The 243,793-nt window shown below is 44.4% G+C and overlaps 3 protein-coding genes across 8 annotated transcripts; 2 read left to right on the top strand and 1 right to left on the bottom strand.

Annotated features, from left to right (window-relative positions):
- The first annotated feature begins 5,624 nt into the window (after positions 1–5,624).
- AMN (amnion associated transmembrane protein) lies at positions 5,625–30,674 on the top strand. Of its 3 annotated transcripts, XM_026111427.2 has the most exons (13): positions 5,625–5,664; positions 5,901–6,092; positions 9,526–9,644; positions 9,763–9,807; positions 20,971–21,058; positions 22,241–22,476; positions 23,012–23,149; positions 23,311–23,419; positions 24,987–25,069; positions 26,029–26,215; positions 27,547–27,721; positions 29,877–29,994; positions 30,327–30,674. In XM_026111427.2, the coding sequence occupies exons 2-13, from the start codon at positions 6,050–6,052 to the stop codon at positions 30,435–30,437; spliced, it is 1,452 nt and encodes a 483-aa protein (XP_025967212.2). In that variant the 5' UTR covers positions 5,625–5,664; positions 5,901–6,049; the 3' UTR covers positions 30,438–30,674. The 3 variants fall into 3 exon arrangements, with proteins under 3 accessions (XP_025967212.2, XP_025967213.2, XP_025967210.2); XM_026111428.2 differs by having other exon boundaries at positions 5,636–6,092; positions 23,096–23,149; XM_026111425.2 differs by having other exon boundaries at positions 5,637–6,092.
- Positions 30,675–36,008: 5,334 nt separating this feature from the next.
- CDC42BPB (CDC42 binding protein kinase beta) lies at positions 36,009–128,845 on the bottom strand. 4 transcript variants are annotated; one of them, XM_064512041.1, is made up of 38 exons: positions 128,374–128,845; positions 102,692–102,783; positions 90,738–90,821; positions 87,263–87,358; positions 81,832–81,980; positions 76,566–76,659; positions 75,018–75,218; positions 73,062–73,310; positions 71,696–71,775; positions 70,678–70,844; positions 70,445–70,564; positions 68,276–68,409; positions 66,178–66,420; positions 64,898–65,008; positions 63,810–64,054; positions 63,532–63,637; positions 62,849–62,973; positions 61,662–61,767; positions 60,009–60,157; positions 59,330–59,424; positions 59,164–59,243; positions 57,781–57,831; positions 56,485–56,574; positions 55,952–56,026; positions 55,422–55,527; positions 53,800–53,936; positions 53,103–53,242; positions 51,482–51,563; positions 48,342–48,558; positions 47,871–47,933; positions 44,557–45,153; positions 41,930–42,027; positions 41,731–41,815; positions 41,464–41,581; positions 41,242–41,359; positions 40,001–40,112; positions 39,837–39,907; positions 36,009–37,762 (listed from the first exon to the last, which is right to left on the bottom strand). In XM_064512041.1, exons 1-38 carry the CDS (start codon positions 128,549–128,551, stop codon positions 37,631–37,633), a joined length of 5,196 nt encoding a protein of 1,731 aa, XP_064368111.1. In that variant the 5' UTR covers positions 128,552–128,845; the 3' UTR covers positions 36,009–37,630. The 4 variants fall into 4 exon arrangements, with proteins under 4 accessions (XP_064368111.1, XP_064368113.1, XP_064368112.1 ...); XM_064512043.1 differs by lacking the exon at positions 55,952–56,026; XM_064512042.1 differs by lacking the exon at positions 57,781–57,831.
- A 48,361-nt stretch (positions 128,846–177,206) lies between these two features.
- Positions 177,207–201,418, top strand: LBHD2 (LBH domain containing 2). The gene is made up of 5 exons (XM_064512040.1): positions 177,207–177,457; positions 187,582–187,684; positions 192,787–192,877; positions 196,729–196,924; positions 198,089–201,418. The coding sequence occupies exons 3-5, from the start codon at positions 192,788–192,790 to the stop codon at positions 198,163–198,165; spliced, it is 363 nt and encodes a 120-aa protein (XP_064368110.1). The 5' UTR covers positions 177,207–177,457; positions 187,582–187,684; position 192,787; the 3' UTR covers positions 198,166–201,418.
- Positions 201,419–243,793: the final 42,375 nt, after the last annotated feature.

The following is a 243,793-nucleotide window of genomic DNA, read 5'->3' as shown; positions in this document are numbered from 1 at the left end:
GAGGGTGCTCTGTGGACATGTACCTGGCTTGAAACCTGACTGGGGTGTTAGGACCTTCTCTTGCAAGAATTGCAGGAGGGATTTAAAACAAAATAGAACAAAAGTCTTCCAGTGTTTCAAGCCTTGGGTTTGCCTATTCTCTGCCCAAAAGGTGTCAGAAAAGTGTTTTCAAGAACTTCTGACTCTTTGGTCATATGGATAGTTTTGAAAACTCATACTCAAAGTAATAGCCTGCTTCTGCATGATGAAGTCTTGGAATTGTCTGAGGAAGGAGGAAATATCTGGTGGTCAAAATAAGCAGTGAAAGAGGTGATTTTCCCCTTCCTTCCCCAAAGTCAGTTTTCCATGAGTCAGATGTGTGTTTCCTTCCTGCATGGCTGAGTTGGGTCCTGAAGAGTGTCACCGTAAGGTAATGTGTCTAGTTTGTTCTTGTTCTACATGAAACTCTACTGTTTGGCTAAACAAACAGTAACCTATGTCTCTCCCTACTCCCCGGACCCCTTTGCCTGTTCTTTTGGAAAGTTTGCTTGAACTACAAAAACTGGAGACTTTTGGTGATTCAAAGCAGCAAGCCAGCAAATTGGTTGTGTTATGGCTATTACTTTTCTAGAAGTCGGGCCTGGAAAAACCCTGGAAGAGATGAGTGTATAGAAATACCCTTGATAAGGCAAGCTGTAATGTCACACTGGCATCTAGAAAGGCCAGTATTGCCCAGACAAAATGGGGCATACCAAAGACTACAAGAGCCCCAGTGTCATTGCCTTGTCTGTGTAACTTGTCCCGTTGCTCAACGGCTCTGGCACATGCCAGTGCCTACCAGCGCAGGGGGAGAGGAGGCCACAACGCTTGCTCTGAGTTGAAAACCATAGAGACTGAGTGAATTGATCCAGCTTTTTGGTCCTTCAAGGCTGCCACCTGAGTTGCGTCTGTCAGTAGTTAGTCTTGGATACCAATGGCCTGCTCTAGTGTGGTCATATAAGAACAGAAAATGGCCCAAATGTGGAGACAGCAGGAGCACTGAAGTCCCATGGGCCATCTCTGCAAATGCGGGAGAGAAGCTGAGGGAATGACTTTCACCGTATGGATTGTAAATTGGATTAAGAGGTGTTTGGTGACAACTTGTACTACCTGCTGCAGCTGGTGGAAACTTGTGTTTTGACAGCATAGCTGTGCTGATTAGAGACAGGAGCTGTTTGCAGACATTGCTATGGACACTGAATTGCCACTTTGTGCCAAAACAGAAGCTCCCACAGAGGAGATTATTTAGAACAGCCCTGGCTGGTAAAAAATGACATCTCTCTAGGAGAGCTTGCTGAAACACTTCTTTCAGTGTAACTGATGCCATCAACCAGCTGGAATACAGACAAGGCTTAAAACTGTTCCCCTACTAGATATTTCCCCTTTAGCAGGTGTTTAAGGGGTAGAAAATGGAGGCTAGTAAGGGGCTGTTAGTCTTCAGAGCAGAAAAGAAATTTTATCTAAGCATGGGGACTGGATGAAGTGGGTTGACTATAGTGTCTGGCAGGGTCTTAACTTAGCACTTGAAAAAGCAGGCCTTGCTATTCACATGCCTGAATCTGCATGCAGGAGTCTAGGTGCAGTCTTCTGGTGCTGTAGCAGCTTCTTGTCTGAGTTCAGAAAGCTGCTTGTCTTGCTTGGGACTACAGGACAAGAAGCAGGTATGAGTACACCTTCCAGACAGGTCTGAAATCCTGGCCACTGGCATCTGATCTTCCTTCTGAAGCCAAAACTGCTCCTTCAGCATTGCCCAGACTCAAACGTTTCTCTCCTACAGAGACAGTTTGGAAGAACTTACACCTCTTAAACTTCCATGTCGGAGGAAAGTGCTCCAGGACCTCCCCAGGGAAGTCTGTGGGTCTTGTCTCAGCCGAGGGCTCCAGCCTCTCCCCTCGCTCGCCAGCACAGGCTGGCTTCTCTGTATTTCACACAACTCCGAACACCAAAACGCCTCAGGTCCTTGCTAGCGTTGTAAAGCCATATAAGCTATTGCATAGCAGTTCTCCAGTGGGCATGGCAAAGGGAAGGTAGACGTAGTATCTCTAGTTTTTAGGCAATTGTAGCCCCAGTCACTGATTTTTTGGCCAATAAAAGCCTTCCTTCGTGGTGTGTCTCACAGCAGCACTGCAGGGTGACCCCTGCCCACGTGTGCAGAGGGGCAGGAGGGCTGCATGGTCCGGGTGTGCTTTGGTGTGGACGTCCTGCTCTCTGAAAGCGTTCTTGGCTTCTAGCTTGGTGATGGCTGGAAGGGGAAATGGCTCCAGCTCAGATGGGCATTGCCCCTTCCTCCCTCTCCATTGGTTTGGTGTTCAGGCTTGTGCAGCCTCTCTGGGAAGGAGACTTTCTGGCATCTTTGGTTAAGCATGGAAAAGCAGGCAGCTGTGAAGCCTTCTGGCACCTTCTCTCACCTTGCTACTACCCCAGGGAGAAGGTAGCCGCTGGAGGCACAGGCCTGCTGGTGCGGGTGGTCAGTGAGGGCCAAGCGCGGGTGGGGCAGCCCCACGGTCAGCGGCTACCACGTGCCAGCACTTGGACTGCCAAGGAAATGTGCTGCAGGAGAAGGAGGTCCTAGTGAAGCATTTCTCAGCGAGCCTAGTCTCATTTTTGTAATATCTGTGGGCTACGTGAGAGCAGGGCAAGTTTGTCTTCCCGCGTTGGTGAGGAGTCCTGAAGCAGGAGGCTGTTGTGGGCTGACTGAACACGCAGCCTTAGCTCTCTGACTGGCCCCGCGACTCAGAGCCGTGGATCTCCTGGACAGGCGTGTGGTCTTCCACCACCAGAGACCACCAGGGATCAGCCGTGACAGCATAAAATGTGCTGTTGCGCCTGAGACTTTAACATTTTCTTAAACAGAAAAATTTCCACATGGGATGTTATTCTTCTCCGTCTGATCACTGATAGTAACTGGCTGCTTTGAGGGTGGGTGTGAGATAGCAGGAGGTAATAGTTACATGGACTGCCTAACCTTAGAGGACATCTCCTGATAGTTGAGGATTAGCTTAACATCCAAAGCTTAAGCAGTGGTACGCTGTGCCGAGGAGATTCACAAATAAATCACGGGGTACAAAGAGACTGTGAACAGTCTTGACAAGCTGCTTTTAGGAGGAGCTGCCACTGAGAGCAGTGGTAGCATTTTGCTGAGATCTGTACCAGTCCAAAACAGCTTTCATGCCTGCCATGATTATGGAGCCCTTGGTTTAGCGTTTGCTCTCTTCTCTTTCATTTGAACGTCCCAAGTGCACTGCAGTTGCAGAACGGGCACCACGATGTGGTGAGGTGTCCGTGTCCCGTGCTGCTCGCTGGCACCCCACGAGGTGGGAGCTTCTGTGCTTGGGTGGATCGGAGCCAGCTGGCACTTGGTGCATCTCTGCTGTGTTTGCTCGGATTTGTCTCCGTTTGAGGCCACAAGGCCTAATATTTTTATCACAGAAGATTTTTTCCATGTGCTTGATGACTTTCCAGGGACGGTGTTGTTAGCGAGGCTTGGCAGCAGAAAGGGCTGCAGCGAGTGCTGTGGCGCGTGAGCGAGCCTGGCGCGCGTTACCCGCCGCGGGCCCGGTGCTCACAGCTGTCAGCGCGTCGCGTCGACGGGCGCAGTGCTGGGCTTCGTTTCCCCCAGACGACGTGCCCGGGCTGAGGGCTTGTGTGGGAGGAGAAGTCCCTTGTGCTGCTTATTTTTGTTACAGGCTGTGGCTGTTCTGGGTGGAGGGAAGACATTCAGAGATGTCCCTGACATCTGGATGTCCCCGATGGACTTCAGGAGGCAGCTTTGTTTAATGGCTAAATGCTGTGGTATTTCTGACATTGATACGGGTTTATGCCTTGGCTTTGGGAAGGTCAAGTCAAACACATGCTGGGTGTTTCTCCCCTCCTACTGTGGCGACATGCTCGCCCGTGCCGGGGTGCTGCGGGCAGCCAGTGTCCGTGGATCGTGCTGGCGAGCAGAGGGGCTGGCTGGCCGCGGGGAGCAGCACGTGCTAACCTCTGCGTTGGAGCAGCAGCTTTCATTTCTGGGGGTTGATTGCTGCTTCCTTTCATCTTCGCTTCTCTCTCCGCATCTGCCTGACCCAAATCTCGCTCTTGTTCAGCTTCCTGTTGTGCTGCCCGTCCCTCAGGCGCCGTGCAGCTCGGTGCTCTAGTACCAACAAAAGCTGGATCCCAGATGCCTGCGTGCTCCGTCCCGGGGAGAAATGCGCAGCAAGTGCTGGGGTATCCTGGCCCCCAGTCCCAGGAACAAGGCAGCGGCGAGCAGCCGCCCCCAGGAGCAGCGTTTTTTCCTGGCATTTCTGTCCAGCAAGAGCAGAGTCACCTCCTGTCCCTGGGCAGTCCGGAGCAGCTGGGATGAACAGCATCTCAAAGGCAGGGGCTGCAGTGGGCAGGTGGCAAAAAATAAAGGTCTGGGGCATCTCTTGAAATGCCAAGCTTGTGAGGTTAAGAGCACGTGCTGGGAGGGTGAACCCCGGTTTGCCCCAAGGGCCGGGCAGGCTGGTGCAGGGGCAGCATGCCGAGCGGGCTCTGCTTTCCCTGCCGCCTGCCCTGTGTGGAGCTGCAGCCGTGCTAAGGGCTGCGGAGGGCGCGGACAAGCACGGACCCTGGCCTTTGCACACTGCAGTCTTCTCTTCAGGCTTTTATTGCTGAGCCTCCTCTCATCCTTCCCACTCTCTTTGCCTATTAAAATATGGGCGATTTCACTGCAGCCAGCATTCATCCAGAGAGTCCCCAGGGCGAGATTTGCAAGTGGTAATGAGAGAGGGAGCCTTTCACCTCCAGGACATCTCTTGGCAGCCAGCTCCCTGCATGGAAAACGCTGACTTGATTTTGGCTCGTGTCCAGGCAGGGAGTCGTTGCCGATGAGATTTTCCTCTCGGCCAGCACGTGGCTGCATGCCCTGGCGCGGGAGAGGACGGGGCAGGAGACTGCATTGCTCCTTGCTCTGCAGGGTGAGGTGCCCAGGGCCGAGCATCGGGTCCAGCCCCCCAGTCCTGCAGGAGAGGCTGGGAAGCAGTGGGAGCCGGCCCAGACGGGATGTCCTGTCTGCCTGCTCCCACGCTCCCCCAGGTGCTCCCTGCTGTCAGCTCAGCCTGTTGCCTCCCCACGTCCCTTCCAAGCACTTCTCCAGCCTCCTCCCGGGCTCTGAGAACCTCTTGCAGTTTGCACAGTGGCATGGCGATGGCTTCTGCTTTGGTCTCTGTCCCTTTCCTCACCTTTCCTAACAGCCCTGGCCCTGTCCGTGCTTTGCCATTCTTCTCCTTCAACAGCCGGACGCGGCGCATGGTGGGACCCCGCTCTGGGTGAGACGGGGCATGCCGGGCCATGGGGAGGGCGGCCGATGAGGACCCGCATGCTGCCTCCCTGTGCCTCCCCGGCCGGCCGGTGGACGCAGAGAGTCACGGGTGGCTCTGAAGGGATGCCTTCCTCCTCCTCCTCCTCCTCCCCACCCCGCGTTTGCTGATGCTGCTGCCAGCGGACACCTTCGGCCCCCGACAGCCTCCGCCTGGCTGGCTGGCTTGGGGCTCGGGCGGCCCTGCCGCGGCGCGTGCCACATAACGAGCAGATCAGCTGGTGTCCAAAGTGCAACTACAAGTTGTGGCTGGGAGCTGCGCTGCTCCGAGCAAGCTAACTGAAAACGCACTGAGACCATTATCGGTAATTATAAGGTAGTGGGCGTGCCGGAGGGGGCAGCGGCACGCAGGAGTAACGTCTGACTTGAACGTGGTGTGTTGGCCCTCACCATTCTCTAGCAGACCCCCAAAACAGTCAAGGGGGTGGCCAGGGAGGAGCTGTGGTGAGAATGATGAAGTAACTAATCTAGGGAATAGGGGCTGTGGGAAGGTCCCGCAAGTCTTGTTTTCCCTGTCTCGTTCCCCAACGGCTTTCCCAAGCTCCATGCTGATGTCGAGAAACTGGGGAGCTTGGGAAAGGAGCTAGTGGCAAACCGGCTTCTGGGCTGAGCTCGTCACGTGCCTCCGGGCGGTCCAAGGTCCGGCCGGGGCCGAGGCTGGGAAGGCGAGTGCTGGCAGCGGGCTGCGAAATGAAGAGCCTGTTTTTCCTCCTCGGTTGTCTGCAGCTCCTCGGTGAGTACACCCAGGGCCCGGCGGCGATGGGGAACATGGGTGGCTGCTCAACGACTTTGCCGTTTCAGGTGCACTTTAGGCAATCTGTTTTGAAGCAGAGCTGCAGGCCGTGTCACTTAAGGTGCATTTGTAATGCAAATGGAAAAACGCATTTCCAGCTGGACAAAGAGAAGGAAAGAGAATGAGCTTGGGCGCTTGGGCTGTGATTTATGTATCACACTTGCTATACCTCTGCCGCTCGGGTTTTTCTGCTCTTGCTTGAAGCCAGCAGCTCTGCACCGCAGGATCCATTTTCTGTTGAATATGAATGTAGCTTTGATGTTCAAGGACTGCGATTCCCCGGAGACAAGGCTGATTAAATAGCACGCTGATATTTCCAGGGATGTAGAAGGTGCAGGAATGCATCAGTACAGCTGCATGGGAAAAAAGCTTTGCACAGCTTTGGCAGCCACAGATTAACCTCCTCGGCCCCAGAGCCCCCGGTCGCCATGCGCGTCCGAGCTGTGCCGATGCTGGCCGAGCTGAGCTGGCCCGCAGAGCCCGCGCTGCTGTGCGTGCCCGCACACTTGGCAATGCGCCGTGCAGCCGCTGTGAGTAACCAGTGGGGACGTGACGCGTGTGCACAATGGGGCCGGTGAGGCTTTCTGCTGGAGCTCTAACCTCTCCCTTCCCCGGCTTCAGCGACTGGAAGGACACAAGTCAACCGTAGCACGGGCAGAACAACTTGCAATTAATATTCAAGGGCTTTGGCCTTAAGATTTTTTTCGACTCCAAGGCAGCGAGTTTTTTGTGGCCACAGCCTTCCTTAACTCTGACAGCAGCTCCTTGGGTCTGATCCTCGTAGCTGTCAGGGTCCTTTTTGCTCTCAAGGAGCTTTAAAGTGGATGTGATGGGGGGTTTTGCTCTATTTAAGGGCTGAGCCAGAAGGAAACTGGAAATTGCACTCAGGTGTGTTGAGTTCAGGGCGATCATGTACATAGCGTCAGGCTGAAGTGAACCCTCTGGACCCCACTGGATCAGGCCTTTCCTTGGGAATAGTCTGAGTTTGGCTTTTCGGCCTCAGGGTGGATGAACCCTAGTGCCGGACGGGGTTGCAGAGGCAGGGCAGTGCAGAGCTGGGTCCCCAGGTGGGTCATGCATCGCTTTACATGGTAAAAACCATATGTCAAAGAACAGAAAGGTCTTTTTTTTTAGTGACTGGCAAATGAAGAAAGCCTTGAATCTGCTCTAAGCTTTAACTGCTATTAGCAAAAGGTTTTTCAGCTGTTTTGTGGGGACACCTCCCACGCTCCACAAGGCCGGGCCTTCAGCAGTCTTGACAGGTGAGTTTCCAGCCAGGCGTGGGGCTGGGGAAGTCCCTCTGCTCCCCACCAACCTCTCATCTCTTCTCAAACCTACTGCCGCACACCCTGGCTCCAGTGCCTGTTCTTACATTAGGGCTCAGGTTAAAAATATATCATTTTCTCTTAGTCTGGACATGTCTATATACAACAAATTGTCTCAGCAGTGCCCCTGGCAGAGTCAGACAGTGCAAATGTGCAATTATGCTCCAAAGGAGATGATTACATGCTGATAGAGCCCCCACAGAGCCTACTTAGCTCACATGAGCCAAATCTCCTCCCTGTCATTTACACTAGCAGGTGTGACTTTCTCCTTTGCACCTTCTTCCATCACCCATAGCCATTCGGACCCCCTCGTGTCTGCCCTTTCTCCTCTCCTGCTGCTTTCTTTCCTCACTAGTAGTGTTACACGTGGCAGCCTGACTGGAGAGGACCTCCCTAGAGGCGGGGACAGGGATGATGAAGGGTGATGGGGTAGCCAGGAGATGGTGAGGTGGGATGTCCCTGCGGCCCCTCCTGCCCTCTCTCACTGGAGCATGACCTATCTCCAGTGCTGAAGCTACACTCCTCCCCCTCCGCTACCCCATCCCCTCCAGAACCAGCTTTGTATTTTGCTGTTTTCTTTTTTTTTTTTTCCATAAGGAAAAGATGAACCATATTAACAGCAAAGATTTTTTTTTCCCTCTTCTCTCTCATAACTCACTTGCCTGAAGCCATTTAATTCAGGCTGCTTGAGATTCATCTTCAGGTGGAAGCCAAGCCTGGGAAATGTCAGGCTTGGAGATGTACGTTTCAGAAGCTCTTGTGCAAATACAGATGGTTAGAGTGGGAACTAACCTCAGCGATGGCAGATCTATGAGTAAGTGGGGCTGATGCTGCTGGGAATTACAAGCAGGTGCCACCAACGCACTGTCGTGGCCCCAGAGAGCCCAACTGCCACGGCTGGTGAGGACATCTCTGTCTCCCCAGCCAATCTCCCTCTGCGAAGATGTTTCCAGCATGCTGCTGGTGGGTTCGTAGGGGAGAGGAAAGGATGCACGAATGGAGACAACCAAACTAATGCTGCCTCAGGCAGTGGGAGACCACTGCATTCCCACCCTCAAACACAAAAACCAGCCAACTTCTTGTGCTACATGTGCAGTACCCACCTCAGGTGCTTTGGGCAATCCCTTTTCTCCTCCTATCCTGTCCTCATGGACTTGCTGGCTCTGTTTTCTCACTTCATACTGATTAGAAAAGTCAAGGGCGAGGGGCCCTGTGCATCGTTCATTAGTGTCTAGCGTATTGAGGTCCCGATGTCAGAAGAAACTGCTGAGCTTAAAGCTTAGATAGCTGATTGTATATTATTCTTGTCCACTGCCTGCAGGCCTTCACTGCCTTGTCTCTACCTGTGAAGTGTTTGTCCCTTACTCATCTTTCCACCTGGGTGGGTTAAAAATATCACCTAACCACCAAAATCCCTTGGACTGGGAGGCCTCGGGAGGAGGGGGGGACTGGGACTCTGCTGAACTGGAAACACACAGAGGCTGTTCCTAGGCAGAAAATCTCCAGATCTGGCCTATAAAGGCCAGGTGATCCTGCGGCGTGTCCCAGCAAGGGGCCCTCCCTGCGTCTCCCCGCGGCGCGCGGGAAGGAGCGGAAGTGAGGCACTGGGGGACCTCAGCTCCCGTTGTAACTAGGGCCACCACCTTTCTCCTCTCTGCTCACGCAGGCCATGGTGGCATCAGGCGCTGGAGATGCCTAAGGACTGGCCGCTCCTCGGCCAGTGCCCACGTGAGCCACCTGTGCTGCCGCGGACACAGCGTTTCGTGTAGCCCAGCGAGGCGCAGGCGTCCCGTTGCATCGCTTTGCGGGCTGTGTAAAATAGCCCATCCAAACAGCCACGAGAGCAGGCGGCAAAGACACCCTGCGCCGTGGCTGCCTCGGGGTCAGCCCCAAAGGCCAGGGCGGGCTCCCCTGGTCACGCAAGTGCGGTGGCCCCGGGAGACCCACGGGCCGTGGCGCTCCCCGTGGGTCTGGCCCACACGGTGCCGTAAGCGGCGCACGGCGCTCAAGGAGCGTTGCGCTGCAGCGGGTGTCCTTGCCTCTCCTAGCTGCCGCGGTTGCCGTGTACAAGCAGTGGCTCCCAAACACCAACTTCGAAACTGCTTCCAACTGGGACAAAGGCAGAGCCCCGTGTGCCAGCGATGTGATCCATTTTGAGAGGGACAAGGTACCTGTGGCTTTTTTTGTTTGTTTGTTTTTTTCCCCCCAAAATAACATTTGGAAAAATTCCTCCCCTGCTCGTGGAAAACGCACGGAGTCTTTTTATTTCTTTGCTTTTCTTGCAGGTTGTCTCGGTGTTTGTCAAGTCTCCCCACCCTGTGAAAGACATGGTAAGGCTGAGCCCGGGGCGGCGGGGCGGGCCGGGGGGGGCGCAGGTACCGCGGGACCGCAGCCAGGCAGGCAGCGTGGGCGCCCTCCCTCCCACGCCGACTTTGACATTTTGCTCCTTAGTCCGAGCCGACCTGCAGAGAAAGCCTCAGCTGGGCTGTGGAAGAAGATTTATAGCAGCCCATGTCAGGCTGTGTTTTTGTGGAAATTAGACTTGGAGCCAAAAAGCCCATTTCTGTCATTATTTTTTCTTCATAGTTTTGGGTTTTTTTTTTTTTTTTAAAAAAAAACAATTTCTGTTGGAAGATATTCATTTTTCCTCCCAAGAGGAAAGGAAAAAAGCTCCGCTCTATGGGACCGAAACCTTTGCAGCAGTTTGTTTAGGAAGCACCAAATCGTGGCATTGATGGTGCACAGCAGGGACTCGCCCCAGGCAGAGGCTGAGTGAAGCTGACACAAAAGTATTTTTAAATGAAAACAAACCATTTTGGGAAATTCTGAAGCATTGCTCAAGAAATTTTCTTTCAAATGCCATTGCCTTTTGTATTTTTCTTCTGCGTCGCTGGGCCAGATGTGGTGTGACATGCCCAGCGCTACAGAAATACGGCAGAAATGCAGCTCAGCAAAATCAGAAATTGGACAATAGTAGCAAACTGATGAGGCTTTGCTTATTTTTATTTACATGCTGGGCAGGTGCCTGGTTGCTCCTGGCCCCGGCGTTTCCTATTGCACCGGCCGCCTCCGTCAGCAGCGGGGAGCTGCTCGCCCGCGGGGCCATGCTCATGGCAGGCTTTGCCCGGGCGGCTGCGGGGCGGCAGGGAAGCCACAGCCCGGTGCCTTCACCCTTTTATCAGCCAGTAAATCCCGACAAGCCCTTGAAATTTATGCGGTGTGATTTGTTCAGGCTGTCTCCACCACTAATAGTTTTGATGCTTTAATAACACCCCGTGCCACATTTAGCTCCTCTGCAAATATTTGGAGGGGTTACTTTATTTACATGGCATTTGAAATATGAATTTTTGGAGGAAAGAAAATACTCGGGAAATACGTACAAATACAGTGTAATAAATGATGTGGAATTTACCCAGAGAAGAAAAGAGCAAAATATCACTCCGGTAGATTTTATTTTACCTACAGATGAATGTATAGTATTTCTAAAGTACTTTCATCAGGAGCCTGCAAAGTGCCTAATTGCGAGGCAGCGTTGTTCGTTACAGCACCAGCCCTCCAAAACCAAGCTGGAGTGCGCGATCCCAAGGCCCGGGGCTGCCGCGCGCTCTGAGCTTTACAGGGGTAATTGCAGGCGGCTGCACGCGGGGTGCAAAATGTACAGCGACCTGCTGCTGGCAACTCTCCTGGGGAGATTTTTCTTTTCTTTTTTAATTTCCTCCCAGCCATCTCTCTCCCATGCACTGCTGTGCTCCGCTGTCATCAGGTGGCAAGGGTGCTGCCAAGATTAGGGATTTAAAGAAAAAAAAAACCCAAAATCAAGCACCTGAGCTGTTCTGCCGCTTGTGGGGATGATGTGAAATTTGGCAGCTGGGTCATGAGTAAAAGAATTGGTTTTGAGGCTTTACAGCGAGGCAGGGCTGCACCTGTGCCAGTGCCGGCCTCGCCGCTCCGGAGGGTTAATCACTTAAATCAGCAGGAATACATTAAGCTTTGGAGTCACCATAGAGATGCTATACGGCCTTTGGCCAAAAAAAAAAGGGGGAGACCGTGGCTCGCTGTAGTATCGCAGGACGAAGCCCACTGCCCACGGGAACGGGCTCGGCTCCCTCCGGCTTGTGGGAGGGAGGGAGGTGCCAGTGGTGCAAAGCCCATCCTTCGGCCTCGCGCTCCTCTTTGTTTCGGTTGATATTTTCTATCAGGGCAACTTTGGAAGGAGAAAGTGGGAGTTTGGTCGTGGTGGGGTGAAAGGAGCTGGCGTGAGAAATGCTCCGCTCGGCATGCCTGGGAGTTTCTAAGGACGATGCTGGAGTGGGACATTGCTTTGGTGATGCTGAGTGGGAAGGGAAACAGCTCTCGCGCACTGCTGCTGCCCCTCTTCCGGAGACGGCAGCGGGTGAGCGCTGCGTGCGCGGCGCGGGCATTAAAAGCACGGCCCAGCACTGCCTGCGCGTGCCTGCACGGACTGGGCTAGGAGCATGCGGCCAGACTGTGGCTGTAGCCGTCTGTTTTTGCTGCCCTGTGCTTGACTTAGAGCAGATCCCGCGGAAGAGTGTCCGGCCTGTTCGGCAGCAGCTTGTAGCAGGAAGGGACGAAAAACATGCTCCCCTTCATCAGACAGGATCTGAAAGATAGGAAGTGAATTTTATCCCCTTGGCATTAAAAGAATGCATTATCGAAATCGTCGCCCGGTGCTGCTGGGCAGTCTGCAGTTCAGCGTCTCCCTGGGGCAGGCTGCTGCCTACCCGGCAGTGGAAGGAGAGCCGAGCGGCAGCAGCCGGCGGCCGCGGGCATTGGGTTTGAAGCCCGGCGGCTCCTGTCCTGTCTGCACCTGGGAGCCAATTTCTCAGGATTAGGCTGGGGCTGCTTAGAGCATAATCCCCCCCTTTCCCATTTTCAAAGGAAACTCATTTATTACCCAACGCAGCGGTTATTTGGTTTGAAGTTTAAAGTGGGTCTCTAATTCAGCTATGTGCTAAATCCAAATCCAGCTTAAGCGTAAGTGACTTTGAAGCGTAACCATCACTATCGCGCTAGGTTTTCCATGGTGTTTAGCTGCCTAAGGAAGCAGAGAGGTGTTTAGCAGGCTTTCAGCGGTGCCTCAGGGTCAATCCGCAGAAAGCCTGGGACGCGCAGCGCAGGGTGGGATGCTGCCCTTCGGGGCGCCGCTCGGGAGCGGGCGGCCGGGACGGAGCGGGGCTGGCGGGCGCTGCTGAAACGGCGCTGCGGATGCAGATGGGCAGCGTCACTGCAGCACCAGCCCATTTCTGCAGGTCGCCTTCCCCGGCTCCGTGCTGCCGGAGGAGCGGAGCGGCCATAGCAACCCCGACGCCAGGCCGGCACCGCTGAGCCCCTGCGCTCCTGCAAAGCCCACCTGGCCGCCCTGCATCCCACCAGCCTCGGCCCCACCATTGCCAGCCCGGCTGGCCCTGGCCTCATCCTGGCTCTGTCTGGCACGCGCGGGGCGCTGGGGTCTGCCGAGGGCCTCGCCTTCCCCGGTGCTATATTTTTAGCTGCCTAATGGTGAGAGCAGAATGTGCTCGGCTTTGCTGCAGGATGCTGCTTCCCGGCTCCTGGCAGAGATTGATCTCGAAATGCCAATTGCTCTCCGGGGGCACCGGTGCTAATGAATCGCAATGGTTTACGCTCCCCTCCCCCGCCTGCGAAAGAGCAGGGAAGTCAGGTTAACAAGACACCAAGGAGAGGGATTATTTTTCCTTTTTTCTGAGACAGAGGTAAAAATTTCATGGGAGCGCGCGTATGCGGGTTTGTTTGTGTGACAGCACGTAATTATAAGCCCAAATCCTGCAGGCTTTTCTCTGGCAGCATTCCCGCTGAAGGTCTGCCTGAGCGAGGAGTGCAATAAAACTGCCTTTTGCAGTTATCGAGGATAACACCTCCCCGAGTGCATTTGTTCCTCGCAGTCTAGCTTCCAGCAGGAGAATTTTTTAGGGCCCGTAATGACCAGACCCGCTTGCCAGCATCCCGGGGGCTTGCAGGCTGCGCTGCGGCAGTGGAGCGGGTGCTGGCGGCACGTCTTTCCCTGCGGCAGCTCTGCGCGAGGGCCGCTATCCCGCCGCGCCGAGGACTGTTCCAGCCACGCTCGGCCCCAGAGCTCTTGGTGTGACCTTGTTTGTAGGGGGAAATTCAGAAAAATGAATTGGACCGATCTTGTGTCAATTTGGCGCATATCTTTAAACCTCCGTTTGGATTCTGCCTCCGTAACTCTGGTGCCTCGGTTGGATTTACCTCACTGCACTCCCGGAGGGGCCGCGGTGCAGCACGCTGGCTCCTCAGCGCAGGAGGTGTGTCACTGCGCTCCCTTACTGATGCCCTCCAGAGATGGGTTTGGTGACCGAGACGCAGGCCCTCACGCTGACGTGTGGTGTCCCCATGTGCCCTCCGCCTCCTGCCAGGCTAAGCCTGGCTGTTGTCCCGTGCCCGGCCGTGCTCCCAGGAGCAAGTGCGCGCCGAGCCCCTTCCAGCGCTCACTGGCGGCTGCCAGACCTCCACTCGGGTCTCGGTCCTTGCTCCAGGACACCCAGTTTCTGCTCGGAGAGCAGGATGCTGTGCCGCCGGGTTTGCACCTGAGGTGGCTTTTACCCCATCCGTGTGGCCCCCACTGGCGTGCTGTGATTTAACCACCACGCGTCTGTCCCCCAGTGACTGGGGCAGTGACCGCAGCGAGAGGAATGAGCCCAGGACACACCTTCGCCACGCTGGCCCGCAGCACGGAGAGCTGTGCATGCAGCTTCCAGACCGAGCTGCCTTTGCGTCCTGCTGTTGGCCTCAGGGGTGCAGGACCGCCGGGGCCCAGGACAGGCATGCGGTCCCCTGCGGGGGACAGCTGGCAGTCTGCTAATGCGGCATGGTCTTGGCAAGGTCTTTGCTCTGTTTTTCCCCGGGGCCAGGAAATACTGTTGTTTTTGAGCTTATCGTGGCTCTGCACAGCAGCTGGAGCGGGCAGTCAAGCCTGGGTAACTTGCATTTGCTAGAACCAGACGAAAACGTGCTTGGATTTTGCTTCCCGTCACAAAACCGGCAGACCGTTTTGATGCAAGTGGAGACGTGGGTCAGGAGAGCAATGCCGGAGCGGAGCTGGGCACGGGCAGTAGGACAGGGGCACGTTCCCGCTGCTCCTGCCCAGCTGCAGAGGGGCTGGCGGGCCCCGCTCTGAGCGCACAGCCTCGGCCGCTCCGGCACTGCCATGCTACGTTTCAGAGATCCGATATGACGGGCTACCCCCGTGCTAGGGGGCTGCAGTGCCAAGACAAACTTGGACGTGCTTCTGCCGGGAGCAGGTGCAGGGGCCCGCGCTTCGAAACACAAGGTAAAAGTGATGAGCAGACACAGCGGGGGAACCTGATCCTGCATTAACGAGAGCGCAGCTGCACTGCTGCCAAGTTATCGTGCCTTGCGGGAGGTGGAGGCAGGGACTTACGCAGGGCAGAGGCAGCCAGGCGCCTCATTAGCTTGCAGGGGATGATGCCGAAGCCACGTCCCCCCGGCACACTGCTCCTTTGCCCGGTCCCCTGCCGTGCATGTGTCCCCGGCCTGGGACGAAGAGCCAGGGCAGAGCTCTCTGGGCAGGAAGGTCCCAGCCTGGCAGCAGGTCGCCCTCCTCGGCTCACCCTTCCCGGCTCGACGCGCGTGCTGGCCGGGGACGTGCCCGGCCGCCTTCACGCTGGGCTGGAGAGGCTATGCCCGTTCCTCCCGCTCAGCAGAAGTCATTAAGCCTTATTTAAAGGATTTCCAGCCATTTGTTATTGCCTTTGGCGCGCTCAGCCGAATCGGTTCGTTTCGGGCAGCCTGCCCGCGGCGACCGCAGTAATGCGATTCTGCGGGAACGTCTCCAGCCTCCGGGGGCCGGCGGGGAGCATTGGCTGCCCTCCGTGAGCCCGCAGCCGTGGCCGGGCGTCCGCCACGCTGCAGGGCTGGGCGATGGGCCCGCTGCCGCCCCCGCCGCCCCCAGTGGTGCCAGCACCCTCTTCTCCATTGCGGACCCGTGCCTTTCCGCAGCACCTCTGCCTCGCCTTTCCCAGGGCTCCTGCCTCATTTTCCCTCTCGGCGCCAGTCTGCGCCAAGCGGAGGAGGTTTCTTGGCACGTAGGCAGGGAGCGCCGGGGCTGGGAGGGACGCAGGGGCTGGAGGGAGCCTAGCAGGGACGTGGGGACTCTCCTACCCCTGGTCCTGGGGAAACCGCCAGCCATTCCCCACTGGGGCCCAGTCTGCAGAAGTGCCGGATAGCATCCCGGCGTTTCCCAGCCCGCTGCCTGGAAATGTCGAGTTTTGGTATAGCTGTGGCGATAGCGGAGGGCGACCCGGACCCGGCACCGCGGCCAGCTGAGGACGTGCGGTCGTGCCTGCGGCTGAGGGGAAGGAAACCAGCCTGAGGATGCAGGTGTGAGCTTTGCCCGGGCAGGAAAACAAACAAGCGAAACCCCCTAATGAACCCAAGAAACCCGGCGGCGAGCAAGCCCCTGGCACGGCTCCGGGGCCGGCGAAGGGAGTTACCTGAGGATAAATTTGGCCCAGTGCCTTTCGGATGCCTTCGGCAAGGAGCTGGATCCAACCCAGGGGTTTGCACAGCCGGCTGCTCTCTGGAGCCCCGGGCAGCCCCCGAAGGATGCTGGGAAAATCCCTATGCTCCCCATCTCCGGGCTGCAGCGCCGGCGGCTCCGGCTGCCTGCTGCCCTCTGCGGGCTGGAGCTGCCCGAGCGGAGCAGGGATTTGATGGGCGATACGGAAGCCAGCAATCGCGAGCCATGCTCTCCCGGGGCCGCCGCAGCAGTGCCGCAGGTTTTCCGGCATGGATGAGCGTGGCACGCCGCAGCTGTCCCTCAGCTCTGGCCGGCGCTTGTTAACCGGGCCGAGCAGGGCTGTGCCAGAGGCTGGGTGAAAGCCGCACGTTTCCAAATCCGCATTCCCAGGCCTCTGTCGTTAGGTCGGAATAGCTGCAGGTCACTAAACAAGGAAGGTCTGTAAACTGGGAAGGTGGGTCTTACCCTGCCAGTCACTTCTGCCCCTCTTTTTTCTTTTTATTTCAGAAAGGCAGTTTTGTTTTCGCTTGTGAACATCTCGGGACTTCTTGGGCATCCCACTCTTGCATAGCGCTGCGCTGCCGGGTTGCAAACTTGATGAGTATGGGCTGAGATCCACACATGGTCTCTTTTTTTTTTTTTTTTTTTGCTAGTTTTGGTGAGAAAAATTGTGACTGTGTTTCAGTTGTCATTACATTTGCTAATGAAGACCAAAGAGATAAGTCATTTACCAGTATCAGGGATGGGAAATGACTAATGGGTCTCTAAGTAGCACACTGTATTAATGACCCTGGAGCACAGGTTGGCAGGAGCAAGAGAAAGCAGATGAAACTGCCAGCTTTTTGGCTCTGGTCCTTTGGTACATGTCATTGCTCAGTTCAAAATGTTCTTGGAAAGTGTCCCAGCCTATATGTGATTTCTATACTAAACTACCAATTGCGGAAAGCCACTTCCCAACCAGAGTCTTCATTTGTCCTCTGCAGTGAGCCGCGACGCTTAACTCTCTGCTAAATACCAGTGCAAATTATTTACAAACTAATACCCTCTGGGCAGCTGAGCCACTTCTGAAATGCCGGCCAGTGGCATGCATCTTGGGGAGAACTTGTTCACCTCCACTTCAAACCAGCAAGTGATACCACTGCCTGCCTGTGGGGCCTGGTGGTGAGCGTAACACACGTCTGTCTCTGTGGGCTGGGAGATCATCTGCGGATGCTGGCACGGGGCAGGCCTTCCTCAGAAACTCCTGCAGAGCTTTTCTTGCATTTCAGCCTCTGCAGATTCGGCAACTTCTTATGCCAGCTTGCACATTGCAGTTTTAGTTCCAGGGCTGGTGTGTATGTGGATTCAGGGCAGTCTCTGTCCTGTGTGTCTGGTCTGGAGCTCGGTGTGAACTGGTCAGTGACTGGGATGGTGTGTGGGCTGGGGGACTCTCTTTTCCCTGCCACACTTGCATTAGGCGGGATGTGGACATCTTTCTTTGGGTTTGAAAACTCCAGCCAGCCTAGGTTGTAGGCCTCTGTGGTGGAAGGGGATCTCTAGCATGAGCTGGAGAAGCTACATCTTCTCCAGACAGTGGATCCAGACCCCAGCAAGCTGGCAGCATCAGTGTTGAAGATGTGGGGCAAATTCAGGGAGAGGCTAAGAGACCTTTTCTTCTGCCTCTCCCCACTGCCTATGTGTGCTGCTAACCCTGTGTCTGCTGTGATCCCACCCAGGTCCCTCTCTACAGCAATCTCACCACTAGTCCCTCATGGGTACAGGAGGATGTGGTTGGTCATTGGACTGGCTTTTGCATATTTTGTGTGTGTGTGTGTTTCTCTTTAATCAGCAAAGCCTGCCTCACTCCCACTCTCCCCACACTGAGCTCAGCTAGATCGCTGTAGCTTTCTTTCTAAGCCATGTGAGCAAGAGCTAATTCTTACCTGTTTTTCCTTGCTTATAATGCATGCACAAAGTGCTCTTGCCTTGCTCCCTGGAGAAGGGTGACTGATGCAGCTTACAAACACAGGTACCTATTTGTCAAAGTGTTGTCTTTGTGGCTTTTTTTCTTCTTTTTAAGCTCTGAACAAACAACCCTCTGGACAGGAAAGTTCACTGCGTCCCTCATGACCACCTCAGGGTGTTTGGAAAGCTCAGATCTGCAACCACGGTCAAGGTGTTTGGTAAATCTACTGAGGAAAGAGATCTCATCCAGGAAGAGATGAGGACAGGGGCTACTAACCCAGTGGTCTTGATCCATCCACAGTACTCATCAATGCCAATTTCCAAAGGCTGGGAAAACAAAGCAGGGCCAGCTAGTCATGGACCTGGTGTGTCACACATCCCTGTCACCAGCAGCTGCTGTCTGCTTGTTCTTCCTCTCTCCCAAAGCCCTCTTCAGTTACAGGCCTGAGTGCCCACAGTTGACTTCAGTGAAGATCTGGTATCGTGTGTTGGCAAAAAATATCAAATACATCCAGTCAAAAACCCTATCTTGGAGAGCTGAGCTGGTACCCACCAGCCTGCAGCCAACTGGCTACCCTTCCTGCTTAGGGCAGGGATGCACCGCAAACTTGGCCAGGGTGGCAGCTCAGCAAACTGATCCCCAGTGGCTGGTGAGAGAGACAGCCGTGAGGGCCTGGAGCTGCTCCTGCCTGAGCAGGCCAAGCAAGCACTGGGAGAGAGAGTCTGCCTAGCCACACACTCAGCTGGCTGGCAGCGCTGACCGTATCTGTCCTGGGTATTTGGTGTTAGTTGACTGCCACAAAGTGTTCAGCTGCCTGTTCCCAGGTGGGCTTGGAGGAACACAAGCTGGGGCACCTCTGAAGTGAAGGACCTTATAAATGAAACTGGTAACATAGATCTTGCCTAGCTCAAAGCAGGCCAAGTCCTGAGCCTCATAATGTTACTACATATGACTTTTATACCTGTAGATAAAGAACACTTTGACATTCTTATCCTAACAGACCTTTCAGCCTCTTTCAATGCTTCAGTCTTGGAAGAATTTTCCTTACTTGACAGAAATAACAGAAATTTTGGCAAACATGATGGTGTGGTTTCCAGTTAGGCACTGCACATTAAGGTCTCATGTCACAGCAACCATAGGTGAAGGCTTCTTTCATCTCTGGCTGGTGGAGAGACTCCATTCCCTTGGGGTAGATGGTGCCCAGGCCTCACTTATTCTCCTTTTCATCACCTTTTGTCTAGACCAGAGCAATGTGCAATGCTGCTGGATCTGAAACAGGCGGTACGTAGGAGCACTGTGAGGTCGTCTCGGTAGCAGCTGTCCTCTGCTCTCTGCTCTGGCTTCTCATGGTTTCTAAAGCAAGATGATGATCTGGCCTATGGACTTCAAAGCACTGCAACACCAAGGCGCAAAGCATGTGGAACGGCTGCTTGTAGCTTGCAGATGAGGTGCTTTTTGCCTCGATGAACATCCCCACAAAGGTGGTCCCTGTACGGACTGGAGCATCTTCAGGCAAGACTACCCCAAGGACAGAGAGCTATCACAACCCCTGTGTGACAGTCATTCCTTAAGTCTTGCTTATCTACATGCATATTTAAAGACTAGTCAGATAGATGAAACTTTTAAACTCATCCTAACACTCCTCTCCCTGCCCACAGGATCCCGTGTGTGGGAATAACACAGTCCTGGAGGGCTTCCAGCTACCATCTGAAGAGTGATGCTAAAAAACCCTAGATAGACTGAGTTAGAGGAGAACAGAGCCTTGAACATTACTCACTCCTTGACACATGAAAATACTGGGGGAAAACCCAACTTTTTCTTGAGTAATTCATAAATGGAAAATAAGATGAGGTGGGCTGAATAAGTTGTGTGTTATGAATGAGTTGCCCGACTCGGCTGCTTGCTAAAATGTGTCCTGCAGTCGGCAATACTGGCTGGCGACCCGGCTGGCTACAGCTCTTCGGTGGGACGTTCATCAGATGCAGAGCAAGCTGGAGCACTGTGCATCTGGAGCTAGGCAGGTTTGCCTGCGTGGCCACAAGCAGATGCCTTGCTTGGCTCAAGCCAGGTAGATGTGGCAACTCTGCCTATCTGGTGGTGATGTCTTACTGAGCGGCTCTACCTATGGCAGCGCAGCTGGTTAAATACTACTGTGTGTTTTCCTTAGTTTGCTCCAAGTGCAAATTCACTAGTTGACACCTCGTCAACATTTGTTTGACCCTGTGCATTTTTTTTTAAATGTCTCACATGCAGGGCGTAGGCACAGTCCACATGGTGTGGCAGACAGATGTCAATGGGATGACACATGCTGACCTGCGTGATGGTGTCCTCAGAAAAAGCTATTTCCAAGTGTCGATGGGTCAAGCTAGGGCAGATTTATAAGGGCCCATCATTTAATAAACACACTCATGTTGGTTTATGCTAGCAAAGTGCAAGTTGGAGCAGCCTCAACCCCAGCCTTGCCCAGGGGGTGGAGGTGGCCTGGCTCTCCCCCGGCCAGCATCCAGGGCCAGGAGGGTCCCAGGAGGCCGGGAAACCATCCTTCTGGTATCAGGAGGCTTGGCTGGCACAGCCCTGCAGTGAGGACTGGGCACCTCCCCCCCGAGGCCCTGCACCTCCCTCCGCTCAGTGCGCTTGCAGAATAAGAATTAGATTTTGCACAATGTACAAACGTGTAAAACAATTTCAGAGGCGGTTGGGAGCCTATGTACCTAAGAAGCTCTTGAAAGGGTTTATTTTTGTTTTCTTTTGCTTTTTTTCCCCTAAATGCTTCATGGCTTTGTGTTACTGTAAGATAAAGTGAAACTGCCTTTCCCCATCCCGGCGTCCCCCTCTGTAAAAAAGGAGATGATGCTTTCCCACTGCACAGGGCACAGCGGGGGCGACTCCTCGTGACTGCAGAGTGCCTGGGAGACAGCGAGGATACTGGACATTCAAATAAGTGCCGTGGTTATTTGCTTGCGAGCCTGGGCAGCGGGACTGCACAGTGACGTTTTGAATCCCTTTGTTTAGTACCTTCCGCTGGACGGAGAATTCATCCTGGCGTCTGGGGCAGGATTTGCAGCTTTTGACGGCAGCTGGGATCCAGGATGTGACTCAGGTATTTTGTGCCCTGACTAGTCACCCAATCAGCCCTTAATCAAGCAAATTCAGCACAAACACTTCTACAAACGTCTTTTTGCTATCCCACCTCAGAGTAAAGTGAATCACTCCTCTTTTAGTATCTGCCTTTTCTTTGATGACCTCCTTCACATCAGATCTTCTTTTTCTGCTAGATCACCTGTCTTCTAAAAAAATAATTATACTAGGGAAGTCTTTGAAGCTGTAGCAGAGAGGTAAATATCGTTTGTATTTTACCCTGTCTATTAAGCATGTAGCCACATCAAAGTCCTCATTTTCTTTGCCATCATATTTCTAAAGCAAACTGGTTATGAATTACACACCCAGGCCTCAGAGAGCTGAACCACAGCCATTTCAGAGAGTTGGCCTTTGGCCCAGCTCGTGTTTGCATAAAGGCATTTCAGCGCTAACGCATCATTCAACCTCCTGTTAGGCTCAAACTGAGATTCGTGATGACTGAGGTAGCAGTTTTGTTATATCAGTGCCTGTTATTAGCCTGAAAACTGTTTGCTAGGGAGCGGTATTTTTGGTATTTGAGAGATAAATAACACTTTCAATGGCAAGCGGCTTTTTAGTTCAGCTGCAGAAAAACAACCAGAATCACAAGTGGAGCATGAGGAAGCACAGCGTGCACATCGGGGCCCTGAGGGGCAGCTTTGAACCGCCTCGAGGATAAATGCGGGTTGTCTCTGCCCCCTGGCAAAAACGCCCGGGCAATCGGAGGGGGCAGTGCGCAGGAGGTGAAGGCACCAGTGGGTCTATCTGGAGGAGGGACTGCAGCCTCTGGCTCTGCAGGGTCGCTACCAAGCTCATCATGGAGAGCTGATGGAAGCCCATCACTGTCATCGTTCCCCACCGGCGCTGTCTGACCTGTTTTGGCCATGCTTGGGAAGCCGTCTCCCCTTTGCACGAGGCTTTAGCTTCTGACTCTCAGGTGCTCCTGTGAAATCAATGGGCAACTTTCACAGCTGGATTAAAAAAAAATTTAATATGAATATAAACAATGCAGCTGATAAAAGGCCATATGATATCGGTAAAAATAGGTAAATCAGTAAAACTGGTATTAATCAATAAAAATCCAGCTCTTGGGGATGGATGGGGTGCGAGGTGGGTGTTGTGCCAAGCCCGGGTTGCTCTCGACCTCCCTTGCCGCTCTTGGCAGGCTCGGCCATCAGTTTCGGGGACGCCGACGGGCTGGCGTGGTTCGACCCGGCGCTGTGGCAGACGGCCGCCTCGCCAGGGGAGCTGCAGCCGGGCGGACGCATCTTTGCCGTGGATGAGGAGCGCGTCCCGTGCCAGTACGACGATGTTATCTTTCAGCCCGAAACCTCCTTCCGGGTAAACGTCGACTCATCGCAGGGCATGATTCATCTCCGGAGCATCTCTCTCATGGGTCAGGTAACGCGGGGCGGCTGAGAAACCCGGCGGCGTGCTCGGCTCACACCTCCTCGCCGCGGCCCCCGAAGTAGGTCACGAGGAGAGGGAGCGCGGGAACGCAGCAGGCTCACCCCCACGAACCCCGTGGACGGGCGCCAGGCGCCAGCCTCCTCTCCAGAGTGGGAAAAAGCTATTTTTGGCCTTGAATGGAGGTTTTCCCGAGGCACCAAGCCGTGGGAGCACTGTGCCGGCACCACGGTGGGATGAACACAGGTGGCCGTGGGCTGCTCCGGGTGGCTCGAGTCTCTCCATCCCTTTGCCTTCGCCGCCAGTCCTGCTCTGATGGGATCTGGAGCAGCAGCCTGGGGGTGCGTGGCCGGGGTGCACGGGCAGGATTTTCCCAGTGCCCTCAGCCCGTCGCGCCACTGCCCCGAAGCCGGCGGTCAGACGGGGCCCATGGCACCAAGGCGGCAGCGCGTCAGGGCTCGCCGGCTGGGGAACCCGCTCCGGCCTTGCTGGAAACGCGCTCCCTCCTTGTCGCTCTTCTCCCGGCCAGACGTTCAGCAGCCCCACGGCCTGGGCCGAGTACCTGCGGGGCCCCTCCGCACCCCGGCAGTTTCACGGCAACGGCACTTTCCAGGTGTCGGGCGCCGGGTGTCCGGACAAGTCCGGCTGCATCTGCGGGAATACCCAGGTGAGTCCCACCACGGCAGTGTCGGGGGCTTCAGGACAAGCCCTGGAGCCCAAAGAGGCGGTGGAAGATGCTGGGAACAGGGCCACCTCTGCTGGTGGAGCCTGGTCCGGGGGTGGTGGCTCGCGGGGGCGAGGGGCTGACGCTGCCCTGCTCTGCTCTAGGACGGCCCCCGGGTCTGCGCGGCCCTGCTGGGGTCAGCGGGGAGGCCGTGCCCTGCGCCGACGTGCCGGAGCCCGCTGCAGCCCCTGGGCCACTGCTGCGGGGTCTGCGGTGAGTGCGGCGCCCCGGCCCCCTCGCCCTCGCCCTGCCCCGCAGCCCTTTCCCCGGGCTCGCGGGGCTTTGCCGGCCCCTCGCTGGGGACCCGCCTGCTCTCGCAGGCCGGAGGTCCTGCAAAGAGGCGCTGCTTTCCTGCCTATTGCTTTGCTTCATGTTTTTTCCCGGCTGCTCCCCCAAAAAGTGACGTTAAAGCAGAACCGGCAGGCACCGCGGAGGAGACCCCAGCCCGGGAGCCAGCCCGAGCCCCTCGGAGGCAGAGGGCTCGCTGCGGCGTGCAAGCGTAGGGACCAGCATAGGCACGTGTGTGCCCGTCCCCAAGGGCTTCATAAACTAAAAGCAAACCGCAGGCATGAGCAAGTCCTGCAGTGAACTTGCTGAAGCCACTGGCTGCTTGTGGCTGCCATCTCACAGCTGGGAAAACTGAGGTCCAGCGACCGTGGGTGCAGGGGACTTCAGTGGGGGCAGCAGCACCTCTGCTCCCTCGATCCGTTGAGGAGCTGAAGGATTTGTGCTTAGAAAGGTGGCCAAGGACACCTGTGACCCAACCGGTCACAAGCTGCACCGCTGCACTGCTCCCATGGGTCCTGTCCGCTCCCGGCACGTGCTTCGCCCGGCACCAGGCAGCGTACGTCTCTCTGAAGCGTTATCACGGCTCTTTGGGGCCTGCGCTGAATTGCAGCCCTCCGTCCCTGCCTCTGGTTTATCCTGTCAGGATGTCAAAACTCATCAAGCTAATAGGACTCTGCTGAGTTTATGCGATGGAAAACACTCAAAGGAAAGGCACTTTTTTCACAGTAATGTCATCTTTCCAATGGCAAGTTTATTTCATTTAAAATAGCATACATATTTAAAGTAAACCATAAACAAGAGATTGACAGTATTCCCTCTGCACATGTGTGCTTCTGCATTAATCTACCTAGGAGTTTAAGTGGAGTTTTTCTTACGCAATTTTAACTGTTATCGTACCAAATTCATTAAAATGGCGCTATCTGTTTCTCAGCTGTGCCCATAAAAGCAGAGCCTTTAAAAGCCATTAGGAGAACTTCCCATTTCACTAAACGTTTCCTTGCATTTTTTCAAGGAAAATACTTGAATCAATGAATGCAGTGCAGCGATACAGGGAATGTGAGTGTCCCCTCCTCTGTGCTTTACATCCAGAGAACCAGTAGCATTGCTGAATCACAGCCTTGCAGCCTTGAAACCCAGATAAGCGTAGAGCTTCCCGCAGGAATATGCAGGAAAAAGCCTCTGACAGAAGGCTTCTCTCTGGAATATGACGGAAAAGAAAAGCTTTTAACCAAAACCAGCCAAAAAAAGAGCAGTGAGAGAGAGCAGTTCCTCCGGGGGCTTTGTTCAGACCCCACTGCAAGCCCCCTGCTCCTTGGCACCATGATGAGATCTGGCTGCACAGAGGTGCTGGAGACCCCTGTGTGGCTCCGGCGGCAATCGGCATCGTGCTTTGTGCCGAAAAGCACAGCGATTTGGGTCCGCGGCAGCTCTCCAGGCAGTCCAAGCTTAGTGCTGATGTGCCCTGCCTCATCCCTCTGTTTTCGGGCTGCAGGAGCCACTGTTTGCCTGGAGTTCACTCCTGACTTCGACCTGCAGAAATACCAGGACAGGCTCGTCCAAGCCTTCCTGAGCCTGGTACGTCAGCCGGCTGGCGGGACGGCAGTAAGGTACTGGGAAACCAGTAGCCACCTCAGCCAGCGACTCGTGGGGAAGGTGGTGGTGGGGGGGTGATGCGTGGCCTCGTGCATCGCCCTGGGGATGCGGGCGGCTGAGCCCTGTGGTCCAGTATCCCGGCTGGGGAGTGGCAGCCTGCGCGATCAGCTCCCGACCTCCACCCATGGCTCATGTCCCAGATTCGGCCCCTTGAATTTGGTGCCACCCAGGCCAGTGCCACCCCCCTTGCTCCCAGCTGCAGCCAGCCCGCCTCCTCTCAATCTGGGGCAGAAACAGAGACAGCCACCAGGTTCCTGGACCCTTCTGGCCCTAAAGAAAGGATAGTAACTAGCGCATGGGCCACGGGCAGCATCTGCATCATTTCATGCCATGGGATCCTGCGGGCTCTGGGAGACGGCTCATGCCAGGATGACCGTGGCCAGGAGCTGCCGGTGGGTGAGGGCACGCTCGGGCCTCACACCAGCAGGATCAATACCAGAATATTGCTCTATTGATCCTGAGCTGGAAGCCTGCTTCCTGCCCTCTTTACGACCCCACACATATTACTACGTGGTTTAAAGGGTGCGCTACATTAAATTGCTCCCTCGGCTGCAGGTCAGGCGGGGGGATTGACTGGCTGGTCTCTGTAGCAGCTGTGGGACCAGCTGGCTCCAGCGGGCGTCATCCAGAGAGCGTTCCTGGTGCTCTTGCCTCTGCTGAGGGGGATGCTGCGCACCCACTGCAGCTTCCCAGGGACAGGAGATATGAACCTATCATTTGGGAAAGCCAATGGCAATGCAATAACAGGAATGGCAGCTCTGTGATGGGTTTCACCTGAAGATTTATAGATGGGCCTTATTGGTACATCCATCAAGGCTGTCTATAGACGTGACTCTAATTTCTGCCTACTGCTCTCTTTATGTCTTTTGTGTTTTGAAAAGCCTGAATATGCTGGAGTTCAGATGGCAATATCCAAGGTACTCAAAGCACAGACCTTCCTGGGAGTCGCACTGCGAAGCTCCACTCCTGTCATCCAGATAGTGCTCATCGATGACCGGACTGGGTTGCAGACAGGCACCGCTGCTGAGCAGATGGCTGCAGACATCATGAGTGACATTGCACAGCACGGTAATGCTGCCTTTCTCCTTGGCTGGGCTCCAATGGGTGCATCTAACCCACCGCTGGTGGCAGCTCCTTGCCACCTCACCAGCAGCTCTTCCTCACCCACTCCTGTCAGCCGTGGCACATTTGCCAGCTCTGTGTCCCTGCTCTTTCAGCAGCAATGTCCTGTAATGGGAATCACACGCGATCAAGAGGCTGTTTGGTCGCTGCTTCCTGCATTGAAAACACTTGATTGCCTGGAAATGGCATCTGCTGTGCAAAGTTTTAAAGCACTGCCTTTGTCCTCATCCTCTTCAGCGTAGGCTGGCACAGCTCTGAATCTTCCTGATACACACATGCCCTGCTTTTCTAAAGATTTTGTTGGTGAAATTTTGCTTACCCCAAAGTTGTACCACTTTCATCATAGTAAGACAGCAGTGGGAGAAGAACAGAACTGCAGAATTAGAGAATTATTGGGGATGGCAGGGGACCCCTGGAGATCATCTGGTCCAACTCCCTGCTCAGGGCAGGGTCAGCTAGAGCAGGGTGCCCAGGACCATGTCCAGTTGGGTTTTGTACATCTCCAAGGCTGGAGACTCAGTATTTTCTTGTGTTTGGGTGAAATTTCCTGTGTTTCAGTTTGTGCCCATTGCCTCTTGTCCTGTCACTGGGCACTGCTGAGAAGAGTCTGGCTTTGTCTTCTTTACATCCTCCCATCAGATATATACATACACATTAGTAAGATTCCCCCCAGCCTTTTTTTCTCCAGGCTGAACAGTCTCAACCCCCTCAGCCTCTCCCTGTCATCTTTGAGGCCCTTTGCTGGACTCACTCCAGTACATCCATATCCTTCTGGTACTGGGCAGCCCAGTCCTGGACACAGTACTCCACATGTGGCCTCATCAGTGTTGAGTAGAGGAGAAGGATCACCTCCCTCGACCTGCTGGCAATGTTCTTCCTAATGCATCCCAGGATACCTTTGGCCTTTGCCACGAGGGTGCATTGCTGTCCCACATTCATCTCCCTGTCCCCTAGGACCCCCAGGCCTTCTCTGCAAAGCTGCCCTCTAGCTGCAATGTTGGATGTGGATGCAGCCATAAAAGTTCAGAGATGCTGATGGAAGTGTGGATCATAACTGGGGAACAAGGCACAAAGCTGTATTAGTAGAAGACTTTATTATCCTGGTTGAGGCCACCCAGCTGTTTAGTCCTTCCTTGCCTTGGGGAAAGGAGCTTAACCAGGCGAGCAGCAGTGGCTCCTTCTGCCCTGTGCATGAGTCAGGGTGGTGTGTGGATGGTGGTGGTGGGGGGTGTTGCACCGTCCAACCCTTACCCATATTTCTTCTCACCCTTTCCCAGGTGAAGCACTCGGCATATCCAGCAGCAAAATGGAGGTTGCCACTGGCAGCATTTTCAGTGCGCAAACAGGAATCAGCACATCGAGGAAGATCTTAACAGGGACGGTTTTGAGCCTGCTCTTCAGTCTCCTGTTGCTTGGAGGGATGCTCTTTCTCTACAAAAGAGGAACGCTGAGGTAGGGAAGGGCCTTCTGCGGGCAGCATATGGGTAACATTGGCAGCAGCTGCAGAGATGCAGCTGAGCAGCCCAGGCTAGTGGCGACGGCTTCAGCCCATCATCATCTTCCAAGTCCAGGGCTGCTCCAGGTCTGCTACTGCCGCAGGGCAACTTGTTACCGAATGCGGGCCTTCCAGCCAGCCTTGCACCGGGGACAAAAGGCAGGGCTGGCCGAGAGCTCCTGCACCTCCTTCTCCATGCTTCATCCTTCCTGCCACCTCTGTGGGCACAGCTAGGCACTCTGTTATTCTGGAAGTTACTGGTGCTTCGTGTTTTATCGGAGGCAGGTATAAACTGGAGCAGGTTTCATGCTATGCTAAGTTAGATCAAGGGTCCAGCCCTTGGAAAGCTCTGAGGTGACTGGAAAGGCACTTTTCTGCACTTAATCTGGTACTTCAGCTTCCTCCCCAGCCACGAGGGAATTGCTGCTTGGCGGTGTGCTGTGCTCTGGGCAGGAGCAGCGCTGCTGCTGCACAGCTGGAGCGCTGACCAGTCTGACCTTGCTGCTCCAAGGAAATCTCCTGTTCCTGGTAACCTTTAGTTTGCAGCCCTGCGTGGGGATGGAGAACTGAAACTGCCTGCTTTTAAATAGAAAAGCATCAAAATAATTCAAAACATTCGTCCTCCAGCTTTGTAGTCATGAAAGGCAATGACAGCATCAAGGAAAAAACGCAGTGCTGCTTTCCACTAGTGCCTTAGCTATTAATACTGCACAGAGAGCGGCGCAGATCCAAAGGGAAGGATGAAAGGGAGCTCAACACCTAACAGTACTGCAGCCGAAGAGCTGGTCAGAAAGGCCTCATCTCCAGCACCTTTTCTCCTTGCAAGGCAGAGACGAGGTGGGAAGGGCTCAGATGGTGGAAAAACCGCCCTGCCAGCACTGAGCTCAGCACAATGCAGGCAGCCGTGGCGGGCGCTCCTCTGACCGACCTCCCGATTGTCCCCACCGCCTCCGCTCCCCTCCAAAGCGCTCCCCGTCGTGCATGGCCTTGCCTGCCCCAAGAGGTGGGATGGCCTCGACATAATTCCCGCTGCAGGGCAGGTTGCGTGTGTACACGGCGGAGGCTTTGGATGAAAGCACCAGCACCACCTCCAGAGGTGCTGACGTGCCGGCCGATGTGCCAGGGGCACGGGCCGGGGGACAGCTGCTGGTGAGGTGTCACTTTGGGGTAGGTTAGAGGCAAAAAGCAGGTGGTAGGAAGGAAACCGGCAGGGGATGGAAGGGCTCACACCAGACCGCGATGCCTCGGCCAGGTGGACACGTGCCCAGCCTGGCTCCCCCTCGCGTCTCAGCTGCCGGCGAGGTCCTGCCGGGTCCTGTCCCTGCTCGCAGCTGGCCACCAGCATGAGCTGTGCAGGGTTTACTGGGGACAGCACCGTGTCCCTTCACGAGGCAGTACACTGAGCCGCTCTGACTTATTTCACCCACCTGACCTTGGGTGAGACAGGGCGACCCCGAGCATTTTATAACCATCTTCTGGGGATGGCCGTCGCTTGAATGTGGGGGTGCAGGAGGCATTCGTGTCTGCCGGGGAGCACAGGGCCCCCAGCACCCGGGCTGCTGCTCTGCCGCGGCTGGCGGTGGCCGTGGCTCGCAGGTCAGGCCGTTGCTCCTCGCCCAGCTCGTTAGCGCGGGCTTCTCGTTGCCCGGCAGAGCGCTTGGGCATGGATGGTGTCCCTGCCGCCCAGCACGTGCTGACATAACGTTTCCTAGCAATAAACTAGCGCCTTCATTTAATTTCTAAATAAAACTCCAAGCCCCATAATTGCTGCTTGATGATTTATCTTCCACTGACATGTGTTTGGATGCCGGACAGGCCTTTGAAACAAGTGCTGTCAGCATGAAGAGGGAAGTTTATGTAACAGCAGAGGAGGGAGCTGAACCCAAGCCCAGGCCCTTCCCTGCGCCGAGGAGCCCGGCTCGTTCGTGCTGGGCTATAACGAGACGGGACATTTACGGGTTAACTAGCTTCGGTTGTGGCTTAAGGAACTTTAATGAACAGCTTGCCCCATCCATCCCTTGGAGATGAAGCACTTCAGCTGCGGGAGCTGCTCTGACAGGTACCCCGGGTGGAGGGGGAGGCAGGCGGTGATCCCCAAACGTCTCTCCCCAGGCTGCGGGCTGTGCGCCTTCCCCGGCTGTGGGGCGGAGCGCAGGGCCTGGCGTCCCCGGAGCCGGCGAGCAGCAAAGGGTTTGACAACCCCATGTTCGACGTGCCCACAGACACCGGGGTGAGTCACCGTCCACACGGTTTCGGCCACTGCGGGGACCCTCCTGCCCGGATGGGGTTTCTGTCCCAGCTCGAGGGAGGGTGCACAGCACTGCACAGCATTGCAAACACAATGCGATGCCCGGGGGGGGTTTCTCCCGTCCTGGGGCCAGGAAGGGGCTCGTGCAATGGCCCCATCTCCGGTGGCCACGCGTGGAGCCAGCCGCTCGTGAGCGCTTCGGCTCCCGGAGCTCAGGGCTGCTGCGGGGCCTCGGCGCCTGTAGTGAGGAGGGGGATGCTCGAGGCCTGCATCATGTCTCCGGTGGGTGTTTTTCCCCTCTCTTGCTGCTGCAGGAGCCTCCGGGCGCTGCCTTCTTTGAGGACACACGGCCAGAGACGGCTCTCAAAGACAACCAGGTTTTCTACCTGAACCCTCTGTACGACGAGAGCGAGGTCGACACCTGATAGCGCGCGTCGGATGCCGGAGCCCTGGGGCGCCAGCACCACGGGGCTCGGTCCTGAGCAAACACCTCCCTCCCCTCGCCTCCCCCGAAACGGCTGTGCTGCCTCCTCCCCTCTGCAGCGTTTGATGTTTATGCCGAAAACGTCGTGGACCTGCCTTGCAATTTATCGCCTGATTCCCCGCGGTGAGAGAGTCAATATTTCCACAGCAAAACCAAAAAAAAAAAAAAAAGAAGAAAAAAAAAAGATAAGGGGTACGATAGTGTTTTTTAACAGTTTGGCTTTCTGGGTGCTGATTCGGGAGGCAGTTCAGGGGGCTGGGGAGGGGTGCGGGGGCACTCCGCCGCCGCTGTGGGTACCAGCCGGCCCTCCCACGCCAGCACCAGGAAGGGGTAAACCACCCCGCGGGGGCCGGCACCCAGCACCCCGGCTGCCCGCAGCGGCGGGTTGTCGCCGGAGCGGCTCTAATGGGTGATGCTGCAATTATGGAGATGCATGCAAATATATGCAAATTCACACTCTACCGGGTTTTCAGTAGGGCTCATTGGCATATTCCATAAGGAAGCAGCTATTTTAAGTTTATGATATTTTGTTCTCGTCTCTGGAAGACTTAATCCCTTCCCAAAGGCCTTGGGAGTCAGCATCAGAGGCATCGCAGGCCCTGACGAAACGCGGCAGGTCGCGTCCGGTGCCGCAAGGCATTGCAGCACCCCGCAGCTCCCCGGGGCCGGGGTGGAGGCGAGGAGGAAAACCTCAGATACGGGGGGATACCAGCAGGGAAATACAAAAGGTGAGCAAGTGAGGACTCGAGGCCGCCCCCGCTCAGGCAGCAGGGCTGGGGGCTGCAGACTGCGCCTCAGCACCGCAAGACACCAGGGCAGAAATGCAGACCAAGCTGTCAGCGGCGGCAGGCGTCCCTGGGCGCGACCGGCCCTGTCCTGGCACCTCGCTGCCCTCCTGCAGCAGCCGATTTCGCTGTGGGCAGGAGCGGTCCGGGACCGGGGCTCCAAAATTTGCCACCGACACACAGTCACCCCTGTTACATGAGCCTGAAGGGATGGAGACCCCCGTCCTGCAGCCAGCTGGTGCCCCATGGATGCTGTGGCCTTTCCCTTCCAAAACAGCTCATTGCAAGCAGCCAAATTTCTTTTAGCTTAGATGCCTTTTTAAAAAAAAAACCGAACAACTGCATCCATGCAATTTTCCCCAGCCGAGGCCGATGTGGTGCAGCACGCTGGAGGATGCTGCCACCGGGCAGCCAGTCGCCTCACAGCATCTCGGTGCCCTGGCTCTGCCCCTCGCGCGTGTGGGGCTCCAGGTAGGGGAAGGACACCCTGGGAACAGCACGGCTCAGCGCGCAGGGTGGCGCAGAATGGTCTTTCCCCCCACTGTGAGCAGCTGAAAACCTCAGCTCTGCACCCTGCCAGCGCGTGGCGGTGCTCTCGCTGTGAGCCTGGACAGAGGTTTTTATCGGAGGTGACACGGCTGCAGGAAAGGCAGCAGAAGGCAAAGTGTGCACGAGGGGAGGCAGGCGCTCCTCTCTGTACCGATCAGCGCCGGCTAACCCCGCCGTATTGGGGTGTATGGATTTGCTGCTTGCGAGGCTTCATTTTTAAAATGCATTAGCAACTCGAGGTCACTTACAATAGAGGCTTTAATTAAAGTAGAGATCAATTTTTGTCAGTGTGCTCACAGAGCACATGCTGTACTTTTCCTCCAGGAGACACGTTTGCTCACTCACACAGTGAATGTTGCAGGGAGGGAGAAGTTCTGACAAAAAAAAAAAAAGAAGCAACAGAACTATTTTGCAATGCTAAGGCCAACAGCTGCTGGAAAACCAGATGTTACCCTGCTGCTTTAGCTTCCTTGCTGGTGCAAACACAGCCCATGGTGCAGGCAAGGTAATGCAAAGGGTTTCAGTACATAATAATCTCTCCTGGGAATCTGCACAAACAAGGAAATTAATTCGCCAACATCTTTTGTAGTCAGTGCATTAGATCCTTGGTTTACGTTTCTGGGGTTGTGTGCGGACCATGTGAGTACCTGATGGTTTTGTTTTGCTCTTGGTCGTGAGAGTCAAGGATTCCTACTGTGACAGACTAATATGAAATGCATTAGTGTTCATGGCAAGAACGCAGGAGCCATTGGTTCCTAGGGTTTTGGAAGAAAAAACAACTTGCACAATATTAATGGACATCAAGTTGCATCATTGTGTCAACCCTCAGCATCTCCCTCAGCTCACAGAAGCTGGGCAAATCTGAAATCAAATAATGCACATTGCTCAGTGAACTGCACAAAGCAGGTCTCAAAACATCACCGAACCTACCAAAGAACCTGGCTTCATCCATTTGTTCAGTGTTTTAGCAGATCTGTTTAAAATGTTAAACAGCCCTGATCTGGCATGGCCTGGCACCACTGGGATCAAAGACCTGGCTAAGCTGCTAAGGGGTGGTCAGCAGAGCAGTGGATAACTCATCTCACCAGCATTTGCTGCTCAGCGCTTGGCCATTGCGTTGCTGCTCCTCACAAGAATACAGAGCAGGGACTGCACAAGAGACTGAAGAGCAGGCTAGGCTGAGAAAATCCGAGGGTTTTATCTATGATAAAACAACCAATAAAGCTGCATAACCTGCCTAGTCAGGTGACAAAAGAGTGCTGCATCTTATTGGGGAGCAGGGAAAATGTTTACTGCAAGGACATGGAACTGGCTGATTTTCTGAGTTCATGTTCCTCCTCTGGTTGAACTGCAGCATTGCAGCTCCCATTTGTTAGTCACGTCCTACTGTACGCTGCTCCTGTCCTCAGCTCACCCCCATCGCCGATGGTATTCTGAACACCACTCACCACCGGGACACGCTATCCCAACACTCAGCTTTCTCTGACACCCCCACAACTGTCATGCAGCTAATGTCTAGTCTCATCATCACCCTGTATCCCTTGGAAACATGTTTAGGGGAGGCTTCGGAAGGGAGCACCTAGATTATGCTGCCTCTTTCAGATTACCATGCCTTTCCCCCTGCCTCCCCGTGGTGCATGTCTGCTCATGGCGCACCATGTCCCAAACCGGAGCCCTGCGCCCCATGCTGCCATCTGCCCGGCCATCTCCCAGACGCTTTGGAGCTCAAGGCTCTGGGGCAGAAAGTCTCACCGGGCAGCAGGGATCTGCTCCCGCTGGACCACCCGTGCTGGCCGAGGGTGGCAGCACCTGCAGCTCCTCACCCCTTAAAGCAGCAGGGCAAGGACCTTCCCAGAGGCCGTTACTACTTTGCAGCTGATAGCCAAGGACTTGGTGCAGGGCACTCCCAGCTGCATCCGCTCCCCACCACCCCTAGCGCCTACAAGAAAATGCCCGGTGCAGAGCCCGTTTTTAGCCGAGGATGCAGGAAGAGGTTAGGAGCACAAAGCTGCTGAGGTGAGATGTAAGTTAGTTGGGGAAACAGAGAAAGGGACCAAGTTTGTTGGGGTGTGAACAGCTGGGGGAAACTCCTGCCCAAAGAAGTGGTCCAGGAGACCTGGAGCGGTCTGGGCAGGTGAACGCTACTTTCTGCCACATCCTCCTTATGATGCCTGCTGAAGCCACTTTGTACGAAGCAGGGAGAATACAAACCAGAAGATGCTCCAGTAGCCAGGCATACAAGAATGTCAGCTTTCTCTTTTTTCTTTTCTTTTCTTTTCAAATAGGCTAGATTCAGCATCAAGACAACACTCACGGTCGTGATGTGACAGCTTCCTTTAACTGTTACACGCTTAGCTCTCCTAAGGGTGCAATCCAGTTCTCATAGTCATCCCTCTTCCCTCAAATGCTCCCCTATTTCTCAGTGCTTCAGACTACTATACCATTCAATGCGCCACTATTAAGGTGTTTATGCATCTGGTTCCTCCCAAGGATGCCTAATTTGGCATTGTGGAGAACAATGAGGGTGTCTAGAAGTTCAGCTTTTCCATGCTGAAGTTCCCCCCCGTGACTTGTTTGCTTTAAGCACTCGCCATGCAAGCATAAAGCAAGTATTTACACACACACAATAGCGGATGGCATTCATTTAGGAAGCAGTTTGTTCTCAGAACAGCTGTGCTGTAGACAGAGGTGTTGGCAGATGTTTAGGTCTTGGGTAGCAAGTGACACCAGGAAGTATTCCAAAATACTAAACCTTTCACTTTGAAAAATCTGTGCTAGAAGCAACCAAAGTTTTTTGATGAGACCAGCTCTTGGACAAGTTTGCTGGATCACTCCAGCCATCATTGGCATGACCCTACATAATGCCTCTGTGAAAATGGCCTTGGCACAGGAATTGGCAGAGAGCAAATTACCCTTATTCCTTGCATAAATGAGTTTCTTACTTGTGATACTAGATTAGTAACCTCCAGGGAAAAGAAAGCACACTGTCAGAGGAATTTTTCAAATGAGTCTTGAATTTCTACATCTCTAAAGTTCTCCTGAGGGTTTAGGGGGACTCTTTAGGTAACGAATTAGAAGCCATAAAGGAAGATTTGAAATGGGCTGGAGCGGAGGACTTGGGGAGCAATTCTGCTCAGCCAGATTGAAAAAAAAAAAAAAATTAATATATTCAAACTAAGCAATTCATTTGTTTTTCTAGAAATGTTCTCATGCTTAAATTATAAGCAAGCTCTGGCACTGCTGAGTGCTGTGATTTAATACCTCCATAATTAAAGAGTTTGTTGTCATCCAAAGCCCTTACCGTGGAGAAAAATCAGCTCAAGAACAGCAGAAATGTTTTTAAAAGTCAAAGACTGATTAGCGTGAATACTTGTCGGAATGTTTCTGGCACACTGCCTCCAGTCTCCTGTCAGCTGCCACCCACCCCATTGCTCTTTCCCAAGCCAGCCAGCCAACCTCCTGGCCTTGCCCAGTAGGTTTGGTCAAGCATGGAACCAGCAGGGCCACAAACACTCATCCAGGCCTTCTTGACTAACATAGCCTGAGATAAGATGGGAGAGTAACAGAGAAGCAATCTGGGAACATTTAGGCACTCTGTAAGGGACAAGGCAACCCAGGACACGTGAGGAAAGGTTTTGGCTCTGCTCTAGCCACAACGAGTTCCACAGTGCTCAAATGCTCAATTTTGAAAATCCTCCATGTATTGGGGGAGGTGTGGGCAGGCGAGAACAACACAGGACACCCTATTCAAACACCATTCCTTAGTATGTTCGTAAGTGTTTCTCTGGGATTACTCTTTTGACAACATGTGTCTTTAGTATTTTATGACACTTAAGATGTTTGAATAGATCCTGCAGCCTCCTTACTATGCGTCAGCCGTAAGGAAATAATCATCTAAATCACTTAAAATGAATTTACAGGGCTGTAAAGTGACTCAATGAAAGGACAACTGTAATGCTGAGTGCAATTTCAACACCATATTCCACCTAAAGGACTCCCATTTGTCTTGAACAGGCATTTACACATGGAGACACACACCTTTCTTGTGGCGTTCTGGATGAAGTTCAAAGTATCTTTTAGTTTATGTGAAATTTTCAAGTGGACAAAGTGAATTTATTAAGAAACTAAAGCAAGCAACAATGGTAGACTATTTTCACATGTCAAGACAGACAACTATGAACTTTAAAACCTCCCTCTTCTGCTTTATTGACAGGTAAATTGTTCAAAAATGTTCTCACAATTCAATAATTACAAAGACTTAGACTTACATTAAAAAAGTAAAAACCAGAAAACCCCCAAAGCAGTAGTGTCCAGCTCTAACTGAGCCCCTTTATCAATAATCTGAGAAAAAGAGCAAGTACTGTCGAACACTTAACGTAACAGGATTAAATGTTGACTAGAACACTCAGTTTAAACTAAAGATAAGTGCACGTCCTATACAGTGTTTCAGAAAAGAACATTAGCCATTGGTATATCATTAGCCCATTTAAACCAAATTTTAAATAAGTGACATCCAACTGTCATAAAATTGGCACAGAAGGCACACTAGTGTGACAATGACAAACTGGATATGCCAGCCACTGAATTAATTACAAGCTTTTAATGAAACATGGTCACAAATCTTTGATTGCTAAATGTATAATACATGGAAGCATGAGATTAAATATACACGCAAAACATCACCACTGCACGTGGGCCATAGCAAAATATACAGGAGTGTGTTGTGCATTTTTCTACATGATCAATACTTGATTAATAATCATGGGGTCTTCATGCAGGTGAGGATACAATTAATGAAAAAAGCAGCACCCTCAGTTACACATCCTTCACATTCCACTTTGGTAACCAATAAAATAAGACTGATGTTTTAGTGATACAGTCCCTTAGATCAAGCAGACTTCAAGGGCAATGTGTCCACAAGAAGGTTTGCTAGCTAAACAATGTAGTGTGTCTTTACACCAAAAAACCCAGGAGAAAGTTTCTCAGAAGGGGATAGCAGGAACTATGAGTAAAATTGTTTTCACAGCAGTAATTATCAGTATTTTAAAAGCCCTGACTAATGATTGTGACTGATGAGGACTAAAAAGCAGGGTATGGGTAAAAGATAACTGGTAGTAGTCCTATGTACAAGACTAAAGTTGGTAGAAAGATAGAAAGACAGTTATGCAGCTGAGTATGTAATGGCTAAATGAATTAAAAGGCCACAAAACTATAACCAAGTTTCATTTCACTTCCTGGTGATTCTGTTGATATTGGGAATAACCTACGCTTCCTAGCATTCTCCTTAAGGGTTAGGAAATAAACAGTTATGGGAAAAAGGGAAAAGTATATTTATCTGAGGATGTAACTAGACCTGCTTGCAGTTCCTATTCAGAGGTCTAAATTGTGTCTAAAAGGATTTCCTGCTAATGAGACATTACATCATTCTATAGAAAAATAATATTCCTGATATTGTAGCAACATTATCAGTATCTCTATTTCTTTTTCAGCATAAGAATAAGACTATTTACTGGTGGCCTTAAATGCTCCTATGCAATAAAACTGTGTCACAGCTGTGCAGAGAGGAATCAACCATAACTGAGCAGTGAACAATTCTGCATAAAAAGCTTGATCACTATTTAGTAAAGAATTTTCTTCATTTCAATAGTTTGTATCTACAATCTGGATATATAATTATTCTTGTACAACACTAGCAATTCAGTGTCAGTCTTGGCACTAGCATCTGAGACAGCTTTGCCCTGCTCTTGAATACTCCATGGAGTAGTGGATGATCGAAGCCAGAATGGTGAGAGCTGTAGTGTTACGCGTCACAGGTTGACTGGTCCAGTCCATCTAGTGTAAGCTGATTCCTATGAGGAGAGTTGGGACTTGGGGGACCACTTGGATTTGAGCTGTTGGATGGAGTAGAGTGTTTGGTGGAGTCTGAATCAGGCTGTTAACGAGAAACATTTTAAAAGTCACATTTATTTAAAAGCAATTCTTTATACTGAAAAGCTTTCAAAGCATTGAAAGGCAAAATTAGGGAGCGCAACACACAAAGTAGTGTGTATTAGATTCATCTCAAAGCTAAACAGTAATACAAATACTTTCATTATCTTCAGCAGGCCTTAGTGCAGTCCTGTAGGCGACCTTTTGATGTAACACGAATTACGGCAAGGTATATGGAAATTGTTAAGTCCCCCTCTACTCTCCTTTAGCCATTGAAAAGCTTTCCTGATAAAACACATTTATCTATCCATTGTTGTTCAGAATTTAAAAGCCAGTGTTTCTTACGCAATTTAAATAGCCAAGGAATTTGGCCATATAATATGTAAATAATTACAGTCAAATCATGCTCAGTTTGGTGAGAAGGGAGGAAGGAAGCAAGCATATGAACTATTTACTAAACAGCGCCAGCAACAAAGAAAAGCATGTTAAGTGCACAACAAAAGAGTGAAGGTTGCTATGTACTGGGCTGGCAATCTTGAAGTAGGATGTACTTACTGAAGAGACGCCCTCCAGTCAATATGTAATAAAGACAATCTATCCACAGTTATTTCCCCAGTGTTAGACTGGTTGTTGGATATTTGCCTCCAAAGCCTGGTCCTACTTCAACAGGATGGCTGGCAAGTTTCACACTATTTTGCTCAGTTACAGCTCTGAGCACTACACAAGTTCACAGCTAATGAAATACTTCACGGTAAAAATTTCTACTATTGCTGTAAGTTACTTTCAGGAAAGGGAATATATATTTAGCAAATAGACTGAAAGGTGAGATCTTCGAAGAATGCTGTTGACAAGGTTTTGCACAGCTCAAACAATTACAAGACCATCTATAACAAGATTATCCTAACATGATAAACAATCCAGCTCATGCTCTGATAAAACTATAACCCAAGGGAAAAATACTATAAAACCAAAAGGTGATATCAGAGCCTTCTTTTAAAAGAAGTTATAAACTATTATTTTTTAAATTTAAGAAGTCCTAAGAAATCATAAGGTCTACCAAAAAAGAAAACACTGTAAAAACTCTCAGTATCTACCACTACTTGTGCCCACAAAGAGCAATTATAATATGGAACATCATGGAATTTGGGAAGGATGTTTGCAGTATAATGAAGCCAACTGAAACAGCCTGCCATCAGCACCTTCGAAAACTCAAGACAGTTTTAAAAATGCCTTTGTGTAGGCAGCCGCATTTTAAAATGCTTCTTTTAATTGTTTGCTTAAGATGACAAAGGAAGTCAGTGGTATGGCTGTGATTAGAACTCCAGACACTTTGACTTGGGGTGTACTAAGGCATCTTGCAAAGGTCCGGTTTCAGGAGAGTACTGACTACACCATTCAAAATCTGGATCTTTACATGTGCCTATAATCAGGCACCAAAAAGCACTAAGAAAATGCAGAGATCTTGATCCAGGAGTTTGTCTCCCAGTGATACTTCTGAACACTTTCTTTGCTCAGGCAGCAAAAGCTTGCAAGAAAGCTACACCCACAAGAAGACAAGAAACCCCCCCACAAATCATCCATCTGATCTCCTTAGACTCAGGAAGAGATGGCAGTTTTATGCTGCCAGGAAGTTTTCAAGGTTGGTGACAACTGGCACTTAGTTATACACTTGCAAAAAGTGGTTTTATGTATTTCTGAATGTCATTCCTTCTCAAGTTACAAGACAAGTTCCTTAGGGTAGCACAGAAAGCTATTCAGCTAGTAGTGTTACTTTGCTACTCTAACAGCCCAGAGAACATCTTCAGGGGCTTTGGGGATACTTTATCAATTAGTCAGATTTCCCTTGTCTACAAAGCTTAATTTGAAACACAGTACATCTTAAAATATCATCATAAAAAGATACTTTCACAGCTTCGCTTTAGTGCTGGCTTATCTAGTTTACAATCAGATATTACATGCTGGAGAAAACATTTGCAGAAGAAAAACGTCTCCATAAAGAACATGATCTTCATGAAGTATTTCCTTAGGTATTTAATTTCTTGGAAGAAGAAAACCTACAACAACAGGAGCCACTTTACCTCTTTGTCAAACTCCTGGTCAGGATCAGACATACTTCGGGAAGGAATGGCTCCTCCCACATCACTGCCACCTGCAGAGAAAGAAGGAAAAAAAGGCAGTTTTACACACCTTGTTGAGGCTGTAAATTACAGCTCAGAACTGACAAGCTTGCTTTTAGCCTTACTTGATGATGGCCAGGAAATATACGTTTTGTTTCTCTGCTGCTGCTGCTGCTGCCGTGAGAGGTTAGCTGTAGAGGGACATGGTTTTTCATCCTGGGCAGCAGGTAAAACGCTCTAGAGTAGAAACGAAACACCTTGTTAGCCAGCAACAAAAGCTGTCCAGTTAAGGTTTCTTTCCCATGAAAACTCTACTGTGCTTTTGAAGCTATTACAACCCAGCATTGGTAGAAAAACTCTGAACTTACTTGACTACATCCACACATTTTCAGAAACAGACACAAACCCTGAGAAAGACAGAGAAAGATCTAAGCCCCATAGCAGCCACTGCACACTCCTCCCGCCTGCTGGGGACCGAAGCCACTGAAACCTGTCGACCAGCAAACCCTCTACAAGGGGGCAGTGAGGGCACCAACAGCTCTGCTTTCCTGTTTCCTTCTGCTGAAAGGACAGATACATTATCTGTATCTGGCCTAGCTGAGAACGACAAGAGAAAACCTAGCTAGCAGCTATGAAGTGGATGGTCCAGAACATAAAAGCATACCTTTGACCTTACTCTCGCGGACTTGACACTGAAGTAGCTCATAACATGCTGTATTTGTTACATCCAAAGCCAAAAATAATGCTATAAAGCACTGCAACTTACGTGCATTTAGTACTCATCTTCCAAAGCATTAATATTTCCCCCTTACTTCTGCTCTAGAATTGGCGAGGTGCCACAGCACACCATTCCAGCTCCTAACAGCTTGTAGCTACTCCTACCCTTGCTAGGGAAGCAGAGGAGGGACAGGAAGAGGAAGAAAGCACAGGGGAGCCTTGCAGTGAGGAATGGTCACTCTGGAGAAAGATTTCAGCAGAGACAGGGCTCATGTGATAGACGTGCTCAAAGCCTGTTGGAGTTGATATCAGAGCAGAGTGTCGAGAGGATGAGGGGGAAGGAAATTCGTTCTATTATTTGAAGAAGACAAACAAGAAAAAAGGAAGGAGGAAAGACTGATTATTTACAAAAGTACTAACAAGCTCCTGGCAGTGATATGTGTTTCTTTCAGTGTCTCATTCCTAAGTCAGCAAACAGCATTTCCTTGAGCAAGATTTAGAATCGTTGTGCATCAGGAAGGTTCACTTTTCTCAAAATGATTAGAAGAACTTGGCACCAAGACAACAACTGAACCCTATATAGCTCATCTTCAGTTTTTCAGAGCAAGAACAGATGCACATATATGCCCCTCCTTTCAAACGTATTTACCAGTGGGAGGTCCATGAGAACCTGCATTCCATCTCCTGGTCCCATATGAGCCACATGGTTGAAATTTGTTGGGTTAGAAATCATCTTTGACCTTAGCTCAGGGTCTCTAAGCATTTCCCTGGGAAAAAAAGTGGGGGTGGGGGGAGAGTGATTTTTACTATTATTATTCTCAATCTCTGCATGTCATGATGCATTAGTTGTGTAAAAACATTAAATTCTTACCGCCTTTGTTGTAACCGCTCTTCCTCAGGAACCTTAAATACAAATCTTCTTTTGCTCCTAGTTCGAAGCATTTGCTTTTTGCTGTTGTCAGATGTTTCCGGTACACTGAGGACAGCTCCTGTTGTAATATCACAGTGCAATTTTACATACATAGGTACATGTTGATCCAGAAGTATCCAAGTTTCATCTCGCGCCTAAGTAACATTGCTTAAAATTATCTAGTCACCTTGGTATCATTTTCCCATTTCTGCCTTGCTCAATACTCACCTGCAAACTTGTTCTTGAAATATATTAGTCTTGCTGGCTCACAGTTAAGGAGATTTAGTGTTCCGTCCATGTTTAATGGTCTGATCTGTTTTGAAGGAGGAGGAGGCAAGGAATTAACTCAAGCCTAGCATACACTGCAAAGAAACTTCTCATTTGGAATTAACCCAGTCTAGTCCTACACTGGAAGAAAACTACTTACCCTTCGCAGGCCAATAGTCTGGACCCATTCCATAGTGTTAACATCAAACACATCAACACCATACTCGCTGTACACTGTTACATATGAAGAATTACAACCTGCGTATTTTGAAAACAAACAGAAAACGATAATGATGTTTCGGAAGTCTGGAATTGAAATAAATTTGAGCAAATTTTAATAGTTATTGGTTTTCAACTATGTGTAAGATATATTTAAAACACTCCCCTCCCTGTCAACCTCCCTTTCAAATATTTTGATAATAAATTTGCTACAACTGCCAGCATCACAGAAAGATTTAAATTTGACCCTTTCAGTATTTTTAAATTTAAATTATGACTTCATTAAATTGCAAAATGGCACCTGAGCTTTCTAAATGCAAACAAATTTGTTATTCGGTAGGAAGTGAATAGCCTGTTTGAAGCTAGCTTTTCTAAAGATGCAGACTGCTGCATTTTGAAAGCAACAAACTGCATCTGCTGTGTGCAGGGGGAAAGAGAAGGCAACCATCTGTGAGGTGGGTCATGAAGTCACACTGCAGAGCTGTTTTAAATTTCCTTCCTCTTTGGCTAACAATTATCTAGCTTTAGATATTCACCTAGGGGTTGCTACCACCAAGTTAACAGAAAAGGGTCACAGCACGTAAAGCCCACAATCTGCTTTCTCTTTTAAACTTTTTTTTCCTTTCCTTAAAATAAAAGGTGTCAGCAAATAACTTTATTTTAGCTCAAAACAAAAGACAACTATTACCACTTCATATTGACATGCTTTTCCTCATGTAAAGATCACATCCCGATGTAAAGAGCAGTTACTAAAAATTAATGGATTCGATAGAGGAAAAACTGAGTTGAGAGAACTGCTTCAATAAACAGAAGGAGAAAAAACCAGCACAAGGCTTAACACATCACAGAATCTCCTTTCGAGAACTGAAATAAGGTTTCAGTGGTGTGCTTTTAAATTCCCCCAAAGACAGCCTGGGACAGCTATCATGAATGTGTATCCCAGAAGGGACTCAGGGTTACCTGTTTGCTATACGGGGTCATGGTTGGCTTGGATGTCCAGATAAAGGGAGGCCATAGAGCATCAGACGGGGACACCAAAAGCTTCCGTGTGGCCAGCTCAAAGGCAAGACCAACACTTACCAAGTTAGAGCTGATGAGCTCAATCAAGTCTGAACTGGGTCCCAGAGACACATATCTGTCTGTACCAGGCTTGCCCACATTACAGCTTTGAGACCCGTGCTGCCTTCAAGCATTTGCACTGCGCTGTACCCCAGCGAACAGCCCTACAAAGCCTGAACTCTCAACAACTATAGCAGAAACTGCAACAGGGAGAGAACTGTGTCTACTTTGATGATCACCTCATGGGACAGTTAACAGGAAGGGAGCAAAAGCCATCTTCAATAGTGACAGACACCAGGACTGAGAAAGGAGTACAAGGCTAATGTAAAGGGAGGTAATCAATTTTCCTTTGGCAGTGGACGCAGTTGCTATTACTACTAAAAAAAAAAAAAAAAAAAAAAAAAAAGCCCAGGCCAATGCCACTCAGGATTGCATATGCAAGAATGGCATTAAATAGTTTACAGTAATAACAGATCATAATAATAATAACAGACAAAACAATCAACTAACATCTCTAGTTTGCTGAAATACAAAAACTGTAAAGTTGATTAAGGAAAAGGAAACATTAGTTTTGGCTAAAGGTGTTTTAAAGTAAATTTGTGACTACTTTTTTTCCTTGCACCTTTGCTTTAAATTTCTGTACAGAACTAGGTAAAGCAAGCAAATGATTTCAGTTCAAGACAATTAAAATTAAACAAACTATTATCAGGGCCTAGCCTGATTAAACCAATGAGCATCTAACTGCTCAGCATACTGTTTAAATAAAGGATATTTCTTGCCTTGAATCACTTCAAACAGTTTAACTGCTATTCGAGCTCCAAATAGAAAGCCAGGTTTTATCATGAACTGCCTTTGACCACTGAGCCTGAAAAGAATCCCCCCCCACATGCTTCCGTCCTAACTAGCTAATACATCGAGGCTCCTGAGAAGAGTAGAGTAGTTGAAAAATTGCCTTCACCCACCTACGTTATTTTTGGAAATTCTTTCCCTAAAAATAAAACAAAAAGGAGCAAATTGCAACCAGTTCTGCAAAGAGCATTATTTTTACCTTGTATTTTGTTATTTTTATGAACCTTTTGAGTCACAGTTATATTTGATCTTCAGCTTTCTATTTTACTTTGAATACAAGGCACAGAAGAATCCTAAAGACAGCTATACTTCTATACTCTGCAGGAGAGCAAAAATCTTTACAGAATTTTACAAAACCAGTAGTCTTGTACTGTCCTGCACCCAGGGCTACTCTCTGTAAGAGAGATTTTGCATTATCATGAATTTTTCTGTGTCCTGTAACCAGACAGAGCTTCTTTTCTTGCGACTTCCAGAATCTCTGAGCAAGAGATTGCCAAGTTCAATACCAGCATCAGGAAGAACTACATAGCCTGGTCACTCATCAAAACTTAAACTGTAAATATTGAAAGACAAACCAATGCAAAAATAGAATACATGCCAATTATTTTTAGACAAGTAAAGCAGCAACAGGGATATGGCAACAGAAAAACATATACATACTACAGGCAACAGGAGTTGCAGGCCACATTAGTTCCTGCATGCGTGACCTTCGACCTTGTGAATCGACGTATATTCCCATATGGCTGAAGCAAAGCAGGTATTCCTCATTACTGAGCTCCACAGCACAAAGGGCATCAAAAGACTGTTGTGAGAGGAACATAAGCGAGGGGTCATTAGGATTTACCAGGTTTATAGATTGTCCATCTCCCTGGATGTTCAACAGAGAGAACCCAGACTGGTAGCCAACACAGAGCTTGTCCTTGAACACTGTCATCCACTGTACAGTCCCTGGAGCCTGAATTTCATTGAATTTTTTGTGGAAAGGTTTAGTTCTGTGAATTTCGTAGCAAAAAACCTGTCGCTTGGCAGCCACAAACAAACAAGTTGAAGAACTTTTCTTCAGCGTTCCAGTTGTGATGAGTTGGCAGCCTTTAGTTTCTGCAAGCTTCATGTCAAAGCTTCCTTCTGATCCATCCAGAGAGGCCCAGGGGAAGAGGTGAACATGGTGGTTCCGACCACAGATGAGGATGATAATTTTCTCTTTGGGAGCAAGCTCGATCTGGTATACCTTCTTACAGTCTGCAGCTCGGACTATCACTGCAAAGAGAAGAAGAGCTATCATAAGTTAAACAATAAAACTATCAGGCCATGAAACATTGCAGCTTATGTGCTGGTGTCAGAAAATGAATCTAAACACAAAACGCATCCCCCGTAAGAAAGAGCACTTATTACAGACACCCTGAATGCTCTTTTATGAGTTATTGGAACAAAATAAGCCTGTAACTCTTTCATTGATACAAAGTCTCAGCAACACTAAGCAGGAAAAGGCTGCTTAACCTTTAGGGTAAAGGAAGAAAAAAAATCATAAATAATATCATCCCTAATGTATCAATACACTGCAAGATTAACTTCTGAAAATGGTCCCCCATTCAGGAAAAATACTGATATCCTTAGTATATTATGGCAGAAGATAAAATTGGGAGAACAAAAGAGGACAAATACAAAGTATTTAATGCTGAGAACTGAAGACACAAAATGCTGTATTGTTAGAAACTGTCTCATCTCAATACAAAAGGCAATGCAATAAGTGGATTTTAAATACCTACAGAGAAAGGCAAAAAAAATGCTACATGTCCTGGAGCAACAGTACGCAGCAACGCACTTAAGTCGTAGCAAGAGAGGGTTAGCACAGACACTAAGAAAAGCCTAATAGTAAAGACTAGTTAGGTCATCTATGGAAACTGGGGAATCTTCACTGTTTGAAGAATTTTTTTTCAAGAATGGGTTAGGCGCATCTAATAGGGTTAGGTACATCTTGTTCTTCCTTTGGGATAATGGGTATACTAGCACTTTTAGGAAGGCAGTATTTCAAGCGGTACAATTAGAAAAGACTATTTCAGAATTGTTATTCTTAAATAGGAAACAATGGATAATATACACAAGCCAGTCATATTAAAACATCACATTCATTTTTCTGTTGGCTGAATGCATTCAAAATATTTGTGAATCATAATCAAAACAAGAAATATTAACTGGAAGTTATATGCATTTTTTCAGTAATGGTTGAGTTGCCTGGCCAAGGTACCAAAATCTGTAAACTTGTTACAAGAACTCGAATGTTTAGATCACAAAACCAAGTGTTTTTCTGGATTTTCCACCATGCTCAAACACTTATTCAAACAGACAATATGCCTGAAGATATTTTCTACAAAATAACTAATGGTTGTACTTTACCACAGAGAAATTTTTTTTCCCCCTAGTTCCAATTCCAGTGTACAGTTTAGTCTATTTGTCAAGAACCAGCTGATACTCTGACCAAAGACCTTTGATATAAGCATCTGGCAGTTAATTAACACTGAAAATAACAACTACCATAAAATAGAGACTACTATTTATAAAAATGTTATTAAAACACAGAAACTGGCCACAGAAAACTCATGAGAAGCAATTTTTAACTTAAACCTGAAGCTGACAACTTGTTTTTACTTTTACATGTGATACAGTGATGCAGATAATTATACATCTAATTTGAAAGCCCATTTTAGAAAGAAACAATTTGACTTGTGTTAAAAGCTGTACTGGAATCTCTCAGGAATTTCTTGCCTGTAAAGTTATGTTTATAGCTAAGTACTTGCAGAATGGTAACCACTGGAAATATAGTCAAAGGAATGGCATTTATTACTGCTAAAAAAGAATTTCAAATATCTGATGTCTCCACGTATACACCAGTTTCTCCTAGAATTGGGCAATAGCTTATTTTAAGCAAGAGGAAGCAATAACATTTTGCTTTTCACCTCAAAACCACATTTCTGACTTTTTCTTAAGCTTCATTTTTACTTAGTATGTCCAGTAAGTTTTTAAAAACTGTATTCACTGCTGTATTTTAGATTGAAAAGCAAGTTTTGGCATGACTGCCACCTGTATTTTAAATAACTACATGTTAAATTGCATTGAAAAAGGAAATTCGTATACTTCCATCAAATCAAAATTTAAGGACCTATCATTTTTTAACTCTGAATGACAGTGACTAAAAGCAGACATACAGGTTCTTTTTCAGGAGACTGCTACAGTAATTTATCCAAAGTTGGCAAAGGGACCCAGGCATCTATTACTTTTACAAATCTGTATCACTGACCTCAACATCCCTAAATCCCAGATGGTTAAAGACAACAGAATAACCTAAGCTTAGAGGCTATGAATACAGGTAAAGAAAACATTAAGTATTTTGCTAGAAACAGGCCTATCAGATAACAAAGGCTGTTAGCTCTTACGCCATGAAGAGTAGGATTTAGTGTCCCCTAAATTTAGGGCAGTTCAGGAGTTACAAGAAAGCATGGATTTCACAAGGCATCTTTGGCTGCTTATGAAGGCCAAAAGACAGGCAAAACTAGTATTTCCCAATGGTAACTTCAAAAAGGGTATCAGACAAGCAAACTAATTTTTAATCTGCATCACCTCTTAACACTGCTCTGTTTACTAAGTGCCTGACTATTCACTGAGCATCAACTGCTGCAGTGTGCGCTCTGAGTACTGAAGCATTTTGCTATCTGCTGCGGAAACATAGCTAAGGTGAGAACGTGTCAGAACGTGCCCTGTAACTTGGCCCCTTGATTTCAGCCACTCAGCTGAATATAATGATAATGACCAAATTAGTGTTTATATCTCACATTCACTTTTCCTCTCATCAGTTAACTGAGTGCTTAGTACTCACTATACATGAAGGGCTATTGTGTCACCTATATTCAAACAGCACTAAAAGTTGCTGTGCTCATTATTCAGTATGTAATTACTGCATACATTATGGCCTAACTTACCGTCACGGGTCACCTCTATCACATACAGTCCTTCTTCTGAACCAATTGCTATTCTATCTCGATCTAAACAAGGAAGGGGAAAAAAGACCTATTAATTCAGTTGTGTTTAATGTTATCTTTAAAACAAACCATTTCTTCTGAACAGGTAGAAAGTTTCTGGACAAAAAGTAGCTGAACAATCCTCAGCAGAAAATCAGTTTTGCTTAAGCTTATGCAGTCTACCTTTGAAAAGCGTGTTATATAAAATATATACTGCTTTGCTAAAACAATCTTTTAATTAACTAAACAGTACTATTTACTACAAGTGGTTGAAGAAACTTGAGTATTAATGCAAGATTAGCATTTGCCCCATTATTAAATCCATATGAAGGTAACCCCAAGAAATTTATTTCAAGGCATCAGTGCTTTCATAACAGGTGCCTACCTAAAAGCTCTAGCAATTCACACATACTTCATAAAAGTTAAACATACCTACAATAGCAGCAGCTAAACTTGCTTTAATAAGAGGCAGTGTACTGTCATAGGCTTCCTGTGGAGTATGCACAACCTGGTTTCTCAGGCTGTTTTTGTGCAGGATAGACTGGAGCCCTTCTAGAATTCCAACCCACTTTCTCTTCTCATTCTCATTTTCCGTCAGGATCAGCAGAGAACAAGACTTTGAAGGCAAACCTAAGAGAGAAGCTGTCACCTTTTAACAGACAAAGAAAGCAAAATTAACATCTACCAATAAAAGTCTACTGTCATCAATACAATACACCTTACAGAGCTGTTGAAAGTAAAATGCACTTTTTTGTAACAATATCATAATGCACATAAATGGTATGAAACACAGCACACACCTAATATGGCCACAGTACTTGGAAAAAATGCACAAGCTTCAGTGTTTTTGTTTAAGAATATTCAGTCTTGCTTAATCGTTCTGAATCCTAAAATACAGGCAAGGAATGCTACATTCCTTTCCTACAATTACCATTTTAATACATGCCAGTAAAAGGCTACTTCCTGCTCTGAACTGGAATTTTAGCAGCATGCAATAATTTGTCCTGAAACCCCCCCCATACTTTTTTAATAACTTGTTGAAAATGAAATTCATGCTTTATGAGTTAGATGCAATTAATGCAACCATACTGCTAGATTTTAATTTTGCTGCTTAGTTCTCAAAATACATGTCCGGAGAGAAGAGCAATTCATATTTCATATTCATATTTCATTAAGAGCTCGGGAGGAAAACATCTTTTGAGAGTGAAATATTGCATTCTTCCCCTTTCCTAAGTTAAAACAAAACCACGGTGGCTTCATCCAATTCTCAGGAAAATTATCCAACAGAGCCCTAAGCAGGATGCATTCAGAACAGAAAAACTATGCAGGAACCAATCTGTTGGTCACAGTGTGTGCTTATTAATTCTTAATATTAGTTTGTGTCCTGTATGAAGAGATCGCGGAAACTGTTTTCAGTCACAGCCAGGGCATCAACCAGTATCAGGCCTCACGACAGATTTTTAAAACAACAGTAGTTAAACAGAAAAAAAGCAGCAGTGCAAAACTGAAGGCTGTAACTGTTCATACATGGAATAAAACACTTTCAGTCTATATGCCTGCATAAGAAAAATCACCATAAATATGGATGACATGGTTAGGGAACATACACTTCCTGAAAGAGCAAATTAAGCAAGACCATTCACCTTAAAGAAAAAAGGTCTGCAGATAACTTTGGGATAATGCGATGTGAAAGACAGAAATCCGGAAGCAAGACAAAAGAAGTGCAGCAGGAAAAGAACTGACTGGCTTGTACTTGCTCATAGCTTGTATTATTCTGCAAACTTTGTACATGTGCTGAACTGTAACTAAGTATCAACATTTAAAAGATGGCTGTAGGCATAACGGACAATATTTCTACATTTGGGGGAAAAAAAAGAAAAAAGACTTCAGCTACAGCTTTCTCTTTTAAGCACTGCCACGTAATACTCCCCAATCTCTTCAGGGTGACATCTTTTATGCAGTCAAATCTGAAAAATGGGAGAAGGTGGTCATAACATACCTAGCATTATTCACCATGCAAAAATCTAGGATTTGCTATGAAATTCAAGTCTCTAACTCAAACTGCTAACTTATGGAAGGACCTCAACTAGAGACACCATCTATTACACAAGTTAAAAAATTTATCTATGAAGGCACTTAGACTGCACAGTGTCTGGATGTTAGGGTAGCCTAACATCTAGCTTTAATGATTGGTTACCAAGGAGAGATGTTGGAGTTTGAGACACGTTCTTTCTTTTCTTGATTTCATGGAGGGTCTTAGTGTTTGGCAATATTCTGGTGTTGGTTTTTCATAGCAGAAGATCCAAAACAATGAAGATCTCTCTTTGGTGGGCCAAAGGACCATGTCTTTTATACAGATGATATAAACTATTAACTGTTTTAACTGTTGGGTGTATGTTATTCTATGACATTACATCAGTGAGACACAAACTTAGGAGACATGATGTTCGGAGTAAATTAAATTTAATTAAGAAAATAGATTCTCTTGCATCAGATGTCACTGGTTTCCAGTTGTAGGAATTCCTTCTTTAGAAGAGGACATAAAACTGAGAAAAGAGATACACTATTAGCAGTATCTTCTCTGGTCCCTGTCAACAGGGCATCTAAACAGATATTCTCACACAGCAGGTCTTTAGTTAATTCATCAAATATCCTTAGTGTGGGATAATCTGGTCAAACTGTGGAGACATTTTATCATGTCCATTCACACAAGCATTTTTATATGAGGACTGTTTGACAAAAGTTTTTTTCTTAGTCAGATGCCCTTTCAGTTAAAAAGCGCAGGCAGAAATTAGAGTACTAAGTCAGGCAGGCTATACTGTATGGATGCCCTGATCCTAAACAAATCAACCACCATTCTGCATAGCTCATCTTCTGTCCTCAGAAGTCCTTTCCCCACAGTATTATTTGCTAATTTGAGAAGGGGGTAGGCAGATGTGAATTAAAAAAAAATACATTTAGAAACCAGTAAGAGGAAAAACAAAGTAGGAGCAGTAGCAAACTTAAGGATGAAAATCTACTGCAGAAAATATTCCCACAAAATAGCTAGCAAAGCCACAGAAGCATCAAGTAGCCAAGACATTTCCTTAGTAAAACCCTAAAGGACCAAATGACTGATGGATTAGAGATGCAGCTGGAAACAGTGAGAGTTTCAGTATTCAAATGCAAGGGATTACAGTTATTGGTTATTAATGTATTTTTCTACTCTGTTACAGCATCAGTCCCCAAAGCTAAGTCCTCTAAAACTAAAACAAAACCCGAGAACCAGTAATTCCAGTGGAAAAGGGGACAAGAATATACTAATGCAACTGAATTTTAATGAAGTGGGGGGGGGGGAGGGGGGAAAAGCCAAACATTATATACAAAAAAGCAGGAAAAGAAGGTGAACTTTTTTCTTTACAATTCTGAGTATTGTATCATTTTTCTACACATTCCAGCACCTCCTATAAAATCTTATACCTCTTATAAATTCTAATACTTCTGCAATGAGAAATAATGAAATATTTTATATAATAATAATAATTTTATAACAATAACTTGTATTTTCTTTAAGAATGAATCGATAGCCATACCCTGAATATACACGGGACATCTTTACGAGTTGCATGTATTACATCTGATGCCAGGACAGAGCTCACACAGAAATCTTCATCTCTAGTAAGAAAGAGAACAACAGAATCATATACATGTGCACACACACAAAAAAATAAACAAAAATCTAACTGATATCGCAACTGTTTCAACAGGCTGCAATCTCATGACACTGCACAGAGGTCACAACGGGGATCACTGCTTTGTTATGCTAGGAACTGTTCTTGACCCAAAGAGCTCAAGCTTTAGTTATGATTCTGCAGCATTCAGTACATGTAAACTCAGTCCACCTGAACTCAAGTGGGCTGCCTTTGTGTAGTTTTTGGTTTACTGACCACACCTATTCTACAATTAGCAGCAAGAAAATCGCTCTTCCAGCCCAGCAGACACATTAGAAATGAATAATTCATACCTCAATGTGTAGCAAGAGAGGGGCCTTTGGAAAAAAAGAAAAATCACATAAAAAGCTCTTGGCAACATAATTATAGTTTGTGGGATTCAAATAAGGGTTTTCAAAACAGCTAGATTTTATTCTCTATTACCGTAAAATAAACAGACATCAGAACAACTTCTGCGTTTCGCAGTGCTCCACCCCAGAGGGTTGTCTACACAAGCCTTTTTAACTACATTTGACCAAGCTGATCACCATAATTGCCAATTTTAGTGCAAAGATGACACTAATGCCTGAAACTTGCCCACACTAGAATTCATAGTTGTTGTGGTTAATGTCTATTAAAACATCTAAGAATCCTCAGAAGACAGAGTTAAAGAGGCAGCTACAGTCGGCAGATAAAGCATGGGACAGTCGGCATAATATCTGGCTGACTTGCTTCAAGCAATGTACCGATATGAACACTGTTATTTGCAATACATCCGCATTTCTGTTCCTGCTGCCGGCATGTCAAAGAAAACCATCAGTATCAGCTCTCAGAGAATAACTGGGAACAGAGCAGCAGTCTTGGTGCAACCCCATGGCAACAGTGTTCAGAAGAAATGCAAATCAAGGTGCTTGTAAATGCAAACTTTATACTGAACAGAGACAGAAGACGTTGTAACATTAGAGGGTATTATGCTTTCTTGACATTTCAGTAAATTGGAATTAAAAATTCTTGGTTACTCTGATGAATATAAGTATCGGATCTTTTGTAGACAGCGTTCAGCGTAAAAATGGTTCATTAAGAAAAAATGACTTCTATGAGGAAGGAGGGTCAGAGTGACACTGCGAATTAGTTGGTGCTTTTCTGAAGACTACTCAGTTTCTTTTAATGTTCTTGAAACTACTGGCTATGGGGTGATGTATGACTCACTGTTTTGCTCAGAGTGCAGGGGAAGGACCAATCTTCCAAAGTTTATCTGCTTTCCATTTGGGCATACGGAATTCTAGGAAGGAGCATGCTAATATTATAACCACTTTCACTTAAGTGACTTACTTCTGTGCCAGTTCTTTCAGCCTCAGCTTAGCTGAAGTGCATATTCAGAACACACAGGTCTTCTCAGACCAGAGCTCTCATGATCCAAAAGTCTCTTGTGTTACCATAAATAAAATATGCTTGCTAAGGAAAAAGTACAGGGGATTTCTGCTCTATCATTAACAATACAAACCTGAGATCCAAGACCTGACTTGCAACAACACCAGGTTGGGTAGATTTTCCTTCCGGCACATCATATAAGAAGAGTTTACAGTCACAAACAACTGCATAAGCTCTCTGCCACCCTTTCTTAACTCCTGTAGGCTTTGGAACCTGTGTGTAAGTAACTGATTGCTTATTATATGTAAACACATACAGCAGACACAAAAAGAAAGGACATTTAGAAAAACCTCATATTTAGATTAAGGAAATTAGAATACATTTTACTTGCCCTTCAAAACTGAGTGGAAGGGAAAAAAAATCAAGAAATAAAGCAGTCGTTTTCCCTCCCTTAAGTTCATCTATTCTCTGTTTCAGTTTAATAAATAGAGTCGTTTTCCGATAAACGACTTGGTGTGTATAGCCCACAAATGCTAAAATAGTAAGACAGTTTTCTATTATGTTTACATCAAATATGACAGAAATTCTTCCTTAAAGCAAGTTTTCTTCTAGCGCTTCTGGTAGCTAAAATGTCCACTCTTTAGCTCTTCTAGCAAAACCCACTCTTTCTTGCATATCTAAAGCAATAAGTGCTAAATATGTTACACAGACTGCACAAAAAGCCTTGAGGCTTTAGTACAGTTTATAAGGTGTTTAAACATACTGAGAGCTTCCAAACTGCAAAAATAAGTTTTGCATTGTTCTCTTGTCCAAGAACAAAAGACTGTTACCTTGACGTAACCTTTATAGGCAGTTCCTATTCCTCTTTGCACATCTATTCCAAGAGGCCTTTTGGCTTGCTCAGGGGGTATAGGACAGACTTGAGGTGCATTATCCTTGCAGGAAACATGGCATGCAAATGAACACACTAAATATAAAAGAGAAAATCCACTGTGAAATGCCTATATGAGTCATTCATAACAGGAAATGAACGCAGTCTACTCTCACAAGCAACAAATTAATTAATTATGCTGAAATTGCCAGTCAAATTTTGTAATAGCCCACTATGCTAGAGGAATGCACACAGCTAGATATTGTATGAGACAGCCAGGAGAGGGGGTAGCCCAGAGCAGTCTGCCGGGCTAGTTCTTGCAGCCACAGTCTGCTCCCAGCAGGAGAGCTGGCGGTTACACACAAAGCACTGTAGGTGCTCCCCACAACCACATAACAAATTCACCTCTTTCAGGAGGCGTCATAATTATCGGGACTGTGCAAATCAAGGCACACAGGTCACAGAATAGGGAAAAGCCACAGGATATAGCCAGTTCCACAGGCCTCCAGAAGTGCAGGCTTGGCACCACTATATTCCATTGTAGTCACCAGTACTAAGAAGAGAAGGGATTAGGGAAAACAAATGATTGGGGGTGGAACATGTTGAAAATTTTGTTCTGATGGAGTTATGTCAATGTGATTCTAGTTTGTTCTGTAGCTATCAAAATCTAGAGTAGAAAGGCAAATGGGAAAATTCATGATGCAGTACTTAATCAAAAAACGTGAGTAAAGAAGACTCAACTTTATAGATGCACAAAGGAAAAAAAGACTGTTCCAAACTTGCAGGAAAAGAAGCAAAACAAAGTTCAGAACTGTCAGCAACATGAGACAAAAAGGAGCCCCAGGGCACGTGCTGGCAAAGCAGTAGGTGCTCCGGGGAAGAAGAACTGACTGTAGCCCTGCCAGGAACACAGTCCCGAAGGGCAGATGAGGCAATCTGGACACAATGCTGAAGCTGTCAGTGAAGAGAGTGCTACTAGCAAGGACTAAGGTAGGCACAGAGATACAAGAAGATTACTTATACTGTAGCATTTTGAACGGATTTGTGAAATACTTCTGACTTCATGTGTTTAATCAAGGCAGGGGTAAGTATTTTTACAGCAAAATATCCCCAAATACTCATACTTGCAGTTCAGTAGTGACATATGCATCAGGGAAAGTCTTCTAAATAAAACTCCTAGACAACAAGGCAGGCTAAAAGCCAAAAAACTTAGCAAATGCTCTCCCCAGCACAAAGAGTTCATGATCAGGATAGCAAAAAATAGACAGCTTCAGATTAATGTTACCATAGGATTCCCATAGTCTCTTGTGCACCATCACACGTTTAGAAACCCTTCCCTTCCCAGCTCATGCTATCATGCTAATGGTAGCAGAATTAGTAGTACGAAAGGACCATGACAGCTTAAATTTGTTCATTCACTTTAAAAGTCTGATGATGCAAAAGAAAAGAGAACCATTCAGTGGTAGCCACCCCTCTATCTTCCTGACCGGAGAAATTATTGCCTTAGAATATATTAATGTTTTGGGGTGCCTTTAAGGGGGAATTGCAGATTGCTGAAAACAAAAAGGTTAACTGACTCACCATCACAGGCATAACCTTGTCGAACTAATCCCACCATAAGAGAAGTGCAATGACTACACTGAGTAGGGCTTGTAAATGACTTGATGTTGAGCTGGTGAGCTTTAGGCTGAAAGACACGTTCAGGATAAAAACAAAACAAAAATTTTTCAGTTTCTGTATTTATGTAACAGAAGCACCTCCCCCCCCAATTCCCCTCTAATAATATATTAGAGTGTATGTTATGAAATCTGGGCTTCTTTTAATTAATTGCAGCTTATAGAAGGTGCTGCAAGACAAAAATAACATTTATTTCCATTTGCAGAAGACACTCAAACCCAAACATACAACCAAATACTTTTTCTGATGTTTCTTCTGACAAATCAACACCTATCGAAACTTGCATTTGGGAACATCTGATTAAAAACACAGACCTAACAAACAAGCAACACATGACAAACCTAAACAGGACAAGAACAAACACGGATGGCTAATCTATAAATGATAATATCTTTCCATAGTTCTTCAAAACAAGGTTAGCACAGTCCCCCTACCTTTGGTACAGCTAGAGAAATGGACTGAATGGTGGGGGAAGGAGCAGCAGGCATCCTCTGAAGCCGAATTGGTTCCTGAATCACAAAAAATTGTAATTGAGCAAAATGAGGCTTCAAGAATTTGTTTTAAAATTGGAGTGGCAAAGCTTATTGGTTCCCAACTCCCCCTTTTTTTTTCTTTTTTGAAAATCATCAGAAATTTAATTGTCGTAAACATTGCCATTCTGATTTAATCTGATTTTTAAAAACAGATTGTATTTTAAAGCACTCACAGGAAAGCCTGCACACTAACAAACAAGCAGCAATACAGAAAACATAGGAAAATGAGAAACATCAACATACGCAGAGCCAGGGAAAAGGTTTCGTTTGCAACTGTCCTCAAAGCAGGTACAATTAACACTGACACATTACAAATAAGCAACATTCAACCCTGCCTCTTCATAATGAATGCTCCAATATATATTTATAATGATCCAGATATACAGAGACTTTCTAGTTAATTACTCTTCAGGATAAAATAACAGCTGCCTTACTTCTTGTTGTTGCTCTGCAGTTATAACTGAAGTAGATGGTGAAACTTCTGATTTGGGACCCTGTGTTTCCTGCTCACTAATAGAACTGGTCTGAAAAAGCAACAGCAAACAAATTAGATTAGATACCACAGATCTGATGAAATGTTCTCATGCCAGCAAAATAAAATAAATTTCAAGGTAGCTACAATTATTAACTCACAGGGGGGAAAAAAAACAAAGAAAAACAATGCTGATTTCTGTATGTAGTACACATACATTTAAAATCCTAACTCTCTAAAAAATCTTAACTCTCTAAAAAAATTTTCCTCAAAACAAATCCTGCTGCCTGATGGAAAAAACTCTAAAGTAGTGGAACATAAAACCTAGTAGGAGGCAGCATAAATGCCATAACAGCCTTCTTTTCCCAGAAAGACTGTCTCTAATCTCTTGCATGCAGGTATGGAATGATGTCTGAGAAGCTTGGCAATAATCCATAAAACAGCTTATTTCTCATGGTAATTTACTACACTAGGATTTTTCTAGAACACAGCAGCCACCGGTCCAGCCACAAGAAAAAATCTCAAAGTGATACTATGCAGTCTTTTTCTAATTAGAAGTTGTTTAAAAATGGTTGACACTTCTATTACCATCTTTATCATTAAAATAATCATGTCTATTTAATCATATCGTCTTTTATTTGACAGAAAAATTTAAAACCAACATCCATTACAAGCCTTCTATTTATTTCACACTTACATTAGCACCTACTAATTGTCAGCACAAGGGGGAAGTATGCTACAGTTGCAGAGCTAAAGAAGCTGGGTGTGGAACCGGGATACTCTTATTGTACTCCCAGGACATCATGAAAATCATGATTAACAAGCGTCAGATTAGGTTTCGCATAAATGATGTAATTAGCTCTAAAGGCAACAAGTAATGAGTCACTCACTTCCCAGCCTGTTTAGACAGGAAAATGGCTCAGTTCAGTTAGCTCACTAAATATATTCATATATTTGTTATTTTTGTTATAAATTGATTGGTAGAGCTGGGCCACTGAAAAAATCAAATTATACCATCATGTAACATGAACCATTTAAAAAAATGATAAACATGATTCAGCTTTAGCCATAATACAGAATCAAAATATAAAATAAGCCTGTAAAGAGGTATTAAAAAAGGAAAACTAAACTAGCTCTATTTAGTGGGTTAAGTTATAGAAAAGTTAAGGGAGCAAAATGTCTACTAGTTTTAGAAGGCCATTTTTACTATGACAGGTCACAACAAAAGAAGTAGACAAAACTACCAGCAAGAACTTACTTCTTCCCAAAAGGCTAGCAGAGAAGATGTAGACGAAGAAGAAACAGAATCCTTTGTTGTAATGGATATGAGGGATAAAAATGATCACTTATCACCCACAGGAAAACTTCAGATGGAATATTAGTAGGCTAGCTAAATAAAACGCTTATATGGCCAAATGATATTTACACAGACTAAATTAACCCAAAGCAGATGACAGGGACTATCTTTGTAAGTATATGTAAAACAAATTGTTAATGGAAGTCATTAAGTTCAGTATCAGGAATTTTCATGTAGTTCATCAGAAAACACCACCTACATTCCCATAGCGACAATACGTATCTACTGCCCGATCTGCAGAACAGAATCCCGACCGGTTATGGACTTGATAGTCTCACATGCTCCTCTCTCTTCTTCCCACCCCAATATAGCACACTTTGTAGCTTCAGCAGGAAAGTCAGTATGGGCATTTTGTGACTGGAAGCAGCACACACACAAGGTATGCCTATGCAAATATCATGGCATGCCCATATGCTTTTTCTTTTCGACAACAGTAACAAATTGAAAAAATACAGGAAGTACATTTTTTAGATATAAACTCTAATTGGATCAATGAGGTATTAATCTGAGCCAGCTTAATTTAGTTCCATAAATATAACAGATTATTCTTTCCATTTTCAGTTCTCGGTTTTATCCTAAACTGTTCTGTGTTCTGCAAAAAGCATCCCAGAAACTCCTTAAAGATCAAGAGTTCATGAAGTAAGGAAATGTAATTCAATGTCGCATTTAACAGCTGCTTCCTCAAGGGATGTACAAACTTTTCTACATGAAACGCCCACTTAGAGCCATGATTTGTATGATTAGTTTTCTAAGGATGAGAGGGTGTGTCATGATAAACTTATTATACTAACATCTGTAGGTCCTCTGATTCTCTGCCCAGTTCCTTCTACTTTAACCACTCCATTAAGATCTAGAGCCAACACTTTTACATATCTTTTTAAACATTGTTTGAACTGTATGAATACTTATATTAACTGGTTTGTTCCAGTTGCAAAGCATTTAATCCATTACTTGTAATAGGGTGTGCTATCCCTTCCAAAAAACCTGAATATATATTATTCAGCCAAGGATTTGAGATTAACCAAAATAAACAAACTAGAACAAGAAACAATTAAAGTGAGCTTTTGGGAATATTTCCCAAAGGTGCAAGCTTCTCTACAAAATGCTAAGCAATCTGACATCTACTGGACATCCAAATTCAATGCACTGTCATACTAATTTGACTTCCGTATTTTACATATACCAGATCCCCTATATGGTAAATAGGGGTTAAGTGTTACTTTTAAGTAATAAAAATATAGTTCAACTGTCACATTTTTATAGTTATTTTATGTAACAACTCACTCTGAAAGTCAGATCACGTGCAAGAGGAGAGGTGTTGAAATATTCAAAGATGGAATCTTGAAAGTCTGGAAGTTTGAGACCTAAAAACCAAAATAGACTGGCTTAGCTAAAAGGCAACATCACAGGTGCTATTAGAATTCTGTTAAAACACAATGATCTTAATTACCTGTATCAGTTCTGTACTTTTCCTCCAACTTTTTCTTCAAACCTTCCATTTCTTCCAATAGTTCCCTGTTTTTTGCTTCTGATTCCTTTAATTTACTAAAGCAACAAAATGTGATCAAAATGGGATCTGAAATATCTCAAAGTACATGGTGTTCCTTTCTGCTCTGCTGTCTCCAAGTTCTGGATAATGTGTCCCCCTCCCCTCCTATGATTTTTTTTTAGTCTGATAAATTTAATTTTTTCCATGAACTGGCATCTCACTACTTGGCTGGATAGTGAAAACTGCACTTATGACTCCTGCTATCATTGCAGATATCTGCCAAACAAAATTATTCTAACTGTGCCTTGGTCTTTTCTTCCCAAGAATACGTCCACTCTCCAGTTAGTCTATGAAAAGGTATTGAATTTGCTCTGAATGTGCTCTTATGCTATTTTTCCCCAGGTGTATAAATCCATGCTATTGCCAAGCCATTCACAGCAATGTAATGTTTACTCCAAGAAATTTCTAGAGTTGTCACTTGAATTTAAGAAAGAAATGTGCAGTCTGCTGAATGGGATCTTTCTGGCAAAGTCCAATAATATCCCTGGCACAAGGGGCAATTTTAAAGAAGCTGTTACTATTCTAACATGCAGATTAAAGCAGCGCATTAAAACCTTAACAGAACCAAAGCCCTTATTACCTTTCAAAAGATATGTTTGCATCTTTAACTTTTCGAAGCTCTTCTTGAACTAGTTGTTTGGCACGAATTTCTGCATCGAGGGCAGATTGTAATTCCAGCCTAGCTGACATATCCAACTTCTGACTGCGTCGTACTTTCCAAAGCGGATCCTGTTGCAGTAAGTTACTGAATATTAATATCAACTATCTAAAGATATTTCTAATGTTGTTCATGGACATAAAATAGCTTTCACACTGCTTAAGAGAATGCTCTTAATTAATTATGGACACTAATTCTGCTACATGGAAATGAACTGATAGGCAGACCTCATTTCACATAAGTGACAGAACGAGCAACTTTTATAACGGTTAAGCCACTAGCATAATATGCTTGAAACCAAAAGGCTTTAACACTGAGCATGAAAGTCAAACTGAGAGAACCCAGTGAAAATGGCTAGTTTCATTAATGTAAGCATTTAATATAAAACATGTTAACACTGACAGTGGCAAAAACGTGAAAAAAAAATAGTCTGGGTTTTGAGATTTCTGAGACACCTAGAGTGTTTACCTAAACAATTCTTACCTTTGCTATGTAGCATACACTGTGCTTTGGCATACCCTATGAAACTCACCCTCCTCCTCCAGGCTAAATTTTCAAGCTTTTCCAAGCATTTTTCTGTGTGGACTACCTCCACACTGTGGACTATTCCTTAATAGATCTCTCCCTAGCCAGGCATGAACCTGCAAATTGCATTCTCACAAAAATGACAGCCATTTCTTATGTTGAGAAATAATTACCTTAGATCAGGTTCTGCTGAAGTTACAAAACCAGCTGCATCACAAAGAACAAAGAGCATTCCTTATTCTGGCAATAGCTAAGAATAAAATGCCAACTGCATTTGATCTGATCCTTCTTCCTATTATACCTCCTGACAGGTTAGACCATCCCTTTATGATGTAGCCAAAGGGCAACTCATAGGAAATCATAATTTTCTCTTGTTTTTCACTATTCATAGATTTGAAAGGGATGAGTAACTTTTTATCCATATAAACCAACAGCAGATTGACTGTGTGACAGTTCAACTGTGCTGGTCAACATTGCTAAGCACACAGGCTTCTGTAGTGCGCTGCAAATGGCTCTTCCCTTTCTTAAGCAAGTATTCAGTACCTGCCATGACAAAACAGCATTTTTGCCTTTGGAACTGTGCACTTTGGTGAGGGCTTCACCTCTCTCCTATTTGACGGAACGTTTGGGAAATCATGTTACTGCCTGCATAGGAAAATCTATGGCACTGGGTCTCATTGTTCTGCAGGTACCTAAAAACACAACACCATCTCAGCGTGTTACTAGTTCCTAACAGTAGCAACCAGCCAATGTTTGACCACAAAAGAGAACTTCTTTTTTATCCCCCTGTAACAGCATTTAAAATTATTCGCTTGCATCTAACCTGGCGAGGTAAGATGGATATCCATACTCCCCTTCAGGGGTTTAATTTACTCATAAAACTAGAAAGTCATGACAAAAGCAGAGGCTTTACTAGAAAAGAGTTCTGATTGTTTGTATGACTTTTTTTCCCCTCATATGTGAACAGAGATGAGTAAGAAAGCAGCTGAAACCAAAAATTTAGTAAGCATTCAGACTGTTTGGGGGATGTCTAAAAAGCTATTTTCTTACCAGTGTTCTTGACCCCAGACTGGAACTTCTTAATGATTCTAGTTCTTCTGTCATCTTGGAAGCTAATGCTTGGAGATAGCCACGAGCATCCTTCTCATCACTTACCCTATTGTGCAATAACAAAAAACAGTTGCTTGATAGTTTTATGGCTCATAGCACCACATACTTTATCATCCAATATTAGAATGTCTACACTGGGTTTAGGGATGTAGCAGAAGTGGACAGAGGAGACAAAACTGTCCCAGAGACAGTACCCTGAATACCCTAAGCCTAGACTGCCTTTTTTAGATCTTTCTTCTACCTGATGCTCTTGATTGCTGCAGTTGCTAGGGAAACTGAAGCTTTCCTTCAGTCATCAACAAAAATTCTACAGAGCTTCACTGTTATTTGGAGGCTGATCTGCATATTGCTTGCTCAGTTTTTGGAAAGGCCACATTCAACATCTCCTATAACATCTGTAAGAGCAAATACACACACCTTATAAATCCCTTCACTAACTGAAATATGATAAATATTGGCCAGCAACTAAAAATTCATTTTACTGAAAACCACTGCTCTCCAATGCCCATCCTGGAATAGCATTCAACTTCAGCCAGCAGATGATTTTAAGAAAGCAAACACATATCAGGGACCAAATATCTTGCACTAAATATACTTGCACATAGCTTACTAACCCAACAAATGACAGAAGGAAGGACTGATCTGCAAGTTCAGTGTAAGTGCTTGTCTTTGGGAAGATGGGAATAAGTATCAGGGAAGAAAAACAAGATCCCTCTAGGGACTGCTGGCAGAACAGCTAGTGAGGTTCTATATTTTAACATGTACCTTGTAAATCATGACAACCTTCCCTGAATGAATTTATCAAAATATTCCAGAAGAAACCGGGTGATCTAATTATCGCAATAAAGTTTGATGCAAGTTGACACCAAAACTTAACAAATTGTCAGATACTTAATAGTATCTGACAATTTCACTTAGTATCTGACAATAGTATTTGACAATTTTAATTTTCTTACTATTCAATTCTACTACAAAGCACAAGAGGAACAGATTACCAATATACACATGAATATCATGCTTTCATTGATCCAAGGCACACAGAAAGGGCCCGGCTACTATACATAAAAAAGCCCAATCAACATTTCAAAAACCAAAAGTGGCCATCGAGATTTCTAAACAGCACGTACCATTGAATAATTTCTGCAATCTGAGCTTCCCAGTGAGCAACAGACTCCTTCTTTGCTGCTAGGTCTTGGAGCTCATCTTCTAGCTGCCTGTTCTGTGCTGTTAATTTATCCACAAAGGAGCAAAGCTGAAACAAAAGATTAGTTTCACCTGTAGCTTATGTCAGCTTCAGACTTTTTTCATATGTGTATGTATACACATGTATAGCATCTGAACAAGCAAGGCAACCCTGGGCTATTTGGAAGTTCTAACACTTCGACCAAAGAACTGGAAGATGTCCATTTTTGTGCAGCTGGAGACTGGCTTCTGAGAATAGTAGAATACATTGCTACTTCACGAAGTAATCCAAAAGAGGCCACTGTGAGCAATGAAGCTTAACTGCAAGCAACCGATAAGGCAATCATGCTTCTTCCTCCATGCAGCCTTCATGAAGAAATCAGAAGGCAGTGCCCTCTGAGTTGTGGGAATCAGTTCCAGAAAGAGCAGTATACAGAGGCTACGGTTACTATTTAGTTAGATTTTTGACATATATATGGCCAAAATTGCATCTGTTTTATTCAGACACTGCCTGAACATTTACGGATTCTGTTCTAACCAATGAGTAGACTATTACAATATCAGAATACATTAGATGTAACAAAATAAGAATTGCATTTTGCTTAAAAGCATATCCTAAAACAATTACCCTCTCATTTTCTGTTGTTAGCTTTTTGTTATCTTCTAAGAGCATAGATCTTTCACGCTCGTATTTCTCCTTCATTGTTCCTACTGCTTCCTCCATCTCACTGTGCCTAAGGACAAAAAAATTGAAACACTTACACTGTAACACCGCTGAACTTTCAAACTGAGATTTTCAAAAAGGAATAGATAGAACTGAGGTGAAATGCCATTCTGCACTGTCACCTATGCAATGCATAGCATAAAAGAAATCTATAATTAAACAACTGTGCTCAAAAAACTTACCTCTCTCGTTTTGCTTTCTCTAGTTTATCCTTTAATATCATGATCTCTTTCTGCAGTGCGAGTTGATGGCTCTCTGAATCGTATACTTCTTTTTTCACATTTTTTACTTCCAAGACATGTGATGCTTCTCGTCGGACCAACTCCTCTTCGTAAAATAAGATTTTCTTCTCCAGCTCAGACTTCATTTTGGAAAGCTCCTGCTGATGTTCTAGTGTGACACCTGCTGCCCGGCCTCCCTGCTTCACCTGCAGAAGAAAAGAAATCAGGAAGAAACAATGATTTGTACATTTTGGAACTTTATACAAAAGCAGAACTGACCAACTGGCAGCACTTTGGAAAAAATTTTATTTGGGTGCTGAGTTAAAAGGTCTTCAAGCATTGAGCCCCATGAGTGACTGCTCTGCTCGAGCAAGGTCACCTAAACCAGGCTGCCCAGGACCGTGTCCAGATAGATTCTGAATATCTTCAAGGGTGGATACTCCACAACCTCTCTAAGCAACCTGTTGCAGTGCTCAGTCACCCTCACAACAAAAAAAGCTTTTCCTTAGATTCAACCAGAACATCCTGTCACTGGGCACCACGGGAAAGAGTCTTGCCACATCCTATTTACTTCCTCCTTGTGATATTTATACACATTGATAAGATCCCCCATCAGTCTTCTCTTCTCCAGGCTAAACAGTCCCAGCTCTCTCAGCCTTTTTGCATATGAGAGGTGCTCTAGTCCCTTAACAATCTTAGTGGCCCTTTGCTGGACTTGCTCCAGTAGGTCATGCTTACCTGACCCTAAAAAGCAGTTCAAGTGGGTTGCAGAAATACCAAATTTGGACTGTGTCAGTTTAACAGATGCTTTGAATTTGATATAAACTGGCCATTTTCAAGACAGTACTGTCCATAATCTCTAGGATATTAAAGTATTTCAGGAAAAAAAAGCAAATAAATCTGAACAGGCTAGGTCACGTTTCTAGTAATGGTGTAGTTCTTACATGTCCCACAAGTATCAACAGTTTTTGTGGGTGTTGTATTATGAGTAAAAATTGTAAAAATAAATAAATAAATAAAATAAAAAGAAAAATAAAAAAAGAAATCACCTTTAGAGCTTCTAGTTCATTTTCCAGCTGTTTGGAGAAGACCTCACTGTGCTCACGAAGCTTGCGTTCTTTTGATGCTTCTGCTGCAACTTCTTCCAGCTGGGCTTCCAACTACAATCAGAGTAATTTTAAGTCATTTCAACACAAGACAGTGCTACCTGTATCATTTCTTTCTCCTCCTCCATAGGGACCAGGTTGAGGGCCTTTGAAAAAAAAATGGTCTTCTCCTTATTTCTATTTTCATTATCCCACTATAACTATTATCTCAGAATGTCATAATATTTTGCCTACAGTATTCCAGGCATCAATCCGTATCATGAAGAACTACTACCAGATGAGTTTTTGTATCCATATAAACTATGCCAAACTTGCTCAGGGACAACTGCACAGCTTCTTTTCATCACAGGAGGAAGAAGCGGCACTAGGAAGTCAGTGCTGTTTTGGAAGAAGCAAGCCTTCCATGTTCACAGGTCAGCTCCATGTCTCACCATCAATACCTACTAAGGCTGCTAAAAAATCCTCCTATTTTAACACAATAATTGTAAAATACTTCTGGTATGAATACTGAAAACTTGTACCTTGCAAATATGGAACAAAATAAACTTGATCATGCATTTATCCACTTCAAAAAAAAGACATGTATCAGAAGGGCAATTTAGTGGCAAGTAAGGCAACTGTTGAAATTCAAGCAGCAGTGACCCTGTTCTAAAACCCAAGAGGAAAAGTAAGATTTATTTTTCTGTGTCCAAATTCAACGAACAAAATTGTTTTTAAAAGGATGGTATTTTGAATTGTAGGCCAACATAATGAACTCAGACTATGTTCTGAATGATTTAGTCTGTATCATTATTCCTTTCTCCAACTGAAGAGAAAAATTCAGTTAAAAAATAAAATGTCAGTACTCTAGCACTAAAGTGTATCAAGACATTAAGTTTCCTGGGTTTCAAGTTGACCCTGACTTGGAGTCTAAAACAATCAAAACATGACTAAAGAACTACAAAGCTGGGCACATAGCAAGAATATTGTTTTCCCCAGATTAAAATTAACCTGATCACAAACAAAGAAAAGAGAAGACTCAGTCGATTTCCTGATATACCAACAGAACATTCAGAGAAAAATTCAAGATCTGTTTTGTGAACTGCATCAAAACGATATGGTAGAGTTGCCAAGGCAATTTCTTGTAGACAAAGTAAATTATGGTTAATGCTCCTGTTTTTTTAATATAACTACATATGAAAAACTATATAAACATGTTATTGTTAGCTATTTTGTCAGGCTACCTCTTTTCTGATCTTCTCCGATTTACGGATGTCCTGTCGCATGGCATCAATTTTCTGCATGCTCATTTCTACTTCCTCCTCTTTGTCTCGAAGTTGCCGGGAGAGCTTCTGCTTTTGAGAGCGCAGGTCTCCCATCCTCTCACTGAGCTCGGAGAACTCCTGCACAGCTAGCTTTCTTTGTTGATGAGCATCCCTCAATTCTTTGGATTGCATCTTTAGTCTCTCTGAGGCTTCTACAAGTTGCTGGTTACAAGAAAAAAAGGAGTAAAAATTGAACTCCGTATCTTCTTTTCATGAACAAAGGAAGTGGAAACACATAAGCATGACTTCAAAGCTTCACCACCTCACACAACTTCTAAATACTATTTCTAAAAGTTAATTTACACAAATTTCTTCTGGCTAAGTAGTTGCTGTAACATATTCAAGACTGAAGTTATTCTATTGTATACTTGAACATCATTATTTTAGAAAATTGTAAGGCAGACTTTTCACTTCCAGCGTGGCAGTTCTAGGAGCATCTTTGCTATTCCAGAATTCTTTCTTATAAATCTGACTACAGAAGTCGCCTCACTAATGGTTTCGTTTCAGTTTATCATCACATACCTGCACAATAATATATATGCTTTTTTAAAGAAAGTTTTAGCAGACTGCACAGTCAGGGGAATCATCAAATATACTCTGCCAGCACTGAGATGCTGCTGCATGTCTTGTGAAATTCTTCAGTTCTTCAGAGAACTCTGAGGAATATTCCTTAGAATAACTGTGAGGCTTTAAGACTTTAATTGAAACTATGAAAACTGTTTCCTTTACAGCAAGAAATTAACATAAATTAACAACATTAAAATACAAATGGAATGTTCTACACCAAATCATAGGAGACTGAAAATAAAAATGAAAATGCAAATGGAAAAAAAAAAAAAAAAAGCAGAACTAGACCCCAGAATAAATGTCCCCTGGCCAAGGGACATATAAAGATTTCTGCCATTACTACTGAAATTCAAGAGTATTCAGAAACTTTCAAAAAGGCAAATGTCCAGACAAGGAGGAGGAGAATCATCTGATGTGCTAGTCATATTCTTTGATGAATAACTCTTACCCATGGTTTACAGACAAAAGACAGGCTGTTGAATTCCAGTGGACAAAAATTAAAAGTACCATCAAAAATACCATTCTAGGAAAGATGACTCAAGGATTTTGTCCCATGGATTACTTTTGGTGCATCTTAACACCATGTGAGCAGTATGGCTACTAAACCTTTCTAAAGCTAGCTATTTGAATATATGTGGCTCTCTGATATTACTGAAAATGATATGTAATATAGGCAAAGCCACTATTTATTTCACAGTAAAATATTTTGGTGACTTCAAGCAACATACTGTTACATTTTAAGGAGCAAAGGTATAATTTACACAGCACTAAGTAAACTCAGCAATTACACAAGCCATCCTCGGCCTTATGCAATAATTAAACTTTTTTGGTATTACAAAGAGTAAGTGGGCTCAAACTGGAGCAGTAACTTGGCTCTATTAACTGATTCATATATATGCTTTTCAGTGTCTACAGAACTGATTGCTAGTCGCAAATCTGCAAATTTCACTCCTGTGTATATTGTAAAATCTTGAGAAGAACCAAACAGAAGAAAAAAAAGAAAGAATGAACAACTTTCTTTAGACCCCCCCCCCAAAGAAAAAAAAAAAAAAACAGTTTCAAACTTAACATCCATATTCTTGGGCAAACCACATCCAATTTAGCTTTATGATTATACAGTCTATCAGCTAAAGCAGTCTGCTTTGCTTTCCTGGGTGCGTAACCTTACATTGTCTTCAAAACATTGTAACAGACCAAAAAGGCAGTATTAAAAGCTGTTTGTCACATCTAACAGAACACACTTTAATAACATTCCTAACAACTTCCCATGAAGAAAGTATGTCACTTTGGAAAGCTACTGTATTACTTACGAAATTAACAGATTCAGTGACATCTCAGCACAGTTAAAAAAAAAGCAGCATTTTAAACATTAAAATTGCAGTTGCAATGAAGCTGCTCTAGAACTACTTTAAGTGGCCATTTTTGAAGGTATACGCCTTCAGACTATTACCTTATGAAGGTCCTCCTTCTCTTGCCGCAGTACCCTGCACTGTTTTTCCAGTCCTTTTAATTTGTGTATAGAGTCTTCATGTTCTTGTCGAAAAGCCACTGCATCTGCAAGCTGTCCTTCCAGTTTACTTATATCTGTAGAGAAATAAATACTAAAGGTAATTTGTTCCAAACTTATATCAAGAAAGTAAGCAACATTACCCAAGCAAACTGGCATCACTTTGGCTAGGAAACTCAACTGTTAAATTTCTGTCTTCTTCCTCATTGCCATTGTCTTAGACAGCTTAAGGTACTTTTTGGGCATTGAAGGTTCCCTATAATTTCAGCTTTCTCAACATATTAAAAAAAAAATCCTCCTGTCAAAGACAGTTATCTCTTGAAGTGAGAAAGCTTAATATAGGACTTTGTTTTGAAGTGAAAAAGCCTTAGCACAGGGATTTGTTTTGTGAGGAATGCAATTTCTAGCTCTTGACAAAATAGAATTAAACTTAAGGTATTTGCTTTCCAGTTCTATAATTTGACTTTTAAATAGTTTTCGTTATATGACACGTAAGACTATAATCACTAGTGCATCCACCAAGATAGAAAAGAACTATTTCCTAGAGTACATAAGTGCTTACAATATGGGAAGGAAATACTGTCCTGCATGAGGCAGACTGGAGTCCCAGCTACCCACATTCCTGCCACCACATTCTCCTTGCAGTTTTCCCTTCAGTCTCAAAGAAAATTAAACAAATTTGATTTGAAATGATCACTTTAAGCACAAAAGATTAACCAACTTCATGTAGTTCTGCTCAGTTAGTAAGAAACCGAACTGCCATTCTTCATTTGGTTTTAACTATTACTTCTTTTAAATAAATAAAGAAGAAATTGCATAGGGAATAATTGCATTGCTCGAGGTTCCACTGATGTCTGTGGCAGAAGAGGAAATTGGACTTACATACTCAGAGATCCCTAGCACTGCTGTAATTACAGTATCATTCCTTTTCTCATTTTAGTGCAAAGCTGCACTAAACCCTTCCCCACCTTACATCAGCCAATGATATTTTCTTTTAAGTCACACTAAACTGCTATTTTTTATATTTAACAGCATCCAATAGTCTGAAGAGTTGGATAAGCCTCAACCATTTGAAGCAGCAGCACCATAATCTAACTATTTTGACTCCAACCTAGTTGAAAAATATACAAGAATAGTTTTTCTTGTAATCTACTTTGGAGAGCAAAACTGATTCTGCAATATATCCACCTAGAAGGGGGCATATTCACAGACTGTAGAGGGGAAAAAGAAGAAAAAAAGAAAGTTGTGGCTGATAACTGTGACACAAAAAGTAAGCTAATGAATTAAGAGACTATTAGAAACTTGGAAGTAGGAAAAAATATTGACTGATCTAAAAAACAGTGGTGAGCATTACCTGAATGGGGTACAACAGATGGAAGGCTTAGACATCAGCAGCTCAGCATCTGAACTTACTTAAGGAATACCACACAACTCTCAGATCCAAGTCATTAGCATTAAAAACTGCCATTTAGTTTATCACCGATTCCCACATGAAAAATGGACACTAACAGGAGGTTTGCATGGATAAAGTAATAGCGCTGTCAAGCTACGCATTTCCAGTGATACAGATGAGCCAGTTTTCTCTCAGGACAAATGCCAGTATTTGATTTTCTGCGATGCTTCCTAATTACTGTATCACCAGACAAAAAAGCCACAAACGGGAGGAGCTACCTTTCCCTTTACGTTACTAAAGGGCAACTAATCCTCTCTCCCCACCATCTCTTACATCTTCCCCCAATAAAACCCCTCCAAAAATATATCCCCCAGAAAAAGGGAGATGAAGAGAACAGGATCTGCTGGGATTTTATGGAAATGAACATAATATAAAAACTAACTGAATCCATCTAGCCAGTGCCTTGTACTCAAGACTCCCCACTCCAGTACATGCTATCAGGCCAAGGAAATGGAAGAAAAGGTAAGTGCTTGTCTGAAAAAAATTGAAATGCCTCTTAATATTGAGCAAGACTTCAGAAAACCTCTTTTCTTGAGAAACTCCAGAATGTTATTTCTGCTTAGTAGAAATACACTGCAAAAACACAATATATATTTTGCTGCTGCTAGTAACATTAAACTGCATGACTTTAATTGCAACTAGTCATACCAGAGGCTTACCTGTTAATTTGTTCTTCAACCGCTCAATTTCTTCATTTAATTTTTTTATTTCCTTATCACGGTTTGTATTTACTGTAACACACACTGGACCTTGTAGGTTCTGCATTGTCTGTGTAGATTCTTAAATTCAAAAAAAAAGAAAGAAAAAAAAAGAAAAAAAAAGTTCAACTAAATACATTCCAATTCCTTCTAATAAGCAGAACTAAGAATCCACACAAATACACACCACTAACCTTGCAGTTTTCTGTTCAAATCCTGCTTTTCTTGCTCCAATTTCCGTATTTTCTTTTCATAACCTTCTATTTGTGAACTGTTCTTTAAGTCACGCTGTGCATCCGTATCTTTGGTTACAGTGTCAGACTGCATTGCACTCTTTAAAGAGCCTCTATCAGATAAAGAACTGCAACCAAATATGTAAGTTAAAACATTTTAATGAATACTCACGGCAGTCTGTAGCAGCGACATGCTGTGATTCCACCAAACATACACCTCAAATTTACACAAACAATTAGTACAATAATTGTTACAGTTGATAAAACTGCCAGGGTAGATATAGCTGTTATTCCCTAGATACTGTGTGCGCTGCTATAGAATTAAGATACTTGCATTTAGGACATCAACGATGTTGACATATGTTCACTTTCTAAATTGCTTGAATGATTAAAAATGTTAACTCCCCTATGCTAAAGGCTACTACCCGAGAGCAAAGCAAGCAGAATGGAAGGGTGTACCTGCACTGAAAGAGCTGAGGCACAGGACAAAGGGTTTAGTTTCAAGTGCTGACAAAGATAGATTTAAGTTAAGCCACATGATCTAATTCTGAAAAGGATGAGATGCGTGTACTGGGCCCTTTCTGCCAGCAACATCATGGGGAGTAACAAACTCTAGTAAAGGAAAATGAATGAATAACAAATAGGGCCAAATAACCTCAAAAGCAGAGGCACAAGAATGAGTGACGGGTCTTTGCGGTCAGAATTTTTTTTGCTCTTAATGCAGGAAGAGCAAGTTTGTACCTGCCTGCAAGTACCACATCTAATCCCGTAAGTTTCATCCCTTTCAAACAGATAGAATACTAAACATAACAGCATCAAAATCTTGAGCAACATATGTTCAGATACTTTAAAAACTGGGATGATGATTTATAGAGAGGTATATCCATACACATCAACCTTTCTACATATGAAAATGAGATTTTCTAGAATTAGGTGCATTTAGGAAACAGGTCTAAAGAACAACATACCCTTTGCTTACCTATCAGTTGTGTATGTAAACCCAACGAATGGTAAATGCAATCCAGAAAAGCCTGTATGAGAACTTGGTGGCACCACTTCCTGCATGAAAACAACAGCCATGAAAACCCCCAGAGAACCCATAAGGAGCTAAAGGCTTTTGACTTAGCCTCAATGGCTGAAGACAGACAACCCAGGGAAGGACTTTTCTTACTGCATACCAATGCACAATTGGTAGTCGGTCTTCATTGTATACACTTCCATTGTCCTTGTAGGAACTTTATTACAGATTAGGTCGCTTAACATAACGACCTGAATTTAGAAGCCTCTTTTTCCCAAACCAGCACTTAGAAGGGCAGCATTTCGACAAGTTCAAAACACAATGCAACCATTAGAAGAAAATCCAAAACTTCAAGTTCCTAATTAAAAGTGACCTGGCATCAAAACGCGTGCTTTTGTTTTAGCATTTTAGTTACTGTTAGACAGGTAATCAAAGTCAAAAACTCCTCATTTCTTGGTATATAAACTGATGAAGAAATTGCACAAAACCCTCTGCTCTTCCTGACAACAGTTTGTAAACTACAAGACAGAAATGGAGGAGGAGAGCACCAGAAAACCCACGAGTTGCCACTCCCCCCAAATCAACCCCCTTGTTCTTAAGAGACTGAAGTAGTAGCAGCAGCAATGTGAGCTCATCTCATCTGGACAGCTGCAAGTACAAGCTGCATGGTGAATATATGTGTATTTTTGAAGGCCTGGAGATTTTTATGGACCTCTGATAATGAATAAGTGAAAATACAAGCTCCTTGTAAAGGAAAATTACAAAGGGACTTTTTGTCCTTCTAAATGCATTTTGATTTTGACTGACCATGTTGTTCAATGCTAAAATAAATAAATCACGTCACTTCAAATTTGAAACAAACTGTTTCATCCTTATGTCATTTTGAGTATTCAGAAATTGTGAACTTCTTTTCTAAACAGTAACACTTGCAAAAATGGATCAGTTCCAAAGTCTGATGGGGTATGGTTCTTCTGAAATTTCTCAGACCAGCTCCACTTGTGACCAGCTCTGAGCCTTTCAGGATTCATACCATTATGACTGCAATAAGAATACTATCCACTGTTGTAAGACTGTACCACAGTGCATACCCATATGAAAGTTCACCTAAGTTTGCTAGACTCAGAAACCAGTTTCGTGACTTTTAGAATTAAAAACAAAACAAACCCCCTTATTTTACTAGCACAACTTATTAACAATTTTTCTACTTATTCCTTTTATTAAAGCTAACCAAAAAAATCCCATTTCCTTTGAATTGAGTTCTCACTACCACCTTACAGTGCAGCAAGGTTGCATACTTGTATTATTAATATTTTAATAAAAGACTCACTGGATTTCTTAATACATCATCATCTACATCAAAGTTTGATGTGTCAGAAGGACTGCTAACATCTGGAATATAAGGTGCTTCTAGGTTTCGGATGTTATCCCAATTAAGTCCTTCAAAAAATGCATGAGACTTAAAATCCTCTATTCCATTCTGTCCCAGTCTACGTTCCCTACTGCAGATAAGTCGCTGAATAAGATCTTTTGCTTCTTCAGATACATCTGTAACATGGGATGGAAACTGAAATCGCTCCTAGAAAACAGAAACAAAACAATTTGAGATATTTTTAGAGAAGGGACCCATTCCACAGTTTGCAACAGTGGTTTCAAAAAGAAAGTGCTAAATTACATCAACAAAATTGGAAATGAATAAATAGACATTGTTCTAGTTCCAGTGAGCAGTGGCAAAGCACAATACAATACATTCAGCGGCAGTCTTTTTGTCTCAAAATGGATTTTGAGGACAAGTAACCATTTCTCAATTCCTTTAACATAGATCTGTTTGAAACTAGCTGGGATTACAGTAATTCTGTAAGAAAAAGCAAACCTTTTTTTAAAGACATATCCATGAATTCTGATACACTGTAGTATATTAAACGACATGCAATAAAGGCAGATACTGGTATTCTTACACATAGATTCACTGATTTGCTGAAGAACTACTCTTTGAAGTTTCATTAAATTCAGCTCTTAAAAAACCCATGATGCTTGCTATTCCCCCACAAAACATTATTACATATAAAGATGCATTTTTCTAATTTATGCATTAAATATGTTTTTTTAATCAAAACGTAATTTATATTTGACAAAGATTTATATCATCATCAACAAACAGAAGTTCTAAAAACACAGTTACCACTAATATATAGAATTACTCTAGATAAAATAGGGATAACTTTTTTCTGTATTTTAGCTTGCTACTATTTCTATTGTAGAGCCAAGAAGGGTATTTTTTTGGTCTGGTTTCTCAAGAAGGGAGAACAACATACTTATTGCTTGCAGTATCTTTTTCAAGTTTAAAATGAGATGATTAGTGACCAAGACAGAATAATCCAGGTTAATCTTAAAATAATCAATTAAAAACATAAAATCATGTTCATTGTGTGTCCAAATGAGATTACAATATGAAGACTGTAGGACAAGAGTTTCGTATGCTTCCTCACTGGTAGATTAAGAGCCAGGTAGCCATGAGTTACCACTAGGTTAGTCAATATTTCAATGTAATTAATAACAAAGTGTGCCACCAGTTAGTTCATTGAAGAAATTAAAGCAAAAGAGAGATGACTATCCATCACTGCTAGTGTTTCAACTCAAGCAGGATTTCATGTCTTATTCATCACTGCTTCACGATGAGAGCACAGTATTGTTAACGCTTATAAACTGCACTCATGTCTGGTTACCTAAGATGAACATGCCCATCCTCCTAATAAAACTCTCAAAAGGACACCATGAACTGGTTTATTCCTATTCTCTAATGTTCAAAACACACTGAGAAGTTCTAACATTTTTCTATCACTTCTCGTCTGGGCAAACCCCCAACCTCACGTTCTTAATGCAGCTAAGTCCACACCATTTGACTTGCCTATTTCCTTTTTGTACTGATTATCAGTGTGACAGCAAATGTGCACAGCTGTGTAAATAGTACATTACTTCATTCTTCATACACGGTCCAGAAGAAACTATTATTGTGCTTATCTAAGAGTTGGTTTTAATTCCTATTTCTTGAAGATTTGTTAGATTTCTTTCAACAACAAAAATCACCATTTGGAGTTTCATTTTAAGAGAGAATTCAACTTCTGCAATTCAGAAAAGCAAGCATTCCTAAATAGTGAACTAATAAACCTACACAATTAGGCATGGTTCTAAACCACTGTGAGAAAAAAAAGAACTATCATCACTTGAATATCTAAGTGGTAACAGTTTCCCGAGTGTATACATATAGACTGAATATATTTCTTACTTCATGATTCATAATCTTCCCATAGGTTTCCACTAATGACTCTGCATAAAAGGGTGTTTCACCATAAAGCATTTCATACATGCAGACACCCAGTGACCACCAGTCACATTCAGGCCCATATTTGCCCATTCCATCTTCCATTGCTTGCAGTATCTCAGGAGAGATGTAGTCAGGAGTACCCACTGCTACTGATGACTGTACCTTAAAAATAAGGCAAACGTCGTTTTGGTAAGCCTTCGGGTTTTCTCAGAAAAATTCTTAATCATATACTAGTATTTCTGGTAAATGGAGACAACAGAACATGTTTGGCTTTGAAAAGGAAGAGATGTATAAAATCATACTAGAAAATAAATAATATATTAAGAAAGTAACAAAGACTAAGACAAAGACCAAGTTCATGTCTATCTCAACATAAAATCTGTTGACACGTTTTATTCTGAACACAGTAGAAAACCCAAAATAGTCAAACCTGTTATGAGCAAACAAAGACAAGAGGAGAAAATGTTTCATCTTTGTGTGTGTTTATACATTTAAAATTGCATTTGCCTGCCAGAAGTTGAAATGAAGAATGTGTAAGCAGGGAGTTCAAACTTTTTGCCCAAGTTTTACAATTTCACTTGACTATAGCAAAACAAGGTCCCTGGGCAAGCAGCACCCTACTTTTGTTGTGTCAAAAATTGGTTTATTAAAATTGTTTATTATGTAATTGTGCAACAGGATGTAACACAGGGGCAAGGTAGTGAATTTCCGTATGGCCAAGGAGTAGTGAGATCTTGACTATGAGGACAGTGGCAGAGCTCTAATCTCTAGCAATATGTACTGAGGATTTACATAGCAGAGTTGTTACGGCTCCTTCCAATTCATTCTGCATTTTAATCTGGTAAATCCTTGACAGGCACTGTATAACCACAGAATGTCACCAAGACATGAGCTTGTGCCAAAATTCGTGAATAATGCTGCATGCCATATTTTGGCAAGACTGTTACCCCTGGATACACCAACTAGGCAAAGAAAAAAAAAAGATAAGGAATTTAGCTTGTAGTTACGTAGCCAACCTGGTGCACGAGGTGGCCAACTACTGTACCCTTGCAGTTTCTTTTGTAAAAGGCACCTGGAATATGAAACAAACTGCTTGTTAATTATCTCCTCATTTTGGATGACTTTCACTTCAAGTGTTTCAAGAGTGTTAGGCTCCTGGTCACATGTGATTCTAGCACATCAACAGCATCAAACCTGTACCCTTTTAACAAAGGGTCTTCAGATTTTTCACAAAGAAAAGACCTCATGAGAACTCAAATGGCTAGTAGGAGAGAAGCTAAAAGACTGAAAAGCATAGCAAAGGATATCTTTAAAAGTTATCAGTAAATGAATATTTCAAAAACATTTTTTAAATGTGTTATACACTTCCCACAATTTTTAGCACGTCAAAAAGCTTACAATCTATCATCTCCCTGGTGTAGACTGACAATGTTTAATGCTTTTAAGACCAGCAACTCACTTAAAAGACCCCATTACTAACTACCCTGTTAAATTTTGCTTCATACATACTGTGCCATCTTCACTCATTTTCAGACAGGATCCAAAGTCTGCCAGTCGTATGTGGCCGTTCATGTCCAAAAGAACATTATCAGGCTTTATGTCCCTGTTATAACAGAAAGAATTGAAAGATTTCAATATATAAATTACTAGCTCTGCTTGTGAAGATGAATCTAGCACAAGAATAAAAAGAAATTTTATGGTGGATACCTATTGGTGCAAACGCTTTTTTCTGTACATGATCCCCTCCTCCCAACTTAAAACTTTGGCTGCAACACTGAAGGCTTGGATTACCTCAGATTTTCAGATCAGCCAAATTGAACTCTGAACAGTCAAATAACCAAACAGAACAATTATGGTGAGTCATAGCACTGTAATGGAGAGGTAGATCACTTCATCAACATTATTTTGAGATTATGCGTGTCAAAACATATTGTTTAGGGGCAATAAAGACAAAAGAGAAATGGCAATTTATTTTAATCTGATGGTTTTTGCCAAGTAACTAACTTCTACCTTCTGATCTGGGAACATTTTTTCCTTCTCCTCCAAATTTTGTCTATTATTTCTGTTGGCCAGTATTCTTCCCCTGCTAGTCAAGGCTGTCTTTCCATATGCTATGATATAGTGCGTTTAGTTCTACTGGTACCTAAAACCCTTTGGAATGCTGTGTACACAAGTTTCCCTTGCACTGGAATCAGGGCAATGCCATTTCGGTAGGCTAGAGTAACATTGGAAAGTCTCTAATATCAAACCACTTCAGTTACTTTCACATACGGTTGTGCTACAGAGCAGGGTATAAAATGGTATTCAGCATGCTGAGGCTACTAAATGACCTAAATTATCTAAGAATTCCATTTCCCTGTAGCTCATTACTTGATATCATTTTTGATATCAAGAAGGCAGCCAAAAGGGCTTACTAAAGAGCATCTTAACTGAATTTAGCCCAGCAATTAATCGCATTTTCTTTCACCACTCTGTACTCAATTTCACAGCAGGTAAAAGCATCAGTTAAAGACAGATTAAGACATGCGAACAATTTAATAAGATAGCACTAACACTCTTCTTTTTTTAAACAGCCTCAAAATACTACAAATTATTTTAAGAGCACCTAGCCAATATGTTGGGAAGACAAAGGGCAAGGAGGAGAGCAGAGCATGAGGGCAGAACTGTCTCAGTTGAGCACTAGTTCTGTTGGACAACATCCCGCAGTCTCGCAAGTTAACCTATACTTGTCTCCTCCCCTTTCTGTAGCTATCAGTGTACAGGATAAACTCCCAACATATCAGCATATCACCATGCCACTTCAAAATACCACAGACTATCTGAGCTGACCTAAGATAACCAAATCTATAAATGTGTGTTTGCTTTTTTTGTTTGTTTTCTTTTAAGATACCATACGTATTTAAATAAAACTTCGTATTATCAATAATTAAAACCACATGTGCTTTACGTGGAACCCACTGGTACTGTTGCACCACAAAATGCTGAACTTCCTTTCAGACGTGAAGTTCCACATGCCACTACCCATGGTCAAAAACTAAAAACAATCTAAAAACACCCCCAAAAACCCACCCCCCAAGAAAACCCCCAAATTTTTTAAAAAACCTATGAAAACCCAAGAAAACTTTTTAGAAAACCTACAAAAATCTAAAGCTTTAACCCCCCCAAAATAACTTTAAAATGTAACCCCTCCCAAAATAACTTAAAAAAAAAAAAAGAGAACTCCCACCCCCCCAAAACCCTAAAAATACCTAAAAACCCTAAAACAACCTCCCAACCCCCCCGCTAAACTACAAAAAACTTAAAGAAAACTAAAAGACTCCTAGAAATCTAACACACCTAAAAAATTTTTTTTAAAGCAGAGAGAAATTTGTACAATAGCATTAGCTTAATTTTTGAGGAAGAGACTAGAATTTCTAGGAACAAATTAAAAAAAACCCAATGCTCTTAGAAACCTCGTAACACAGATGTGGAAGTTGACCATGACTGCTTTTTAAATTGCTAAATTCCACAACATCACACTTGAGCAAACTTATGAAAGAAAACACTACAATAAGTTTAATAATGGGTCCTCACATGTATAAAAGTCCTGCCAACCTGATACATTTTTCCAAAACAAACTTGAATCACTGCTTTTTAACCAAAGGCTAATGCTTTGAAACTAATTATTGAAACTTCACTAATACTGTTATTCAGTGGCAGTATTAAAAAAATATATATATTAAATGTTAATCTATGCCTGTCAAGTTAGATAAAGTGCCTTTTATTTGTTACAATATGGAACAATATTTGCTAACCCAGAAAATTAAGCCATCTCACTCTGCTTTCCCAGTAAACTAATTAGCAATTTTCCACTGTAAAGTTTATTCCATATGTATCAGTTCTAGATATCGTCATGATTCTCTTGAAACCCCATCATTACAAGTCAAACTTGGTGGAGGTAGAAGACTATAAAAGCCCAACAAGAGCTTTTAGTTTTTGAACCATACCACTCAATGCATGAGCCAATGGCATCCAACACATCTCTGCTTTACATGCAGATCTTCCTTGCCCAGGGGAATACTGTCTCTGTTCGGAAGGCTTAATGCCTCATCTTTGAGCTCCACTGCTTCCTATCTACAGCTAACAGGTCAAATAAGCCTTTAAAGAGGTCCTTGAAATCCTCTCCAGAGCAATCATGTTTCCTGCTAATCCATTCCAGTTGTCACACAATAGTTTCTTGGGCATTCATACCTCGTCTATCCAAAACACGTTTTGCCCTCGCACTCCTGTTGCCACAATGGACCTTCATTCAACCCTGCGCAAAGTGGTAGTTGCTCAGTTAGTCACATCACCTTCCTTGCAAATGGGTGCAAGGGTGCCTCTGGCAGAACTTTTCTGTGAGCAGATGCGTCTTCTGGGCACCGCTGAAAACTCACATTCACACAGGAGCATGCCATATCAAACAGATCTGCATGCCTTAATTCAATGCGGACTTATCTCAAATCTGCCAATAGCCAAACCAGGCCTTCGGACATAAAACTTGTGATAATACTGAACCTATCAATATTAACGTTTTATATTTTCAAGCATAGGAAAGAACTTGGTAACAAAATTCAGTCCCACCAATTAATATGAAAGTAGCAATGTAATCTCTTGCATGGATGGTTGATGCTTCAATTTCTCTCATGCAGACAGTTAGTGAATCCATCCAAATCTAGAGCTTCTGCTTTCAGTGGACCCCAAATACATACTAATCAACATGCAGTAGCTTCATTATTGTCCATAGGGTAATGATGCATCTACTGCATAGTCTGGAAAGGTCAAAACACCCCACCAGTTCAAAAGCAAATACTAATGCTTATTTAGGATAGCAGATCACCTTGTTATGTGTTTGTGGCAGGTGTCAGAGACAGCATTGCGGACACTATTACTGTTCTTTCCTGTAAATTCTTCCATAAGTTTACTAAAGTTTACAAATACTGAAAAAAAAGACAGCTTTTTTGATAGATGAATATACAAAGCACTTAGGCGGCCTTAGCTTTAAACAAGTGCTTGAGCCAAATTTGACTTGAGTAGCTAATATGTAATTAAATGATCTGCCCTAGTAAGATGTCAACAACTGACATATAAACAACCAAAAGATAGCAACAGCTGTGCTGTATAACATTTAGGGCCCAATTCAGTTTCCAGTGAGACTGCACAACAAATGCTACCATTATTTTATTCTCAAAACATGCAAACCTCTTAATCCCTAGCATGTACATTTACATACAAAACACTAACTTTTCAAAGCATCTCATGGAATTGCTGAATTATTAAACTTCTATTCATCTCAAAAGACAATGTATGTTTACATGCTTATAAAAGCCTGTCCTAGAATGCAGAGCTAATTTAAGCAAATCAGAAGTGCTAAGAGCCTGTAACACTTTAAAACCTCCAAATATTGTCCACAACTATTTACAAGATTAGAGTTTTTGCATAAATATATCTGTATGTGTGTTTGTAAGTAAAAATGTATACATGTGTATATATATGAATATATACTAATCTTTGAAACAGTTATAAAATTCTGAATGAAATAAAGATCAAAGCATTGTATTTTGTTTTAGAATTCTCTGTACCTTTTAAATATTAATTGTGAATAAAATCATCTCACTTATCTAATGATTTTCACCCGTAAATTTCATGAGAGATCAGTAAAACTCTCCTCATTTTACAGACATAGATATAAAGGCATGGAGAGGAAAAGGAGCTTGGTCAGGATATACCTACTGAAGTCAGATACAATGCTAGTAAGGAGCCCACTTCTCCTGAGCTGGCATTGCAGCAAGCTGTCATGAACCTCCTCATATGGCCACAAGCAGTTTTCAGGTAACTAAGAATACATCGCTACTCTCACACTCAGTATTTTGTAACTTCCCTGTTTACCGAAACCAAGCTATAAAGTCAGAGTATAACGAGATAACTGCAAAGGTTCCCGAAATCAATATGATTTTGCTTTCTAATTGACATATCGCATGTAGTTGTTAAACCTGAAAAGCATATCAGAGATAGAAATTCTCACTTATCAAGATCCTTGGAATGACGAAAGGTTTACGATGTCAACCTTGAGCACTATTAACCACTCTTCTGAAACAACTTGCTCCAAGGGGTAACCCAATAGAGACGCGTACAAAGTGTACGCTGCATTCCTGACTCATTTCCTCTTCCACAGCGTAAGGAACAGTATAGTCTGAACTGCTACAGAAGGTGACCTAAGTTAACATGGTGGTGGACACCGCCAGAGACTGATCTGGAAATATATTCTGTGTGCAGAAACAGACAACTAGACAGGCATGTGCCCACTTGTTACAGTAAATGTACATCTCTGTTTGATGATGATCTCAGGTAGATAGATGCACCAAAGTTATCATGAGTTTACTGCAGAAAAATTTTGCATAATGCCTAAACATTTGCAGAGAATTCAAACTGCCTCAAACTTTTAAGCTTTCTTGGACAAAGGCAAATAAACATTCATCAGGAGACCTTGTCTGAACTGGAAATAAGTCAAGAAGCCTGATTAAAACTGAAAGGTTTAGTAAAAGGTTAGTTGGCTAAATGTAGTCACTTCTAAAAATGAATCCATCACAACTCGATACTTAAACTGTAAAAACTTACACAGTTGTTATACAGTAAGCAAGTGCCCCCAGTAGTTTGCGTGTGGCTGCTGTGCTTGTTTGTATTTGTAACAATTTCTTTAGGATTAATTTTATGTAACTGTATACCTATTTTTTCCCCAAGTGAGATGGTACTTTACCTGTGCACGTAATGCAGCTCATGTATGGAATGTATAGCAAGCACCATCTCACCAATGTAGAACCTAGCCATATCTTCAGGAAGCTTGTCTTCAAACTTACTGAGAAGCGTCAGCAAGTCACCACCAACATAATAGTCCATCACTAGGTACTGAAAAGGGAAAAATGAAGCAGTGAAGTACTGAGAGACAGTTGGTAAAACAAAAACAAAAACTAAAGTTCATCAGTTAATGCTGAATAAAACCTTTCACCAGATTTTTTTCTAAGCATAGAGAAAGTAGACAAAATTGGTAATCTTTTTTTTTTTTACTTTTATTTGCTTATTTACAATAAATGCATATAATATTCCTTAAATAATCATAGTAAAGAAGATACATTAACATATAGTTCTTATCATAAAAAAGACACAGCAGCAACAAAACAAATAAAACGGTCAGTTTATTTCTATCTTAACTAGTGTCAAAGACAAAAATCAATCTATTTACACCAAAATAAATGCAGGTTATTAACCCTTAAACTCAAAATTTCTAGAAGGGATAGGAAGAAAATAAACTAGTTAAAAAATATGAATTTATTGAAGAATATTTGAGCTACATTTCTCATTAACAGGAAATACTTTCTGAATGAGAAACAGTGAGGATTAATGTTTTAACTCATTTTATGCAAGTGGCTTTTTGCCCGACTTGCATATCTATTTTCAGATCTTAAAATTTTGAGAAGCAGCACATACTTAAATGTAGGATACTTATACTATGCTAAGCATTTGCTGAGGGAAACATTTCTCTTTATAGATGCAAGGAGCAATAACCCAAGCTTCCTCTGAACAGTATTTTGATTAAAATTTCACTGAAAACTCTTCTGGAAAAAAAATAAGTGTTTGTAAGACTGATCTAACTTAGTCTAAGGATAAACATTTCATTACTACAATCAATTTTGGTATCACTTCATTATCATTAGTGGTTCCAAAAGTGGGATTTATCACATCAACATGTTCAAGACATTCATCTTGGCACATGCCGCATGGTGGTTACATAGCACAGCTAGCAGGAGATTGATGACACCATACGTTAGCGATGCCCCAGACAATCCAGAAGCACTGTCCAGCCAAAGGCACCACAACAGTGGAAAAATTAATAAATAAATTAAGAAAAAAAAAAAAAAGATGTTTTAGTTACTTCTTAGCAATACCACTGAATCCTAGGCCATGACTCCAAGTATAATGCCTTTCATCTTACTACCAGTCTTGAGCTTCTGTCTCATGCTTCCCAAGATGCTTTGATATATGATTTTAGGAATAACCTTGCTTATTCTGGAAATAATTTTCCAAAGCAGTCGTCCAATTTTTCACAGATTCATCTTCCAAAGGGAAAGCAAGTTAATTAAGATAGGAACTAAAGGAAAATAAAGTGCAATACTAATCACTTCCTTACTATCTTGTGGCATAAAAAAAAGAGACTCCAGAAGGCATGCATTTTGTTTATTCTTCTCCATACACTTTAATTATAGCTTAATCTATACACAAATTTCTTCACTTATGTTGAAATCAACCGGTGTTGCACAACCCATCAAGAATTTAACATTTGTTAGTACACTGTATACACATAACAATTATGTTTGAAATAAGAAGCTACAGCGAGGAACCAGCCATGTTTCAAAAGAGATATTGTATTATGGTATTTTCTCTCACATTCAAGGCTGAAAGAGCTTACAGAACCTTCCGTGGGAGCTGAAATACACTGCCTGTTAAAGAGACGAGTTAAATCAGTTCTCAGCTCCCACAGTGTTTGTAACTCACTGAAAACTCAGCTGACCTCTGAGATGAGGCACTTGGATCAGGGAAAGATGTTGAGACCTCGCCTATGATGATCTCCTTGCAAGGAGCCACTTCTCCCATCATGTGGGGTTAAAAGAAAGGGTATTATGACAGTTAAATCTAGAAGTATTGCATTTCTTCCTAGGAAGGGGCTCCATCTAATACGGGGAAAGGGGCTGGAAATCAAAGGAAAAAAAAAAAAGACATCAAAATACTGTGTGAATACTCAGGAGCCTTTAAGAGGCTGGCATCACACAGAAACACACACACACGCGCCATTCTTCATGAATGAGAATGGAAAAGAAATTTTTCTCCATGCTAGAATTTCTGTTAAATAATAAGAAAACCAAGAGACTTGAATCTGGAAGAAATTAAGAGCTTCATATCCTGTACGTGTTTCTAACATTCACAGACTATGTTTTAACTACCCCACATCTACTTCAGTACGATAGTCAAAGACTTACTTAGTCCAGCTTGACTCAAACTTCTCTACAATTGCTTTCAGAAGAACCAGAAAGTGTCATGTTAGCATTTCCAGATTGTATCATTTAAGAGCTGGCTGTTCAGAGAAGATCAACACCACAACCACATGGTATGTTTTCCCCTCAAACATTTAGAAACTACAGGATGAAGGTGTGGACACTTGTTAGGACCCTCCACCCCCCATTTTTCCCCTTCAGACAAGTTGTGAAAGAAATGGCTACAGAAATATCTCTTAAATTACACTAAAACTGGACAGTTTCACTGCACTTCAAAAAGGTCTGGGAACTGTTCAATAAGTACATTCCCTCCTCCTTCCCTACACAAGGTCCATACAATCCTCAAAACTTGCTGTATACAATTTGAAAATATTGGAAAACAGGATGACTGTAAATTACACGAAGGCTTTATTCAAAAACCAGAATTCCTCATTTTTTAAGCAATTATTTTAGTAAGTGCAATACTTCATGTACCAGGATTTCATTAATTTTTAAAACAGTGAGATCAAAACAGTAGAACCATAAAATTTCATCCCTCTGATCAGCAAAAATTCTTGCTTAAAGTTTTCTACTAAAACAGCTATTTCTCCTTTTTTGTGTATAGCTGCAAAATTGTTCCAGTGTAATAAAAACAGCTGTTCCACTGCTATAAGCAATTCAGTATTAAGTATTGTATTTAGTGCAAAATTTAAAATTGATAGTTGACAAATTATTGACATGCAGTGCTAGAACCAGCCTATATTGTCAGAATCGTTGTATACATGCAGGTCTTTTTTTTTTTTTTTTTTTTTAAATTACAAACCATTTTTAATACAGCTTTAACAAATTCACTGGAAAAAGAAACATTAGAATATCTACATTTTGTAGAATTTTGTGTCTTGTGCTTATATTTAAGTTCTGCATCATCACAAGCTCCACTAATATTAAATAAAGGGAATAAATCCCCCAGTTATTTCTAGATTCCTTGATATCAGCTACTACTTGACTACTCTAACATCTTATCTTTTCTTTATCCAAGTGTCTCACTAGGAAGTCTTTCATTACACAGCCAAAGGGAGGTGGCAAAATCCCTCAGTTCACAAAGACACCAACGTTCTGTGTCTGCTTCAGGGTTAGCTGATATGGTTTTGCATCTGAGAATCATTAGCTATAATGCAAAGAGATCACTGGGAGCAGATACCAAAACATAGAGCTTTCTCTTCCAGAGAGATGTCCTCTCCAGGTTGGAGAACGAAGCTTGGCTGCCCGTTCTCCTCCTGCTCTTAGCTTTACGTTCCATTCTACAAAGTAACCCAGGATCAGCAGCAAAGCTGAAAAGTAAACCCAACCTGCTTGGAGTCTACAATGTTCCTGAGATGTGGAAAACTGTGGCTATAAATTTCTTCCAGCTGAGTGGAGGACTGAGCAGAGATCTTTTAGCCCCGGACAAGCGATCTAGACCCCTAAGATACTACGGAAGAGACCTTCTGCCAGGTTTCCAAATGAAAGCCACTTTCTGATATGTTTTGTCAACAGCGCTTTTTATTCATGCATCATTTATAAGAGATGCAGATACACTTCTTCTGTGAGTACCAGACATTTACAAGAGAGAAATGCTCAGTAACAGTTCAAAACAGAAGGCAGCATCTCAGCACAGGCGGTACCAGAGCTCAGGCAAGCTGGGAATCTCCTAACTTCAGCTGCTAGGCAATTGGTGGTTTCTTAGATAGTGAATCTTAAATTTGATGTTAGATGTCTAAATTCTGCTTTCAGGTGAAACTTGACCATCTAAATGCCTGTGGGAACTTGGGGTGTATTGTACTGCTATAACTTGCTTGGAACAGATTTTCACAAAATCGTATTAGCAACATAGACCCTTCTCTATATTGTTACTACTATTGCTTGCTGTAACTACAGCTAAATTTTTTTTCTTGAGTAGCTGCATTTTTAGATGGAAGCTACTTGGAAATACCACATTTAAGGACATCTTTACTTACTTTTATGCAATTCTGAAGGCTATTTCTGAGGGAAACTGAAATTATAAGGTATCTTCACCTCAGAGGCAGTGCCACAGGTAACTAAACTTTGAGGGGTAGAAAATCTGGCTCTGTCACAAAGTAAAGCACTAATTAAATGGAAATTGACTGAATGAGGGCCCAAGACTTGATTGCTAATTTGGCCACAGTGTGACTTACTCTACAAATACTTTATAAACATGACACATTCTTAAAATTGTTTTTGTTCCAGCACCTCGAGAAAGTTTGCACATCTTCCAACTCTTTCTCATGCTTGGTTCCTGAACCCGTATGTAGGCTGTCATCAATAGGCTTTTTTCCTATTTATAATGATGACATGTTACTGTGGTGCTATCTAAAAAGCATTAAGAACTTGAACATTTTTACACTGTAATTATGCCAGCGTTACAGTGCTACAGGTCCACAAAGCTAGCCTCAAGGTAACCACCTGCAAGCTGTAGGTTTCAGTCTGCTGTAATATGTCAGGACCTAACCAGCACTGTTCTGACTTCTGTGACAAAGGTAAGTGTGGCTTGTACGTTTTAATTGTAGTTACCAACAATTTTACAGTATAATCATCGCACTTTCATTTTAAAATATGGGTATTTTCTTTGTCAAGTGTTGTTAAACCCCAAAAAACTACTGAGATGATCAGTCTGCTGATTTACATATTTTATTTAAATGCTTTTAGGGAAGCAGTTTTTTGTGACACTTTTCAAATATGAATTTAATCATAGTTTAAAACAAAATGTTAAATTACCTTTGCCATTTTAATAAAGTCTTGCTTCAAAAGACATTTTGAATATTTAAAGTAAAATAAAAACATTCCTGCCTTTCACAGAATCAACAAATCTCAAACTTGTTCATTGCATAGTTATCAAAAAAGCGTTTAAGCATAATTTACTTTATTTAAGGGTAGATTTGTTAATTTAAGGTGATTAACTAACCCTGAGTATACTATAGTACAACATGACTTTCTCACTCCTGCAGTCCTTTGAAATTTTTCTTCAAGGGAAAAAACAAGAATGTCAAAACACCGCTGCAAGGCATGAAGTAGCCTGATTCATTGCACCAATATCCTTAAATTTACCAGAAATAAAGTTCTTTCATAACACAAAGCTTTTGTTTGCTGAAGAATCAAACATACCAAATAGTTCTCATCTTGGAAGGCATAGTGCAACGTAGTAATCCACTGACAATCTCCGTTCACCAAAACATTTCTCTCTTCTCGGAAACAAGCTGTCTAAAGGAAGAGAGGGGGGAAAAGCCATTGTCAACATCTACAAGTATTTTCACAGGATGAATATATATGCATGTTTTATGGGATTATTTAAAATTTCTGAACAGAGGTCTCTATTCATTAGAATTCAGTCCGCACAAGAGACAAGCTAGGGAATCCCTGCAGGTTTGTAGTTAGGCATTCAGTCATTCTAATCCCGACTATGACCTTAAAAAAAAAAAAAACCCAAACAAACTGCAAAACAATTTGAGACAACAGTGAATCTTTGTTCCATAATGTATTTAAAAAGAAACAGAAAAGTGGTAACTTGCCACTGCAATCTGTGGCAGAATGATAATGGTGCCGGGAGAATAAGCCTGGCTCTTCTGAACGCAACCTTCATGAAAATACAGTTCAATGTATACATCTCTTACATGGCAGTTCCAATTACAGACATTGCCAACACTGTAAGAAATGGGCAAAAACTATTATTATTGTCCATCTTTGTCCTGTATAACACATTTCCATTTTCAATAATCTTTCCTCTACTTCAAATAGCACACTGCAACACTTCAGAAACCTAGGCTCTATGCCACAGGTTTTTCTCAGTTTCTTTTTATAAAAACAACTTTTTATAAAGAAGGACTCACTTTTATTTTTATAAAATACACTAATGTTTTTATTGGAGTAAAAAAAAAAAAAAAAAAAAAAAAGGATGCAGGCCTTGGGATGCTTTCACTACTCAATTCAGAAAGCCATTAGGACGTTCAGTATTTGCCAATTCAAGTGCTTGGGTTTGAGATAAAGACTGATTTGTTGTTTTCGTTGGTGCCACTTTTCCAGAAAAAGTACTAAGGAAAGAACATTCCTGGAAAGCTCAAACCTCTCCTACTGAAGAAGTCCATGCCATGGCCAAGTTGGAAAGCTAGTAATTATTGGTGCAAGGAAATATAAATTGTAATTAATATTAACTCAGATGATTTTAAGATTTACAAATACAAGGCCAAAGTATCACTCTACAAAAAGTTTGGCAGCAACAGTAGCCTAAAGTAATCCACTCCCCTGTCCTAGAACAGCAGTTCTCTGTTGTTTTGGCACCACTGTTTGGGGAGACTGCCAACACAAAAAACTAATCTATTTATTTTTGAAGACATAAGGTACTTGATCCAGTTCACTGTGCAATCTCAAATGGTGAGGGAGTGTCACGAACACTTTCAAACCAGTAATGCCACTCAGCACTTTGCATCATGAATTCACACCACAAAGCTACCCTTTTCAGCTTCTACTAGTTTCAAATGCCTTATGAGACATACCTGGAAAAGCATGACAGTCTACCCAGTTAGCTAATCGGGACCGACTTGGAACTGTGCTCAGTAACACACTAACATCCATGCACCTTATCAATGTAAGTAACATGCCTATTTTTGCATGCAACCCCCATGAACAGGTGCCAGTTGTTTACTAATTTTCCCTGTATTTTAGTCACTTCAGACAGTATGTTTTTTCTTGCAGTTTATACACAAATAAGCAGTATGTAGATTACCTTGTTACTATGTTTAATATGTTATACAATGCTTCATACTACAATTCACAATCCAAATATAAACCAGTATAACATGCTTCTTGAACCACTGATATAGTAGATTATCTAAAGTCTGCTTTTCAGTGGAATGGCCCACTTAAGAGGCTATTGTATATTTGCAGGTTTCATTTTAAAACAGACAAGATTTACCACATAGGAAAATTAAAATTTCCCAAACGTTTTATGAACTTAATATACAGGTTATAAGATCTTGCCTATCCAGGAAAGATAGGAAGCTAAATCCAGCAAACAAACCACACAGCAAGAGACTCGTGACAAAGGAGTACGGCAGAGAAAATAGCTGCCCTCATCATCCCATGGAGAAATCGGTGGAAAGAGGACTTAATTGGACCATTATTTGTTCCAAGTGTGAACTGGGAGAACTATTGCTCATTGTAGCTCTGTCTTGGTAGATATCCCTCTTCTACCTCTTGCTTGCTTGACAGTGTAAAAGGAGTTAGTTGCACTATGTGAAGATGATACTTCCTAATACACCTCTCTCATCAAGACATCTCTATGTGAAAAAGTTACAGCCATTTAGTGAAGCCATTTAATTAAATCACTTTAGAAAATAACTGAAGCAAGCCAGCATAGTTGTATCTTTATTACAATCTGAAAACCTCCCAAAGGCACTTTGATTTAAACTAAATCTATACTGATCAGTGAATTAATCTGACTGAAATCTGTGTAGAAATGGCACCGAATTTCCCCGTATAGGCAGCAAAGCCTTATTATGGAACCAGTGGCGCAGCACAGCCAAGAGCATGAATCCTTCTGACAGCTCAAAAAACAGCAGAGTAGCAGTGGTCGCCTCTGCTTGTAAAGAAGAGTAAGGACTGATGGACAGAGTGTGACTAAATCAGGCAAATGCAGTGGTGAACAGGGGCTTAGCAAGAAGCAAGAGATTTATTCATGGGAAAAGAGGTGGAACTGACTTACTGAAAGGGAAGGGAGAGACTGCAGAGGGTGGGGGTGGTGCCAGGAAGGAGGAAAGAGTAGGACAGGGATGGGTCAGTAGGCTTAGTCTGCAGCAAGACATTAGCCTTTGTCTCTTACTACAACTGCTACAAATATTGATGCAGTACATGTATCTTCCTCTCAAGCCCGTTGCTCACTTAACAGCTCATTTTTGTAATAATAAATTTGCCATGACTTAGTTTTTCTTCTATAGTGCAAGAGGAGGAATTCTAGGAATATGTCACTTACCGTGGCATATTCTCAGTGGGTTCTTTAAAAGCTGCCTTTCCTGATCTGTGAAGTACCCATTACACATTTACAGTACAACTCCTTTCATAAAATACCCTTTTTATTTTAATTTTTTTAAAAACAGACTTACCTTTTTAATTCACTTTGTTTTACAGTCTCAATGTGCGGTTCCAAAGTATTTAGTTATAGTTTACCAGCTATATAAAACCTGTTACAAACTCTAGGATGCAAAACTCCTTAATACATGCTTTGTGAATGCAAGAGGAAAGAGATCTTCTCATGTTTTCACATGCAGCTGTGAATGTCATAGTAGCACCAATCTCAGCTTTCATGTAGTCTTTAACTTGCCTTTATTGTAAACAAAAATCTGGCCAATAAATTCAGGATAAGAACTAGGGCAGACTGTCTGGTAAATGAATACACAGTAATGCTGAGAACAACAGATGCCTGGAAGGGACTGTCAGACTTGATTGCATTAAAACAGCTTAAGAAAAAAAGAAAAAAAGAATGAAGGTCCTGTGCTTATGGAATAATTCTTAATCTGGAAGAGCTTCAATGTAATTTTCCTAATACCATTTTAAAAATTCTTTGCATTAGGAGAGCCATATTACTTACCTCTGCCCTTTTGAGCATTTCCCACTTGTTTAGAATTTTCATTGCATAAATGCGTTCTGTACACTTCATTTTAACAACCGCAACCTGAAATAATAAGATATCTTTCTTTAACAAAAGCATGGTCAGAGAAATTTAGTATTTTAACAGCTTAATATTTGGACAATATTAACAAAAATCAGTCATTAAGTGCTGGTGTAGTCATCAGCAATCAACACACATATTGATAAATTACAACTTGATTCTTTGTTCCTTCTACATTGCTCCTCCATTACTACAAGGTACTGGATACACAACACACCATGTGTGGTCAGCTGTTCATGATCAAGTACATGGGGGCTGATACAGGAAGAGTATGAAGCTTCTCATATGAAGATACCTAGTAAAGCTGCTTTGTTCACCAAGAACAAGCAATGCTTGTACACCATGCCTTCCACCAGTGCGGGAACATTTAAAAGGGCAGCCTTAGAAAATAAGTAAGACTGCTGTCCATAGAAATACACTACATTTGACTATTTTACATTTTAGGTTTCAGAAACTTAAAAGATATTTTCAAATTAAGGTCCTTTTGTGTACTGCATGAAGATATTTAAACAGAAGCAGAAACAGTATTTACTCACTTATTCACCATTCTGCTTGAAGCATTTTACCATGCATCCTATGCATTAGACTTGCTTAAACTGGTCTATTACAAACAGTAGTTGTGCATATAGCTGTACAGTAGAAGAAAAACAGAAGAATATAAAACCTTCAGGGCTTAGAGTATAGTTATGGAGGAGTGCAAAGACTATATTTTGACACCAAGGCTTGTATTCTCCAAGACCAAAACTAATTCCTCTTGTACTAAAGCCATCATTTTCACAAACTTCACTTACGTTAGGATTCTTACAGTTGGCAGAGAAAAGTGGGAATCATAACTAGGACAGCAACATCTTCACTGGATTATACAGCTTGAATACTTCTGCTGATACTAAGCTTGTTTCTATTTCAGAAGTGTAAAACTGACCAATTTTATCAGCTTTCATTACTTCTAGCAGTGCTCTGTATAGCAGCAGGAAAAGTAACAGGAATCACATCATGCTCACCTCTTCTGCTGCTCAAAAACCCTTATCATCTATAGGGGATTCAGAAGATACAGCAGTTCTAAGACGATGCTGATTAGAAAACAAGGTTGGGATAGTGCATCAAGCAGAGCAACACAATGCAAAGCCAGTAGTCCTGAGGAGGCAAGAGGGGAACCACCTTGCAAGTAAAGAAGCTCCAGATGGGTGACAGAGGGGAGACTGCTCCTCCAGTAACACAAGAACAGGACCTTCGACTTTAGACACTTCACTCTGCAGACTTACACCTAAGCCCCCCACCACTCAGTGCACAAAGCTCTACTCAGCAGGTCACACAGTGGATGAGCTACACCTACTACACTCCCTGCACAGAGTTATGTAATGGAAGCATATCTTAGCAAAAAGACCAGCAGGTACCTACCACAGGAAAGACAAGGGAATTTAGCTCTAAATGCAGCTGGGGAAAAACACAGCTTACTGAAAGATTCTTCTTAACGCTATGTAGAATATACACAACTACATTACATCTCAGTCTCTCCTGGTACTGAGCATCTCCCATAGACACCGCTCATGCTGTGGAGAGAGGATGAGTAAAATGAGGAAGTCTCAGCTGAGGCTCTTCGGGCACATACAAAACTGCTGGACACTGACCTTCAGTAATGTTTTAAAATGTTCAGCTTTTTTTCCTAGCCTTGTCATTGCGTTATAGTTAAAACCTATCGTAAAAATCTCTCCTTGCATAGTCTCTTCAAATGTACCTTTAGCTGTACCAGGCAAATGATTCAATGAAGTTAAACTGTACGTTAAAAATTCTGTACAGCTCCAAGATGCTGACATGACTCTCTGTGATTTAAATTTTACTTCATACAGAACATGATCATTCAGGAAATGCCCGATTTCCCCTAATGGAAGATCGGAACAGAAAATGATTAATTGTTGCAAAAGAACAAAAGCTCTGGGGCAGAGGCAAGTTGCAAGTTCAGCTTTGCAAGCCCTGAAGTAGCAACATTCAAGTTTCATTATACCACAATCCCAGCATCGATCAGCCATTTAAGCACAAATACAGCGCACAAATGAGAACACAGATATGCATCAATTATACTTTATCTAAGGCCATCGCTGTCAGAAAGCACTGCGGGTTGCAGAAGTTTAAAAACTGAAGAGTGCTCAACTGTTAGGGTGTGATGTAAGCCTGGCACCTCGGAGGACACACACAGTTGAGAAGCTGTGTAAACATTAAAATAGAAAGCAGTAAACAAGAATAGGCCTGGGAACAAAAAAGCGCCAAACCTGCAGTTCCTAGCCTTAGTTAGCATTTCTGCAACTACAGAAGCTTATATTATTCCTGATACTCTGTTCAATGTTAAAATGCCCAACTTCAACTTTCTGGAGGAAGAGAACTGTTTCCTGCAGAAGAAAAAGTGGACTCAGTAAAAGTAAAGTTGAATCTCATATCTTCATTCTAAATAGTTATCAAATTATTGCATCAGTAAACACATTGGTACTACATTTGAAAGGGGGAGAGTGGCACAGCTTCTTATAGGAGCATAAACATTCATGTGACCATGCAGCAAAATGGATAATTACCCAAATCCAAAGAGGAGTAAGTACCAAGTATTTTTACAGAGAAAGAAACCTGAAGGGGGCAGAAGATGCCTCACGAAAGTAGCAGAATTTTGTCCTGTCTTGACCTCATTCCCCAATCCAGTCTAATCATTTAGCAATTCTTTTAAAGGAGGAAAAAAAAAAAAAAATCCTATAACCCCCATTGATGTCTGAACTGAACCAGAGAAAAACACACCAAGTTATGGCTTGGTAAACTACATACTATTATAAGCAAGAATTTTGTAGCAATATTGATTAAAAAAAGCTACATCCTTTGTTTCATAAAGCATTTTTGCATTTACCCAAGGTAGCTTTCTTTTAGTTTGTTCATCAAGGGGTAATATTTCTAAGTTTACATTCCTCATACAATATTTTAGTTGCTTCGGAAATACCATATTATCAATATTTACTTTTTCTTATTTTAATATTAATTCCTCTTTCTCTGGCATACTTCGAATTTGATTAAAAAACATGTTGACCACTCTGTAAGAGCAAACAAAAACCCCTTATCTGCAACTGTGGCAAAAATGCAATATGTTGAATTTTAAATATGACAACTGCTATAGTAGCACATACAAAGCCACCAGCTCTACTAGCATAAGAAAAGTATTGAGTTGGTGTTCAAAGGCGCTCCAAAGGCAACAAGTTCGTACCTTACTACAAATGCTTACTTTAAGAACAAAAGATGTTGCTTGTCTTCCACAAAGGTTTAAAAATTTTAGGGGCCAAGTGTTCATGTCATGCATAGACTGTAAAAGACTGGGATCTAATTTTGATTCTTATTCTTTATTTCTAGGGCTACCGCAACATACATTGTAATAGAACTTGAAGGGGAAAAATAAGGATAAAGAAAGAAAAGAATAATAAAAACAAAATTTTGAACAAATTTCTTTGCCTGTACAGACACATAGCATCTACTTTTTTTTTTTTTTTTCTTTTTGGCAATTCACATCCTTCCATCTCTCCTTTTCAAGAAGATACACTAGAGCTATGAAATATAAAGAGAAGGGCAATAACATGACCAGAGGTGTCAAGTAGTTTCAGTATGAGAAGACTAAATAACCTAAGATATTCCAGGCCTGGAAGAGATAACAGATATGATAGACATACAAAAATACGAATGTCTTGGAGAAGATCAATAGACAACAATAATTGTTTCTCGCAACACAGAAATTGAAGACCATCAAATGAAGCAAAAAAGTAGCTAGTTTAAAGAAAGTATTCCCCCCCCCACACACACACAATTTTGGAAATCTGCCACATGCTGCTGTGGACACTTAAGGAAGCATTTGGAAAGTATTTAAGTACATGCTTAATACATGTGTAATACACATAGCAGGTGTCCTGGAACCTACTGAACACTGAACTACAGCAGTGGTTAGGGATCAATAAGCCCTTGGTCCCTGGAGGCTGGGAAAGCACAACTCTGCTCTGTTCTGGGATTCTCTTCCTACATCTCTCTACCTGGCCAAAGGGATGGGCTACTGGCTAACTCATCCAAATACCTTTGACACAGGTGCCAAAAACAGCTGTTCTGGGTCAAATTAAAACACAAAGCTTATCTAACTTGCATCTCACTATGCTAGCTTGGAACAGAGAATCAGGTTTTCTAAATACTCAACAATATTGGAGTGGTTTGGTAGAGAGATTCAGGTGATCCTGCTTTACTGAGGAAGTCTTAAAACTCTGATGAAAAGCTGCAGAGAGCAGGTTGTTTGTTCTCCTGCAACCCTCATTCCAAGCAAGCCCGTATGGGCATAAGCTGTCACCAGCTGATTTGATTACCATTGTTGTAACTCTTCATGCCCTCGAGATTCATAGCAATAAAGACACTGCAATAAAGATGTTTCCTCAAAGACATCAGAAAGCCCAGTGAATCCTATGGCCTACACTTTAACCAACTTAAGCCATATTTATGTGAAGAAATGTGAGAACAAGTGTTAAAGCGTAAGTGAGAGCCAACTGTGGTACTACATGCCACAACATCCTATCAAATTTGTATTACTTCTGCCACCCGTTTTCTTACGCTATTTTTTCCTTCAAACAAAGCTTCACTGGTACTGCAATAAAATAAAGATTGAAACAATACAACTAAAACAACATTTTTAGACTTTGCCAAGAGCTAATACTTTGCTTATTGAATTATTTCATAAAAGTCTTTTGCCCCAGTTTCATCTTCAAAAGCCATTTGATATTGACATTTAGGGCTGCAATGTGCAAAGCTATCCTAGGCCAAGTTCCACCTTCTCTTATGCCCCAATGAAATTTATAGGGTGTGAATCTGAGCCAAATCAGGCTGAATAAACATGACAGAACTTTTCTGGTGCACTCTGCCCCTTTGAGTGACATGACCAAGACGCAAAATCAAATCACAAATTTTTTTTTTTAAATAACGTAAACCTTAAACCTGGTGTAAGAAAGTGCAAAAAACACTTAAGTGAAAGACAAGGTTTCCAGAAAACAAGGAACATCAATACAAAAAGACTTCCTGCTAGGAATCTTATGAATTATTTGATGTTCAACTTATTGGAAACCATGTTGGCACTAATTTCAATGCAAAGATAAAAAAGTTACCTACCACTCTATTTATGCTCACACCACGTTAAACTTCCAGGGAACACTTGTCCTCAAGCACTGGACTTTCAGAAATAAGGTGAAATTCAAATACAAAACAAAGTTATCTGCTAAAAAAGGAGATAATGGACGCAGACATATAGTTAGTAATCCTCATGAAATCAGCCATGAAATCAGCTAAATAATAATAGGTAGTCAAGAAAAAGGCAAATATGGTTCTGGAATTCATAGGCAGATACACACCAGCAGGGACAGGTAAACATCACTGCCTTGTGGAAATATAACCTCACTGGGAACACCACACACTTAAAGCCACATGAGAGAGAAGCTCCATCTGGAGTAGGTAGAAAGGAGGACTATTAGATGACCTAGGAACTAAAGAGCATCTTGCATTAAAGGGAAAATAGAAGAGCTCTGTTTGTTCAAAATAGGAAAAAAAATAAAAACAAGAAGTGGATATGACTGCTATCTACAAATAAAATTGGAAGGAAGGACAACAGCAATAAAGATGGAAAAAGATCTGCTTAGGTTAATGGACAATGAAATTACATGGATAAAATGGTGCAAAATCACCGTGAATTAACCTTCAGCAGGAACTTAGAATGGCTTTAGACATTTGAGCAGAGATTTTACACAGCATTTCAACTAGAAGAGATAGAATGTCATTTCAGATGTAAACAATTTATCTGTAGTGTCTTATTACCAAATTCATAATTGAACATTACAGTCATTTTCCCCAGCTAACACTTCTATTATATGCCATTTTCACACTACTCTGCTTCATCCTATTGATATTTTGGATACTGACTACTGAAAAAGCACTGCAGGAACTGCTTTATCCTCCTGATACTCTGGGATATGAGAAGTCTTGATATACAGCTCATTAGTTAACAGTTTTAATACTGCTTCTTGGAGAAAAACTGGTCTGGATGGCTTTATCTTTTTATGTCTTCTTTACATTTCGAATGAGCAACTAACTCTGCTTGCTATTCAGTAGTGTTCATATTGTACCATCCTTGGTAGTGTTCGTATTCCACGGTGTACATTTCCAAAGCAAAATAATTTTTTGAACATGCAATGCGGATCTTCATGTTGTGCAAATAAGAAATCATTTACCAGTGCTAGCCAAAAAGGTTCTGCAAAGCAAAAATAAAGGCCCTGAATAACACCTAAACTATTCCTTAGCAATCAGTGGGACTGCACAGACAAATGACTGGTCTTGCAGGGGCACTACAAGGAATTGTCTACGCAGCTTCTTACAACCTGCCTGTCACCATAGTAACTTAATACTTCCACACAAACAGCAACAGAGCTGGTGCGGACTAAGATAGCAACAATCTCTTCTGAAGCATTTTCAAAACAAAACAGCTTCTTTCTTCATCCCTTGGACATTTTTGTGAAGAGTATACTGTGGAAAAGCATAGCTAATTAAATATTTCTTCTGCATCATGTTCTAAACACTCTCACCTCCTGAGGGCTGATGAAAACTGCCATACATTGCCTCCAATAGCCAGGAATGCTATTAACCTACAATTTAGGAAGACACAGTTCCTGTTGGGTACCTAACACCAGTTATTCTGAATAGGAGACAGAAATCCTTTAATGCAGTCTGTAGGCTGTGTCCCAGCTTAATTTCTAGATGTATATAAAAATACAAACATTAGAGTAAGCACCATAAAGCTATGATTGCAAGAGGGTAAGGGCACAGCCTGCACTGGATCTCATTGCTAAACATGACTGTCAACAGGAAATTTAGTTTGTGCGTATTCACTTTTGAATCTAACTGCATTCTTAGCCAAAATATTCCTCATTAGGAACCATATTATTTATCAGAAACCTGTGGTACACACTGGATCATTCCTATTCTCTCAACCATTACTTCGTTTCCTTCTAGAAACATTTTTACATACAGATTTTTACATGTCTGCATTCCAGCTAAGACCCTGACTAAGCATGCTGAATAGAGGTGACAAGTACTGTTACTAAGCAGTAAACAAATCAAGCCTGTACCTCAACAATATTTATATGAAAAGGTATTTTTAATCCATCAATAGGAGTAATAATTGGGTGGGACACGTTATTAAGAACTAGAGTTATTTTTGTGCTGAGCAAGACAAAAACGCTCCACCCTTCCGTTGCAACCACAGTAAGCGTTGCTCATTCAAAAAAATCCTTAGTAATAAACAAGGGAAGGAAAACAATTGTTTCAGTCCCATATTGCCGTATTTCCAGGAGGTATCAGCCGCTTTATACAATCCAAGTTCTGAAACAATGTACATCTTGAGACAGTTCTTCCGTCAACAACTGCTCTTCAGACTGCTAATCACACATATTGAAACACACTAATTTCATGTGATGTGCCTAAATGGCCTTTTACACAAAATATGGAAAAGTGATCTTAAAGACTCACAAGTGCATCAATGAGAGGTCAGATGAAGCTTGCAAAGCAGCAAGTACAAGTATTTTGAGCCCAGGAGCCCCCATACGCAGGATCCTTCTCCTACCCCTCTCGTCGTACTTTAGAGCTACTACTCCCAGCTTCCTTGGCACGCAGAGGCAAACACCAAGCACAAAAAAAAGTACTTCTCAGGAATTTTCTCAGGCAGACAAAATCCCACCAAGCCCAATTTCTCAGGGCACTATTTCTTTTCCAATAATGGTTCACAGTGTTTCTAAAAGAAGGGAGCAGTCAGCCACATGCAAATTTCAAATGACAGATTTTTATTTTTTATTTCTTGTTAATTCTGCATGGACACTGCCCCTCTGTGCATGAGCTGTCTGCCTACATGACCCCCAGAAAGAAAGACTCAAAATAATGTGAGGCATTCATGTAACACCCAACTGGATAACTCTGGTAAAGACACCTCAGGAGATGGGGTGGAATGAGATGCAGTTTATGCTTCTTACACCTAAGATTCCAAACTATGTTCCACTGTAGCCATCGTTCATGTTACACTCAAGGGACTTTTCAAACTTTCCTGTAACTTTGAAATTTCCGATAAAAATAAATGACATTTTCAAGCCAGTGACTCCAGGAGTCAGAGCCTTAAATGTTCTTGTAGAGGATATTCAGACATTCAGGTTACCACGCTTGCAAAGTAGCTGTCTTAGTTTATGAGAAAAGGAGAACTGTGTGTTTTGGCAGGTAGCTAGAGAAGAAGTCTCTAGGTTCTGAAACTAGGCTTTTTTGATCTTAGCATAATAATGAGAAATTTAAGAAACAGTTTTTCTCTTGCTTTCCCAGTTCTCCCTTGTTATATAAACTTTCACCCAGGTGGTGTTGGATTACCAGTGTGTTTTTTCTTCTCATAATGCTGGACAAAATGTGTAAAGAACCAGGTTGAGTTGTGCTGGTTTGAAAGGAGAAAGAAAGAAAAATAGTAGAAGATAAGTACTGGCAATTATATAAATCTGCCTTAAATTAGATACTGCTTTTGCAGTTGTATTCATAAGGCCACATTCACATAAAGTCTCAATCCACTCTCTGGTCAAAGACCATGTTTTTCTGGCTTGTGCGTTGCTTGATGTGGCAAAATCAATTTCTGATCCTGACTGATATTATTAGTATTATGCCCCCATTTTGTGGAATCTCTTTCTTCAAAGCTACTGATTTATGCAAATGTTCTTTGGTAAGACTAAAGCCTCTGAGGTTCTCCAAAAAGTCTAAAGTAGTTAAACTGTGGATATAGCTACTTTAGACATTCAGGAGAATGGAATGTAGTTTTCATCCTTTTTGAAGTCTAGCTTCTCTAGCTGTTCAGCTTTTTAATTTAAACTACTTAATTCTAATAAGAATATAGTTAGATTAAATTCTTTATGCACTCTAACAAGTATTTTTTAACTTATTTTTAGTAAATAATTGGGTATTTTTTTAATCAACAGCAAAAGCACTTTTTGAATAAACATCAGAATCCCATCGACTAATTTGTCATACAGTTCCTATATATGTATGAATTTACTATGGAGAAAACACTTACAGATCCCCCATTCAGTTTTCCGAACTGTTGCTTTACACAAGTCAGATGCCACAAGAGCAGAACTCTCATTAGAAACTAGATTTATTTATGGAATTTCACTTTCATATAATTACTATTTATAATGTCTGTAATATTAGGCACTTACAGCAGTGTAGTATATACAAAGGTCAAAAGATCGATTCATAAGCAACAAACAAAATATTCTCTGCAAGAGGGATTAAGGTATAATGAACTTAAATCAGCAATTCCTGCATATGTTTAAACTGTTCAAGCTGCTACAACTATAAACTAAATCTTTCAACTAAAAGATGAACAAGACATTGCAATATTGATAGACAGACACCACCGTCACCTTTGTGAGTGCTCATAGGTTTAACAGAGGAATGAAATAAGACACTTGCTTATTTCACTCTGCTTTTTCAGAAAACCATTCACAGGAAAAAAAAAAAAAATCAAAGATGTACCTACAAGTTTAGTCGGCTTTCAAACCAAATCAACATGCAGCAAGCAGGGACATTCTGTTCAAAACTGTGTTACTGCTCTGAATCAAAAAAATAATGTAAATGTAAATAGCTATGTGTTACACTGTCCTGATTCTCTAGGACCCTTTACATACTCATAAACCTCTCTGCTCACAGCTCTTTTCTAGACATAATTTGTAGCTTTCAACCCTTCCTTGGTCTCATCAAAGTCTTTTCCCATTTCTGTTTTTTCCTGCTGAACTCTTTGCAGTAACTTTTCTCCCTAAAAACATTTTTCAGATAACATACTCCAGTTAAAAACAAGTACTTAAGTGAAATGCATCCTCGGCAAACTGATTCTGGTGCAGTATTTCCACTACCCTATGATAACACTTCCTTTTTTGTAAAAAGTGTTGCAACTCAATGTCAACATACACTAAAAACTGAACTTTTGTCTTACAAGTCAAGATGTTACTATCAGTCTGGGCTTTTTACTTAAAAGGCTCAAGTTCTCTAAACAGCTATGCTCACTATGACTGCACATGAACCTCATGAGATCATTAGAGTATAGAACAGATGAAGAGGTAGGTGTTCTTGAAACATTACTTTCTCTTTTTTTGTGTCCATTTTCCTCAAAAGCAGTTCTTGAAATGGCTTAAAATTATTTGGATCTGAAGCCATTCCTTCATCCACTACCAGGAGCACACACACACGCATATATCTCACTGCTTTCTGAATCCAGGTTGAGCACAGTCCTAGCATTTTCCTAGCTCAGTTTCTGGTCTGACCGTAATAGCAAGAGGGGAACAACCTTTTCTCATTAGTAACGTGGCTCTTCAAACCATGTGACTCTCAGATGGCGAGTGGCAGTCCGCAAGAATACTGGCTTTGCAACTCTTCTACTCAGGCCTGTAGTAACACGAATGGGGAACTGATGTCTGAAGAGGATACCAATCCATCCAAAACATTAAGTTCCAGGGTTCATATCTGTTGCAGCAAGTTTCTACAAGCGCTTTTTCCAATCTGGGACAGGGTCTTCAGCCTACACATTAGCAACAGTGGCATTAGTAGGAACACCACTGTGCACATGCATGAGTATGCTCTCCTCCCCCTGTTCCTATTCAGTTCTGCATAAAATTCTGTCCAGGGAGCAGAGCTGACTTTTCCCAAGTGTCTGGTTTCCAGCAACCATGATGAATGAGCTCTGTTATATAATCAACGCCTCCATGAAAGAGTTTGACATGTCCAGGACACACCATGCTTACAATGAAAGCCCTGTGCAGCCCAATCATGTCTATGCAGATGACAACAGATTAAGGTATGGAAGTCCAGCCAGTGGCAGCAGAGGTTGTGAGCAGGTGCTGATGGGGTCAAGTGAGCCATTAGCAGCTGCCACTATATGTGACTTTAGTGTGGTACTACTTAGAAGAAGCTTCCAGAAAGAAATCTAAGTTTGTTACTTCTAGAAACTCTCCACTTAATCACATCTTTTGCTGACAGCTGTGGCTTCAGTTACGTTGACTCGAGTGCTGAAAGAGTTGCCTTTGAGGTCCTCCAGAGGCCTCAGGTATCCTATGCCTGCTAGAGGGGGCACGCTCGTGAAGGTTTTTGCCAGTGGCAAGGCCTATCAGCTTTCTGTGACTGATGAGACTTTCATTAAGCACGTTAACAAGTAAAGCTTCAGTCCAGGGTCCTAAGACTGGTGAGTCCTCAAAACACAAGGCGTTCCTATCATCCCAGCATGATTCAACTTGCTGTCCAAGAAAACAGATCCAGCAGCCTTTGATCTTCAAAGATGACAGGGAACAGCCTCTGAGGCAGCCAAATGCCTCTTTCTGCTTTACCAGATCGTTACAGAGACAGGCAGATGGGTGGAGCAGCCTCTGCGTTCCTACCCTAGGAACAGCCCAGTTCTGCGTGAAATTATAGCAGCACAGAAGAGTACATATGGCAAGCGGGAGAAGAGATCCCTAATTCAGCTGTACAGCTGCTAGGCAGGACCACCCTAGTCATATATGCACTGAAGAAGCACTTGTTTTGCTAGTCTGAAGTCAGAATTAGCCAGTCACAGAAACAGCAGAACTGGATACTAGATAACCTCCTCCAAAGGACAATTAGTAGTACCTAGGTAGTATGCTAGTATACTGCATTTGGAAGTATTATAACACGCCTGTGTGAATCTTTTGCCTTTAGGACAAGCAAAGGTCAATTGCAGCAAGAAATCAGAGGCAGAAATGACAAAAACTACATTATTACGATTGACAGCAAAAGTGTCTTACCTCACCAAATGCACCTCTTCCAATCACTTTTATAATTTCAAAATCATCTCGATGAAGTTGCATTTCCTTTACCAGTTTTGTAAATGGTCTTGCTGTTAAAAAAAAAAAAAAAGGAAAATTCAGTTATGAATGGAAATACTGTAAGTGAAGAGAATTTGTAAAACAGAGGTCAAAGGTACTTTTAGCATACCCAGTTAATTTTTAAAATAGTATTAGAGTACAAAGACAAATGATAATTAAACTATTAAATTAACAGTTAGAATTAAAAAAAGAAAAAAATGATTGTTATGAATACTCAAGGTTTTGCTTATGACTGTAAAAATTACTAGTTCAACCTTATGTTATCAGTTAGATTATCTAGCATATTTATCCACCACCAAGAAGTGTCTATGGGCCACAGTCCAAATACTGTACTGGAGATTATACACCCAAACTGTCTTTTAAATTCTTAGAATTGCAATCAAGGACAGCTGTGCACAAGGTAAGGAAAAACAGATGGAGGAATAAGCTGAAGGTCCTCTATTTTGCGATGTTACAGATACCAGCTATAGGTTCCATTACAATTCACCCTAATACATCAACAGTCAGTCTCAACTTGTGGCCTGGGTATCGGCCTTGTTTCCATCAAGCAAAGATGAGCAAAGTAGGCTTTTAGAAGGATTTTTTTTTCTTTAGGATTTCACGGATCAGGGAAGTACCATGTGAGTGGGAGAGACCTTATTCACTATCAGTAATCCCTAAAGAAAATTCACGGTATTCTTTAGCCATTAGAATAATTTTCTTCTTAAGCAGGGTCCAGTCTCACCTTTTATTGTTTCAGCTAGTACCAGCTAGAGCTTTAACAACCCAGTCTCAGGAGACAGCTGTCTCTACTCAATAGCAATGAAAGAACTTCTACAAGACCTGTAGCTAATTCAAAATTTTGCTCTGAACTATCCTTTCCACTGGAATTAAGCAACATTGACAAGATCTCAGAACCAATATTTAAGTGTTGCAGCCTAAAAGGTGACCAGTAACTAACCTATACTTACTTTGTTATAGCAGTCTCACTGGACTTGAGACATTTCTCAAACTATCTGGCTGATCAATTGCACCATATCTGCAGGTCCCACCAATTTTCTCCTCTCCAGCCCCCATTCAGAATATTTTATTTCTAGCACATTACATTTTGAGGATTAGTGTTTAAATGCAATATTTGTTACAATTTACTATTTATTCTGATTATGAAGACAAAATCAGTTAGAAAACACCGGTGCAAAGACAACCCCTCCCCACCCCCCCACCCCTCTTCTCCATCTCATCACAAACTCTATTAGACTTAAGAGATTGGAAGTTTTTATAACATATAAAGCATCACACAATCACTACTTGCGATTCAGCCTACACTCCCATTTTACCTCTCCTTGTACTACGATATAAACTGATAAGTTATAAGGCAAACAGAATGCCTGTAGGAGGGAGTTAGTGCCTTGACAATAGATTTCAGATGCAAACAACAAATGAACAAAACCTTACATACACACAGAAGATACAGAAGTCTGAACTGAAAATTACAGTCTCCAGTAGAAAGTTTAATCAAAGAAGTCTGAAAACCTCTCAGGGAAAGAAAAAAAAAAAAAGCCAATAAAATGAAGAATTATCCATACTGAAGAGTAGCCATGCTTCTTGTTTGTACTTGGGAGAAGCATTACTGAAAAGGGTTTATCCACAAATAATACCCCTTCAATCTGATGGTTTTCTGTCTCTCCAAAGCATAAAATATAAGTACGAGAAATCCCACTTTCTATCAGAGTTCCCCACTTCTGTTGGACATAAACACCTTCCACAGGGGACCACTGAGACTACCGGAAAAAAAAGAAATCCTCAGCTGGTACGAGCTAGCTAAATCTCAGTTTCTAACAAATTTAACCAGCAACGTCAATTCAAATCAGAGATCTATACCAGTCCAATCAGAGATCTATACCAGTAAACATCACTATGGATATATATTAGTTATTTTGCAAGGCTCTTCTGCCTCCTTCTACTCCCATTAAATCAGCAAGAGATTGAAGAAACAGAACTACAGATAAAGAATAAATTTAAAAGTTCTATTACCAAGTTATAGACTGTTACTATGGAATGCCTATCATTAGGCTAAGTTTGCACAACACCAGGTTCTGCTACTGTTAAAATTCAGAGGGTGGAAATGACACCCAATTGTATTCTTTCAAGTTTAGTAATAATTCAAATCAGTAAACAGAGTACCAAAATAATTGGTTAAATAATTGTAAAAAAACCTGTCAGTGTAAATTCATTGCAAGCAACTGTTAAAGCAGGAAGAGACAAACCTATACAAGTACGAGCTGTCCTGTACATTAAAAAAAAGTATTTCTTGTACTTTTATTATTTTGTCAACTGGTCATGCTGTTCTTATTTTCCAGTTTTCCTTGCTTTGAAGTGCATTAAGCTTCATCTTGCTAGAAAGTGGCATACAGTTTAGAAACCCATTAAACTGTATCAAAGCAAGTGAAATCAATTCATTTAATATATTAAAAGATAATAAATAGTTTAATTATTATCAAGCATAATATGTACTTAAAGCTGAGCAAATAGAAGAAATAGTGTCTGTAAAGAAAAGGATTAATTCCATCTATCTAGGAATTGTATCCTTCAAGATGTTAGGATTAGCAGACTTCATCCTCTTGAGTACCATTTCAATTCAAAAACCTGCAAGAGTCCTAGGCTGGTCTTGCCTTTTCATCTCAACCTGTCAGTTTATGTACTACATATCAAAATGAATTACTTCAACACATGTAAATGAAAAATGTATTCCCTCCTAAAAGGAAGTTAACATTTTTACCAAATATTTGTGCACTTAAACATTAGCTTCTAGTACTTGGCAAGTGTCGGTGTTCAGAAGCGTAGCAACTTCAGTGGTATGATTCTTGGAAAGGTTAGCAGCAAACAGGAACGTTTGAATATAAAGAAAAATACTAAATTGGGTAGGAGTTCCACTGAAACAGACACATTCTTTTTTTTTTCTTTTTCTTTTTCTTTTTCCAAAGCATGTAAGGATTCTTAAAAAGTAAATAAAGTTTGAAAATAGGACCTAAAATTCACAGAATTTCATTATGAGAGACTAAAATAGAGGTTATGCAACAAATCGTAGCACAGAGGAGGCAGCAAACCAGTAAATCTCTTAAACTGATACTTTACAGACATTTTGGAGTAGAATGTTGTATATATCATTATGTAGCCTATTGCTTTTAGGTATTGGATTGCACGATTTCTACCTCTTAATAACTTAAATCAAAAATATACTTCCAATTTGCTTTCCTGCTCCCCCACATGACTGTAGTCATTCCTGCTATGCTCAGCCATCTAATATCCAGGTTAGTGGCGTACACACGACTGGGAAAACTGAGTGAGCAGAAACTTGCTCCAAAAAGTATAGCAGCACTGCATTCGTTGTGCTTGCCAGAATGATACCAACTGATATACCTACTACTATATAATTAGAAAAGAGCACCAGCTTTTCCTTTCACACACAATCAAGCATATCACTATTTTATAAACCAAGAACCCAAACCAAAATTCTCTCCATTTACTGGTGAGTTAATTATACTTTACTGATTAGTTTTGAGTTTTAATATTAAAGGCAAGACTTATGATTTAGAGTTAATGTAAGACTTAATGAAAACATTTCATCCAAGAAAAAAAAAAAAGGAGCATTAACTGTACTGGGGGTTTTGTTGGCAGTAATTACTGAATTTTGTTATATATACAGTGTTGTCAGGGTAACATTTTCTGCGAGTAACTGCCAGAGTTTCTTTATTCATGACTCTGAGGCTCTAATCAGAATTTGGGATAGGCACTCTATGTGCGGTATGCTTGTATACATCACTACGTCCTCGCCCTCATGCTGGTTTTGCACTATTGCACTTACTATTGTTTGGAAGGAGGGAGTTTTCCATAAGGCCACTGGGGGGATGGGAACGGGACGGACACAACACACTAATTTTACGGAGCCAAAAAATGTATGCTTTCAAGAATATAACATAAACCAGTAAAAATCTATGTTTTGATCAATATTCATAAAGGGAGGCAAAATGCCAACATCTATTTTTTTCAATGAAAACCAGAGTATGTATGAAAGGAAATTCTTCACCCACAAACAAGTTATATTCCAATCATATTCTCTTCTTCCCCTGATAGATTGGACCAGGCTGTTTTATCTGCACAGAAAGAAAATGCAAGATTTGAATAACTTGAAAACATAATTTGAAGCCCAGACATAAGTATACAGGTTTGTGACTTAAGCTTCTTAGCAGGTGCACCTGCACCACAGTAAATTTGTATTATGCCACCTGATCAAAGACTTTTGAAGATGGAGCTGTTTCAAATGACCAAACACTGCAGGAAATGCCAGCAGAGATGATCTGAACAGTCAGGCACAGCAGACCAGCCACTCGCTTTGCACTGCTATCCCAGGAATGGGCACGACTCAGCCTCTCTGGCAAGGTTAGAAGCAAATGTAAAATTTGCTCTCATTTTTGAGAGCAGGTTCAGGGAAGGATAGTAGCATTGTCAACCCTGCATGAAAAATAATGCAACACTTTTCCCCAAACTAGAATGTGGTTAAAAAAAAGATGAGAAGTGTAGAGGTACACTATGGATTTTTACTTACTTTCCAGATTCTGAATCATTCAATTTACATTCCTAATCTTCCTCTCTGCAGTCACAAAAGCTATAAACTTTATGGCATGGTGGACAAAAGACTACGCTGGGTTTATGATGCTTGCTACTGCTGCAATGGAGTAGCCCAGTGGCTCTAATCTGGGGAAGGATAGGACCCCGGAATATTTTGCTAGGCAGTGCATGGTTCCAGAAATACAGAGCCACAAAAATCACTAAGTAGAAGCTGCCAGATATTCAAGAACATCTGATGCTTTGTATCATCATCAGCTTCAAGTTTAAAGTTAATGTGACAACTATAACAGAAGAGTACAACGAATCATAGGGTAATTCAGTCAATATTGATTTCAGACCAGGTTACTCAGGATTTTGTCCGGGCAGGTCTCGAAAACCTCCAAGGATGTGGATTCCACAGCCCCTCTGGACAACCTGGTCATATACTTGACTACCCTGAATCAGATAATTTCACAGTTCAGAACTGTTCTTGTACGTGATTTGGGTTTTAAGTCATTATATAACAAGATGATAACATTCAGGAAGATCTACCTAGGAGATACTCTCAAGCTTTTTGTTACAGAGGAATTCATCTGCCACCACACTGCCTTTATCTTCTCACTTCCTTTTCAAAAAGTTATGGTAGGAAACTATGTGAATTGCAAAATATTAACGTCAAAGAAAATAAAAAATGACAGATAATCATCTGCAGAGCCATATTCCCACCAGGCACATCCAATATTTTATTTAAGATGCTTTTTTCTCTTTGTAGGAAGAGCATGAAAGAGAATGGTGCTTTAGTATTTCCCTAATCATTTTTCATAACTTACATTCTAGAAATCAAGTAACTTGTCTGGCCTTTGTGCACCCTTTTCAAAGAAACAGCATTCCTGTGATATTGCTACTAAAACAGTAGGCTGACAGGTTTAACAAGTTAGTGCTTGTATACCTGTCTTGAGAGATACTCACACCCAGGTGAGTATCCCAGGTGTATACCCAGGTAGCCCCAACCAGCTTATTAGGGCTGATAAATACCTGTTACAACCCACACTTTTGAGTTTTAAAGAAGTACAATCCTCTCTCTACTTGACTGTGAGATTTTCACCCACTGCTATTTTAGAAATGTAAATTTTTGTTATTCTTGCATTTTGTTGACTCCAATCTTATTTTTTTCCAGTTATAGACCCTTGCCTCCCTTTTCCTGTGCTAGCCGGTTTCCTCTTTTCATCCACTGTGTAATTTTTTTTTTTTTTTTTTTTTTTTTTTAAGTCTGGTTTCCTAAGGAAATAAGGGATGTGTGATCATGCTACTTGGCAATCTGAGTCCATTCCTTCTTCACAGTAACTTCTGATCCCAGTAAGACCCATCATCCCTGTTGCCAAATTTCACTGAAGTTGTCCAAAGATACCAAGTTTCCTCTAGGTTTCATGAAAACTGACAGTGAATAGGAAAGACACACCCACAGTATCATCTTCACTAAAGGAAAGGCTACCGCAGAAATATAGCGGTCACCTGCTTAGCTGGACAATCAGCATGTACCAAGCTGTGAACCAGATAAATGTTGTTAGAGCGATGGTGTAAAATTTCTGCTATTTATAGACTTGGGTCTTCTCTAACATTTTCTATTGCTTGTTTCACTTCAGCCCTGCTCTCTCCCCCTTATTTATAATACACATTATATACACATACATACAATTCATTTATTCTTACTCAATGATCTGATCCTTCACTATTTTATCCAACATCCATTAGACATAAATTCAGTGGTCTAAGACTTAGGGCTTCTAGTTATCATTACAATGAACACAGGCTCCACTGGATTAAAACTGAAAAACTCAACCTGGTTACCCATTGCAAAGAGTTTACAGTCCTCGCACAACAGCCTGCTCAGATATGAGAAAGTGATTTGCACTCTGTGGAGTTACCTCTATTACCTGAGCAAGGCTACCAAATTTTACAGTCCCTGTGTAATCAGTACTTGATAATTTCAAGACATCATCTTCTAACATATTATGTATATTGACTGAAATGCTAGTAAGAACAGACATATCCACTAATAAAACACCAAAAATGTCTCAATCTTCCTGAGACTGACTGCCAGCATTTTCCATGAGAGTTAATAATACAATAGCAAAGAGACTAAGTTTATTATGAAATTTAAGATGGTATTATGAAAAAGAAATGATATTCAAACACTTTGTTATGATTATGGAGTTTGCTTTGTTTCATGGAAGTCTTCTGTCATATGAGAAATAAACCACCTGACCACTTTCAATCAGGTATCTTGTTAGCACTTAATAGAACTGAGTTTGGACAAGATTAGGACTATATAATTATATATGAAATCCTCAAAGATTTAAATGGATAAAGCAGTCACTACTTTTGTTCATAAACCAAGGCTGGGGGCTCACAGCTTCTGCATTTTGCTTCAGAAGTGGCTTTATCAGTAGCAGAAGGACTAAATACCTGCATTTAGAATTTGTATACTAGTTTATACTGGTTTGAGATGACAATTTACATGAAAAATTTGTTACTGTGTAAAAAGGTATTGGCATCAGAAAAGGCTTTGAAGAAAAAAAGCAGTTCTGGTGCTGATCTTATTATCAGCACTAAGATTTGCTGGCAGACGAGCAGAGTATTTACCTTGAAACATCATCTGTGTTCACTGTTAATCACTAAGCACACTTTTTGTGCAGCAAGCCCTAGAAGCAAGTACCACATAGAAGAAATTTATCTGCAGCAATATGCTATCATTTGCCAGCTTGTTGATGAATGATACCACTGAACACTGATAGCTGGCTAGCTGCCTGACTAGCCCATTCACTGTCTTTCATACTTACAATGTAAAGATACCAAAGATGATGCTCAAGATTTGTACAGACACGTACTGAAGAACACACAGATGGTTTTAAGTAGTCCAAGTGACAAACATCCATTACCATTTTAACTCCTGCCAAAGCCATCTTGCTTCTCTTTGAGAACTAGACAGCAACAGAGTTCAAACAGGCAAAAGAGGAAAGAAGCATTGATTTACATATGCAAGAACAAATACCAAATGATTATCTGCTATACCTTTATACGTAGGACTGTAGCTTACTCAGGAAAAAATAATGGTCAGGTAAAATATAACCAACATGCAAATCGGACCTAAATGTAATGGCATACACTAATGCTAGGATCTGCACAAGTACCATGGAGAGGAAACGTACATGCGAGATCTAAGAGCTGAAGAAGCTGACTGCTCAATATCCCATCTTCATGTTGTGTTACTCTCATGGAATGATCCATAATTGAGAAATGTACACCTTGGTCTCTAGAACCACTTCAGGTATTTTTTATTGTTTTGAAATACCAAACTTCATTTTGGAAGACGGAATCATTAGTATTAAGACTGAAGAAAAATGTGATTGTGACTTGCATTTAATCTGGGAAACCTAGAAATGACTTAACGTCCACACAAGCTTGATGCATCTTCACAACCCTGACCCTTTAGTACACACAGACAGACCTTTTTATACAGGATGACACATCCTGAACAAGAAAACCTGCACCTTTGAGTATTAACGGGGCATTTCAAAAACCATTTAGTAATCCAAGATTAAGTTCTACTCCAGCTCTCCCAGGAGAATTAACAAAGCTCTTAGAGAATTCTGACTGCAGTCTGTGGTTCAGTCTTTCATATCTGCTTCAAACTTGCCACTATTGTTTGGAAGAAGGGAAGCTGCACTGCCTTTCTAATCTTTCCCTAAGGCTCACACCTCCTTCAGCAGACTTGAGTGCCAACCATGGATTCACTGCTAGGCATTCAGTCTCTTCAGCCTTAGAGGCTCCACTATCTGTTGTGCAGAAACTCTGTACTGCTTGCAAGTTATGATTTTCTGAAGAGTCCCAAATACCAGGTCTTGGCTCATATTTGAATTTCGTAAGATTTTTCGAGGGTGGTATTTTCCTTCCTCTTCAGCATCACTGAGAAACATTAAGGAAAGATACTATTTCACCACAAAGAATCTTCTCTGTTCTTAAACAACTGTTGCTATTCAACATCCTGTTAAGTCTCCTTCAACACTCTTACGTTCTTCATGGGAAGCAGACCTAGCCCAGAAAAGCATATGGATATCAAGTCACACACGGGCTCTCTGAATTAGAGATTTCCCCTGGGAATAAGTCTCTGACGTCCCAGACACTTCAGACAAATGGAAGGGGAGCCACTCAACCACCTTAAGCCAGCAAATCCGTTCTGCTGCTGGAAGAGTTGGTCTGACTTCCGTGTCCTTTTACACCACTGCTCCTTTCTATTGTCTGGATCATTAATGTCCATGTGGTATGTCAAACCAGGAAACATTTCCAGGCAAAAACTAACTTGTCTACCCCATCCCCCCACCAACTCATTCCCTCAACCTGACTCACGCACAGCTGCAGTCTACTTGTCCTAGTCCAAGGCAGGCAGCAGGAAGTGGTTGGAGGAAGACAAGGCTCCAAACTGAAGTGGATCTGTCTTTGATTAGGGTGAGCAGGGAACTACTGCAGGGTCCATTTCTAGCCAACCTAAAGCATATCCGAACGGCATCTTCTGATGTATGTGTCATAGCATCATAGAGAAATGGACAGCAACAAACACCACGCAATAAAATCTCTGCTAGACATAGCTTTACTCTTTTTCAGATACCTGAATTTTTCTGTCTAGGGCCAGATTTTGCAGGTGCTGGAGAAATCATTCAAACCATAGCAAAGGGAGATCACATATTCAAGTACATCAGTAATGGAAATAGTTTCATGCCTCTACATGAATCACTAGTTCCAAACAGAAGAATTTAAATGATTCAATCTCTTTCATTCCATAACAAAGTTGTAAATATTGCTAAAATTCAGATTTTATAACATGATGAATGATCTAAAGAGCACAGTTAAGAATAATTTTTGTACACTAGTTCTGAGGATTATGACTGCGCAAAAAAGAAGGCATTTTCACTCATTTTTCAGATGATTTCAAACCAAAGATTAAGAAAACTTCAAATCTGAGCTCATCCAAATTTCAACGACTATAGCATAAGTATAAACCTAAACTGCATCATACCCAGCATCTGTTGCACATCTTACTAAGAAATAAAACAATTCCAGTCTGATACCATACTGTGCTGATGTAAGTTTACACTACACTTAATTAAGCAGCTGCCACATCAATGGGCAAAGTTCCGGTTTTCTGACTGCATACTTCATTTCATCTTAAAAGTAAAGCTTATCAAGACAAGTAGCGTAACCCTTTCATCAGTTATTTACAGTAAACCAAATAAGTTTTGTTTTGTCCAGATACATACAAGATACAGTTGCTCTCTCAAGTAATTGAAAACTTAGTACATCATTAGGTAACAGAAAAATTTATATTTTACATTGGTACTATATTGACATACCTCCTCCTCTGATTTAAAGGTTGAAGTTTTCTATTCAGAAACTCTGCTGGACAACCCCTCCACCCCCCACCCCCCCCAACACAAACACTCTCCTGGTGACAGGAGAGAAATCCAGTTTATGAGTACCACTTCTCTTTAACTATACATTCTGAGTGAATTAGAGTTCAATGAAACAACTGAAGCTATCTAATAGATCACTGCAGCCAGAGGGGCAGCTTCACAGACCCACTCTATCCCTTGCATCACCTGTAGCAAATTTATCTGGTCTCACCTCACTGATCCAATTCTGATCACTAAACTAGAAGAAAGCTAAGCCACCAAGAAACAAAGCAATTATCTTTTTGTAGTTTAGCAATTTGAATCGTATTACTGAAGGGTCAGAGGGACAGCCACACCAGCACAAGGGAGAAAGACAGAGAGGGAAATACATTCTTTCTGCAGCAGCAGTGATCTTAAATTGCACAGTTCACAGAGGCGCAGTCAACACAAGGACTCCCCAGCAGTTTAGCTGATGGAAACTTGGCCTGCCTTGGTGCTGCCTTCTGAGCAGCTGCACAGTGAATTGGGTAAGGGAGCTGATGGAGTCGAATGAGAATTACTTTTTTCGATACTTCTGTTCTCAAAGCAACACCACAAACTGGGAAATAAAAGATCGAGGAGATAGGGTCTTAGATCAGCTTACAGTGCTACAGAACCGTACCTGGTATTTTGTTTGCTGACTCAAGCCTGCAACACTACGCATATAAACATCCTGAATTGTTTTTCACTTTGAAGACTTCCAGTAGCAATGACTATGTTAAATACAGGTGTGGCACATCTTTCTGTTCACTTCACTTCCTTTTAAATAGCAGCATACAGCAGGACATTTTCTGTGGCATTACACACCAGTTTCAGAACTTCCTTAGAGCTCCAGATCTAATTAAAAGGTCAATGAAAGTCAAACTTCTGCCTCAGGAAAAGGCCACAAAGACATGTGACAAGCAATTACTGTAACCAGTGACTGGAATATTTGGTGTAGTTGAAGTTGTTCCGAAACACAGAAGAGGGGGCACTCTCCAAATCTACTGAAAATATTATCAAGTCTAGCTCTAAAATTTGTGTTACACATTTTTAGCAAAAGGCTCAGAGAGTCCTTTTTATTATTAATCTCACTTCTTCAGCCCCATTTTGCCTAATCCCATAGCCCCACACTCCCTCTCTAGAGCAGGAGCTCTAGAACCAAAGCCATTCTCATTCCAAAGCAGGAGTATTAAGTATTTAAACTCAACCAAATTATTATGACTGGTCTGGTTGCATTGCGACATCAAACCCAGGCACTCTACCTCGCTCTGCTGCCTCCCATGCCTCTGGCTGAAGTGTTGAAGAGGAAGACCATTTACGGCAGTGCTATTGTTCACTGAATTGGAGCACTAAAAGTCATTACCAGCATAACACCAAGAGGCACACAGGGCATGAGCAGCAGGAGGAGGCAGTCCCCATGGTCCTTCAACTGCAAGGGGCAAAACCCGGGGTTTCAGAGCACTCGGCGGGCAAGGGTGTCTCCCGATGCTCGCTCAGAGAGGTTGTAAAGAAGAAAGTGGAAAGAGGAAGAGAAAAAACCTTTCTTAGACTTTCAAGGCATGATGCAAACTTTATCCGGATCTGTAAGTCTGACCCACCATTTCTATACAATGTTCAGTGACACCGGATACGACTTCATCAAACAAGCCAGACAAACGAGCAAATAGTATCGACAGTTTAAATAACACGTAACTTGGAAAAAACAACATGCTTTTATTTCGCTATGCTATTTTTCCTTCATGTTCAACTCCGATTCAGCACATTTCAAAATTGGTCTATATCTACACTCCCATTTTCCAAATACAACTGTAAAATTTAAATTAGAAAAGGAAAGTCCAATTTTGCAGGGAAAAGAAGTCTACTAGAAATCTACAAGGAGATCCTAAATCTTGCCTTAGATGTAGATTTCTAGAGATAAACTGTGGTATGTGTACTGCTAGCAGTACAGGAGATTTAAAAAGAACCTCATGGCTCTACAAAGCCAAAAATATGTCACTAGTAAGAAATAAACCCAGAAGTTTGCAAAATTCTGTTCTAGTGTTGCTTTAAGTTATCAGTCTGCTAAAAAGCTTCAACTAATTATTCTAAAACTTCAGACTGTCCTAGTTCATAATTTCTACTATTAACTAAGAATAAAAACCAAATCTCAAACTTGCTCTGAGGCAATTTTTTTGAACACACATTGAGTATCTCTGAAAAACACATTCCGCACAAGACAGAATTTGGAATATTAGATACCTAACAGTTAATATATTTTCAAATTTTGAAAGCATCCTTTAAATCAAATAGTCATCTACGGGGATGTCAAATCCTGGAACAGTAAATGTGCATTCTTAAAATCCAATGAATTCCATAAATCTACAGTCTTAAAATTCCAACCTTTTCCTTTACTCATACTTGGAAAAAATAACAAAATGCTCCAGTGCAATGGCAGAGTGGGCATCTGCATACCAGTACAAATGCTACTGGAAGACCCTATTAATGCAGAAGAGCTTTTGGAATTTTCCATTTCCAAAGTACAGCTCCTGAAGGACCTGTCAAGATGCATTAATTTCCTTTCACAAATTTTCTGACATAGAGAAAAATAAGTGCCTCTTTTGTGCCTCTGAGGAGACCACAAAACACTTTAAACTGTTGCAAACTAGTAAACATGAAGTCAGCTGTTTACACAGAGAAAAGCCAAACAGTTTATTGACCTCTTCCGCTTCATTACGCATCATTTTAGCTCTACCTCATTCCTTTTTCCTCTTTCTCCACACAGAATTCCCTATTTTCCTTTACTAATTTATCTCCAATATCATCTAAATAAGCCTTGGTTACTTTGATCATTCAGTGATTGTTTCAGCTCTTAAGTCATTTTTTTCCACTTGCATTTGCTCACTTTAAAACACCATTCAGTCCCAGAACTACAATCTTTAAAAGACTGTCAAATTTTTCATTCTTGATACTGTAGTTCAGACCCATTAGTTTGGTTTTGATGCTAGTATTGTGGAGCTGAGGCTATGTAATTCTTTTGTTCCATAAACATACTTGAAATTTTCTAAAGGAAAGAAGTCTGGAAGAGATGGAATCTTTAAAATTTTCTTCACTTTGTCATCTCCAAGATTCTCAATATTATACTGCTTAAATCCTTTTTATTAACCCACATGAAAAAGCTGCACAGGACTGCTTATTTAGTAACACATCATTCCACTTTTGGGCTGCCACTGTGAATCCAGCAAAGACATGAACACGACAAAAAAAGGTTTTAATCTGTTGGCAGTTCACGGCTTTTACAGTAACATGCAAGTTGTGGTCTACTTTTCATGGATAGGTACACCTGCAACACAAATACGACAGTGCTGTCTGGACAGACAAACCAAGCAGAACTGAGGGGAAGGAAGAATGTGCTTACAAAGCTTTCATTTTTGTTGTTCAAACTTTCTATCCATGAGTTCGAGTCTTGAAGACTAATCTTCTAGCATAATACTGATACTTTAACAGCCATGCAATTTTATTTTTATCATCATTTCTAAAAGTTTAACTCTTGCTTCATACCTACTTTGAATTTTAAGATCAAGTTCATAGCTGCATCATTTTAACAAATAACTAGGTCCCTGAAACCTTTAAAAAACTATTAGGACAGCTATGCGTTGAACTATTCTATCCTATTATTTGTATGAGCAACAAGTGTCATTTTGTTGCAATTTCTATTACAGCGTTCAGGTAGTCATTCTTACAAAGGAACAAAAACATACCAAATTTTATTGCAAGATATTTTGTGATACCTGAGTAGTTTGCACAGTAGCTGGCAAAAGTTCATCCCCGACTGTCTGTTCAGCTGCATTTTAAGGGAAGAGAAGCCAGAATTGTTTACAATTGGATTCCATAAAATGAAAATTTAAGAAATTGGCCTCTTCTGAAGAATCACTGTCAGAAATGCATTTTCAGAGAACTGAAAAGTCATTTAGGAGTCTCATCCCTCTTGCATGAACATATTTTAACACAAAAACAAAAAAATAGAAGTCTAGCAGGAATCTTTTAGTTATCACAGATGAAAAGTTTTATTCAAGTATTATTAGTTCCATCTCTCTTCTTTAAAATCTTGACAGACCTTTTAGTATATAATCTCAACATAAGGTTTTCCTTAAAGTACAGGCTACCCGGTATTTCCAGAAGTGATGAAGATGGCTGTCTGACCACTGCTGTAGAGTATTGATCAACATTTAGGACTTTAAGTGATGCTTTTTCAAGTCCTTTCTAACTGATGTACCTGCTTATTTTGAATTCAAATACTGCAAATTTTAATTCAAACCCTACAACTCCTCAGCAAGGAGTTATATTTCTGGACAAGTGTTAAAAGATTAAAAGTAGACAGTGCTGATTTCCTCTTCCATGAATTGTTATGCACAGCTAAATTTATTTCCTTGCCAATGAATCTTTTGCACAAAAATGATAACCAACATTCATCACAAGTCCCTTGGATAATGTAGCAGACAGGTCCTTAAGTGTTATATGGGACATGATGGGGGGAGGGCAAGATAAAATAGAGGAGATTGAAGTAAGAAGTAGGTCTTGTCCATGCTTCTCTTTTGCAGAAAGATAATCCATTATCTTCCACCAGCTGTTAGCCATTTCAGAGTTCCCCACAGAGCTCTGAAGGTAAATTACTGGAGCACACTTTCCAGTAAAGTCTCTGTATTATTCATTCTGTAGTTATCAGGCACACACTTGAAGTAACAGTTACTATTACCAATGTGCACAATGATACACTAGAACCACTAATGCACAAGATCAGTGCGCTGATGTGCAAGTGTGCATTGCTGTTTTAAAGACATCACTGAAAAGTGGTGTTTCCCTAAACACAGACAGCTGGTAAACAAGAAGAAACAAAAAGCATGAGTAACTAAACTGAAGAGGAATCTGAGGACTTAAGGGGAGTGGAAGCACATTTCTGTTTTATGAAGTGAAACTTGGCCCAAAAAGAATTTACTGCCATTACTTCAGCCCATCATGTTTTTCCCCCCACCAAGGAATCTATACAGTGTGCAGGTACATCCCAACAGAGAAGCAACACACTAAAATTGGAGCACAAGGGGAACAACTCTTATGTATCAACCATAAAGGCGGCTAAGTGCTTAGAACTAAAGCAATTGCAATAGCTACACAATACTTTGTTCAAAGTTTCTTCTGAAAAATTAATGCACATGATAAATTGCTCGTGTGCATACAGAATCATTACCTCCAAAAGGCAAAGGACCATTATATTATACATAACTGTCAATGAATGCCTTTATGACATAACTGATTGCACATATTCTCTGATAAGGATGCCTATAAAATGTCCAAGTATTTAAGAATCATCAACATGTCAAGAAAATCTTATTATTTTCCCAGAAGAAAGTTGTTCTTTGTCCACAGGTGCTCAGCTTCAAGCAGTGCACTCAAAAACACAGACACAAATTCACTGTATGGAAAGTCAAGTGTCACTTGATCATACCCTATTAACACAACACACAACTAAAAAGGAAGGATAATGCAAGAAAGGAATCAGTTCTTGGGTTTTATCTCATTTATATGATGTTATCTTTATTTATTTTTCTTATTGTGCTATTTTCTATTTAGCAATATATAATTTCCACAACACTGAAATTGTCATTGTGGGTCTTGGTTTGCTAGTGCAGTAGCGTTAAGAATGAATAACGGTGCTAAAAACTGCATTTCAAGTCCATTTGCAAATACGTTACACAAACTCTTATTTTATAGAGGAAAAGAAAAACTAGTGAATAGTTCCCATTAGATCTTTCCAGCTACAAGGAAAACTTTAATTTCACCCTGTTGTTAGTAAACACTTGACTGGACTCACACATTGTCAGATACAAGAATACTAAGAATTCTGCTAGAGATCCCTTCACCACACAAGTCTCATATCTAGCAGAACAGCTGAGCCTCTACTTTCTATAAGATTCAGACTTTCAATCATGCAGGGATTGCAGGGTTCTCTGAAGGCTACATGTAACAAAGCTTTAAAATATTTTAACTGTTATCAAGACTAACAACTAGACATAAGGAAACCAGCAGTAGACAGAAAACACAAGTTCAAAGTCCATAAAACCTGTTCTGGCAATTCTGTTCCAGGAACAAGGAAACTTGCTTTTATTTAGTACGTGGCAGAACAACATGAACAAAAATTTAGTTTAGTTCCCTATCACTTACAAGCTTAAAATTTCGGTAAAATTTTTGTCAGTACTTACATTCAGACCACATGGTAAAATGTCAACCAGTCAGGGTAAACAACTGAGTACTGAATAAATGAATGGTGAATTTATGCAAGCTGTTTGAACTTCTTTGTCTATAACAAAAAATGATTCTATTTCACATATTTTTCACTTTGAAAATTATGAAGAACAACTCTTTCCTCTTAAATAAATGTTATTTAAGAGTATATTAAAATAGCTAACACACAAAAAAATTGCAACCGTAAAAATGTACTTTCTATTTTTGGGCAAGTAACTTCAGGGTCCCAAGCAACAAAGTCATCCTAAAAGGAACCACTGCTAGCATGCAGTAAGATCCCATTCTTGTCTTAAAGAGCATACAAACGAAAAAGAGAGAAAATTTGGAAGTTACATTCTCATTTCACCCACGGACACAGATCAAACAATCACAGACTAGCTATTCACAATTCCTTCACTTAAAATTTGCAATACAAACATCTCACTCAGATGTAACTATCCTTAGGAAAAATACACATTGTATTCATCTTTGGGTATGATGGTCCAACAATAGTCAGAAACCTATGACAAAGTCTTCCATTATGCAAATTTAGGCTAGAAAAAGAAGTGAGATGCTACAGCTAGAAACCAGATTAGGGGAAAAAAATGAAATATCTAACTTCTCTTCTCCTTTTTAAACTTACAAGCCAAATGGCTGGACTGCAAAATCTGCAGAACATATACACTGTGTGTTCATCTCTTAGCACTACAAAGAAACAAGGAGAACATGGCCATCATGCATAGAACCTGGGGGGAAAGAACCTAACTGGTCTTATCACAAATAAAGAGAGAAGTGGTATTATCACAAAAATTATCACTTAGCACAGGTCTAAAAACTGATGTAAGTTTGTTATATCCTGCATTAAAAAGAGTATGTTTTGGTGGGAGAGGGTATGTGTTGTTTTTTTTTCCCCCTCAGTCTCTGGAGTTGCACATGTCAAGCTCCACTAGACAGAGATGTGCACAGGCAAAGGAGATGGGTAAGACAGGATAAAGTGTTGTAAAGAACCACTCTATCCATCTTCTCTTCCTCTACCACGAGTATACTTGTCATGCCTTATTTTTAATTAAAGCTTTTGAACCAAATTAAAGCACGAATCATTTTTATGTACATCCAGAGAATTTCTAGCAACACAAAAGTTGTTCCATAAGTCTCATCTATCGAGGGAAGGCATACAGTTTTGTTCCTAGACAAAGGTACCATTACTAGCAGGGGAACCATAATACACAACAAAAACACACTACTATAGTGGTTGCCATATTTTGGGCAAAGCTAAACCTTCTATTAAAAAAGTAAAAAGAACAAATCCACATCCCACAAACAACACAAACAGTCCCAATAAAAGCACAGTATTGCTAGAATAGCTGCAACTGTGCTTTAAGATTGACCTAAACTAGTGCAGACTACTGAGTATATACTTAAATCAGTTTAAATCCGGCTTGCATTACTCTATCTTGCACTGATTTTTCTGATGAAAACTAAAACAATATAACCTAGGTTCAAGTTGAACTCAGTGTCCAGGCAGAATTTTGTATAAATTTTTCTAAAATCATCAATATGCAAATCTCATTAACTGGCATAAATATATTGCAAGCAGGCCTTCACAAAGCTATTATCTAAGTTTATTTTATGGCAGAGAACAATTACACGTTGTGAAAAGCATTTGGGATATATCTGGAATTGATGTTGCTGATTTCTGTTGGCCTTCTTGGGAAAGGCAGTTATATATGTAGTCAGTCCTCAATGGCACTGCACTTAAGCAAATTAAGAACTAGATCTTAGCCTTCATTAACATGTACCTGATTAATAAACTCCATACATTTTAAAGGATTCAATATTCAGTGAAGACATACTTAGTGTTTTCCAAAGCTCAGACTCCTCTACAGAGGTCTTGGGTTGGGCATCCAGAGGTACCAGCTACATTTGAAGCTTTAGGCCATGGTTAAATAATAACAGGTTTCAGAGTTAAGACCCTAATGACATGAATGACAGAAATTAAGATCTCAGGCACTTCTGGATGCCTAAGGCCTCAGCTGGCAATGATGGATGCACATACTTAATCTGACTGCTCCGTAAGTATATCTACAGACATGATTACTGAGGTCTATGTGAAATCAGGGCTTAAGAAAACAGCATGCAGTTTCATATTGAAGAAAGTTACATTCATTATAGGGAACAAGGGTCATTATAGATGAGAGGTTGCATTCCAACAATCTGCATATGTTGATGAAAAATAGAGTGGAATATTTTAGCATGAGAAGATGGCTAAAAAGAATAGTTGACATTGAACCACAGACCAAATGCACTTTGAAAAAAAAATTTTTGTTTAATATTAGAGCTTCAGTCAGATACATTAGTGAGCAGGATACAAGCTATTCAGTAGCTATATTAAGACTAGATTGAAATTCCCTAGTGTACCTTGTGAAAGACTCAGAAAACCAATCTCAACTGTTTAAAGCATTATCAAAGGCACAAATCTAGTAAAAAAGCTTTAATAAGCCCCTTTTCCACTTTTCCAAACAGATTTGCTTGTGGTCTATCATCCTATTCATCTTTTCAGACATGGGTAAATCAAAACATAAACCCATACAATTATTCCTAATCCTAGGTGCTATATCTGTTAAGGGCTCTGATACATTTATGATTATTCAGGCAAGAATTATAATTCTTCTTTTTTTAATACCCATCTCAAAACATCTGGCATGAACTGCCTCGAATTATAGAAGACATAAAATTTAAATTTTACAAGTTTGAAGAAGCTCAAGTACTTTAACAGCCCCAAATAACCTCAGCTATAGACTAACATTTCTAAAAACCAATACATCAGTATGTAATCATAAAGCAAAATTAGCTTGCTATAAAAAACACTAATGAAACAAGTCTTTTCAGTTCTGACTCACAGTTAAAACCATTTGTTTCTAGTAGGTGTAGAAGAACTGACTCACTCCCACATATGAATTATTTGCAAGAAAAGGTTAGTTCAACTTCAGCTGAGAAAAAAAGTTCATTGCACTGAATCTGCTGACTAAACCAACATCCAGGCAGCTTCTCTCCAGTGAAAATGCATAGCTGGTGCCAACCACAGAAGTTTTAATGACGTAAATGAAGTATCTTCCTGGCAAAATTCAACTCATAGTAGTACCACCTATGACAAAGTAATATTACCATCATTTACATTTCTAAGAGAAATAAGTCAGAAAAATATTAGATTTATGGGATGCTCATTGTTACTGTATTTTATACATGGTACATGTTGTACCACAAACGAGAGACTACTAGCTGCGTACATTTTTTCTAAATGAAGACAAATTCACCAATGACTTCTCTACTCCTTCCTGACTTTTCATACATAAACAAAGTTAAAATATAAGATACATACAGGTCATGGCCTTTAACACACCACACAATTCCTCAAGTGCTCTGTAAAGATAGTTGCTATTTATTAGCAGCTCTACCCACGGGAGAAAAGTGGCACTGAATTCCTTCTATAGGACAAATGACAAGCTGTGCCTAAGATGGCTGTCATTTTAACAGCATATGCCAATGTATATCTCATCCTTCAAACCACATTCCTTTCACACTGTCAAAACATTGTTTTGGCATGCAATGCCAATGTTTTGCAAAATAAAACATTACAGTAAAACTGGTATTAAAAATATTGCCTCATTCTTAAAATAACAGGTTAGAACAGATACTATAAAGGGTTCATCATACATACAGCAACAAGCTTTGAACCTTGCGCCTTCAGATCACTAACCCTGACTACAATTCTATTAAAGCTAACAAGGCAGTTTTTGCGACTCTTTGACAAAGTAGATAGAGGACAGCAGAACAAGGAACTCAGGCTGGCGTTCAGCCTCTTGTTCATCAGCTGTCTTCATTACCCAACCAAGCTCACCTCTTTCTTGTGCCAAGCAGGCTTATCACTCCCTGCACAGCTTTTGCCTGCACAGAGAAGGAAGGATATTATAGAAGCTAGCAGAGGATGGGGATGCTTCCTGGCTTTCTAAGAATATTTCTGCTTGGTGGGGGGGGAGGAGGTTGTAAAGGGACAGAAGAGAGGAATTTGAAAATTAACAAACCATGAAGTTAAGAGATAAGGTGTTATCAAGTGGCGCTTTTTCCTGGTATAACTCAGAAAGGCCACTAACAAAGAAAAAAAATCCTCATAAGCAGCCCCCATCTCAAAAATAGTTAAGAATGGTTTCTGTCTTCTATACTAGTAACATGCTCAGCCACACACCATGCCTTCACCCTTATTTGTAGGTTTTTATAGTACATCAGCCTCTCTAGCAGTCAGAGGACCAGGTCTACTCTGCAACTAGTTTTGAAGATGCTGTAATGCAGGGCTGAGAAGACCTGTTTCTCAGCCACATCTGCACTCAGTGTTGACCTTCTGAATGCAACTGATTTCAGACAGAGAGAAGGCAGGCTCTAAATTCATCTGAGGGAAAGGCCACCCTGCAAGACTCTCATACTTTCCTTTGAAAGTTTAAGGTACCTCTTCAAAGAGAGACGGAGGGAGGGGAAAGCAGGTTCGGGGGTAGAACAACTACTTGCAAAGCTCAGTCAGTCCTATTTTTCCTCTGCCAACAGTAGGATTTCAAACCTTAAGTAACAATCCTTACAGTGTCCCAAAGCTACTGATTTGTGATTCACTGCACTGAGGCATCACAACAGCAACCTTTCTGGTGAACCTTCTGAGCAAGATTTTTCCATCTATCGCCCAGTCTCAAATATAATAGATACATCCCAAAAAGCGGCAGCTTGAGGCTAGGCTAAAGAGGTTGTTGCGAGTGCTCTGCACATTTTTCCCTCTTTTAGCCCAGAGTGGGAATATATTACTACTACTACAACAACATCCACTGCCCGGCTATTACGCCAGGCTGTCTCCAAGGGTTTGGCTGCGGGTGCCCAGCTGGCCTACCCACGCCATTCACTGGCAGCTGTCTTCCTCTTCCCCAGAGCTTCAGGCCCCCTAAAAGTAAATTCTCACAAAAAAAATGAACACCAGCCCAGCAGGATAGCAGACCTCACCTTCTGCGTTCTCAGTTTGTGTAAGTTATGAGCCATCTGTTTGAATGCTAGCTTATCAGGAGCAATGGTCCACAGAACTATCCTGTGCACCGACCTCAAGGAAAAAATACTACATTTCAGACCAGTCCAAACTATTCTGAAATTGGTTTTGATGTGTTCTCACAGAGAAGGTTAGCCATTATACAGTCCAGGAGTGAGACAACATTGAAGCAGCTATGTGGGAACATGTGCCACCTTGCCTTCTGTGGCACACCAGCAGCACAAAACAGGGTCAGAGGAAACAAAGGCTGGAGCAAGAGTCTATGCAGCACCAAGAGCATTTTGAACACAAATAAAAGCCCGTTCTGGTCAGACTTTTCTCTGAACATTTGCGTATATAGTAGCTGTTCAAAAATGGAGCAGTCAGTTGTGCCAGTCTCTGCTGACTAGAAGAAAAGGGTAGCAAGCACCAGCCACAGCCAGCAAAGATAGCTCCTATAAAACAAGGTGATGTATCAGATGTGCATGCATATGGTGCTAGCCACCAAGGTGCCCTGTGAGCAGCCGTTCTAGGGTTCCAGCACATCTGGCACCAGATAATAAAAGATTAAGATCATTTGGCATGACTGGACAAGGCACTCCATACCAAAGAACACACTGTGTCTGAAAACCAAAGGAGAGGTGATGCACGGGTACCTGAGTTGTAGCCATGCTGGTCCACCATTCGTGTAGTTCTCTCCTTGTCACATGAAACAAAGGCGAGCATGTTCCTTTTGCAGGGAGAGGCTTTTAGGAGGTACCTCTGCAGCGCATGGATCATACCGCTCTGCAGCGCCTCAGCACTGGTGTGGCAGCATAATCCATCCGATAACTCCAAAGGCCACATACCCTCCTCCGCGCTTGTCTTTTCCAGAATGGCAGGACAGCTTTACGTAGTATTTACTAGTGGCCTGGGTCAGCTTTAGAGAAGGAAAGTTCTGCCATGCAGATTATTTTACAGGCTTTCTGGTACACCAGAGGGGCTAGGCAGTCCCAACAGCTCCCAGGACTGCAGCTAGATTGCTCTCCTGACAGCCTTAGTACACCAAAAGGGCCAGCAGAGATGGCCAGGGAGTCTGGCTTCAAAGACACGAGGGCTGTAGCAGCCTAGTTTCACTGATGACTTCCAGGGAGCAGTGAGAAAGTAGAACAAACAGGACTGTCAGGAGTCTTCATTCTATTTCTCGCTCTCGGAGCGGCATTTGTAGCAACAGTTTAAAGAACACTAACTACAGATCTGGCAAATTCCTTCTGCACATGTACAATTAGGGTTACATGCAAGTCTGCTATGTAAAAGACTTGGATTCAATTCCCACTAAAAATACTGAGCATTATTTCAATATCTATTATATAAACAATACAGTGATAATCAGTTGGATGAGACCTTATTCAATGAGGATTATAAATAAAAGTAAACTGGAAGAAAAAGACTTTTGAATTCCTAACTTGCAGCTCAGCTAGCTCTTCTTGAAAGATACTTTGGATAAAAAAAAAAAAAAATTATTATACTTCTAGTATAGGGAATATGTAGAACATTTGAGAGCTCCATTCAGCACGGGAAAGCTACAACTGCCAAGGTTAAAATGGCAGGTTCTTACATTTCTAAAGAGATGGCAGTCACAGGCTGCCTCAAGGAAAATGGCCACACCCTACACTCTTCTATAGTTAGGGAATAGGAAGAAGATTTTGAAGAAATAAGCCTGTGGCAGGACTGCCAGGAAGCTGTAGCTAGGTGTACATGACAGAAGCTATGAGACCCACTGCTTGGGCTCACCAGTCTCTGCTGGTGAGGCACAAAGCTACTATGGAGGTTCTGCAACTCGGAGAAGCTGTCCTAACACTCACAGGATAAACGTGGGACTTAACTTTCCACTCCTTGGTTCCCCTCTCCCACAATTCCCTTCTCCAGAATATAAGCACTGGCGAGCTGGTCTCAGAGAGCAGAAATACCTACAACTCAACATCGCTTCTGCATCTGCATTCCCACAACCAGGAAAAAAACCTCTGCCTCTTCTACTGTGCCTGAACTCTACTTTCTCTTGTCAGTTAAGAATGCAAACAATACCTTAGCCATGCTTAACCATTTTAAGGGAAATTTGTGTGTGAGATACCTCACACCTGACTGTAAATCCAAAATAGTAAAGAAATGCTAATTATATAACTCAGCTTAATTTAACCTTAATATGCAGCTTATTCCCATTGTTGGTGATTAGTCTCCATCTTGTCAAAAGGAAATTCCTTGTCTCCAGTTGATAAAGAAACATGCTTGTCTTCAAAGTATAGCCCAAATATTTAACTACAATCTCATGCCATCACAGATACATAACAGCACACAGAACTTGCGCACATCAATCCCAAATATCTTCTAACAGAAACAGACTGTAATCGAGACCGCACATCATGACATGAGGAAGATTAGCATGTTTGGCATGGCATTTTCCTTATTAGCTGGAGGCAGAAGCTAGTTCCTTGTCAGTGGAAACATACTGTGAGGGCATTAGGACACAGATAAAAGGTGTCTTGTTGTTGGCATTTATTTGTTTTTAACAGCTTGGAGGAAAGGGAGGAACACACACTATCAACTTCAATTGCTTTTAAGGGGATTCCTTGTTGATGGAACATAAACATACAGCAGTCCAGATTTAGACCCATCCCCTCACCATGAATGGCCTGGATTACAAACTTTTATCCCTACTTTACAGCACCAGATGGTAGCTCACATACACTTTTCAATTATTTATTGAATAGGCACTTTGTTATACTAGGGTAATCCCACATTGCAGTAAGAACTGCACACTGTTTTTACTGCTAGCTATACTTTTCATCAAGTCAGGAACCTTTCCATATGCAGTGAACACAATAAACAGAATTAAAAGAAGCAATTTTATAAAAAACTGGATAATCTACCTCTCCATCGCACAGATGACGACAACACAGGGCTCAATCAGCAAAGCACAACCACCACCAGCAGTATAGAAAAAGTGCATCATTCTTTGGCCTGCCCATATCCTTCCCCCAATTTCAGAACCTGGAAGTATAATCGCAGCCTGATACATCACACTGAACAGTCTGTAGCTGCTTGCTCATTCGAGCCATCAACTTGAGAATAAGAGTATAAAACCCAATTGCACTTTGCAGAAGATGTACAAAGCTCCCATCACAAGACAAATACTCAGCGCTCCCCTGGCTGCAGCCTTTCAGGGCAGATGTGATAAAGTGGTTAATTATTCAGTTGGCAATCGCATTACTGACGTCAATACAAGAGTCCAGGAAGTGAATCCTCTTAGTTTGTTAGTGTATGACAAAGAGTGGTGGTCCCCACAGAAATTAAGGAGAACCAGCTGTTCCTACATTTTAGGGCAGTAGTCTGTATTACTAAAGACACACATTTGCATTCACTGAAGTAAATCGGCCACTCCCCCTCCCTTAGGAAGTCCTTTGTTTTGTTTTTTTGAGAGAGATCTTTAAAAGCCTAATTAACTGTACGTGCGTGGAACAGCTGATAAACGGGACAATATACTCGTGAGCAATGATCTCTCACTCCACCCTCCCCTCCAATCCTTCCTCCATGGAGAAGATAAGTCATCTTCACCATAAAGTGTTATTCATAACTTACTCAGCTCAATAAACCAGCCAGCCACCATGACCACTAACACAGATTCACTTAGGCGTACACCAGAGATGGACCTCTACTACCCACATGCTTGGCCCATAGTTTTATCTAACAAGATGGGATACAAAACTTTTATCCCAAGTATAATCACGAGGATCTTTTTGCTGTTTTGCAGCATGCTCCGACCACTGGAGGTTTCTCATTATCAGGTTGCCTAACGCTGTGAAGCCATTAGACAAAGCGGTTACAAAGGCTGCCCGGAGCCGCTCCGTCCCGGGGTGTGCCCGGGTTAGGGGCGCACACGGCGCTGTCCCCCGCGGCCGCGCACGCCCTCTCCGCTAGCAGCGCCGAGCCCGGCACAGGCGCCGCGCCGCCCGGCCCCAGCCCCGGCCCCCCTCCCCGCAGGGAGCGCCCCGGGGCGGCGCGGGATTAGCCCGGCGCTCCGGGTTAAGCCGCGCAGCGCGTCAGGCCAAGGACACTCCGGTGCCGGTGCCGCTCCCGCTCCCGGCGGGGCCGAAGCGCAGCCGGGCGGCGGCGGCCAGGCCCGGCTGCGGGCGGCGCTGCTCCCGCGGCGGCTCCGCGTCCCGCCGGCCCCGGGCGGCCCTGCCCCTGCCCCGGCTCACCCCACTCGAGGAAGTCGGAGACGTAGCGGTCGCGGCGGAGCGGCGAGTCGCGGCTGCACTCGGCGTAGACGCCGACCAGCAGGTCGAGCAGGGTCTCCACGCTGAGCGCGCCGTCGTGCCGCTGCGGCCCGTCCAGCACCAGCTGCTCCAGCCGCTTCAGCCGCACCTTGGCCGACATGGTGCCGCGGCGGCGCCCGGCCGCGCCGCGCCGGCGGACACAGGCGCTCAGCCGCGCTCAGCCGCGCCGCGCCGCCTCTCGCCCCTCGCGGCCGCGCCGGGGCCGAGCGGCTCCTTCCACGGGCTCCGCCTCGGGTCCGGCCGGTCCATGGACCGGACTCGGCCTCCCGCTCCGGCCCCTCCTCCCGGCGAGGCCCCGGCGGCGGCGGCGGCAGCAGCGGCTCCGCGCGTCTCGCAGGCGGCACCGAGCGGCCCCGCGGGACGCGAGCCACGCCCACCACGCAGCGTCCGCGCGCACCGACGTGGGCAGGGCCGCGCGCCGCCGCCGCCGCGAGGAAGATTGGGGCCTGCCGCGCGCCGTAGTGCGGGTGGAGCAGGCGGGGGCGCTTGGCGGGGGCGGGCGCGGCGCGGAGGCCGCTTCCTCCGAACCGCCTCGACAGATTCGCCGCGGAGGCGGAGCCGGCAGGGAGAAACGGCTGCAGGTTCCCCTCGGCACTTTCGCCGCCCGGCGCGGGGAGGGGGCGGGCGCGGCCTACACGTTCGCCTCGGCAGATTCGTGCCGGCGCCCCGCTCCCCACCAGCATTTTATGGCCATTTTGGGGAGAGGTGGATTCCCCACAAGTGGGGGGCCCGGAGTGCTGCCTCCAGCCGCTCACGGCAGCTCAGATCTCACAGGCCGTGGCCTCGCCCACCTGCATCCCCTGTGGGCTGTGGCCCACCATGGTTCTGGGCCCCAGTGCCAGGCTGCAGCCCCTTGTCCCCAGGGTGGCCTCCCGTGGGCGCGACCCAGGGGCCCCTGTGGGCCTCTGCGCCTTCTCCAGGAGCTGCCCCTCAGCCCCGATGGGCACTGTGTGCTCGGGGCACGTGGAGCCGCCAGCAGGGCTGGCCTCAGACCAGGGTGGAGGGGGAGGACTGGGGATGGGGGCTGGAGTGGACCCTTCCGCTTCCCTGCGCTAATTCTGTGCTCTGCTGCTTAGCTTGTCCTGGTGGGGCCCTGGCAGCAGTCGCAGAGGCTGGCAGGATAGGCAAGGCCCCACAGTAGGAAGCGGCACCTCTGGAAGCTGTGGCTTTGCGCACCCTTCGAACCCGACCTGCCTTACGTTAGGCGTAGCGGCTAGTCAAGACATGGGGGGCAGTGTATGTTGACAGCTGCCGTCCACACTCACTTGAAGGTGAAGGGAACTTGGTGTAAGACACTCAGACTTTCTGCGGTGCCTTTTTATGGCATTACAGTTTATTCTGAGAACTGTTTTCCCTGGAAATCGCAGCACCTTAAGGCAAGATACTCAATAGCTTGATGGGAGTTTACATCTCTAGGAATGCAGCCAGTCAGGTCCTGATGCAAAACTAAACTGGAAAGGAAGCTTTTTCCTTGCTTGTCTGCCCCGGCGATTAGATAGAGCACTGTGCGCTGAAAATCATCACACCAGAAAGAGTCGCCGCTCAGTGCCGGTTCTGTCACTGTCAGGAACCCCCTGCCTCCAAGAACCGGAGCTAGACAGAGGTTTGCAGGCTAGTAGCTGTAGTTGCCAGAGGCAATGGGTCCTCCATGGTCAGAGATAACTTCTCAGTAATTGTTGAAATACCTGAATGTTCTCAACTGTGACCTTCAGGGCCAGTGGCTAGGCCAAACCCAACCAGTGCTGCAGTACTGGGAGCTGCCCTTTTCAAGTGGTCATGAGCATAACCAGACAGAGTGAGATGGAGTATTGTGCAGCAGAAAGTATTGCTTCCAACATGACACAGAGCATGACAGGGAGGTCCAACACAGCGTTACAGAAAAACTTCTTTCTAGGAGCACTTGCCTCTCAGGCATTTCTGATATCTCATCTGACATAGAAATATCTGTTATATCTGAGAGCTATTCAGGTCATAACAATACTGTGTGCTGTGCATTTGGTGTATAGACTCCTTACCTGGATCAAGAAAGTATAGGCATGTTGGGACCTGTTAATTCTAAAAACTGCAGTTCGATAGAAGGTCCTATGAATCATACTTTTATACTAAGAACCTATAATTTTTAAACAAAAAAAAGCCACAATGGACTAAAATAGCTTTTTTTCTTCCTAAATTACTTCTATCCCTTTGTACTTCCTTCTTCTGTGAATAACTGCTTCAAAAAATTTTTCACAGCACATACAGGAGTTTTCTTTATTCTCCGTCTATGATCCTCCCTGGTTATAGTTGGTTCACCTTACCTCAAGCTGCTTGATATTGATACATCTGCAGGACCCTTAGCATTTTCACAATCACAATTGTTTTTCTGGTGCTGCTTCTTTATATAAAAGGAGAGCTTAATGTTTTCCACTTATTACCGTGTTGGAGACTCGTTTTCAGAAAGAGTTGATGAGAATAATGGCGAGGGAGAGCAGAGTTTTAAAGATCCTGATACAGTATCTGTCTTTTGCCTTCTTATCTATTGCTGCAGATGGTGATTATCACAACCTCCTTCGGCAAGGAAGAGATTATAAAGGAAACTGCAGCTGGAAGAAATAACCATTTTCTGCCTACCATTCACTCTAATGCTTCCAATCTGGTTGGTCTAGTCTACATTAGGAGAATTCAAGAGCCATTCCTGACTTACACCAGTCACAGTGAAGAATCAGGTCCTATGCTGGGAAAATGACAGATGGATGATGGATGATACTGAGACCTGCTTTAACAGCTATGGAAGGTTTGGCATAACAGACCAGTACATGCAAGATTATTTATTAGTGATAGTCTAGGTGTTCCAGAATTAATTGAAAGATTTCAAAAATATTGCAAAGAGTTAAAGGTCATGTACATTGAAATAATACTGGGTTTTGACACCAAGATTTGCAGTTGCAAAAAATCTACCTCGTTGATAAGTGTCATGCTGTGTACATGTTAAAAAACATATGTAAGCTTGAAAATGTAGCTGAAGGTATTCTGCTTCTGTTACATGTGCCAAATCCATATACTAAAAATAAATGTGATTTGGCTAAAATGAGTTAAATGATCCATCTTACCAGTTCCTTTTTCCTGCGGCATATTTCAGTGGAAAAATACAGCCCCTTTTTCTGATTTTACAAAACACACTTTTTTGTGAGACCAAATGTAAGCAAAAGGGTTCTTACTTATATTTTCTGGAATCATTGTAGACTTGCAAAACTGAGGACATGAAGTCCATATGGCTACTGAAAAGTTCTTTCAAATCCAATCATCTTAGGTCTCTCTTTTGTTTTTGGCTGTACTCCAGGTAACTTAGTAACTAGTAAAGGAAGAAATTCTGTTACAGAATTTCGATGGCAACAGGAAATAGCTGTGTCACTGCTTTATGACTTCAGGAAAATCCACCCACAGATCAGTATTGGATTGAGAAGAATAAAGAAATAGGAAAGACTATGGACAGAAATTGCAAACATAGCCCATTGACAGTGAAAACCTTCATGCTAAAAAAGAGTGAAGAGGATCTGGAAAATATCTGCTTCGTCATATGCAGACAGATAGTTCTAGAAAAAGAGGAAAAAGCACTGAGTTGCAATCTTTTATACCTCTTCATACTCTGTAAAAGGAGGGTGAGGGTTGTATTTTTGTTGTTGTTTTGTTTTTACATTAATAAGTAAAGGAGAGACTCTGAACAGCTAGAAGACCTAGCTGGAAAACCTAGATATATTTTCCTCATAAAGGAAATTAGATGAAACCTTTAGCTGAGAGAGAAGTCGACTAATGTGGGGCAAGGGAAGATTCTTTTTAAGGAATTATAATCCAAAATATAGTTAAATTGAAATCAGAGAAAGCTCCTAGTAATGAGTTCCAAAGGTAGAATATAAGAAAGAGCTAAACATGCCTCAGAACAACATGACTGGTTTATTTCTTGCTGTTATCATAGACTTTCCTTCCTGGAATTATTTTGTAGGAAACTGTCACCTTTCCAGCTCTGACTGTTTTTGGCAATATTCTAAAAAATTCCCTCTTGCCAAAAGCAGTATAAATCTACAACTGTTGCCCATATTGGAAGTCAAAAATAGCCTGTCGGTGGGGGCTGTCTTTGATAACATTGCATCATGTAAGCTTGAGCATTGAGCTAACCTACTCAATATTAAAAACAACAGCAGCATCTAAGGCACCATTGGAGACCATGTGATGGTAGCAGTGATGGGAACTGTGTGGAAAATTTCCCAAGGAAGACAAAAACTCTGCTCTTTTGGTAGGACAACGGATGCTAGTGCTCTGTTTCAGCTTCTAGGAAGCTCTGTCTGCTCCAGTTCACTGCTATCGCACTGTTTTAGCAAGAGGATTTCACAAATGTTCTTGTCCTTGCACATGATGATGAGTGAAGTAGGAGTAAAGAAAGGGAAGTTGCTCAGGGAAAAGTGCTGAGAAGGGCTGAGAGTCTGTTCATTTCTCATTTTCGCTAAAGTGCTTTCTCATAACAATAATAATAAAAAAAAGACAAGCAAAGCCATTTGGCAGGCTACCTTCTGTTAAGTGCATTCTGCTATTAAGTGCATTTGTTGGCAGTGCTTCTATTTTGTTCTTGTAACTATCTAGAATTTAGTGACAGTATAACCCAACATTTTGAACCGAAAGTGAGGCAGACTAGAATATGTAAAGACTTTTCACTTCGTACGTGCTTTCTTAAAGGGAAAAAATAAAGAAGCAAAAAATCATTAGATTTATTAGTAGAGACTTTTGACTGGTTTGTTTCATAGGACCTAGGGAGCAGACTGCCAGCAGAGGCAAAGAAATGTGCTAATCCCTCACTTCTTCCAGACTAGATGCAGCAGGTTGTCAAGCACATTGTTTTCTTCCCCTATAATTTGTCTTATGAACACTGTTTTTTTCCCCTCAATAATTTATGCCTATTTAAAGTCCACCTGAAGGGAGGGAACTTACCTCCCTGCTGCTATTTCAGGAAACCTTCAGTCTTATTGATCAGTATGTTCCCTGACTGCAGGCAGTCTAATACATGGAGCCCAAAATGGATCCCATCAAATTAGCTTGCTTCCCATTCCATTCACATGTTGAGAGTAGCATTAACTGAAGTGGGCAGCTGTTTTTGTCAAAATCAGTATGGGGACACTTGTTCTTTTTTCCAGTATTTGTCTGAAAATGACTGAAGTGTCAGGGAACTGAGGTTTCGGATGAGGTCATTGCTGTGGACATCTGGAACAGAATGTCATCACCATATTTAGGCAACACAACAGCTCAGTTTATTTCAGTTCTGATTTCAAGTCCACAGTATCCCAAGGAAGTCATTGGCTCAGTGATTCAGTCTGTTTAGGCACATGTTAATGCTAAAAGACTGGCAAAACAAAACAAAAAGGACTTAGATACGTGCTACTTCAGGGGTCTTCAAAGGAGGTGGAAGCAGTGGTACAGAGAGGATATCAAAAAACCCCAAAACTTGTTGACAATTATGACATCTTACAGTAGCTGTACCTTGTCTTGCTGTCTATAGCTGCCATTTTCTCATTTAATAGTATTGTGTTACTGCAACTTCACGTCTGCTAGACTCAGATCAATCTTTGTACAAAGTGTAAAAAGCATCGTGTTGCTAGAGGGGATCTTTTGCGCCTGAGTTGATGCTGTACCAAGATTATCTATTTTGTTTTGTGTGTTTGCTTTTTTTTTCTGGATACTCTGGCACTCTGATTCAGCCAAGCTGAAAGTAGTACTGTTCGCTGCAGAGAATAAGAGGAGTTTTAGCTGATGTATGCAAAAAATAGATAGAAAATATGTTCTTTTTTCTTAGCTAATCTATAGGATTATTTCTCTTGAGTTGCTGAGAGTATCAGTGTTATTCATATTGCATTTTATATTAGTACTGCATTTTACTAATATTTTTATGTCTTGGGAGGAATGACTGGAGATGAAAATAAAACTTCTCCAGTCTTTTCTCCTGAACCTTTAAAAATCTGTCACTGACTTTAATAGGAGTGTTCCCATGGAGATAAGCACAACTAAATCTACCTACAAGGAAAAGAACTAGCCTGCTTTGAATGAAATATTTTTGCATTTAAAGTAATGTTACTTTAATACATACTTCATTCTTCTATGACAAAGTGTTCTTTGATTTTCAAAGATGTATAATCAAAATAAAAAGCAGGTGCTATTGTATTCTCTTCCCTGGTTCCCTCTCCACAATGGAGAATCCATTGATAATCAGTTTGTGGTAATGAGAAGTTGAAATCAGAAAATATTCCAATCTATTTCTGAGATACAGACAGAGCATAAATAGCATTCTGGAAAATACAGTTGTACACTGGCCAAAAAGCAGCGGGAGTTACTGTGCAAAAAACACATTTATTTGTGCAATAATGGCGACCTGGCAAACCATCTATGGCTGTTAGTAGTACTTAACTCTGTTATGAATTTCCAGGCACTGTTCAGAAAAGCAGCAGTGGGACCAAAATGGCTTTAATTTATTCACAATATCCTGGGACAGTGGAAAAAATAACTGTACCAACTTCAGCATTAAATATGCTGAAAGGCTGCTCCTGATCATTCTCACTTTTCAGGAACATCTTTTATTTGAGGCAGCCTCTTTGGAAAACAAGGTGATTTTTCTGACAATGTGTAAAAAAGACATTTTACTTCTACTCATTTGCATGGAACAATGATTTCACCCAAGCTTGAGGCTGATCTTAGCTGCACCATTATAAGTCCAAAAACACTCAGTCTGGATTTACACAAATGATACTGTCTTTGTCTTCTGCCTTATCCAACCTCAGCAAAGCTGTGCAGAAACCCTCTGTCTCACACATTAAGCCAACAATTACCAAGGTCCTTAACAATATTGACAGCAATTCAGAGGACACCCAAACTTCTCAGCACTGCCTGGGAGCGTGCATGCTGCCCCTGCCTGACTCCCATCCTCACCGCAGCTGCCAGCCCCCTAGCCCATGGGAAATACTCGGTCCCCCTCCTCCCCATGCTCTCTGCCTGGGGGCTGGCTTCCCTATTATCCCACGCATCCACCCCCTCCTCTTCAGGGCTAGCAATGAGCTACGTGTCCTCTGGTAGTAGATGCTGTAGGAGTGAGCAGTGGGCACCAGTGGGACTTTTCAGGGGTCTGTGGAGATGATGCTCCCTGCAGGAATCAAGGGGAAGTGGAGATGAAAGACCAGGGAGGCCCCCCAGGAGCTGGGCACGTGCTTGCTGGTTGGAGATGGAGGTTGAATGGTGGCTAGCAATGCTCCTAGGAGTGTGTTCACCCCTCTCTTGGAAAGAGCAGCAGCAAGCCTTGCTCTCCAACTTCAGCGAAGGAAAAGGAAAAGACAGCTGCTAGTCCTGCATGGGCCTCAAGCTGGCTTTATAGTCATCAGACCTCAACCATTCCTGACAATAAAATGCCATCTGCAGTCCCCACTTATCTTGTTTTCTTTTTAGCAGCTCTGTAAAGAACAATGCCAAAACTGATCCGTACACTTTAGAACAATTTGAAGTTCTGAAAATTAGATTTGCAATGAGCTATGTCACTGTGACTTGAATTTTGTAGAAAAGACAAGTAGTGTAAAAGTCTATCTGTTTTGAGTGCGAGTGCAAGTCCTGCTTACGTGGTAGGGGAAGAGGCTGTGTTCACTAGTGAGTGTGACAAAGCCAAAGACACATTTTATTGCATCACACATATTTTATCAAAGCCCTGTTTTCAGCAAAAAAGACCTGATGCTGATTATGACAACTGCCCCCCCTCACAGTACCGGTAGGCAATAATCTCTGGGAAGAAGTAGTCCAGCAAGCAAGGGCCATGGGAAGAGCAGCAAGGAGGGATTTCCCTAGCAGACATGAGTTCAGTGAGCTCCTTCCCCCATGTGACATATAAGGGCAGACATATAATGTAAGAGGAGGCAGGTGGCATGATTATTGCTTGTTGTTCTGAGTCTATCAGCTGTGATGGGGGAACAGGGACTTTTCTTAGTGCAAAAATGATGACTCTTCAGCAGCCATTGCCACAGGCTGAGTGCTCAGGCTGGGCAACCTGGAAGAGCCTGAAGTCATGATTGCTTTTTCTGAGAGAAGGATTAATGGTTAATTGGATGCTTCTTCTGTTCCTGACATTAAGCAGGAGAGGGGGTAGGTCCTCAGCTTCAATAAACTGCCATAGCTTCACTGAAGTCAATAGCAAATTGCAGAGACTTGTTGTGTCAATAGCTAAACTCCCCAGGGCTGATCTTCAGCTGGGAGAAATTGTCATAACTTCATTGAAATCCACTGATGCCCAGCTGTCCCTGAGATTTTGCTATTGATTTTGCTGGGAGTAGAACAAGTCCTAAATTTAATTTTATGATGGCCCAAGAACAGGATACATTGTTTCAAAGCAGCCACCATTACTGCTATTAATTGGTGCCTGTTCTGGGCAAGGCTGTCTCTTTCAGTCATTAAAATGCCGCTTGCCAATCTATGATTTGCCCTGTGGATGTGAAAATCTGTACTGACATAATATATGTAAAGCAGAAGGGGTTTGCCTATTTCAGGTTTCATTTAGGTGTGTAGCCTATGGTTGCCTCAGGTAACACTGAGGTACTACTTAATCATGATAACATGATTAAGATGCAAATTCACATGCCTAATTTAAATAAATTTTTGCTCTGAACCATACAGCTGTGTGTAGTTTCTAAGAGCAAATGCAAAGTAGCCACAGCAGGCTTCAGCTCAAGCAGAATCTCAGGGACAGCTTCCAAACATAATTGCTCGTTGTCATAGTAGAAAGTTGAGGTCACCTTTTTGAAAGTGCTGGGAGTGCAGGCACTACACATGATCCTCACTAATTATATTAGCCCCAGACAGTCATCATCTCGGGGGGGAAACAGGCTTTGTGCAGGAGTGGAGAGGGTTTCACTGCTGGAGCCAAGCCTCAGTTAGAGAACCAGCTGAGCCACTGCTCAGCGGGGCTGGTAGAGCTTCTCCTCTGGACGTAACAACAAAGAGTGCACAAAGCTAACCAATGGATCTTCGTTCTCAGGCCCTCACTAGACATGTCCACCCCTCTGTCTTACCACAAAACTGTCTGTGTGGATTGCTACTGTTGAGAAAGCCTCTCTGAGGAACAGCCACCACTGAGCAACACGATCTGCAGCGCTCCTTGCAGGATCCCACTGGAGCCCTCAGCAAAACACAAATCTCATATTTGTGCTACTGGGGTTAAACCCAGATGTCTTGCAGGTTAACACCTTTTCCTGTTCTGCCTCGCTCTCCTCCTAGCTACTGTATTTCCCCTTGAAAATAACTCCTGAGGCTTCAGTGAATGTTTACTTCATTTTCACTACCTTGAGGCAGGGCTATGGGCCTCATTCATCACAAAGTATGAGCTATAATCATGTTTTAATGGCCCCTTCTAGCTATTGTGTGACCATGCAGAAGGGCTTTTGTGTTCCCATGGGCATGGAGCTAAGCCTCCGTTAGTTTTGCTTGCAGATTCCTTCACGTGTCGTGCTAAAGGACAGTGGCCAGGGTAAGGGGCAATACACTTGTGCTTTATACTGGGGACTGGGCATATGGCTGATATCCCTTTCCTATAAAAAGCATGATTGGTAAGAAATTCAAATACACCTTGGGAAAGTACCAACTATAATATGTGGAAATGACTTACAGAAAAAGGACAGGCAACTTGGAACATGGAATGTTTTAATCTTATATAATCCAGGCCACCTCCAAAATGTGACATCGCACCCAGAGGAATGTCATAGGCATGCAAGGAGATGCTGGAAGTTCATCTCTTAAAAGTGAGCAAACCCACTATTTTATAGCAGAAGAAACCTGCTAGGCATGCAGTGTGGGCACGTGTTATGATAAGCCTGGATTATTAGTAGTGACTGGCTTCGAAGCCCTCAGTGAATAAATTTGCTGTTTCAGGATAAAAAGGAGAGAGCACAATATCTGCCTCATCAGTAATCACTGAAGAGGCCAATGATGAAATAACAGGAACAGTCCGTGAAGAACTATATTGACATATGCTAGTTTTCTCAAGTTTGCTGTAAGAAATGGACAAGATAACTGAAGTGGTAAAGTTTATTCTACCACTAAAGTGGTAAAATAAGGAAAGAAACCAACCACAGGGAACAAGAGTCCTTGTCCTACATGTAATTACAAGGGAATGAGATCAGTTAATTGTGCTGCACTTAAAGATATGGCTGTACAGATCTCAGAGATCAGGTCACTATTAATCAGATCAACATGTTAGTCAATATTGATCCAAGACAGAAGTGGTTCATTAGCAGCAGAACTAAGGAACCTTTCTCCAATGGAACGGTGCCCTGTGTGTGCTGCACGCTAATGCTAGTCTCTCCACATGTTCTCCTATAGCATTTCCTCAGCAGCATCCCCCAATCTGCCCCACAGCTCAGCACTCTGGCACAGTACCCTTCACCCCCTCCTCTGTATTTCCCATGCCGCTACCCTCCAGCCTTGTAATATGCCAAAGCATTTACCGTTTCCTTCTGGCTAATTGCAATGTTTCCAGCTCCCCTCTTGTCTCCCACCTACCTCTTTTGGCCTCAGCCGAGTGCTGTGAGCATCCTGGCAAGTGGGGCAGTCTGTGGTTGTTGGCAGACATGATGGGTAAGGGCTGGAGCCAGTCATGCCTTTCTCCCTGGGATTGTACAAATGGGGCATCTCTCTCCTCTATTAAATCATCAAAACTCACAGAAACACAGCATCTTTGCTTATTTCTGTGCCTTTGCCAAATTCGGTAGAAAGTGGGTTCAGAGTTAATGCTGCAAGGGGATCAACTGACACATAACCAGATCACATGCTGTTAAGGAAGTCAGGCTGACAAAAGAAACAACCAGAACACCAGGCGCCTAAGCAGCTATGACTGTGATTTGTAAGAATGCCGATAACGGAAATACCTGCACGATGAAGAGCCAAATGAAGAACAGCCATAGAAATACCACAGAGGCTTTGAGGAACCCGAATCTAGATAGGAACATCACAGAAATGCTAAGAAGAGCTTGAGGTTTTAGCTGAATGTTATATGGGAGTTATGGAGGATGTTGATATCTGCAAGGCATAAATAACACAGGGGAGGTTTGATGGAGATCACACAAAAGCAGCTGAGTATCTACATGCAGCAGGATGGATTGTTTGCTTTCAAAGTCCAACTCAGTCTCTTGCTGAGCAATATTATGTAGCCAAAACTGACAAACGCTGATAGGACAAAGCAAAAGGTATTTCTTTTGTGGCTTGCTGGAGAAGATGGGGCAGAATAGAAGTCCTAATAGTGTGTGAGCATTTTACAGAGGCAGTAGTGAAGAAAAGTATAGCAATTGGGAGTCAGCCTGCTAAAGAGCAAAAATGGGATTTTTTGGTTATAAAGAATTCAATTGCAAAAAGGCAGAGAGAACACTTTAATGAGCTCCTTAACAGAGAGATGGGCAAAGGTGAAAAATAAGTCACCATTTTCCAGATAGATGAGCTATTTGCACAAGAAATTTCAAAAAAGATGCAAAAGATGCTTGGGAAGCTCAGGATCAACAAGGCCCCTTTAGCAGGGCAGAGTGTTCCTGCTGAATTACTGAAAAATGGGTGGTGGAGATAAAATTAAAGTCTTTACAAGCTATTTTTATTGACTTGGAGGTTTGAAACAGTAAAGGGAGGGTTGACAGTGATCTGAATTGCATGCCCAGTTTGGAGAAAGCAAGAAAAAAGGGAGCGTGAGACCCATCAGAACCTTCTCTATAAGAACTATAAAATATAACTGATACCCTGGAGAGACAGACCTCCTGTACCAGGGCAGTAGTCTGGCTGTTCAAACACAGGACTCAGGCTGTGAGAGGTGGTTTCCCTGCTTACGCCCTAGAGGTCTTTCAGCTAGTGCCCTGATCCAGAAGTCCCGCTCTCTCCGTTCGGCTAGCCAGACATGCAGACACACAGACCCCATGCTCTCCTCCCCCACTGTTCACACTGTATTTTTAATATATCTTCTTGTATCTGTTCCCAGATGGCCTGTGAGTTTCTTTGTCTCTCAACCCTTGTCACTCTTGGCCTCAAACAGTACCCAGACAAAACCACTCTATCCAGAACAGTCAAATTCCTGAGCAGCCTTCCCTATCTGAAACATATGTTTGCTGGGTCTTAAAGTTCCCTTAAATGGAAGAGCAACATACAAACCTACCAGAGCTCATGAGGTTTAACCCAGTCCTACAATAGTATTTATGCAATTACTGCATTTGTTTCACATTGTAATCTCAGCAAAATGCACCTACCACCAACCATATGGTGCAGTTCTGCACTCAGTGCCACCAGTGATGTCTTTATTTCTCCCAGTTTAATTGCAGGCACATATAATGCTGATGAGCTCAAATATTTTCTGAATAGGACTCCCAAATACTTGGCATGACAGTGCTATTTGCAGCTTGGCATTTCTCCCTGATTTATCGTTTCACATTAGTCATCAACATTAAAGCACATCTCTCCTTTATTGGCTTTGGGTCAGAGTCTGATGCCCTTATTCACTTTGAGAAGCACCCAACTCTACAAATATTCCTACTGACATTCAAAGATCTCCAATTCAGTTTGCAGAGCAGGTGGTGATGAAACTGTCATTTGCTTGTAAATGAAATACAACCATGCAAGAATTTCAGAAGGTAATTTTCACAGCCACTTCTCAGAGTAGAGCTGTATTGCACACAAACCAGCTCCCATCCTGCTTGTTAGATCTCCAACTGTTGTCTTAACCTGCAAATTTTGCTAACTAATATTTCATATTCCAACCTAGTCATTTAGAAATACAAGACATTATAGATAATTAAAATCTTAAAATCAAATGCTTGCTGGTTCGCTTATGTCCTAGCCTCCCCTCATAAGCTGTTTTTAAGCCAGTTGTCTATCTAACTAGCTGCTTTACTCCATTATCATAACACAGTCAATAGTTAATTAATCTTTATCTTTTCTCTTTATGAAGTGCTTTTTAAAAAAGCTTGGCACAAAATATCCTCTCTATTTTCTGTTACTATCATCCCACTAACAGCTTTGAAACATTGCAGCAAATTAGTTATGCAAGACTTCTCATCATTTCATATTGTCTGTCTCATCATTGTAAATAAGGCACTGAAGCGCTGATTTACCAGGAACTGTCTCAAATAGATTACTGCATCCTTGCGAAATAACAATATTTTCTATCTCATGCATCTTTATGCTGCTTTTTTCTATATTTGACTGCGTTTTTCTTTTGGGAATATTCTCTCACCCTGATGGGATCGGTTCAAGTATTTTTGAACTCTGCAGATTCTATGCTGACTTGCCTCTAATTGCCTGTGACGTCTTTCACCTTTTTGCTGGGCTGGTTGGCAAGTTAAACCAGCTCTGCATTCCCAAGGTACAGAAAAACCAACAAATTTCTACAGCTTCTTTAATCATGCCCCTGAGCAGAGTTGCTGAAACACTGAGGAGCACCAGCCTTCATCCTGGCAGCATATCGTTGCTTAAGCACGTATTATAGGTACTTCAACTGCTAGGACATATGGTGCAAAATATGTGCCGACAAATCATCTCCAACTGCTACATTCTTTAAGGCCCCAAGACACCTTGTTCAGTGGCCTCAACAGCATCAACCGCACTGCTATGTACTGTGGCATCTTCCTTTTCCGGTGACTTATATCCCATTGAATGGAAGGAAAGGAGTAGCAGCAGATTGATTGTAATATAGTTACCACTTTTCAACACAGAAGGTTTTAAAATTATACTTTCCCTTTATCCCATATCTTGCTTGTACCTGTCATGTTGGCAGTTACCAGGTAGCAAAAGGAAAGAAATACAACCCAGCTAACCAAGCAGACAAGTGTGTGACAATCTGATTTTTTCATGAAGAAATTATTCCACACTGCGATGATTTAGCAACACCTGCCGTAAAATCTTTGAATGTTTGAATTATACTTTTTGTGGTAGTGGAATACATATGGAGCTAGGTACCCACCCAATACGTGACTGTTCTGCGGCTCGCGAAGGGCACTACCAAATAACCTGAGCCCTAAGGAGCTCGGGGCCATACCCTAGCAAAGAAAGCCAGCGGCGGCACAACCCCGGGAGCGAGGAAGGACGGGCTGAGCCCTCGAGAGCCTGGGTGCGCGGGCATAACGCCGCTGCCGCTGTGCCACTTCACGCGGTCTGGGGCAAGAGCGTAGCTGCGGGAAGGGAGATGGGATGGTCCGAGTCCCCTCGTGGCCGGCACGAGGACCCAGTACCAGGGACGGGGCAGGGGCAGGAGCAGGAGCAGGAGGCTGTAGGAACGGGAATGCTTCTAGTGGGAGCCTGGGCTCACGCCAAAACTGCCCCTGCAGCCTCCTCTGTCTGTCCAGGCTCAGGCTTGCTGGAGAGGGATGGGCTCGGGAAGTAGACATGGGGATACACAGCACATAGCTAGTCAAGAAAAGCTTAGTCGGGAGCAGTTTTGAATTAAATGCCAATTAAAAATGTGATGGTTACTTCAACCATGACAGGGAGCCTCAGCAGCAATACGCCTCTCCTGCTGCTCGTTCCCGTACGGGGCTGCGGTGCGTGGTGCTCTCTCCCGGCCGTCCCACTGCCGTGGTGCTTTTTAGCTCCTCCATCCAGTTCCCAGCGTGACCGTGCAGGAGTGGGGCTGGAGAGGGCAGAGACCAACGCCGTGTCTCAGGGCAAGGCTGGAGGTGAGCAGGCCACAGGGAGATACCTCCAGAAGTGCCACGGCCAGCAGCAACATGCGGTGAAACCATGGCCTCAGCGGGACACCTTTGTAGAGATGTGAGATATGAGGCAAGGGAAAGTATCTGAGTTACCTCCCCCCTGGGCAGCAGAGAATGTTTCTTGATTAAATTGAAAAAATTCTTTCGTAACAACTGGAGTGACAATTAGCGACAATGGCAGGCAGCTGTTGGGCTGTGACCGCGGCTTACTAAGCTAATCACAGTTGTCTCCCTGTTACCTTGTGCTCCTCCCCGTCTGTGTGTGGCATCCATCTGTCGTCTCTCGCTCTGTAATTCAACCGGAAGCTCTTTGGGGCAGGGAGCGTCTTTTCCTTCTGTCCTGCCCAAGGTGGTCCCGGCCAGAGCCTCCAGCTGCGACTCCAGTGCAAATCGAGAGGCAATAAATAGGGGAAAATACGCCACTTCTGGTTGGCGGGACTACCAGTTACAGCTTAAAAAGCATTACTGCTAACGAGAGGCGGTGTGTGAGAGGGGGGTGTGCAACCAGAGGAGAGAGGCACGTGGTTTGCTCCTGGCGGAGGCCCGGGAGCCGCGGCGAGGCTCTTCCCCCGCCGACTGCTGCCGGCGAGCCCTGGCGTCCCGCCGGAGGGCGAAGCCTTCGTCCACCGCCGAGCGCTCGGCTCCGCTGGAGCAGCTCCAGGGGCTCAGCTATCCATGGAGGAGGCGTCAGCAAATTTGTTACAGTCCACTTACTGCCTGGGCCAGGGCCAGCGCCGATCAGCGGAGGCAGCCCGGGGGCCGTAACCGCTTTCTACGTGCGCGTTGCAGCCTCCCTCCTCGGAGCCGTCGTCCGCTGCTCCCGCGGCCACCGGGGTCGGCCGTGGTGGCAGCGCAGGGCAGCATGCGTGCATGGGTGTGCGTGCACACGGGGGGTAGGACGCAGGGAGGAACGGGCATGGGGCATCCTGCCGCTGGGAAAAGAGAGCGTAGAGCTGAGCCGAAGCAACCGGGCAACTGAAGTCCGCGGTGCTGATCCAGACTCAGGCTGGTGGAAGGGAGGAAGGTTTGGCTCCTCGCCCGCTCCGGGTGGCGCGTGGGGTACGGCTGGGTTCCCACCTATGCCGGGAGCAGGGAAGGTGGACGAGCAAAGCCAGGATGAGGTTTGTGGCATCAGGACAAAATGGGGGAGAAAAACCCTCTGAGTAAGGGGTGCAGTGCAACACCTTCATCCAAGTGCTTCATCCCTCACGTTCCTCTTTTTTAACAGGATCTTTTCTGGGTCCCCATAGAAGTATTTGACTTCAGTGCTGCTTTAAGAATCAGTTTCTGAGGCAATAAACAAAAGCCCATAGTCTGAGTTTGTACTTCACCAGGCATTAGCTTACAGATGTGTTAGTAGTCAGTTTTATTTGGAGGTCAATGAGGCTGGGAGTTTGCTGCAATTAGCAGTTTATTGCAAGCTCTCCAGGGGCAGCGCCCATCTCTTGTTCGTGCGCTGCTTCAGCATCCAGCAGGAAGGAGTCTCGTGTGTGGACCTTCGCAGACACGACAGCAATTGCCCAGCGAGCGCCATGCACACGCCGGTCTTGGCCAGAAGCGTTGCTTCTGGAGCGGCCGCAAGCCCCTGTGGTGTCCCTCCTGCACGCTGCCTCTGCCAGCATCTCCGCTCCAAACAAAACAGCTCTAAAAAATCACTGATACTGTCAGAGAATATCGCCAAGCGGCCCCAAAAGCGCAGTGCACGTTTCGAATATTAATATTGAAGGCTCGGTGGAAAAAATAACCGGAGTGCCCTCTAGTGACAGCTAGTCCAAAATCTGCCCAGCAAGAGCATCATCGCGAGGGGCTGCGTGGTGCCCCGCGTCTGAGCCCTCCTGCGGAGCTGAGGGCTCAGCACCTGCTGCCCTGGCACCAACGGGGCCGGGGGCGAGACCCCCAAAAGTGGCTGTAAGCCACCCGGGGCCACCACTGGGGCTCTGGCTTGGGGCCTGAGGGTGGTGAGAGAAGGCGAGGGGCCTGGGGCTGGCGGTGGGGGTGAGCATGAGCCGTGGCGGGCCTTCAGAAAGGTGGAGCTTCATAGAAATAACCTATGGCCCACGTTGTCCAAGGCAGTCCCATGTGCAGCTATCAGGGGCAGGTGCAAACACTGAGCTGGCAACCTGTACGTGCAAGCCTGCTGTTAAAAAAGCCCACCATTAAAATATACATTGCCTTCACTTAACTCCCTTTTATTAACTGTACTTGCTCAGCAACAGCAGCCTCGTTGTGCCAGTTTCTCCCATTCTTCAGCTTTTTCCTGACTTGAATTCATGCTCCCCTGTGACACAACATTTTCCATGGAAACCAGTTACAGAGTCACAGATGCATGTTCCTCGCAGCTCTGTCATCAGCTGCCCTTTCAAATAGATTAGGCAACTGGGGCAGTCAGCAATGCCTTTTCTTGGCTTGTTTCCATTGCATCCGCAGCGCCCCAGCTCCTTGCGAAAGCCGGCTGCGCAGAGCAGCGCTGCAGCCAGCAAGCGCAGGCACCTCTGCTGCTGTCCCTCTGCGCATGGCCGGACGCACCGTGTCCTCCCCGCCGCACAGCCGCACGCACAGCCAGGGCAGAGAACATCTGTGGTCTTCAGACTCCGCCGCCCTGCACAGGGGAGCGCATCCCTCCTGGGAAATTTCCTAGTTTCTGGCAGAAGACTTTGGCATATCTCTCCATTCATGTTACTGCAATGTATTCTTAAGGCATGCTCAGATAAGAGCCTACCTGTTCCTTGGCTTCTGGGTGAAAATCCATTTACTGGAATAAGTCAAGTGAGGAAATGAACAGCTGAGCAAATTACCTAGTGCTCTGGGCTGACAAGCCCTCATTCTGCATGCGGGTTGGGCCAGCGCTGTTGTTGCTGAGATGATGGAGTCAATTAAAATGGGTGGCTTGACTGCCAATATATCTTCCTGATTCAATGTGCTTGCTTGGAATAGAGAGAGGCTCTTATGCGATAATAAAAATTACCATAATGAGTAAAATAACAAGAATAAATAGCTAGGAATTGCATAATAATGCTGATGGGAATTATGATGTTTATTACAGCCAAGAGAGACAAGAACGGAGCACTGTGGAGCTGATCTTGTAAACTGCCCTCGGCCTAAAGAGACTGCAGTCTAAATACACAGGTCTACAGAGCGGTCAGAAAGATGAAGACAACATTAAAATTAGCCACATAAAGTTCCTCTAGAAAGTCTGCAGGTTGTGACCTGCTTAGTCAGAGACACTGGACTGTCTAATGCAGTGCAAGTATTCTGATGGTTTTCCACATTTTGATTTAAAAACTAGCCTAAATTAAGTGAGGGCTGAGTGGATTATTACTTGGCGTTGGTCTGCTGAAGGATGAGGCTTTTTTATGCATGACCAGTTTGCAGAGCTTTTTCTTTTCTATTGTGCTTTTGCAAAGCATTTAAACATATCAGCTTGGATCCATAAAGCGAACCCCCCAAGATTAATTCCAGACAAAAAGCTTTTTTTCCAAAAAAAATCTTGCTATGTAGATGTAGCCAGTAGATGGACTTGATTTATAAAATAGCATCCTTGCAGCTCTGACCCCTGGAATATTGCAGCTGCCTTGCAAAGTGTATTTTTCAAGCCCTGGCTGCCCGAGAGAAGCCATGACATGACTGCTGTGACCGCCAGGCCTGGTGTATCCCAGAGAAGGACCCCAGCACGGGTCACTCCGAGGTCAGGATGGGCAGGCTGTTCGCTCCCTAGCCATGGGGGACAGCACAGCTATTGCCAGATGCAATCTGCACGCCTGCATTGCGCTGCCGAGGAGAATAGTCAGTCTCTATTGCATGTCTGCATCCATAAAATGGCTCATAAATCACACCGGCAGCAGCCTCGTAGGGGATGGAAGCCTGAGGCAGCATTTATCCCTCAGTTCCAACCAAAACCCTCTTTCCATAGGGCCATTTTTCCTACTCTTAAATCAAATCCACCCCATGAAAATCACTAGGAACGTTGCCATCAGTTTCAGGAGATCAGGATCTGGCATTTTTGTTTTATAACCAGCCGAAAGAGCCCTGGTAAGCTGGTTTGGACAGTCCCGTGTTGGCTCTGACCTCCTTCCCCCAGACCTCTTCCACAACGCCTAGGCACCCCTGCTGGCAGCAGCAGCAGCAAGAGGGGTTTAAGGTGCCCTTGCTGTCGGTGGCCTTTATAACGTCTTGTTCAACTGCTCAGAGCAAGTCTAAATGGCAGCATTGAGACTGCACCAGCCGATAAACCCCATCTCCTGCAGATCCTGCTCCCCGCAGTGGGAAATTGTATGGGAAAGGAACCGTGTAGGCCAAGCTGCTGGCCGCTTTCTGCCTGTCAAATGTCATGTTCTTCCAGGATGTTTCTTCGTCATAAGAGTTATGAATAAATGACTGAACTGAGCAATAAGATGCCTCATTGCTGCCTGTGACTGTAGCTCTCCAGACTAACTGAAAATGCTCTCCTAAATGGGTGGCTTGACTGTCAGAGATGCCAAGGATCTGCAATTCCCAAGTGAGTTAGAGTTTCCAATGCTCAAGATATTTGAAAACAAAGCCATGGGGCCACTCCTCCTTTCATGCAAGCAGACGTGTGAGAACAGGCCCCAGCGTGGGGACTAGCTGGCCGCGTAACACACAGCCATGGGCTTTTCCTTAATTTACAGGTCCAACAGTCCAGTTTTGCAGTTTTACTGCCAAAGATGTAGGCTGATATATTTTTACTTTCCTCACCTCCCCCTTGCAAATTAATAAAAAATAACTAAAAAAGGAAGGAAAGGAAACTTTTGTGTTGGATCATAAAATCACTATAATACCAAGCAGTATAACTAGCCATGCCATTTTCCCCTCTGTTCAGAAGCCATCATCCAGCCAGACCCCAGCCTCTATCATGAAGCCTTGTACCCTGCTGTGTCCCCCTTCGGCTGCTTTCCTCCCCTAGTTAGGCAATGCCGATGTCTCATTTGTGGTCTTCTGCCATCTGTGGTTATGCCTCTGCCTTTCCCTCCCAGCAGCCGCTAGAAAGCCCTCCCCAAATCCGCCTGCCAACTGCAGCAGTCTCTCTGGTCACGTCATCTTCAAAGTCTTTTAGCACAGGGCACATGGTGAACCAGGACAGCCTGGGCGAGATCCTGCCCATACGGAAGTGAAGAGGAGTTTAACCTCTGTCTACGCCTGCCTGTCTCTGCTTCTGCCCTGGGGCCACATTAAGTCCCCTGTCCTGTCCCTCCATGTGAAGAGCCTTGGGGAGGCGGGGACTGCTGCTGGGGGGCGTTTGCACAGCGCCTCACCCTGCACAGCCCACCAATGGTCCCGCCAAGGCACAGAGGTGATGGCCAGCAAACACACAGAAATGGGTTCAGAAAGTCCAAGGACGGTTCATTGCAGAGGTCTGGGCATGACAGTCAGTGGAGAAATCCCCGCAGCTGCAGAGTGAGGAAACTGTGTGCTTGTGTCTTCCCTAAGTACCTGCTGGTAGCCTCTCTTGGACACAGGCTGGATAGGACTTTGCTTGGCCACTTTTATGTAATGTTAAATTGAAAAATAAATAGAGAAGTAATAAAAAAGATAACCTGGCTGTGAAACAGAATCACTGCTATAGCTGTAAATAAAGGAGTAAGAAATCTTCCCTGCTTGGTGCTTTAGGCATCTGGTGGGGAATGATAAACTCTGACTGCCCAGATTAGAAGTGAATAAGCTCCATTTACTTGCCTTTACTTTTGACTATGCCAAGGTGCAGAATCAAAATCTACCAGCACTAATGGAAACAGCACAAAAATGGCAAGCCGTTCTTAGGACCTTTATGGTCTCGCGATCCCCTCATCCTTCCCCTGCTCTCTGCCCTCTTTTTTGCTGATCAAACATCTGAATTCAAAGAGGTTGATGCTGGAGTAAGCACTATGCCTTCACTCCTTTCTATTATAAGAAAGTATCTGGTCCTCTGAAATAAAAATGGATCCAATAGCAAGGGAATCAAAAGGCAACACTCAATTTTGACTGCTGCCATTCCCAAACTGAGAGACGAATACCTAATCATTCACTGCTTCTCCTGGGCAATAAATACTTCCTGCTGAAGAAGGGGAGAGGCAGACAGGGAGCATGTGCTGTTTCATTTACCAGCGCATTCCCAACGTGAATCGCACAGAGCAGCCAAGCCGCAAGCTGGCACGTACCCCTCCGATAAAAGGATTCAGGGGAGAGTGGAGTCCAGGCTACGAAGGCCCTGGGACGGCAGGGACGTGGGCTGCTACTCCGTCTGGCAGCCACTGGCCTCCTGACAAGCTGGGACTGTTCCCTGGCTAGCGGGAAGCCCAAAATCAGGCTCCTTCCCCTGTGCCCAAGCCACCCCAGACCCTGAAGCAGGCATTAGTCAGCAGCAGGAGGGAGGCCAAGCAAAGGGGTTTGCCGGGTAAAGGCTTCTCAGTGGCCTGTGCCTCAGTGCTCTGAAAACATTTTCTCTAGCAAGGGTCAAATCCAGCATCTGCAGATCGCTATGGGAATCCGGCTGCTGAATTCAGTGGGGGCCAAGGTGGTGCTCTGAGCTGGCAGCCTGCGTCCCCCAGCCACAGCCATCGCTGAGCCAGAGCCTGCGCTGTCAGCGCCCAAGGGAAGCCCCACGCTGCCGTCAGCGACAGCGGGGTCAGGAGCCTCTTTCCTACTGCCCTTTCTCGAGGGCATCTCGCCTCTACTTGAAGATGAAGGAGTTCCCAGGCTCGTGGCAGTGGCAGGTTTGCAGGCTGCGCCAGGCTGTGGCTGCTCGAGGCCGGCTCTCCACTGGCTCATCAGGGCCGTGGTGGTTTGAGAAGCGTCTGTTGGGGAAAAGAGCTAGAACCAAACAAGGAAAAAAGCTGGATCTTTCTGTTCACCTTCCTTATCTCCTGCACTTCTTTTAGACTTTGTCTTTTTATTGGGTTGGCTAGAAAGACATATTTATCCTGCCTTCAGCCCTGCACCTGGCACATTGTCTCCTTTCCACTGAGAGATCAGGCGGCTAAGCCCGGGGTTGAGGTCTCTGGCTCAAAGAAGGCAGCTTTCTGTCTCAAGTGAGAATGGGCACCAAGAGGAAAGGAAGGCAGAAGAGATGCTACAAACAAAGAAAGAAAGAAACAGGAACAGGATAGAGAGAGGAAAGCCAGATAAAAGGGAAGGAGGAAAAGGTGGAGCTGTGGGAACAGACGAAACAAAGAACGATTAGGAAGAGACCTGTGGCAGATATTTATATGGCTTTGCAATAGGCAAGCCATCTTCCTACTGACTCACGCTGCAGGACATGCTTTAAATAACCGCCTGACCTTACTTTTGCAGCCTCTGACTTCCCTTCACCCCAGCTGGACGCTTTCCTCCGTGCTGCACCGAACCCCCTGGGGCAGTGGGAGGCTGTTTCCAGCTGTGCTGGCCTGACAGGTCTGCTGCGTTCTTGGGGGTTGCCGAAATGAAATACGTCGTCCTCAGCTGAATCATCGCCCTGCTTGGATGCCTGCAGATGAACGCATCTGTCCTAGGCGGGACACCTCCCCGGGGTTTGTTGCTGGCACGATGCAGGAAGGACGTTTTGCATTTTCATTCCCTCCCTGAAGCTGCCCTTTGCAAGGAGACAGAAGTTGTCCCCAAAACAGAGGGGAAGGGTGATGGAGCGGAAGGCTCTTCCCCGCAATGGGCACAACCACCCACTCTGCCCCTTTGGAGTGATGTTGAGTCAGGGAGATGCTTCCTCCCTGCCTTTGGACCCATGCTGACCCTGCTTGCTGGGCTGTATGTCACCAGGCACAGTCAGCTCATCTGCCTGTGGCCCTGGGCATGTGGCTCAGCTCGCTCACGTCATCCTTTCCAGCATTTCCCTTTCTCATGTCTCGAAGGCTGTCTGGTATCCTGCCACCTCTGCTCTTGTTCTTTCGCAGGCAAGTCTTAAGGCAACCAGCCATCTCCTCCTCTCACCGCCCAGCTCAGCTGTTTCTGTCATGCTTTTTTCCTTTCTGCAGGACACTCCTTTCAGATCCTGGCAACGCCACTGCACTAAATAATGTATACAGTGGGAATAGCCGCATAGGCTTTCTAGTCCTCATACGTATGTACCTTTGTATGCAAATAACTGTTCATGCCATGGGAGGACATCGCCACACCCAGCGGGTGAATATCACTGAACCTGCCAAGCACTTTGCACAGCCCAGGATGGGCTCACGGGGCTCCACAGCTCCCACGTTTGCCAGCGCAGGTGGAGGGGGCAGCCCTTCCCTCTTCGCCCTTGGCAGAACAGCGGCAGTCAGTGTTTAGCTCTTGATTTCCATGAGCACATCGCTTAAAGCCATACAAAAGGCTGATAGGGGATATCAGAGGAGACGCTTCCAGCAATCTCTGTCTGCCAAAATGAGCCTGGGTGGTGGGAGGTGAGGCTCCCCCTGGCAAGGGGGCGGTGAGGAAAGTAAAAATATATCAGCACCACCTTGTACAGGGTTGGTCTGTGGTCTCTAGTCTAGCGGGACCCAAAACACCTGGACACACAGGGGTCCAAGTGTTCCCAAGCATACTCAGCTGAGGGGAGCCAGCAACTGTGCAGGCTGTCCTGCTGAGCTACCAATGGTTGTCTGCTGACATTTTCTGCACAAGGACTTTGTTTCTCGCCCCGTGAGGAAGCCCCAGAGGAAATCCTGCCTTTGCACTGAAAGCCCTGCGTACTGGAGCAGAACGGGGCTCTGGCTTCCTCAAGCTGCTTTTCAATGGTTAATGAACGAGGTCAACACAAAGGCATTTGTAACCCCACGTACAGCTTATGTGCGGGCAACATTGCTGAAGATCCAGATGACAAGATTGGAGAGAGAATGAAACAGTCAAAGCAAAAAAGACTTCTTTTCTCAACTGTGCCCTGTTTTACTGTTTAATAGCCAAGTTCTATCTTGACAGTGAAACCCACCAGTTCGAATGGTGCCATTCTGAAATGTCCTTGTTTTGTTTTCCAAAGATTTCACATATTTCCAACATGCACCATCCCTGATAAATTTTCTGAGCAAGTGGCATGTAAACAGCGATGCTTGCACAGAAAAAAAACACGTGTTTTCCACTTCACTTACACCCTTTGTGCTGTGAAGCAAAAGAGCTCTTTGATGAATCTGGGGCGTAGAAGGTCCACATGTGGTAGGGCATGCTCTTCCCTTCCTAAAATGACCAGGGAGCCCAAAGAAACCTAGTCAGTGAGAAAGGAGACAGAAATATCACAGAATGGTATCTTTTGCCATGAATCTTCAGTATACAGTGATTGATGTTTCTGAGTAAAGCACATCAGGCATATTGGATGGCTTGGTGATTGTTCTACGCTAAAATGCTTTCCAGCTCCTTTTTCACATACTATCACTAAGTCTTATGGAGTATCTCACAAGTGGAAAATGAGGTGAAATTGAAATAAATTGTCCTAGAGACAGCTGCAGGCTTATGGGTGTTTGATGCGTAAAAGTCTAGCAAGCATCGCTTCATTGCAAGATATCCATTTGCGAAAGGTTTATTTTACAAGCTCTGTATGCTGCTGTTATTATTTGTGCTGTTATGAGCCCCCAGATTCTAACAGAAAATAGGACCGCTATGAATTTGATGCCTTACTACAGTAGAATAAGTAATTGCCCTACACGAGGCAGCCTAGATTTGAAATAAGAAGGACGTGAAAGAGGGAAAGAAAGGGATGGGAAGACTCAGTTAGCTACCTCAGGTCACCCAGCAAAGCAGCAGACCCTATTTCCCAGACCCAAAGCAGCAGACACAGCCCGAATCTCACATCAGCTCCGTGTCCCTGGACAACGCTCTCCATCCTGGTGCAGCTTGTCACTGTGCCTTTGTGTCCCAGGGTGAGTTACAGGTGCAGACGAGGGAGATAGCTGGGGCCGAAACTTGAGAACGCAAGAGAAAGAATGAAAGGAAGCGGCGAAGGAGGAGATGCCCATTTTCGGGTGAATTTGGGGCAAAGAGACGAAAGAAAGCCAGGCCAAGCGACAGAAGCAGGCAGCAAGGGCGGCGGTGCCCTGGCAGGCGGCAGCACAGCGGCTGCGGGGAGAGGAAGGCGCCCAAGAGGGGCCGCAGGCCACCGGCGCGGGGGGAGCAGAGGGGCCGCGGCGGCAGCGCTCCCCGAGCAGGCGGCTGGGCCCGGCTGTGCTGCGGCCGAGGCCCACGAGAGGGAGCCAGAAGGAAGGGAAACGGCGCCGCGGGCGCGCACCGGGCCGCGGGGCACCGCGCTGCCCGCAGGAGCGGCCGGCCACGGGCACGGCCCCCGGTGCGGCTGGGGCTTGGCCGCGGAAGGGTTAATACTACGTTTACACGTGATTTTGCTGGTTTGCCCACGAGAGAAAAGCTATCTCCAGATGCAGTGGCATCCCCGCGAGTACCCCCGGGGTAAACTCCCCCCAAAGCCTTTACTGCCAAAGGCTCAGGCCAGGCCGATGCTTGCTCACCCATCGCGTAAGGGGCAAAGGCCTGCGCTCTCCCGCAGTGCTTTGCTGCAGGGCTTCATGTCTTCAAAGCGGTGTGACTTTGCCATCACAGAAACCTTCCTGGTGCTCAGCAGCGCAGATGGGGTTTAAGGGCACTTCTTGCAGGCTGGGCCTTGGCCATGCAGAAGTTGCCTCTGGTCCCGGCACAGCGGTGGGGCTGCGTGGGGAAGCACGTGGCACAGCAAGGAGCTGAGCACCACGGAGCCCACGGGGTGGGACAGCTCCGTTAGGGCCCTCTGAGCCAGCATCTTCCCTCTGCTTGGAACAATCCCGGGAGCACAAGGAGCACGACTGAAGGGGACAGCACAAGGAAATCCAGCATAGCGGGAAAGATAAGCACTTCTTTCTCAGCTCCCACTGAAGCCTTTGCCTGTCACTTCACTGGGAATTAAACTGGGTTTCAACTTGCGCAAGCATGGTCCCTTGAGCTCTAAGCTAGCAAAGATAAGCACAGGCTTGTGTTAAGCATCCATTTAAGCACTTTGCTGAATCAGAGCCACAGAACTCAGCATCTTGCAGGGGGAAGATGTGGACCCAGAGGAGCTACACCTGCCTATTTGGGGCTCCATCCTTCTCCCCCTGAAGTGTGAGAGATGTGGTGGTGGCCCAAAGACCAGGGAGATCCTTAGCACCTGATGGTGAGGGATGCCTAACACTGCCCGTGCAGCAAGAGTTCAGCTGACCCAGAGTGAAGGAAACTCCTGAGGCTGCATTGGTAACCCGATACATGGAAATTGCTGTTTTAAAAAGTGGCTATGAAGGAAAAATACAGCTGTTATTGAAAAGCAAGTTAATAGCAGGCTGTCTCCAGCAAGTGTTTGAGGAAAGCGTATGGGGACCATGTTGCTATTACTCTCATGAAGCTTCCTACTGCACTGTAAGAGGTGCGGCTGGGGCCAGATAAATAATATATCATAATTTTCAAGTCTCAGAGAGGTGGCTTGGAGGTGGTTCAAAAGTTCAATGAGTTATCAGCTCCCTTTTGGGTTCTTTATTTCTCTTGCAGAGGATGCGATCAATCTCAATAACTCACTAGCTACCACAAATAATAATAAGTAAAAGATCATTATGTTGAAATATGTGTTGTAAAGCAGCATAGCAATTTGGAAGATTAATTCAGTCCAGAAGGGGCTATAGCTTCTGGCTAGAGATGAGCTGGACACCAATTACTGCTCTCACTCATTACTTCCACGGACAGAGATTGGGAAGACACCTGCAGTGCATGAATAATTCTCCTTGAGTTAATATGCTTTCATTCAGTGCTGATTAACTCTATTTATACCTCATCTATGGTGATGAGAGCAATGTGATTCATTCCTTTATTTCTGTAACTCTCTGATAAACTGCATTTATTTGCCACCTCTGACCTCATCACGTGCACACTGCCTATTAATCCTTCTCAGCCCAGGCTGCTGCTAACATCCCAGGCCCTGCAGTAGCCATCAAACAGCTGCTTCTCATTTTCCTTCTTTCTTTTAAAAGCACCTGCTACAAAAATGTGGGTCAAGGGAGAGAACAGAGAATTTCACTGTGGGGGTGGTGTGGAGAGGGTTAGATCCTGTGCACACACAATACCCAGCACTGTAGGGTGCTCATCCTGTAGCGAAGCTTCAGTGCCTCGATGCATAATGATCAAATGCAATGTTTGCTGTATTCTGTCCTGGGTGACTGACAGCTGCAAGGCACAGCATCCTAGCCATACCTTGACACACTGGGCATGACTAACTTGAAAGTAAATGTCACCATTGGAGTCACTTTACCCATGACATGGGATAGGGGTTTTGTCACTTTTATTTCCAGGTCTCTGGCTCCTGCTTTGAGTCAGGGTTACAGGGTACATGAATGGGGGTTTATTCTTACAGCAGGCTGATCTGAACAGGTTATAGCTGCCCACTGTCTCCTAAGATTAGCAGGGTGAGGTCTGCAAAGAGACTCTGAATATAGGAAATGTTCCTGCTTCCCTCCCATCAGCACAGTACTACACACACCCAGTGCTAAAACATGTCTTGGGATGGGATGTCAAATAAAAAATCTGACTGCCTGCAGTAAATAGAGATGCTCTTTCACTCCTTTGCAAGTGGAGATGTATTACCCAGTCCAAATGCTGGCTAGAAGAATCCCTGACATTCACAACAAAAACACAGACATGTAATCTACCCTTACTGGTGCCCTGTTTACTGCTGGATCCTGTTTATATCTTGTATTTCTCAGCTCTGGACAGTGAAAGCAAACTGGCAAAGTTTCACTTTGGTTGTCAGAGTCTCTCTAGGAATGGCTTAGGTTTTGCTGAGCTGCACACAAGACTTGTGGACAGCCTGTGTTATTTCTTAAGCTCTCTTCCAGCTCTTCAAGCACAAGTATTACAGTGCTTGGGTTTCCAAAACAGTAGGCAAACATTTTAAAACTTTAAAATATTACCCTGAGAACACTTCAAATCATAAAGCCACAGAATCATGGACTAATTTATGTTGGAAGGGACCTCTGGAGGTCATCTGGCCCAACCTCTTACTCCAAGCAAGGCTAACTTCAAAGTTAAACCAGGCTGCTCACAGCTGTGTCCAGTCGAGTTTTGAAAATCTCCAAAGATGGGGATCGCACAACCTCCCTAGGCACCTGTTCTAGTATTTGATCATCTTTCTTGTGAAAGTTTTCTCCTTTACATATAATATCTTATTTTTGTACCTCCTTCCATGCCACCCCAGAGCCTACATTTATGACCTGCAGCATTTACCATAGTTTAGGAAAGAAGAAACTCAGCCTTGGCCCTTCTGCTCAGCCTTGCCCATGCTCTCCCTGAGCACTAATGTGTGCTGGCCCAGCTTTCCTGGTGTGGGCAGGGTGGATTCCCTGGACTGGGTGAAATACCTCCTCTTCTACCCAGTCCCCACTGCTGAGCTGTGAATATTTTCCCTCTGACTTTCTGAGGGCGTGTTCCTCTTTTGCATTTCCCTTTGATTATTGTTTCAAAATCTTGAGGGAATTCAGCTCTGTTTATCTTGCTAGCCATTTTTCTAATTCAAGGTTTCTGAACACCTTCCCTAGCAATGAAATAAATACTTACATTGGGACCCTGGCCCTTTCGTTTAATTCCCCGATCAGCCTGGATCTTCTCATCCACCTTGTCAGGCTTAAATGTCAGCATACTGTTCATGTAGATACTTCAAGATAGCTCACCATCCTCCCTCTTTCTGCATTTCAAGCCACACTTTTACTTCTGGCATATCAGAGGTCTTTTGTATGCTCCATACAAAGCTGTGCTCAGCAGCTGGCTCTGCTCAGGTGGCCCTTCGGAGCCAGAGCCACTGGCAAGGCTCTGCTGAGGATTTTGTTGGTAAACTGCCTCCTGCCACTGCTGGCTGCAGGTCAGGTACCTCTGCGGCACCTCTGTGAGGCTCTGTCATCGTCTTGTATCCATCTAATAAAAACGTGAGGGTGGCGAAGGCTTGTCGTGCCCAGCACACTGGGGAGTTTGGGGGAAGGGGCAGGTGGAGAAGACGTGACAGAGCCACTGAGGGTTAAATCCACCCCTCGGTCCTTTCGTGGAGGTGGTGGGTGTTCAGCTGCAGGGCTTGCTGGGTCCAGAATGAGCAGCTTTGCTAGTCTAGAAGAGAAGATCTCCCTTTTACCCTTTCCCACCCCCAAAATACAAGAAGGACCCCTGAGACACAACATGGCCAGCTGGGGATAATAGGCTCAGGCTTTAGTCCAACTAATCGGGGTTGTTTCACTGTGATATGTTGCTTTTACCCACTTTGGAGGCTGAATATCAGAGTCAGTCTCCCTTTTGGTTCTCTTGGGTTATTTCAGTGTTACCTCTTCTTTAGTTTTGCCTCTCTTTGTTAAGACTTTTCTCACCAGCAAGGCACCTACACTCCCAGAACCATCCCTCCTACGGTAACTACAAGGTATAACTGCAATAGATCCATTACAAAAAATACTCCTGCCTCCCTGCTCTGGACTCCTCGCACTCCTCCACCCGCTGCCTCCCTCCACTTTTCCGGGCCACCTGCTCTGCAGCGCGGTTTGGGTGAGATCTGCAGCTGGTGCAGGTCAGTGCTGTTTGATTACGCCGTCACGCCTGTCTGTATCGGCCGAGAACTGGACCTGCAGCGCACTCCTGCCTCCAGCACCACCGCGCCTCCCGTTAGCGCGAAACAGCCACAAGTCAGCTGAGGGCATATTGCATCTGCAGCTGTTTTCTGCCTCTGAAAGATCAGCAGGAGGTAAAAAGGCTTAAATAGGAAAGAGGGAAGCCCTTGAAATGAGCTTTCCATAGTGCCTCTGTGACAGAATGGGTCTAGCTGTGGCATTCCTGCATGGCAGAGAGGTTTTTCAGGTGAAGCTGTAGTTAAGGCCAGGTGACTGAGAAGCAGTCGGCAGCTCTCTGGGTGGCTGAGGGAACTCCAGAGAGTTGGCTGGCAAAGGAGATGTTGGCTTCATCTAAACTACACTGAGATTTTCACTTGGGAAAAATACCGTAATTCACAAAATGTCATCTTCCTGAAATTTGTGACACCTTTACCAGGCACTAATGTCCCTGTTGAAAGAAAGTCAACAGCACTGAGATTTAGGTTAGGTTTAGGGACAGAAACACTTAGATTTGAGAGGCAGCACAACTGTCTGCAGGGATGGCAGTGCAGTGACTTGGAGTCAGGCTCGTATCAGGAACTAATTGCTGCAAATCCAGAAAAGTATATTAAAGGGATAACAGAGCTACTTCCATAAAAAGAAAACCACTCCACTTCTCCCAGTGACCTGCACATTGTTCCCCCTTCCCTCCATCCTTGCTCCCTCTGAATGTGAGTTGGCATAAGGCACATCCTGGAGCCATAGTTAATGGATAAGATATTTGTGTCATAACTGCAGCTTTACACAGTGTGCTACTGTGGGCGTTACAAATTGCTAAGCAGATTTAAAGTGTTCTTTGAGTTGCAAACTGCAGTATTCCTTCTCATAGTGATTATTATTCATCTTTTCCAAGACACTGTGGGCCTGATCCTGCAATCTGCACTCCTATTAAAGTCGGTGCTGTGGGAGTTCTGCTGGAGTACAGACGGCAGGATTAAGACCCAATTAATTTAGCTGCAGGGAAGAGCAGGGCAGCGAACAAGCTTTTTCTTTTATTGTGCATGTGTGTGTATTTTCTTGTTCCATGGAAACTTGACTTTCACTCCTATAAAAGTCAGTTTCTCCCTTACTCGGCCTCGCTTTCTTTCTTTCCTTTTGATCAGATGACCAATAAGCCTTTCCCAACAGAAACACCATCAAAACTGGTTTACGGTCATAAAAAGTTTTGCTTTGGTGCAGCTGATGTTGTCCAACACAGCCATGTTTTGTTTAAGGCATCCTTGCCTGTTCTGCTGTAGGGCTGATAATTCTGGCTCCTCCTCCTGATCCTCGAACATTGAGGGAAGTGGCACACACAGACTTAAAATATCATGTTTGGAAAGGCAGAAGGTCTAAAAACGTTGTGTGGGTGTGTACTGTGGAGCCCTGACCCATGCCAACAGCCCCATGGAGCTGACCCCACTGAAAGCATCCCTTATGAGATGCTGCAGGTAGCATGTACAGACCTGTTCCTCACCCAGTCTATCACCAGAGTTTATCCATAGGCAAATTCAAAAAAAAGGCTCTGACCATAAACCACCCTCTTCTTCTAAGGAGGACAGCTCGGACCTCTGCAAACGGACAACACTCCTTCGGCTACCTATCCCACCTGCTCTCCCTGCCCAGAGCCAACCTACTGTGGTGGCACTGGAGTGGTGAGCCACGGCTGAGCTTCAAGGAGGTTAAAATCCATGACTCATGCCGTCTCTCAGGGGAAGGGGAGCAGCCACTGCAGCCCAGCCCCTGCACTCCTCTGCTGCCCCCGTTCTTGCTCCTGCTGTGCTGCAGAAGCGTGGTTGTTGCTGAAGGCTGTGGCTGCAGGGGGGAGGCAGGCTTGCAGAGGTGAGGGCACTCCACCCTTTAGCTCCAGCTGTTAGGATGGAGACTTTGAATCGGGCTCAGTAATGAATGATGAGGCGACAGAGAGCCTCGTGGCGTGACGTGCTCATGGAAACGTGCGTTGCTAAGCAGAGAGGCTACTGTGCTTTGTACCAGCTACAGCTTTTTTAGCTTATGATATTTCATGTCTTGAGGAGTGTTGCAAAAGCTGAGTCTAGGAGTCACAGATATGTGGTCTTCAGGCCAAGGATGAAATGGAGCCTTCTGTCTGGGAGGAGCATATTTTTGTGTTTGTGACACTGGGGACTTGGCATCTTTAGCAAGGACTCCTCCATTCCCATCGAGCTTTGGACTCCCACCGTGCCAGCAAACCTCTACCTACTGGCCCCAGCCCCCAGCAGCCCAGGGGTCAGGCCTGGGTCAGAATCAATATTTTGCCTTTACTTGCTTCCAAAACCTCTCTGGGAGAAAGCCTGGCCTCATAGGAAGCCATGACAACTCTCCCATGGACACCCATGAGGCCAGAACCAGTCAGAAGCATCTTGGGGAGTGAAGAATGCTCTGTGAAAAATGTAAGCAAAGAGCAAGTGGGAAAAGGTCATGATTAGTTAGCTTTCTGCCATGTGGGTATATAATAATGAGCCTTGGGACTGAGGTCATGTTAGTCCTAATTACAGCTCTTTAAATATTTATATAGCTTAATCTGTTCACCTTGCTCTTTGGCACAGTCCAGCATGTCTGTAGGGCTGACCTTTCCCTTCTAACTCAGCCCCATTCATACGCTTTCTGGGCCTCTGGGTGGCTATTACTTTGCTTTGATCTGTAAGGGGGGAAATGCATCACACCAGGAAAATAACCTCAGGTAACAAGAATACGTTGTTAAATAAAACCAGGAGGATTTAAACACAATGTTCTCTCTCGAAGTAATTTATGCAGATTTTTAACTAATGCAAAACCAAGAGATTCCATGAAAATTAGCCATCAGATGAGCACTGAAGTATCGGCTGAGACACACTCTTATTCATGTGTGACCTCCATCAAACTGGGAATGATGTCTCCAGCAGTAACAGTCTAGTATATTAACCCCCCCTTTCACCTCTCAGTGCTTCATTAGAACAGCTCTATTTAGATGTAATAGGAATGTCTGGGAGATAGATGAGATGCTCATGGCTCTGATGCAGAGTTAGCTGTGCAGCCAATCCCTTTCGTTAGCCTTCTCCCTCAAGGCTGTTTTTCAAATACCTTTCTTTCAACAGACCTAGGAATCCCAGGACTATTTCCAAAGAATTGCTCACAAACCAGAGGAGTGAAAATCCAAAATAATGTCAGTTAATATCCTCCATCCTTGGACGATCCCTATTTGCAGCTCTGTATATTGACCATCTATGGGATAAGTTCATGTAAAAGCTGTCCTGTAATGAGCCTGCAAAGCATTTGGCAAACCACAGGCAGTATATAAACAAAGCCAGTGAATAACTGATAAATATAGAAGAGCTGGGCAACTCTTACGATTTTGTTCACCCTGACAATATGAAGAACCTCTAGCATAGCATACTTCATCCTGAGCACACTTATGAACTTGTTATGCAGGCAGAACAACACATATGTGCCTCCAGGTGCTTCCAAAAAAACTTTAATTAAGGAGATGTTACACTGGAGTAACTACAGTTAGTTTGCTAAAAGAGCCTGAGGTCCTAATGCTGCTCACTTCTAAACTGAATTTGGTGGCTAGTCAGGGTATGCCTGTACTAGTGAACACAGTAATGCTGGCGACCGTACTCTGGCCTCGAAGCCAACCTGCACATATTAGCCACTTCCAGTCAAAAATACATTTGATTCTGGGTCTCATTTGGTCCCCATGTGCTGCCTCTGTAGCCCTAACATGATATTATTGTTGTTGTTATTATTATTATTATTATTACTATTACAGCTTTATTTCAGTTCAAAGTGTCTGATACAGTGTTGCAGTTGATCAGGACGATATTTTACTAGCACGAAGATGAGGGGATGCATGCATGCCTTGAAGTGTGGAAAAACTGGGGCACCGCTGGAGGACTGTGTGGGGAGGACGATGCCAATCCTGGTGCATCTTGCCCATGCTGCCTCTTTGGGAATGGTCCCCGGTACGTGCTGTCTGTCCCCACACCATGCCTGGGTGCTGACTGGCAGAGTGCTACTTGGCACCAGCCAAAGCTAGGCCCAGGAGCAAGATAACAATTAAATAGCACAGATGATTGATTGCAGGCCAGTGCTTGGCCCTGCACCCGGGGCCAGTTTCATTTCCTCACGCAGATGTGCCCCTTAAAAGTCTCCATGAATAGAAGTGGGTCCACTTCACAGTGAAGCCGTTTGGTCTCTAGGGTTCATGAAGACATATTTCAGACTGCATTGGCTGAAAACTTTCCAACAAAGTGTCAGCCCAACAGCTGTTTTGTTCAAATCCTGAATATTTCATTTCAAAGACCTCAGGTTCAGCAGACCAGATCTGAGGTCAGGCTCTGGGGTGCCTTCCTCTGGATCCCTAACATCCCCGTGCTGGGGATACTGCAAACTGTGGGGTGAGAAAGACGTATTTGGAAAGTTTTTTCCTGGGCTAAGAAGCTTTGAGGTTATGGGTCTTTAGCCCCAGTTTTCTGAACTTCTGAAGAAAAAAATGCAAGAAAAATGTTATTTTGGGTAAAACAGAACTCCTGATCTGATCAAAGTTAGTAACTTTGCCACTTCTGGCAGGTTTCCAAAACCTACCCAGGTGATACTGCTTCTTATCTGGATTGGCCTCCCTTGGTCCCCATGTATACCCACCACATGTCCAGCTACACCTTGACTAGATGCCAGCTCTCCAGCAGTGTCCTTTTCCAGAGCTTGAGAGCGGTGTGTGCACTTCGTAGCTGTGCACAGCTCAGGGGCCCTTCAGGGATCCTAAACAGGGCTGCCTCTTTGTAGAGCTACAGGTTCACTCTCCATCTGGAGAAGCACCTCCAGGAGTAGGAGACCCATGAGGAAAGAGTGACCTTCTTGAAACTGACCCAGAGCTGCATGAAGGCAAGACAGCTCTGGCAGAAGCACTTTTAGACAGATGGGGTTCCCACCTTTTACTCATCTTATGAGGAGCTGGACTGCATTTTTGCGGGTAACATCCCTGATATTACAGATATGCTATACAGAATATGCTGACAGATACGACGGTGGTGGAATAGAACATTTTTCCAGAACCACCCTGTTACCAGGGAGTATCAAGGCAGAGATAACCCCCAGCATCTTATTTGACCTCATAAGTGCCTCAGGGTTTGGCCAGACAGAGATTAACAAAGCCAGCCACGGACAGGGTGTCCCAGCACATTTGGACAATGCACTCAAAATGCCTTGAGAAGAGCTTCTCTAAACATGGTGCACAGACAGCCTCCAGCAGTAGATATTTATAAATACATAGAACTTATATAATATATATACATATTTAAATATATAAACAACATATAAAAACTTCCCTTGCCAGGTACTGGCTTTCTATCTGTTTAGCATTCAACCCTCTTTCCCTCTATATGAGCACCACACAACTCAAAATAAAGACTTACAGGTTTGCTCCCTACCATGTCAACCCTGTAGCCGTTGGTCAGACTCACTCCCCTCATGTTCTAGTTCCTGTGTTATTGGCAGGTTGCTTAGCCACAGACACCCACATAGCTCACTGCCTGTACAACCCGGGGTTTAGTGTGCCAGCAAAACATTGGTTAAATAATTAAGCACATTGCATACCTAGTATCTGTATAATAGTAATACATGACAGGCAGAAAAAACTCACTAGAAAGCATTCTCTAGCTCATTATTTCACTCATCTGATTAAAAAGGTGAGATAGCAGCTGTCAACTCAGCAACCACACTACAGAGACTGACCAACGTACATGGTGATTTTAAGGTATTATGGAGTGTTTAGGAAGTCTACTGGGGAACTCAAGTTAATTTGCAGCATGTTTGTGCTGATCTATAGGCCCTGCATAAGAGAAATCAACATTGAAATAGCACAGCGTTATAGATTTCCTCTTGGGAAAGAGCTCGCTCTTCCCTTCTGCTCCTGCAGCCGCTGAGGAAAGCCAGCCTGACAGACACGGGCACTGAGTATGGTCCTGGTTTGCCCACCGCCTTGTCAGACAAGACCTGTTATGTGGCTGGGGGGTTCGTACCAAGAAAACATCCTTCAGTTACTGAGTGCTCCTCCCATTTGCTCTAATATCTTCTGCCCTTCAGACACAGGCAGTGCCAAGCCTTTGCCATATGGGCCTATCCCTGGGGAAGTACTTGGGTAAGTATCTCCTCTTCCTGAAGTGAACTAAGGACTTGGAAGAAAAGAGGTGGGAAGATACAGGAAAGAAATATTTTATAACTGTTGTCATGGGAACTAGGAATGGACAATAAGTACTTAGAGTTTTTATCATTTCCCTTAGTCCTTGTGACACACAACCTGTGTGAAGAGGAGAGCTATCACATACATATGGACTGACAAGTATCTGAAAGGAAAAAATATGTGAGAGAATCTGTTCCAGGGACTACTGAGCGCCTCCCAACAGCGAGGCTTCAAAGGCAGCTGGGGAGATGGCATTTCCTGGGGCTTTCCCAAAGAACTGAAACAGGGCATAACACCCTGGAAAGGGAGATTATATGGGCAACACAAAGACAGACCGATGTGGGGGACTTTGGGTTTGCCACAGAGGCTGAGCAGAGAATGCCACTACTGTTCTGCAATACAGGGCACATACCACCCTTGGGCCCGTGTTGCCATCAGCCCCTCTTTGGGACCTTTCTGTTGCCCTATCCCTTCAGAACATCTTTGTCTAACCAGGCATCTCTTCCATAGCTGTTATGTTTGTGTGTTTTCTTATTTAAGTCTTTTTGTTTTTATTTGACAAGCCATATATTACTTTCCCCACTCAAATTCATGCCGGTGCAGCTTGACTGGGAAAGGTCATGTAGATCTAGCTCAACCTCTAAATGACACATCATGCCCACACATTATCAATACATCAAACAGGAAGACATTTCCTTGGTTACAATGCATTTATAAGCAAAAAAATCAGCCTCTGTCCTCAGCACACAAAACACCCATTATGTTGTGGTCATGACTATTTTGGTCATTTTGCAGAGATGCATTCCCCATCTGCCTAAAATATTAAATCTCTGCCTGCTGCTCCCACCCACATTCCTGCTCCAATATTTCCTTCAGGATGTCTCTCTTGTTTGTACGGATGTGCAAAAAACTGCAGGCACTTATCACATGAGGCACATCATGATGAGAAACACCCACCCTTCTTATGAAGTACCACCTCCCTCGTATCCATCTTCCCAAAGTATATGCCAGCGATCATCTGCAACCACTCTACACAAAGCTAAGTAATTCTTCTTTCCTGTCGAAACCACCAACAAAGAGCTTCCTTGGCCAGGGAAACAGAGCATACACTGAATCCAGATGCCCAGAACAAGAGGAGGAACCATAATGTTCATATCCTCTCTGGAAGCAAATAATCCTTCTTCATTCCAGCAGCCAGACCTGATTTTCGCAATAACACAGCTTGACAGACCTTTACACCTCATATGAATGTCAGTGAATATTTCACAGTGATCAGTCGACCTCTGCAATCCCATGGAAAATATCTTTCCCTGCTGGCAAAGACTAGGCCTGTGTATGTAGCTCATTTATAACCCTTGCAAAGTTCAAGAACGACACGTGTTTAAAGCCAGCATGAACCTCTTACACATTTCCAGGCTGATGACATGGCACAGCAGAAACTAGCCCATTTCAAATCCCCCTAGCAACATTTGCTGTAGCTGATCTCCCAGCCCCAGCTGGTTAGCTCCTGATCAGCAGTAAGATGCCAAAGGTAATGGTAGCTTGGTTGCCCGCTCAGATGGGCACGCTCATGGCTGTGTTCTTCTGTTGTAGCTCAGGGCTGCGCTCTGCTCATGTCTCTAATTGGTCTTTGTCATCCAAAAGCTTTGTCACTGGCAGTGTCCGTTCCAGTTCTACATCACTACCTGGGGCGCTCTAATCTTTGCTACCTATCTGAGCTCTGAAAAAAGTTTCATCACGTGAAACTGCTTCACATAACTGCTCTGCAAAATTTGATCTCATTTTCCTACAGTATCATTTCTTACAGCTGTATCACCTCAGTATCAAACATCTTAGGGAACCCCAGAAGCAAATTCTTCTGCTTGTCCAACTACAGGAACATGTGCATAATCCCATCCATATTAATGAATCTCATAAGCACAGCACTTAGCAGCATGTCCTCCATCTGCTGCCTGATAGTAATTTGAAAATGGTGCCAAGAACATTAATGGATGGCAGGAAAGGATGTGAATCATGGGAGTCTGGCAGTTTAATACCTTTACCCCTCCAGCCCAGTATTCCTATAGTTTCACATAGGCATCCCACAATGTACTGCAAGAAAATCTGTAAAGCACAGAACAGAGCAAGGGACCATTGGATCTCAGGACATCTGCCAAAATACTGAGCAACCAGTGTGTGCACAAGGACTGTCAAGAGAAGCATCTTAGATTTTCATAACAAAAGGGGTGGGCAAGACATTTTGATACAGTGCACGAAATGTACATATATATATATACAGAAAAATACCATCCCTTTATAGACATGGTCAAACCTCCACAAAAGGCAGTATTTGTTCTAGCTGGCCCAAGGACATCCTTCAAGATTTACAGAAAGATGTGAATACTAGAGAGAGAAAAAACTGCAGTGTCTTCTGTATCAAAGGCTGGGATTAAATCAGGAATAGTTGTTTTTCATCCATGAGTTATATGACAATATTGTGACAGGGTTTCTGTCTGAATCCACTCTTTCACACTGGGGAGAAACATAGCTCAACTGGCTTTCTGTGAGGTTAAGGCTTCTCTCTCTGGCTATTTTAATATACCTAAAGTACCTTGCATCAGCAGCAATCATGATTTGAAGTAAAGGTCTGCAGAGAATTAATGTTCCAGATAAATGCCTGTTCTTTGCCTGATGCCGTACCAGGAAGAATGAGCTGTTGTTAGGTTGAATTCTTTCTTTTTTATCAAGTGGTTCTCCCAGTAGCATTTGATAAGAAAGGGGATCAGATCTCCACATTCAGGGTGAAAGCTGATCACTAGATCATGAGGGAAACTGTTCTCTTACTTTCAGAGTATCTGGCAGTAGCCATTACTACAGGTTACAATATTAGTTCAGAGACTGATAAAATACTCCATTTTCTTCACGTCTAACACTGAGATTCTTGCCATTCCATTAATACGCCCTTTTCCTCTTTCTCACTATTCTTCATTTGATTCTGAACTTGACACTTTGTTTTGCTTTACACTTTGCTGAGTAACTTACAACCCCAAAAGAACTGAAACAACTTTGAGTCATAATTGTTTAATAGTAGGCCTAACAGCTGATTGTCTTCCAAGTTGTCCATACAAGATATGTAGCTGCTTGACATATAGCAATTTCTGCCTTATAAAACTGCGGGCTTCTCCTTTATCATGTTGCTTCACAACAGAGATAAATGCGTCCTGCAAACACATTTCTGTTCATCTGAATCTTTTTTATGGGTTTGCTTTGAGCGTGTTCCTTCCTTTTTCATGTTTGCTTTCCACAGTTGTCCTAGAGAACACATTTTCTGGTAGGAATACTCACCAAGTGTGAATTTAGCATGAAAACACATTTCAAACTTATAATAACAACCACTTATATCACAAAATAATTTCAGAAAGTTACACTCACCCACCTGGGAGCAGAAACATCACATCATCAGAATATCAAAATCTCCCAAGGAACTGGCCACAAATGAGACATACAGCACAGATTATTCCAATAAATTATTTTGCAAATAATTCTGAACAATAGGTTCATATGTAAATGTTGTGATCTCTTCTGAGATGATCTACAAAGCAGAATTATTCAGCTATGCATCAGAGGAATTATTCAGCCAAATACTTGGACAATAATTGAGACTCAGAACATTTGTTCTTAAAGAAATTCTCCTTTTTATTGATTAATCTTGTAAGTGATCTGGCTTCTGACATAGGAAAAACTGAAAGAGAATGAAACAGAACAGCTTCTTCCTGAACAGCATTGATTGTATTTAGGTGTCAGCCTAAATCAGGAGCATTAGTCTCTGAAAACTAGTAAATTACTAAAATCTTTCCTTTCCTGAGTTTGTAAAGTTATGCCTAAGATCCAAACGCTACATCTCAAGATTTCTGCAGAGATGCCCAAGGTGATAGTTAACATGTTTCTTGAGAAGGCCCAAAAAACTAGTAAAAAGGTTCCTTGTGGAGCTCCATTCTTTCCTCTGTTGGGTCGTGAACTATATTTTCCTCTCCTTGCACCTCTCCTGAGTTGTATCACAGCACCCCACTAAGGAAAAGATTAATATATCAACTGACTCTCTCTTTCAAAACCACATTCAAAAGTTCTCCAAGAAAGCAGCCTGCATCCTCCTTGAGCAACTAAGTCTGCCATCTGGTAGGTTTCTTCTTTATAGTCATTTAGAGGATATTAAATCTTCTTTTGTATGTGGAGAATTAGGTGGTGGAGGGTTTTGGCATTCTATTTAAGAAAAAAAGGAGAAAAAAACAGTTTAGAAAGTCATTGTGTCCAGAGAAGAATATTAGAGATGCATTAAGTAGAAAGACAAAAGGCAAGCTAGCATCAGCTCCTTTGAATGCCATAAATAATTCTGACTCCTCGGGTGGTTGGTTAAGTTCATTGTTAGTTGGTAATTATTGTCCTGTGTTAGAACCTAAGCTTCTAAACAGATTTTGAAACAAAATCATTCAAAATGAGCAGCCAGGAAGACCTAATGGTGTCAAGGGGGAGTCATGGAAAAAATATCTTCAAACAGTGCCTTTAAACAGTCCCGTAACTTTCCATCTACATTGCTAAGTTTTTTATCTTTAGAAAATGAAGGTTTTTTTCAAGCTATTCTCTTTGATCGCTGAAGAAGTTTTGAAAGTATCTGGTTCCTAAGGAAGAAGTAGTCCCCCATCATCTTGATGAGGTTTTTGGTTTACCTTGTGACTCTCACTAAGCTTTTGTCCCGAGGCTTAGCAGGTAAATCCAGAGAGAGAGAGAAGAGCTAACAAATATATGGGTGTGCTAGAAAGTCAGTAGAATTGTGCTAGGTCTGATAATTTTAAGCAAATTATATACAGTGACTGATTGTACACTGTTGATTCATTGCAAAGACATAGAGCAACAGCTCCCAAAATAGGCTTCACAACCCTAGAATGGTTAAACAGGGGCATAAGCCTAAAATACTTTCAAGTTCATTTGTTTTTAATGCTGATATTTGGGTTTGTTCTAAAAATTCTATGAGAATGGGGATTCAACAAGAAAAAGTTGAGACCACTGGGCTAGACAAAGTGGCCACGCAATGTAGAAGAGCCAAGAATCACCCCGAAACTGAAATCCACTGTAGCAGCTGCACTAGTGACATACCCAATGCCATCCAGAGGAGCCCAAGAGTTCAGCTAGGCTCTCTAGACATTTGGGGAAAGGTAGCAGCAGTCATGAGTGCCATTTCGTGCAGTCCTGTAACCTCACACTGCAAACTCATCCAGATTTCCAGGACACAGTTGGCCCAGCTTCTTACCTAGGACTACACAGTCACCTCACGGCTTGTCCAAGGGAGAAACCCTCCAAAAAGGAAGTTCAGCAGTACTTGAATCATGGCAAAGACAAAACAAACCCTCTGGGGATACTTTGAAATGCTGACCCAGCACAGGACCGAACCTAAAATACAAAGTGTATCCCTGCAAGATCAGCTGGAAGAATGAGTTCAATTCAGACAAGCTCTTCTGCTCACATCACTAGCTGTAGGGAAGAATAACCTTATAACTAGCAGCAGAAGAGCTGATCTCTGACGAACTCAGCTGTTTCTCTGGATTCACAGACATGCAGATTCCTACCAAACTTATGTGTCAGCAGGTCATAAAAAGTTTTAAGTCATCTTTTCTTTTTCTGGTGTTCTGGAAGAAGCTGTACTAACAATGAGCCACTGCTTGACAACTCTGAATCCCAAGCTGTTGGGATACAGTGTGACTTCCAACATATTGCTTCCAGCCCCCACCACCCACAGGAAATGGCCTGGCAAGGAGAGCAGCACAGCCTGTTAGGAGGATTCTCTAACAAAGAGATCCCTTATTTGCTTTGCTGAGCTAAAGGACAGCGCCCACATCAGTCAATGAAATAAACCCAGTTCAGCTTCTTGCAGGTCAAAAGATCGGAAGAGAGTCGATAACTTTTTATATTTTAGTGCTATGTGGCCCAAATTAAACAATGTGGACTGAAAGATAAAAAATCCAGAAAGGATGATTTTTTTCTACCTTAGACTGCAGCTTCAGACCTATGCAGGAAAGATAACCCTGGAGGACTGAAGAGGGAAAAAAATATTAACACCAACTGCTGTCATTGGACCTGGCTTCACTCCAAGGTCTGTCATAGCTGAGATTGATCAAGATATATGGTATCCAGGAAACAGTGAGTACCTTCAGTTGGTTATAAAGCAATTTTAATTGTCTCACTACCGCCATGGCAACCATACTCACAACTACAGCCTCCATGAGGAGAGATGATCTGTCTGAGGAGTCCTGTGCCTATAGACTATATCTGATGACCCAGTGATTCAGCCAGATAAAACCTTGCTCAAACGCTAGCAGGGACAAATCTGGAGAAGGAAACAAAGCCAAAATCATGATATGTAGTAACTCATTACCATAGCCAACATTAAGAAAAATTTAAATTAACCTTTAGTATTTCAAGAAGGCCCCTGTTATTGATAAGCCTCACAAGTCTGAGTGTGGGAGCCCACCAACAACCCCCTACTGTAATACGTACCCACATACAGAGGTTTCTGCAGCGTGGCTGCCTTCCCTACGCAGAGGGAAGGCTGAAGATGTGTGATTTTAAAAGCACATCAGAGTCAAGCATTCAGGGACAGGGTTCAAGTAGGAGCTCTGCAGCAAAGAGAGTCATTCTAATAAAAATTTACCCTTCTACTTCCAATATGGTTTTGATACTTAATATCAGAAAACTCTGGGTGATTATTTATTATCTTCACAGCCTGAAGCCCTAACATCTGAAGCCATTTGTACTGCTGTTACTCTCTTGCTTAGTAGAAGTTAATACACCTTATATTCCATGTTCAAGCAGCACGCACAGCACAACCAGATTTTCTGCCCCAAAGGCCTGTTTACCAGCCAGGAATTACCTCTTTTGCTGGTGTCTGATTTGTCTGAGAGCTGAGCTTGCCATTGACCAGCTTGGGCTATGCCTGCTTGGGCTGAGGAGCTGTATTGCCTGGGTTTTTTTTCAGGATATTTTGTCATATGATTTTATGTAGTATGATATGCTTCACAGAAATGCCTTTGAAAATAATTAAATACCTGCAAATGAGTTGCAAAGTCTTCTCTCCCCCTGACTCTGTAAGGACATTAATCAGTTGAATGCAACCAGAAAATTAAAGGACTGAGAACTTTCAGTCAGTCTCAGGACTTGAATGATTAATTGTCTGAGAGCCCTTACAAGGTGACCTACAAAACAAACAAAAAAGTAGAGCCTCAGAATTAGGAATGAGATGCAAGTCCAGGAGGGACAGTAGCAATCCACAGGAAGGAGTGGGATGGGAGAAGAAAGATCAAATTTAAAACAGTAAATTCACAAGGTTAATAAGGCTTCAGATTTGTGCATACTTATCAAATTTCCTTACTTCGGCTGAGCCAGCATGGCTCTCCGTGTTTCTGACACTACCTAACAACAGAGGCAAAAGAAACTGTTCTCCTCTAGTCCATAGCAAAAAGGTTTCTGATAAGACACATCGCTCTGTATTTGCTGTGTAGATGGACAGTTGCCATAGCTCAGCTGACGAGGTAACTTGTTAAGGCATGAGAAAAATGTAGCATGCACACCATGCAGAAGGTGGATGATAGTTGTATCATCTGATTAATGCAGATACTTCTCTTTTATCATTACCTTGTGGCCTGCTACATGGTGCAAAAAATTACCTGAGGCCCAAGAGCCCTCATACCTGTAGGATGCCCAGCCCTGGAGGTATACACCTCAGTAAAAAGTACTGAAGCAAATCCTCATCCAGGGGGAGACTGGCGGAAAGAGAGAGTTGCAGACAGCTGCATGGCCTCCTGGGACACAGAGATCCCAGACTCCTTGGGATGCGACTCTTCCCATGCTGTCTACCAGTGAAGTGTGACTTGGCGGCCTGTGGACACGCATGTGGCTGAGACGGCCTCCCCTGGCCACGAGAAGACTGGAAGGGGACATAGTTGGGGAAGGCCCAAGGTGCCAGGCGTCGAACCAGTGCTGGCCCTGGCTCAGTCCTCTGCAAACATGCTGGAGCCGAGGTAGTGTTCATCACGGCCCGCGGTGTACGGCCCGTGGAGGGGGGTTGTCTGGGTTTCACATGCATCTGAATCCTGTTGCTAATTATTGTTTGTAATTATTAGTGCTAATTTGTTAGTATTGGCAGTAAGGGAGAAGGCAGCTTAAGTACAGTAGTGAGACTGGGTGACCAGCAGCAGATTAACATCATTTGGAGCTTTATTTGGGGAAAAAAAGACCAGTTTTGTTGAAAACCTGGATTTGACTTGTTTTCTCACAGCAATTAAAGTAATTGCCCTGAAAAAAAGCAGCTTGTGATGATATGGAAGGCAAACAATTAAGGACAGAAAATAGTCCTATATCTAGAGCCCAGATGTTGGGAGCTGTAATTTCTATTCCAAGACTGTGCAGACTGTGACTCAGCTTCCCCTGCACATTTCCTCGCAATGCGCCTCCGGTAATGTTAGAGAAGCATTCTAGTATCTGCAAGATGCAGGCAAATAATAACTTTTAAATGGTCAAATTTAACATCTTGGTGCCATTCCCCCATTGCGCACTCTGCCCTCCCGGTTTGGTGTGAACTTGAGCTCTGCTGCTTGTGAAATTATTACTTCCAGGTCAAGATGGGAAACGTTGAGAGGCAGCAAGAGAGGCCATGTCTCCTGAGACTTTGGGCCGCATTTATAATGTCTGTAGGATGTACTTTGGGGCTTAGGCTGTGGATCACCGTGATGAGGTCAGACCAAAAAGGCACGGATGCTTCTGGGCAAACCCTGGTTTGTCCCACAGCTCTGCGGGCTGACGGAAAAATGAACGTATGTCCAAACACCATTGAAGCGACCCACCTTGTGGTAATTACAGGTCTAACTTGGGTGCGTTTGTCTGTAATAACAGGTCAGATTCTGGCCGAGACCCAAGGCAGGGGCTTCTCTGAGGCAGCACTGCTGGCACTGGGGCTCGCACACAGCCTCCTCCATGAAACTGGTGGCAGCATGTGCAGCTGGTGTCATCTGGGCCTCAGCACCAACACATCTTCCTGAGTCTCTTGATTGTGGGTTTTTGTCTTGATTTAGTGTCCGGAATGAGAACTTTTCCCACACTAGTCTTGATCCAGCTCTGCAAGTGCAAAACCCTTGTCCTGGAGCCAAGAATTATTTCCATGATATTTATTTAATAAGAGCACCTATTCAGAAACTGGGGTCTCCTGACATAATTAATCATACAATTAAATTCAATCTTAGCAACATTCAAACCAGTTCTGCAGGATGAACACTGGCTGACTGGTGATTACACTGTTCAGCATCTAGAAAGCCTGCCCACCCTGCTTCCCCAACCTACTTTAGAAACCCTGCAGTGCACTTCGGAAGTTGCCAGTACGGGGCTCATTTGCAACCAGGGAAGCAGCGTATTTCTCCTTCCGGGAGCCCACTCGGAGGATATCCACATCCACACCCTATGTATGTGGTCATAACTGCTGCCTCAGCTGATCCCATGGTGGCAACATGTCCATGGAGGGAAGTGAATCCTCCACTGGGGGTCAGTCCCAAGCTGCTGGGGGCCTCAAAGGTTGTAGACACCACTCCAAATCCTGCCTGGAGCCCACCAGTTGACAAATGCAGATGCCACTCGCCTCAACTGAACGTTTTCTCTAGGTGCCACAGATACAACTTCAGCCTACAGAGGCATGGACCATACCAGAAAGATTCATATCAGAAAAGCAGGGTCACACTTCCTCTCCAGAGATATGGTAAAAAACTAACAAAAGTATTGCTACAAGAAGGCCATCGAGCAGCTTCTGGGGATCTTATGTAATTCAAAGGGGCCTTCACCATCCCCTCTGGTTGGCCCATCTTTCCTCATTATCACTTCTGCCTTGTCCAAGCCAGTTATTCTTGGCTCCATCTCAGCCACCAGTTGCCTGTTAACAAACTACATCCTCCAACTTGGACAGAAGGAGAGTTTGTGCTGAAAACCCCAACCCTATCCCCAGCCCCCAAAGCCCCTGTTACCTGCCAACATGAAGGAATGGCAGAGAGGCTCTGCGCAGTGCTTGTACCTGAAAGCCCCCCAGGAAGAGGCACAAGCGCCCACTTCCCCTGCCATGGTCTCTGTGAGGAAAAGGAGCAAAGCCCCAGCTGTGTGCGTCCGCCACAATCTGCAGGACACCATGAGTGTGGAAGGCAGGCAATGGGCTTAACAATACCCACAAAACAGTCTGGATTTACCAGACTATATGCCACCAGGAACAAATCTGCCACCTGAGACTTAGCAGATCCTGTGGTGGAGACAGAAACTTCTTCTTTACTTCCTTGTGGCCACAGAAAATAGCTGCTTCCACAGAGCAGTCACTGACACCTCCTGCCCTGAGTCTCCATCGTGCCTTTTGTAGCTCCGCTGTGAACCAAGGCAAGGCACAGAAACAAACTCGGGAGCAAGGGCACCTGGGAGCCACCTCACGGGGAGCAGAGGAGAAGAGAGGTGGGGGACAGGCGGGGGGGGGGGGGGGACAGGCGGGGGTGCAGCTGCCTAACCCTCTGTCTCAGTGTAAAAATCAAATGCAAAGTGCACTGAATTACAGGAGAGGAGTAAACATCTGGGTGGTGTACGCTCAGGTCACTGTGTGTACGCTCAGGTCACTGTGGTGGTTGAGGAGCTGCCTGCAAAGTTTCACCTGCACGTAAACTCAATGGCCACTTGGGAAGAAGCCCATTAAGTCTAGTTTGTGACTTAGATAGCAAATGGGCATGGTTATAATGTCACTGCAGACATCAAAGCTCAGGTACTCTCTCTGGTGCATACCAGCAACCGCTGGATCTTACAGGTTAACATCTCTTCCACACCAGCACCCTACACCATCTATTCCCAAACTGTGGACAGCAGCGGGGAGAAACCTTGTGTCAAAGCTCAGAGTGGCCCAGGAGCCAGGTTTCAGGAAAGACACTCTATAGGAGTAAATGCTTCATTGTCTGTCGGTAGCTTTGAAATCACTGGGCAAATATTAAGGTAAAGAGAAGAAAGCGCTTATCACCACAGTCTGAATATTAACAGCAGCGTTGCTAGAGTTAGAGTTGGGTGTCCATAAATAAAAAACAAGTGAAATCAAACCAAACCAAACTGAGTTTACAGCAGCTTCATAATGTTAGTTTCTCCATTTCATCCAGTGGACTAGATTGCACAGCCCCCGGCTGGATCCTGCCTGCATGTGAAAGCCTTTCCCAGGCATTACCAGCGCTGAAGAAGCGCTTCATGAAGTACACAAGTTCCCTAATATCTCTCTGGGGTTCCAGTTGCAGTGAAACCTTCTTCCTAAGGATCTCCTGCAATTCCCATATCATCAAGAAGTTAGTTTTAACATCCAGCCTATAACCTACTGGTCTCATCTCACATTAGAGCCATTCTGTCATCAGACAAGAATAACTCTTTCGTAGGTGTCTGGGAACTCAACTTTCATAATCAAACCACCCTCGGCTTGTGAAGAACTGAATACAGCTGTGCCAACACTGTCCTACTGGCCTAATTCAGCTACCTGTCAACATTGCCCACAAAACCGGGGCGGGGGGGTGTATTTCCTTAAATCATTGTCAGTTGATATTTTATTCCCCGTCAGCCAAGCATCAGTCACCATGAACCAAAGGCTGAGCTCCTTGTTTCCTGAAAAAGAGAGAGATCAAAGGAAAGAGGTTGTACATTGCCTCGTCTTCCTCAGTCCACTGCCAGTAGAGAAGAGGACTCCAGCCATTGCAGCCACCCCTCCTCTTCACGTGCCCAGAGCTGTCCCTGTGCACACACGTGTCCAGCCCAGCACCTTGTCCTTGCAGGACCTCACACCAACCGAAACCTGAAACAACCTCCTCTGTCAAAACCCATCTCCCATTCTACTCCCGTGTTGCTCCATCCTTCCCTCATGCTGGAAATACCTCTTAGAGAATGGAGCAAAGAAGTGGCTTGTTTCCACAGCCATGTTGTGTATCTCCCTCCTTGAAGCCTCACGGTCCTTGGGGCCAAAGACAGAAGCCAGCAGAACGCCCCAAAGGCTGGAAGCACACCTCCCATCACCGGACCTGCAGAGGGAAGTCAGGCTACCCGTCTTGCACCTCTCAACACAAACTCTTCTGAGTGCTGCCTCCCAAGGGGGATGCTTGGGGAGGAGGACGGTGCTCCTTTTTACCACTCTTCCTGTGCCCTCCTCCCCTGCCTTGTCCCCCTGACCCTGCTAACCAGCCTCCAGCAAAGGGCTGCCTCACCTCTCTGAGGGTGTTTTCTGCATCTCTCTCCAGCAACCTCTCTTCAGCATGTCAGAGCTGGGCTCCTGATGGTTCTGTGCCTGCTCTGAATTCAGTGCTTTCTCAGCAGGGACTGCTGAGGGATCAGGAGCCCTGTGTCACCCCATACCCATGGGCAGGGGGGGCATCTGCTCCCTCCTGGGGCTTTCTGCCCCCATGCGTGAGGTCCATGGGGTGCTGGGGCCATATGCAACTGGGGCTGTGTGGGTCTACGTGGGATGCTGGTTCTCACACTGTGCAGGGCTGTGTGGGACTGGAGCTGTGCAGGGTGATGTGAGACCAGGGCTGTGCAGGGCACTGGGGTGGTGCAGGGCCACATAGGGTGCTGGGGCCACTGGGGACTGAGGCTGTGCAGGGTGCTGGGGCTGTGCAAGGTGCTGGAGACCAGGCTGGGCAAAACTGGGGCCAGGTGGAACCAGGGCTATGTGGGGCCATGCAGAGCTGCGGATGTGCGAGGTGCCAGTGCCATGCAGGACTGGGGCCGTGCGGGGTATTGGGGCCGTGCAGGATGCTGGAGCCGTGCGGGACTGGGACTGTGCGGGACCGGGGCTTTGCGGGACCGGGGCTTTGCGGGGTGCCGGAGCCGTGTGGGACTGGGACTGTGCGGGACTGGGACTGTGCGAGACCGGGGCTCTGCGAGGTGCCGGAGCCGTGTGGGACTGGGACTGTGCGGGACCGGGGCTTTGCCGGACCGTGGCTTTGCGGGGGGCCGGAGCCGTGTGGGACTGGGACTGTGCGGGACCGGGGCCTTGCCGGACCGGGGCTTTGCGGGGGGCCGGAGCCGTGTGGGACTGGGACTGTGCGGGACCGGGGCTTTGCCGGACCGGGGCTTTGCGGGGGGCCGGAGCCGTGCGGGGCCGGCGCTTTGCGGGGTGCCGGTGCCTCCCGCCGCGGGGTGGCCCGGGGCACGGCCGGGGGGGCCGGGCCGAGCCGGGCCGGGCCGGGCCGGGGGTGGGGGGCCGCGGCGCTGCGCCGCCCCGCCGGCGCTGCCGGGGGAGTGGTTTTCCCCCGCGGCGGCGGCGGCGGCAGCGGCGGCGGCAGGGCGGGCTGCACGCGAGGAGGTGCAGCGGCGGCAGCGGCGGCGGTGCCAGCGCCCGGCCGGGAGGATGCGGACGCGCTGACGGAGCTGCGGGCTCCCCTCTGCCGCCGTGCATGGGAGGCGGGCGGCTGCCGGCCTCGCCTCGCCTCGCCTCGCCTGCCCCGGGCCGCCCCGGGCCGCCCCGCCGCGCCGCCCCGCAGGTGAGCGCCGCCGGGCCGGGGGACCGCGCCGGGGGGCGGCCGGAGGGAGCCCGCGCCGGGGCTCGCCGGGGGCTTGCGGCGGAGCCGGCCGTCGGGGGCGGCGGGGCGCGGGACCGCGCCGCGCTGGGGCGGGCGGGGGCGGCGGGGGCGCGGCGCGGGGCAGCGCGGGCAGCAGCGGCTGCGGCCGGCAGCGGTGCGGCTCGGCCCGGCCCGGCCCGGCGGGCGGCGGTGCCCCGGGGGGGCGGCGCAGGCCCCCGCGCCTCAGCGCGCTGCCCCGTTAGACGGTCGCGGCGCGGTGCCGGCGGGCGACGGCCGCCACCTGCAAACTCGCCGCGTCCCGGGGCTCCGGCCGCAGCCAGGTGCCCGCCAGCTCCTGCCGGTGCCGAGGGCAGAGCCGGCCGCGGGCGCGGGGCGGCCGGTGTCGCGCCGCGGCTGGGCGCCCCTGCGGCCCCGAGCGCTCGTGCGGAGCGGCGGCTCTCAGCTCGCGAACTGCCCTGCGGAGGGAAGAGCACGGGAAATCCCTTGTAACGCTGTCTCAGGAAAAGCATTTTACTTCCCTGCATAGTCGAAGGGAGTTATCGGGGAAGGAAGAACAGACACTGTGCCTCTGCACTGCTTTTTCCTCCATATACATTTTTTTTCGTAAAGGATGTTGAGAATTCAGGAAAGAATGGATTCTCCTTTAAAAAAAATCTCGTTTGGCAGCTGAAAAGCCTTTTTGAAGGAATCCTTATCAATGAGAATAGCACTGAGAGGACTGTTGATTTATGGTTTGTGATCATCTCAGCTGTTCATTTATTTCATTTTTTTCAAGACAACTTTTGAGGAGAGGAAGTGGGTAACAAAATGTGAATTTAAGACAATGATGCTTTTGCTTGCAGCTTAGCTGAATTTGGTAAAAGAACACTGCTTTTTCCATCAGGTAGCAAATACCACATATACGATTACTTGTATAGAAAGAAAGAACCTACTTTGCCCTGTAAATGAGGACTATGTTTCACTCTGAGCAAGGGGTGTGAATATATTCCTGCTGCCAAGTGAGCATACCACAAAAATTTTCTTTTAATCCGGGACAGAGATGTGTTTGTGTATTTCTGAGTATGGCTACAGTTGGCGGAGGGGAGTTAGGTGAGACTGGATATAGCATAAACCTCTGAAGCCACAGTGAAGTGATATACATAGAGAACTCTCTTTCCATGAGTTTTTCTGGCTGAGATCTTTACTGCAATCGTATAGTTGGTTGTATAGTGATGGAAGACCTTCTGGCTATAGGTTCAAATCTTCCTGAAGCACCTAGAAGTTTGTGTTCACATCTATGCTGGAGTCTGGCTCTGTTCACAATGTCTCCTTATGAGTAGCTTCAAAATGAAGGTGAAGTGGGGAAATCTGCCCACACACAACCAGTCCGAAGCCAGTGTTTTCCATCTCTTCGCTTTAATGAGCAACAAATTTTGTGCCCAGAAAAGAATTCGGCTCACAGCTCAGGATTTTGGTAATTAATATTCCATTTTAAAAACATGTTTGCAGAGTCAACATTATGATTACAAAGAGAAAACAAACAAACAGCAAACTACCTGACCTGGTTTCCTTGCTTTCCTGATCTGGTCTGACAATTTGTTAATCATGTGGAATTTCCTCTAACGTCTCTGGTACATTACTTTAGCAGAAGATGTGAATGTACAAATATAGTCACTACTTTCCCTCCCTTCTCACAATGATCTCTTTGTATTAAGCAACAGGCTTTTGCATAGATCAGGTATCAAACCACAGTGTCACAGGCTGAAGTTGTTCCTCCTTTCTCATTTCTGAAATTACCTATATTTGAGCCTATTTAACCACATAGGTCTATTTTGGAGGGGTCAGTCACAGACGCCTTGATCCAGGGCAGCTCCTACATCACTGAAGTCGGAGGGAGCCCTGCTGTGACTTCAGTGAGAACAGCATCCGCCTCTCAGCAACAGCCCTTTCCTTTGCTCCTCAGACTTGTGTACGTTCTCTGGAAAAATCTGTAAATGAATCAATATTTCCTGCATTTTTCTTCTTCAAAGGAAGACTTTATTGTGAGCTTGTGAAAACTGCCAACCAATAACAATTAGGAAGAATGACAAAAACTGATTGGTACCAACAGGTCCGTAAAAGCATATCTCGCCCCTCTGTTTCAGCCTTTGTCCCCCTTTGATTTTAAGTCCTTAGGGGCAGGCACCACCTCTCCTTCATGGTTTGGAGAGAGGTGGCCTGTACCGTCCTCGGCAGAAGGGGCACAGGAGCTGGAAGAAGCTGTATCTGGCTGGACAAGTCCGTGCCTGTTGTCGGTGCTGCGCTGGGTGATCCCGTGGCATTTTGCCCTGGAGTCCCAATGAAAGGACCATGAGGGGACCTAGCAACGGTCCATGTCCAGCACCATTATTCAGACCACTGCAACTTCTATAAGATGTTACCCAAATTTTCAGCTGACTTCTGCCTCTGACGCACACATGTATAAACTGTCTCTCTGCAAATATTTAGGAGACTTCCAGATCCACAAGGTGCATGTTACTTGGTTGGCAGAAAGACTCATAGCCCTATTAATGCATATATGCTTTCAGCATTAATGACTCATTCCAAAAATATACTACATTTTTCTTTCTTCAGTAATTTTTTTTTTTTAATGTCTGTGTTATCCTTGCCCTGTGCCCAGCCCTACTGTGATAGCACATACTGTTCTCATATCCTTAATCTCAGGCTGTGGCAACTTCCCATACTTTGGAAATTCAATTAAGTTTCAGAGTTTTAATTCCTAGAGAAGAACAGCTGCATCGCTGGTGTTAGGTTGTGATGTCGTGACACCTACTGTTGTTCTGTTAATTACCAGTACGGAACATTAAAAGTCCCTTCTGTGACTTTGTTCTCCTACAAGTGTCTGTTTTTTTAATTTTTAATCAGTCTCTTACACTTCTGCTGCTCTGGCTATACTACATTCTGTACTAAATGGCTCAGTATTGTGTGATATTACAGCACTGATAACACTATATTCTGGTTTCCCGAAAGTTAGAAGGAAATAACTAATTTATCTTTTAAGTAAATACAGTGCTACATACCTAACATGTTCTCCTCTTTCTCCTACCTATAAATGAGCCCAGTTTGACAGACTAACTGGAGCCCCCTTTCATAGTGCTTTCTAGAAGGACATCAGACATTTTGCAGTCCATCTCATGATGTTTCCATCTAACAGTCACCTACTGTGTGTTCTACGATACTTTTTCCCATTCATCTTCTGTTACTGGGACTGTGGTCTGAATTCAAGACCATCCGCTAATACTTAGGGAATAGCAGAAAGTAGCTCAGGAAGCCAACTTTTGCCTCTCACCAATTCCCACAGCTGCTATAAGGTGAGGGACAATCATTGCATGAACAGTATCAGAGGCAGAAGAATCATTGTCTTCCAAGGAAGATCCCAGAAACAGAAACAAGTAATGACATTTCTTTCCGAGACCATTTAGCAGTTGTTGCTCTGAGTTAGAAGGAATGATATGCATGTTTGTAAGGTGCTGGATTCATAAGATGTTTTTAACAAAGTGAAGCCAGTTCAAGGTCTTCTGCATGAACAGAGGTCAGAAACACACTGCTCAGCACAGGCACTTGAGATTCTCAAAGCGAGTCCTCAGTGAGATAGTATTTGCACAGCAAGTACCAGAAGAGATGCCTCTAAAAACATTTAACAGCTTGTTGAGGCTTATCTTTAATTTTGATGGGGCTGTTTTCTTAATGAGGTCCTCTCACATCAATCAGCTGCCGAATCTAATGTTAAAAAGAAAAAAAAAATCTCAACTTTCTCTTGGCACCTATTCCATGAGGACTCTGCGGAGATTTCCATGATACCGAGGTCTACTAGCATTCGGAGGAGCTCGCTTAGTCATTCTTCCCATCTGCTCTGTTTCTTCCTCCCTCCGCTGCTCCGCACATGCTTCCTGGCTGTCTGCTCCTCAGCCCTATCTCCGTGTGTCCTGGCTGGCTGCCTCGGTCTCTTCCTTTTACCTATCACTTGTGGCATCTTCCGTGAGGAAGCTCAGGTAGTTTAGAGCTGAGATCAAAGAGCTGAAGAAAATGAGCTTTTATAAAGCAGCCAGGAAAAAAGAAAAAAAATGAAAACCCACAAAGGAAGCACCCATAGCAAGCAGCATTGCTAAAATCATTTGCTAAAAACTTTAGAGTTAAATCACCCCGAAGTCATTAGATCACTTTAGACATCATGACAGTTAAACATGGGCATGTTTTAGTTCTTTTCCTTCTGTTTTTGAGCATTTATGAGTCAAGTTTCTAGCTCCTCTTGGCAATTAGGACTACTAGGAACTTCCACAGCTACAACAGTTTGAAAGTTGAGATTTGTGTGTGATCATAGTACTCCAGGAGCTGGGGATATAAGAAGAAAAAGGGAAACCATCGGCCCCACCATGCAACAACAAAATTCAAGGAAGCTGAGTTAGCATGATCTGCCGGTTTTGTACCATGCAATACAAACCTGTATTTTCTAGTGTTGGGAGTCCACAGATGAGAATCCGAGAAATTTCCCAGGGTGATATTTACCCCAGTAGCTGCTCTGGAGCAGGCAAAGTAAAAACTGCAGCTCTCTGCAAAGTTAGCAGAGAAGCAGCATAGCCTGGAAATAGCAGCCTCCTACCCCTTTTCTCTCTCCCAAACTACATGCTGTGTTTCATGCTGAAATGCCTGCTCCTCCATATCGAGAGTCATTTCATCTTGCGGCTTTCTGAGAGAGATCGACATCTCCTGTACAGCGCACGCCGCCGAGGAGAGGAAGGCAGCTTTGGCCTGTGGAGAGCAGCACTCAAGTACTGTGTGGGTGGCAGAAGACAAGAGCTTCTGAAATGAGGGAACAGAACAGATCTCTAATCTCCAGACTCTGACACATATCGCGCTTCTCAGTTGCTTAGGAAAGATATTTGCATCCAAAAAGAAGTGGGAGGTTTAAATACACATGCACATTTATCTTCAGTGGTCCATGCTGTAATTTGCATTTCTCTAGTCCCATGGAGCTCACAACACTTCACAAACCACGTCCACTACAGATGTACAACTAGAGGAAACAAAGAAACTGTCCAAGTTCCTATCTGCTGTGTCCAAAAGCTTAGCTCAGTAGATGCTCATATTGAAAGTGGAGGCTGCAGAGTAGCACTGAGGTAAGCACATACTTGGGGTGTATTGAGATGCTGAAGCTGGCGTCCCACTCTCTGGGGCAGGGTCCTAACTCTGGATGGCACAGACATGTATTTGGTCTTAAGCATCACTTGGCTTAAGCCATAGCTCAATCATACTAGGGGAAGAAAAGGCAGTAACCTCTTTCCTTGGTCTCACACCACATCATGCCCAACATCTCAGCATCTGGCACACATTGCTGAACAGCCCCAAACATCTTTAGACATCAGAAAGGTTTTCAGCTAGTGTGTGGATCATCACTGTTCTGAGATTTCATTTACTGGGTGCATTAAGACGTTGAGGGATCCACTTTTATACCTGACAGTGAAAGCAATGTCTGATAGTTAAGGGATGTCTAAAGCAAAGGACACTTGGGGCAATAACATGAGACCAGAGCACAGAAAAGTTGGATCCACAGAAGCACCTGGCCCTAGAAAACTCTGACTGACGTTTCCTTGCACGGACGTGCACCTTCTGGTGTGCTGTTAACAACCCCTTCATTTCTTCATTTGCCACGACAACTGTAGCTCTGTCCTAGATCACCCACGCACCAGCCCTGGCTGAACTGCCAGCCTGATCTGCTGTATCAAAATGGCCCAAATAAGGTCCCCCTTCTCCTCATGGGTGGAAAAAGCTCCTTGGACCTGGCTCTTCTTTGGGAGTCCCCAAGCAGGCTTCGCTGTGGCTTGTTGAGACTGTCCAGTTTGCAAAGATTTAGCAGTGGACCTTTGCTTCTCTCCTCTAACACAGTTCTAATGCATGCCCTGTTCCAATTTCCCTTGGAATCAATAGCTTTTTTTTTCTTTTTTTGTAGCATACACAAAGCCTGGACTCTTTGAATGGAGAAAAGTTTGTATTTACGCAGAGCCTTTAATGGGGTGAAGGGAGGGGTGGGAGCCCAAGGTTGAATTCCTTGTTTGTTTGAGGTGCTATCTGAAATCAGTGGGAACTGTGTGCGCACTGCAATTGCATGGGCAAGCTGCGAGACATCGGTGTTTACGGTCCTACCAAAACAAGGCAAAGACCATGCAGCCACTGAGCTCCTTCGCAAAGGGGCAGGGTGGGGGACTTCTCTTGCGCACAGTTTGAATATGGGGTTGGTAAAGCCCCTGGGATTGTCCCATTGAAATAAGAAGGGGAGGTCACCCATTTCTGCAGTGCCAAAAATGATGAATTTGCACATGTAGCAGTGGTTCAAGGCCAATTTCTGCAGCCTATCTGCGCTTATTTGTTACAAGGTGAACTTTCAATGTGGTATTGTTAGCCTGTTATCATAATATTTCCATTAGAGCTCAGTGGGGGAATGATTAACTCGGAAAGTCTGGGAGGGAAGAAGGGAGGAGCCTGGCCCCAAGCAGCTGCTAATCTAATGGCAGCCCTGCCTTGGTGTGGCCACGGGCACATCTGCTGGAGGGTCACATCTCCGGTGCACTGCTCTGCTCTCTGTCATCACTGATTTTGGAGGAAGGGGGATGCTTTCCGAGCAGGTGTGGGACTGCAGGATGCAGTGACAGTGACAGTGACCTGATTTCAGAGGTGCCGTTACCTCCAGGGGAGCTGCTCAGGGCTCAGTGCCTTTGCAATGCTTCCTTCCTTTATCAAGGAGCCGGTCTGTGAGCTGCTAGGACTGAAAACTGTGGCTGGTGCTCGCTTCTGTTTTGCTGATGAAGCACACTTGCTTTAAAAATGTCTAAATTGCAATCTGTAGTGAATTTACCCCAAGTAAATGTATCTGCTGCTATGCCTGGTGGAATCATCTCTCTTCATGGCAAGGCCAGGAGGTCCAGCTGGGATGAAGTTTCCCACATACCCTGGCTGACCAGAATAGCAGTACAAAATCCTGCTTCTGCTCTCTGCTGTCAGTTGTCCTCCTAGGAGCGATGTCAACACCTCCCTAGGTCAGACCATGTCCCCATGGTGCTGAAACTGCTAACATACAATGGACCCCAGGCACTTTTCAAAGTGGGAGCAAAACCCAAGAGCACCTTCTGGTCTATGGTCTTTTGGCACATGCCAAGCATTGCATTTGGAAATCCATCCCTTTCTAGAGGCATGGAAGGAGGAGGGCCTTGATCTGGGCAAATGGGCCAGGGTTGAGGTGCTGCTTGGTCTCACTTATTATTCCCGTGGTTGTGTCTCCATAGGCTTCACTTGGGGCTGTGGCTCCTAAAGAGGCAGGACATGACCAGCTCATTAGAGTAGTCCCTGAATCAATTATTTTTTACTAGGAAGTGTAGGAGGGCTCTCCAAGCCCAGTCAAAGGGTGGCAGGGCAGGGGCAGTATCACGTGCCTCTGAGACTTGCGACTTCTTGCTCGCTGTTGATAGCAACACGTATGTGCACCATCGTATGGCTCCCCTTGGCGATGCCTCATGGGCTGTGTGAAAACAGTTATTATTTCTGTTGTGGTAGTGCAGAAACGATCTCAGCTCCCAGCCCAGCCCAAAGTGCAACATGCAACACACCACAGCATGCTTTCCTCAGAGAGGTCCCATGCTGTCGCAGAACAAGAGCACGTGAAAAATGGAAAAAGGAGAAGAGGGTACAGTGACAGCATGGGTACATTGCCCTGTTAATGCGCAACTGAACCGTTTCAGGTAATTCGTGGGTTTGGATTTCTTTCAGGAGAAATAAAGTAAGAGGAGCTGCACAGCTGTGTTGTTATCCCTGGTGCCAGAGAAGAAGCTGATTAGCAAGATGAGGCAAGGGAGGGCAAATGGTTCGCAGGTTAATTGGGGGGCAGAAGTAGGGTACCTTGGGAGAAGGTGTTTAGAGCAAACAAAGGTTCCGGGTTGGACTAATCAGCAAAGCAGAAAAAGCAGGTTAAAGTAAGGAGAGACAAGAAGAGATAAACAGTGAGAAGCTGTACTGGTGTCATTTCCAGACTCTGTTTCCACTGAAGCAAAGGCTCACGCATGGCCTCAATAGCTATGCCTTGTTTTTAAAAGATTAAGCAGTACTGTAGAAGGAAGGGTATTAGTTAATGTTTCCTCTAATGTCAGCCAAAGGAGATAATCACATCTATTAGGCAGATAAAGTGACTATTTCCCCTTGAGAGAATAAACGCACACTGGTAGTTTTATACACTGGAAACACTGAGCTCTCCAAAATCTTGGTTGGGAAGAAGGTTTTTTTGCTTTTAAATACTGATGTGTGGGGCTGGGAGAAGGGACTTCTTCCACTCTACGTTCCTCAAGTGATTTTATTTTTATTAACTTTCAAGTAGCTGAGCCCTGGGGGCTGAAGCCTCTTTCAAACATTGCAGCAGCGAGGCACACAGTTCCCCAGAAACTTTGGAGAGGAATTCAGTCTTGTGCCAGTTCAATCCGTAACTCCTTTGCTGAGCCTGGACAAGCATTGGATATTGTTTTAAGTCATTCAGTACTGCGTGGATTCATATATACCACTAAATAGTCATGTGAAAATACCTCTGAATAGCAACTGGCCTGGCCTGTATCCAAACCAGAGACCTAGAGGCAAACAGTTGTGCCCAGTTAGTAATCCCTTGCATCGTTTTGTCTGTCACTGATAGCTGACTCTATATAATAACTGTTTTTATAACATCTAATCTTTTCTAAGGAAGAAATTTAAGGTAGATGAGTTCTTGCTGAATTTTCATGGGTTTAATAACAGCAGTTTTGTAATGGGCAGTGGGATAAAAATCTTCCCAGAGTATTGGATGACATGGTGTTGGATGCTCTCTGGTTTCTATACAAGAGTCAACTGCTGAATGTAGTCATGAATTTTTAAGGAGCAAAACATCAGACTCTATGAAGTTGGTTTGATCTTTGGGGAGGAAGGAAAATTGCCAGACGAGAATTAAACTCTTCCAAATTGGATGGATATGTGATTTCCTGCTTCCCTAGCTTGCAATGAGCATGGCCTGTAGCATGAGAAGAAACTCCAGAACACAATGGACAATTTTCCTCTGTCACTGTTTTTGAATAAAATCAGTGTGTAGTTAAGCCAGTGCTATAAATCTTGGTAGGAAGGCCTCCAGAGCAGGTAGATTTGTTTAATCACTTGGGCTGGAATCCAAACTGCTGGAGGATATAAAATATATACACTAGTGCCATTTACTTCACTGAAAACACCTTTTTCCCATCCAAGGAAATAGCTGTGGCTGGCATCATTATATATTTGGCAAGCTGTAGGGATAAACAAATTTCTCAAAAAATCATCTTTGGCCCAGATACTGACTATATTTCTGCACTATAACTTCTCAAGTTCCTCAGCTAAGACCTTTTGACAGAGGAATCATAAGAAATCAGTGATTTGTGCTTTGAAATGGTGGATCCTTTCATCTGTTCACCAGACCTCCCCATCCTGATTCCAGTCAAAGTGTTACTTTCAGTTTGGAGTAGACCTTTCCAAACATCACTTCTCCTGTGACGTTTGTAAGAAACATGCAGTAAGGAAAGCCTAACGTATCCTTCTTTTTTTGTCTTGTGTCTTGACCATTAGCTTTTTGAACAAGAATCTCATTCCTTAATGTTTCGAATTGTGTTTCAGTAAGCCCACTGGTAGTATGAAGTAAGAGTATACATTTTTATTTTCTGATTTTCCAAATATCAGCAAAATTGCTGTCTGGAAGAATTTTGGTGCGTCCCAGTTTCAGCAATTTTTAGGTAGCTTACACTGAGGAATAAGGTTTCTCATCAGGAGAAGAGTCAGATGCCACAGTATTTTAGTTAGCAGCTTTGGGTGTTTTTAGAACATTAATTGCCTCAGTAATTCACTAGGTATGCTGTGAGCTATGTCCTTAGCAAAATCATTTTCCATTTGGCATAGAAAATTATACAGACCTCCAAAGTAGGAGTTTCTGCCGCCTCCTTCTGAAGCAGCAAGTTTACAGTAGTAATCTTTCACGTTGGTCTCTGCCAGCTTTGTCGTTCTGGTTGCACGCTCTGACACTGTTTTATTGTCTCTTTCAGACGCTTTTAGGATTTGACACAGTTTGTGTAACACTTCATCAACACAGTGAACATCTGCAGCAAGGACAGTTTTCGGAAACAACATCCTTTTATGTGATTGAAGGTAATGTGATGCCTATGTGATTGTCTCGTATTTGGCATTTGTTTCAGCTCCGAATCTCATGCTCTGGCTGGGCTTCCCCTTTCCTGCCCTTCCTGGGTTGGCCTGGGAACCGGGAGACCTGCCTCTTGCTGAGCTGTGGACTGTGTTTTCTGCCATCCCCGTGCTCCAGAAAGCACTTGCCCCTACTTGCATCTTAGTTTAGAGAGTCTTGCAGCTTTTTGTTTAAACTAATGACATGAGCTCTGTGAGCCACAAAATGTGGCTCAGTCTGTCTTTGAGCAAACTCTTGGCAATCGCCTGCAGATTTTGTCCCCAAAGCTGCAGCGAGGCCACTGCAGCGGACATCAGTGCAGCCTGTGGGCTGCCGTCACGGCGAGCCCACACTTCCCATGGCCGCGCACGGCGCCCGGACCAGTTACACTGCGCTATGGTCCGGGCCTCAAAAGGCACCGAAGTAGGATGCACTGCCATAGAAAACGCGTCTGCCGTGCAGTGCTGGCGCGGATCTGGAGCTTCTGTCATGCAACCTACCTATTAGTCCTATCCGCATAAGTGCTTCGTGTTTTCGAAGCTTGAAGCCATTCTGCATTTAAGTACTGTTTTGCAACCAGGAATTTCACAGGTCAATTATGCCCTATGTGCAAAAGCTAAAATAAAAATGTGTGCATTGTTTCTGAGTGCTTTCTGACAGTAGGTGGTTTAGCACTTGTCAGCCTATATATTGCTCTGTATGTTACTGACCTTCTTAGAACAGTTACAAACAGCAGAAACTGGGCTGTTCATTTGCCCCATGCCTCTGGAAAAAAATCAGAATAGGATGGTCCTGCAACTGTAGCTGTTGCATTTAAGACAATCTTCTCTACATGTAGCTTTTTTCACAGAAAGGCAAGAATAGATTTTGCTCCTTTTCTCCTAATTGGTATATTTGAGTTTAATTAAACCTAGGGGAAGTAAATGCATCTCTTAATTCAATGCTAGAAGCATTTTAAGGTTCAGAGTAGGTGACTCATCCACTAGAAGAGAATTTATTCTTTGTTTGTAAATGCTATTTATTGCCTTGTTTTGCATCACTATGGCTACTGTATGTCATTGGTGATATCAGCACCTACCGTATGTAAAATGAATGCAAGACCCAGTTTAAGGGATAGGATAGTTCTTATAATAAACTGCTTGTATCTGCTACTTTTCTGTTGTGTGTTAGTACTTCTCCCATAAAAGCAGCAGTAAAAGTGGATCAATACTTTCCATCAAAACCACCTGAAAAATAAAAAGTTCTCCTGCACATATATCATGTCATAGTTAAGAAAGCCCTAAGCAACAACCAAAACCCTTTTTCAGATTCAATGGCTTTATAAACAATTCCACAGTGTCCTACAAGTGATTTCTAAGCTTCAGATGAATTGATTTGCAGCTGTATTTTCAGTTATTTTATTGCTAGTTATTTTTAGAGTTAAATACTTGGTTAAGCTTGTTAGAAGCATCGCTACTTTCATGGCCCATATAGATTTCTTCTGCTCTCCGTTACCGTTTCTAAGCGGAGACTGAGAACAATTAATCTATTCCAGTTAGAGCCTAATTCTTTTGCCAATTACACGGCCCCATGTTCTTTTCTGAAACGCATGAAGTACAATCACTTCTGCCACCCTATTCAATCAAACCCTTAAGTTGCACAGATTTTTGAAATGGCCTGGGCTTCAACAGCTTGGGAGCTGATTCACTGAGGCATCTGCTGTAACACTGGCAGGACTGTCACCATTTTCCTAGCCAGAATCATTTGTCTTTGTCTTTTAGAAATAATCTGTAGGGTGTAATGCGGTCTTAGGGAAGCACGGAGTCCATTATTGCTCAATAATAGAATTTCATGAGGTCTTAACAACATCTTTGAGCTTACATGACACATTTGAAAGTGGATGAGTGGATGTGTCTCTCTAATGTGCTATGGAACAAGGACTGATTTACGGACTCGGTGCATATTGAAAGAGTGTGGAAAGAAAACGGCCAGCTGGGGAGCGGGTGGCAACGGCTGCAGCCACTGCTGGCTAGCAGGGACCAAGCCCTGGGACACACAGCAGTGTGGCATATCTTCTCGGTGGCAGCCCGACCCAAGCCTTCATAAATCCCAGCCCCTCACAAAGCCACTGAGATTATTTCCAGCCTGAAACACACATTTTCTCATCCAAGTCCCTTTCCCTGCTATGCAGGGCAACTGGGGATGGGGCATCAGACCCTGGAAAGGTCATGAAAGAAAGACTTTCACCTTGGCCATGGTCAGAGCTATGTTCCCTGTGCTGCTTCTGGTTCACAGTTGGGTATGGCTGACAAGCAGTGCAAAAGCCCCCAAAACGGGCTCTTTGTGCAATGCACGGCAGGGGGGCACGGGGTCCAGAGTGGCCTACAGTGGTCATGCGCAGAGGCAATGCTCAAGGGGCAGTGGGGGCACAGAAAGGGCGCCTGGGCCAAGTGGGAGACCAGGACCAGACCAAGAAAAAAGGCATGAACCAGCCACTGAACAAGCACCAGGAGGTAATGAGAGGGAGGAGGGCAATGGAGGGAGTGGGACACTGCTTTCGGTCGGGGAAGAGTGTGAGGGCACGTCTCTGTTAGTTAGCCCTGTCTCTGGTGCCACTAACAGCTGGCATAGCTGGAACTGCGGTCACGGCTCCGGGAAAGGGCTTCGCTGTTTCCAAGTCACCGTCTCTCAGGGCTGTATCCACAGGTGCCTCGTGGTACGGCTCGCTGGGTGATGCAGGAATAGGAGTGTGCCTGAAAAAGCCTGTATTTTACCAATTAGGTGGTTGGTGGGGTTGTCCCACTCCCTTCCTCCTGGGGAGGAGGACAAGTCCGAGCAAGGGCAGTGAGCTTGAAACACTCTTTCTGGCAGGCAGAATTTGGCCCTCTTCTGCGCGGCTGCAGCTCTGGGCGGGTTTAGATCGTGCCAGATCAGGGCTTCAGCTCGGTGCCTTGCTGAGCTTTGGTGCCCGGTCGTGCTCTCCTGTTGCGTGTGCGCATCAGAAATGTGCCGTTCGATTTGGCGTCTGTCAGTCACAGGCTGGCCTTTCAAGACGTGCTGAAACCTTCGGGCTCTGCCCCGGCCCGTAGCTGAGCTCAAATTTCTCCAGGGTCTGCGGGGCCCTTTTTTAGACATGATGCAGTGGGAGTGAAAGTCTCTACGATATCACGCTGCTCTGTGCTACAGCTAATTAAAGTCATTGTGAAGGGTTTTGGAGTAATTGCAGATATTGTAAAATTTAGTTTTGTGGGGTAATTGGTAATGTAAGCCTGAAAGAAGTTATGCTTAAGATGTTTTAGTTTGCAGTTCTCAGTAGGAGCAGCCTTGACAAAGAAGGCTTTTGTGTGTGAGATGGGACCAGGATTAATGGCAGCATTCAGTTGTGCCAAAGGGGTGCTGTGGCAAGTCACGGGGCAGTGTAACTGATGGTGCCTGTGTCCTGCAGGAGGCTCAGGCAGTGAAGAGCTGCTGCAAATACTGAATACCGGCTCAGGAGAATGAACTGCCCTGGGCCAAACCCGCTCAGGGCTCAGCTCACCAGGGGAGATGATGAATTTCCATCCAAAATGAGCGCGGCCTTTTTAGTCTATAGGTCAAACTATGTGGTTCAGCCTCTGTTTGCTGCTGTGTGCTTAATGCACGTTGCGAAGTTTTCAGACACCCTCCTAGAATTTTTCAATGAAAGGGCCAATGTTGTATCTATAAATCTCAAATGTGAGGAAAATCCTAATGCTATGGAGGAGCAGATACCCAGTCACGGCAATGATTGCTGCGCGACCGGCCTGTACTAGTGCCCAGCTGGCTCTGATCGCTCTCCCCCGGGTGCTAAATGCCAAGTGGAACAAGGAGGGAGCAAGGGCCAGAGCTGTTGTGACTGGAGTGTCAAACAGCACTGAGAGATGGTTAATGGGCACATAAGCAGCTTAGGTTCCTAAGTCCCTGACTTAAATGAGATTTCAGTGCCAAACCTTCCCTGATGCATTTGAAAATTGTACTCCACACCCCTCTGAACCTTCAGGCAACTAAAGACGACTGAAAATCTGGCCCTGGACACCAATACAGCTGGTGTGTTTGGAATTAACAGTTTAAAGAGAAGTGCTGGTTTGTGACTAAATGGAAGAGACATCTGGGAACAGCAAATATTTAAGACATTATGAAGCATCAGATTGTGAATTTTATTCAAGGTTGATATTTCCATGAGTAACTTCTTTGTCAACAGATGCAATTTCTGAGCGGGTGTATTAATAACAAACAGGTTGCTGATAACATTGGAAGGCTTCCATTTTCCTACTGACGGCTCCGGGGCTGTATGGGGGTCCTCTCCGCCGTTCCCGGAGGGCCAGCTGGGGTCGATGTCCCTCTCTGTGTCCTAGCACAAGGCAGTAGCCGTCTCCAAGGAGGGCTGCTCTTGCCAAAAGGGGAGAATATAATTTCTGCTGCTGCTCCAGCAGTGCCCCCACTTGCTGTCCCTCATGCCGAGCCCTGGGTGGGCTTCCCAGGGGGCTGGGTGGAAACGTGCCTTCCCTCCCGCTGTGGATTTGGCCCTGAATGCTAGTGACATTCCCTGCATGGCATGGCAGTACACATTGAATGCTCTTGTCTTAAACCTCTGCTTTGCACTCTTTTAGGGAAAAAGGTGCAGCAGATTAGGTGTCTCCTTCAAGGGGCTTCTTGCCCCCCTCTGCCAAATGGTCCTCCCTATCCAGAGCCCCAGAAGAACAGATGTGGCGCAGAGCTTGCAGCTCCGGCACAGGCTGCCAAGGGCAGGACAGGGAGGCTCCCTCCGCAGCCCGAGGGCTTTCCCATGCGGAAACCCCAGGCCCGAGGGGCAGGAGGACAGCAGCACTGTCACACCGCTGCTGACCACAGACATGGCCCCGTGGTGGGCTGCCGCTGCCGCAGGAACGCAAACAGCAAACACATGTCTGAGAGGGGGAATGCTGGCAGGCAAACAGATTTCGGGGGGTTATTTAGAAAGGACAGTCTGCAGCACAATTATTTTAACAAATATAAAAAGCCAATGTCTTTGTTAAATTAACTGTGGGGCTAAAGTGCAGAGCTGAGATTTCCAATTCTGTTTTAATTTTTGCAGCATGACAGAGGTGATGAACACACGGGAACCTGTGATGGAGGAATTTACATTAAGCCAGTCTCCTGAGGAAGAAGGAGGCCCTTCAGCCCAGGTAAATTTAGAAAAACAGAAAAGTCTCCTGAGTTGCTTTTCAAAAGAAATGTAATGCAGCTAATAACTTTCATACATGTAGTTGCTGAATCACTGAGCACAGCTGATAGAAAAACAATTCCTGAAATATACGTTTGATCCTACTTAGCTTTTGTTTAAAAATGTAAGAATTGTGGCAGAAGGGTTTCCCCTGGAGCAAGCCCTCCAATGCACAGTTACAGCACTAGCAGGCCTCTGGAGGGCGGCAGGCAGAGAAAATGTTTGTCACCAATAGCAGAACTGCAAATGTGTCTCATCTCATTGAAGTCCAAACAACCATCACATGACGAAGACGTGCAGCAAATGCCATACCTTTTATACAGCCACACTTGTAATGAGCTAACTTTCTTCAAGCTCAAAGAGAGCTCTCTTTTTTGAAAAGAGACAATTTGAAATGATTGCATAATTAACATAAATGGCTATTACATGATAGCAGTAGCACTGGTCAGGGCTATTTACTGGCAGGTGCAGGAACATTTTCTGTCCCTGGGCAGTCTCACAAACCCACTCACATGCCCATTTGTGGTGCAGTTTCCAGCAGGAAGGATCATGATGTCCTCAACTGCCCTTGTGACGTCCCACGTTCCCCATTTTAGTCTCTGTGGTTGTGCTCCCGACTCTTGGTGTCACTACCGGTGGGACAAACCTCCTAAAAGTCTCCTGTTGGACATGAGTTGCTACTCAGCGTGAAACATATTGTTTCAAGCAAACTCAGTATTGCACTCAGAAAACTACCCTAAAAGAAGCTGATTAAAGGTTGCAAAGTCAAACATTTGGAAGTCAGGAAAGTGAGAACTGCAGTTGCTTGTGCAAGTCCATTTATGTGATTAAAGAAAGTACGGTAGATTTTTCCTTGCCTCATCAACTGCAAGGATGGATAGTGCTCACTCAAGGAGCACCTTTTCGATATTTTGTTTCCTCTTTTTCACCTAGTGCATGGTCCCAGCTTTTCATTATTTTGGTATTGTATGCAGTCCAAACATTGTGCTAACTCCGATTCCAACTCCACATATGTCTTTAGGACTTTTCTATGGTGCCCCTGATTATATGCTCCAGAGAGTTTCTTTTTTCAGTTCCTTTGTCGTGCCTCTCTGGGAGGAGAAGGTGTTCTTATGCATGTTTTAGAGATGGCCAGCTGAAGCAAAAAAACCCAGAAAGCGAGTTGTGCAAAGCCCGTGACTCAGCAGGAAAACCAGAGCTCTTCCGGCAGCTTCCAAGCACTTTGGCCAGGAGACCGTTCTTTCTCTTCCTGCAGTCTCCTGCCCACTTGTTATACACTCCAGCTTCTGCAGAAAAAATAAAGTTAGAGCCTACAGGCAGTGCTCTGCTTCCTGCCAGTCTTGACTCATTCCTAGAGGGACCTGGTAAATACAGGGCTCCAGTGGAAAAAACATGATGTGATTCGTGTGAAAGAGACCATATGAGAATGACACAAACAAAAATAGACAAACTGAGGCTGCACAGTTGCCTTTCCTAAAGTCTGTTGCTTGACTTTGCAGCATTAATAATCATCTTTTAGCATATTTTTAGATCTGTGTGTGTCATTTCCTAGGTCTTCAGAAAGCAGATGGAAAAAACAGATATTCTGTCACACTGGATCCTCTTGCTGTTACCAGCGGGCTTGGGGACTGGGGATCTTGCACACTTCCTCTGCCACCTGAGCGAGCTGAGCAACGGCTGGAGGGAACAGGTCACTTTCAGCTGGGAAATAGGGCAGTTTGCCCATAATTTTATGGGCATTTTCTGCCAGCTGAGCAATGGGGCACAGCTACCAAAAGATAGCCAGAAATTCTGGAGCAACAGGGTATTTTCACCTTGTCTCATATTTGGAAATAGCAGTTTAGCAGTTTCTTAAAAATTCCTCCCAACCAAGACATCTGCTAGGGAATTTTCATCCCTAATATAAACAGTTCAGGAGGAGACTGTATGACGGGAAGTTGTGGGGAGCTTCCTGACAGGCACCATAAACATGCTGCTTGTGATCAGGACGAGTTACGCCCATGCGAGTGCAGCTGCAAGAAGCATTAGAAAGGTTTAGCTTCAGTGATTCACTTAGTTTAGCTGCACTGGAGGGGCTGTCTCACATTCAGAAGTCCTTAATTGTGTCTGTCTGCTACCCTAAAAATAATATACAACCTTTTTTCATCTGCATGAAGGTTTGCAAAGACTGATGAAGCCCCATGGCATGACCATGGGGAGCGAGGGCATGAGAACAGGAATTATTGTCCTTCCCCGTTCCCAGCCATTCAGCCAGACACAGGGATTGCAGCTCTGTCTGCTTCCCCTCGTGGCAATGCTAGAAGCATGCTTGGTGCTTTCCAGACGCATCGGAAGAGACTTGCCCCTTCCCCCAGAGCTTACTTCCCTGTGCTGGCACTGATGCCAAGTGCGACAACCAAACCGCAAGCAGTTGTTGAGAGCTGGGATGAAGAGAGGTAACAGAAGTCATGGAGCAAATACCTCCAGCGGGCTCTGACATTACCGTCCTGGCTGTTTGCTACTTGCACACCAGCTCTACCACCCATAGCGAAGGGCTGGGTTGTCATGCAGCCAGGACCAAACCATGCTTTCCCGCTTTTAGCATGGCTAGAGAAGGTCTGCAGGTGTCCACCTGTGCGTCTAGCAGGAGTTGTGCTGACGCTGGCTCTGTCTAACCAGATCCTTGGATTCTGCTGTAAATGCATCACAGATATTTGAGGAGGTTCCTACAGCACAGAGCAAATCTGTGGCAGAGCCAGGAATTAAATTTGGAAGATTCTCGCTCTCAACCCCATGTTCAGTCTCCTAGTCTTTGCCTTGCTTTTATTGTTACAAGCGGAAACTTAGCTAGTCAGGAGAAATTTACAGCCTGTTAGTGCAGATATGCAGAAGTTTGAGGAGACAGGAGATAAGGTTTCAGCAAAGCAGCAATTGAGTTCGTGTTACACTGACATGCTGGAGGATTTGGAATGAATTTTCCTCCACAAAAAAACCAGTAGAAAATCCAAACCAAAACAAAGTGCACTGAAAGGCTTAAATGAACCAGCTATATTGAAAACAAGAAAGCACTTTTACATATTATAATATCCTTCACTAAAAATACCTAGTTCAGCTTCAAGCTGTAATCACTGTATAGTGTTTGACCTGCAGTTTCAATGTGACAAATGAAAATAATAGCTGGCGCTATCCTGCATGTAAAGGTGATCTCTGGGGCTACTTGTTTTGCATGAATGCATCATAAAATATAGTATTGCACATTACACAAAATAGCTCTGCAGAATGGTGGCTTCTTAATAAACTGTCACAGCAAGAAAACATGAATAAATCATATCAGAGTAAAAGGGCAGAAGCTAGAAGGGCTGCAGCAGCCATTTGGTTTAGTATTACAGCAGTGACCTTTGTGTCCTAAAATCCCACCAGGACTGAAACACAAGTGTTAGGCAACAAAATGAATTTTTTCATTTCATGAAAGTTTCCAGTCTATGCACCTTGGGTCATGCAAGTCATGACAATCGTCTGCCCAACGTGCTGGTGAGAAAAGTTGTATTTCTGGTCCTGGTCTCTTGTTCTTTGCACAGTGAGGGATGGCACACACAGATGAGAGTGTGCTGAGACCTGTTAGTGGGGACTACACTTCTGCATCCCCCCTTAGCTGATGAGGAGCTGAATTTAGCAGGTTTTGAAACCCCCACTATGCAGGACTGCTTGCCCTGCTCAAGTTTGTTGGAAGTTGCGATGGACAGATGTAGAAATGCTGCTGCTGCTCGCCCTCTCCCTCTGAATACGTGCCCCTGGGCAGTGCTTTGACAGACATGTCACCAAATGTCTCACCAGGCCTTCCCAGACTCACGCGAGAAGTACCCCAAGCTGACCAAAAGACTGCCATCGATCGTGGTGGAGCCCACCGAGTCGGGCGAGGTGGAAAGCGGGGAGCTGCGCTGGCCACCCGACGACCTGAAATCAGCAGAGGAGAAGAGTCTCCTTGGTGACCAAAGAGTCTGCGTCCAGCAGCAGCAGATGGATCTGGAAGGTCTGAATGAGTAATTTTCATCCTCATTTTCCACAGGAAAATAACAATTTCAGGCCATGCCATGCACTGAAGCTAATAGATGGCATATCAAAGAGCAGTGGGTGCTTGGGGGTTTGCAGTGGCTAGTGCCCAGGACCATCTGCACTGGAAAGAGAGTCCTGTGGGCTTAAAACTTCTTCATAGGTCTTGAGCGTACGGTGTTTAAATCCATGTCAGGTTCACTGCTGGCCATTCAAATGGCCAACAGGTAGTTTAGTGCACATTAGCATTCACTCTATAATCCTGTTCAGTGCAATATCTGTGTCCCTATCTCCTAGCCTAGAAGCAAAGAATTTAATAGCTGCACATTCAAAGCATCCTGGTGTCCCAGGAGTGCATTAATGTAACAGGCACTCACAAATAGGTAGATAGGACTAATAGTGTTACTGTGGGGTAAATATCTGGCTAAAGATAAGAACTCATCAGAGTGTAGCTTGCACAGCAAATGCTCTGGTATGGAGACTAGTCTATTTATTTCTTTTTCATTTGGTCTCAGTGTTCTCTTTCTCCCTTAAAGTGTGACACAGTTTCCATTTCAGCGCACCACCATTTGTTGTCCAAATGCCCAGAGATGGCAGCTAGGATGGGGTGCAAGATGCACCTTCCCATATCTTCAAAAGGGCTATGACAAATTGTCTGCTCTGGAAGTGTCAAATCACCTGCTACTCCAGTCAGCATTTCTGGGTGGTGGCAACTACAGGGTGTGATCATTTGAGAAGAAATATGAGCCAAATATATGGCCTGAGGTCCAGATTATGCATGATAGCCTGCAAGGTTTTTGTGTGCAGTTATATAAGGAGATGTTAGGTCTTCAGGAGTGAGAGGTCAAGCAGATTTCATGAAGGTAACAGGTTGTCCTCCCACAGCTGTACAATCAGTGGATCTTCTGCTTTAAATGAGAGGGATCATCACCTCATCTCAGTAACATCCATTCTGAGGTCTGAAGTCCCCTGTAAAGTCAGGCTGTGATGCCCTCAGAGCATCCTACGTCAGGTTTCACTGCTGGTCTGCAAATACAAGACTGAGCACCCTGATGTGCCGTCTGCCTCACTGAACAGGCAGAACCAAGTGAAGACTGGCATACCTGTATGGGGAAATACATACTGATGAACTATTTCTTTGCAGATACTTTAGCACATCCAGCTGAAGAAGTGGAAGATGATACAGATACTCTGGAAAGCAGAACTGAAAAGGATGAGTAGGAACTCCATGGCCTCAGAAGTGAAACTTCATTGTGAATGTTGTTGAAAAGCTAACACATTCTGAAGACATGTCAAAGTAATCTGTATTTAAATCTGCAAGGGGTTTATTTAGTTAGTACCTGGTAAGAAGTGTATGGGCTTTAGAACTGTTCTTTTGAACATTTTGATTTTCAGGCTGGGATTCATATTATTTGTTTAATTTTTTCCTTGGGAAACAATGGGACACATTAGGAAATGCATCACAGACATGATGAGATTATAAAGGAAAAATGAGCCTAATTTCAATTAGTACATCTCATTGGATTTACCTTTTTTAAGCAAAGTTGCTTTCAGATATCAACAGCAGGACAAAGGGGTTACATTTCTACAGAAGGGATGTCTTAAATCTAAAACCTTTCTTGTTTTTAGCCATTTAAAACTAGCACTGTGATATTATGGACAATAGATGTAATATAATGTCACCATTTGATTTTGTAACTTTTGTATAGAGATGCAAGTGTAAGATTTGCCTACATCACTACGCAGGAACTCCAGGCTACCTTCCAGGTGCGAATTAGAGCAGTTCTCTCCCTTTGACTAACCTGTGCAAATTCAAATGAACCAGCCTTTTATTAACCGTCTTTTCAATAAGGTTCAGAAGTTTTAGAAATACTTTCTTGCTGTACATTGATGAACTGGAATAGCTAGTCACTGGTGTTTGTGGAGTGAGACCGTTTGTTGTAGACTTGGTTGGGTGGATCGTGCTGTTTGTGCACACTTTGTGGCCCAGATCCAGCTGTGGCGTAACGCACTCTTCTCTCCACTGAAGCCATCAGAAATGGCTCCTGCTTCCGCCAGGGCTGAATTTGTCCCATCTTGTTAATAGAAATTGTTGTGACTATTCTTTCAGTATGTTTTGTGTATAAAACAAGTGCGGAGGCCCAGTCATTATTCCGTTCACCTACACAAGGCAGTGGTTGGGGGGGTAAAGGGAGCTCAATGGCACAGCCCAAACCTCCTTTGCATTTTGCGAGATGCTAGGTCTGCACTGGGCCATCTGCAGAGGGAAGGGGTGGAAGCAGGCTGAGGCGGATAGATGCGTCCAGTGTCCACCCTGCCCTCATAGCACTAACCACCAATGCACCTGGGGCTTGGAGGTCCCTCATCCACAGCACGACCTGGCCAGGTTTGGTCACACAGCTCCGATAAAGCCACCTCCTGGAAACCAGAGCTTAAGTTGGGACAAGCTGTCTCTGGACATGTTGGGCCTGCGTTGGATTCTCCTCTGCCATGTTCGGGGATGGATTCGGGGGCCTTTTCCACAGGGGTGAGCCCTTTTCTGCATGGGGGCCTTGCAGAGACTCCCTCCCACTGGGTGCCATCCCTGGAGAAGCAATGATCTCGGGCCAAAACATTACCTTTTATACAGTGTTGATGGAGATACCGCCTGTATCAGAAGGGTTTGACTGTTTCAGTGGAAAATGTCTGGTAAGCTCCAAAGCTGGCATTCTCCGCATCTCCAGGGCTGGATGGGCTCTGTACTTCCAATTAATGTTGCAGCCGGAAAAAGCCGCTTGCTATAGATGGAATGAAATAATAGAATTTCTTCCAGCATTAATTCCTATGCTTACTTTCAAGTGCGTTCTTTTCTCCAGTAATAGTTTTCTCTAAAGGAAACTTTTAATTGTGTGATGATGGATAAAATTTACTGGCCAGATGTATTAATAAGATAAATTTATACCTTCTTAGCAACCAAATTTAATATATTTGCTTACAAATGATTCTGTGCAATGAATGTTCAATACAAAGGAAAGAGACTATTTTACTTCAAAGCAACATTAATTTATGTACAAAATTATAGCTCATTGTTTGGGGTGTTTGGGATCTAGGACCCTTTTTATAAGCAGTGTAGTACAGTATAACGTGATACTTAAACTTTGCTCTCTCAACCTATATAAAAACCTGTTTTGCCTTTTTGACATAGACTTTCTTACCTACTCTGTCACAGACTTATTTTGTTGGATGAATGGGATTCTGGTCCAAGTACCTAACTTCACCAGAGTAACCGAAGGTTTCAAGAACACCTCCTAAATCTGGCTGCCGTTCCTGTCATCCCCTTTGCTGGTGACAGTTTTCCTGTAAGCTGTGGAAGTGAGACCAAACTCGAGATAAGGGTTTGGGTAAGGTGCAGAGCACCGACAGGCCGGCGAGCTCGCTGCCGAGGGGGGGAAAGCAGACTGGGGAGGCAGCCGGGAGGATGCGAGGTGCTCTTTAAACCCTGTTTTTGCATTGAAGGTCAAGAAATTTTATAAAGGTCTGGGGAAAAACAGCAGCGATGACAACGTATCTTTAGCTGTGTGATTTCCTTTAATCCGTGTCTGCCCAGCTCCGTAAGGAATGACGTTAGACATATGATTTAATTTGCTTTTCACTTTATAAAAGGAAGAACAGTTATTTGAAACACTTCCCCCAATTTTATGTGTTCTCTATCTGCTTTCAGACACTCCCTCCCTTCCTGCTCTGGATGGCCCTTATCCTATTTCCACCTGAGGTCAATGGCACTTCCCTAAGTAAGTTTCCTGAAGAAACACACAAAATCCTACAAAAATGCCGCACAGTGCTACGTTTCTTATTGCAGTACATAAAGCTGCAACCCATGTAGAAATGCCAGACTTCATTCTTCCAGCCTAATTACTCCTCTCTCTCCTGCTTCCTCTTTCACATTGCTCCCTTGAAGTATTTTAACTGAAGCGAGTGGATGCTTCAAACTAAAGCCTTCTGCAAAAGCCAAGTGGCCTCAGTTTAACAGTCACACAAAGCCAAGCTCCTCCTCCCATTTTTATTTTTCTGAACATAGGCCAGAGGCCCTAAAATAGGAGAGCAAGATAGAGAGAAAATTGTTTTATAAAAACAAACCCTATTTATTCTACTTGCAGGTCTGTGAATGTCCACTTACTTTGTCTGTGTGCAATTGTTGTCTCTCCGATAAACTCAATAGTTGTTTTGTATTTTTTTCTGGATGAAAAGCTTTGTAGAAACTAAAAAGGAAAAAAAAAGATATTCAGTCATATTTTTCTAGTCCAGCTTGTAGAATATTTCATGTAGTGCAGAAAGGAGGTTTTATGGAGTAAGGCATTGTTGGATTTTGCTCTATTTCAGTTCTTTCTAATTTTGTAATATGCCACCTGTACATAATACTCGACTAATGTATGTCCTGTAGATGTATTACACTGTTTAGTCTATTAAATGCCTATAATGGACCTGTTGGAAGAAATGGTATAAACCACAGTGTCTTGGTTTAAAAATACAAAGGGATATTTGTGGAGCTGTGCAGCTTCTGTCCCACAGCAGATACGGAGGAATTAAGCCTTTTTTAAGCCTGCCTTTGTCCTGTGGCATACAGCTACGCACACTGGCCCTCCTTCGCAGACAAATTCAGATTTACATCAGTGGCATTCGCCATTTCACTCTCTTCACCTGGAGCCCTTTCTAGGCAGGGCAGCCCAAAACTCCTTGCTTCCACGTTGCATTTCCCTGCAGCCCTCGCTGGAGAGCCCCCCTCGAGCACCGCCGCCCCGGGGGTGCCCCGCGCAGCGTGCCGTGCTAGCAGCACGCCGGCCGGCTCATCTGCATTCCCCTTGCAATGCAGCGCACGTTGCAGAGCCCCGCAGGAACTCGCGTTACCAGAAACCTATACCCGGCGCAAGAAGAGTGGAGTCACGTGGCAGGGAAGATGAAAGGCAGAGATAATCTGCCACTGAGCGAAGAGTATTTTCTAAAAATGTCGAGTTACCAAAAAGCTGAAGATCATGTAACTGGCGCATAAGACTGTCGCTCGCCTTTCCCCGGTCCCTAGAGGCTACGTTCAAAAGTGCCCGCCACTCGCTGGGTTGTACGTCAGGCAAACGGCGCCCAGCGTCCAAGCCAGGTCCCCGTCGGCGAGGACGGGCCGTGCCTGGGCTGTGCCCGGCCGGTAGCTGCAGCGTGCTTTGGGTTGCATGCTTCTCCCGGGCATTTCTGCAGCACTCGGCACCTGCACAAGCACCCACGCCCACCTGGTGCAAGCCGCTGGCCCAAAGGGCTCCTGGGTCACCATGCACAGCTTATACAAAACAAGTCCTCTCAGTTATGACCAGCCCCCCAAGCAGGAAATTTTCTGAATCCTGGGCTGGAGGCAACGAAGCCAGCTTTCCCACCACAGCACTTGCAAATCTGATGCCCGATATCTTTTAGCATTGGAGCTTCACTTGCACACCATGCATGGAAAAACTCCGACCCCAGCATATATTTACGTGGGGAAGGCAGCAGTAGAAAGGTTGACACTACTTCCTCAGCACCTCCCGGGGCTCTGTGAACCCCCACTTAGGAGCCCTCTCCTCCTCCTGGGGCTTTCATGCACTTTGCATGGTGCTCAGCCACATCAGGATGCAGTAAGTGCTACCTGGTGGCTCCAGATGATGCAACTTCAGCAGGAGCTGATTTATGGCCCTGAGAGATCTGTGCTGAGCCCTGGTTATACTCTTTCCTTGAGTCTGAGCATGGGAACAATTTTGGCTTGCTCCTAATACATGTTTTAAACTTAAACCCAATAGATTCATTTAATGTTATCCCATTAGCATATTATCATATTTCCATTCACCTTTACGCAGATGTCTTCTCAGGAGTTCTTTCTTTTAGATGTATTCTGCTTGACACTTCTATCTAAAGAAAGAAATAACTTTTTCAATGGAATTAGCCTTTACTTAAATCACTAGTAAGAGACGGAAACTGGCTTTTATGGTGCCTTAGACTAAAAAGTGTCACTTCTATGTCCAGTCACATCCTAATCTGTGTTTTCGTTACCCCTAAGAGAGAAAACATCAGGCATAAAACACAATTTATATATTGACGGTTAGACATTTCACTTACCATACCACCCACAGGCAGAACACCCAGTCTTTGATAGTAGATACTGGCCACCCATTGCATCTTTGTTTTCCAGATGGACGATTTGTTTCATTTGTTGTCATTTGGTGTTTTTACCACCTTTCTTTTTCAAATCTAGCATTTATATGAAATCCTTTCTGGAAAAAGGTGATGCCTCATAGCTACAGGGAGCCATGACTCCCACAACAAACAAAACAGCCCTTCAGTTCATGTTATAAGAGCTGTTACTCATTCTCACTGCTTCCACTACAAAATGAGAGCAGGAGTCCTTTCTCCCTTTTGTCTTTGGATATGCATTGTGGCTTCCATTCCAGAGGCAGGAACTCTCCAAAGTTTAAATTCACTCAGTTCTGGAGAATTAGGATTTTAACAAAGTTTCTGTTTCTCTCTCTTTTTTTTTTTAACTTTTCATTGAAAAACCTGAATTTGAAACATTAAAAAAGTTGTAATTTTCCTCTAACAAATTTTCCTAATTGCTGACAAAGCATCTTTCTCTATTTTAACCAACATTTTTACCATGAAGAGTCCAAAAAGTTTTGCCAAAACTGTCTTTAGCGCAGCCCTTTCTGCCCTCAGCTGCACCAGCGAGCAGCGGCGGAGCAGCGGGAGCCCCCGGGGAGGTGGCAGTGCAGACGGCAGCTATTCTTGTCATGCTTACACTTTCACACTCCAGACTTTACACAACAAAGGACAAGGATCTTTTGCATCCTGTCTGACAATTCCCACACACAAACCAAAGGAAATTTGTTTAAAATGCCCATGATTGCAGTCAGTCGATAAGAAGACGTTTGCAATCAAGCCAGCATTCAGCTTCAGCGTGGATCCTGGAGCATGGCAAACTCTCTTTATGAATTGGTCATTTCTTTCATGAAACATAGGTTAGTTGCCATGCATCCAGGTGTCCTCCATACCCCTGATGACTGCACCCATGTGTATCACTACTCAATAGGTGATGCAGCCATGAAACCCTGGCACAGCTCTAGAGACATCCCTTCAGTGCAGACACAGGTGCTGCCCTGACCTCTTCTCAGGGAGAAAATCTTCAGCTGAGATGGGTCAGGCACTGAGTGCAACGCAAAGGAGCAATGCCTCCACGAGGCAGCAACGGGCATGCAACAGCTCTCACTGGGGCTCTGCACCCACGTGTCCTTCCCATCCCTGGTGGAAGCGCTGGGCACCCATGTCCCATCCCAGCCTGGAATGGGGATACTGCTGGGATGTATGGGCAGACCCCAGTCTGAGGAACACTCCAGGCACCACAGCAGAGGCATGGCTGTGGAAACATAAGGATAATTTAAAGCCACTCTTAGCTGTTCTCCAATGATGGCTTGAGCAGGAAGAACTAGCACAGTCCGTATCCCTTCAGCCCTCCCTGCAGCCCGGCTGACCCTTGCAACCTCCTCACCTCCTCCCCAGTTAGCTCTGCAGTCATCTCATGTCTTGGAGTACTACACTATATATACATAGTATAAAATACTGGGGCAGCACAAAATAAACTGAACTGGGCTGAAAATTAGCAACTCAGGTGTTATTTTCCTGATAATGGCCTTGTTTTTAGCTACCAGTTTTGAGGCGGGGGGTGACACACTAACCTTTTCTTCCAAGTTTACAACTGCTGCAGAACGAAGTGAATCAGGCACAAAAATGAGTCCCACTTAGCCAGGGAGTGTGTTGGCTCCTTGAACAGTGTGGCTGTTTTCTTCTTCTTTAATGGCTATGTCCAACCACTAGTCCTCCCGTTCCCCCTGAGGTACAAGCCTGTGGTCTCAGCGTTGCTGTTCATCCTCTCCCTCCTCCTGGGATGAGGGCTGGGAGCAGCTGGCAGAAGAGGTTTCTCTAAATCTTTGGCATTCCAGTTCATCCTGGTTTTGTTTAATTTGGCCCAGTGGCAAGGCCTGGATGTGTCAGCTGAGAAGGGAGCAGGAGTTGTCCCCTTCCTGCGAAGGGTCTCTGCATAAAATACAACTCCTGGTGCCTTCCCAACCAAGAAGTCCCCAGGGCAATACAACAAACCTGTGTGTGACTTGCGTGGTCACTAAGCCCCCTCACTGGCAATCTACATGCAGGTACAATTTACTGAAAAGCCACACAGCAATGAAATGAAGCCTGTTTCCACACTTCAGCTACCTTCACAAGGTGTAGGCTGGGAAAGATGTAGTCACAGCTCAGCAGCAACAAGCTTTAGCATGGAAATTCTCTCTCCCTGGGGGGGACTGTTTGCTGGAAAAGCACCCCTACCCCAGACTGCACCTTTTCCCCCTCCTGGGCTCTGGCTTATGCCTACTTGCCCTGCACTGACACAGCAAACAGCATCAAGGATGCACGTGAAGCCATGGGCACAGGTACCTCTGGAAGAACGCTCCCTCCCACCTGTGCTGGAACCGCTGGAAATTTCACTCCAGTGGGAGCAAGAAACAATTTAAGATGGGGTCTGGGACACTGAACACCAGGAAGGACTTGGTGCTTAAAACACAGCCAGAAAACACAAGAAAGGAAAGAAAATAAAAGACCAAGCAGCCACTTGACTCCTACCACTGCGGCACCTTCATTCCAGCTCAATATTTCTCCTTGGAGCAAACCCTCCGTTACTTTTAGCGACCCTCTAGCACAGAAACACATCTTGAGTTCGAGCTGTGCCTCTCAAGTGTGATTGTAACTGTGGAGACACATCTGAATTGCCTAGTTCACATAAAGGCTAAGGTGCCGCTACCTATTTATAGCCAGGCTGGGTTAGATAAAGTAGTTTATTCATCCCTGAGGTTTTAAACAAATTCCAGAGAGGACAAAGAGCCTTGTGTCTTTTTCCCCTACCCATTTTTTTCAGCCTAGTTTGTACATGCAGAACTAAATCTTATTCCAAGAGTGATTCAAAGTAAGTCTAGGATATTATTTGCTGGCTCAACATGAGCCACCATCCTGCTAGAAATCATCTATATGATTTTCATATGCATTATGAGAAAAATAAGAAGTAATTAAAATAACGTGAAGTTTTGATGCATGAATACAAGCTGTGCTTGCAGATCCACTGACCCAAATCACATAAATTTGGTGGCATTGCTTTGGGTCCACTGCAGCTGAGAGATGAGTTTGGGTACCAAAAAGAAGAAAATAAAAGAATAAAATGAGGCTATTCTAAAGCCTTGCTTTATAGAAATGTTCAGGAATATATTGAAAGATGAACAGCAAGTGATGGTTCTTATCAAGATAAGCCCATTCTCCCAAGGAAGGCCAAGTCTCTGGGTAAGTACAGATTTTATTGCATTCTTTGAAGCTTTACTTATTTATAAAAGTGATATGTGTACTTCTCTCCATTCAGAGCCACAATGCATTTGGCTAGGAATCCTTCTGGAGGTTTTTCACTGTTTGAACAAAGATACAAACTATATTACTTAGGTGCTTAAATTTCGTATCAGCAAATCAGAAAGAATTGACTTCGCTCACAAATAACCCAGTCATATAATTATCTTGTTTCAGCTGTAGGTGATTTGTCACAACCTAGTGCCTGGCTCCAATCCTGACAACCCCTAACATAACCAAGCCAAACCATTCGTTCCAATGGATTTGATATTAAACTCCTTAAGGCAGCAACTGCCTCTTTCTTGCTTTTTTTCCTAAAATATTAGTGCAGCACCTACCAGGTCAGGCTCTGAGTCTGCAGCCAGGACTTTCCCCTGCAGTAGAAAGAAGCCAGCAGGCCATGCCCATGGCAGAGGAGCCCACGTCCTGTGTCTGCTTGAGTCCCAGGTTCCATCTACAGTGCTGCCTCTAGGGTGGCTTTTAGCACGTTGCCCACCCTCGTGAGCCACATTGCCCACCCTCGTGAGCCGCCGCCAGCCAGGCTGGGAAAGCCCTGGCAGCACTGATGCGTGCTGCATTGCTGGGCTCAGCCTGGGAAGATGCTGGCTTTGGGGTAAGCTTGGCTCCCACCACCTTGAGCAAAGGCAGCTCTTCTGCAGCGCCCGGCACTGAGGGGAGGGGACCTAGAGGCTGCTCCGCACTGCAGCCCAAGTTTTGGGGATGGAGAGCAGTGAGGAGCAACTCCAGTGTGGGTGACAGCCTCTTTGCTCCATTCCTGGCTCCATGCACCCAGGGCCAACCCCGGACCAGACTGAGCCTGAAGGAGGCAGATGAAACGGTTCAGGAACTGCTGAATTCACCTGCATAAAAGTATGGTAAAAGCAGCAGCTCCGAATGTCTCTGACCATGTTATTCTCTGAATCTCTCTCTGCAGGTTATTCTTAGGTTACTAGGAAAACTTTGGACAAATTAAGCTCTTTGTCCTTTCTCTCTTGGGAAAAAGAAAAGCTTACATGCATTTATATGAAGGCATAAAATGTTTCTGCCATGCTGAATTCTGCCAAGAGCTTGCTTATTATTCCAGATTTACAATAAAAATTGTTGTGCAAATGACCTAGATACATAGAGTACAGCACTTAAGTGGGGATTTGGCTAAATCTAGCATACACATCTAATCAGAAAACATGTACAGGCTTGGGAAAACACTGTGATGTGATCTTGGAGAGTCTTAATACATGGATGTGTACAAGTTATAGGAGAAGGGCAATATTGGATTAATGCTGGAACCTATATTTTGTATCATTTTGTAAAATCTAGTGACTACAGGAGAGAACAGACTATGCTGAGGTCTAAATCAACCTGATCCACCAATGCGGTGGCTGAACTGAAGTCATTTGACTTCTTGTGTCTCAGTCTCATAAAACTGGATAAATGGCTGATTCCCCAAATGAGAACCAGATGATGCTACATTTTAGCAAAACTTTCATGCCCATGGAACTATTCTTACTTAAAAGGAAACTTCTGCAACCTACACTTTTTTGGTTTTTTTAAATACAAAAGGATGTAAAATCTTAGCAAGTTTTCAGCAGGAGCATGACTGCATGCAACAGGATAAGGCCCATAATTTACATCAGAGCAGAATACAACTGTCAGGATAATATGATCACACCTGGAGTGTTCACAGACAGGAGAGCTTCTGCAACATATGCTATAGGCAATGTATCACAGGAGGTTGGTTTCTAAGTACTGTACCACTGTAGAGTAGTTAATTTAGTCAAAAACACACAACTGTTTAACATATGTTGACACAGAACATATCATGCTAAACATCAAGTATTAAGCTTTCTTAAAATGGCCATCAACTCTGCTCCAGAGAAGGATTTCAGAAGAAACTGGAAGAGCCAATTTCCACTCCAAACTTACTGTGATTAGCATTGCACTCAACACACTCGTGCTGATATTTCAGGCTTTATATGGCACCACCATTTATTCTATTTTATCTGTCACCTTCAGAACATGTTAATAATGCTTAAGACCATGATTTGAGTTCACAAGTTGAATTTTATCAGGACTGCGTATGCCAACACTAATTCAGAAAAGCTGTATATGTCAGTTTTACTACAGGCTATCAGGAAAACATAGTACTCTGTACATTGAATTGTCCTGTAATTATGCTAGATCTTCTCTCTGTGGACCTATTTTTTCCCTAGGATAATATCATTCCTCTGAGTAAAGATTTACTTCCAACTCAAAGCAAATCGCTCTGGGCAAAATGTGCATAAACAAGCAGGAATCTCTGATGTGAAAAGTGCTAATGTAGATGCACAACTTCTGTCACAGAGTCACAAAATGACCCTTGGCTATGTCCATGCTGATAGGTCAGGTCTGGTGAGGTTGTGCTCATGAACCTCAAATGCAGTTTCCCTCTGATATCACATATGCACAGAGGTAATTCCTGTGATTCTGTGGCCCTAGTTATAGGCAGGTAATACACTGAATTTAGGCATTTGGACTGTTACTGGGGTGTACTTTTGAAATCATGCAGTGATTGCAGCCCAGTACCTCTGGCTTGCATTCTCAGCAGCTTGCTTGGCCTCCACTGGAAACTTTTCTCATGAGCTGTGTCTTCTTGGAGACATCAACTCAAACAGAGTAAGGATTAAAAAACACTGGGTGGCATCTTTAAATGCTGATGTATTTCACCTCCTAGGTGGGAAGAGCTGCTCCTCTTTGAAAAAGTTTTGCAAAAGGGCACGTTAGCTGTCTCCAGTGTCTTCTGCACCAGAGGCTGGTGGGCTTGTCCCACAGTCTGGGGCAGAAGTGAGCTAATATGCACCATCTCTGCTAAGCAGCTTATTTTCAGCCAGTGAATTCCTACATGACAAACACACAAAGTGCATATTAAAGATTAATGCACAAGGCCCTAAACACTGGCGCTTTCTGAAAGGCACCGCGCAGCGGGGCAGGCCTGTCTTCATCAGCACGCAAGAGCAGATGGCCACACGGCTGGGGGGCTGACAGCACATGCGACGCCTCTCCGCTTTTTCTTCTCCAGCCTAATGTCTCTGAACTTTGTAAGCAAGCTCAAAACATCCATAAATGATTCAGAAGAAGATGGATTAACCAAGGGGAAGAGGTGTCACTTGCTGGCTTGTGGGAGTCCCTAGACCTCTGTTGTAGCCCTGCTTTGGCCAAGTCACACAAGGAGATTAATATCCGCTTGGTATCTCCTTCATCCCCGTGCTGTGGCACTGATGGTTCCCTTCCCTTCACACCCACGTGCAGGGCAGGCCGGCAGCGTTTTCCTGCTTTGCACGGCTGGGGGGCGGGGGTGAGGCAGACCCTCCTTCCCAATGGAGATTTTGGGTGTGTTTTCTCATGGCATGAGGAACGGTACTGAATGGTCGTTAAGTAGTCCCTGTTAAGAGCATAGCATTGAGATGATATACCGGTTAAAAGCAGGGACATTCTTCTCATTTTTTTCTTTTCACCCCAAACTTAAAAGCAGCAATTTATATGCCTAGCATTTCAGAAATGTTTAAAATTAAAAAGACTACCAAGTCAGCCTTGTGATGCCTACACAATGTGGCCCTGAACACTGCTGCTCAGCAAGTTGGGCAAGAATTGTTATATGTGCTATAGGAACATGGGTATAACAACAGTGTTTTTACTTGCAACTCCTGGAGACAGTATGGGTTTGCATAAAACAGACCGGTGAGGCATAATTTAGGAATTACATCTTCAAACTAATGGGTGGAAAACGTGCATGCAGTTAACAGAAGGTGTTGTCATTCAGTTATTGACTCTTCTCTGCGTTTGACATTTGCTTTTGTGTTGTGTTTCTGGTGCTGACGCTGAGTTTTTTACAGGAAAAATGAAATATTTCAAATATTCTAAATTCCAATCAGCAGTCACTGCCTGTTGCTGCACACCCATGTCTTCTTTCCAGGACACAGCAGCCTCTGTCGGACATGACCCGCCACAAGGGAGCTGTGGAGCCAGGCCTGAGGCTGGCTAGCAGCCGTCGGCCAAACCCTGCCCCTCGCAATAGTCTCATTGCCTGGCCTCGAGCAGCTGCCTCTGACCTTTGGCAAGAGCTGTGGCACTAACACCTGCAAGCTGAATCCTTCCCCTCTCGCAGCCCGCCTGTATCTAATACCTTCCTGTGCCGTCTCCTCTTCTTCACCAGCCTGCAGGGGCTGACGCAACGGCGGTAACTCACCGCCCAGAGCCGTCGGTGGATGCTTGCAACACCCCGAGAGACCCCTCCGGGGCTGGTGTGATCCAGATTACAGAGCAGACGCACAGGCAACAAACTTTTTGGCAGAACGTACAACAGGCCTCACCTCCCAGCTCTGCATCCTGTGCTTTAATCCTTCAGTTTGCTCCGTGTTGCATTCAGCTTGAGCACCGCTTCAGCACCCTGCGTGACTCAGCGAGCTTTTCATCACTCTGGTCTGGGAAATTGTACCTGAGCTGCAAATTCTGGTTTTGCTTGGTTGTTTTTTGAACCTGCATCTAGGTCTCTGGCAACTTTGCATCTTGCTAACTAGCCATCAAGCCACACTTTTTAGCCCACACCCTGTAGCATCGTGCAAATTAACTTGCACTACCAAGCATTCAAAAGGGAAACATTTCGCAGAAGAGCATATTTCAAATGACTCAAAGATCTCCACTTCCTTCAACATGCTGTTTCCAAGTGGACGAAAAAAAATGGCCTAGTCCAGCTGCCAGAAACACACTGCTCTCCATAGATACTGTAAACTGAAGCAACCCTACTAGTGACTGCAGTGTAATGGAGCATTATAGTTAACAGGTTATTTGAGTAAGAGCAATATTTGCAAAATATTGCTGCTAGTCCTGCAGTTTGCTGTGTGCCCCTCCAAAGCATGATGCCTCCAGGGCATCAGGAGGCACATCCCACAGCCCCTCAGGCTGCAGCAAGCCAAGTTATCCTATTCTTTTTCCCAGTTAATGCTGGGAGAACTGCTCTGTCTTTCTTGGCACAGGTGGAAAACTATAGGAAGGCTCTGGAGGACAGGCAGGATTTTCTAGCCTGCCTCCTCTCTGCATGATGGCTCTGCTCCTATTCGTGCCAGCTTGCCTGGCTGAAAGTGCCTCAAAACCCAAACCAGAGGGTCTTGTGCGTACAGAGGAGTGAAATGATAACACTGGGTTCGAGCTCTGGTTTACTCCCCAACAAAGGACATCTCCTTTGGAGCAGATTTCTGTTTCCGCAGTCTTAGCTGTTCCATTTAGAGTAGGTTGATTTATACCTACCCTTCCTCTGTTTCCCATGAGAAGTCAAAAGCTGTTTTTTAAAGGCAAAGCTCTAAGTAAATTTATAGCCTACATCAGGTTTGTCATCTTGGAAGAAGCAAAATAATAAATTTCACATACGAGTGCTTCAAAAATCATCTCCTTTTTGATTCATTGTGTTTGAAAGTTTTTCTGAGCCAGAAAATGCAGACCTCTCTGGGATATTAATTTTGAAAGCTGGACAAAGGACTGAGGTATAGTTTAGGAAGTCTGTTCAGCACTCCAGAAGATGAGCAAACCAAATATGCAACTGCATATATTATCTTCCTTCTGAGCATCTGATGGCAGCCTCTCCATCATGCACACACATGAAAAGCACAGGAATACTCCAAAAGAGGCCAGTATTTAAGAATGTGAATGTTCAAGATATCAACTGCCTGTTTCAAGAAATTGAAACAGCTTTTGCAGAATACATTACAAATTGAAGACACATGTATCTCTGCAGATATTTGCAAAGGCTGGGTGGTCTAGACAAAGAGAGCATGAGCTATAGCATTGTCAGCTCCAGGTATTCAAAAATCATGATTTTTGCATTGAAAAAATCATATGATTTTTGCATTAAAATTGCAAGATATAAAAATATGGATCTGGGCTCCCTAACTGTTTTTTGCATGGGGCAGAAGAGATAGGCCACATTTGCAAACATTTCTCTGCAGCATGAATGGCTGAGAAGATCCTTTAGAAAATCTCCAAATTGAGGTTCTTTGATAGTTTCATGACCCCAGGTGCTGGAAACACAAAAGAACATTACCTAGTGAGATATGAACCTTAAGTCAGTAACATTGCTTTGAAAGCCTGAGTTTCTCTGCCTTGTCAGGCTGCTCTGTAATGCTGGACTGGTCTCTGGCTCTCTCTGGGCCAGCTCAACCAGCAGGGACAGGCATTTTGGGGTGTTCTCTCCACCAGGGCTGCTGGAAAGACAGAGGCTCAGAGGCAAGTATCTGGGGAGATTTGGGGAAGAGGGGAAATCGACTTGGGAGTTCAGTCCTTGCCCTAATGTATACTTACTCCCAAATGGTCTTTTATTCAACTTAACTTCCAGCTGGATGTCTTAAGCAGCAGCCTACTCTTCTCATCTCAGAACAATGAGTATTTTATTTTGCATACAATGTGCAGTAGGCTTTTCATTTTTACGGTATTGAAAATAAGCTCCAGGCCCACAAAACCCCAGAGCTGGAAAAAGCAATCACCTCGGAGGCAGGAAATATGGTCAAATCCCCCAGTCAGTGGTGAAAACTCCTGCACTTCCCTCCATCCCCACTACATGTGCCAGCCAGCCAAGCCAGCAGGTCTAGGAAGGTAAGGGGCAACTGCTCCTCTGGCTGAGCTTTGCGCTGCTCCTCATCCTGCTGTGGTCTCCTGGGGAAATCACCAGGCTTCTCAGACAAGATGGGAAGCACAACAGTGAGAGTTTTCAACTCAGAAAAATCACAGAATAATTTAGATTGGAAGAGATTTAGGAACGCTATCTGGTCCAGCCCCTGCTCAAAGCAGCGCTACCTTTAATGGCAGACCAGGCTGCTCAGGGCCATGTCCAGTTGAATTTTGAGCACCACCAAGGGTGGACACACCACATCCTCTTTGGTACCCTACTCCAATGCCTCAGCACCCTCTTGGTGAAGATTTTTTTTTTTACTTATGTCCAAGCCCTTGCTGTAACTTGTGACTGCTACCTCCTGTCCTTTCACTGTGCACTTCTGAGAAAAGTATGCCCCTATCTTCTCCATAGCCACCCACTTATGGTTAGACAAGACAAGACAGCAAGTAGGTCCCCTTTAACCTTCTGAGGAATGGAATGATTGGCTTAATAAAAAGATAAACCATTGACTCAGGCCTGGGACCCAGGACATCTTGGCTCAGCCTCCCTGATGCCATTGGAAGGTAATTGAAGGAAAAAGGCTCTAAAGTGTTCAGCTCTCCCAGGAATAGCTGAGTTTCCAGAGGAGCTCCACTCCTAGCTGCTCCCATCTGGCACTTTGGGGCAGATTTTTCCACCTGGTGATCACTTGCCATGAAGACTGTGTTTGAAGATACAGGTATTTCTTCGACATCTAAATACAAAGTTTTTACAAACATGCCTGATGTGATAGGTGCAAAGCAGATGGTTTATGAATCTCTGTGCTTAACACCTCCAGCCATAAACTGTGCACTGTAATCCTTCCTTTCTCCTGTCTTTATCTCTCTAGGGACATTTTCAATACCTTTGGGCAGGGCTTGTCTTTCCTGGGCTTGTATAGAGATTAGTAAAAGGAAGCTCTGGTTCCCCTTGGGTTCTCAGTACCTTAAAGCATAGGAAGTCATAAATTTGGACTTTGCATCATTGTTGTTGCTCTAGAAATGCAACCAGTGATTCACAAATCAATACACTCCACTTCCACCAGGCTTTCCATGGGCAAATGAGGTGTTTCCACAGCACAGGTATGGAAGAAGCCATGGCGACGGCATATGTATAGGAGTGGGGCTCTGCAGGTACCTCAGCTACTTCTTGTCACGTCAGCCATATTCTGCACTGATATTGCTAAAAAATGGTGGAGGACAATAGCTTTTACTGTTTTCTCCTGTTGGGACAAATACCTCCTTGTTTAGAAATCCACACCTCTGTGCACACCTACGCAATACTCCAAATCATTGCAATATGTGGACTTAGATACTATGAATAATATAAATATTCTTTTGTATTTGTTAAGAGATTTAAGCTTTCCTCTCCACATATGCTACCCCTGTGTGCTCCTATATACCTGATAATATGGCATTATAAAACAGTGTTATTATTCCTGCAGGGTTTGATTATTTAACATTGTACTGAGCAAAGTTATCAGAGAAATCCTGATGGACAAAAATAACTCTTTGTTTCTGATGTGATGTTTGTAAGATAGGAGCCAAAAAAAGCTATTGGCTGGCTGACTTCAAATACTGCTGACCTTTCAGTGCACCCAGTGGAAATGGCCAGCACAGAAATCTCTTCGCTCTGGGTGTGCAGAGCAAACCACTTCCCACTCTCATCTCTTCCATTCGACTGTTATTAAACTTTGGATTCAGTCCCATTTGTTTTCAGTCGTGTTTGCTAGCGTGCTGAGGGAGAGACCGGTGTCAGTCCAACCTGGGAAAATGTTGTCTTCCAGATAACGTCTTCTGGTCTTCCAGAGGTCTGTAACAACCCGCCTGCCACCTGTCCTATGTCTGTGATCATTTTATCCGATCCAGATAAATATCTGATCCAGTAACAGCTGTAAATACCTTTTGAACTGTTTCCTCCTCTACACACAGTGACAGACTGAGACCTGCACACCAGGTAGGATCCAGAAGACCATTCCCTCTTCTGCCAGTGCAGGGTGTCAGTGTTTCCTACCCGTGTGCCCCCATTTCCTTCCCTGTTTGCACTTGTGCTTCCTGTTCAGGGCTTCATTGGCCTAAGCACTAATAAATCCCTAATGCACCTAAAGAGGCAAAGTCCATTAGGTGTTGGTCAAAGCTCAGGCCAAGGAAGCCCCAGTCCCTGCAGCTTGGAGAGGTAAATATGACATAAGCAACTCTCAGTCTTTCTTATCTCCTGCAGTCCTTCCCCTAACTTCTACCCATTAAATGCTCCAACTCCTCTATTTCTTCACTGCGTTAAGAGCCTCCACAGATCAAGGACTATTCTCTCAGTTTCAAGCTGAATCTACGGTCTGATTCTGAAGGCCGAGGACTTAACAGAGTCCTACATATGTCCCACTCCCTATTCTCCTCATCCAGGTGGACACGGTGTGACACAGGTGTCTCCTCTCCATCGTTACTCCTTCTCACAGTGTCTTGTGTCCATCATTACTCCGTCTCACTCTTCTCCCATCTCCTGAGTAGCTGAGAAAAAAGACTCAGAGCACACAGGAATGAAGGCACCTCATAAATTAGGGAGCTGACTGAACATAAGGAGACATTAGGAGCAAGTGGAGGCAATAGCCAGAGAAAAGGGGAAATGTGGTCCAGGAAGGTTCAGCGACATCCCCCTTCTTTTCCTTTTTGCGTCTCCCAGCTGTGTGGTGCAACAGGAGGTTACACACCTCCAGCTCACGTGTCCATCTAGCCCCCCTCCAAGGCAAGGAGATTCCTGTCATGCACATCCCGGCAGGAGGCTTACAGTGAGACTAAGCAAATAGGTTTCTCTGGTCATTCCTGGACAGGACGGAAGAGAGACTTCAGACATGTAACACTACTGTCACGGCAGGCTGCTCACTGCTTGGTTTGCAGGATAAAAAAATGTGCTAAGACAGGACATCAAGAAAAAAGCTCTTTGCTGGCCAGGCTTGAAGAAAACATCTGTTCATGTTGGATTATAAGAGAAGCTACAGACAACTCAGATTGGACCCAGAGCTCTGGTGATGTTCAGAGAGTCACGATGGGGGGAATCAGAGTGCACTGCTGTTTCGACAGTTTGGAAGTAACCTTCCTTGCAATCAGCAGAACTTGTGGAAAGGAGGACCTTCTAGGGAATTCAGCTGCGAAATCCCTGCAAGCCTTTCTCATGCAAACTGTGATTATTTCAAAGGTTCACACACTTAGCTCCACTTAGGGGAATTTTCACAGAGAAAGGCAGACTTGATACAACATAGCCATCATATTTCAAGTCACTACTTCAATCATTTTCTAAGATGGACAAAACAATATGCTTTCCTTAGCCTTATTCTCAGAAACTGTCACTTTAGGTTGAATTTTTTACACATACTGCGTATATTAAATTATTGGACTCAGTCAGAATGCTCATAATATTACATTTCAGCCCAAACAGTTAAAGACTGCAAACTAAACAAAAGTGAAAAGGATCTTGTAATGGGAAGCGTCAGACAAACACTTCTAACAGTAGGGAGTGTTGACAGGACAGCCTATAACAGAATGCTGATGGGGCTTTCCAAAGACGATGCTGTCAGCAAAAGTATTTCTAAATGCAATGTAGGAATATAGGTGAACTGGTGACAAGGAGGAAACTGATTACATTAATAAATTCTATTGATTCTGACAGCAGTCCTTCTGTAACACTGCAAGAAGTACACAGGTATTGGGTCAGACACTGGGAAAAATGCCTGTCTGTGAGCCTGCTGGGAAGAGTTGAATCCTGCAATTTAAGTAGTTTATAATGTTTAGGGGATTGGGCTGATTTTTTAAAGGATGGTCCTTACTGAAACAATGCCACTAGCCTACCTCAAGTTTATTTTTATGTAAAATAAACAAAATGTGGAGGAAGTGAGGTTGAAAGCAGAAAGGGTCAGCATCTAACCTTCAAAAGTCAGCCAATTTTAAACCTGGTTTGATTCACACCAGTGATGTGGATCACCATGGCAAAGTCTTACTCCCTGCCTGAAACCCCTACTGCCATCAGTAGGTGTTTTGCCTGCAGAATCTGAGGAGTATGCAGCAGATAGTTCATTATAGATAAGAATTTCCATTAACCCTTTCATTGGCTATGACAAAAGTCCTGTTTTACTGCTTTGATTGCAAGTTGACTTCAGGCATTATCCACAGCAGAATTTGGCTCAGACATCATCAATCTCACGTTCCACCTGCTTGTCTTTTTTTGCTTCATGTCCCATTTTAGCAATCCGCAAAGATAAGTGTATTTTCCATGTAACAAGACCATCTTGTAGAGGGCTAGCATACAAAGGGCAGATTATGGAGAATCAAGACAAAAGCCCTTTGGGACACTTGTGCAAATTGCAGCTGAAGCAGATGGTATTTAAATAGAAAGTCTGGGCACAATTAGAGAGAGAAGGAAGCCACAGAGGACCTGGAATCTAGACTGACAAGATCTCGTAACCTTGGCAACACCTTCTCCTGATTGCTAACATCAGATGCAGAGGCTACATTGAGAAGGAAGTAGCTAATCAAGAGCCATCTTTGCCAATCTTCATACCTGCCATTCTGCTCTGAAAAGGCTCTTGCCTTTCCCCAAGTCCATGGAGAGCCATTGTGGACTCATCTGGAGGAGGAGCTGCTTAACTACCAGAAAAATATCTCAAGACTGCCAAGGAGGCACAGGAAATAATGCCAGTGCCAGGTCAAAAAAAAAAAGGACACACAAAAAAAGAGGTTTTCAGACATAACTGTGGTCAGGGCATTTTCTCTGCAAACCCGCTTTTTTCCCGCAGAGCCTGTAGTGTTGCCGAGGCTGCGAGCATGGGATCAGGCCTGTGGTTGCATACACACGGCAGCACACCGCGTCCTGGAGGCCACCGGGTAATCTGTCACCACTCGTACTCACAAGTGATAGGGCTATGCAAAGCCAGAGGTGACTGTCTGCAGGTGAGAGTCTGCTGCCAAACACACAGCTCAGACAATGACTGGCTGTGTGTGGAAAGCCGAAAATAACCCACTAGAGTGAGCTTTGCCTTCAGCAACTGCCAAAGGATGGAAGAAAACAGGCTGTTGAAGATCTAGGGCCTTATTATCTGTAATCACTTTCAAACCCAGGACAGAAGACCCCTAGCTGCATGTGGAGCAAAGCAGAGTCAGCCTCCTTTCATTTGGTAAAAACAGTGGTTCAGACATAGTGAAAGTGCTTGGAAAGCATGGAAAGAGGAAGCCAGAGAGGGCAAGTGTCCAGGCAGGCAGATACTCCTGTGGTTCAGCATTTATAGAGACCCAAGCTGCTGAGTGTTTCCAGCTACATTAACTTCAACAATTTGCACACATCGAGCCATTCCCTTTATAGCCAGTGGAAAAAAACCAGACATTTCTCAATGGAGGTCCATCTCATCCTCAAGTAGATGTTTAAAATGAGCAGCATGGATTATGTTCCTAAATTGCCCTTATTTCTCCACTGATCGTGAAAGGAGTGTAGCCTAGCTGTAGAGAAGTCCACTTCTACCAGATGTCCACAAGTAAACATTTGATGTTGGGTGAGAGACCTCTCTCTGAATGTGCAACTTAACATTCAAGTTCAAAAACCAAGTCCCCAGGAGACTGTGGCTTTTCAAATTATAATTTCCCCTTAAAAGAATACAGAAGCATCTTTCACCACAACTGGTCATGAAAGATCCAAACAAACAGAGGAGAAACAGACTCACTGCATAAAATACAAAGAAAACTAAGCATGTGCCATCAGGAGGTTTAAGGAATTCTCGAGAAAACTGAAAGAACGGAGAAATGTTCTCTCTGCCCTCTCTGGCATAATCATCTTGGGCATTACATGGAAAAACATTCAGTGAGATGACAGAGAGATGCCATTTTTAATTTGGCAAAATCTCTGACTTTCAGAGTAAAACTTTCTGCACCAGCTACTAGCTTATCTAAAATGTACAATGTCAGTATTTTACCTACGAAAGTGCTTTTAGGGCTTTGCCTCCTAAAGAAAGCAATGGATAAACAAGCTGAAGTCTCATGTAAGCAATTTTATTACCATGGGATTCTAGGAGGAGTGAATCAACAAGGAAGTACTACTGCTAGGGTAAGGTTTCAGGAGAAAAAAATGCATAAATGGAGCTATACAGAAGATGAAAAATCTGAGGCAAAGATTTGGTTCTCTTCAAAATCATCCTCAACTTGCACAAACAAGTTGCAAGCAGAGGTGAGCTCAGAGGTCCTGGCCCCTCTGGGATGCAGGTCGCCAGCCAGGTCCGTGCTGCCACTGGAGCTGTGATGGCAGCACCGAGGGGCAGACCCACTCCCACTCCAGCCCAGCTCTGACCCCAGCAGCAGGCAGGACCCAACATGAGCTGCCCGCCCCCAGAGATAACCCTGCTCTCTGCAGGCATGGTGTTGAAGGCTACATTGAAGGCTACACTTCACTTGTGTTTTCCCCAGCGCTGGACAGATGGAGGAGGCCTGAGGATCCTTTTGCAGGCTGCAGGCCCTGCAGTGCTGATAAGCCACCACTCTTGACCTCTGCTCTGGTCCAGCATCTTCCTGCCAGCACAAGAAAAAGCCTCTTACATGAAATTTCTGCATATGTTTCTCTCTCATCCTTCTGTGAGATCTACACTGGTCTGCTCCTCTTTCACAAGCAGAACAGTATCAGCAGCATAAATGAGCAAATTTTGTATTCTACAGCAAGTCACAAATGGGGAATCTTTGCTAGCATCTGAGCTCTGATCTTTGCTGTCACTTTTTTCTCACCTTTCTGGATTTTCCTGCTGCTCAGTTTTACATGTACCTCTTAGTGACTAGGGGATGCTGTGGCAGTAAACACACCTGCAGACCCCCTCTCCCTCCCAGTACTTTAATGCTGGAACCATGCACAGCTTCAAACAAACCCTTTAAACCTTTGTTAGCAGCCCATATGGCTGTAAACAACCTTTCCCCTCCCTCTCGTTATAGACTATTGACACAGCTGTTCACTTTCATCACTCAGCCTATGGTATAGAAGTATAATTTCAACATGAAAAGAACATTTATTAATTTCTTTTGCCCCTCACTAAACTCCACTTCCCATGTTAATTATCTGCAGCATTAGATTTGAACCAGCATTGGTGTTCAGTTTCTGGAGCTCAGAAGAAGCAGGAGTCCCTTCACTAACAGCAAGGAGGATGATGGGCAGGAGACATGAAAGGAGTGGAAGAGGGAGAAAGGCTGGCAACACCTTCCACAGTTCGTGGCTTAGGTTGCATATGGCTTTGCACTGGCTTAAAATCTGAACAAGGAATTGGCTGGTCATGCAAGCAGATGCTCAGAGGCACTGAGTCCAGCTTGGCTTACATAGATCAGCTTCCTCCTTTTCAGTGGCAGCTGTGGGGTTGTCTACATGGAAACTGGGTCAGGACATGAGTTAATGCAAAAAAGCATGCTTTGTTACAGTGAGAAGTGGCACCTAGACCTAATGCAGTAGGATCTAGCTATGCGGTGCACAGCTGAGGGGTTATTTCTGCATGGACAAGCTGTAGCTTCGTTTCAGTGCAGCCAGGAGCCGAGAGGCCATCCTCATGGCAAGGATGCCCCACGCGCTCTGGCTCTCTCTTTCCTCCCCTCTCAGGCCATCATCACTGTCTGCTGGTCCTCCCACACACTGTGCTTTGGCCAGCAAATCCAGACGGTTCTGAGCCATATAGCCCACTGCCCCGGCACACGCACCCCAATATTTGCCACAGCAGCAGGGCCCAAGCCCCAACACCCTGGGTCCCCCAGCAAGCGGGGACAGGGGCAGGGCTTTGCGAGGCCTCGGGTTGCTGAGCATCTGTCTCCTGCTGCTGGTGCCATTTTTCTTCCTCAGAGCAGCTACTGAGAGGAGACATTTTCTTGATGTCTTATCAGGCTTTTTTTTTTTTTTTTTTTTTTTAATGGGAGAATAATATTTCTCTTTGCCTGTGTCAGAAGTGCTCTGGGTGGGTTTGCAGCTGTTTCTGGGAGACCATCCAACGTCCTCCGCTGTGTTTAGAAAGGGTGGCTCCCGCAGCACTGCAAGGCCTTCAGTTGATGACATTGGCAGCTGAGGCGCATTTGAACCAAGGATCTTGCTCTCTCAGTTGATTTTCATCCCATCTCTTATTTTTTTCCACCCGGCCTCCTCCCTCCCAAACAAAGATAAATCTCTCCTTGGCCGTTTCTCTCCAGCTGCCCTCACCGTCCCTCCCCTCGGCAGCTGGTGCCACGCAGGAGCCCCTGTGCACTGGCAGCGCGTCCAGAGCTGCTGCTCACTGCCACGGCCCTTGTTTTCCAGGGTGAGAGCCAACCGTGGGCAGGAGCAACCTGAAACCCTGCGGGAAGCGCACGCCTGTTCCAACCCCACTGTCGCTGGATGTCACCTGTTTTTAACAGTTTTCAGCACCACAATGGTATGAAGAAAATGCTTTACAGAGGTGAAGAGCATCCTCTCCCCCAGCCCAGGACTGGCCCAGGACCCCATCTCTCACTCCAGTGATGATAATCTGAAATCACCAACACCACAGCTCCACAATGGGAGTAGGAGCAGCCAGATCCAGGCAGTGGAGCAGGAGCAGCCAGATCCAGGCAGTGGCAAGGCAGGTGAGAGCATCTTTAGGCTTTGGGAAGATGCAGAAAGCAAACACTGTTAAAGCGACCCCACCACCGCCTTATGCCAGCCCAAGACGAGGAGTAGGGGGAAGGATGGAGACATGCTCCTTGCAGGCATGTGGAGAAACCAGCCCTGCGTGAGCAAGCTCCTGTACCAGGGGCTCTGCCAAGGCCCCCATGCAGAAGTGTGAACCTCCTGCCTCTCTGAGGGGCTATGCACAACTCCCAAGTGCAATGCTGCACAGTGATGTCAAAGCAGGCCCTAAACAGCGAGCACCTGCTTTAGAAATGCTCTTGCAGTCTACGCAGGCCGAGTTATTTCTCATTTTTATATCTCCCTGCCACCCAGGCCAGCCAGTTCCCAGCCAGCACTGGTGCGTCTTTCCTGGCAGACTAGCCTTGAATTGGCCGAACATTTGAGCAGCCCTTTCTAGCCCTTCTTCCCATCCTGAGCTCTCCAGATAAACCGTGTGGCATTTAAAATTCAGGAGCCAGGTTTTTTTAGAGGAAGAGAACAATGAACTCTTTGGCACAGAGAAAAATCAAAATGAGTCACAATAAAAGTACATGGTGTCCGTAACTCCAACTGCCGCCATCTCTTACACATTGCAAAGAAGGTTTCTTCCTCCGTCTTCCTCAGTCCAGCATCTTCGTGTCTCTCTGCGCTGTGACAAGCCCTTGCTGGGGGCCGTGTCTCTCCTTCTGTCCCCTCAGAGGCCTGGCCACGCACGGCCCCTGCTCCCTCCATCCCCCTGCTGCTCCCCTGGGCTCAGCACTGTCTCTACCTCTCTCCTGTGCTCCTCGGTCTTGGACACCCCTTGGTGGAGAACATCCTTCCATCCCACGGGAGGTCCCTGACTTAGGGCACAGCTGCCTGGGGCAGATGAACAGCAAAGTTTCTGCTCCATCTTGCCCATTACAGGTTCCTATGGAAATGTAACATAGGAGCAGATGACGACCTGTGACAAGACCATGTATCGTCTGTCACATCTTTGATGCACCTCAGCATAGATGCACCCCGAGGGAGGACACCAAGAGATGGCACAGGGGGTATTTTAGCCTGATGACAACTGGTCACTGAAATCCTTCAGCAGCACGTGACGGTTACTGCGATAGCCCGTTGCTTTGAAATCACCTGGGAGGAATTTGCAGAGACTTGCATTTCCGACGACAGCAAACCTCATTCCCTTCTTTCCTTGGTTTAGCACTCAGACCTGCACTGTTATACAGTCCCAACAGCTGAAATGGGCATTGCTGTCCCCTCTCCATGATGCTAGTGGCCTCTCTCAGGTAGGGCACTGTTGGCATGACCATAATTGCTCAGAGCAGCTCAGCACCTCAGAGCCCATTTTCATCTGATGTGCTTCCCAGGAACACCAAAAGTCACAAATCTGTCCTTCAGAATCATGGTATCAGCTTAAAAAACTTCATGTGATTAAAAAGTGCATTCTTTTTTTTAAAATATTTTGGTTTCTCTGCTGTTGGGGCAAGGCATCATGTTTTATACTTTTCTCAGCAACTTTGATATCTGGAAACTTCTTTTTCTTTTAAACAGAAGCCAGGCTTCACCATCTAGAAACTGAGGCTTTATGAAAACAATAAATATGAAAATCAAAAGACTTGGGAACACTCTCTTTAGTAACAGCAATTTTCTGAGTACACCAAATGGGTGCGTAAGCAAAGGCCAGATTCTGAGTAAAGAAGCTGTCACCCCAATCACCAAAATACACAAGAGGCTTTCAACATAACTTTTTTGTGCCAACTGGAAGGCTGGTCTTGTAAGAAAGATACTTTATGTGGATTGCTCAATAGGTCAGGATTCAATTGCTGGTTCTGCTGCTGACTTTCTCCTTGGGCTTGGGAAACTAATGTTCAGACTCTCTCTGTCACAGTTTCCTCATCTGTAAACTAAAGAAACTAGTGATGTCTAAAAGTGCACAGGATTATGACTTCTTTCACTCAAGTTTCCAAAAAGCTAAGAAAATGTCACATAAACAGAACTATAAGCTACAGAGAGTTATTGTTTTTATGAACTTTATCTTGAACCGAACTCTCCTCTTTGACTCACTGTCCTTAATTGACACCGACGTGTTCCTTCTCTCATGTCTCTAATTGCTTCAAAATTTCGTAACTACAAGACTTATAAAAATTAATTAAAATGTAAATTAAATGATAGCTTGCAGGAAGATTGCAATTATGATTTCATCTTCTACTGTTACATCCCATGGTACCAACAGGTCTGTGCAACAGGTGTGCCAATTAATAGCTGAAGATAAAGACATCCACAGTTGCTCACCTCTTCATGTTTTAGGTTATTTAACAACATGGCTTGTGCAATTATTATATAAGTACGTACAGTGAGTCTCCACCTACATAGCAGTAAATATGCAGAGAATGAGATTTTCATTCGTCAAGAAAAGAGACTCCCCACCAGAACAACAGACAAACTTCCAAGAAATCTTACAAATGAATTTCCACATGATAAACAGATGGCTGGTAAGATAGTTAAATCAAGCAGCATATCTAAAGTCTTATTTTGTCACCATGCCTTCACTTCAGTCTGGCTAAGAACGGATCATCATTCCCATTATAGCCATCCTTTTAGAGCTGTTGAATTCTCCATGTCTTTAGGTTGAAATTACCAAGTATTAAAAACAATCTGAATAATTAACTTGATTATACTAATCTGAAAACAGAGTTGGGGGAGTCGTTTTTTCTCTTGCTTATCTAGAAATGGAAAATAGAGTACTACTTCTAATAGTGATATGACAAAAATCACCAGGGCATTTCCAATAATTCTAAAATAAGTGCAATTTATTAACAATCATCATGAAAATCTTCAGTGCCATCATAAAAAGAAAGTGGAAGCTCAAATCATTTAGTATGTGAAAATCCCAGAGCTGATCTTCACACACGATCTTCATTATCTGACAAGCTAGAGAAACACTCATAGCGTCGCCTCCACCTGGGCATTAGCCAAGTTAACCAGACTCACATATCTGCACACTGCTGAAGCCACACTTCACTCATACTGCAATAGCCTTGTTTACACTGGGCTTAGCCCTGTTTACTTGTGACTGAAGTGCTTCAATGCTTGACGACTTAATACTGCAGGAGGCTACATCACTTAATGAGCGTTTGCATGTTCCGTAGCAGGAAAACATGTCTGTCCTTACCGAGGTCCTGTGTGCACTCCTGACCCACGCGTACTGCAAGGAGGAGTGCAGCATGCTTTCTGCTGCTGGCCACAGCATCTCGTCCTGCAGTTACCACCACGATTTGGCTCAGGGTAACGTTAAAGCAAGTCTCATTCAAGAAACTTTGGGCGAATGTGGCGTATGGGGCAATGCAATTGCTGCGTTGGGAATGGTTGCACTTGGCAGATGATGGCACATTTGGTGAGGGTGTTGTGAAGGCTGCAGCTGTGGTGAAAGGAGGCAGATGATATAAGTTTTGTTTTTTAACTTTTGATATGGCTAGCAATAGCTTAAGACCTTCCACCAGTAAAACCTCGGAGAGCTGTGTGAGGACCTGCAGCCTCTCTGTGCCACATCAGGCACAAAACAGTGGCCAAACTCACGCTATTGTTATCATGGGGCCTCATCAGCATGAGCTGCCAGGTCAACCAACCAGTAATTTTCTCCAGCAGCAAAGGAGAGCATTTTCCCACAGAGCTGACTGCAGACAGTGTTTAAAAAGTTTCTGCAAACACCTTTTGGAACCACAGAATTGTTGGGGTTGGCAGGGACCTCTGGAGATTGTCTAGTCCAATGCAGGGTCTCAAACAGGGTCAACTGGAGCAGGTAGCTCATGGCTGTGCCCAGCTGGACTTTGAATATCTCCAAGGATGGAGACTCCACAGCCTCTCCGGGCAAACTGTTCCAATGCTCAGTCACAATCAAGGCTGAGTTTAGGAGAGTGAGAGAAGAAAAGGATGTCTTGCGTGCAAGACATCTTTCGCTAGAAATGTATTACTATGGAGTTTAGATTCTCTGTTTGTGGGTTATGGAGTAATGGTGGCTCTGACTGGAACATGGGTATTGAAGAAAACACACTATCCAGGAAAGACTAGTGAAGCTAACTGTAGAGAAACAAGGAGGCAGAATATGCAACAGAGCAGAAATTAGTTGAGTTGTATTATTCTGGGGAACGACGGCCCCCTGGGACTGTGTTGGGACCCTGTTACACACTCATCTAATCATGGACAAATATTTCTGTAATGCTACTAGGCAGGGACATGCTGGAAGAGTCGTATCACTTTGGAAGGCTTTACTGCCCCAGAAACATCCTGAAAAATAAGAGCAACTGCTGGTGATACGCCTGACTATCATGGCTCAGAAACCAATGAGGACTGCCAAGAATCAGGCTGAGTTAAGCCTTGCAAAGGAAATAATAATAAAGAGGCAGTTCAGTTACATAAATAAAAAGAGAATAAGGACACAGCAGTTCTGTTAGGTGGCAAGAGTGTGGTAGAGATTAAAGTAACTGAGGTGTCTCCCCAAAACCAAGCAAATACTTTGCTTGAATGAGAACATTGATGCTGGTGATAAGGGAGAAGACAGGCTAGATAGTGAGAATAAGGACAAGAAAATGGAAATCATACCTGAAGTAGAAGCATAACTCTAAGATGTTATAGTATTAGAGTCAGAGGATGTAGTGGGAGGAGAGGACAGAGATGAAGATCAAATAGTCTACATTTCAGCATCTTGGCACATGAAAACACTGTTCTAGTAGCAAGGCTCCTCAAGGAACTCAGTGTAGTAACACCTGACTAGATATTAGCAAATGTAACGCATGCATGTCAGGATGGTGGAAAAAGAAATCTGGGTAACTACAGACCAACTATCCCAAACTCAAAGATATTAGAACAAATTCTGAAGAAAGAAACAGTTAAACACCTGGATGAAATTGGGCAAAAATGAGATAAAATGATCTTACTTAACATGGATCATGACAGACTAAGCCAACCTTTTCTATTTGTATCAGATTTTCCAGCTATACACTTCATCAAGCTGGGCAGCAGCAAAATATTCTTATAGTATCAGGCAGAAAATGTTTAGGGAAGATAGACATCAGCAGAAAAGAAAGGGCATTTTTCTTCAATGACAGTCCCTTCCAAACTGGTGCGATCCACCACAGAAACAATCCCTACTTCTAAAACTGCCTGAACACAAACTCGTGTTTATTTACATTTCCTGTATTATGGTGGTGCAATAGCATTATTGTATTATCATGGACCCCACTGTGCCAGGCACTGCACGATTACAGAACGAGACACAGCCCCTGCCTCAAAGATCTCACAATTTAGGAGCCAAGCAAGAGAACAGATTAGGGAACACACGGGCGCAGCAGAGTGACAGCGAGCAGCACGTGCACAGCCCCAAGGGGGCTCGAGGCTTGGATGGGCTCTACTCCAGCAGAGAAGGTTTAGAGGAGAGTCTAAAATGAGGAAAATGTCTCATGGATGTTTATGAGCACCTCATAAATGAGAGGGCAAGAAGGGGTGACACATGGATGTGTTCAGCTGGAGTTTTATTGAGTAGGCTATGGAGGCCAGCATCGCGGCCAGCTAATGGTTCTGAGCTGATGTACCTGCGGCAAGAGACAGAGGGAACCAGCTTTCTTCCCTTGAGGACTAGGAAGGACCTTGAGAGGGAAGACAAGCAGAGCAGATGCGGTGCCATAGAGGAGAAGGAAGCAGTGGGTGGATGCCAAGGCAGTAGCACGGTCAAAGCAGCAGATGAGGATGGTGATCTTCTCAGCAGCAGATGGGATGCCACCTTGGTCAGGGCTCCAGTGAAAGGCAGGATGCCAGAGATATTGCTAAAGTAACAGTTTACTTGGTTAAACATTGGACGACAAACAAAATCAACTAAGGTAGGCACTCATTTCAACAACCTTGAAGCTGAAGGCACCTCTCAGAAATCATTGGTTGGACTGTGATTTACACAGGTGAAATAAAAGTGAGATTTGGCCAAGTAAGATCAGTTGTTATCATCTTTTATCTGTCTCTGTATAGACCATTTTGCTGTGAATTGTGAAAGCTTTGCTGCATTAAGCTTTCCCTGTTTTCTTTGTTTGGTACTGGGGAAGAGGCTGAAGATGAAAGTACAAATAGGAGCATAAAATGTAGCAGCCCGACTGAAATAAATAGTTTGCTGCAATGTTCAAAGAACCTCACACATCATAAAACCAACTGCACCTTCCACTTCGGCACGGAGCTGACAGCTGATGGGGCAGCTCCAGATCGCTGTCTTTCCATTTACTCTCATGTTACAGAGGCGCTGAAGGGGTCCATTTTAGAAGAAATTTCCAGATGCACTGAAGAGTTTAACAGGACCTCTACCACCTGCTGCGAGGAGCTATGTGCAAAGAGCCAACGTTAGGGCAAATACTGTTTAAGATGCAAGTCTGGAAACTTCTTAGGGACCATCCATCACAGGAGTACTAGGTCAAAACTAATGATCATTTACTACAGGGGCTCCCGAACACAGCTCACCTGGGGACTAACGCTTGGGGCCCCAGGCTGGGTCAGTGGGGTGTCTGTGCATTAAGCCAAAGTGATCTGGCCTTGCAAAACACTGTTCACGTGCTCGGACAGGCAGCTCTGTGGCTCAGCGCTTCCAGGGAATGGGAAACGCTGTACTCATGTACTCACATCGGAGCAAAGCTGTGCTTCCAGGGAAGCTGACAGTGAGTTAGAGGATAAAACCTGAGCAATGTTTGCCTCCCTCGCCCACCCTCATCCTGCACAAGGAGCTGGCCTATTCTCTTCCCATTTTGCAGGACAGGAAATCTGTCTGGGTCCTTCAGGAAGACTGGGCTGTGCTTGCTTGATGCTTTTAAAAGCACAGATAGGCCTCAGTCCAAACACACACAGATTTCAAGGAAGTTTGAATTGTAGCTTCTCCGCTCACATCCATCTTATATTTTTAACCAGGAAATGTTTCTAGCTAAGGTAGCCTCTAAACAGCAAGCAAGCAAGCAAAAGGAAGAAAACCAAGCCATAAATAGCCTCTACCTGAGCCTGTGGAAGGGCAGAGAGCAGGAGGACACTGAGAAATACTCCTCAGAGACACTGACCTCAGAAACTGCCTGGAGCCCTGGAAAGGTGCTTGCCCTGGTGCAGCCTGCTGCACTGGTGCCACTGCACTTCCCTTCTGCTTTGAGGTGAATTCGTGTTGCACCCTTACAGCAGTGCCGGCACGCGGGGCGTGAGCACTCCCTGCGAGGAGAGGTGGCTCAGGCGCGCGGTCACAACCTTTCACGCAGCTTTGGCCACATTTCCAGCAGGTCTGCAAGCACAAACTCTTGGTGTTTTCAGGCACGTGTGTTTATCTGTGGGAAATCACTATTTGTGCCATGGTACTATCTGCATATGCCTGAATTTTGCCATTTCTGCATGCAGACAAGCAATATGACAGCCGATTTTTATAGGCCCACTGAAAATGTGGCCCTTAATTATGGCCTTTGTGAGGGAGCGGGATTATCTGGCGGATGAGATTAGGAGCCCTGTTGCTCCCTGGGACTACAGGTTGGCCGGCTGGATTCCAGTCAACAACCTCGTTCTGAGTCATGTTTTGTGCCCTCTCCAAAAGTAATAGTGCTGTTTTTTAAATTTATAGCAGAGTTTATCCCTTGTACTTTTGTAGTCAGTACTTTCTTGGCTCTTTGCATGCAACAGTAAAAAAAAAAAAAAAAAAAAAAAAAAAAAAAAAAAAAAAGAGAGAGAATGGTTGAAGATGGGCTTTTATACTGTGGTATGTGTCACTAAAAACCTTTAGTGCTGCTATGATATGAAAATAATGTATTTAGTCCTACAGAGACAGGAGAGAGAGAGCAACCTGTCACTCCATGACAGGCACCCCTGTGGGAAGCAGGCTAAGGATATATTATTGCCTGTCAGATGAAACCGGTCAGGGTAAAGAAGGTGGGAGAGCGGGGAGAACATCAACCCTTTTCAAATTTTGACTGTGTTTGTATGTTGCCAAGTCAGAACAGAGCAGCTCCCCTTCCCCACATTTTAACGCATATTTTCTGAAAACCTTAGAAGCTGCCACATTGTTTTCCCTTCTTCCCTGACACTTGCTTTTGATCACAGAGTGATATTACTATTGCTTTTTTCTTTACTAGGACTTTCACATTTGTGTCACTGCACAAGCGTAGCTCCACACATGTGCTAGAAAACTAAGATTTTTGTTTTGATGGTTCTTTTTTTTTTTTTCCATTTTCTAACTTCTCCAAATTGAAGTTTTGAAAGGTTAGACAGTGGAAAATGGAAGAATTGGAAAGAATACCTAAACATTGTACTTTCCCTGGCAAGCAAATGGGGGAAAAGCTGAGAGAAGGTGATGAGAATGGAGACTGGAAAGCAAAAACCTAATGGAAAAAAAAAAATCTTTTCATTTTGAAAATTGACAGCTGGAGACAAAATTAGTATTTTCATGTTTTCTGAAATTTCTCATGAATTTGCTACTTTGGTGAAAATGAAACTTTCCTGTGACTCTCCTCCCTCTTTTCACAACAAAGTGAGAGGTCTCATGGAGAGAGGTGAGACAGCAGCCATCAGATATTTGGACTTCAGTATTGCTCTTGACACCATCTCATATTGTATTTCCATAAAATAGTTAGGGATACAGTCTACCGTAACCAGACAACTGTACTTAAGATGTACAGCTGTATTCAACAACTGTTCTCCAGTATGGTCAATGATCTGTTGCTTGATGCAAGATTGGAGGTATATGCTCTACAGCCCAAAAGATGTCTTTGCAGGGTTCTGCACCCTTCAGTATCTTCATCAGTAACTTTGATAATGGAATAGGAAAGATGCTTATTACCTTTGCAAATACTTTGAACACTGGGCAGGCTGTTCCATGCTGGATCATTACTGATTATCAAATGAACTTGACGAATCAGAGAAATATTCTGAAAAAAGTAGAATGCAACATCAGCATTGATTTCAGCTTGAGTTACTGAGTTCAATTCTGAGCCCAGCAATTTGAGAAGAACGTGAGCCTCTTGGTGGGGGTCAGGAGGAGAACTCAGCCAGGTGATCACAGACCCAGAAAATATGACTTTCATGGGAAGGTTGGACAAACTGGGTCTATTCTGTCTGGAGAAGGGAGGATAAATTGAAAATAAGTTATAAAGAAAGGAAGGAATATTTTTTCCCCATTTCTACTGTGGGTAGGGCAAAAGCAAGGGATTAAGTTACAGCATGCAGAGCCCCAGCATGGTTTTCCATTGGTAGGACCAGCAAAGGACTGGAGCAGCTGGGCTGAGGCATGTGGGAGTTCTGTCACTGGATGTTTAAGGAGAGACTGGACAACTACCTCTGAGAAATGGCACAGGTACATCATCTGAGAGAGCTACCTGTCCCTTCCAGCCAGGTTCTCTGTGATTTTTATCAGTGTCAGTTTTCTTTAACAGTTCAGCAGACGATAATTTTTAAAAATAGTTTCTCAAAGACTGGGAGCTTCCCAAGGACTCCCAAACCTTCTCTCTTTCTGAAAGCCTTTCCCACTGCCTAGTATTTCCACTGCCTTCAGTGAAATGAGGGCTTGCTGACTGCGGCTCTTGGACCACAGCATGACTGTTCACAGTCAAACATTTAATTTACCTCCCAGCTACACTTAGAGGCTCCAGAGCGAGCAGCTATTTTTAAAGCCACCATCCTGCCACATGGAACATTTGCTCGGCAGTAGAGAGTGTGCTCGAAGAAATAATGACTGCCTTTTTATCCAAAGACTATTATAGCTGATGTTTAAAGTTCACTAAAAAACATGTTTCTGTATATTTGTATGGAAGGTATATTTAAAGCAAACCTCCCCCAAACTCTACTCAATAAGCAAAGAGCACACAGCAATACTCCACTCCTGACATTTTAAAAAGACCTCTGATGCTCTTTTCTTCCTCTAACAATGGGACCAATTTTTCTTTCCCTGGCTGTGAGCCCTGCCTCCCTTTTTCTTTTATCACCTCCTGCAATTAACTTGACCTCACCTTTAAGCACACTCTTCTCCAGGACACTAAACTCAGACAGGGTGGGAGGTGTTGCTGATGGGGAAATGAAAGATCAGACATTAGTGTAAGGGTGAGACTATTAGCGGCATTCACCATCTTCTCTAACAAGGACTCAGCAACCCCCGGGCTATTAATATTGATCACAGGCCTCCCCGTGACCTGTTCCTTCCCAGGGGAGTCACCCAGAGAGTCAAGCTGAGAGCACAGGACACTAAAGATAGCAATTCTTCCAGGGACCAGGAAAGAAAATGAGCAGAATTTTGTTTGTTCCTATCAACACAGGACAACAAGTCTTTGATGCTTTCTTGCCATCATTGTCCATGAAGGGATGACTGTTGCAGTATTTTGGAGGGGAGAACAAATGGGCCAGGTTCAGGTTAACCCCCTTCCCAGCCATGATCTTCCCTGGTGCAGTCCCATCTCTTGCTGTTTTACTGCTGACCTGACAAACTGACATCGACTGCTGCTGCCACACGGCCGTCCTTGCCAGACCGGACGTAGCCATCTCCCACAGTGGGAAAACGTGCAGGCCTGTCACTTGGACGCACAGGCTGTTTGTAGACACCATCAGGAAAAAAAGGCAAACCTCTCCCTGACTAAAATAGAGAAGCCAACCACTGAGTCCAAAAATGTGCGTCTGCCATCAATCTGTTTGTGCTGGAGGGCTGAGGAGGTGTGTGGGCAATTCACGCGCGCGGGCCAGCGCAGATCTCCACCCGAGGCGCTCTCACTTGAAGTCGCGTCTGCTACAGGCCTCTCGCTGCCACCAGAGAGACGCAGGGGTGGTGGCTTTGAAGAGTGACACACAGCCATGCTCCCACACGGTGGCAAGGCAGGAAGCCCAGCCCTGCGGTCCTGCCACCGCCACAGAGAGCAGGGGCCGCGGCAATGGACTTGGAGGCCAGGAAGGGAAGAAGGAGCAAGCAGCCACGCTCTACCCATAATTGCTTCGGTGAAGCATTGCAGTGAGGTCGTTTGCACATTAGTAAGCCCAGCCACATCCAAATGTACAACATGGCTTCTAAAAAAATGATATAGCACTTAAGCTGGTGAAAGGCTTTTCCTTCGCCATCCTTACGAATGAAACCCTCTATTTACCTATCTGACATCAAGCACCACCGATCCAGCCCTGTCAGCACAGCTCGGGCCCGCTCCAACAAGGATTCCCCCTGGGGTAACAGTCTCCCATGTCTCTATAGCTGCTTGGGCCATGCCTATACTTGAAAGGCAAATCAGACTCAGGTACGGTGTGAATTTTCAGTGCAATCTCCATTCCTGAAGATCTCCACTCATGCAAAGTGTATTAAGCTAAAGCAAAAAAAAGGCATTCAACCTGGAAGAAAATGGATCATGCTTAAAGACAAATAGCTGCTATGGAATAACTAATGCTGAGTTACTCCAAACACAGACAAACCCTGAGCACGCCAGCGAGCTCAGAGCGTGGCACATTTGTGAGGTGTTAGCCAGAAGGGAGATCCTGCCAATATTTTCTAGACAGAAACAACTTTCTGGGCCTGGAGGAGAAAGGCCCTGCACCCTGTTAGCAAGTAGTCAATATGCTTTTAAGGAAGCAGCTCTCTGGATGATAATTAGCAAGTCCTGGCTTCCCAAGGCTCAGCCAAATGGGCTATTCAACTTTTCGAGCACCCTGGCGCTGTTGGAGAATGCCTTTAGACATGCGCTCCAGACAAGTGCTACAGCTTGTTCATGATGTGATGCTTCCTCTCCCCCAGACACAGTAAAACTTTAATCCAGCATGCCGACGAAGCTCTATGCACATGTTTTGCCATACTCAAGTAAACAGCACAGTGCTGCTGACCGTGGGTGCCCTCTGCAGAGAGCCCCGCGCACCCAGGGCCTGGTGCTCGCTCTTCTCTCCCCTGCAGCACAGGCTGTGGCTCCCAGCCACAGTCCTGCCCTTACAATGTGCCCTTACCTAAATTTTTCACGTGTCACAACTAATTCTTGTGCGGTGGAGGGATGAGCAGCCCCTGGGGAACGTGCTTATCCTGTGTATTACACACACATCAGCAGCTTCTGCTCCACGAGCTGGTCCTTTCACCAGTGCAAATCTCAACTGCTCTTACTAATGCCACCCAGAGTGTTTTGATCAATTAGTAATAGTTTGGTAAGTTAATAATCAGTCTCAATCACATCAGCTTCCTGGGGCTCACGAAACCCAACGGCCTGTGCGTGAATCCTGTGGTCTTTCTGTGCTGTTATAAATCTCTGCATCCTCATTACTTTTCTCACCCAGCACTGCTAATTCCCATAGGGATTCAAGCAAAGCGAGATGATCTTCTTACAGAAAGCCTTTTTTATAGATATAACACAGTGAGGTATGCAGTGGGCACAAGACACGAGGCAGCACCATTTTAGACCCTATCGTCGGCTGTATTTTAGCTGGACTTGAGACATACAAGTCACTGGATGAAATAAGCGGTCTTCTCAGAGTATAAACATAAGGAATGAACCCAAATAAACCAGGCTTCTCCACATCCTCAGGGACAAACACAGGCCTATGTAACAGATAGGGAGAAAGAGCTGTAGGGCAGATATGATTTACTCCCAGCCACAGTGTCTGGAAGAGATGTAGGTATCAGATTTTTTTGCTTCTAAATCTCTACTGCAATCACAAGTCATGTTATTTTGGTTCATGGCTGTGGGCTACTTGCAATCTAAAAGGAAGCGGCAAGAACACTGGGCCTGTGTGTGATGTAGGGGTGAAGAGCATGTAGTAACAGCCAAGAAGAAACGTGCATGTGTCTGCTTACCAGGTTAAAACTGATTCAAAAGAACAAGGAGAGCTGGAAAAGCAACAAAGCACACTGCTTCAACTGGTTCTGCAACAGCAGAAAAACCAGAAGTGAGACCAAGATGTTGACAGTTTCCTTTCTGTGAGACTTCTGTTCAAATATCCAGACAGGAAAAACACTTTCTGGATTCTTATTCCTTCCTGATCTCCCAAATTCACTTTTTAAACCCAGACCCATTATATCTTGCTCTGCAAGCAAGAACAGCTAGGACTGCAGTCTCTACCAATCTGTCTCCCAAACCTCATAGCGCTTGAATAGACAGCCAGTATCCTAGTAAAGTGCAATATGCCGTTGCACCCAAGGACAAAATGATCAACACTCATCCAAATACCAGCACCCACTCTTAGGGCGAGCTTTACTGCAGGGGCAATGTGGCAGGGAGGTTTTGCCACTCCTTGTCTGCCCCACAGGCACACGGGGCTGCCTTCAGCTGTGGACAACCCAGCCTCAGCATGAGCAAGCCAACTCCAGGGAAGCTGCATTTTTGCTCTGAGAAGCTGCTAGCAGTTTGCATAGCTGCCAGCAGTGCAGTCCGTGCTGGGCCACAAAGCTCCTCTGTCCCTTGCTTTACAGAAGCTGTGAGAAGGGAGGTCAGAACTAGAGATCCAGGTACAATTTTCATAGCTGCACAATTACTATATCATGCATTCAGCCCTCATGAGGGGCACAAGAGGCAAAAACAAATGCAGCTCAACCTCCTAAAACTTGGCAGTGTCAGAAACACTCGAAAGGTAGAAGACCTGGAGAGATCTGGCAGTTCCATGCACTGCGAGGAGGGGGGTTATGTTGCACTGGGAGTGACATGAGAAGCACGTTATGGTGAGGTTTGAACAACGAGGCTTTTGTGGCTTGGTGGATTGCCTCTCTTTCCAGTAGGCTGAGCCAACACCCTGCTCCAGAGAGCTCAAATTAAGGTTGTGCAAATAACTGACTTTTTTTCAGCTTGGCTCACAAATCAAAATATTTTAAGAAGGCAGATTCAGAGCAACCCGAAACACTCATTTTTGTTTTTCCTTTGGGCCGATGCAGACTGGTTTGAACCACCCATCCCTTTCCTTCTCTTCAGTGACGCTGCAAAAATATTAATGAAAGGATTTGTTTTGGGGACCCTTGAATAAAAATAATAATAATAAAAAGAGGGCTGTCTTCCTCCTCCCTGCAAATAAGTCCTGGAGGGTTCCCTCTCTGTGCTCTTCATGGCACATGGTTGGTGTCTTGAGACTCTTGGACACATTAAGATTTTACTCTGTGGATCAGAGTCAGAAACACTAGAGCCAGGACTGAACTCACAAAAACATAGGAGGTAATGGTAATCTTGTAGGGTGCCCAGAGAGATGGAGAAATTGAGGCTGAGCCCACACCTAGAAGGTGGCCCTACTCTCTCTAATCCAAAGACTGATGGATTTGCACTGACTTGACCCAGGAGTCATTGCAGCGATTACACAAGAGCACATGGTGTAAGGAGATCAGAAATGGGCCTCCTAAGGAAGGGAGCACATTAGTACTGGACAAGAAACCAACCTAAGTTTCTGCTTTGTAACAAATACCTTATTTAAAAATCTGAAGAGTGGACCAGATTTGGAAAGCAAATTTTGCAAGAAAGAATTTTAGAACATTCATTTCAATATAAAAAAATCAGATTTCAGAATAAGGCATTTCTGAACCATTCACCATCCCTAGCTATTCCATTCCACTAATATCTGTTTGACTATCAAAATCCTGTCAGTTAAAAAAATAAGACTGCTGAATATTTCATTTTTCTGGTGGGAAATTTTCTATTGGCAATTTTTCAGGCTGGTTTAATGCTACGCTTTATTTGCTGTTCTGTATAATGAATCAACAGCACAATTGGGAACCTGTGATAAATGCACACCTATGACTTAGTCAACAGGAAGATGTTATTAGAAAGAGGGAAAAACAGATAAAAGTTTTGTTTGTGTTAGCAGAAGTTGCGGGGTTTTTTTAATGGAGTTGGAGGATATGGACAACTTGATTTTAAAAAACACTAATTAAAAAAGATTCTCTATTTGAGAAAGCACCCTTTAATTAGCTCACCCTGGAAAATTTGTTTTAAACAATTCCTTTAAAATGTAACTGCGTTTTGGCCTCCTCTGAAGGTCTGTGAGCATCTTCAGCATGGGAGGAACCAAGCTGTTAATTGAGTGCACGAAGGAAGCAGTGAAGCGGACTGCACTGAGTGCTGCTACATGGCGGGGGGGGGGGGACGACTGAGACAAAATAAAGATTTTCCCCTGCTTCTCTGAAATGGCTTTTCAGTTCTAGTTGTTCTGAATGCTATCAGAAACAGCAAGAGCAAATACTCACCTCTTTTGTAAAGCTCTTTGAGGTCTCTCAAAGAAGAAAAAAGCCCTACAAACGCTATTTTTATTGTTTTCAGGCAAGTGTGATTTCTACCACGTCAGCAGGCCCTCGCATCCTCATGCAAGACTTGCTTCAGCTGCAGTTTTCTAGCCATGTCGCTTAAGGGTTGAAAAGTGACAGTTTCTTCTCTTCTCACCGTTCAAGTAATGGCAACGGTTGCTTGAAACTAAGGGAACAAAATGTTGGTTTTTTCCTCGAAACAGTCATATTCTGCTGTGGTAACATAGTGCAGGGAGGAAAAATTGCTTTAATCATTTCCCATAAAGCTTGATCTGTAGCCCAGTTGCAAAAGACCCTTTAGAGGCCCTGTTTAACCCCATGCCCTTCATCACCTCTTCAGTCAAACATGACTGGAGATGCACGCGCCTGCACGGGCAGCCATCCTGGCACACTTTTACAGCTCCTCCCTTCCCCTCTGGCAGCTTTAATTGCTGTCCGTCTTTACTCTGGGTGTTGGGACACCAACAGGACTTACCGTCCCCTCCCCTCCCACCCTGGACCTTCCGGTTCATTGCTCACCACGTCTGGGACCATCGATGGACACAATAGCAGCACTGGCTCTGCCCCTGCAGGACTGCTCCCTGCTGGCAAGGGCTCACCCTGACACTGGGAGTACCTTACGATCTGTTTCTTCTCCGAAGTCTACCATATGCTACAGCAGCACAGTCTGAGTTACAGATAAAGAATTTCAAATTATAGGGGGAAGAAAAATATTTAGCAAAGTTATGTAACTGAAGTTCAGAAATAGCCTGTTGCCATCTGGTTGTGCTATTTTGAAGACCAAAAAACCCTCAAGTCTTTTTAAAGCCAACTATACTGTTTGCAAACTCAGACAATTTTTTTTTTTAATGAAATCTCAAATTTCACATGCTTAATTTACCCCAGGAATTATTTGAACCAGCTTTGCCTGTGCACAAACCATATGAAATTATACAACTTCATTCCATGTATGCCATTCATATTTTAAAAGCACTGTCAGATTCCTACAAAAGTGGGTGCACAATGTCAGGAGACAGAAGAAAAAGTCAAACATGCTATAAATTAATTTTTCCTGAATTTATTTTTGAGCCTGTAGCTTTGCACCTATTTGTGAATTAAAGATTTAAGTAGCTGGCTATGCATGCAGTTAAAATTAAGACATCTTCACAGCCTCATTTTAGGAAGAAAATTGTTTTGGCAACCCATGGACACAAGCCACCACGTGGGCAACCTGCTCCCATGCACAGAACAGCTCTTGAATAGGAACATTAGAAACAAATTAGAGCAATTGAGGAGAAACGTGTGAAACGAAGTGCTGCATTCACAGAGTATCTGATGGTTAAACACCTAGTGATTCACCTATTAGGACAACTCATAAGGTGGGAGCAGTAGCTTTCGGTTTTGAAGAAGTCTTTACAGAAATCTCTAGTCTGTCCTTGTGATAGGGCAAATTTTGTGGCAAGAATGTGACACTGAAAAAACTGGTTCTGCTGGACTGGACTAAGCTCCCGGTCTCCATCGCCTTGCGTCTTGTCTTTCACAGGGGTCAAGCCTTACTTTCCAAATGAACTCCCATGAGCCTCAAGAGGGCTCCATCGAAAAACATGAAAAACATAACCCTCAGACAGGCACTGACCAAGACAGGTGCTTCCCAAGCAGGGAGCTCCCCGTCGCAGCCACACACACCCTGGCACCAGGCCCCCTCAACATCTGCTTGCTGGGCTGGCTGCACCAGGCTGCAACCTGTCAAGCCTCACCACCGAGAAAAGGAGGAGAAGCAGGGTGAACACATGTACCCACTGTGGATATGGGCCAGGGCATCAGGAAGTGGGTATTTTTACAGCCTTTGCTGCAATTAAAATGCCAACCTCTAGCCATTATGATTGCTAAAGAAACTGCAATTGGTGTGGCCAGCTTTGCAGAGAGCCTGAAGCAGCACCGCGATGTGACCTTCCCCATTAAACAGAGGATAACTTCCCGTTACTCACACTATTTGACATGTCAGCACTGGAAGAGAACCATCACTGTGAAACCATCCAGACTCCCTGCAGCAGGAGAGCATCCTGAGGTGCAGGGCCTGGTCATTAACAAGGTGCCACGAGGCGCGATTATCCAACCTATGTCATTCCCACATGACCATCTCTTAGATCTGTTATTTAAATATCACTATTAACTATTAAAATTATAAACAAATCCCAAGAAATCACTATCCTATAGCTGCAATATAATCTCAAAAAAAAAGTTCTCTACCAGTTTGGGGAAAGTGACTTGTATGAAAGCCTTTAATATTCAATATTGATTGTGTATCATTCTCCACTATATGGAAAAAAAATGAAGCAGTGCTTTCAAATGGAGCCCAATTTAATCTAGTTTGAACAGGGGCCCTGAGGCAGGGATGAATGGCAGCACCTACCTGGTGTGTCCCCGAGCAGTGACCTACCACGGCGGTGTTGAGATGAGTTCCGCAGCCAACGTACCATGGAAAGACTGTTTCCCTTCATCAATTTTAAGTGTGCTGCCTTTCAGTCATGTTACATGAGCCTGATTTTTTCCTGATTTGCCTCCTCTATACAGGTTGACATTCTTAATCTATTTCCTGCACTCTTAGCCTGTTTTCAGACTTGCCTTCTGAGGTAGGGAAACACCTTGGGATGCAGGGCAGCGTCCCAGCACAAACCTTTGCCACCTCTGGAGACATCATTTGCTTCCACTCATAGTCTCCAGAGGCTGCGGCTAGAAGGAAAACCATTGCGAAGCAGACCTGGAGAAACCCCATTTACCTTCAGGCGGCTGGTTGAGGTGTTTGTTTAGGAAGCACAGTTGCAGAACTGCACACACAGTTGCAGGCAAGTGCTGAATATGAGTTATTTAATAGCATGATTATAGTCTTACTCTCCGTGAGTCTATTAGCTAACAGTCAGGGATTCACTGGAAAAACTGAGGAATCAACTCAGATGTGTCTCTGGTGCAATTCTGTTCATTTACGGTGACTGAGTACAAAGCCTAGTTTTGTCAAGCATGGAAGAACAAAAATGGAAAAAGAGAGCAGTTTTCTTGCTCGCGTTTTCCAAATGTGCTGTTTTCCATAGTAGCTTACAGCTATCTAAAAGGAGGCTGCTGCCCCCCTGCCTTCCCCTGATCTCAGTCCCTGCTTGTGCAGTCCTGCCTGCCCCCACGTCCACAGTCTGACCAGGCCACAAGGGGTTCGTGAAGGAAGCAGAAAGGGTGCCTAGATGCCATGGGAGCCTCAGCAGCAGCTGTCAGAAACCATGCTCTGTTAGCAAGCCTGGGTTCCCATCAAGCCTAGCCCTGGTGGTCAGCAGGCTTCCTTCTTTGGCTATGTTGTTCAACCACAAGAGGCTACAACCAATTAATCCCTCTGACGTCACACTTCTGATCCCAGAGAAAAGCCCTGCTACTCACTGCTTCCCCAGGTTTAGGCTCCCACCTGTCTGACTGACTTGTGAGGTTGCTTCTACCGGTTCAGTCTCTGCCGTCCCGTTACAGGGTGTAATTGCACCATACATTTAGAGGGCAAAAAGGTCTCTGCATTTTCATGAGCTCTACCTCTCTGTGGTTAAAGATCAAAGACCTGCTTGACTATGGATATTATAAAACCTACAGCGCAATATTTTTTCCTGCCTCATTTTGCACGTCTCTTTGGCAGTCTAATATCCTGCTCAGCGTTTCCCTGTTATGGCTGCTCAGAGAGCAGGAGCAAGCAGTCCACAGCAACGACCTGTTCCATGTTCTCCCTAGGCCGTCACAGTTAATTGGGAACCCAATAAAGTATAAGCACCTTAAATTAATCTTCCAAAGAGCCATTAGCCAGCCTCTGTCAACACTGAATTTCATCCTAGTCCTATTTGGTCTCTAGCTAACCTAAGCACAGAGCTTTGCCAGCTGTCCTTACCCTCCTTTGCAGGTCATAAAAAAATATGATGAATACGAGTCTGCATGACACCCGCTCTCAATCTCCCGCCGTCCTGAGCACCACCCGCTCGTTCTTGCTGTGTGCACAGGTCAGCCATGCTCTCAGCCCTGACCTTCTGAGGGAGATTTCAACTCACCTCCCCTATTAACTCCTTGTACAGCAACATTTTAGTTAGAGAAGGTCAAAAAAATTACTGAGGAAACTATAAGTTGGACATATTATGCTGTTCCAAACCAAAACATGCTGAGGTCAGTCAATAGTTCCAGCTGGAAAAAAAGAATTAAAAAATACCAAAGCTTTACATCAGCATTTCTAAAGAAAAAGCTTCAGAATGGCATTTTTGGTTTGAAAGCAACTCTCCCCGCCCTTAACAAGTCAACAGATTAATAACCAAATTGTCAGACAGAAGTTTTCATTCCTCAGCCTTTCGCCATATCATGCGGCCTTCACAGTACATCACCCTACAAGAGGGAGTGGAGAATCTGAGCTACCCATAAAAAGCAAGACAAAAAAAAATAATCAAAAATTGACAAGGCACTTGCATGCCTATGAAGCACCACCTTCCCAGCAAATGCCTTATTACTAGTTGTGGCTGTTAAAGCTTGTCTGGGAACATCCCTGTCAGCCCAGGACATGATTTCCCATCAAAACCAGAACAGCAAAGAGCTCTACAGGAAACCCAAATACAACTTGCTGTCCCAGCTTGGGTAGAGGAAGGATTTGCACCACAGCCTCTCATATAGAAAATCTCCACCATAACCAGTCTGCTGTCTGGGGCCAGGGTCTTCTCAGAACTTTCCAGTCATATCTGCCTTTAAAGGCCTTGATTTTATTCCAGAAGGGTACTGCATTTTCCTTCTGTTTTCAAGCTAGATCTAGTGCACCTGTCAGCTCTGTATTTTTGAACAGTTATGTGCATTGCTCTTCTGCTTTTAATTAGGATAGATGAGAGGAAGTTAACAGTGGAAAGGTTAATGACAATTCAATTTACAGAACAACATGACCCACACAACAGCAAATAAACTGATGTAGGCATGCAGTCATCCATCAACTCCTCCACTAACCAGCCCACTGCAAGTGCAGGTAGGCATGCCATGTGATGCCCCCTTCCCTTAACTGCTCTGAGGTGCCCAGACCAGAACTGCCCCACACTGCCTCAACAGCCAGAGAAAAGCCGAGTCACCCCTCAAGGGACCTCTCTCTTCCTTGCCTATACAAGGCAACTCTTCTACCTCTGAGATCTCAATGTAGTGCCTGACCCCCGTTTTTTTTCCTTCTAGATGAAAGACTCTATATTTGTCTGTACTTGTGTAAACAAATTACTACTTCGACCTAGTGTACCAAAAGGTTCAACTCAGTGCCAGGTCCTCTTCATTATTTACCACTTCCCCAGCATCTGGGAACTGTCAAGGTTTTCTTTGCAAGCTATAGAGAACGATAAATGGGACAGGGCAAAGCTCCAGCCCTGCACAACTTTACTCATAATGTAGTTATTAACATGATTTCCAGAGAATTTTCAACTCAAAGGCAGCAGCAGCCACTGTCTACTTGTAATCTCTGACCAGGGAACTGGAGCTTCAGATGGAGAGAGTCTCTTCAAACTGCCCTCATGGTGAGGAAGAAGGGTCCCACCCCTTGTCTAAACCATCATGGGGACATTTTGGGAATTTTTTGCTTATGCTTCCCAAAGTAATGGAATATCTGGAAGGATCCAAGTGTGCAGCCTCCAAGCCCTAGCGTGGAATCTTTGTTGTCCTGGGACTGCTTTGGGAAGTGTGGCATGTTTGGCAGGCTATACCCCTGAAAAAGGTTGCAGGAGAAGTCTAGCTTGAAGCAGGTTTCACATGGTGGAAACTTGAGGTCCCAGGGGGATATGGGAAAGAGGAGAAGATGCTGACACTTCATTTTCTAACAGTAGAAGCACTGAGAATTAGAGATGTTCTCAGTTCTGGGATGCTCCAGGATTCTGCATTCCCTTGCTTACCTCATGCATTTCATTTTGCTTTGCAACATCTGAAGAGGACCTTTCATGGGAATCTGATGGCTTTCTTGCTTTTTTGAGAGTTAACTGGAAGCAGTAGTCTTCCTCACCCATCAGCCAAAACACTATTGGCAGTTAGCCCTATGAGGGGACAGTAACGTGACAAGGAGATTGGAAGGCCAGCCTGTAAGCTGGTACCGTAGGTTTCTCATTCAAGGGAACCTCCTATGGCATTCCACAGGACCTCATTTACATTGCCTACATGTCAGTGTGAGCAGGATTTAATTTCTCCTGCTTGGTATGGAGGAAGAAAGCCTGACTGCTGTTTGTGGTTAGGAGACTCCAAGTTTCCCAACTGATCAGCAAGTTTTGGGAAAAGGGTTTCTAGACAAGAAACAGAAACAAAACAGGCTCTTCAGAGAAGGAGCATTCTTGGTTCCCTGTCACTGGCTCCAGCCTGGTGTGCGTGGAGGAAGTTCCCCTACAGACTGTTTGGTGGCCCCGGCACGGGCATCGCCCACACGCTGGCTGGGAGCTAATTGCACAGGGCTCATTCAGTTGTCTCAGCCTGGACCTCGCCCACAGGCTGGCTGGGAGCCCAGTCCCCAGAGCCTGCTCCACCTCCTTTGTGAGGGCCTTGCCCACAGTGAAGCGAGGAGCGCAGCTCCCAAGGCCTGAGTGCAGCTGATTTCGTTTCAGCACAGGCCTCTCCCACGTGCTGGCAGGCAACTGTGGGACAGGCAGTCTCCACCTGCCACCTTCCAGAGACAGCACTACAGCTGTCTGTCCTTCCAGCCACCCTCAGAAAGCCTAACCACACTCTGCTTCTGAAAAAAGCCTCCTCACCCACGAATAATACAATAGACAGTTAGTGGATGCAGAAAAACGACTACAAAGGAGACCTGAAGTCTTGACTGCAGGCTGGTGGCAATGCTAGAAAGTTCATCTTGAGCTGTGAAAAAGAAGATCGTTTGCTACCATGTGCTCAGGAGCTTGGGAACATCCCCGCTCCGATGGCTGCTTAGAGAACAGAGCTGCTTTGGAGACAGTCTTGAT

This window comes from Dromaius novaehollandiae, chromosome 5, assembly GCF_036370855.1.
Source record: "Dromaius novaehollandiae isolate bDroNov1 chromosome 5, bDroNov1.hap1, whole genome shotgun sequence".
Classification (NCBI taxonomy): domain Eukaryota; kingdom Metazoa; phylum Chordata; class Aves; order Casuariiformes; family Dromaiidae; genus Dromaius; species Dromaius novaehollandiae.
This window is presented reverse-complemented; position numbering and strand designations above follow the sequence as displayed.

Bases quoted from the DNA above. Each gene is read 5' to 3' on its own strand.
- CDC42BPB (XM_064512041.1), bottom strand. From the start codon at position 128,551: ATGTCGGCCAAGGTGCGGCTGAAGCGGCTGGAGCAGCTGGTGCTGGAC. The intron at 63,638-63,809 runs GTAAGTTTTTTG...TTTTGTCCTTAG, and splicing joins GAGAAAGCAAAACGAGAGAG to GCACAGTGAGATGGAGGAAG. The intron at 40,113-41,241 runs GTAAATACGTTT...TTTCTACTCTAG, and splicing joins TTCTCATGGACCTCCCACTG to AGCGTTTTACCTGCTGCCCA.
- AMN (XM_026111427.2), top strand. From the start codon at position 6,050: ATGAAGAGCCTGTTTTTCCTCCTCGGTTGTCTGCAGCTCCTCG. The intron at 23,150-23,310 runs GTGAGTCCCACC...GCTCTGCTCTAG, and splicing joins GCATCTGCGGGAATACCCAG to GACGGCCCCCGGGTCTGCGC. The intron at 26,216-27,546 runs GTAATGCTGCCT...ACCCTTTCCCAG, and splicing joins GAGTGACATTGCACAGCACG to GTGAAGCACTCGGCATATCC.
- LBHD2 (XM_064512040.1), top strand. From the start codon at position 192,788: ATGACAGAGGTGATGAACACACGGGAACCTGTGATGGAGGAATTTACA. The intron at 192,878-196,728 runs GTAAATTTAGAA...ATGTCTCACCAG, and splicing joins AAGGAGGCCCTTCAGCCCAG to GCCTTCCCAGACTCACGCGA. The intron at 196,925-198,088 runs GTCTGAATGAGT...ATTTCTTTGCAG, and splicing joins GCAGCAGATGGATCTGGAAG to ATACTTTAGCACATCCAGCT.